The 235897-nt window shown below is 32.4% G+C and overlaps 7 protein-coding genes and 12 non-coding genes across 29 annotated transcripts in view; 11 read left to right on the top strand and 8 right to left on the bottom strand.

Annotated features, from left to right (window-relative positions):
* Nucleotides 1–27205: 27205 nt before the first annotated feature.
* On the top strand, nt 27206–64879 carry LOC134691212 (uncharacterized). 2 transcript variants are annotated; one of them, XM_063551560.1, is made up of 24 exons: nt 27206–27302; nt 35499–35564; nt 36317–36445; nt 37816–37880; nt 40278–40368; nt 41932–42078; nt 43947–44094; nt 44900–45026; nt 45214–45324; nt 48600–48741; nt 48939–49081; nt 50503–50672; nt 51286–51417; nt 51643–51792; nt 52662–52755; nt 53045–53218; nt 55433–55572; nt 56152–56370; nt 56813–57065; nt 57962–58125; nt 59003–59198; nt 59566–59727; nt 61297–61404; nt 62049–64879. In XM_063551560.1, exons 2-24 carry the CDS (start codon nt 35540–35542, stop codon nt 62148–62150), a joined length of 3192 nt encoding a protein of 1063 aa, XP_063407630.1. In that variant the 5' UTR covers nt 27206–27302; nt 35499–35539; the 3' UTR covers nt 62151–64879. The 2 variants fall into 2 exon arrangements, with proteins under 2 accessions (XP_063407630.1, XP_063407631.1); XM_063551561.1 differs by lacking the exon at nt 27206–27302 and adding an exon at nt 31377–31441.
* Nucleotides 64880–69927: 5048 nt separating this feature from the next.
* Nucleotides 69928–95783, bottom strand: LOC134691211 (E3 SUMO-protein ligase NSE2-like). 3 transcript variants are annotated; one of them, XM_063551556.1, is made up of 6 exons: nt 95662–95783; nt 86555–86722; nt 82867–82973; nt 81077–81224; nt 78852–79044; nt 69928–71656 (listed from the first exon to the last, which is right to left on the bottom strand). In XM_063551556.1, the coding sequence occupies exons 2-6, from the start codon at nt 86682–86684 to the stop codon at nt 71536–71538; spliced, it is 699 nt and encodes a 232-aa protein (XP_063407626.1). In that variant the 5' UTR covers nt 86685–86722; nt 95662–95783; the 3' UTR covers nt 69928–71535. The 3 variants fall into 3 exon arrangements, with proteins under 3 accessions (XP_063407626.1, XP_063407628.1, XP_063407629.1); XM_063551558.1 differs by having other exon boundaries at nt 86555–86684; nt 95662–95782; XM_063551559.1 differs by having other exon boundaries at nt 71560–71656; nt 78848–79044.
* Nucleotides 94234–128101, top strand: LOC134691209 (centromere protein O-like). 5 transcript variants are annotated; one of them, XM_063551551.1, is made up of 6 exons: nt 94234–94257; nt 103613–103755; nt 104855–104975; nt 105830–106098; nt 114852–115005; nt 127555–128101. In XM_063551551.1, exons 2-6 carry the CDS (start codon nt 103615–103617, stop codon nt 127698–127700), a joined length of 831 nt encoding a protein of 276 aa, XP_063407621.1. In that variant the 5' UTR covers nt 94234–94257; nt 103613–103614; the 3' UTR covers nt 127701–128101. The 5 variants fall into 5 exon arrangements, with proteins under 5 accessions (XP_063407621.1, XP_063407618.1, XP_063407616.1 ...); XM_063551548.1 differs by lacking the exon at nt 94234–94257 and adding an exon at nt 95149–95191; XM_063551546.1 differs by lacking the exon at nt 94234–94257 and adding an exon at nt 95677–95826.
* Nucleotides 128102–128185: 84 nt separating this feature from the next.
* LOC134691210 (uncharacterized) lies at nt 128186–139262 on the bottom strand. Of its 4 annotated transcripts, none has more exons than XM_063551555.1 (3): nt 139201–139262; nt 130085–130328; nt 128186–128834 (listed from the first exon to the last, which is right to left on the bottom strand). In XM_063551555.1, the coding sequence occupies exons 2-3, from the start codon at nt 130295–130297 to the stop codon at nt 128325–128327; spliced, it is 723 nt and encodes a 240-aa protein (XP_063407625.1). In that variant the 5' UTR covers nt 130298–130328; nt 139201–139262; the 3' UTR covers nt 128186–128324. The 4 variants fall into 4 exon arrangements, with proteins under 4 accessions (XP_063407625.1, XP_063407624.1, XP_063407622.1 ...); XM_063551554.1 differs by lacking the exon at nt 139201–139262 and adding an exon at nt 136517–136623; XM_063551552.1 differs by lacking the exon at nt 139201–139262 and adding an exon at nt 136495–136608.
* Nucleotides 139263–141098: 1836 nt separating this feature from the next.
* On the top strand, nt 141099–170388 carry LOC134690092 (uncharacterized). Its single transcript, XM_063550064.1, has 11 exons — nt 141099–141250; nt 142845–143110; nt 143895–144026; nt 144964–145099; nt 150906–151067; nt 151936–152093; nt 158649–158810; nt 163592–163632; nt 164342–164461; nt 169636–169776; nt 170357–170388. The coding sequence occupies exons 1-11, from the start codon at nt 141143–141145 to the stop codon at nt 170386–170388; spliced, it is 1458 nt and encodes a 485-aa protein (XP_063406134.1). The 5' UTR covers nt 141099–141142.
* A 20582-nt stretch (nt 170389–190970) lies between these two features.
* LOC134690424 (uncharacterized) lies at nt 190971–195863 on the top strand. Its single transcript, XM_063550394.1, has 3 exons — nt 190971–191075; nt 194692–194802; nt 195504–195863. The coding sequence occupies exons 1-3, from the start codon at nt 190995–190997 to the stop codon at nt 195675–195677; spliced, it is 366 nt and encodes a 121-aa protein (XP_063406464.1). The 5' UTR covers nt 190971–190994; the 3' UTR covers nt 195678–195863.
* Nucleotides 195864–199460: 3597 nt separating this feature from the next.
* On the top strand, nt 199461–221797 carry LOC134690091 (uncharacterized). The gene is made up of 10 exons (XM_063550063.1): nt 199461–199531; nt 199780–199959; nt 201768–201877; nt 202737–202827; nt 206357–206494; nt 207129–207326; nt 215749–215868; nt 217161–217226; nt 220465–220543; nt 221080–221797. Exons 1-10 carry the CDS (start codon nt 199471–199473, stop codon nt 221465–221467), a joined length of 1431 nt encoding a protein of 476 aa, XP_063406133.1. The 5' UTR covers nt 199461–199470; the 3' UTR covers nt 221468–221797.
* A 7927-nt stretch (nt 221798–229724) lies between these two features.
* Trnaw-cca (transfer RNA tryptophan (anticodon CCA)) lies at nt 229725–229796 on the top strand. Its single transcript has one exon. It is a non-coding gene; the product is annotated as a tRNA-Trp (tRNA).
* A 550-nt stretch (nt 229797–230346) lies between these two features.
* On the bottom strand, nt 230347–230428 carry Trnas-aga (transfer RNA serine (anticodon AGA)). The gene has a single exon. It is a non-coding gene; the product is annotated as a tRNA-Ser (tRNA).
* A 403-nt stretch (nt 230429–230831) lies between these two features.
* Nucleotides 230832–230903, top strand: Trnaw-cca (transfer RNA tryptophan (anticodon CCA)). Its single transcript has one exon. It is a non-coding gene; the product is annotated as a tRNA-Trp (tRNA).
* A 550-nt stretch (nt 230904–231453) lies between these two features.
* On the bottom strand, nt 231454–231535 carry Trnas-aga (transfer RNA serine (anticodon AGA)). The gene has a single exon. It is a non-coding gene; the product is annotated as a tRNA-Ser (tRNA).
* A 403-nt stretch (nt 231536–231938) lies between these two features.
* On the top strand, nt 231939–232010 carry Trnaw-cca (transfer RNA tryptophan (anticodon CCA)). Its single transcript has one exon. It is a non-coding gene; the product is annotated as a tRNA-Trp (tRNA).
* A 550-nt stretch (nt 232011–232560) lies between these two features.
* Nucleotides 232561–232642, bottom strand: Trnas-aga (transfer RNA serine (anticodon AGA)). Its single transcript has one exon. It is a non-coding gene; the product is annotated as a tRNA-Ser (tRNA).
* Nucleotides 232643–233045: 403 nt separating this feature from the next.
* On the top strand, nt 233046–233117 carry Trnaw-cca (transfer RNA tryptophan (anticodon CCA)). Its single transcript has one exon. It is a non-coding gene; the product is annotated as a tRNA-Trp (tRNA).
* Nucleotides 233118–233667: 550 nt separating this feature from the next.
* On the bottom strand, nt 233668–233749 carry Trnas-aga (transfer RNA serine (anticodon AGA)). Its single transcript has one exon. It is a non-coding gene; the product is annotated as a tRNA-Ser (tRNA).
* Nucleotides 233750–234152: 403 nt separating this feature from the next.
* Trnaw-cca (transfer RNA tryptophan (anticodon CCA)) lies at nt 234153–234224 on the top strand. The gene has a single exon. It is a non-coding gene; the product is annotated as a tRNA-Trp (tRNA).
* Nucleotides 234225–234774: 550 nt separating this feature from the next.
* Trnas-aga (transfer RNA serine (anticodon AGA)) lies at nt 234775–234856 on the bottom strand. The gene has a single exon. It is a non-coding gene; the product is annotated as a tRNA-Ser (tRNA).
* Nucleotides 234857–235259: 403 nt separating this feature from the next.
* On the top strand, nt 235260–235331 carry Trnaw-cca (transfer RNA tryptophan (anticodon CCA)). The gene has a single exon. It is a non-coding gene; the product is annotated as a tRNA-Trp (tRNA).
* Nucleotides 235332–235881: 550 nt separating this feature from the next.
* Trnas-aga (transfer RNA serine (anticodon AGA)) overlaps nt 235882–235897 on the bottom strand; it is an 82-nt gene continuing 66 nt past the window's right edge. The window contains exon 1 of the tRNA in view: nt 235882–235897. This exon is cut by the window's right edge and continues 66 nt beyond it. This is a non-coding gene — a tRNA (tRNA-Ser).

The following is a 235897-nucleotide window of genomic DNA, read 5'->3' as shown; positions in this document are numbered from 1 at the left end:
GGTTTCAGGGTTAATATAAGTCAGCTATACTGTGTGATGTGTTTTCAGATTCATCGCTGGGCAACCTCCTGTTTACTGAACACTTGTACCATTTTGCATATGATGGCAAAGTTGAAATTTTCGTCACATTTTTCTCTGGAACTACAATGCCAGGATTTCTGAAATTTTGTTTCAGGGTTAATATAAGTCAGCTATACTGTGTGATGCGTTTTCAGATTCACCACTCGCCAACATCCGGTCACTCAACACTGTATCATTAAACACATGATGGCCAAGTAGAAAATTTTCGTTGCATTTATCTCGGGAACTACAATGCCAGGATTATTGAAATTTGGTTTCAGGGTTTATAAAAGTCAGTTATACTACTTCCTGTTTACCGAACACTTGTATCATTTTACACATGATGGACAAGTTGAAAATTTTTCTCACATTTATCTCAGGAACTACAATGCCAGAATTTTTTGAAATTTGGTTTCAGGGTTTATATAAGTCAGCTTTAAAGTGGAATGCGTTTTCAGATTCATCACTCAATAACTTTTTGTTTACCGAACACTAGTATCACTTTACACATGATGGCCAAGTTGAAGAATTTCGTCGCATTTTTCTCAGGAACTACAATGCCAGGATTTCTGAAATTTGGTTTCAGGGTTTATATAAGTCAGCTATACTGTTTGCTGCTTTTTCGGATTCATCACTTGACAACTTCCTTCTTACCGAACACTTGTATCATTTTACACATAATGGCAAAGTTGAAAATTTTCTTCCCATTTTTCTCAGGAACTACAATGCCAGAATTTCTGAAATTTGGTTACAGAGTTTATATTAGTCAGCTATACTGTGTGATGCATTTTCAGATTAATAACTCGACAACATTCTGTTTACCGAACACTTGTATTATTTACACTTGATTGCCGAGTTGAGAGTTTTCGTACAAATTTTACCAGGAACTACAATGCCAGGATTTCTGAATTTTGTTGTCAGGGTTTATATAATTCATCTATACTGTGTGATGTGTTTTTAGGTTCATCACTCGAAAACCTCCTATTTACCGAACACTTGTATCATTTTGCATATGATGGCAAAGTTGAAAATTTTCGTCGCATTTTTCTCAGGAACTACAATGCTAGGATTTCTAAAATTAGGTTTCAGGGTTATATAAGTTAGCTATACTGTGTGATGTGTTTTTCAGATTCATCACTCGACACCTTCCTGTTTAGCAAACAATTGTAGCATTTTACACATGATGGCTAAGTTGAAAGTTTTCGTCGCAAATTTCCCAGGAACTTCAATGCCAGGATTTCTTACATTTGATTTCAGAGTTTATACAAGTTAGCTATACAATGGGATGCCTTTTTTCAGATTCATCACTCGACAACCTCCTGTTTACCGAACACTTGTATCGTTTTACATCGGATGGCCAAGTTGAAAAGTTTCGTCGCATTTTTCTCAGGAACTACAATGCCAGGATTTCTGAAATTTGGTTTCAGGGTTTAAATAAGTCCGCTATACCGTGTGATGTGTTTTCAGATTCATCACTCGAAATCTTCCTGTTTAGCGAACACTTGTATCATTTTACACATGATGGCCAAGTTGAAAATTTTCGTCGCATTTTTCTCAGGAACTACAATGCCATGATTTCGGAAATTTGGTTTCAGGGTTTATATAAGTCAGCTATACAGTGGAATGCGTTTTCAGATTCACCACTCGACAACCTCCTGTTTACCGAACACTTGTATCGTTTTACATCGGATGGCCAAGTTGAAAAGTTTCGTCGCATTTTTCTCAGGAACTACAATGCCAGGATTTCTGAAATTTGGTTTCAGGGTTTAAATAAGTCCGCTATACCGTGTGATGTGTTTTCAGATTCATCACTCGAAATCTTCCTGTTTACCGAACACTTGTATCATTTTACACATGATGGACAAGTTGAAAATTTTTCTCACATTTATCTCAGGAACTACAATGCCAGAATTTTTTGAAATTTGGTTTCAGGGTTTATATAAGTCAGCTTTAAAGTGGAATGCGTTTTCAGATTCATCACTCAATAACTTTTTGTTTACCGAACACTAGTATCACTTTACACATGATGGCCAAGTTGAAGAATTTCGTCGCATTTTTCTCAGGAACTACAATGCCAGGATTTCTGAAATTTGGTTTCAGGGTTTATATAAGTCAGCTATACTGTTTGCTGCTTTTTCGGATTCATCACTTGACAACTTCCTTCTTACCGAACACTTGTATCATTTTACACATAATGGCAAAGTTGAAAATTTTCTTCCCATTTTTCTCAGGAACTACAATGCCAGAATTTCTGAAATTTGGTTACAGAGTTTATATTAGTCAGCTATACTGTGTGATGCATTTTCAGATTAATAACTCGACAACATTCTGTTTACCGAACACTTGTATTATTTACACTTGATTGCCGAGTTGAGAGTTTTCGTACAAATTTTACCAGGAACTACAATGCCAGGATTTCTGAATTTTGTTGTCAGGGTTTATATAATTCATCTATACTGTGTGATGTGTTTTTAGGTTCATCACTCGAAAACCTCCTATTTACCGAACACTTGTATCATTTTGCATATGATGGCAAAGTTGAAAATTTTCGTCGCATTTTTCTCAGGAACTACAATGCTAGGATTTCTAAAATTAGGTTTCAGGGTTATATAAGTTAGCTATACTGTGTGATGTGTTTTTCAGATTCATCACTCGACACCTTCCTGTTTAGCAAACAATTGTAGCATTTTACACATGATGGCTAAGTTGAAAGTTTTCGTCGCAAATTTCCCAGGAACTTCAATGCCAGGATTTCTTACATTTGATTTCAGAGTTTATACAAGTTAGCTATACAATGGGATGCCTTTTTTCAGATTCATCACTCGACAACCTCCTGTTTACCGAACACTTGTATCGTTTTACATCGGATGGCCAAGTTGAAAAGTTTCGTCGCATTTTTCTCAGGAACTACAATGCCAGGATTTCTGAAATTTGGTTTCAGGGTTTAAATAAGTCCGCTATACCGTGTGATGTGTTTTCAGATTCATCACTCGAAATCTTCCTGTTTAGCGAACACTTGTATCATTTTACACATGATGGCCAAGTTGAAAATTTTCGTCGCATTTTTCTCAGGAACTACAATGACATGATTTCGGAAATTTGGTTTCAGGGTTTATATAAGTCAGCTATACAGTGGAATGCGTTTTCAGATTCACCACTCGACAACCTCCTGTTTACCGAAAACTTGTATCATTTTGCATATGAATGGCCATGTTGTAAAATTTCGTCGCATTTATCTCAGGAACTACAATGACAGAATTTTTTGAAATTTGGTTTCAGGGTTCATATAAGTCAGCTTTACAGTGGGATGTATTTCAGATTCATCACTCGACAACCTTCTGTTTACCGAACACTTGTATTGTTTACACTTGATTGACGAGTTGAAATTTTTCGTAAAACTTTTCCCAGGAACTACAATGCCAGGATTTCTGAAATTTGGTTTCAGGGTTTATATAATTCGTCTTGACTGTGTGATGTGTTTTTAGATTCATCACTCGACAACATCCTGTTTACCGAACACTTGTATCATTTTGCATATAATGGCAAAGTTTAAAATTTTCGTCGCATTTTTCTCAGGAACTACGATGCCAGGATTTCTGAAATTTGGTTTCAGGGTTATATAAGTCAGCTATATTGTGTGATGTGTTTTCAGATTCATCACTCGACATCTTCCTGTTCAGCGAACAATTGTATCATTTTACACATAATGGCAAAGTTGAAAATTTTCTTCCCATTTTTCTCAGGAACTACAATGCCAGAATTTCTGAAATTTGGTTACAGAGTTTATATTAGTCAGCTATACTGTGTGATGCATTTTCAGATTAATAACTCGACAACATTCTGTTTACCGAACACTTGTATTATTTACACTTGATTGCCGAGTTGAGAGTTTTCGTACAAATTTTACCAGGAACTACAATGCCAGGATTTCTGAATTTTGGTGTCAGGGTTTATATAATTCATCTATACTGTGTGATGTGTTTTTAGATTCACCACTCGACAACCTCCTATTTACCGAACACTTGTATCATTTTGCATATGATGGCAAAGTTGAAAATTTTCGTCGCATTTTTCTCAGGAACTACAATGCTAGGATTTCTAAAATTAGGTTTCAGGGTTATATAAGTTAGCTATACAATGGGATGCCTTTTCTCAGATTCATCACTCGACAACCTCCTGTTTACCGAACACTTGTATCGTTTTACATCGGATGGCCAAGTTGAAAAGTTTCGTCGCATTTTTCTCAGGAACTACAATGCCAGGATTTCTGAAATTTGGTTTCAGGGTTTATATAAGTCCGCTATACCGTGTGATGTGTTTTCAGATTCATCACTCGAAATCTTCCTGTTTAGCGAACACTTGTATCATTTTACACATGATGGCCAAGTTGAAAATTTTCGTCGCATTTTTCTCAGGAACTACAATGCCATGATTTCGGAAATTTGGTTTCAGGGTTAATATAAGTCAGCTATACAGTGGAATGCGTTTTCAGATTCACCACTCGACAACCTCCTGTTTACCGAAAACTTGTATCATTTTGCATATGAATGGCCATGTTGTAAAATTTCGTCGCATTTATCTCAGGAACTACAATGACAGAATTTTTTGAAATTTGGTTTCAGGGTTCATATAAGTCAGCTTTACAGTGGGATGTATTTCAGATTCATCACTCGACAACCTTCTGTTTACCGAACACTTGTATTGTTTACACTTGATTGACGAGTTGACATTTTTCGTTAAACTTTTCCCAGGAACTACAATGCCAGGATTTCTGAAATTTGGTTTCAGGGTTTATATAATTCGTCTTGACTGTGTGATGTGTTTTTAGATTCATCACTCGACAACCTCCTGTTTACCGAACACTTGTATCATTTTGCATATAATGGCAAAGTTTAAAATTTTCGTCGCATTTTTCTCAGGAACTACGATGCCAGGATTTCTGAAATTTGATTTCAGGGTTATATAAGTCAGCTATATTGTGTGATGTGTTTTCAGATTCATCACTCGACATCTTCCTGTTTAGCGAACAATTGTATCATTTTACACATGATGGCTAAGTTGAAAGTTTTCGTCGCATTTATCTCAGGAACTACAATGCCTGGATTTCTGAAATTTGATTTCAGAGTTTATATAAGCCAGCTATACAGTGGGATGCGTTTTCAGATTCATCACTCGACAACCTCCTGTTTACCAAAAACTTGTATCGTTTTACATAGGATGGCCAAGTTGAAAAGTTTCGTCGCATTTTTCTCAGGAACTACAATGCCAGGATTTCTGAAATTTGGTTTCAGGGTTTATATAAGTCCGTATGATGTGTTTTCAGATTCATCACTCGACATCTTCCTGTTTAGAGTACACTTGTATCATTTTACACATGATGGCCAAGTTGAAAGTTTTCGTCGCATTTATCTCAGGAACTACAATGCCTGGATTTCTGAAATTTGATTTCAGAGTTTATATAAGTCAGCTATACAGTGGGATGCGTTTTCAGATTCATCACTCGACAACCTCCTGTTTACCGAACACTTGTATCGTTTTACATAGGATGGCCAAGTTGAAAAGTTTCGTCGCATTTTTCTCAGAAACTACAATGCCAGGATTTATGAAATTTGGTTTCAGGAATATAAGTCAGCTTTACAGTGGGATGTATTTCAGATTCATCACTCGACAACATTCTGTTTAGCGAACACTTGTATTATTTACACTTGATTGCCGTGTTGAAAGATTTTGAAAAAAAACTTTTCCCAGGAACTACAATGCTAGGATTTCGGAAATTTGGTTTCAGGGTTTATATAAGTCAGCTATACAGTGGGATGCGTTTTCAGATTCACCATTCGGCAACCTCCTGTTTACCGAACACTTGTATCCTTTTGCATATGATGGCCAAGTTGTAAAATTTTCGTCGCATTTTTCTCAGGAACTACAATGCCAGGATTTCTGAAATTTGGTTTCAGGGTTATATAAGTCAGCTATATTGTGTGATGTGTTTTAAGATTCATGACTCGACATCTTCCTGTTTAGCAAACACTTGTATCATTTTACACATGATGGCCAAGTTGAAAATTTTCGTCGCATTTTCTCAGGAACTACAATGCCAGGATTTCTGAAATTTGGTTTCAGGGTTTTAATAAGTCAGCTTTACAGTGGGATGTATTTCAGATTCATCACTCGACAACTTCATGTTTACCGAACACTTGTATCATTTTACGCATGATGGCCAAGTTGAAAAATTTCGTCGCATTTATCTCAGGAACTACAATGCCTGGATTTCTGCAATTAAGTTTCAGGGTTAATATAAGTCCGCTATACCATGTGCTGCGTTTTCAGATTCATCACTCGACAGCTTTCCTGTGTACAGAACACTTGTATCATTTTACACATGTCGGCTAAGTTGAATATTTTCGTTGCATTTTTCACCGGAGCTACAATGCCAGGATGTCAGTTACATTGTGTCGTGCGTTTTCATATTCATCACTCGACAATTTGCTGTTTACTGAACACTTGTATCATTTTACACATGATGGACAAGTTGAAAATTTCAACATCAATGCATATACTAGCAAAGTATCTACGAAGTATTCTTTCATAACAGGGTTACCTCAGGTAACCCCAAAAAATAACAGTAAATACAATCAATTCAAATAAAGTTAACTTAAGTTGCCTTTCCTAAATATCATATATAAACAATACACATCTATGAAGTTCAAATTTATAAAAAAGTAAATCGTTTATTACAACTTAAATGTTTATTCTGGAAAACTATCTACAAAGTATTCTTACATGAAAGGATAACCTCGGGTAACCATAACAATAACATCAAATAAAAAATACAAATCTATGAAGTCCTACATTCTTAAATTAAGAAATTGTGTGATTAAAATACAAATGTATAGACTTACAAAGTATATACTAATATTTTTTTCATAACAGGGTTACCTGAGGTAACCCAAGCAATAACAGCAATTACAACCAATTTAACTCAAGTTAATTCAGATCACCTTTACATTTACATCACATAAACAATATAACTTCAATGAATTCCTACATTGAAAAGGAAGAAGTTGGTTTATTACACCATAAATACATATACTAACAAAGTATCTACTAAGTATTCTGTCATGACAGGGTAACCTCAGGTAACCCATAAAATAGCTACAAGTGTAATCCATTTAAATCGAGTTAAGACAGATCGCATTTTCTAAATATCGTGTAAGCAATTTACATCTGTGAAGTCCTACATGTAAAGTAAAGAAATTGTTTGATTACAACATAAATGTTTACACTAGCAAACTATCTAATAAGCATTCTTTCATAACAGGGGTACCTGAGGTAACCCCAAATATAATTGCAAATATAACCCACTTAACTGAGGTTATTTGAGATCACCTTTACATATATATCCGAAACACAATATAACTTCAATGAAGTCCTACATTCAAAATGAATAAGTTGGTTTATTACAATTAATGTAAAGACTAGCAAAGTATCTACGAAGTATTCATTCATGACAGGGTTACCTCAGGTAACCCCAATTATAACACCAAATACAACCCATTTAACTCAAGTGAACTCGTGTAACATTTACATATAATCGCATAAACAATACAAATCTATGAAGTCCTACATTTTAAATTAAGAAATTGTGTAATTACAGCATAAATGCATATACCAGCAAAGTATCTACGAAGTATTTTTCATAACAGGATTACCGCAGGTAACCCAAAAAATAACAGCAAATATAATCGATTCAAATCAAAGTAACATAAGGTTGCAGTGTTGTTATTGACTGCTCCATAGGATTACATGCAAAACAGCTGATCTTAGAAAATCATATCATGGATGTACCAAAGTGAAATTGTGATTTAATTGAAAAAAAGGGGTCTTGCCACGAAGAATAAAACGTTACGCAATCCTGAAGTCAACTCATTTTTTTTTCTACTTTCTGTTTGCTATTTTTACTAGACCTCACCACTTCAAGTAAACATGATATCCTTTCACTTTCCTGGAATGATATCCCCAAAAGATGCAAGATTTTTTCAAAAGTCTATATTTGTGTTTCCATTCACCATAAACCTATAAACAAACAGAAAAAAATGAGTTCAGAAAAAAAATTCAGTCTACTAAATAATCTGTAAATCTCATTCTTGTCTATCTTTGTGAATAACCTGACCATGCACAGTTGTACAGTGGTTCACTGAGGTAACCTGACCATGAACAAGAGTACAATGGTTCCCTGAGGTAACCTGACCATGAACAGTTGAACAGTGATTCCCTGAGGTAACCTAACCATGCACATTAGTACAATGGTTCCCTAAGGAAACCTACCATGCACAGTAGTACAATGGTTCCTGAAGTAATCTGACCAGGCACAGTAGTGCAATTGTTCCCTGAGGTAACCTGACCATGCACAGAAGTACAATGGTTCCCTGAGGAAACTTGACTATGCACAGAAGTACAATGGTTCCCTGAAGTAATCTGACCATGTACAGTAGAACAATGATTCCCTGGGGAAACCTGACTATGCACAGTAGTACAATGGTTCCTTGAGGTAACATGACAATGCACAGTATTACATTGGTTCCCTGAGGTAACCTGGCCATGCACAGTAGTACAGTGGTTCCCTGAGGTAACATGACCATGTACAGTAGTGCAATGGTTCCCTGAGGAAACATGACAATGCACAGTGGTACAATGGTTCCCGGAGGTAACCTGACTATGCACAGTAGTACAATGGTTCTTTGAGATAAACTTACCATGCACAGTAGTACAATGGCTCCCTGAGGTAACCTGGCAATGCACAGAAGTACAATGGTTCCCTGCAGTAACCTGACCATGTACAGTAGTTCAATGATTCCCTTGGGAAACCTGACCATGCACAGTAGTACAATGGTCACCTGAGGTAACATGACAATGCACAGTAGTACAATGTTTCCCTGAAGTAACCTGACCATGCACAGTAGTACAATGGTTCCCTGAGGAAACCTGACAATGCACAGAAGCACAATGGTAATCTGAGGTAACCTGACCATGCACAGAAGAACAATGGTTCCATCGGTAACCTGACCATGCACAGTAATACAATGGTTCCCTGAGATAAACTGACCATGCACAGTAGTACAATGGTTCTCTGAAGTAACCTGACCATGCACGGTAGTGCAATGATTCCCTAATTACTTACCATGCACAGTAGTACAATTGTTCCCTGAAGTAACCTGACCATGCAGAGTAGTACAATGATTCCCTGAGGTACCTACCATGCACAGTAGTACAATGGTTCCCTGAAGAAACATGACCATGCACAGTAGTGCAATGGCTCCCTGAGGTAATCTGACCATGCACAGTAGTACAATGATTCCTTGAGGTAAACTCACAATACACAACAGTACAATGGTTCCCTGAGGTACCATGACCATGCACAGTAGAACAACGTTTCCCTTAGGAGACTTGAACATGCACAATAGTACAATGGTTCCCTGAGGTTACCTGACAATGCCCAGTTGTATAGTGGTTACCTGGTGTAACATTACCATGCACAGAAGTACAAAGATTCCCCGAGGTTACCTACCGTGCACAGTAGTACAATGGTTCACTTAAGTAACCTGACCATACACAGTACAATGGTTCCCTACAGATTAGTATAATGGTTCTCTGGGGTTACCTGACCATGCCCAGTTGTACAGTGGTTCCCTGAGGTAACCTGACCATGCACAGTAGTACAATGGTTTCCTGAGGTAACCTGACCATGCACAGTAGTACAATGGTTTCCTGAGGTAACCTGACCATGCACAGTAGTTCAATGGTTCCCTGAGGTAACCTTTAAATACACAGCAGTACAATGATTCTCTGAGGGACCATGACCATGCACAGTAGAACAATGATTCCCTGAGGAGACTTGACCATGCAAAATAGTACAAAGGTTCCCTGCACAGTAGTACAATGCTTTCCTGTGGTTATCTGATCATGCCCAGTTGTACAGTGGTTCCCTGAGGTTATCTGACCATGCACAGTAGTACAGTGGTTCCTTGTAGTAACATGACCATGCACAGTAGTACAATGATTTCCTAAGGTAACATGGCCATACACAGAAGTACAATGGTTCCCTGAGGTAACCTGACCATGCACAGCAGTAAAATGGTTCCCTGAGGTAACCTGACCATGCACAGCAGTACAATGGTTCCCTGAGATAAACTTACCATGCACAGTAGTACAATGGTTCCCTGAGGTAACCTGGCAATGCACAGTAGTACAATGTGTTCCTGAGGTTACCTGACCATGCATAGTTGAACAGTGGTTCCCTGAGTAACCTGACAATGCATAGTATTACAATGGTTTCCTGCGGTAACCTAACCATGCACAGTAGTTCAATGGTTCCTTGAGGTTACATGACAATGCACAGTAGTACAATAGTTCCCTGAGGTTAAATAACCATGCACAGTAGAACAATGGTTTCCTGAGGAAACCTGACAATGCAGAGTAGTACAATGATTCCCTGAGGTACCTTACCATGCACAGTAGTGGAATGGTTCCCTGAGGTAACCTGACCATGCACAGTAGTACAATGGTTTCCTGAAGTAACCTGACCATGTCAATAGTAAAATGGTTTCCTGGGGAAACCTGACCATGCACAGTAGTACAAGGGTTCCCTGAGGTAACATGACAATGCACAGTAGTACAATGGTTCCCTGAGGTAACCTGACCATACACAGTAGTACAGTGGTTCCCTAAGGTAACCTGACCATGCACAGTAGTGCAATGTTTCCCACGGTAACATGACCATGCACAGTAGTACAATTGATCCCTGAGGTAACCAGACCATGCACAGTAGAACAATGGTTCCTTGAAGTAACCCGATCATGCACAGAAGTACCATGGTTCCCTGAGGTAACCTTACCATGCACAGTAGTACAGTGATTCCCTGAGGTAACCTGGTCATGTATAGTTATTTACATACGACTTGAGGTAACCTAGTCATGTACAGTAATTTACAGATGACCCGAGGTATCCTGGTCATGTACAGTAATTTACAGATGACCCGAGGAAGCCTGTCCGTGAAAAAAAAACATAGATGTAATCTGGACTAACTAAGCTGACGAAGGGAGTTATGAACATTCAATTGTGGTAACCTGAGGTTTGTAGAAAATTAGCGTTTTGCAAAGTTTATCTGTGGTAACATGCAGCTGGTACAATGACCATGAAGTTGTGACCTTAGGTAACCTCACCATATTCTAATATACAGAGGTATTCTGAGGTTACATATTTATATACAGTAGTTAAGAAATGACATTAGTTAACATGTGCACTTTGCCATGTATAGAAATGCAGAAGTACCCTGAGGAAAACTAAAAAAATAGTGTTTTGTAAAGTTTATACAAAGTGTGGTAATACGAGTATGTGCAGTTATACAGAGTAACCTCACCATGTACAGCAATACAGAGGTAATATTAGGTAACATCACAATGTTCAATCATACAGAGGTGACCTGAGGTAACCTCACCATGTGAGCAATCATAGATATGATCTGAGATACAGGAAATACACAGTAATTTAGAGATGACCTAAGGTTATCTGACCATGTACAAAAGTCCACTGGAGATGTGAGGTTTTTCCTTGAAAATATCCAACATCTCTCAAATAAGATTGACTAGAACACACCCGCGAAATCGCGGGCATTCAGATTTGAAAGGATGTAAAGTGTTGTAGGAAGAATTTTGTAAAAGATTTAATGACTTGAGAATTTCAGGAAAAGTATCAAAAGTACTAAAAGGTACTTGGGGACAGGAAAATGTTTTTTTTAACCCTCCTCCTTTATTTCCAAAATTCCCATTTTTTGTTTTCTATTAATTTCATTCTGAACATAAATTTAGTGTACATGTATTATGAACATTCCAGTCAGGAGCCTGTAATTCAGTGGTTCAGTGATATTTGTTTTTCGTTCATTTTTTGTACATAAATAAGGCTGTTAGTTTTCTCATTTGAATTGTTTTACATTGTCATTTTGGGGCCTTTTCTTATCAGACTATGAAGTATCGGCTTTGGCTTATTGTTGAAGGCCGTAAGGTGACCTTTTAAAAATGTTAATTTCGGTGTCATTTTGGTCTCTTGTGGAGAGCTGTCTCATTGGCATTCATACCACATCTTCTTTCTTTTTTTTGGCAAAACATTTAGTGACTTGAGAATTTCAGAAAAGATATCAAAAGTCATAGGTAATTTGTGACAGGTTAATTGTTTTTCTAGCCCTGCTCCTCCTTTTTCCACAAAAAAATCCTTTTTTGTTTGTTTGTTTGTTCTCTATTAATTTTAATGACACATGCATAATTTTAGCGTTTATCTGTATATAATGAACTTTCATTAAAGGGGGGTGGGGTCGGGACTTGACGGATTTAGGGGCCCGCCCTGCCCCCCCCTTCTGGAAAATAATTGGTTGCTTATATAGGGAATTACTGAAGCATGACCCGGAGCGGGCCCCTCTTAGGCAGTCAACGGGCCCCTGCGTATGAAAAATTTCAGAAAAGATATCAAAAGTCATAGGTAATTTGTGACAGGTTAATTGTTTTTCTAGCCCTGCTCCTCCTTTTTCCACAAAAAAATCCTTTTTTGTTTGTTTGTTCTCTATTAATTTTAATGACACATGAATAATTTTAGCGTTTATCTGTATATAATGAACTTTCATTAAAGGGGGGTGGGGTCGGGACTTGACAGATTTAGGGGCCCGCCCTGCCCCCCCTCCCTTTTCTGGAAAATAATTGGTTGCTTATATAGGGAATTACTGAAGCATGACCCGGAGCGGGCCCCTCTTAGGCAGTCAACGGGCCCCTGCGTATGAAAATTTCTGGATTCGCCACTGCGGAGTGTCCCTGATCCCAATATCCCGGGCTTAAAAACATGAAATCCTGAGGTTCTGAATTTATTGTTCCAGACGTCCCGAAAGTGTATTTTCTTTTTACAGTCAATTCTCAGTTTAATAATTGATCCACAGCGGTCATTGATCAATTATTCAGACCCACTCTTAAATAAACCCTGTGACTGCCGTGGATAGTAAATTGAAAATTATATCAGAGAGAAAAATACACTTTATTCGTAGTATATGTATTTGTTTCAAAGTAAAAAGAAAAAACCCAAACCGGGGTTCTAATTTGACTTTAATTTCGTCCAATGACGGATATAAAACAGAAAATACACTGTATTCGTAGTATTAATGTATGTTCAAAGTATACAGACAAACGCAAACCGGAAGTCTAATCTGACTTAAAATTTCGCCCAATGACGGAAACATATCCGGACGTCTTTTTTCTCGTTTTTCACCCAAAATAACTCAATCCGAATAATCATATGAATGGATGACAAATGCGATTATGCACTGTATCAATAGGACACAGAGGCATGATGATTAATTTATTGTGGAAAGAAGAGAAGCGACACCCAAAATGAGGTCTTCTCGTTTAATAGAATAGATAAAAAAAATAAACATTTAAACAAAAAAAGTTATATACTATATAACCTGTGCTTGTAACTACGTTACTTTCAAAGTAATATCAAATGAAAAAAAAATAGATTACTGTTCGTACTGCAATGTTTCTTTTTTTTAAATACTGGTTAATAAAATCCTTACAGTGTGTACTGGCTGGTCATCATCGCGTATGATACGATTTTGATACTCATACACAGCTAATGAATATTATGCATGAATATAGATAAGATCAGCACGTGTAGCCATAGACTGAGAGTTGCTTAAATGATAAAAATTTATGATTATTTGTACTTTGATATAATTGATGGAATACTTTTCACATATCGATTGTTTGTACAACTTTTATGAGAGAAAAAAAAACGTATGTGCCTGCCCCAAGTCAGGAGCCTGTAATTCAGTGGTTGTCGTTTGTTTACTAGTATGTGCTACATATTTGTTTTTGTTCATTTGTTTTATATCATTAAGGCCGTTAGTTTTCTCGTTTGAATTGGATTTCATTTTTATTTCTGAACCTTTTAAAGATGACAATGCGATATGGACTTTGCTCATTGTTGAAGGCCGTACGGTGACCTACAGTTGTTAATTTCTGTGTCCTTTTGTGGACAGTTGTCTCATTGGGATTTATACCACAGCTTCTTTTTTATATGTATCATTATTGAACGCATACGTATCGTTATCTAGGTTCTTCTATTTTAATTGTATATATATTTATCTACTACCCCTTTCGAATAAACAAAGAATGGTACACAAAGAAGCTTTAAATAAAATACATTTCAAACAAAGATAAGAAAAAAACAACGAAAGTGGTAATTATTTAACAATTTTGCATTAGTGTTAATGTTAATCTTACAGTGCAAGATGCATGCAGTACACTTAAATTCAAATAATGCCGTGACAGTTTATAGCGATATTTATTTGTAACAGCTCAGTGGCGGGTCCAGGGGTGTTCTGGGGATAGGAACCCCTTTTTTGGGGGGAGATCAATGCATTTGAATGGGAACATATAGTTGGAACCCCCTCCTTGTGTCCTGTATTGGGGACTCTCCCCCTTTTTTTTTTAAATGAATGGATCCACCACTGCACCTCATGCAGTCGAACAAGATGGACTGATTTTAATAACCTATCTATTAAATGTTATCATTTTCTACTTATGTTACTTTAAAATAAGTAACCAAAATCAACATATGCGTAATCTGTCCATATGTAAGTGTCATATATTACCGAACACAATGATAGACAAAATTTCAACAGGACATTCACGAAACTTAGGCAGCAATCATTTCATTTTCAGGGGGGCTATGTTGTTGTTTTCAAAGTTTGTTTCTAATTGTTCTGCCACTATATGTAATGCTAAAATTGAAATGAAAGAAAATAATGATTTCGACCTGTCTCCAAAAAATATTGTCTTTCGCCGAAGGAAAAAAATCCATAGCACCTCCCCCCCGAAAATCATGTGTTTGCTGCCTTAGGCATGTGTTGATAACTTTTATTCTTTTAAATTAATATTTAGTTTAAATAATTGTATATATACATTTATTTACATAAATCTCTATGAAACCAGTTTTTGAAAACTATTATTATAAAAGTTTAAATCGCCATACAAAAAGTGTTTTCTTTTTAATTATTTTAAGTCATTTACGTTTCACTAAATAAATATCTGTTCACGTTGCAATGATCACAAATAAACCAAATATTTGGATTCTTTTCGTGAATTATTTGTCGTAACTTATTGTAAAAATTGTATGTGTTCCTGTTTTCTCCTATTTTTCGCACATATACTATGAGTCGAAATAGAAAGTACAATGATGTATTTTTAGTTAATTCTATTTTTAGATCAGGTTATTACTACGCATATGGGCACTATTGCCACGATTACCTGAGGGCACCGATTACCTCAGGACATACAGCAGCGGACCTAACTGCCATCTGCACCTGGACCCGTCCCCTGCAATTTCAACCAATGTCTGTTCGTTTTTTTAGCAATATTTTGATCTTATTTGCTCCAATTCTTTGCAGTGTAGAATAAAATGTTCTACCGTCTTCATTTTCCTGTTCAAAGATTGTTCATATCGGGTTAACTTTCGGATCTGGCGATCGAGCTCTTTTGGCTTGGAATATATAGGGAAGAACCAAAAATTTGCGAAAGCAAATTTACAGATCTAACATTGTTGGGTTGATGTTTAGACGAGTTGTATATATATAAATATATACGTTTGGGTACTTATTCTTTCTTTTATTTCCCCTGCCTTGTAAAACTTTACGTCTATTGTTTTATACGCTAATCCATATTTTGTGAGCTTCATTTAATGGATGGTGTAAATAGCACTGTAACTGTTAGTGTTACTCTAATATAATTATAATCAGTTTATTGTGTTAATTTTGTATGCCATAAGTTTATTTTCTATTGTATCTCGATGTATGCAAGACTTTTTAAAGGATCATGTTTTTTTCTCCATTTTACCGGTACCACGATTTCCCGAGAACTACGAGAACAACATAATATCCCGAAAACAAGATTATATATCCCGAGAACAAGATTTTTAATTGTGTTATAGGTGTTTTTATTGTGTTTTTACTACTTTTTACGATAATAAAGAATACTAATAAGACATAATACTCGTTTTTATTCAATAACCAGATGCTTCGCAGGGCGTAGCTTTATATAACTTAATATAATAATTTTAGATCCTGATTTGGACCAACTTGAAAACTGGGCCCATAATCAAAAATCTAAGTACATGTTTAGATTCAGCATATCAAAGAGGCCCAAGAATTTAATTTTTGTTAAAATCAAACTTAGTTTAATTTTGGACTCTTTGGACCTTAATGTAGGCCAATTTGAAAACGGGACCAAAAATGAAGAATCTACATACACAGTTAGATTTGGCATATCAAAGAACCCCATTTATTCAATTTTTGATGAAATCAAAAAAGTTTAATTTTGGACCCCGATTTGGGCCAACTTGAAAACTGGGCCAATAATAAAAAATCTAAGTTCATTTTTAGATTCAGCATATCAAAGAACCCCAAGGATTCAATTTTTGTAAAAATCAAACTAAGTTTAATTTTGGACCCTTTGGACCTTTTAATGTAGACCAATTTGAAAACGGGACCAAAAGTTAAGAATCTACATACACAGTTAGATTCGGCATATCAAAGAACCCCAATTATTCAATTTTGATGAAATCAAACAAAGTTTAATTTTGGACCCTTTGGGCCCCTATTTCCTAAACTGTTGGGACCGAAACTCCCAAAATCAATACCAACTTTCCTTTTATGGTCATTAACCTTGTGTTTAAATTTCATAGATTTCTATTTACTTATACTAACGTTATGGTGCGAAAACCATGAAAAATGCTTATTTGGGTCCCTTTTTGGCCCCTAATTCCTAAACTGTTGGGACCTAAACTCCCAAAATCAATACCAATCTTCCTTTTGTGGTCATAAACATTATGTTTAAATTTCATTGATTTCTATTTACTTAAACTAAAGTTATTGTGCGAAAACCCAAAATAATGCTTATTTGGGCCCTTTTTTGGCCCCTAATTCCTAAACTGTTAAAACCAAAACTCCCAAAATCAATCCTAACCTTTCTTTTGTGGTCATCAACCTTGTGTCAAAATTTCATAGATTTCTATTAACTTAAACTAAAGTTATAGTGCGAAAACCAAGAAAATGCTATTTGGGCCCTTTTTGGCCCCTAATTCCTAAAATGTTGGGACCAAAACTCCCAAAATCAATACCAACCTTCCTTTTTGTCGAGCCTTCGACTTTAGTCGAAAAAGCGAGACTAAGCGATCCTACTTTCCGTCGTCGTCGGTGTCGTCGTCGGCGGCGTCCACAAATATTCACTCTATGGTTAAAGTTTTTGAAATTTTAATAACTTTCTTAAACTATACTGGATTTCTACCAAACTTGGACAGAAGCTTGTTTATGATCATAAGATAGTATCCAGAAGTAAATTTTGTAAAAATAAAATTCCATTTTTTCCGTATTTAACTTATAAATGGACTTAGTTTTTTTCTGCGGGGAAACATAACATTCACTCTGTGGTTAAAGTTTTCAGAATTTTAATAACTTTCTTAAACTATCCTGGGTGTGTACCAAACTTGGACAGAAGCTTGTTTATGATCATAAGATAGTATCCAGAAGTAAATTTTGTAAAAATAAAATTCCATTTTTTCCGTATTTAACTTATAAATGGACTTAGTTTTTTTCTGCGGGGAAACATAACATTCACTCTGTGGTTAAAGTTTTCAGAATTTTAATAACTTTCTTAAACTATCCTGGGTGTGTACCAAACTTGGACAGAAGCTTGTTTATGATCATAAGATAGTATCCAGAAGTAAATTTTGTAAAAAAATAAATCCATTTTTTCCATATTTTACTTTAAAATGGACTTAGTTTTTCTGCGGTGAAACATTACATTCACTCTGTGGTTAAAGTTTTTAGAATTTAATTAACTTTCTAAAAATATCCTGGGTTTGTACCAAACTGTGATAGAAGCTTATTTATGATCATAAGATAGTATCCAGAAGTAAATTTTGTAAAAAGATAACTCCATTTTTTCTATATTTTACTTTTAAATGGACTTAGATTTTCTTCCAGTTAACATTACATACAGTCTGCAGTTAAAGTTTTCAAAACATTTAATAGATTCATTAACTATCCTAGATTTTTACCAAACTTGGACAGAAGCTTCTTACAATCATAAGATAGTATCAAGAGGAATATTTTTATAGATTTTTTTCCTCATTTTTGTTGAGCCTGGGATTTACAGCAAAAGTAGGCGAGACACTGGGTTCCGCGGAACCCTTACAAATTTTATGGTCATAAACCTTGTGTTAAAATTTCATAGATTTCTATTCACTTTTACTAAAGTTAGAGTGCGAAAACTAAAATTATTCGGACGACGACGACGACGACGACGACAACGACGACGACGACGCAGACGACGACGACGCAGACGACGATGCCGTGATAGCAATATACGACGAATTTTTTTTCAAAATTTGCGGTCGTATAAAAATGCAATTTCAGGTCAAAAATTCGATTTCTATGTCTTGTATGCAAAATCCTTGTTGAACACAATATGGCGGACATTCTAAAGGTAGACAACTTTAGAAAATCAAAGTATTAGAAGATCTTAGAAGAACTGACAGAAAAGAAAAGTATCAAATGTACTGAAGGAATAGATTTTATTAAAAAAAATGTTAAACATTCATATAAAAACTGATTGTTGTTAATTAATTATATGTCTCTATTGTTAATAAATTTTATTTATATCGTTATTGTTATTGTTAATAAAATGAAATAAATTATGATTCGTCAAAGTTTTTACTAAAATAACATGTTTTCAAAATCTTAGTAATTATATTGTTTTCTTATGATATAATTAAATGCTGTAATTCCTGTACAATTTTCTCCAAATATCTCCTTTTAAACTAAAGCTTGGTGTGGTTTTAATACAAAATACAAAAATTTCAATTTTCTCAAATTTTGTTCATCAAAGAAATATGAAGACAACGGCTTGGTATTATTTTAGTAACATTTTGCATATAAAAAGTGATTTACGATTTTGGTGCTTATTCTTCCAAAATGTCAGAGGAAATGAAATATCCGTTTATAAAATGTACTGAATGTACTGATGATTGTGTCATTGATGCATCTACCTTACAAAATATAACGTCCGCCATATTGTTTTCAACAAGGAATTTGCATATAAGTGACAAGACATAAAAATCTATTTTCTGAAGATTGCGTGTACTTTTATTAATTATGAACGCCATAAACCTTAATTATTGTATGCTGTTACACTTATTTAAGCAAAAAAACACATATAACACCATAAAAAATCTTGTTCTCGGGATATATAATATACAACCAACTACCCGTTGCGAAATGGTCATGATATTATTGTTCCATTTTGTAGACTTTCCCTTACTACTGAATCGTTTATTCCCTCTACTATACGTGAATGGAATAAACTTGATCCAAAAATTCGCAGTGTCGACTCTATTTCTAAATTTAAGAAAGAATTAAAAAACGATAGTCTAGTATGTAAAATTGAAACGTTTTATTTGTACGGCCCAAGGAAATTAAATATTATCTTAACGCAATTGCGATGTTCCGCTTCACCATTGAACAATGACCTATTTAGAGCTAACATTATAAATGATCCTTCTTGTCATTGTGGGTCCGATATTGAGGATGTCTACCATTACTTCTTCGTTTGCCCAAAATACACATTATGTAGGAAAAACTTATTCGATAACCTTAACTGGCTATCTGAAAACTTTGTTTTAGATACAAAACTATTAATTTGCGGACACTTGGAACTTTCGAACGAACAAAATATTCAAATTTTTTCAAACAAGTTCAGAATTACATAAAAAGGTCAAACAGATTTCTTATGCCTTGATAGAGCGTTATTATTATTGCTGTCACAGGACGTCATCGTTGTCATCAATCCACAAGTCATCGTCACAGAAGTATGCGATTTTTCAAACTTTCTTTTTCCTTTTTTACTTTGTCTCCTCTTTGTTCACCTATGAAAGCTAGTATTATATTGTATAAACTGTTTGTTTTATATGCATGTCCATTATATTATACTGTTATTGTAACTTTATATTGTATTATGGAAAAGACTTCATAAGTATGATTTACTTGTGTCTAATCCATTTTGCTTTAATTCAGCAAATAAAATATGTTTAAACTAAATATAATCTTGTTTTCGGGATATTATGTTGTTCTCGTAGTTCTCGGGAAATCGTGGTACCACGATTTCCCGAGAACTACGAGAACAACATAATATCCCGAAAACAAGATTATATATCCCGAGAACAAGATTTTTAATTGTGTTATAGGTGTTTTTATTGTGTTTTTACTACTTTTTACGATAATAAAGAATACTAATAAGACATAATACTCGTTTTTATTCAATAACCAGATGCTTCGCAGGGCGTAGCTTTATATAACTTAATATAATAATTTAAGATCCTGATTTGGACCAACTTGAAAACTGGGCCCATAATCAAAAATCTAAGTACATGTTTAGATTCAGCATATCAAAGAGGCCCAAGAATTTAATTTTTGTTAAAATCAAACTTAGTTTAATTTTGGACTCTTTGGACCTTAATGTAGGCCAATTTGAAAACAGGACCAAAAATGAAGAATCTACATACACAGTTAGATTTGGCATATCAAAGAACCCCATTTATTCAATTTTTGATGAAATCAAAAAAGTTTAATTTTGGACCCCGATTTGGGCCAACTTGAAAACTGGGCCAATAATAAAAAATCTAAGTTCATTTTTAGATTCAGCATATCAAAGAACCCCAAGGATTCAATTTTTGTAAAAATCAAACTAAGTTTAATTTTGGACCCTTTGGACCTTAATGTAGACCAATTTGAAAACGGGACCAAAAGTTAAGAATCTACATACACAGTTAGATTCGGCATATCAAAGAACCCCAATTATTCAATTTTGATGAAATCAAACAAAGTTTAATTTTGGACCCTTTGGGCCCCTATTTCCTAAACTGTTGGGACCGAAACTCCCAAAATCAATACCAACTTTCCTTTTATGGTCATTAACCTTGTGTTTAAATTTCATAGATTTCTATTTACTTATACTAACGTTATGGTGCGAAAACCATGAAAAATGCTTATTTGGGTCCCTTTTTGGCCCCTTATTCCTAAACTGTTGGGACCTAAACTCCCAAAATCAATACCAATCTTCCTTTTGTGGTCATAAACATTATGTTTAAATTTCATTGATTTCTATTTACTTAAACTAAAGTTATTGTGCGAAAACCCAGAATAATGCTTATTTGGGCCCTTTTTTGGCCCCTAATTCCTAAAATGTTAAAACCAAAACTCCCAAAATCAATCCTAACCTTTCTTTTGTGGTCATCAACCTTGTGTCAAAATTTCATAGATTTCTATTAACTTAAACTAAAGTTATAGTGCGAAAACCAAGAAAATGCTTATTTGGGCCCTTTTTGGCCCCTAATTCCTAAAAACTCCCAAAATCAATACCAACCTTCCTTTTATGGTCATAAACCTTGTGTTAAAATTTCATAGATTTCTATTCACTTTTACTAAAGTTAGAGTGCGAAAACTAAAAGTATTCGGACGACGACGACGACGACGACGACGACGACGACAACGACGACGACGACGCAGACGACGACGCCGTGATAGCAATATACGACGAATTTTTTTTTCAAAATTTGCGGTCGTATAAAAATGCAATTTCAGGTCAAAAATTCGATTTCTATGTCTTGTATGCAAAATCCTTGTTGAACACAATATGGCGGACATTCTAAAGGTAGACAACTTTAGAAAATCAAAGTATTAGAAGATCTTAGAAGAACTGACAGAAAAGAAAAGTATCAAATGTACTGAAGGAATAGATTTTATTAAAAAAAATGTTAAACATTCATATAAAAACTGATTGTTGTTAATTAATTATATGTCTCTATTGTTAATAGATTTTATTTATATCGTTATTGTTATTGTTAATAAAATGAAATAAATTATGATTCGTCAAAGTTTTTACTAAAATAACATGTTTTCAAAATCTTAGTAATTATATTGTTTTCTTATGATATAATTAAATGCTGTAATTCCTGTACAATTTTCTCCAAATATCTCCTTTTAAACTAAAGCTTGGTGTGGTTTTAATACAAAATACAAAAATTTCAATTTTCTCAAATTTTGTTCATCAAAGAAATATGAAGACAACGGCTTGGTATTATTTTAGTAACATTTTGCATATAAAAAGTGATTTACGATTTTGGTGCTTATTCTTCCAAAATGTCAGAGGAAATGAAATATCCGTTTATAAAATGTACTGAATGTACTGATGATTGTGTCATTGATGCATCTACCTTACAAAATATAACGTCCGCCATATTGTTTTCAACAAGGAATTTGCATATAAGTAACAAGACATAAAAATCTATTTTCTGAAGATTGCGTGTACTTTTATTAATTATGAACGCCATAAACCTTAATTATTGTATGCTGTTACACTTATTTAAGCAAAAAAACACATATAACACCATAAAAAATCTTGTTCTCGGGATATATAATATACAACCAACTACCCGTTGCGAAATGGTCATGATATTATTGTTCCATTTTGTAGACTTTCCCTTACTACTGAATCGTTTATTCCCTCTACTATACGTGAATGGAATAAACTTGATCCAAAAATTCGCAGTGTCGACTCTATTTCTAAATTTAAGAAAGAATTAAAAAACGATAGTCTAGACTATGTAAAATTGAAACGTTTTATTTGTACGGCCCAAGGAAATTAAATATTATCTTAACGCAATTGCGATGTTCCGCTTCACCATTGAACAATGACCTATTTAGAGCTAACATTATAAATGATCCTTCTTGTCATTGTGGGTCCGATATTGAGGATGTCTACCATTACTTCTTCGTTTGCCCAAAATACACATTATGTAGGAAAAACTTATTCGATAACCTTAACTGGCTATCTGAAAACTTTGTTTTAGATACAAAACTATTAATTTGCGGACACTTGGAACTTTCGAACGAACAAAATATTCAAATTTTTTCAAACAAGTTCAGAATTACATAAAAAGGTCAAACAGATTTCTTATGCCTTGATAGAGCGTTATTATTATTGCTGTCACAGGACGTCATCGTTGTCATCAATCCACAAGTCATCGTCACAGAAGTATGCGATTTTTCAAACTTTCTTTTTCCTTTTTTACTTTGTCTCCTCTTTGTTCACCTATGAAAGCTAGTATTATATTGTATAAACTGTTTGTTTTATATGCATGTCCATTATATTATACTGTTATTGTAACTTTATATTGTATTATGGAAAAGACTTCATAAGTATGATTTACTTGTGTCTAATCCATTTTGCTTTAATTCAGCAAATAAAATATGTTTAAACTAAATATAATCTTGTTTTCGGGATATTATGTTGTTCTCGTAGTTCTCGGGAAATCGTGGTACCACGATTTCCCGAGAACTACGAGAACAACATAATATCCCGAAAACAAGATTATATATCCCGAGAACAAGATTTTTAATTGTGTTATAGGTGTTTTTATTGTGTTTTTACTACTTTTTACGATAATAAAGAATACTAATAAGACATAATACTCGTTTTTATTCAATAACCAGATGCTTCGCAGGGCGTAGCTTTATATAACTTAATATAATAATTTTAGATCCTGATTTGGACCAACTTGAAAACTGGGCCCATAATCAAAAATCTAAGTACATGTTTAGATTCAGCATATCAAAGAGGCCCAAGAATTTAATTTTTGTTAAAATCAAACTTAGTTTAATTTTGGACTCTTTGGACCTTAATGTAGGCCAATTTGAAAACAGGACCAAAAATGAAGAATCTACATACACAGTTAGATTTGGCATATCAAAGAACCCCATTTATTCAATTTTTGATGAAATCAAAAAAGTTTAATTTTGGACCCCGATTTGGGCCAACTTGAAAACTGGGCCAATAATAAAAAATCTAAGTTCATTTTTAGATTCAGCATATCAAAGAACCCCAAGGATTCAATTTTTGTAAAAATCAAACTAAGTTTAATTTTGGACCCTTTGGACCTTAATGTAGACCAATTTGAAAACGGGACCAAAAGTTAAGAATCTACATACACAGTTAGATTCGGCATATCAAAGAACCCCAATTATTCAATTTTGATGAAATCAAACAAAGTTTAATTTTGGACCCTTTGGGCCCCTATTTCCTAAACTGTTGGGACCGAAACTCCCAAAATCAATACCAACTTTCCTTTTATGGTCATTAACCTTGTGTTTAAATTTCATAGATTTCTATTTACTTATACTAACGTTATGGTGCGAAAACCATGAAAAATGCTTATTTGGGTCCCTTTTTGGCCCCTAATTCCTAAACTGTTGGGACCTAAACTCCCAAAATCAATACCAATCTTCCTTTTGTGGTCATAAACATTATGTTTAAATTTCATTGATTTCTATTTACTTAAACTAAAGTTATTGTGCGAAAACCCAGAATAATGCTTATTTGGGCCCTTTTTTGGCCCCTAATTCCTAAAATGTTAAAACCAAAACTCCCAAAATCAATCCTAACCTTTCTTTTGTGGTCATCAACCTTGTGTCAAAATTTCATAGATTTCTATTAACTTAAACTAAAGTTATAGTGCGAAAACCAAGAAAATGCTTATTTGGGCCCTTTTTGGCCCCTAATTCCTAAAAACTCCCAAAATCAATACCAACCTTCCTTTTATGGTCATAAACCTTGTGTTAAAATTTCATAGATTTCTATTCACTTTTACTAAAGTTAGAGTGCGAAAACTAAAAGTATTCGGACGACGACGACGACGACGACGACGACGACGACAACGACGACGACGACGCAGACGACGACGCCGTGATAGCAATATACGACGAATTTTTTTTTCAAAATTTGCGGTCGTATAAAAATGCAATTTCAGGTCAAAAATTCGATTTCTATGTCTTGTATGCAAAATCCTTGTTGAACACAATATGGCGGACATTCTAAAGGTAGACAACTTTAGAAAATCAAAGTATTAGAAGATCTTAGAAGAACTGACAGAAAAGAAAAGTATCAAATGTACTGAAGGAATAGATTTTATTAAAAAAAATGTTAAACATTCATATAAAAACTGATTGTTGTTAATTAATTATATGTCTCTATTGTTAATAGATTTTATTTATATCGTTATTGTTATTGTTAATAAAATGAAATAAATTATGATTCGTCAAAGTTTTTACTAAAATAACATGTTTTCAAAATCTTAGTAATTATATTGTTTTCTTATGATATAATTAAATGCTGTAATTCCTGTACAATTTTCTCCAAATATCTCCTTTTAAACTAAAGCTTGGTGTGGTTTTAATACAAAATACAAAAATTTCAATTTTCTCAAATTTTGTTCATCAAAGAAATATGAAGACAACGGCTTGGTATTATTTTAGTAACATTTTGCATATAAAAAGTGATTTACGATTTTGGTGCTTATTCTTCCAAAATGTCAGAGGAAATGAAATATCCGTTTATAAAATGTACTGAATGTACTGATGATTGTGTCATTGATGCATCTACCTTACAAAATATAACGTCCGCCATATTGTTTTCAACAAGGAATTTGCATATAAGTAACAAGACATAAAAATCTATTTTCTGAAGATTGCGTGTACTTTTATTAATTATGAACGCCATAAACCTTAATTATTGTATGCTGTTACACTTATTTAAGCAAAAAAACACATATAACACCATAAAAAATCTTGTTCTCGGGATATATAATATACAACCAACTACCCGTTGCGAAATGGTCATGATATTATTGTTCCATTTTGTAGACTTTCCCTTACTACTGAATCGTTTATTCCCTCTACTATACGTGAATGGAATAAACTTGATCCAAAAATTCGCAGTGTCGACTCTATTTCTAAATTTAAGAAAGAATTAAAAAACGATAGTCTAGACTATGTAAAATTGAAACGTTTTATTTGTACGGCCCAAGGAAATTAAATATTATCTTAACGCAATTGCGATGTTCCGCTTCACCATTGAACAATGACCTATTTAGAGCTAACATTATAAATGATCCTTCTTGTCATTGTGGGTCCGATATTGAGGATGTCTACCATTACTTCTTCGTTTGCCCAAAATACACATTATGTAGGAAAAACTTATTCGATAACCTTAACTGGCTATCTGAAAACTTTGTTTTAGATACAAAACTATTAATTTGCGGACACTTGGAACTTTCGAACGAACAAAATATTCAAATTTTCAAACAAGTTTAGAATAACATAAAAAGGTCAAACAGATTACGTATGCCTTGATAGAGCGTTATTATTATTGCTGTCACAGGACGTCATCGTTGTCATCAATCCACAAGTCATCGTCACAGAAGTATGCGATTTTTCAAACTTTCTTTTTCCTTTTTTACTTTGTCTCCTCTTTGTTCACCTATGAAAGCTAGTATTATATTGTATAAACTGTTTGTTTTATATGCATGTCCATTATATTATACTGTTATTGTAACTTTATATTTAAGAATTGAATGCTTCTTTTTGTAAATTTATTGGGTGGTAAAAGCGTTGACCGATGTACATTTTGTATGAAGCGCCGCGCTCTAAAAATGTACGCACGGTCCACGCTTTTACAACCCTATAAAGTTTCAAAAAGAAGTATTCAATACTTATAATTACATTTTTTTAAGCTAAAATCATGAAAACACGATTTTTATCCAGTTTTATATAATTCACCTGTGCACTTTTTTGTGGGACCTCTTGTCATCATGCATGATAAATGTTATTGTCTGATGCAATTGTTTACGGAATAACATGTTAGCCAATCAGAATAACGTATTATAATGAAACTTACATCTAATGTAATTATTGTATTATGGAAAAGACTTCATAAGTATGATTTACTTGTGTCTAATCCATTTTGCTTTAATTCAGCAAATAAAATATGTTTAAACTAAATATAATCTTGTTTTCGGGATATTATGTTGTTCTCGTAGTTCTCGGGAAATCGTGGTACCCCCATTTTACGGTCCCGTACGATACTAAAAATAGGTCTTTTATCCAAGCGCACCTATTGTTATCTAGTATAGACATTCGGACCTTTTCTTGACATTACCATATAATGCATTGGTTTCCATTGACGTCACAGTTGTTTAGAAATGGCCGCCTAGGACTATTGGAGCCAGTGCCCTGAAATTTTCGATTGTTACATTTAAAAGTAAGCGCAAGTGAATCTATGTACATAACAAATAATAAGATTAATAGTCTCAATAAATGATTTTTGATTGTAGCATAGCTCTTTGCTTCTAAACAAAGTAATGATAGTAGGTGGCAGTTTGCCAACTTCGAAATCATGAACGTCCAAAATTATGAAAAAATATTTAATTACAAAGTTATCAAAAATGATCAACGGATCTGTTGTCTACGAGGTACTAGAAAGTATTTTTTATTGATTAAAAGTCTATTTTAATATCCAACTGCAGTCTGTGACTTACTTACACAGACACTAACTTTTAGTGTTTCTATCCATGGGAAGACCCACTATCATTATCAACATTTATCATATATTTAGTACAAAATACAGCAATTTTGTATATCTAATAAAGGTTATTATACCCCGTATTGTATAGCTAAACCCTTATCACATAGCTAAGTCAATAACCCATATCGCATACCCTCTATCGCATACTTGGCGTGACATCTTCTTCTTCTCTTCTTTATAATTCAGCACTCCATCAACATACTGATGATAACGCACTAATAAGAATGAGGTCAACGTTTGACCTATGACGTCCAGTTGCTGTATTTTCAGTCTTCGGGAAGAATTATTTCTGGTAAAAAAAAAGTCCTATCATTTCTACTGTTATTGATTTTTCCCCCAATAATTATTACCAAGTAACTTAACGATTTTTAAAAAAGTACAATACACACAACATAAGAATAAAAAAAACATTCATTAAACTTGAATTTTATTACAATTAAAAACAGTTATATGGCACAGAATCGACTGAAAGCAAGTATAGTTAATAACAGGGTGACTTGATTTCGCTTATGGGGGTCGGGGAAAGTGAAGTGACGGTCAGGAAAGCGACTTCTTTGCCCAAGTCGCCTGGTAGCAGAGCCCTGCAATTAAAAACAGATACATGTACTTATAATTTGGAACAGAATCGTTATATCTATAACTTTAATTATTTAATGGAAAAAATTTTGACATACAAACATTAGCCAAGTTTAAATAACTCTAAATGTACCTGTAGATATACATTGTAGGCTTAAGAAATTACTTTAATCACTTTAATAAAGTTTATTAAATTGTTAATAATGACATGAATGACTCAATTTTAATGTCATATTTACCATTTTTAACCGGATTTTTGTGACAAAAATGTCGGTTATTGATTTGGGGATGCTCGGCGGGCGGGGGGTCGGCAATCAAATGTTGTCCGTGCATTAACTCATGAACCGTTCAACCAAAGCTTTTAAAATTTTAATATGTTGTTACTGACAACTAAATGAAGGTCAAGGTCAATAATGGCGATTTTGACTTTTACCGTTCAGGAGTTATGGTTCTTGAAAGATTGAAAAATGGCGTTTCCAGTCGTGTCCGTGCATTAACGCATGAACTGTTCTAATAAAGCTTCCCAAATTTTAATATGTTGTTACTGCTGACAAAATAGAGGTCAAGTTCAATAATGATGATTTTGACTTTTACCGTTCAGTAGTTATGGTTCTTGAAAGATCGTAAAATGGTGTTTCCAGTCGTGTCCGTGCATTTACCTATGAACTGTTCCACCAAAGCTTCCCAAATTTTGTTATGTTGTTACTGATGACTAAATGTAGGTCAAGTTCAATAATAACGATTTTGACTTTTACCGTTCAGGAGTTATGGTTCTTGAAAGATTGAAAAATGGTGTTTCCAGTCATGTCCGTGCATTTTCTCATGAACCATTCAACCAAAGCTTTTCAAATTTTAAAGGGAAACTTCGCAAAAAAATCAAAAATTGATATTATTGTTCATTCTGTATAAAAATGCTCAAATTCATGAATATTAAAGTTTTATTCTGCTAGATAAGAGATCACCATCGATTTTAAATTTAGAGTATCAATTCTCTCCAGTCGGCCATTTTGTTACCTTCTCCAATTTGCACCCAAGATATGTCTAAGGACCAAAACTACAGTAACCCGATGTAGTTGAATTGCGTGTCGATATCTTGTCAATCGTACGGTTGTTTTATCCGACTAGTTAACTATAACTAAGTTGATACGGAAAATTTTCTTATCTTTTTTTTTTAATAACCATGATCTTTTATTTTTAACAATAATGAAATAATATTGGAATTAGTTAAAAAGTAAAAATTTCAAATCATAAATAAGTGTTCCGTGAAACTTGAATTGTTTTCGGAAATCTAATTAGTTCATAATTCTTTTATGTAATAAACTTTATTCAAATAAATTAGGATCTTCGCTCCACTGATCACCTGCATGGCTAAAGGTATTACTCCCAAAGGTATTGCAGGGGGGGTGACACGTCCAGGTATTCAAGCGATTTCCTGTCGAGCTTGCAAATTCATGCATCGTTTCACTTCTTAGGGTATTGGTCAGTGTACACGGCCGATAACTTATAACTTTCCATTTTGAACTATTAGGTGTATAATATGCATCTCTATCTTGCGTGTCCGAAAGTGATATTATATACTAGTCATTACTAAACTCGTACGCTTGTTTGTGAATAACATTTCTGATGTAAAGAAAATTATTTATAAAAATATAGATAATACCTAAAAATAATATACAGATTTGATGAAATAAAAATCTATATACATATTTTTTGTCAATGGTGAAGGACAATTCAGACCATACCAGAAATTTTGATTTAAAAAAATGTACGCACTTGTCGACCATTTGTATATACGCCAGGATAAAAAGTAACGGAACTATAGCAAAAATTCAAATATATACATGTATACATTGTACATAAGAAAGAAACATGCATTTTGTGTAAATTGGGGTAAAAGTTTTGTTAGTAGACAAGTCCACGTATGCCAACAGTATGTAATCATCAAATGTCGAAAGACTATTGTATAACAAAAGAAGAAGAAGAAGAGATTAAAATACTGGTCGGTATATAACTTTCTTTGGCTCATCGAAGTTATGGACATTTATATATCAATTAGATTGTTCTCGAATAAAGGAAGAAATTCGTCATCATCACAATTGTTCCAACATGCATGTTATATGTACGCAACTGGACGTACACTAATAATCCCTAAGGGATGTGAATATTTTCCAGGAAAACTATAGAGGATCAAAGTTTCAAATCAAATTCGGGATTTATTTTCTTTCTTGATATTGAATGACAGCAATTTAAAGAACAAACTGCTTGTCCGCTTTATGGGTATTCTTGCCAGTTGAAACAGACTTATAACATTAAACAATAGGGAAAGATGACATTAAATTCGTTCTGGTTTTTTTTTATACATTGTTGGTCAAATAGCAAAAGTATTATATATAGTTGGGCCCGATATAGTTACGGTGTGAGACGAAGACTATTTTGTAAGGACATTCCCGATTATATATAAATTTTGATGATGTTTTTCACACTTGAAAAGCATATATGTTCGTAAATTTCGATTCCATTCCAAAAAGATTCTTAAATTTTCTGTCATTTTTTAAAAAAAATTATCAAATATCTGAAGTATTCCTGCGTTGTGAGATTTGAAATATTTTGGTGAAAACATTAATTCCTAAATAGGTAATTAAAGATAATTTTGGATGGACTAAATTATATCATTGCAATTGTTAATGATCTGTTTGAAATATTTAAGGCCGATCCTAATCTAAGATAGTACAATTTTTAATTCATACACTCGTGATTAGAAGGCTATTTTTATTTATGAATTTTTACTTCAATTAAAATAATTAAGTATTTTATCGTTACTGAATTAATCAAAAGTCATAATTCATTCAAAAGTGATCTTATCATGCTTATGCAAAATATAAAAATATACAACAGCTATCCAGTTATTGTGCGACCTTATTATTCCCGTTAATTAATTTTAATTTTTTTTTTACATTTCTGCAGGGACGTCTATATAAGTCCTTGATTTCTGTGTCTAAAACTTTGACTGACTCCCGTTTTCAATTCATACGAAATGTTGTTCACACCTTCAAGCCAGTAAACCGTGACGCCTAGATTTCACTGAATGAGGATCAAAGGATTAGAATTACATAATGCTAATCCTTTATTTACCTTGAGTTAACCGACGCACTCAACATTCTTTAGGTGTCACAAAACAATACACATATTATTTCCACCGTACAAGCAAGTGAAAATGTTTGCTGGAATGAAGCAAAAAGGTCAGAATACAAACATGTATTTTTATTACACTATTGATCATGTCAATTTCATATGTTTGTTTAAAGTATTTGTAGAAAAAATCATAAAAATGTTCTATTGTATGAATTAATTTTATTATTAAAATTCGTTTTAAAATATCCACACGATCTAATTGTAAAAGTTGCATGGCTATCACTTATTTTTCGTTGGTTAATAGCTACACCAAAAGTCGACGATGCGCTTTAAATCGCGTTATTAGATGGTTAACGAACAAGACTTAAATGAGATATTTTCACTCCCAGCATGCATCAAAGACTTAAACTACGTCACATAAGTCAGGAAGTTTCAAGAAATAAAATTAATAATTCCCAATTTTCTCCTTTATTTGATTTCATATCAAAATAAAACTTGGTGAATATGTTTTTTATGGTATTATGAACATAATAAGATGAAAAGTGAAAAATCAAAGGCAAAAGAAAATCTGTAGGGCAGGACTTCTGGAATTCTTGTCCATATTCCCCTCCATTAATCATTATATCTTAACTTGTAAATTATTATTTTCATTATTTGCCTTGCAGGGATGATTCCACTATATAGTTTAGGGCCGCTTGGCGGCCCTAAAATCGGCCAGCGGCATCAAAAAATATTTGTGAATAAGATAAATTCCCAATTCATGAAAATAAAATAAAAATCGGTTTTACCGGAAAAGTTTAGGACTTTGTTCTTTATAGGTTGAAAAATAAAGACAGTTTAGATGTTTATGAATTGTCCTATATGTTTTTACTTTAGTGGAATCTTAACAACGATTTGATTATGTCAACGTGTGGTAAACAATTTTAGTTAGTTAGTTTTAGCAGCCAGATTCAATTGATTAAAATGTTACGGGAGTATTTGATCTCGTAAAAGAAGATCACCCAGCAGGTTGATCAAAAATATGTTTTTTTTGTCAAAATGGGTGTCAAAGCAGACCTCAGCTAAGAGCAAATTCAAATTTTGATATAACATTGATGAATACATTTTTTAAAATGGGCGCTGATCTGGTAAAAGCAGATCGCCCAGCAGAGCTGGTTATATAATTTGATGAAAACTTCTTTTGTAAAATAAATTATTTTTTATTTTGCTCTATTTCCTAAAAAAAGACCGTTTTTGAAAAATGTCAAGATATCTCATATAATATATTAAAGACATCTTATATAAATAAAATCACAGAAGATATCTTACATCAAATCAATTAATGTGTTCGTAGATAGAAGATGTTTTTGTGTTCGGTTAAATTGTCCCCTTTTAAAATTGTTATACGATGATAACTGATGTACCCATATTTTGGCTATTTTATTAATTGTGACTGTTTATTTAACGCATCATGTTAATATAACGGAATTTGATGAGACTGTTATTAAAGTGAGAGGGTTAGCGCTATAGAACCAGGTTTAATCCATCATTTTCTACATTTGAAAATGCCTGTACCAAGTCAGGAATATGACAGTTCTTGTCCATTCGTTTTTGATGCGTTTTGTTATTTGATTTTGCCATGTGATTATGGACTTTCCTAATTGATTTTCCTCTGGGTTCAGTATTTTTGTGATTTTACTTTTTATATATTAAATGAGATATCTTATATATTATATAAGATATCTTATATATTATATAAGATATCTTATATATTATATAAGATATCTTGACATTTGAATAAATAGCAAAACAGCTTGCCATATATTTATGTTAGCTGGTATAGATGTTTATGTACATGTAAAAGGCCTAGGTTACCATAGCTAAGACGATCATGTATCATGTGCAATGATATTCATATAATACAACTTCCCTGGTCTCAATCCAATAACTGTCAAGTGATATGGTGATCATATCTCTGAGAATCATATATATTATAATCAGTAGCCCATCTATAACAAGTGAAACTGCAAGCTTAACTGCTCACTGATGATACCCCCGCCGCAAGTGGATAATTTTAATAGTGTAAAAATATGCAAGTGTTCAGTAATTAGGAAGTTGTCAAGTGATGAATCTGAAAACGCATATAATATGGATTGATAGATGGATGGAAGGACAGACAGAGGTCAAACAGTATACCCCCCTTTTTTGAAAGCGGGGGTATAAGTATTCAAAATGTTACAACTTTTGCAATCAGTGTACATGTTAAACTTAATATACATTTTCCGCTTTTACAGGAAAATGATATTATTTCTTCTTAGATTTTATGCATGAAAATTCCCAATTGGGATAAAAATTCCCAATTTGATGTTCAAGGGACCCATTTGAAAACATCTTGAATCGTCCCTGCCTTGATTACCTGTTTAGGTATTGATTGATTTATACAATAAATGGAACTGATTTAAGAAAAATTAAAATGACCCTTTCCTGAAATGGCAGAATAAACCTAATTGGGGATTCCTGGTAAACTGGTAAATGGACAAATTTTTAGAACGTAATGTAACATGTTTATGAGGCCTGGGTTTTTAAACTTTTTTTCATATTCTGGTCATCAATCTGTCTATTACCGATTAAAATAATTTTTTCTTGTTATAAACATAAAATTTTATGTTTTGAACTTTTGACTTAAAAATATGTATGTTTTGAACTTTTGACTTAAAAATATGTATGTTTTTCACGTGTTATAAACATTTGTTTTTTTTTCTGGGAAAGTATTATGACTAGGGATAAAGTCCCAGGTGTATTTTTTCATAAAATAATATACAACTTGATAATTAGTGAAAATACTACCACCAAACACAAATGAAGGAAGAATTTTGTTATTGTCACTTTATAATAGCTGTTACTGAGTTTTGTTCCTTTATAAATTGTAAAATTACTAGTGTTGTCAACGGTTAACCTAGTTAACCCACATTAACCATCGGAAGGACCAAATACCAAAAAGCTAAGCGGTTAACCAGACTTTTTTCAATTTTAATAGATTAGATATAAATGTGTATTAAAATCATTAAATAATTTTGTTCTATTTATAAATTATTGTAGTAGTAATTAATTTGAAAGATTAAGTGTCCAGTATGTTGATTGCTATTGTTATTTTTAAAGAACCCAATTAATTAGAACTTATTAGACAACTTGTCTATCAGCTAGGGGCAAGATCTTAGGTAAAACTAATTAGTATACATGTTTTTTAAATCAGTAAACCGATAATATTTTACGATACTTCATTATTTTATTTTTGATCTAATATTGCAGTGACTCACATCTAAATGTGAATCCTCTGTCGTGCAAAGTTTTCAACACTTTATATGAAATGCCAACTCAAAAATTGTGAAAAGGCAAATCAATATGAAAGTAATTCATCATTTCAAACTAAAAAACACTTCACATTATTTTCTGAGACATTGAGAGAAAATGAAAGAATCATCGGTTTCTAACAGTTTCAATTTGTAGATACAGTGTTTTGTCTTAAAAAAGTCAAATTTCACCAGGAATCGTCAGACAAGCCCCATAATGCCTAAGGACAAACTTCAATTCATTGTATTATAAAAATGTACATTTGTAGGGTACTATAGATGAGGCCTTCAAACATCAACTCAAAGTACCAGTTAACCGGTTATCAATGGAACGATTATCCAAGTTACCAAGTAACTGTACGATTTGACAACACAAAAAGTTACAGAATGTATAATGTATTCAAAGTTGGGGGCGATGAACTCATTCTTCTTTCATATTTGGGTTACAATTTTTCATTTAAGTTCATTAGCCCAGGACTTTTATTTAGTAACAGGATACGTTTAATCCTGATGGAAAAACTTCTAGCCCAGCAAAACACACCTGCTAGGCTATTTTTTTTTTTTTAGCCAGTCAGATAAAAAAAAATTATTCTGATTTCAAACATGTAGCAAAAGGCAACCATGACATGGTAATTATTCAGATATCATAACACTGATTTTCTTAAAAACATTGCTAAAACTTTAAAAGAAATTATACTTTTCACATATCACATAGATTTGACATTAATTATTACATAGAGAGTGTACAACAGGAAATGTTCAACATACAAAATGTACAATGTATCTCACAATTAAGTGTATCTAAACCTCATAAACCTTACATTTCTGTTTGTAGAATTTGAGGCAGACTATAACTTGATTGTTGTAACATAGAGAATGGAAGAAGATCCAAAGAAAAAAGGTATAAATTATTATAAATTATTCCAATCAGACCGTTGGTTTTCCCGTTTGAATGGTTTTACACTAGTAAATTTGGGGCCCTTTATAGCTTGTTTTTAGGTGTGAGCCAAGGCTCCGTGTTGAAGGCCGTACTTTAACCTATAATGGTTTACTTTTTAAATTGTTATTTGGATGGAGAGTTGTCTCATTGGCATTCACACCACATCTTCCTATATCTCTTTAATTAATATAGATTATTCCAATCAGTGCTTTAATTAATATAAACTATTCCAATCAGTGCTTTAATTAATATAAACTTATTCCAATCAGTGCTTTAATTGATATAAATTATTCCAATCAGTGCTTTTGTCTTTGCAGTAATATTTATTGATAACTTCTATAAGTGACAGACAAGCAGCTGATAGCCGAAAGCATGAAGTTGGAATTGACTTAACTATTGAACAGCTTCAAAGTAAAACACTGTTCATGTATTAATGTTTTATCATACCACTTATAATTTTATCAGTTAGAAAAATCAAAGATTACATAAAATTTATAAAGAAGATAGGAGGTTGCCATTTTCAGTCAATTAACAATATATATATCAATTTCTTCTAGTGAACATGTACAATTAAATTTGCCTTTTTTTAGTCTTATTTTAATCCATGATAAGTAATGGATGCTGAAAAGACAGTTCTTGTGTAGACATTTTAAATGTTAACCTTTATTAAAGGGAATAAACTTAATGATAATAACTTGATACTTGATGTTTAGATCGAAGGAGGCAAAAGAAGATGGACACTAAAGCTGATAGTAGGAAACCTTCAGTTTCAGCAGACGGTCGACAACAATCAGCAGACGTTGAGAATGAAACAGGAAAACCTGTTGTTACACCACCACAAGGTAAAAATGTATAAAAAATGTTGCTTTTTTTTGGTTCTTTGTATTTCAAAGGTCTAAGAAGATCCAATTTATATTATAATTATTTTTCATTCGAATACAAGCTTTAGAAGAAAGAAAAAGATACTAAAAGAGAATTAAAACCAATAAATCGAAACAAAAAAATGACAAAAAAACGATGAAAAGACAACTACAGTCTTGAGTCTAAATATGATGAATACAGTGGCTAATCAGTACAAGAGTCAATCATGTCATATAAATAGATATTTGCCTATATACATGTAAATTGCCTGATTATATTTGTTTTAATCATGCAATGAACAAGATATGACCAACACTGTATTGTAGCTAACAGCCAAATCATTTGAACTCTGGTGGATAGTGCTCATTTGCAATCATACCATCTCTTTTTTATGCTCCACCTAAGGTAGTAGAGGGGCATTATGTTTTCTGGTCTGTGCATCCGTTCGTCCGTCTGTTAGTTTGTCAGTCTGTCTTGCTTCAGGTTAAAGTTTTTGGTCAAGGTAGTTTTTGAGGAAGTTGAAGTCCAATCATCTTGAAACTTAGTATACATGTGCCCTATGATATGATCTTTCTAATTTAAATGCCAAATTAGAGTTTTGACCCCAATTATATGGTTTACTGAACATAGAAAATGATAGTGCAAATTTCAGGTTAAAGTTTTTGGTCAAGGTAGTTTTTGATAAAGTAGAAGTCCAATCAACTTGAAACTTAGTATACATGCTCCCTTTGATAAGATCATTCTAATTTTAATGCCAAATTAGAGAATTTATTCCAATTTCACGGTCCACTAAACATAGAAAATGATAGTGCGAGTGGGGCATCCGTGTACTGTGGACACATTCTTGTTAATAACTTAATATGTGAGCCTATATATAATATATATATCTTTAAAATTTCAGGATCTGTATAACTGTTGAGAACTACGAATTAAAAAAGCAGTCAACTTTTTCTATAAGTGATGCATTTTATTTAAAAACATTTTCTTTTCTAAATTATTCATTGACTGTTACATGTGAACTTGGGCACATTTGAATAAAGAGAAAATATCCTTTGATGTCTCAAAAATTAACAGTTATGTTCCTGTACATGCAAATTTCTCGAAACTATCATGGGGAATATTGTATTTTATTTGTAACAGAAATTCATTTTGTGTACTCACAATGAAATTGATCACAAATGAACATAATGGATGTTAACAATACTATTTTTTTTTCAAATATCGTTTATTAAAGTGTATACACAGAGAGATACACAGTATCCTGGAATACAGAGTGAGATTCACATTGATATATATGCACTATCAACATGTTTGTGATGCTGACAATTATTTTTGTTATTCTTTATGTCAGAAGAAGAATTTCCAACAAAATTTAGAAAGCAAGAGCCAAAAACTGAAACCAAAAGAACAGTTGAAGTAAGTACGGGAAACTTGATTGATGTAATTTGAATCATCTGTTTATGTATCCAAAGATGTTACCAGCTAAATATTAAAACATCATCTTTAACATTTTTTTGAATGACAAATATTACATGTTTATCTTTCATGACAAAGTTTTAAATGTTAATCATTATTTTAACAGATATAAGAGGTGCAGCATGTCATTTTTCATTACTGTACATATATGTTCTGATCATCAGAATTATAAATAAGAAGTTAAGGTAGTTCATCTTGAATTGTACAATCACAGTAAATAATCTGTTTAGTTCTTTGCCCAAGAATTAAAGTCACTTATCAGGTCAAGTTTTAGCTCACCTTGCCCACAGGTCAAAATGAGCTTTCCTTTTAACTTGTGGTCCTCCATCTATTTACTTTTACAAAAATCTTCTCTGAAACTATTGAGCCAAATTTAACCAATCTTGGCCAGAATCATAGTTGAGGTATGTAAAAACTGTGTCCAAAAACCCTGCCTGCCAACCAAGATGGCAAATATAGCAAAGATAGAACAATTGTCTGTGTACATCAAAACTGTAAGATGATTTCTAATACTGTGAAAGTACTTTTATTCGTGGGGTACCAATTTTTGTGGTTTTCGTGGATGACTTAATACACGAATTAAATTGTCAAACGAAATAAAACAACTAATGTCCAAATCAAAACATGGAAAGATCCCAATGTAGGTTTGACTACTGATATGGTCTAGAGAATATATTGAATAACGCCAAATCTGAGAATACTATAATAATAGTCGCAGGGCAAACGCATTATGAACTGCAATTGCATCCATATACTCATTTAACCTTTAATAACCCTAAATGTACAATTTTTGATCTTTTAATTCTCATAAAAAATATTTTTGATCGATGAAAGTCAGATTTCCGGTATTAATATGCTTGTATGAAAAAGTGTTCATTTTGTATCCTCAAGGTTCTCGTACATGTGGAAAATAATAATTTCATGCTGGGCTTAAGAATTATTTTTTTCAATTCAACATACGATTTTAGCATTTGTTTATGTTACTGTTTTCTTTAGGTGACATATTTATGACCTTTAACACCTTTGATGGTATGTAATCTGTCAATCACCTTATTTTTGGTTAATTAGTGTTATCACTACGATTTACAAATGTTTACTTTGCAATTTCCTTCAATCAAGATTATTTGTAACCTTCGTTTCTAAAGGCTTCAATTTCCATTTTTTTTAGAAAACTAAAATCCACGAATTTAAAAACCCACGAACATGTAAATATTACTCAAACCACGAAAAATTGATACCCACGAGTTAAAGTACTTTCAAAGTAGGAGATATTTTCCCTCAAAAGTTAGGTTGATTTTCTAGGCACTGTATACATATGCTAAGGCCTGGTATTTCTTATTCATAAGAAATCCGATGGACAAGGTATAATTTGCAGTTGTCACTACACACAGACAGACATATACATATATTTATTTACAGTGATTGTATGCTTCTAAAAATAGATTAGCATCCTGCAATTATACTGAAGAGATGAGTAGATGATCATTTCTATACACTAAAAATAAATACTTCGTGTATTGTATCAGAGATCCTTGTTTAATTCCTACATGCAGGAAACACCTCCCGAAACGAAAGCTTATTATCTTTATAAGCTAGAGTTAGAGGAGGGGATAAGGTCTCTGCACAATGCTAGGCGGTGTTGTCGTAGAAGTTAGAAAAAAAAGTACAGGTTCCAGCCCTGGCGCCGGGGAGGAAGTTACGACTCAAATCTACTCTAACATCGTTAGGTTAATTTTCTAGGCACTTTATATTAATAATTTTAATAGATTTATAATACATACATGTATATATATGAACTTAGAAAAGCAAAAATGATCAGCAGACAAGGTTTGAAATTAAGACAAATAGAGGAAATCTTCTGACAAATCTTTATTAGAGTTGATTGCCCTTTAATGTTGATTTTCACCTCTTTTTTGTATTTTGCCTTTTAGGATAAAAAATGACAATCACAAAAAATCCTCAGAAAGGCATGATCTACTAACAAGCAGTTAGCAGACTGTCAATCTTTATAGGAGTGATTGCCTTTCAATGAGGATTTATTTTGTTACCCTCATTTGTGATTTTTGAGAAAAATTAAACAGACTAAATGATCAGTACAACAAGATCACCAAAACAGATTTTTGTCATGATCTCTATTCTTGTCTACAATGTTGGAAAGTGTTCTTTGTAGAATATGCACTAGATCAAGGTTAACAACACAAGCCTCTAGTTTTGAAACCAATTAAGCTCACATAAGTCAGTATAATACTGTAAAAGGCCAAATATTTATTTTTATGTGATTGTTTGATTGCTATATACTAGATATCATTTTTCCTTTCAATACTCGTATATTTCCAGGTTGAAAAAAGAGAAAATCAAACAACAGAATTTACAATGGTTGATCCAAAGGAATACGGCATTGAAATTGAGGAAGAGGAATTTAAATTTGGTAAGCAATTTCTTAAGATTTGAGTTAAAACATAAGCATAAGACTACTATGATGATTTTAGATCTGTAATGTTTTGATAAAGCAATGTTATTTGCAGTCATACCACATCTCCAGACTCAGTCTTCTTATTTCCATATTAAGTGTTTCGAATAGTTTTTGTTACACAAACATTTAAACTGTCATTATTATTTCATCAAAGCTATATGCAAAAGTTGATGTTGATATCTTTTCAGCTTTAAAAAAAATGTATTATCTTAATACCTTGATAAAACGGGTTGTTCATTCTTATAGACTTACAACAACTTTTCTACAGTCCATAATTGTATATTGTCAACCTTTTGAAATGCATATTATTCTTGCCAGATTTTTGTCTCGCTTGACGAGTCAAAAAAGCGAAACTTGGGTATGCACTTGACGGCTTTGGCAATGAGGTCAGCGTCAACAAAGCTTGTTTATGGTGAATTTTATTTGGTATGCAGTTGTCTAAGCATTTGCACATCTCATTTGATTTCTGTGGTGATTATTTGGCCTTGTCCCCTCAGTTATAGTCTATTGACTTTGAAACTTATGCTCATTTTACATGTATTAGTTTGTGATTAGGTCATGATCTGTTTATGGGGAACAACTAGTAATGATATTTGGTATGCAGTGGTATAAGTACATCTCATTTACATGGATATTGTTTAGCCATGTACCTCAGTCATGGTTCATTGACTTTGAATTTTTGCCTAACTTATGTAACATGTTATAATTAAAGTATTGATATTTCAATTTCAACATTTGATTTGAGCTTCACTGATGAGTCTTATGTCTTCGAAACGCGCGTCTGGCGTACTTAATTATAATCCTGGTACTTTTGATAACTATTGCATTATCAAAATTACAAAAATACAAGACATGTCTTACAGTTTATTATGAAATTTATATCCAGTTCAATTTCAGAAATGTCTGACACAAGTTTGAACTTCATCACTACATAATTATTTTTACCTTGGTTATGCCCCTTGGGAATTGAATAAGGAATCTTATCTCAAGCTTACATATCTTGTATGTTATCTATGTAAAAGTATAAATATATTAGAATTTCTGTCCTTGGACGATAACACTTGTGTAACATGTGTGATGGTGGCTACATTGGAATTCGGTTCCTTTTTTGATTGATGGATTCTATTTGCTATCAATATAAAATGGTTTTATTTTTAAATATGTGAAACACTAAAAATATATAAGTTTGTGATTTTTGTGTGATTGACATAGGTTGATTCATTTTCATAATTTCTTTAAACAAAATCAATTTCGATATTAATGCAGTTTTTTGGGCACCTTCTTTGAATAACTATGCTATTCAACTGTGAATTAAATATTTAGAATTTAAAGTATTATTTTATGTCTACCATGAGGAAAGTTTAATTAAAAATCAAAAGTAGATTTTACGAAAAACTCTGTCAAAAATATGAAGATGAGACTTTTCAATGATAAAAATATCAAAAATGCATTAAATATGTAGGCAAGATTTTTCACAGGATCATTAATTGTCCTTCCTATAATACTCTTGTAATTTAGAACCACCACAAAGAGATGATACATTACCAGACCTACGTAGACTGATGGACTCATTAGAGGATGGCCAAACCGACTTGGAGGCAAAAGACGACCCTCCAGCACTTTTTACAGGACCAACACACATACCAAGTTATACCAAGATTTCAGGTAAGAAAACGAAAAGATTACCAGAGTAACTTACAAACCAAGTTATATTAAGATTTCAGGTGAGAAAATGCAAATAAAATTGAGAATGGAAATGGGGAATGTGTCAAAGAGATAACAACCCAACCATAGAACAGACAACAGCAGAAGGTCCGACACCAATAGGTCTTCAATGTAGTGAGAAATTCCTGTACCCAAAGGCATCCTGCAGCTGACCCCTAAACAAATATAAATACTAGTTCAGTGATAATGGACGTCATACTAAACTCCAAATTATACATACATAAAATTAAAATTCATGCAAGACTAACATTGTTAGCAAAAGTCTATTAGACCAAAACACATGCAGAGCTGTGTATTTGCATGATTGACCAATAAAAACAATCAAAAACCAAGTTCATTTGTCAACTTTTTAAAAGTGTTAAAAAAACCTTATAATGCAAAGGAGAACCAAATTAAATATCAAACCTATGTGATCTTGACCTTTCTTGCCTCTGCTCTGTCTTACCAAAATTTTACAAAATTGTTGTCATGTAAATTTTTTTTTTTTTGTAACTTGGGGAAGTAGGGGCATTAAGGCCTGGATTTGGCCCACAAAAATTAAATGTTTGATATCTATTTCAAATTGGCTCATTATGTTGAGAAATGCATAGGTTCAAGAAATATAAAAGAAAAACATCAAAATTTTTACCTGATGACGTCACAATTACGTCATAATATGTACTAATTGAAAGAAAACGATGAAAAATAGATTTTATGCAGTTTTCCATCTATATTTCTGTCATGGAAACATCGTGCACAGGCAAGAAACAACAAAATAATTTGACAGAAGCTTTATTATTAATATTGACATGATCCCACCAAATAAAAAGTTTCTCTGGTGCGCACATACTTTTTCAATCTAAAATATGCATAACATTTGATGAATAACAAGGAAAATCATGAAATTTTACAAAATATGCAAAATAAATCATGAATTGTTGCCATGGAAACTTGTTCAATGTTAATTTTTGTTTTGTTTTGTTTCTCTGAGTACCTTGTACTGTAGTACGGTTTTCAGTTATTTAAGAATACATATGAAAACTTTTAAATTTGCAGTTATTTTGGGGCCAAATAAGGGCCTTATCGCCCCTACTCCTTTACTTTCTTTCTAAAATTAGAGCAATTAATCAAAAAGCTGTATCTGCTGGAATTTCTAAATTGTTTGACCCTTTCTCAAATTTTGTATCGCTAGTGAAACCAGAGGCACTAGTTGATAAAATGTCCTTCGCCTGACCACAAGATGAGTCAAAGAAGGAGGAATAAAGCATAGTTCACGCTCAAATTGTATAGTGTATTGAATAGTATGACAACAAACCAGGTGCCTGTGGCACAGTTACCATCTCAGTGGCCTGTTTGTACATTCCTGCATTTGTGTGAGGGATTTTGGTTCAAAGCCCATCCAGTTAAACCAAAGACTTGAAAATGGAATTTGATTCATTCTTGCTTAGTAATAGGCAATAAGCAAGGAAAGCAAAGAACGTTGGAATGGATGAGGCAATGAAAACAAATATTTCACACAAATATATAAAAAATAATTTGTAAAAACCCAACTTAGTAAATCTTATCAAGAACACTAGTACTGCTTAATCTAGCATAGAACCAATTATGATCAGTAAAGTATGCTAGTTATTTCAGTGTATGCACCCTTGTTTTCATATATTTTACAAACTTTTTACTTTAAACTATAAGAATCATTTAAACTAAATTGTATTAGAAAAAATAAAACATTTGTGTTAATCAGTTTGTTTTCATAGCTCATTTTAAGATTGTATAGTCTAGTTAATGCTTTGAATTTTGCATGAATTTTGATAAAAGTTTCTATTTTTCAGAATTAAAACTAGAGATTGAGAAGTGTGAGTTAGATCCATATCTGGATCATTTTGAAGAAGGTGTTAAAGATGAAGTAGTAATGCTTGGTCAGATTTCTCTTGAAGAAGTCCAAGAAGAAGAAAAACGACTCAGAGATGAACATATAGAGTTAGTAGTTCTGGTCTTTATAAAATCAATTGGATTCATTAAAGTAATCCCACTCGAATGCTTCACATTTGAAAATTCTGATTCTCCTCAAAGTTATGAAGATTAGCTTTTGTGAATGAAATAATGTAAGTGAAGAGAATTTTTCATCAGCTTTAGGTCAATGATACTTTAAACCAAATTATTTTACTATTTAGCCCATTCAATCCCTTGTTGCAGTGATTTAATTTCAGGATTTTGAAATTAGCCTGAACTAAGTATTTGCATGAGGAACGATTTAGGGTGGTACCTAACACTACAGAGAGATAACTCTGTAAAGTCAGCTAAACGTTTTAATTACGTTGTGTTGTAAAGTGAATAATAAGCTTTTCAAAGACCAAAATTGGTGTTTTTCAAACTGCTATATAACCAGTGTTATTTTTCTTACAAAATGGTTGGTTCAAAAGTTTTGAACTTTTTACATTTTGTTAAAGGGTCAAAGTAAATACTTTGTCAAAATTTTAACAAAATTAAACTAGCCAAATTAATTGTCAAAATTTTAACAAAATTAAACTAGCCAAATTAATTTTAGTGAAAGTGTTAGATACCACCCTAAGTAAAAATATTCATGATGATTTATAGTCATTATTTTTTCTACTCTGTAAAGTCACAAAAAATAAATCACCTGCCAAAATAAGTTTACAGTATTTTCAATGAAACCAGGTGGCAAAACGGGTGTTCAAACTAAATATACATTTTTAATTGTCACCAGCTACAAAATAGAGATGTCAGTTAAAGCTGGTTAATATTACATTGAATAAACTTATAGATACCTTGATCAAGAGGCAAAAAGAAAGCGAGACCTGCAAGAAGAGGTGTTACAACGTGAAGAAGAAGCTAAGAAAAGATTAGCTTTACTTACCAAACAGAAGAGAGATGACATCGCTAGGAGAGAGGTAATTAACTGTAATTCTGTTGTAACTTTTGATCTTTATTTTACTTTATTGCTTTGAACCACATTATTACCATCAATTAAAGTTAACATTAGAGCAGATAAGGAAATAAAATGGTAGTGGATGTTAATTTGACAGATAAGGTTCCTCAGTTACAAGCCATTGCAAGAGTTTTTTTTTATATTTACAGGAGATACTGAGACAAAAGGAGAAATTGTTGATGGATAGACTACACAGAGCCTATAGAAGAGCTGAAAGTCAACTTATCAGTACTCTAGAGAGTCGTAAAGGGGAAGTCAAAGTTAGTTCATAACACAATGACAAATTAATGATAGGGATGGTGTCTCTATTTTAAAATCTATTAATTTATTAATTTATCAGGAACATTCTACAGTGGTAGTATTTTACATTAATTTTTATTTTCTAGTCACAACCTGCCTTAATTGAATAAAAACTGCCAGAATAAGGTTTATCTGACATTTTTGAGCAACTGTCTTGTCCAGCAAGATAATTTGAAAATTTATTGCTGCATGTAATATTATTCATCGACCAATATTGCCCCATAAAATGTAGGATTACTTTTTAGAACAAGTACAAATTTGGATGGGCTGAAAGAGGTTTGATCTTCCTTACGATTAGCCCTTAAAAGATTTTACAGTTATGTGATAATAGATAAAAGTACATACTGATTTGAAAAGTCCAAAAAGTACAGTACAGGTAGGGACTTATTTTTATGGAAGCCTTAATCCGTCTAGATGTCAGACTGGTCGGACAGTTGTCCCAGAGTAATAAACACCTGCTGTGCAATATCCAAGTGGAAGGTCGTAAATCAATCTGTACCAGCTTGATTAGAATTAAATTTTACCTGTACAGATATATTTGTATTTATGGAGAATAGATAAATGTAAAATATTGTTTTGTATTCAAAGAGAAAGAATTTAAATTAAAATTAAATATAAGAATATAAATTAAAAATTGAATATTTAGAATTAAAATTAAAATTGAATATCATGAATGTGGGATTTTTTTTTTTTATAATTTGAAAATGAAATAAAGACGATTTATAACAATATATTGTGTTGCCAATTATTATAATAGTTTTGTGCCAATAAACTATTTTGTATTTGCATTTGCATTTGTAAACCGTAAATATTTCATCTAATTCAAAATAATAAGCCTAATAACAACCAAGACTGTTTTCAATCGAAGTTTAAATCAAATTGTTGAGACATCAATCCCGTAAATTATACGAGTTTTCATTGATGGTTATATTATTTCCCCCTTTTAACGTCCTGTTCTTATTATTAGAAACACAATTTTAAGTATAAGGCCAACATATCGTATTTATAAAATATGTATAGGCATTGTGAATAAAGTTATTTTCCTTTTGATACAACTTTCCCCGTCGGAGCCTCTACATCAATTCACACCTGTCAATCATTTCTCGCAAGTAAAACATTTTGGTCAGACAGATCACTCGTGCTTTCTATTTTGACATATTTCCCGTTAATCTCTTTGAAAGTCAAACAATTGGTTGCTTTAAATACGATATTTGTAACGCCGTGATCATATTTCGATTCCTATTTTTTATTTAACAAAAAATTGTTGACAATCGAAATATTGCCTTCTATTTTCATGTCTCAGTCGACTCTTTTATGAAAATCGCTGGTGTTTTTATTATAAATATATTTTACGAATCGATACACGAAAATCAAAATTTAACCTTATATAGTTTATTGAATAAATGCACATTTATACCCCAATGGGGTTGAAGGTTAATCGTACTATTCATGATCAGCTGTCTTTACTTTTTCGTCGTACTTCTAGTCATTCTATAGCTCGCGCAGTGCAGTCCGTAAGAATTTTTAAATCGATGTTGTCCGAAGTTTAAAGGAGTTCTCCAAAGTAGAATATTTAAATGGGAATCCGGGAAATGACTGTTAAAAATAAAACAAAAAATAGTTAAAAGAAGACTAAATCTTGTTTTGATTTTACATATATGTAAATCGATTAAATTTCTATTCTGGTCAATCGATCAAGAGCCTCAAAACTAACGCACAATACTGTCAATCATTCCACATCAAATTTAATCATGAATGGATTTTCCCACGGTCGTTCAGTAAGGTCACCTGAGTTTACTGTAACGACATTTCCCGCCATATAAGAATCTCGTGCAGTGGACAAAATCGATCTTTAACATCTTTCATTAGCATTCAATAATATTGTGAGTGGAGTCAAGTTTATAAAGTTCAACCACGTGCACACGCTGTTGATCACTAATATGTGTATCATGCAATTATCTTTTCACGGCAAATTTTTCTTAACAAATTGCTGTTAAAAATATATAACATACAAGTTTCCTTTTTTACATGGATTGTGCGTAAATTAATATTACGCAATTAATTTAAGTTCGGGATTTCGGGATTAACACTTCGGGATCTGGGAATTCTTTTTTTCTCGATGTCGGGATTTTGATTTATTTAAATTCGGGACCTTGGGACTTCGTGTTTTAAGCCCGGGATTTCGAGATCCGGACCCTATTTACCCCCTACCCCCAAATGCAGATCAATTATATAAATTTAACATAATGAACAAACACGGAAATCTTAAAATAAACTTATGTCCGGGAAGAATCAATATCTTCTTCTAGTGTTATTATTTGCGTTATATTTTATTGATACATCTCCTACTTTGAAGTTTTGGACAATAAATTGTTTACAGTAAAAAGTAAAAACTACAAAGAATCAGCAAGCTACTAAATAATATACAAGTATTGCTCACTGTAATTATTTTTTATATCTCGGAACTGACCCAACACAGACGGAATTGAATATTAAATACATATTATAGAAATATTTTGCATGTGGCCGCGTCAAACTAACCATGGAGACAGCATTCTGCTAATGGATTTACGAGTAAAACAAAAATAACCGTAAGCTTCCAGAAATAGAATACATGTAAAAATATTTATGTTTGAAATTTTATGCAAACAAATAAGAAACAGATACACAAAAAAAACCCCAAAAAAACAAGAAATAAACAAGAAAGAACATAGAACAAAAATAATTTTGAGGAACACAATTAGAAAATAAATAGCAGTTGAAATATAAAAACCATAATTAAAAAAATAGGCTTTATTAAAACAAAGTTTTCTCCAGTACTTCACCTGTAAAAATATTTTATGTCAAAAACGATGTAATCAATAAAGTGACTGAGAGGTTAAAATTACAGGTAACCTGATTCTGAAATCAGTGAACCGTAATTCTAGCAGCACGGATTAAGATGAAAGGACAAATATATTGCCAATCACACCTGGATTTGTTGATTAATGACCATACTACCTACCATAAAAATGTCCGATTATTGATATCCGACTAGACGGATTAAGACATCCATAAAAATAAGTCCCTACCCGTACTGTACCATATTTTTTATGTAAAATTATTGTAAAAAAATTACAAATATTTTCCACAGAATTTTTAAAAATCCACATTTTATGGAAAAACCTAAATTACAGCTATAACTATGGTATTTATTTGTTCAATGTCATTTATCTACTGTGATATATATTTATAGACATTTTATGGTGATTTAATGCTGGCAGATGGCACGTATGGTGGGAGTAAAGGTCGAAGGTGGAAGGTTGACTGGGACAAAACCCCACAACCTATTCAAGTGAAACTAAAATGTCTGAGAGGTGTTAGAGAGAAGCTTCCAGGTTAGTGGCAAAAGATATCAAAGTTAGAATGTGTATTACATATTAATGTTCCATCTACAACTGTATGGATGTATTATGTTTGCCAGTCTATGCATCAATAAATTTTTCCATAGCAGAAAAGAAAATTATGTGTTGTGAAAAAAAGTTACTGCATTCAACCAAACACCGTCATAATAGTTTGTTTTACTGAATTTCAGGTGGAAGGTATGTGTTAATGGTTTCCCTTTACAACAGACTTGGAGGTCATGTTTTAAGATGGTCAAAGTTGAAAGGCCAGATGTGGGGAGCTGCAACCCTCCCCATAGATCATGATGGACAGTTCTATAATGTGGAAATGAAGGTAATTATTCCCATTGATTCAAATGGAGTTGACACCTTACAGTTAATTCAGAAATTATTGCAAGCATTTATAAATGCGATTTTGTCAATTTCAGAGTTCTTGATAAGTGTCGGTCCTAGGGATTTGACCACCAAATTTTTGGGAAGGACAACTTTGGTAAATTGCAATAATGGTGAGGATATTACAGTATTTGTTTGTCATCTTGTTTACTATTGATATTATATGCTCAGTAGTCAGTGCTCTAGAAAAGCTTTATTATATTTTGATATTTATTTTCTTTCATTATTGTATTGTACAATATTCACTAAACCAAAGGCATCAACCCATTCCTAGTGGATAAATTTTCTGTAATGACGGCATCAAACATAATAACACGTATAGGCTGGCATGCACCAGACGTAAAGAGAAAATTGACAAAGTCTGTATACGCTTGTTGCACATCATAGGAACGCTCAGCATCATTAAATGTGTGTTGCATAAGTTTGAAGTAGGTAGAAAATTCAAAAGTTTATGCTTGGTGAACGCTACAGCTTGAGAAAATTTTTATGCAGCATAAAAGTTTTCATCCAGCTCAAGCGTGTGTATAGCATATACCTGTACACTACAAGCGCATTTAATAGGCTGATGTGTGAAGCCGGTATAACCTGTAGCTGGGTAGGAAATTTGACATGTTTTTTTTTTCCAAACGTTTGGAAAAATATTTTTTTTGTCATTTTGTGTTTTTTTCATCACTTGTTATTACAAAAAAACTATGCCTGCAAAAGTCAATCATCTTTAAATACAGTTAAAGGACTTTACATAATATACATAATATGTATATATTTGAAGTAAAAATATCAAACTTGTCAGAATATAAATGAATGAAACAAAATATTTTTCAGAACTCTAAGAACATTTATAACAAATATAAGGATGTTTGCTACCCTGTTTCAAAATGACAATCTTTTTAAAAAGACCTTTGGTAGTATGTAAATTAAGGAACTAAAACAATGTTCCAGATATAAACCATTAAAACCCTGGCTGGAAATAATTCTCCCTGGACTTTTTATACATTTAACATTGGCACTCTTTTTCTATAAAAAGTTATGAAAAAATAACAAGGATTTTATAGGATTTTCAAATATGGCTTTTTAAACTACATGTAATAAAATTAAGAAAAGAAAAGCAGGGGTTAGCGGGGAAAAGTTTTAATGGCACTACATGTTTAAAACCAGGATTCCAAATATGGGATCTCTTGTTTAAGAAAAACTAAAATGTTTTAAATTACCATTTGACAATCCTCATGTGGCAATGAGCTTAAGATTATGAGCCCTTTCTGAAACCAAAATCCAAAAATATACTGATATTGTGCAGGCTAGTAATTTAGAAACTATTTTCAAGTTGAAACACATTTTATATCCAAGACTAAATTTTTTCTTTAGATGGACCAGAGTGTGTTTACAGTTCTTCCTGCCAAAGCATCACTGAGACCTGGTATGGTACTGACCTTTGAACTATTCTTGTTACGAGGATCTGTAGTAGCAAAAGACAGAGTTGTTGCATGGGGCTCATTTCCAATATGTGATGGCCAATTTGATGTTATAGAAGGAAAGTAAGTATTTTGTACATGTCAAAATTTACACATAATTTAGTGTAGCAAAAAAAATAAATCATATTGAACTTTTGATTAAGGATATATATCAGAGATACAGTTTGTTTTGTTTGCTAGATTTGACTGTTAACCTAACTTCAAGATTAAAAAAAGAAATCATTAATTTGCTATAGTATTATTTCGATTTTTATAAAACCAATGGTATTTATTGTTAATGTTAATTGTATATTTGGTGTATGGAAGGATTGTAAGGTGTACATGTCCAACTGCAAATGTCACCTGACCTTGACCTCATTTTTATAGTTCAGTGGTTAAAGTTAATTTTTTGTGTATTGGTCTGTTTTTCTTATACCGGTACGGTATGCAATAGGTCTACTATATTTGGATATGGGATGATTGTAAGATGTACTGGCAGGTGTCATCTGACATTGACCTTATTTTCATGGTTCAGTGGTCTTGACTGATTTCCATTACTATTATACTAAGTGGGTCAGAAATCTACTTATCAAATAAAACCTTTTTAGACACACCTTATTATCAGATCACTTTCCAGATGCAGAGATCTACTAGTGTTATAAGATGTGATACACATGTTTCTTATGACTTTTTTCAGGTATAGATGCCCAATGTTGCGTGGAGAAATGGACCCCATTTTAGACAAACATGACAAGATAGAAGAACTAATGGCATCTGATCTGGATCACTGGATGTCTAATCTCTACTTTGAAATCATAAAGCTTCCTAGGTATATATTAATGGTACTATAAAATGATGAAATCATTGATTTTGAATGATTTATAAGGTTTTTAGACAAAGCAAACTATTTGATATCTTATTACATAAGTTATTATTATTTTGAAAACTTTTTATATTCTGTACTTTGCAGTATATTCCATAATGAACAAAACAAATTATGAATTGGTCAGAAAATGTATTTTATGTTTTTAATTAAATGGTCTCTCTTATTCAGATACTTGGCAGGACAAAAAGAACATGAAGTGGAATTACATTTTACGTCTGGGTTGATAGGATACCCTGACCGAGTGAGATCAGCTGAGGAGTATAGAGATGGAGAGAAACCACTTCCTGGTTCAATATCTACCATGGCCTCGGATGATGGGTAAGATTAAATATTGGACTGAGCAATATTTTAAATACATCTTACAATACTTCATGTCAAAATGCCAGATTTTGATTGATTACTATGAAGGTGATCATTCACTTTATCATGTTTATCCTGCAATTAGCCATCTATTATACAAATAACAGGTATACTAATAACAGGTATACTAATAATTTTTTGCTTTATTTGTACATGTACAAAATATCTTTAAGAAATTAGAGACAATGATTTAGATTTTAATAACTTTTAAAAGTGTTAAGTGTTCAGAGTAATTTCAGAATAAACACAATATATGTACATTGTCGGAAAATATGAAATTTATTTGTACTCACTAAGAAACCGGAGAAAAACTTGGCAGAGCCTCGCTTTATGTCCTGTTTCTAAAGCTCATACAAATAAATTTTATATTTTCCTACAACATACATGTATTATATATATATCACACAGCTTGTATTCTATTACCCTTCACAGTGACACTAATAAGTGTATAAATCTAACAGATGTACATTAGAATTGTATCATATCACATTTGATAGTAAATCCACAATTTTACAACAATTATCAAATCTAGTCTTGGCACTTGGGTTACTTGGGATGTGAAATGGCGGTCAGCTGTCTGCAGAGCAGGACCAATATCCTCCATCCCTTCAATAATTATGAAAATTTAAAATGGTGGTTTATAGAAATTACAGATGACTGAAAGAAAGAGTCTTCATTCTTTTTTTATGACAGTTAAGAGTCTATTGAGCTGTGGAGCTTATTAAATGTCAAATGAAATATTCTCTTTTATCATTGCTCATGAAGATGTTTTGCATTCAAGAGTATATACATATATATTTATGTATTTTAATTTTGATTTAATGCAGATCGTCAACAAGTTTGAGTCCAACAGACTCTGGGACTATTGAAGTGAGATCTGAAGCAACAACTTCCAAAGTTAAACTGGCAGATAAAAACAAGGTTAGGATATTTTGAATTATTTATTTATTTTTTGTTTATTTATTTTTTTGGGGTGTAGGGGATCTTTCTTGTTTAAACAAAAAAATCACCCAAGAACCATGACTAAAAGGATAAATATTTTGAAATATATGAAGAATTTACTCAGTAATGAAAAATTAATAATAAAATATTTCATTTTTGAATTGAGTAATATTTAAGCACAAATTAACTTCCTTTTTCAGAGAAGCATAGAAAATTTTGACTGATATTAGATTTTAACTGACATTTTTTATGTTTTTATTTTGATTAGAGTAAAGAGGCTCAAGCAACTACTTATGGTTCTCGTATCCTACACAAAGACAGGAAACTAAACATGGCTATAGGTGATAGTTCTGATGAGAGTGATGATGAACTGGCTGACCTAGCCATCAGAAAAGAGGAAGATTTTAATCCTGTCAAGGGCATGCCTGGCATGTATTACAAGGTATATATTAGTTCCTGTTAAGGGCATGCCTGGCATGTATTACAAGGTATACATTAGTTCCTGTCAAGGGCATGCCTGGCATGTATTACAAGGTATACATTAGTTCCTGTCAAGGGCATGCCTGGCATGTATTACAAGGTATATATTAGTTCCTGTCAAGGGCATGCCTGGCATGTATTACAAGGTATATATTAGTTCCTGTCAAGGGCATGCCTGGCATGTATTACAAGGTATATATTAGTTCCTGTCAAGGGCATGCCTGGCATGTATTACAAGGTATGTATTAGTTCCTGTCAAGGGCATGCCCTGCATGTATTACAAGGTATACAGTCAAACCTGTCCAAACCGAACACCCACGGGACTTTGCGTTTTGTTCGGTTTTCACAGGTGTTCTGATTGTAGAGGTAAACGGAAGTCGACACCAAAGTAATTTTGGTATTTACTGACAAGGGATAATAGGTGACACAACAGACGACAGCTTTATTTTTGTGTTGATTTAGATGTAAATGTAAAAAAAAAGAAGATGAAGATAGACGTATTGCTACATTGTTGTTTAAAAATCAAACGCCACTCCGTCAATCACGCTCCCCGTTGTGAAATGTCCGACCTGGAGCAATTTTGCTTTTATAATTATTTTATCATCCTTTAATTCACTGACCAATTCAGATTCACAGTCACTGTCGAATGACGATTCCGTAATTGAATCGGGAACGTCATTGTACACACGAGTTCTCGGACCAAACTGGTCACCAGCTGATTGTTACTTCGGCAAACGATAAGAGTGAAACAGCAGCAGGGGTCCAGTTTATTCTCGGACTTTATCGTTGCTAAATAGCTAACGGAAGTCTTCGGGAGCATACGAATCAAATATATAGGGCCTCTAAAGGGAATCCAGCAATCGAAATCTATTGACCTCGTTGTGTTGCACGACTTCTAATCCAGTGAAAGACTTAAAAACTATTATTTAATTAAACAGTTTAGCTACAGAATGGCAGTTACGGTTTTGTTGCCGTAATTATTTGAGTAAGGTGTATTTAATGGATCTGAGGGAAAGTTCCTTTCTTGTCATTATCGGCGATTGGGGTAGCTGACCAGTTGAACGTTTCTTTACATAAAAAAATCACTTTATAATGGACACAGACATGCTAATTAGTGTGTAATAACAAATCACAAGTTCATTAACCTAAAATACCCTTGGGGATACTCTGTCATCCTGTGTTTGTTTTATTAAATCATGCAAATAATTATTATATTTTATTGTTTTGATTGCTATCGATCGATTTTGACAGGTAAATTGTATATACAAATTTACTAATGAGCCTTCAAAAAGCGTTCGGAATTTGGTGTTGACAGGGTTCGGATTTTTCAGGTTATATTAATGTTAATTGATAGGGAAATTTTGTGGGACTTTGAAAACTGTTCGGTTTAAACTAAAATTCGGTTTTATCAGGGTTCGGTTTACCCAGGTTTCACTGTATAATAGTTCCTGTCAAGGGCATGCCTGGCATGTATTACAAGGTATATATTAGTTCCTGTCAAGGGCATGCCTGGCATGTATTACAAGGTATATATTAGTTCCTGTCAAGGGCATGCCTGGCATGTATTACAAGGTATATATTAGTTCCTGTCAAGGGCATGCCTGGCATGTTTTACAAGGTATGTATTAGTTCCTGTCAAGGGCATGCCTGGCATGTATTACAAGGTATATATTAGTTTGACCCTGGAAAATACAAACATTACATAGATCTTAATGAAAAGAGACAATTAGTGTCAAAATTATTGAATGGCCATTTCTGTCCAAAGGTTTGGTTAAAACTATATACGGCCAAACCTGCCCAAAAGCAACCTCAAATCAGGTGTTGCAATCATTTAAAATGAGTCAATCTGAAACCTGTCCAACACATTTTTAACTTGCTTTAGTGGTCACTTTTCTAACTTGGTCAGAGGTCACCCATCTTAGTACAAAATGATTGTTATAACTCCTGATAATGATCATTGTTCAATTCAAGTAAATAATGTGATACCAATATTAAGTCTTATCATGTGACAGGTTATATGTGTCTGTATTATTATAAACAACCTGAGGGATTAAATGACTGAAAATTCCTTTCAACTGCCAGAGCATCAAGGCCTTTTTAAAAGATATATTAAGGAAAGAAGAAATAAAAAGCTATTCTTTTACCAGAAGCACATTTTTTTCATTTATTTTTTTAGCAATACAACAGCAAACCTGTTGATCTTTATCACAAGAAATTGTATTCAATGCTGCCTAAAACTCCATTACTGGCTCCAAACATGAAGAAGAAGAAGTTGACACATGTTGAAGAACTAGAGGAACATTCCTTTGCAGTTCAGTAAGTTCTGACACAAGATATACTTTTAAGTCAAAGGATAGATCTAAAGATGTCAACTTTTGTTTTGTTAACATTATTTAGCCTGAAAACATTTGTATTCAAAAGATTTTAGTTGGCTTAAACCTTTTCAGGGTAGATCATCTCTTCTAAATTTGAATTTCAAGATAAAAAATAGAGTCAATTTGATGACTTTTACAAAATTCCTAAAAACAAATAGATAGATATAATATTACAAATATTTTACTGTTAATTGTCTTTAGAACTTCTGAAAACATATGATTTAGTAAATTCATACTACTTTTTGATTTTCTAGTTCATGGGGTGAAAGAAGTATCATACTTTCTCCTTTTGTTAAGTGTAACAGGTGAGAAGATGCAATAAACATTGAAGTAAATAAGAAATCATGCCTGAAAGTGATTCAACAAAAAAACAGTCCATAAAACACTAAGTGGTTATCTGAATTTTGAGAACACAAACCCTGAATGAGGCTGTTCCTGCTACGCTAGTGACTACAGTCCTTTTGTGTTGCTGATGGGAAATAAAATTGGTGTTTACGTCATTTTGTTTTTGTTTTTGTAGACCTGCTTTTGCTGGAAAAGGTAGACTGGCTAGAAGTAGTCATGAGAAGCTACAGTATGTTGGTCGTCAGTTCCTAGCAGAACTTGGATTATCACAGTGGAGAAGTAGAGAATTCTGGGGCATGCTGTTGATGTTTATTATTGTGTTTTTCCTCAGAATGTACATGCATTATATTGGACAGTGGTTATTCCTCAATGCTATCAGTATACCAATCAATAAGTAAGTTATACTGCTCCACGTATTTGCCAGATATTACAACTTTAGAAGCAAACTATGTATGTATAAAGAATTTGTGAAATTGATAGAAATACATAACTAATGAATTGTCAAAGACATGCTTTCAGTTGATAACTCTGGTTAAGGCCAAAATGAAAAAACACTTATTACAAAGGAAAAAAGACAGATTACGTAAAGCATATAATCAAAAGATATTTTATCGGTTTATTCAGAGTATATTAACCACACTAAAATTATGATATACATCATTAAACATACAATTCTAATGTTGACAAAGTCTTGTCTCCACCGCATCAAAAATTAAAAAAATATGATTACATCAAAATTACATAAATTCACTTTATAACATGTATAAGGTCAAATAAAATAGAATTGATTATCTGTAAAAGAATTATTTTCAAACTAAAGTATCTCCATATTTCAGGTTCAACTTTCTGCCGTACACTGTGGAACTGAACTATCAAAGTAACCTGATGAAGACCAGAGAAGAGATAGCAGTGGTTTGGTTAGGTCCAATTATGAACATTGTTATTTTCATTTTGTTGGTGATATTTTGTTGGATATCTCAGAAGTTGTTTGGACTTTTCCCTGACATTGGTTGTAAATTTACTGTGGCTTATGGACTGATGACTCTGCTGGATCCACTCTTTATAATGATTGTGGATTGTATTTTGAAGGTTAGTATTTGACTCTGCTGGATCCACTCTTTATAATGATTGTGGATTGTATTTTGAAGGTTAGTATTTGAATCTGCTGGATCCACTCTTTATAATGATTGTGGATTGTATTTTGAAGGTTAGTATTTGACTCTGCTGGATCCACTCTTAATAATGATTGTGGATTGTATTTTGAAGGTTAGTATTTCAATTAACAAAGTAGAAATCTCTGTTAGATTCCTTGTTTGAATTGATGTTTCATTTTCTGTAGCTTAATTACAATATATTATAAGTTTTTCCTGAGTTACGTCCTAGTATGTCTCAGCAAAGTTAAGTGGTATCATAGAATTTCTGAATTTACAGTGCTTAAAAGTGGCATTTAAACATCAAAAATCAATCAAGTCTAATCATTCGTTTTCCTATCTGCAGTTTTCTCAGAATTCAAATTTGTACAGCATGATAATTGTTTGTGCAGTAGGAACTTGTTGAGACTGGCTGTGTGCCATAGGATGAAGGACCCATATTTCATTGTTCTAAATCTGTGGCTTGGATACAATTTTCACATTTCATAAAGTTTTACTTTTCATGCTACTTAAAGTTTTAGCTGTTTTCAAATACTGTAAACTCAGAAACTATTGTGTTTTATTTTTAGGACTTTAAAGAATGGACTAAAATGCAAGATAATTTTCAGTTGGTATTTCATACAGATATGTGTCAGATATCAGAATGCAAGTTCTTATTATTGAGATAATCACAAAATTTCATTTTTGGTATTAATAAAGTCCTTGCAATTATTGCATCTTGGAGTCTATTTATAGTAGCTTAAGATGAAATCAACATTCCACCATTTTTTATTAGTTTTTTTTGTCAAATGTGTTATAAACTACATGTACTAATTTATTTTATTTTTTCTCCAGCGATACATTGATGATGCAGTAAACCCAGAGGCAGACTTCATGAAGCTTTACTGGCACTTTGAAAGGGCAGAAGGTTCAGGACTGGCAGGCATATTTATTACCTCATTCCTGTACTTATTTACCATGTTCATGACAGCCTCTATTATCTACATGTATTTCCTAAGGTAAGCATACAACAAAAGGATATCTATATAATAGTAAAGAAATTGTTCTTCTAAAATTATGAAAATTTGGTTTACATTTCAAAACGACATTAGTGTGCTTTTGTAGACTTTTATAATTTTCCACAAATGAAATGAATGTTGAAATGAAGCTCTTTTTGGATTTTGAAGATCTTTTAGTTGTGTATAACTCAAATTTTGATCTCTTTGGAAAAATAATTTTTTATAGTTAGATAATTTTTATGTGAGTTTCTTTTTTTTTTTATGTACAAGACATTTTGACAAGGCTTTGTTTGTTGGAAATTAAAATATGATTTGAAATACAAATGTACTGTGGATACCTTTATTTTCAACTACCAATTTAAGTAGATGAGTGAAAGATTGTTTATTCCAGTATAATGGATTTCACGGTTTTGTCAAAGACTGCATTCTAGTATATAGAAAACTTGTTCTTTGTTGAATAATTATTTTTTTAAATTCAAACATTCCTATGTCAATAAAAAATGGTATCCAATGATTAAAAATGAATCCACAGTATATGATGAAACATAATCAGCATATATGAGGAGTAACAAGTTAAGTTAAGGAACTAAAATATTACACAAAAAAGAAGATATGGTAAGATTGACAAGAAGATAAATATCCATCAGAAACCAAAGGATTTAAACAACAATATGACCCTATGATCTAAACCCATACAGTACTGTTCAGTAAGCTATGAATTATACCAAAGAACAAACCAAATACTTGATTCATGCTCAAAATAGGATGAACAAGGTTATTCAGGCATTTTATATTTTGAAACACCAAGTGTGTATATAAGAAGCTTTACTGAAAACTGTATTATGTTGTCTATAACATAAGTATTATATTGTTCTAGGCTGCACAACAATGGAAGAATGTTGGATGTTTACTGGCGTCTACATGGAGCAGAGGATAACTTCTTCAATCCTTATGACCTTGAAGTATCCAATCAGGAGCTGAACTATATTGTTAAGAAGTCTGAGGCCTGGAGAGGAGAGGAAGGGGAGAGAAGAAAGACAGCTGTATATGATTATATTTGGGAAGAGGAAGATGTAAGATATAAATGTGAAAACTACATCTGAGGAATGAGCTAATTGTAGACAGCTGGTGTAGGCCTGTTTGGTTTTCATACTGTCAAACCTTTGATAGTTTTGATTTTCAGGAATTTGATCTAGACTATATATGACGAAGGATATTCAAGAACATGTATTTTGCACACAGAAAAAAGGCTACACTGATCAAATAAATTTGCTTTTTTTAAAGAACATAAAAAAAAAATATATTTTAGCATGTATATCAGTGCCTTTTTGAAGACTGATACAAATGTTTACCCTTTTTTTTTGGTTGTCTCTTTGTTTTTGTATTTTATTTTTGTAAACAAATCTCATCATTTATTTTGTTTAAATTGAATGTTGTTAGGTTGAAGAGAGTATTTGGGATGAGCAAGGAGTGGAGCATCGCGAGGTAAAACATGGTCGGAAGGAGATCACAACACATGTCTCTATCCATACCATACACCTGGATGGTCTCAGAGAACTGTACAGACATTTCCTTAGACTACCTGATGGTGGTGTCGTAGAGGTAAGATTGATAGACATTTTAATTATTTGTAAATAGGAAGATACACTAATTTTTCGGGGAAGATAACTTTGACAATGAAAAGTGTTAATTAAAACAATGAATTGAGTTATTGGTTAACATGGTTCCCGTATCTATATACCGTAAATTGGGTAATTTTGGTTTATTTGGTGCATCCAATAAAAGTGCCAAAAATAAACACACGAAAATAAAGCAAACACTAAAAATTTAAACGTGAAAATTGTGCACTGGTACGACAATACTGTAATGTTAATTGTTTGGGGAAAATATTATATATTTAATTTCTGTATTTGTTCTACAATTCTATACATAGATAAATCTGAAAATAAATACTTGGATTAATTTGACAACACTATATAATATCTACTTAAGGTGGTACCCAACACTTTCACTAAAATCAATTTGGCTCGTTTAATTTTCATAAAATTTTGACAATGTATTTACTTTGACCCTTTAACAAAAATATAAAAATTTCAAAAATTTTGAACCAACCATTTTGTCAGAAAAATTACACTGGTTATATAGCAGTTTGACAAACAACAATTTTGATCATTGAGAAGCTTGATATTCACTTTACAACACAACGTATTTAAAACATTTAGCTGACTTTACAGAGTTATCTCCCTGTAGTGTTAGGTACCACCTTAATTGTCAATTTTCCTAAATTGTTAATAAAACAAAACATGAAATATTATTCACACTAGTCATGAATATGCCAGACTATTGCTGATTAGACGCCGTTATTGACAATTAGAACATCAATCCTTCTTCTAATCTTTTATTCTCATCTAATTGCCAGAGGCATAAGGATTGAAATTTAAAATGATTTTTGTTAAAAAATAATCTAATTAAAAAGTTGTTTTAATGTTCAATTTTTTTTTCATATTTCTATTTCAACTTTAAACTTGATATATGGAATTATTTGCAATTGCATCCGTATCTGATTCCTTCATAAGTTAACTTTGTCGTGTGTTTAGTTTGAGAAATTCAATGATATTTTGTCAATAAACAGGTTAATAGAAGCACATATAAATTGATCACTGTTGTTTTTTCAAAAATTAAACATATAAATTGGACAAAACACTTAAATTACACACACAAAAAATCCGTATCTGATTCCTTCATAAGTTAACTTTGTCGTGTGTTTAGTTTGAGAAATTCAATGATATTTTGTCAATAAACAGGTTAATAGAAGCACATATAAATTGATCACTATTGTTTTTTCAAAAATTAGACATATAAATTGGACGAAACACTTAAATTACACACACCAAAATAAAACAAATGCCTTTTGAGAGAAAACCGCCAAAATATCCTGACACTAAAATTTCTCAATTTACGGTAAATAGGATACAAACATTAATCCACCATTCTGCCTCTGGATGAAGGACCTTAATAGACCAAAACGTGTCTGACTACGAAACATCACCAGACACTGTAAGTTATGTGTTTTGGCATAAGTTATATTTTTATATATATATAAAACTACGGTACTCAGTTTTTATGTTTTCTCAAAGTAACTTTAACTGTATGACTCTACTTTATTAATAGATATTTGGTGATATAGCAATACCTGGTATGGACAAGGATATAAAATTTGCATTGGAGAAAGGAGCAAAAAGGATTGAGAACCTAGGATCACAGACCAGCTTTAACAGGGTAAGACTTACAGTGTAGTTACTTGGTGTATTTAAGATACTCAAATTTAGAAAGTTAGAAGTTGCTTTGACAGTGTAAAGACACAATAAATGTAAAAGTATGCAAACTATGCTGGTGAAGTAGAAGATGTGGATTAAGTTTAAAAGATTTTAAACACTGTCAGGTTATATTCATCTATTAGTATAAAGGTTTACCAATATCTAGCAAATTACCATATATTTTATTTTACATTTATGAACCAACATTATGTATCCTGTATTTTGGGTTTCAAAGGTTTCATTGCAATGCATATGATAGTGGTAAAGTTTGAAATTAAAAATCCTCAGGAGATAACAGATAGTGGTAATTTTCTCAAGTTTGGACTTGTTTATCATTGTTTATATAAGGCCACTGCAAGAACATACATTGATTGATATGTATATTACTGGATTTCTCAGTTATTTGTTTTCAATTGACTTTCATATTTAACTTTAGAAATTGTTTAGAGTTTAAGGGAAAATATAAAAAAGGTTGAAAAATCAATGTTTTCCTTGGAAAAAAATAATAAGTGTACCTTGTACACAAGTAAATTAAATGTTACTGCAAACAGTTTAACATACATTCAATTTTGCATAAATTAGAATTCTGCAAATGTTTTATTTTAGATTCGTGGACGCCACACATCCATGTCTAAAAGTGGGTTTGCAGCTCCAGATTCACCAACGTCCAGCAGTTCAGGATCCATCAGGAAGAAGAAAATGGCTTGAAGTCTTATTGTACAATTCATTTCTGTCTGACTGAAAAAATATTGTCACATTATGTTTAATATCTTTGACAGTTATCCTTTGGCATAGTATATTATTTCCATTTATGTTTATTCCTTCCAAAATATGCAGGAATTTGATTTTTTTTTTACTTAACATTTGAATTTTATGTAAGAAGTTAACAGTAGAGACTTTGACAACTCTCTATTATTATTATAGTACAACAACTCACATATTAACCTTGTCAGTCAGTTCATTTGTCTGCACATCTAGTTGTTAGTTCACAACTTTCTTATTTATACTTAGCATTTATTATGAGAAATGGTAGTTGGTCAATTATCAGATCAGTAAAAATATTTTCAGAACAAATTCAAAGCTACCATCTTCTTTAAAACACTTATTTTTGTCATTCTCAATATTTGCTTTTCTGTTGTTTTTATTGTTCAACTGTTTAATATGCCATACATTATAAATCAGTTGTCTTTTTCAATGTACACTTTATAGCACGAGAAGAAAAAGCTTAGAAAATTGGTAATTGAAAAATTAACAGTCAATCTTCTCTCAATTATGATCGTCTGTTTTCATTTTTGTTTGTTTACCTTATGTGGACCATATTGTTTCATAATTGTTACAGTAATAAACATGAGGGGGATAGGACCTTTATCAGGACTCCGGATCGGGTGTTTTCAAGCTCAGAATTTCAGAATTGTCCCTTTCGGGATCAGGGATTTTTTTTTTTTAATTTAGGGATGTCAGGATTTAAATTTATTTAAATTCGGGACCTCAGGATTTCATGTTTTTAGCCCGGGATTTTTGGATCAGGACCCAGGACCCCTCCTTACCCCCCTTCCCTAACATATTGTCGAAATGAATATATAAATTACGAAGAAAAGTTATTTGCTATCCTAATGCTAGAAAGCACAGGAATCATTATACATGTACTATATATATAGAGAGAACTATTTATCCCGCTAGAAGTTTTGTAGTTTTTTTTTTATATTTTATTTTATATCTTTATATTCATATATATATATATATAAATTCCGTCCGATATTTTCTGTAAAAATGATTGTGTATTACAATTGTAAATTTATTAATTTTTCAAAAATATTGGTTCTTGTTTTTGAATTGTTTATTCCACAACTAAATATATACTTAATTATTTGGTCAATTTTGTAAAGCTATTTCATATGCCAAGTTTTTTTCCTTTTTCTTATGAACTAAATTAAATCAGTTTACAGCAGATTCTATTGTGGAAGTTTATTCCTAATTGGACTTCTTTTCTTTTTGTAATTAAGTAAGGTACATGAAACTTTAAAAAATATTTTTATTTTGCTTTTCTATTTGGCTAGAAAATATGAATTGTCTGAAAGAAATAGAACGTAAAGTAATACATTTGTCAAATTTATATGATTGTTTTACAAGCTGCCCTAAATAGGTTAAAGGTCATTTAAATTGTTGACTGTAGTTTGATAAAACAGAAGTGATACATGTATCATCAAATAATATTAAATATTTGGCATACATATCTTTCTTTGAAAGAAAAGGTATGATTAAGCAGTTTTATTCTGCTTCATGAATTTGAAAATCTTTGAATCCATGTTTTTTTTTAAAGATCTTTCAAGTATACTTTACAAAACTTGGATCTGACTAAATTAGTACATTATTTATTTTTTATACATCGAAATGGTACCAAAAATACTTAATAATGTCTCAAGTAACATTTTGAAATGAGCTACATGTGTATCCAGGAAAGAGGTTTTTCTAGAAGTTGTCTTATACAAATATGTTAATGAGAAATTCCTATATCGTTAATTGGAAGATGGGGTTCAGGTATTGCTTACATTTTGTTTTTTTAAACAAAATGTTATCTGTAAGAATGAAATAGGTTATGGATTAGTCTCCCTTTATTGAGAATTTAAAGAGAAGTTTTTATGGCTAAATACAGATTTACACTTTATAGATTTTTGTCCATATGAAATGATTTTCATTGTATTAATATAAACATGTATTCTCCATCAGATATTTAACAAGTTATTTTTATGTTCCAGGAAGTGTAAGAATCAAAATGAATGAAAAGATGATTTAAATGAGAACATAGGCTACTGTGATAAAATTATTGTTGAATTGTTGAAGGTTTTTATTTTTATTTGTTAAAAATGTTGTGGACAACATGAAAAGACCTAAGCTGGACTTAGAGATTAATTTGTGATAATTTATTTTAACTATTATAGACGTTTAATATTATATTTTATTAACACATATCTTTTTAATGTTAATGACCATTCATTGATAGCTTTGTATGTACACTGATTTGTGCAATATAAACTTTGCAATGTTTCACTCACTTATAAAACAGTTTTACCAAGTTTGAAAAAAGTAATCTTCCCGACTAAACATATTATAAACATATTTTGAAGATAGTAATTTCTTTCATATTTAATAATGAAAAATTTAAATTCACATGTCAGATATCAAAACTTTCAACATTTTTAGATCCAATTGATTATAATTATATGTAATAATAATGTTGTATATCAAAATGAGTTAATTTCAATGAAGTTGATAAAACTGATTTATTCATGTAAGAATATTTTCTTATCCATCTGTCAAGCATTTTATATTTAGTAAGTAGAATTAAACCAATTCTATGACACAAGGATACAACACTCCAGTAGTGTTTGCTGCTGGCAGCCTCAAGTTTTTTTTATGAATAAAATATTAACAATTTATTCCTGGCTTCTTTTTTTTCCTCTCTCAATCAAAAGATTATTACTTTGTATAATAATGGTACAATGATATCTACGTACAAAGAGACTGTCACTGTTTCTGAGGTCACTTGTTTTACTTGGGTTCTTTTACTTAATAATTAATTCTGGGGGAATTTCTAGTGTCTTATTTGGCCTATATATAGGGGTATCAATCAATGAGACAAATAGTACACAAAATAAAAAAAGAAGTTGGAAATTTATGCATTATAATTAACAATATAAAAGACAAACATGCAAAAGAAATAGAACAATTTAAAAGACAAACATGCAAAAGAAATAGCAAAAGTTGTTATATAAGGGTGATAAATTAAAGTCATAAGAAACCTCAAGTCAAAAAAATTTAATGCATATGTTTTTTATAACTCAATGGATAGTTTTCATTATAAAACTTATGTGCATAACGTGACGGTACCCAAATTGCACCTATTTTGACAGTTTTTTCACCTACGTTTTTTTATGATCAGGAAAAAAATGTCCATACTGTGTTTATTTTGTAGCCCTATCCTTCTTTGTCATATAGGTACACCAATTTAATTTTTAGTCCATATTGAGTCATTAAAAAATGGGTTTGAATCAACCTCCAAACTATCCATGATTCTGTAATGAGGAGTACCCAAATTGCATCCATGCTTAAATTTACATCATCAAAAGTCTAATAACCGAGCTTTTGTTTAATTTCTTCAAATATTTTGAACAATTGGATATTTGTCCATGCTTACTATTCATATTTTACGAAATGGATACTTATAATATATTGTATTTGCCAATTTTAAAAAATGACGTTTTGATGACGTCGCATGGTGACGTTTTCGTACATTTTGTTTTTTTCAGTAAACAGTCCATCTGTTGATAAATACTGTGAACGTTTTGTGTATAACTAAATATGTTTACCTATGTTGAAAGACGGGCATAGTATCAAATCATAAAAATACAACTTGTTTAGTCTCTAGGAAATCTTGTAAGATTTTTATTGCTATTTTTTCTAAATAGGTGCAATTTGGGTACTCGGTGCAATTTGGGTACCCTTACGTTATACTTTTTTCTGAAGAAAATTCTTTAATTTATTCATATTTAGAAGAAGTTTACTTTATTTGAATTGCTTCCTTCCAGCAAGCAATTCCCCCCCCCCCCCAACATATTTTCCGTATGCATGGTGACCTCAGTGTGACCCATCTCGTAAATATCCGGTGACCACAATACACATGGGTGTCCTTAAAATAAACTATTATCTGTATTTCCATGTTAAATACGTGCTCAATTTCCATGCTTTTTTGTTTATTTTTCGTCAATTGTTGACAAACAGGTGCCAATTGTTAAACTTCGGCTTCAAAACACGAACTTTAATTACCTGCCATATTTTCACAACAACACTGACCGATTGAAAAAAAAAATTGACGATTATACGAAATTTACACGAAAAAAATGATAAATTCGAGTACAGAAGACTAAGTTTATGATGTTTGTATGCGTTGGTTCAAGAATTGGAAGAACATTATTTTTCACCGGTCACTCGTTTCTTATGACTTTAAGCTATCATAGCTTTCAAAATAATAGGCATAAATATAAAAAAATCTTGAAAAGTGTAAGTTCTCATCTGATGATTTCAATCATGTTGACTTATATGTAGATTTTTTCTTGATGATCATTATTGCTATTTCAAGTTTCTGTCTTATATCACTTAAAATAAAACAAAAAAATGGGTAGATTTTGTTGATTAAGGGCAATAACTCCTTTAAGAAAATTTCCATTATAGTTTTGGTGTCAATGGTCATTAATAAGATCTCACTTTAACATTTTTGCCATTAGATTCTTAAGTTAAAGCAATTATGAAGATAAGGCAACAAGAGTGCACACGCTGAAATGTCGCGCCTTCTTTACTTATAATTAATATTATGTTGATAGTCCTAAATATAAAGTTTTATTACAAATGTCACATAAACTTAATATTAACCAAGAAAACTAAACATTGACCAATGAACCATGAAAATTCTGCCTTACAACAAAAACAGTTGACATATTGCTTAAAATTTAAGAAAAACAGACCAAAACACAAAAACTTAACACAATGCAATGAATTGTGAAAATGAGGTCAAGGTCAAATAATACCTGCACGACTGACATATAGATCATACAATATTTCCATACGCCAAATATAGTTGACCCACTGCATATAGTATTAGAAAAAAAGACCAAAACTCCATATCATAACTTTGACCACTGAACCATGAAAATGAGGTCAAGGTCAGATGACACCTGCCAACAAGACATGTACACCTTATTGCATACAGGATAAGAAAAAAAGACCAAAACACAAAAACTGAACTATAAACCACTGAACCATGAAAATGAGGTCAAGGTCAGATGACACCTGCCAGTTGGACATGTATACCTTACAGTCCTTCCATACACCGAATTTACTAGACCTATTGCTTTTAGTATCTGAGATATGGACATGACCAACAAAGTACTGGTAGTCACTGAACCATAAAATGAGTTCAACGACATTGATCTGTGGATGACGGAAACTTCGTAACATGAGGCATCCATATACAAAGTATGAAGCATCCAGGTCTTACGCCTTCTAAAATATAAAGCTTTTAAGAAGTTAGCTAACGCCGCTGCCAGATCACTATCCCTATGTTGAGCTTTCTGCAACAAAAGTCGCAGGCTCAACAAAAATTACTTTTTACCCATGTGTTCTATTTTTAGACATGTCAGTCATGGTTGTTGGCAGTCAGGGTCATTGGAAATATTCTTTAAAACTAGATACTCCAATAATGATTGTGGACAAGATTGGTTAGATAAGGACCATCAGTTTTAAAGGAGGTAAAAGTTAAGACAACAAAGAACATAAGTGATGTCTGAACCTTCAGTAATTTTGAGGACTATCAGATCTGTACCTTGTGTATTAAATATGTTTTTGTTGGTTGCTTTGTATTGAAATTTATTTACTAGTTGAGTTTGCTCATTGTTGAAGGCCTCTTGTTGTTAACTTATTGGCAGCCATTTGGTCTCTGGTGCTGACCTGAAAACATCTGAAGGGTGTTATTTTCATTCATTTGTAATACATTTTTAATTTTCAATGGACGAAATGAGTTTCTTTAACTATATTTTACATTTTATTTTTCAGATCCAAAGCCGTAGTTAGTACAGATTTATCAGAAATGAATGCATTACAATGCAGCTAAATATTTGGAGTACAAGAGTGCACACGCTGAAATGTCTCGCCTTCTTTACTAATCATTGATATTATGTTCATAGTCCTAAGTATAAAGCTTTATTAAAAACTGTCACATAAACTAAACATTAACCAAGATAACTAAACAAAGACCAATGAACCATGAAAATGAGGTCAAGGTCAGATTAACCATACCAGGCAGACATGTACAGCTAACAATGCTTCCATACAACAAATATAGTTGAATTATTACTTTTAGTTTTAAGAAAAATAGACCAAAACACAAAAACTTAACACTGAGCAATGAACCATGAAATTGAGGTCAAGGTCAAATTAAACCTGTGCGACTGCGCATATAGATCATAAAATATTTCCATACACCAAATATAGTTGAGCTATGGCATATAGTATTAGATAAAAAGACCAAAACTCAAAAACTTAACTCTGACCACTCAACCATGAAAATGAGGTCAAGGTCAGATGACATCTGCCTGCTAGACATGTACACCTTACAATCATTCCATACAACAAATAAAGTAGATCTATTGCATATAGTATAAGAAAAACAGACCAAAACACAAAAACTTAACTATAACCACTCAACCATGAAAATGAGGTCAAGGTCAGATGACATCTGCCCGCTAGACATGTACACCTTACAATAATTCCATACAACAAATATAGTAGATCTAGTGCATAAAGAATGAGAAAAACAGACCAAAACACAAAAACTCAACTATAACCACTCAACCATGAAAATGAGGTCAAGGTCAGATGACATCTGCCCGCTAAACATGTACACCTTACAATAATTCCATGCAACAAATATAGTAGATCTATTGCATAAAGTATGAGAAAAACAGACCAAAACACAAAAACTCAACTATAAACACTGAACCATTAAAATGAGGTCAATGTCAGATGACACCTGCCAGTTGGACATGTTCACCTTACAGTCCTTCAATACACTGAATATACTAGCCCTATTGCTTATAGTATCTGAGATATGGACTTGACCACCAAAACTTAACCTTGTTCACTGACCCATGAAATGAGGTTGAGGTCAAGTGAAAACTGTCTGACCTTGCAAGGTACGCACATACTAAATATAATTATCCTATTACTTATAATAAGAGCGAATTCAACATTACAAAAAAACTGAACTTTTTTTTCAAGTGGTCACTGAACCATGAACATGAGGTCAAGGACATTTGACATGTAACTGACGGAAACTTCGTAACATGAGGCATCTATATACAAAGTATGAAGCATCCAGATCTTCCACCTTCTAAAATAAAAAGTTAGCTAACGCTGCCGCTGCCGGATCACTATCCCTATGTCGAGCTTTCTGCAACATAAGTTGCAGGCTCGCCAAAAATGAAATCATGCATCATTTACCTGTTTATCCCCTTAGTTCTACTAACAGTCTCTATCATTAATCTGTTGATAAATCAGGAAATATTCTTTTGACTACAGATAAGATCAGTTTAAATCAATCCTTTGGTATCAGAAGTGAAAAAGGTTTACCACACTAAATGACTAAGAACCTTAAATTGACATCTACACTGAACAAAGATGTATCTGCCTGTATCTAATGCTAATTTAAGCAGCAATAAAACCACCTTATACTTACATAGCTGACCTTAGGCAAATGATAGGGTATGAGTTCTATTTGTTGTACATATTAAAGGTTTATAGTTGCTTACATCCATGTGTTGACCAAAATAGAAATTTGTCTCCTTGGCATTAGTACCAAATCTTAACTTTATATCAAAATGAAAATAGGCAGCCATAACTGTATCAGCATTTTTCTCTGACATATACGCAAAAATCAAGTTTAAAATTTATTTAAAAAACAAACAAACAATATTTACACAGTAATAGCTGATTGTTCTCCATCTTAAAATAACTGTCATTGTTTTAGTTGGGAACAACAACTTTCCATCTTAACAAAATGAAAGTCCTTGATCATTTTTTTATTCTCAAAACTCAGAAAGGCAACTTTTTATTAATTTTTGACAAATATACTTACTTATAATTTCAATAGCACTATATTTAACATAGCTAGGCAACAAATATGTTATAGCTACTGTAAAAAGACAAAAATGATATAAATGCTGTTTAATAGGATTGCTGCTTGAGTTTTTAATTCATTTAGTTAATGATATAAATGCTGTTTGGTTTGAAAAATATGATTGCAACTTGAGTTTTTATTTCATTTTGACATTTAGTTAATGATATAAATGCTGTTTGGTTTGAAAAATATGATTGCTGCTTGAGTTTTTATTTCATTTAGTTAAATGACAAAATATGAAAGTGTCTCATTACACTATCCACTGATTTATATCATAAATGCAGAAAATGCAAATAATCAATGTCCATATTAAAATCAATTATAATACACATTTTGTTTTGTTTTCACGTGCAAGAAACAAATGATTTACAGCCATTAAAATAAATTTCATCTGACCAGTTAAATTTCAAATTTTACATATAGTGAAGAGCTGAATTTTGTATCCAAATTAAATAAAAAAGTAAAAAGCACTGCATCATTTAAACTTGAAATTATATTACTTAATGCTAATTATCCAGTAATTTTTATGTAATATTTGTTGTGAACTGTATTATTGAAAAGTTTGACAGCCAAACAGACAAATTTGTTTAAATCAGTGTTGACTACTATAATTTAGTCATAACAGGCAGAATATGAAAAGATATCTGAAAATAAGTTTAACTCTTCTAAAAAAAATATTAGTTGTGCATCTTACAATATTCATACAGTTCTCATTTATATCATGTATATAATAGACACTGAAGATCATTGTAATATTAGTTTTTCAACAAACAAAATTCTTCTTCTTATTTAAGTAATTTTGATTGCTCATTGAAATTTGCATTTTGAAGAACAAATGTTTCTTCTACCTGACAATCACCATTTATATTATTCTTATGCCTTTATTTCTATTAATTTACATTACTACAGTAATCATTAGTAAAATGATTCATCAAGTAGCAAAAAGTCAAAATAAGTTTTGGGTAATGTGCCTTTCTAAAAAAAATAACCCTTTAATTATCCCAATATTTTAAAAATGACACTTTTAAGAAATAGTGAAAAAATACAATTAAAAATTTCTTCAAGACATTCTCCAGAATAAAACATGTAACATTAACAAAATTCTGTATATAGAAACATCAATATTATCCCTGATTTTAGTTTTGTTACAATAAAAGAACACTGTATTTGTCAATTAATTTATACACAAAACATAGAACCAACATGGAACCAACTGGTCTTAATCTTTTCCTGTCTGTTTCATCTCTATCTGTCCACAGGTAACTGTCATTGGCATTACAGTTGTATTATGGTTACTTGTTTCCATCTCAGGTAACTTCATCTTTAATACAAACCAGGTTGTATAGTTTATATACCTAAATGTTTTCAATTCTTTGTTTTCTTATTATGTCTATTTTTCCTATCTATAAATTTTTTCATGTCTTTATCTTCAATCAAATCACTCAGTTCTATCTGTTTGTCATTCCCACAACCACCAACAGGACATCTAAAAATACATAGTTAACATATACTTATTACTGCATAATATCCAAAACCACATCTAAAATCGCATAGTAAAAACTAACAGAACATTTCAAGTTCATAGTGAACACTTATTACTGTTGTAACCATTACCCATAGGACATCTAAAATTACATAGTAAACACTTATTACTGTTGTAACCATTACCCATAGGACATCTAATATTACATAGTAACACTTATTACTGTTGTAACCATTACCCATAGGACATATAAAACTACATAGTAAACACTTATTACTGTTGTAACCATTACCCATAGGACATCTAATATGAAATAGTAACACTTATTACTGTTGTAACCATTACCCATAGGACATCTAAAATTACATAGTAACACTTATTACTGTTGTAACCATTACCCATAGGACATCTAATATTACATAGTAACACTTATTACTGTTGTAACCGTTACCCATAGGACATCTAATATTACATAGTAACACTTATTACTGTTGTAACCATTACCCATAGGACATCTAATATGACATAGTAACACTTATTACTGTTGTAACCATTACCCATAGGACATCTAAAATTACATAGTAAACACTTATTACTGTTGTAACCATTAGCCATAGGACATCTAAAATTACATAGTAAACACTCATTACTGTTGTAACCATTAGCCAAAGGACATCTAAAACTACATAGTAAACACTTATTACTGTTGTAACCATTAGCCATAGGACATCTAATATTACATAGTAACACTTATTACTGTTGTAACCATTACCCATAGGACATCTAAAACTACATAGTAAACACTTATTACTGTTGTAACCATTACCCATAGGACATCTAAAACTACATAGTAAACACTTATTACTGTTGTAACCATTACCCATAGGACATCTAATATTACATAGTAACACTTATTACTGTTGTAACCATTACCCATAGGACATCTAAAATTACATAGTAAACACTCATTACTGTTGTAACCATTAGCCAAAGGACATCTAAAACTACATAGTAAACACTTATTACTGTTGTAACCATTAGCCATAGGACATCTAATATTACATAGTAACACTTATTACTGTTGTAACCATTACCCATAGTACATCTAAAACTACATAGTAAACACTTATTACTGTTGTAACCATTACCCATAGGACATCTAAAACTACATAGTAAACACTTATTACTGTTGTAACCATTACCCATAGGACATCTAATATTACATAGTAACACTTATTACTGTTGTAACCATTACCCATAGGACATCTAAAATTACATAGTAAACACTCATTACTGTTGTAACCATTAGCCAAAGGACATCTAAAACTACATAGTAAACACTTATTACTGTTGTAACCATTACCCATAGGACATATAAAACTACATAGTAAACACTTATTACTGTTATAACCATTACCCATAGGACATCTAAAACTACATAGTAAACACTTATTACTGTTGTAACCATTACCCATAGGACATCTAATATTACATAGTAACACTTATTACTGTTGTAACCATTACCCATAGGACATCTAAATCTACATAGTAAACACTTATTACTGTTGTAACCATTATCCATAGGACATCTAATATTACATAGTAACACTTATTACTGTTGTAACCATTACCCATAGGACATATAAAACTACATAGTAAACACTTATTACTGTTGTAACCATTAGCCAAAGGACATCTAAAACTACATAGTAAACACTTATTACTGTTGTAACCATTACCCATAGGACATCTAAAATTACATAGTAAACACTTATTACTGTTGTAACCATTACCCATAGGACATCTAAAATTACATAGTAAACACTTATTACTGTTGTAACCATTACCCATAGGACATCTAAAATTACATAGTAAACACTTATTACTGTTGTAACCATTACCCATAGGACATCTAAAATTACATAGTAAACACTTATTACTGTTGTAACCATTACCCATAGGACATCTAAAATTACATAGTAAACACTTATTACTGTTGTAACCATTACCCATAGGACATCTAAAATTACATAGTAAACACTTATTACTGTTGTAACCATTACCCATAGGACATCTAATATTACATAGTAACACTTATTACTGTTGTAACCATTACCCATAGGACATCTAAAATTACATAGTAAACACTCATTACTGTTGTAACCATTAGCCAAAGGACATCTAAAACTACATAGTAAACACTTATTACTGTTGTAACCATTACCCATAGGACATCTAAAACTACGTAGTAAACACTTATTACTGTTGTAACCATTACCCATAGGACATCTAAAACTACATAGTAAACACTTATTACTGTTGTAACGTAGCCATAGGACATCTAAAATTACATAGTACGGTAAACACTTATTACTGTTGTAACCATTAGCCATAGGACATCTAAAATTACATAGTAACACTTATTACTGTTGTAACCATTAGCCATAGGACATCTAAAATTACATAGTAAACACTTATTACTGTTGTAACCATTACCCATAGGACATCTAAAATTACATAGTAAACACTTATTACTGTTGTAACCATTACCCATAGGACATCTAATATGAAATAGTAACACTTATTACTGTTGTAACCATTACCCATAGGACATCTAAAATTACATAGTAACACTTATTACTGTTGTAACCATTAGCCATAGGACATCTCAAACTACATAGTAAACACTTATTACTGTTGTAACCATTAGCCATAGGACATCTAAAATTACATAGTAAACACTTATTACTGTTGTAACCATTACCCATAGGACATATAAAACTACATAGTAAACACTTATTACTGTTGTAACCATTACCCATAGGACATCTAATATGAAATAGTAACACTTATTACTGTTGTAACCATTACCCATAGGACATCTAAAATTACATAGTAACACTTATTACTGTTGTAACCATTACCCATAGGACATCTAAAATTACATAGTAAACACTTATTACTGTTGTAACCATTAGCCATAGGACATCTTAAACTACATAGTACGGTAAACACTTATTACTGTTTTATAACCAACAGTACCTGTCTTAAGATTAACTGTGAACATATCAAAATCAATACATCATACCACATCTTATAACTATCTAAACATGGCTGTCATACGATAGGAGCCTGTAGATCAGTGGGTGTTGTGGATTGCAGTATATCATATTTGTTTTTCTATCTACCCGGTATACTGTTTTGCACATAAATATTGTGACAATGGACATGATTTTATTGATTCATGAAACATCTTTAACAATATATAATGCATAGTTTTTTTGCATGTATTTTCCCAACCATGGAAAATTATACACAGTGAAAATTTAACCTGCCCATTTTGTCATCAAATCGTGAAAAAAAACCCATTTATAGTATACGACTGACCATTTTCTACACAACATGGGTGAAAAAATACAACTTTCAAAAACTTTCTTTGTTTTTATATGGATGTAGTAAAATAATTCGTACATAACAGCGTTATAGGTATTAGAAAAATCAACAGAAGTGAGGCAAAATATTTCATATCTTTTATTTTGAGTCAAATAATAAAATCTTAGCCAAAACGTAGAACTTTGTCTTAAATTTTTGCTTAAAGGGAAACTTCGCAAAAAAATCAAAAATTGATGTTATGTCCATTCTGTATAAAAATGCTCAAATTTATAAATATTAAAGTTTTATTACGCAAGATAAGAGATCACCATTGATTTTAAATTTTGAGTATCACTTCTCTGCGTTCCGCCATTTTGTTACCTTGTCCGAATAAAATCACGATATGTCTATAAACCACAAAGAAACAAAACTACAGTAACCGATGTAGTCGTAATTACGTGTCGATATCTTGTCAATCGTACGGTTGTTTTATCTGACTAACTTACTTGATACGGAAAATGTTCTTTTTTTTTTTAATAACCATATAGTCTGTTATTTTTAAACTGTTAATATTGGAATTAGTTAAAAAGTCAAAGTTCAAATCATAAATAAGTGTTCCGTGAAAATTGTTTTCGAAAATCTAATTCGTTCATAATTCTTTAAAGTAATATACTTTATTCAAATAAATTAGAATCTTCGCTCCACTGATCACCCGCATGGCCAAAGGTATTACTCCCAAAGGTATTGTGAGGGGTGTAAGGTGACACGTCCAGGTTTTCAAGTGATTTCCTGTCGGGCTTGCAAGTTCATGCATCGTTTCACTTCTGTAGGTATTGATCAGTGTACTCGGCCGATAACTTATAACTTTCCATTTTGAACTATCAGGTGCATGTATAATATACATCTCTGTCTTGCGTGTCCGAAAGTGATATAATATACTAGTCATTACTTAACTCATACGCTTGTTTATAAATAAAATTTCTGGTGTAAAGAATATTATTTATAAAAAAATATGATACCAAAAAAAAATTTGAAAATATACGAATCTATTTACATATTTTTTCCAAGGGTTAATTTGGGAAAATGTAATATATACTCGTTGTCAATAGTAAAGGACATATTGGATCATACCAGAATTGTTGATTAAAAAAATGTGCGCACTTGTCGACGATTCGTTTATACCCCCGGATAGAAAGTTTCGGAACTATAGCGAAAATTTTAAATATATAAAATTGAGAATGGAAATGGGGAATGTGTCAAAGAGAGCAGAAGGTCACCAACAGGTCTTCAATGTAGCGAGAAATTCCCGTACCCGGAAGCGTCCAATGTTCAATGTATACATGTATACACTGAACATAAAAAAGAAACATACATTTTTTGGCAAATTGGGGTAAAAGTTTTGTAAATAGACTAGTCCACGTATGCAAACAGTATGTAATCATCCAATTCGATAGACTATTGCATTCCAAAAGAAGAAGAAGGAGAGGACCAATTTGATTTCAATACAGGTCGATCTATAACTGGCTTTGGTTCATCTAAGTTATGAACATAGTAAAATCACAGATTTATATATCAATTAGATTGTTCTCGAATAAAGGAAAAAAATCGTCATCACCACAATTGTTCCGACATATGCAACTGGACGTACACTAATAATCCCCGAGGGATGTGAATATTTTCTAGGAAAGCTATTGAGTATTAAAGTTTCAAATCATTTTCGGGATTTATTTTCTTTCTTGATATTCAATGACAGCAAATTTAAAGAATAAACTGCTTGTCGGATATTTGTCCGCTTTAGGGGTATTCTTGCCAGTTGAACAGACTTATAATTACATTCAAAAATAGGGAAAGATGACATTAAATTCGTTGTCTTTTGTTTTTAAACATCTTTGGTCAAATAGTTATTAAGTATTATACGTTGTGAGACGAAGACTATTTTAATAAGGACGTCCCCGATTATGATTAAATTTGGTTGACGTTTTTCACAATTGATAAAGAATATCTATTCGTAATTTTTCGATTCCATTCCACGAAGACCTTAAATTTGCTGCCAATTTTTTAAAACCTCTCAAGTACAAAAGTATTTTTTCTTTATTCGTTTATATTATATTCCGCTACGGTAGAGTTATCTTCAGATAGTTCCAGTTATTAATTAATACATGTCTTTCAAAAGTCTAAATCTAAGTGTTCTCGTACATTTTTTTCGCCTAATAAAGACAAAAAAACTTTCTAAGTTCTCCTTTTTATTACACATAAATCAAGGAAAACAGCTGTATATCATTTCAATCTGACATATGAATTAAGTTTCCCGTCTTTTACCGAAAATTGTGTATTTCTTAGTAAATTAACTTATTTGAATTCAAATAAATAATAGCACCAAATATAATTAAACAATTCCACGGCGATCAATTTTTATTTGTCACCAACTTGAATATATATTTTAAATGTGTGTATCAATGCACCCTTGTTTTATAATTCACTGATCCGAATAGACAGTCACACCTGGCAAGATGTGCCTTAGAGGCGTGGTTAAATACCGAAGTGCAAATAACAATTTACCTTTCAACAAGCCATCTACGAGTATTGCCACAGAACCGTGGATACACACATCGTATCAACCAAGTCATAGCAGAGATAGTAAAAGGTCAATAAGAGTACACCGACATATTGTCTTTACAGATAATAGTACTTTACTTTGTTCACCTTATCAGTCCGAAAATGCATTAATTAAAAATAAATTTATAACTTTTTGTGTTGTCTACAAAAATAATTCGAATATATACGTTTAACATAGAAAATTTATCTCATGAATATGTACAATTGAACGTCTGCGTTTTATCTTCTTATTATCGGATGGTTATTAGATAAAGCATAAGTCATCTGCGCGCTTACGATTACGTTAAAATATAATTAAAAACCAAGACTTTTAATGATTGTATTTTAAATCCCGGCATGCAAAAACCAGGAGAAACGTCACGACCTACAGGAAGTCATTGATATTTTTTCATTAAATATTGAATTTCTCCTTTATTACTGCACATATAGCGATAAAACTTTGTGAATATATATATTATGTCATAATGAACATATTCAAACCATAAGTAAAAAATCGTGAATTTTCCCTTTAATTGTCCTTTGAACTGTCGATTTTTTGATTGGCAAGAGGGTGACATTAAAAAAAATTGTCACCCGCTCAACCATGTGATAGAGTAAATTAACACCCTTGTATTAGCCAATCAAAATATGGCATTTTAAAGTGAAGTATAATAATATATAAATAACACATAGCTGAGAGGGTGATAGAGCAGATTAGTACCCCGAGAAAACATTGTCAACTGCGGCGAAGCCAAGGTTGACAATGCCTTTTCGAGTGGTTCAAATCTGCTCTATCACCCTCTCAGCTATGTGTTATTTAATTTATTATACTGAATGTCCTATCATTATTGGCTTTTACAAATTACTTTTATTTTAAAAGTATTTTCTTTGACGTCACGTTCATAACAACGTTACGGGCATTAGAAAAAAACAACAAAATTCAAGCAAGATGTTTTATTTTATTTATTTTAACAGTCGATAATAAAATCTGAGCCAAAACGTAGAACTTAAGCATTGCATTTAATTCCTTGATGTGAATTCAATTCATTGTTCTTTGAATTATTGATTTCGGCTATGTCTAGATGAGAGGGTAACATTCAAAAAAATTGTCACCCGCTTAGCTATGTGATAGAGTAAATTGACACCCTCGTCTTAGCCAATCAAAATATGGCATTTTAACGTGAAGTATAATAAAATAAAATATTATTTAAACAAATGAATATGGACCTACTTTGCTTTGCGTCCTTTTGTTTTGATATAATGGCTGATTCCCTCTTTATCATAGTGATGACCACAATAAGAGTTTTTGACCGGATTAATCATATCTTTGCCAGTATATGGACAGCGTGTGTTGATCTCTGGCTGCGTCATGGCAATATCTTCATCAATCTGAGTGGATGTGGCTGGAGCAGCATACGATCCCTCTGAAACAAACAATTGTAGTCTCAAAAGTAATTGACAACCTAACAGTTTTTATTATCTTATTACTAAATGTCATTGTTAAATTAAAAGTGTTAAAAAATCAAAGAGAAAAAAGCATTAACTCAAGTGCAAAAAATTAACATGAATAAATTGTCGCTGCTGGTTTTTTTAGCAAACAATATTATTTTTTTTCTTTAAAAGACTCAGCATGATGATCAGAACAGATGAAAGTAAAGTTGATTTCTTATCTGTTTCACATTAAAACTTTACAGAAGGCACAAGTTGTTCATCATATATTCACAAGACTCTAAAACATATGTTATTAATATTAATACATAATGAGGACAAATAGCTGTGGGTTTGTAAACATACATGTGTAAACAAATCAAATCACAAACAGCTTTCTAAGATAAAACATTGTTAAACAAATGTAGATTTTATCACAAAAAGATCTCAAATAACATAAATAAGGAGTTTTAATTCAAAATTCAAACCTGTCACTAAAAATCAAAATTATTATCAATGACTTAAATATCTCAAAATAATATGAAAATAACTCGTTGAGTGCTGTATACGGTGCAGGAAATGCTTACCCTTCAGGAGCACCTGATTTCACTCCCGGTTTTTAGTGGAGTTCGTGTTGTTTCTTAATTATTATTTATAACTGTTGATGTAAATGTCCTTTGGTTGTGTGAGTCTTTGTTTACTCCTTGGTTTTGATTGTTATTGTCTTACTACTATCTGGCTGAGGCAAATTTTAAGGATGGATTTAAATCATATAAAATTCTTCATAATAGACCAAACTGAGTTAAAGATCCATTAGAACAGCTGGTAGTGAATTATCATTTTTAAAATCTTTAGCTATTACAGAAAAGATTGAACCACCACAGAACAAAGTGAAGGCACACATTAATTAAACTGTACAAACCACAGATTACACAATCTAAAATAGGCAAGTCAATGATTATTATATTTCTAATGGATACCAATCTTACTGCACTGTAGGATGCTCATTTCAACAACTCTTCAGTGATGTTCAAAGACAAATATTTGAAAATTAATAGGATTGTGTCAATTCATACATAAATGTATGACAATAAACCAGGGTTCGTAATACTTAGAAACAAGGGCTAAAAAAAAAAAGGGCACAATATTTGTGCAATAGATTTGTAAGATCTTTGACCACATTTATTTTGTGTCAGAAACATATAATATGTCCAAATTCTGACAGTATCAAACTTGAATATTGTGTCCAAATTTGCTCCAACTGTTCAGGGTGTGACCTCTTTGGTCGTATCGGGATGAGCTTAGCAAAGTAATTTATTTAAACTAGATACCCTTTTGATGATTGTGGCCAAGTTTTGCCTAATTTGTCTCTGACAGTAGTCATGGTAGTTTGAGAGGAGAAGATTGTTGTAAAAAATTACAAAAATTACGAAAAATTGTTAAAAATTAGCTATAAAGGGCAATAAGTCCTTAGGATATAAATTGACCATTTTGGCTATATGAAATTATTGGAAATCTATTTAACACAGGTCTATAAATCATTCATTTGCAAGCACAGAAAAATAATTATGCAAACGATAAAACTTTCTGATTTAGAAAATGAGATAAATGTTTATAGTCTTATTCGACAGGGTTCAATCAAATAAGATATACGTTATGTATATATTTATTTCATATAAAAAGTGAAAAAATCCTACAGAGTCCCTTTGATCAATCAACAAGTGAAACTGCGAGCTACTGCTCACTGATGATACCCCCGCCGCAAGTGGATAATATTAATAGTGTAAAAATATGCAAGTGTTCGGTAAACAGGAAGTTGTCAAGTGATCAATCTGAAAAAACATCACATGGTATAGCTGACTTAGATAAACCCTGAAACCAAATTTCAGAAATTCTTGTATTGTAGTTCCTGAGAAAAATGCGAAGAAAAATATTCATGGGACGGACGGACTGACTGACAGACTGACGGAAGGACAGACAGAGGTAAAACAGTATACCCCCCCTTTTTTAAAGCGGGGGTATAATTACCTGGCTGCTGCATTTCATTAACTTTGTCAATAAGATCCACATATTTCTCATGCTTTGTCAGTTCTGCATCATTGTTTGCTTGCTTAAGTTCCAACAACTTATTATCTAATTCTTTCTCCAAATCCAAGGGCTCATTTTTCTTTGTTGCCTGAAAAGAAATATGTAATAGTTAATTATTTTCAAATTTATTTTAAACCCATGGCTCATTGTTTACATTGCACAAAGAAAATTAGATTTGGACCAACATTGTTGTACCTTTAAGCTAGATAACTAGACAGTAGATTCCCTAAAAAAATCAGCTTAAGTTTAGCTGACATTGCTTCGGTTGTTTCCAAGGAGAAAATGTTTTTAAAATTATGATGTTTACTGTTTACAGTTTATTTTCATCTCTCATATTATTAACGATAAAAATGTTTACCAATTTAGCGTAAATACATTTTTTTGTAACCCCCAAATCAGTTGTCAGCTTTGTCTGAAAATTTCAAGGCAGCTAGATCTTGACCTAAGAACATTTGTACCTAAAGACAGATTTGCTCTTAATGCTTTAGTTTTTGAGATACAAGCCAAATCCTGCACCTATGTCCTGTTTATCCATGGCGGTCATATTTTTTTTGACAAAGTAGAAAGAAAAAAACCTGTAAACTTTATATTAGATACCATAAGAATCTTTCAGCTTAAATTTTGTTGAAATTAGTTCAATAGTTTCAGAGAAGATCTTTGAAATAGTTTACACTGGACAAAGTGCTCACATTTCCTTTTAGAAAAGGTGAACTAAAAATGGAACACACTGGTCTTTATAACTAAAGTGTTTGTGAGCAATGAAGGATAAAGATACATTCATTTTGCATTGGAAGGCATTCTGTGAATCAGTTCAAATATTATTATGAACAAAGGAAGATAACTCCAATTTTGAATATTACTTTTAACAATAAGAGTGCTCATTGATACTTTTAGAACAGATTGAAGATTCATGCACCATGCCCAACTTATACATGTACTTGATAGGTATATAAAACTCGTCTAAACATCAACCCAACAATGTTAGATCTGTAAATTTGCTTTCGCAAATTTTTGGTTCTTCCCTCGCCGGGATTCGAACCCATGCTACTGTGATATCGTGACACCAAATCGCCTGCACTGCAGCTGTCCCGCTAGACCACACGACCACCTGGGCTCTCAAAAAAGAGCTTTCGCTGGCCTTATGTTACCTTTCCACGTCATTTTTAATCTAGCGGCGTACTACAGTACATGATATATAAGGCATGAAGATGTTATTGTTACAGATCAGCTAAATTATCTATAGTAAAGGATCCTACAAATTAATGTAATATACAGTCACAGAAAATAATTATATTTATAAGTACGTCTGAGTCAGTGACAACTCTACAACAGATGTATCCACTTGCACATTTAAATCATTCTGTAACTTTTTATACAATGTATGTGAGTATTTTTGATTGATTAATTTCTTGATTTTGTTCATAGATTGGATATATATCATGTATATAGAATGTTGCTATCAATGCACTATATTTTATTAATCTCAAAAGTGGTGATAAAGTTTTGACAATTGATAACTATCGAGTCAGCCACATAAGACTTATGAATGCAGGAATACCATTCTTACTTCAAAAAAGATTGCCTGATATGGAAGAAGAATAGATAGTACAAATGTAATGGCTATCACTGTCTTTAAAGACCAAGTGGATTGAATATAAAGTTGCCAGATGGTTCAACAAGCAGATAAGGATAATCATTATTCATTCTACGGAATATAACTCAGCACCTACAGTTGATTTGACACATTCTACAGCCTCCATAAACTGCTGAAGATCTCTTTCCATTCTAACATACTCCTTCATCACAGATCTCAGCTCATCTATTTGTTTCTCATTGTCTGAAAAATAATAAATCAGGTACTAAAATTAATTGCTTTATTTAGAAACAAGAATGTGTCCATAGACATAGTACACAGATGCCCCTCTTGCACTATCATTTTCTATGTTCAATGGACCCTGCATGGAACTGGGATTAAAACTCTAATTTGGCATTAAAATTAGAAAGAGCATATCATAGGGAACATAAGTTTTTAGGTTGATTCAACTTCAACTACCTTGACCAAAAACTTTAAACTGGAGCAGGATAGACAGACCAACAAACAAACAAACGGACAGACAAACAGACACACAGACCAGAAAACATAATGCCCCTCTACTATCCTAGGTTGGGCATAAACTAGAGGCTCTCAAGAGCCTGTATCACTCACCTGAAACAACCTGGGTTTTTGCATTCATATAAAAAAACAACATAAAATTTGGCTACAAAGGAACAACACTTGGCCACAATCTCATTAGGAAAGGAATATTAATGCTATGTTTGGTTTCATTCAATTCAGTGGTTCTCTAAAAGAAGAAATTTGTATGTATTTCCCATAGGGTCCTACATTAAACTAAGTCCCCACACTAGTGACCATCTAGGAAGTTGGATTTGCGACAAAGTAACAACACTTGGTCAGCATCTCATAAGGAACATTCATACTATGTTTGGTTTCAATCCATCCAGTGGTTCTCTAAAAGAAAACATTTGTATGTATTTCCCTTAGGGCTCTATGTAAAACTAAGTCCCCCGCTGGCAGCCATCTTGGATGATGGATAGGCTACAAAGTAAAAAAACACTTGCTCAGCACCTAATAAGGCACATTCATACTATGTTTGGTTTCATTCGATTCAGTGGTTCTCTAGAAGAAGTCATTTGTATGCATTTCCCATAGGGTCCTATGTTAAACTAAGTCCCCCGCTGGCAGCCATCTTGGATGATGGATCGGCTACAGAGTAACATCACTTGGTCAGCACCTCATAAGGAACATTCATGCCATGTTTGGTTAAATTCCATTCAGTAGTTCTTTAGAAGAAGTCATTTGTATGCATTTTCCATAGGGTCCTATGTTAAACTAAGTCCCCCCCCCCCCCCCCCCCCCCGCTGGCAGCAATCTTGGATGATGGATCTGCTACAAAGTAACAACACTTGGTCAGCACCCCATAAGGAACATTCATGCTATGTTTGCTTCCAATCTTTTCAGTGTTTCTCTAGAAAAAGTCATTTGTATGCATTTCCCGTAGGGTCCTATGTTAAACTAAGTCCCCCGCTTGCCGCCATCTTGGATGATAGATTGGCTACAAAGTAACAACACTTAGTCAGCACCCCATTAGGAACATTCATGCCATGTTTGGTTTCATTTGAGTAATTGGTTCTCTAGAAGAAGTCATTTGTATGCATTTCCCATAGGGTCCTATGTTTAACTAAGTCTCCCGCTGGCGGCCATCTTGGATGATGGATCGGCTACAAAGTAACAACACTTGGTCAGCACCTCTTTAGGAACATTCATGGTATGTTTGGTTTCATTTCATTCAGTGGTTCTCTAGAAGAAGTCATTTGTATGCATTTCCCATAGGGTTCCATGTTAAACTAAGTCCCCCGCTGGCGGCCATCTTGGATGATGGATCGGCTACAAAGTAACAACACTTGGTCAGCACCTCATAAGAAACATTCATGCCATGTTTGGTTACATTCCATTCAGTGGTTCTCTAGAAGAAGACATTTGTATGCATTTGCCATAGGGTCCTATGTTAAACTAAGTCCCCCGCTGGCGGCCATCTTGGATTATGGATCGGCTACAAAGTAACAACACTTGGTCAGCACCTCATAAGAAACATTCATGCCATGTTTGGTTTCATTCCATTCAGTGGTTGTCTAGAAGAAGTTCATAATGTAAAATGTTAACGAGGACGACGGACGCCAAGTGGTGAGAAAAGCTCACTTGGCCCTTCGGGCCAGGTGAGCTAAAAAAAGAATGTGTCCATAATAGTCTATTTTCTATATTCAATGGACAGTGCAATTGAGATAAAAACTCTTATTTGGCATTAAAATTAGAAAGATCATATCAAAGGGAACATGTGTACTAAAAACAAGTTGTTCTGACTTCAACTTCATCTAAACTATCTTGACCAAAAACTTTAACATGAAGTGGGACAAACGGACAACCGAACAGATGCACAGACCAGAAAACATAATGCCCCTCTTCTATTGTAGGTTGGACATAAAAAAGAACAAGGTGAGGTTTCGCAACAATTATAGCTGGCTTAACAAGGGCTACTTTATATATATATAGTGGGTTATTTTCTCAGGGAATAAATTTTCCCTCAATTTTGCAAATAGAACAAAATCACTAAAATAAATTCCGCCAAATTAAAAGTGTACATGCAAAAGTAATGATAAAAGTTTTGAATCCGCCAACATAATAAGTGCCAAAATATTTTGTATACCTTATACACTGAAAATCGTGACATTTTATGCACACGAAAATAACCAGCTATACAGTATTAGACTCATACATTTGTTTATACATGTAGTTGTTGTCATGGTTTGCACATCCTTCTTCAAGGAGAATATGTTTCTGGTGTAAAGGAGATCTATGGAATATTTGTTCCAACAGAAAGGGATATCATAGTATTAACAAGAATGTGTCCCAAATACACAGATGCCCAATTCGCACTATCATTTTCTATGTTCATTGGACTGTGAAAATGGGAGATAATCTTTTAATTTGGCATTGAAATAAGAAAGATCATAACTAAGGGAACATGTGTACTAAGTTTCAAGTTGATTGGACTTCAACTTCATAAAAAACTACCTCAACCAAAATCTTTAACCTGAAGCGTAACAGATGGAGGCCTCAGGACGAATGAATGAACAGACGGACAGATGTCAGAACTAACAAACAGACACACAGACCAGAAAACATTATGCCCATAAATGGGGCATAATTATAACAAAGTTTCAAGTTCTGTTAAATAGAACAAACATACATTTATACATGTATGACATGTTTACAAGGGGACAAAAGAAAGAAAATTGCAATTTTACACACAGATGATGATATAAAGTGAACCCAATAAGATATGAACCGACACCATGGTCACAAACTTAATTCACTAAAAGGTCACATTTAATGATGTTAGCTTAATTGCTTCTGTATGAATAATTATACATCAACCAAAACAAAGGCATCACTGCAAAAATATATATTTTTCTAGGCAAAATTTTGTCTGTGTAATCATGTTAATCATTATAGCTTTCAGATGACCTTCCAGCTGTGTCAGGTTTACTGTCAAATTGAATCATATTCAAATAGAAACTAGAAACTTCTGTTGGCATTATAATTAATGTGTGTAGTTAAAAATAGGCTAAAGCCGCTATGATTCCATGGTTGGCTTTGGCTATACTTTTTGTTCCTATTAGTTTACAAGCTCCTCATTCACAAAAAAAAGTTTTGGGTTTTCATGTATTTTGACCTTGATCATCACTGATGAGATATTTATCTACAAAATGCACAAAGTTGGTACTGTTAATGTTATGTGTAACTAGTAACTAAATATACGAGTATATCCGGTGGTGGATTATAGCAAGTCTGATTGTTACCTTTGTCATGTTCAACAAAGTCCATACCAACATCTAGCGTTGTCTCCATACCAACTTTGATGTATTCTTCAACAGTCTTCATAGACTTCATAGCCTGATCAACAACACCAAAGTGTGTTCTGGAAGACATCTTTAAACCAAGAATGTTAGATGCCAGCTATAATTACACTGTAAATTAAATGTATTTTATTAGGTCCATAATATTAATAATTATAAATTATACTTTAATTTAACATGTTTAAAGGCAAAAAAAACCATGCCAAAATGTATTGCAATGGAAAATGCAAAATATGGACGATACGTACATGTAACATGTGAAAACAGTCAGGGGTGCTTCTTAAACAAGTGATTTCAAAATGACTTCTTTGAGTGATTTTGGCTGTGAAATATTTAAAATTTTCGCACAGACTTTTCAAAATCACTGAAACAAGTAATTTCAGAAATTTCAGAAGTACCCTTGGAAACTTTTAAAAGCTTTAACGCACTGCTGAAACAGATATCCATAAATTAAAGGATAATTGATTTATGTAGGAAAATTAAAGAAAATTTGTGAAAATATGGAAAATCAATGAAATTAGCATTTGAAGATCAAAGAAAACACCAAAATCACTTAAATAGGTGATACATGTACATGTACCGGAATATAAAAAAATCACTGAAATAGGAGATAATGAAATCACTTGTTTAAGTAGCACCCCTGACTGGAAAACATGACAATACTATATATACTAAATATACATTTACATGTACTGTGATGTGTATTGTTGTTAAATCAATTATGTCTATCAACTGTCTTTAAATAGTCTTTAGAAGTGTCAACTAGGCACTATAATCTCTCTATATTTTTTGGATCACTCTGGTAATTTTATGTCGCTATTGTATATATATAACTCATTGGTATGTTTGTATTTACGACGTGGCACTGCAGAGAAAAATAAATAAATAAGTAAATAATTAAATAATTAATTAAATAAAAAAAAATAAAAAAATTAATAACTAATTAACCCTTATAAAACCGTAATTATCTATTTTGTGAACCTTCCAGTATCTTTAAAAAAAGACTCCTAACAAATGTTGAATATCTTCTATGTATGTATGTGATGTTTGTAATTTTCATTTTCTGTTGTTCATGTTGTTGCTAATAAAACTTCTGATTCAAGTGTTAGTTTTGATGTTATGAAGTAGAGTGCAGCAAATGTGCAGAGCGGAGTTTCTCTATAGCTTTGTCATAATTTTCACAATACAGTAGATAAGGGTCAACTGTTTCTATTTGTCCACAGCTGCATTTGTCGATGAGTGCTGCCATGGGCATATCATTGATTTGTACGAGTTCAAATTACAATATCCTGTTCCTAAACTAGTAGTTATCCGATATATTTCAGTTGACGTCTTTTGGAAGTGTAGTTTTTACATTTTGTTGAAAGGAATAATATCTTCTTCCTTTATCACTTGTGTCCCATCGGTTTTGCCATTTTAACATTACACTGTTTTTTGCTCCTTTTTGTATAACTTGTTTTGTAAATATCAGAATGCTTTGTATTTTTTTCTGCGTCCTGTGCTGCTTTTTTAGCTAGTTGGTCTGCTAGTTCATGATGGATCATTACCTTGTATATCACCGTGTCCAGGGGTTCATTGAATGGAAACAATGATTCCTTCTGATTTTAGTGCTAATATACCGATTTTAATATCATGAATAGTTTTCCCGTAATTATCTGATTTCCAATTTAAAGTTAAAATTCCAATTGCTGATTGGCTGTCAGAGAATTTTTTGATGGACTCAGTGTTTTTTCTGTTGTTTGGAATTATAAGATAATCTATTACCAGCTTGATAGCTACTAATTCCCTAATAAAATAGATTCTCTATTGGAAACTGGCTGTGTCAACTCTACATGTTCTGTGCTGTTTGATATTAAAATAGCTGCCCCAGCCCCACATGGAGATGATGGACCTGGGTTTATTTTGCAGGAGCCATCAGTGAAAGCTAATGTTGTATTATTTTTTAATTGATGTATTTTTTCCAAAATAAGTCTTTCCTTGAAGTGCCTGTTCCTCTGATCATGGAAGTAATATTGAAAGGAATAACATCGTCGTCACTTCAAAGGTTTCATCTGCGTTACCACCCATCTTTCGATAACTTGTTAATTGGTTCAATATCTGGCATCGAAGTTGATTCTCCGCATGTGATTGATCAAATCACTGACACTTATCGGTCATTTTCCTGTTCACAGAGAATTACGAACAGACAAGTTTGTGTCGTATATACGTGCGAAGTAACCCAAATAGTCCATTCGTTACATTCCGTTGATGTACGCTGCCGAATAGAGTCATTCATTTAATTTTTATTTTAGTCCCTTTTTCATATTTTTTGTTAGTTTGATCTTATTAGTTTAAACCGAAAGCTATCACATACGAAATTGGAAAACAAGGCTGGGTCATTTTCAATTTTGATATTTACAAACAAATAAAAAAAACATTTCCGTAAGTTAAGAAGATGATTGTACAAAAATTACGTTTGAACCCGCTTTATTAAATACGAAAAGTCTAAGTCTTTCGTGTATTAGTCAATTAAAATATTCACAATTCTAAACGGTTCTATCCTTCAATTCAAGTTCTTGTTTTTACTCTATGCATACGCTAATTTGTGTAAAAGTTATCGCTTTGTTATAATTTTTGCTGTAGCTTGTTATATTAATACAAACATTCCACAATAAACATTTTTTTTAAATATATAATCATGAAAATATTATCCCAATTTTAGTTGTCCAGTTTCAATAATGTAATCAATGACATTTATGACATATACATAAATTTAGAATTCTTGAAAGTAAATTTCCTTTTTTCCAATCTCGATAAACTTTGCACATTTCAACAGTAAAAAAAAATATGTCTACATTTGCCTACATTATTTTGTTAAACATCATGTGAAACCTGATTGATTCATCGGTATTTAACTGTTTAAATCGGGATCCGCTTTAACCGGAAAAGACTTTTAAAACAGTTTAAAACAAACGGTAAAAAGCAAAATTATTCTAAATCAAATACAATTTTCCATGATAAACTGCTGTAGTTTGAACAATTTTGTCCGTTTTTCAAGTTTTTTTTACATCATACGACTTCTAACTGAAGTCAGATGTTTTATATATATGATACAGCGTCACCTTCTTATTAATAAATCTCAGATTTCACACAGGTACTTTATAATTACCGGCCTCGATAAAATCATGTGACTGATAAGAAATTCCAGATGCCATTTTACAACCGCGGTATCACAGATAGTAACCAAAGGGGTCTTACAGCTGAGACTATAATTGGATAAAATCATATGACTTTAGTACAGAGCTCTGCAGGCTGTTAATACATGCTAATTAGTCGATGTTATTCCTTTTAAATATTACTTCCATACTCTGATCTAGACTTCGAACTTTCTAGATTTTTCCAATACTCTGGTGGTGATTTTGAGGCTGCTAACCCTTACTGTTACTGATTTAATACCCTGTGTGTGCACTGTCATGCCTGTATAACTATAGTCCAAATAATTATGACGTCTGGCAAGGCTATCTTAATTTTTTAGGAAGGCGTCCCAGAAAAATAAAATAAAATAGCCTTGCCAGACGTCATAATTATTTGGACTAGTATAATTATGAATGTACTGTAATAAATAGCTATGGTGACATATATACAGTCAGAGCTCAGACATAAACAAGTCGATTTTTGTTTTTGACTTAAATAAGTCGAAACATGTATTTATTATAAAAATTTAGTTTCAATTTTAGACTTATCTAAGTCAGAAAATGACAGACTTGCTTATGTATATTTATGTTGGTGAAAAAACTTAATGTTACTTTGTGGCCAAACTACACCACCTATGACAGCAAAAACCTGTATGAGAGTTCACAAGGACTTGAGCTATCAATATTTAATTATCTAATTGAACAACCTTACTAAACACAGATGTTTTTCCTCATTAAGTGTGATTCCAGGTGGTTGCATTGTAAGGTCAATTAACATTATCTCCGATTTTTTAGACTCTCATCCATATTTTTCTTTAAAAGACAAAGCATTGGCTTTCAATGTTGTCATTATTTGATTTAGATGCATGACCTCCTTATAAATATGCGTGGGTCTTGAAGTTAACCAATTTTGATCACTCATCGACTTGTAGGAGTCGATATTTGCAACTTTTTGATTCTGGTCAATTATTTCTTGTTTAACAATATTGGACTTATTCAAGTCGTAATTTGTCTGACATTAAAGGGAGACAAATCCTAAAACTTACAAGTTTAGACCTCTATGAGTTAAAAGCAGATTCAGACTTATTTATGTCTGAGCTCTGACTGATATAGTATATGTCACCATAGCTATTTATTACAGTACATTTATATACTAGTACTGCACTATACGTTGTGTGTACTATCTATTTACTACGTTCATTCATACATTCTTACATTCATTCATTCATTCATTGACGGACAGACTTTATTCTAAACATGCTAAACTGCTCTGCACGAAGTTATTATGCTTACAACCCCGTCACTTTTTCTAGCACTATAAATATGGTGAACTCGCACTAATGCGAGTTTCACACACTTTAGCACACACGCTACATAGGGACATCTTACTTTATTCCCTACTTTCAGGTAAGCACATTTTCTTTTAGGCCTTATCATGCAGTAGCTTATATCCAATTAATAGTTCAATTTATAAGGAAACTTCAAGTTAACATTTGAAATAAATGTTTATTATAATTATCTACTTTCAGTGTGAATAAATGGTTTTGCTACATCGTTATTCGTCACAATATTCAACGCCCTAATGATTAGACCAAGTGGCCATATTACCCTGTGACAAATTGGAGGTTCCACCGAGATTATTAAAAGCAATCCTATAATTACTTCATGCTGTACCATTATTGTTTGATGAAGTCCTTTGTCAGTTTTGTATTCGGCACAATATAGATGCCTGTCAACTTTACTCCGTTCGTCTCCACATTCCGTCAAGTAACAGTTTCTCAGTTTCACAACGAAAACAACGAAAACCTTTTGACGATAAAAATTATACATGCCGGCCTGATGTATTATTATCATGATTATGGAGAGTATATTTTTAATGTGTTCCGTGTGACAAGGTACGCAAAAGTATAATTACTACAGTGTATAGCGCATACCTTTATAGAAAGATTTGTGAATTGTTTCAATTAGTTTGAAATTAATGTTAGTTTCATGTGAAAATGTATAAATCTAGCTAACATATTACAAAGTTTGTGAATGTACTACATATGATGTGCTTATCAGTATATCCGTATAATATGTATTGATTGTGAAGTGAACTTCATTTATTATTTTGTTTTACTACGAACATGACGAATCTACTCAACCGTAGGATTGATTACGACTACCTATATATAAATGAGGATCAACTAGAACATGTAGAAAGTCACGTGTTCAAGATAAAGATAAACAGAGCAGTGTATTTCGTTTTACTATTCAGACTATACAAAGAAAATATAACAGTAAATTTGTTTTAAAATATTTGATTTTGTTTATGTATTGAAATTTATGAATATTTTATATATTATATATGGACCATAATTTGGTATTCGGCCTTTGGTTTCTTTTTGTATCATTTTTTATAAGTTCTAAAATTTTAACTTTTATTTTGTGGGTTGTGTTGCTGTTAAAATAGTATGAATGGAACAATTGAGTTTTTTGAGAAAAAAATAATACATTTTGATTCACCGTTTACGTGACATGAAACCAAACAGGAAACCAATCTTTATTTTCTTTATTTTGCACAATATAATTCAAAAGGCATAAATAAACACCATTACTAGTGTTACTTGCTTCATGTTAATATTTAAAATCTATTTTCAATGTTATATTAAAGTTTTTTTTAAACCTGACAGGAAACCATAAGAAACCGAAAGCATTTTTTTAGTTTTATTTTATTGCAAAATCTGCTTAAAATAATCTGAACAGTATACTTTTTCTTAAAATCCATCTTAAATGTAACAGTATTATAAAACTCCTAAATATGTGCTTGTTTTGAAAACAATTAGTACAATTTATTCAGAATTTTCCATATTTTCTCCATTGATACAGGATACCATAATCGTTGTATCTTGATATTTAAGCAAATAAATGTATTTATATTTGGTTTTGATATTCCAGTTATATACAATTTATTCCAAATCATTGGCAATGTAACATTCTTTAAATCCAGTAAAGAATTTTTTTTTTAACTTGGAATTAAAATCTTTAAATAGGCACAATGTGATTCTTATGACCTGTACACCATCTACATGGTTTCCACATTTTAAACTACTTTAGTGGGCTAAAATCAATAAAGTACTTCCTTTCAAGTCATGCATGGTAAAAGTTTACTTCTCGTTTGACAAGTTTATTGCGTTTCTGATAAGTGTTTGCAGAACATGAATAAAAAATATTAATTAAAAACTGTGACAAGATTCCAACTTTGTACATTCTAAGTGTAACGGTATATTAACATGTATTTGTTATTAAATTATATTTATTCACCTAAAATATCCAGTAATATTTACTGCTGAAGTTACATTTGTAAATCAATCCAACGAGCATTGGTACAACGGTAAGAGACGTAATTTCGATTGATTTTTCCAAGGACTTTTCACGTCATTATCGGGAAACGAAGTGTGTTCTAACGTCTGTCAACTATGAAATCGATTTTGTCAAGTCATTGGGCATTTATTTTCACACAGGATCGTATGTAACATTATGCACATAGGAAAAATAACAGACCACCAGCGCAATCTCTTTGACAATTGTATTTTCCTCTTTTAAACAAGACAAAACAAGTCTGCTAACATCCCGTTGGAAACAAAAATAATGTTTAGACCTAGTATTTCGTACATCCGGCCATAATGGCGTTATCACATGCTAGTCACGTGTTTCACGTATGACCGGAAATGGTTAGAACTTAAGGACAAAAACAATTTTAATAAATAACTGGACTTCTGTTTCGTGTGAAATGTAACGCATAACGACAACGTAATTTTCTTACTTAATTATTACGAAGATCAAAACAAGAATGTAAATCATCTCGGATTTACCTGTTTGAACATCTCGCGAGAGTTCATATTTGCATATTGTTTTTAAGAATTCTATTACAACAAAGCAGATTACATCATCTAAAAATTGCGTTATGAAATCGGACACAAAAATCACGCCACTGTTCTTACATCTGCTACATAAATACTTATAGTTCTCTGCATTTTCTTCTCACTATTCTTATTGGTCGATGTTCTTTGTTATTTGAAAGCAAAAGTTACGAATTTGCAGGTGACGATTATCTATAAATCAGTCAGCGTTATGCTCTTCGGAAGCAATAAGTAACGCAAGAAACGACACAAAAATACGGTTGTAGAATCTTTGAAATTCGTATATTTCAATTTTTTTTCTAGGGAAGAGTAGCATACACTTGTATGTTGATAAAAATAATGGCATCATTAGATGTAGTTGCAACTTTTCTTACAGTAATTCACATTTTATCACTTTTCTATAGTTATAGGAAACGGAGCCCAATAGCAAATTATGGTCCATATATCATTAACTCTTTTAACATATTTTTCAGTATATCTCAATAGTAACACAGCACTTCAATATCAAGTCTAGAACCCTGCACGATTCTGTTTCAAATTCTTTTGCACTTTGACCTTTGACATGTGAAAGGTGAGTAGTCATTATTCATGCTCATTTCATCATTTTCATTATTTCTGTTTGTATTGTCCTTGTATTTGTGTATATGTTTGTATTGTCCAAGTATTGTTACCTTGTCCTTGTATAGAACTGAATATTTTACTAAGACACAGTCCGCCCAGTTTGAATATTTATTAAGTATCATGGCTAGTAATAAATCCGCCGAGGAGGGCGAATTAGTCGAAAATTTGTCTAAAGCAGACATAGACAAAATGATTAAGTTCTTACATACACATACAGATTATAAAGTTATAGCGGGTCATGAACAAAGACACAGTACCCCAAAGGTGAAAACTGAAGGTATACCACCAAGGCCCCCTCCCCCTACACCCATAAGAGGGTCTAGTTTTTTACGTACGGGTGGGATCCAAGGTTTTGGAAATACGTCTAGTAGTTTCAGTGCATATCAGCGACCAAGATTCCCAATTTTTTCTGGTGAAGCTAAAAGTGAAGCGACTTTTGATGTTTGGATGTTTGAGGTTAAGGTTCATGTGGACCCTATGGCTAAAATGGCCGTATTTTCACCTCAAAATTTTCTCTGAGTACAGGCAAACCTGTGCATCTGGAAAAGTTTTAAAGCATAGCATGCCCTAGATAAATAGAATTCAAATGCATTGTATGATTTAGAAAATTCATAACTTAACTGGATTTTGCCGTACACTTTTTTTCGGCTCTGGAGAAGATGATAAAATTAACAAACAGTTGAGTTTACCTTGATATGGTACACTCAGGTACACAGTTTAAATAACCAATTATTGTCAGGTATCTATTGTCCATCTAATGTCCATGTCAATTAAAAATACTCACTTTAATTTTTACCTGTGGGGAAGTTCTCAAACCTGTTTCCCAACTTAGTTTATTTTGGCACCTTCTAAAGGAATGAAAAAAAGTGCACGACAAAATCCTGGTAAGTTTTTATTTTTCTAAAACATAATAGTTATCAAAAGTACCAGGATTATAATAAAACATACTTAAAATTCATTTATCTAGGGCATGCTATGCCTGAATTTTTTTACAGATGCACAGGTTTTTCTGTACTCAGAGTAAATTTTGAGGTGAAAATACGGCCATTTTAGCCATAGGGTCCACATGAACCTTAAGTGTGTTTTACGTGAAGGGAATTATTCTGATTCAGTTGTATTACAGTCTGTTAGAGGGTCATTGAAGGGTAAGGCACGAAGCCTGTTGTTGTCTTTATCTGAGCATGCCTCTCCTCAGCAAATACTTGATAAGTTAGAGGGTGTGTATGGTAATGTATATACTAGCGAAGCCTTACTTGAGAAGTTTTATAAGGAGACCCAACAACAAAATCAAAGTTATATGTGTCAAAATGTCAAAAGACAATTATGTTTGTGTAAGATGAATACAGTTTTTTACCTTATGTTTCTATAACTTGTGTTTTTCAACAATTTCTGTTGTTTGTACCCATGGTTAGATGCAGGGGAAATTTTGTAAATAAACTTGAAGAATGTACCGGAAACAGATTTTCCGTTTTGGCGGTAAAACTAAATACAGAAGCTAGTTCGGAGAAAATTTGCGGAGGTAGTACTGTTTACGTTTTTTTTTAAACATAATTTTCTCCTTCCACATCTTTTTCTGCATCATCATGCATGATCATTCATGTTCATATTCTTTTAATTTATACTTATTTGTATATCCTTCCAATTAGGAACACTATCAATATATCATATGGGCTTTATAATCAGCATATCTTTCATGTCTTAAAGTAAAACATGAACATGTTAAAAATTATATTAAAATCCAAGTATTTGTCTTTGTAGAAGTTGTCTATTAAAGTCTTACTGTATAAATCCTTGTATATCTTAAAAAAAGAAGACAGATCCATAAGTAATTATATAATAAAATATTTTTTTTATGTGTAACAGGGGAGCACAATCCCCTCTGGTCTACTAATGAAAGGAAACAATCACATCACATATATTGTGACTTAATCATGTTAAATGGTATATTTAAACAGGCCTGGGGCAGATTTAGGTGGGGGCATGGGGGGCGTACACCCTCCTGAAATACACCTTATCACGGCTGATACCAGAATATGTCCCGCTCGAACTATTGACGTCAAACAACAATTACTTTTCCATTGTGGCGTCAGATATTTTGTATTATTTTTATGACGTCAAGATTTTACGGGAACCCATGTGATGTCCAGTAATGGGAAACAAATAGCGATAAGGTGTATTGCAAAGCATGGGTTGTCTTCAGCTCAACAAAGTGCATGAAGTATGTGTTGATTCAACAAAAAGAATTCATCAAAGAAGTATATAAAACAGTAAGTTTAACAGAATCAACTTGATTACTAATTGACAAACCTACAGTCATGACAGTGTATCATCAGATCATAAGTTCTATAAATATCATAAACTTCAAAGGAAGTTGTCAAACGCAGTACAGTGTTTGACATGTTTGATGACAAATATCATAGGCTTTTAGTAGTTAAAGTAAAACAATTGTTACATTATAGTTGCGGTTTTATAAACTATTTCTTTGATAATCGAAGTTGCAACACATCCCCAACTCGCTTTCCCACATAGAACATTTTTGTAGAAGGTGAAAGGGCCCTGCCCACTGTCAGTCAGGGGTACTACTTATATACAAGTGTATTTTACTTACTTGAAGAAGTAAAAAAAAATATACACATATAAGTAAATTTGTAGGATACTTATACAAGTGAATTTTATTTACTTGTATAGGTAAAACAAAAATTGGCTGAGTTATGTCCCTTCGGCATTCAGATTTTTTTTACTTGTATAGTTAAAAAAATCAACCTTTCTTCTTTTCTTGAATTTTGAATATTTCTTTGCTCTAATAGAATTTGAAATTGTGTACCCTTTGCAGATGTCTTTACTAATCATTTAAGTGTAATTTCATGGACAATGAAAGTCCCATTTGTCTGTTATCTTCTTAACACTGCTCATTTACAAGCCCCAGAGGAGCAATTTTTGAAGGCCTTGCGCAAATATACAAGATCTTTGCTCAATCAGTTTCTTTGATGATATAATGAGATGAAACATTGAACTTTAATGAAAAAATTTGAGCAAACCTGGAAAAATCATTAAAGGCATGGTTTTACATCTCAAAACATGAGGCTTTTGTTGGATTGTAAGAAAAATCTACTTATACAAGTAAATTTTTCAGAAAATTAAGGGGAGATTATTCAAACATTATTTATTTACTTATATGTGTATACTTTTTTTCACTTCTTCAAGTAAATAAAATACACTTGTACAAGTAGTACCCCTGACTGACTGTTGGGTTGATTATTTATCAAGGCACAGCCAAGAAAACAGAGTAGGTTAGATTTTTTTTTATTAATGAAACAGAAAGATAGAAATACTGGTTCAAGGGAAAGGTTAGTTTTATTTAATATAAGTATCATTATTAAATATCTCTTTGTCAATATTTGTTTCTCATTGGCAACCTATAAATTTTGCGGAAGTATGTGGTCAGTGCATAACACAAAGATTCCTGATTCAAACCATTTCGGGAACAAAATTTCAGGGACTGTTCTCCCTTGACACCGTATGCAAGTACGGTCTTTAGAAACAATGTCAGATAGTCTGTCGGAAGGGGGACGATAATGGATAACCCATGTTAAGAGAGAGCAATATTTCTTTCATGTAAAACCTGTGTAGAAATTTGAAAAAAGCAGGTTAATATGCTGCTAAAAAGGCAGACCTGTAAACATGGTAAAGTGGTATTAGGATTGATATAATTTGTAATAACTAGTTTCTAAGTTCACTATAGATAAATATGTTTAAACTAGACAAAAACCCAACCCCCTGAATATATTTGATTGAAATGTAACACCAGTTATCATGGTTATCAAGTAACCATTGACATGACATTCACTTGATTTTATTATCAGATTATGGTGGGTCAGCTTGTGTACTCAGGATTGTCTGTATTCTACTAATATGTGTTCAGTCCCATTTTCTGGTAAATATATATTTAGAGGTAGTCTCAATGAATAGAAGCTCACATATTTCTAGTTAATTATGGTGATTGTAGATTGTCAGGAATGGATTGGGGTGATTTAAGCTTGAAACTTTAATTTCTTGCTAATTTTACCACAAGATATTTCTCACCACACTTCTTCATTGCACCCACTCTAGAAGAACATTTCAATAATTTTGAAAATTTTACGCTCCACTTAAGCATTGTTAAGTTTATGCAACCCCCCTCACCTAAAATCCTGGATCCGCCCCTGTTATAGACATATAGATATTTAAAACCACATCTGGAATACATGACAATGGACAAAGATGCTTTGAAGTGCTTGCATGCTTTGGTTGTATACATGTGTGATAAATTGCCACAGTGAAAAATAAGAAAGGAGGGACAGCAATTCTGACATAGATATGCATGATCTTCTGATATTGTAATAATCATGATCAGGGTTCTCGTTAAGACGCGTATACGCGTCCTGGACGCATGGAAATCGAGCTGGACGCATCATTTTTTAAACCCGTGTCCTGATTGTATCCCCTGATTCACAGAAACACCGTTTTGCCTAGAAGATTAATGAAATGACATTGTTTTGACAAGAAACTAGACCGGAAGTTGATGTCAAAACATCGATGTGATCAGTCTATGGAAGAAGCGTATCGATAAAAACTTTTCTTATATCAATGAGCGATATTGTCTAATATCAATTGTAAATATGCAGACATTCCATGCGGAAAATGTTGTTTGCAGCAACGAAAAATTAAGAAAATACTAACTTTAAAACTTATTGTTCAAATATAAACAACAATTGAGTCTAAATATACATTCAGAAGTTAGTTAGAAGCTAATGTTTATGTCCGTGTAAAATTTGAAGTGCTATGTTTTTCTTATAAACATAAATAAACAATGCGATATTTTCAAAATATCAATGCGATACTTTTAAAATATCATAACGGTGTTTTTGTAATATCGATATTAATGTATTAGTAATTATTAGTATTAATATTTGACTGCTGTATCCATATTTTGACAATTTTACCTATTATGTCTGTTTTGTTCATGCATCGTTATAAATATGACAGAATTTGATGATACTGTCTTACACGTGACAGGTTTAGCGCAATATAACCAGGTTCAATCCACCATTTTCAAAATTTGAAAATGCCAGTACAGATGGGGTTTAATAAACAATGTCGTCAGATTCCGTCATTCCGTAACAAACCATTATACGTAGTTGTTTTTTAAACGCCTTCATATATTGGGCTGATTTTTGTTATGTGAGTTAACCATGATGAGTTACAGATCAAGTTTAAAGTTTGTTCTGCTTGGTTAATTGTTGTCGCAATTACGGGCTATGGACTTTGATAAATTGTTGAAAATTTCAGTTATACAGACTTTTTTTCTAAATGCTTTCAGATATTGGACTGATTTTTTTTTGTATGTGAGCTAACTATGATGATTTGCAGATTTAAAATTGTTTTGCTCAGCTAATTTTTGCCAAAATTAAAGATTAACAACATTGAAAATTGTTGAAAATCACAGTTATACTGACTCTTTTTCTATACGCCTCTAGATTTTGAGCTGAATTTTTACATGTGAGACTACCATCATGTTTGTGTCATCGTTTGTTATTGAAATTGCAGATTTTTCAACATTTTAAGACGGGACAATTCGTGTTGCTTTGACATATCTAGTTTTTGTCTGTTTCGATATTACCCATGTGGATAGGCTATAGCATTGGGACCTCAAGGGCAGATCCAGCTGTTTTCAAAAGGGGGTTCCAAACCTAGGATAAGGGGGTGGGGTCCAACCAAATGTTCCGATTCAAATGCATTGATCTGCCACTGGACCTATATTAGAATCTAATAGGTTGGTAGTCTATTTACAACCGTATTTTTATATTCCACCATTGCATCATCACTTCAAATAGAATTAGTCGGTTAAACCATGTGATTGAAAACAATAGACTGAACAGGTTGTTAACACTTTCAAATATCAATAGGGTCAAGCAACATTTTTAAAATGATAAGATCGTGTAAGCGTTAATTTTGTTATAGATACGAAATTTTAGTGATATTGATCCTCAAATATTAAGCCGATCATGAACTAAGTTTGTGAATTATGTGTGCGGTTCATTTGACATGCATTGTGACGTATCATCGTATTAATTTTATATTAGAAAACTATAGCAGTTATATTAGAAAAGAATCGCATTCATAAATTTTTGATATTAAAAAAATATCGCTATGATATAAGACAAACATTGCATTGATATTTTAAAATATAGCAGTATCTTTTACTTATAGGCGATTTTGGCTTATCTAACAATTGAATTCATCTCAATTGCATTCCACATAATTTGCTACATGACATTAATTGAATTTGTACATCTATAAATGATAAATCGTGCATTTATGTCTCATTTATTAAACAATTCAATTTTCTCGTTTTAAATACACCTTGCTTGGTATAACTTAAAATAATTCATGGAAATTATACAGCAGACGTATGTCTTGTTAAATGTCAGCCTGTTTTAAGAAAAGAATCATTACTTCATATTGAGAAATCTTCCTTCCTTCATAAAAATGTATACATTCGTCTGCGATTTCCCACAATGCAACTCGCTGATATAAGACAATATCGCTCATTGATATAAGAAAAGTTTGTATCGTATCGCACCTTCCATAGACTGGTGATAAGAAGATCAATATTTCTGACAGCTGATAGATTTATAATTTACATTGTCTGCATGGTTGAACAAGCCAATGAACGGTGATCATGAGACATTTGTCAAATTGAAAAGTAAAAAAATCTTTGCAAACTATTTTTTTTTAGATACAAATGCTTGACTGTACCTTAAATGAAATGAATAAAAATCCAAACTAAATTATTAAATGCAGAATAATCCAGAAAATGAATTCCTTGACCAAATGTTTTCTTTTGTTTAGTCGGTTAAAGAGCTGACCAGAGCTCATGTTTTCTCTGTTATTATGTATACCGGGTATATATATATGCTGACTCTAAATAAAATTTACTTACTAATTTTCTTACTAAACATGTCACATGATCATTTTAGGTGGGAAAAATACTTGGGGAAACACCTAAGTAACAGACAACTCAGTCTGGCTATTTATAGACATTTAAAATAAACAGCTGATATGGTAGTGCCATGAAAGTAGTTAAATTTGGTGTATATAGCTCAATCTATACTAATTTAATTGGGAAAAGGGTGTACAGAGGGAGGGGTTAATTTGTAAAGTTATTTTTTTTGTAATTTTGATAAATTTTGGTAACTAAACATGACCAGACAAATTGTTTAACTGAGTTTATTATTAAATAGTCCATTCATATTAAAAAAATAAAAAATAAAACCATACCTATCGCCCTGATCTTTTTTGTGGAACTCTGGCTTTGGCAAACCAACATTTTATTCAATGTTGCCCCACATCAAGAATATGAATGACCCAGAAAGAAGTCTGTTACATGTTTATATTTTGAACAATAACTATTAATAAGAGGTCATAATTTGTATTAATTTAATAAAAACTACCAACCCAACACACATCGTTTAAGTTGTATTTCGTCATAATTCATTATATTATGACACAAAAAAAATACATGCATACTGGACTCATCAAAATCTTTTGGGACTCACCATTTCTAAAAGTGATGAGTCCCAGGACTCACCATGAAAATTTCCTAGTGAGAACCCTGATGATAATGTTTGGAGCAAGAACATGTTGATCATTGTTGATGGTTCATCACTAAGGAGACAATGATATCTTTGATTAGGATAATTAAAATTTATTACAGGTGTTTGATTTAAAATAATCAGTCAGGGGTACTACTTGTACAAGTAACCTTTATTTACTTGAAGAAGTAAATAAAATATACTAACTTATATTTATAATTAATATGAAAGTTAATTATAATGTTTGAATAATCTCCCCTGAATTTTTCTCACGTACATTTGTAAGGCCAAAAAATATAATACATGTGTTTCCACTAACCCTACCTATCCTAATTTTTAGGGCATACCTAACACTTTTTATGCCATTTTGAAACCAGAACTGTTAACATGGTTTAAGTCGGAGTGATTTCATAGTAGAAACCAGCTACATGTAGAAAAAAAATTGTTAAAGACAATAAAAATGATTATGCTGACTGCTGGAATGGCCATGTTAAAGGACATACATGTATAGTGCCCTATAGTTGTTAATTTCTGTGTCATAATCATTTGGTCTATTGTTATGATTCTGGAGAGTTGTCTCATTGGCAATCAAACCATCTTCTTTTTATATGAAAAAGCATCATAATACATGTGTATAAAAGAAACGCAAACAGTGGAAATATTTTTTGTGATGACATGAGCACTTGTCTTGGGTAAGTTAAACTCCCCTAAATTTTACTTGTCCAGAAAAACATTGAGAAAAGTGACTTTCCCTGGATATCTAAAGAAATATTGAAGTATTCTACAATAAGCTTGTATGATTTTTTAATTTTTTTTTTCTTCTCACAATATATATTTGATTATGGATATGTAAGAATAAAAGAAGGTATGGGAGTAAGACTAATAAAATAGAAACCCAACAAGTTGAACAACAACACAAATCGAAAGGTATACATGTAGATTGGTCAATTTTGCAATGTTCTTAAACATGTTAAAAATGATAGCCAGTAGGTGCATGAAGTTTTGAATCCAGTAAATAAAATGAACACCAAATAATAGATCATCATGATCATTTTACATATTTTATCAATCCCAGAAAAATATCTTTCATTACCCATGGAAATAAACGAATCATGAGTATGGGAAATAGAACAAATTTTGTAGGTTGAAACTGTAGGAGTTGTGACCACAAACAATGACAAAGGGATACATCATGAAAAATATGAATTGTCCATGCAGAAATAACCATAATAACCTGATAACATGGATAAAAAAAAGTTAAAAACAAAAATCCTCATACAGTATGTACAGTATGACTGACAAATGATATGCATGAAAACATACAAAAAATCATGATATAAAAAAGTTTCTTTTATAATTGTGTTTCAATTAAGACTTGTTTATACATTGTATATACATAATATGATATACATGATATACCTTATCTTATGAAGAAAAATGGAATAAAGTGACTGCTCGACTGGTTCCGATAAGAGTGATGATTGTGTGTTGTAACCATCAGATTCATTAAATGGATGTTATTGTATAAAAATATACATTATCCTGATCACTGGCAGTTTTGTTTAATTTGTCCTCCAATATGGCAGAGTGTATGGTGACAGGTGTGTATTGTTTCATACATCATGTACACATGGGTAAACATCTGTTTTACTTTTATCACTTTCATTGTAGAAATGGACTTTCTGGAAGTATTAGAGGCTAAAAATCTGAGTAGAAACACATCAGATAACACACAACTGACAGTACAGAGACTAGTACAGTTAAGAAGACAAAGAGATGCTCTCAAAATTCAGTTACAGACTGTAGAAACTATGGTAAATGTCCATTGGAAAAATTATTAAGATCTGTCCACCTTTCCATGGAAACTCCTTTTGATTTAGTTCTGAGTATTATTATTTTTTAATAAACCAACTACAACAAATGTCATATTGACAGTGCAATATTTAATTTTACTTCCCACTTTGCTTATTAATATAGTCAAATCATTTCATGTATTTAGACATGTATCCCTTTTCTCAAAATCTTTTACTGTTTTAACTTTTAGTCAAATTATCTGTGATATATATTTTTTTTTCTTCAAATTCAAATATCTTGATATTAAGCTCCTTTGCTGTCAATACATCTTATGTTTGCAAAGGTCTGCAAGTTTGTACAAAATTGCCAAATTATTGTTTTAAAGTGCTACAATGTGCTATATATAAATAATATAAATAAGAAGATGTGGTAGGAGTGCCAATGAGACAACTTCATATTATTATATAAAACTGCCAATACTGTATTGTTTTAACGTCCTACTAGTATATGATATACTCAGGGTTTTTGTCTCCCCTTGACAGAGTATGCTGTTTCTTGCGTCTGCGCCATCAACAATTTTATCAGTTTGTGATTAAATTTAATTAGAACAGGAACCAAAGGTCAATGATATTAAGCATGTATTTCAATGTACATGTGTATAAGCAAGCCTTCTCATTGATTATATGATTACTTAGCCATTCTATAGTGATTATTTGATTACCAGTTCAAATATTTCATGATAATCTGTAGGACTGTATTTTTTTTTTATTTGACTATCTTGTTTTAAAAAATAGTTATCATTATGTGATTATATTGGCAAAACATTTGTGATTATGTGACAGCTTGGACACCCTGATTAGGTTTGCTTCTGAGGAACCACTAGTGTCAGGTGAAAGATTTGGTATGAATTTGTATTTCCATGAGATTGTGTCACCCTGTACCTTCAGTCATGGTTCATTGCCTTTGAATAATTTGCATAACTTACATGTTAAAGTATTACTATTTTAATTTAACATTTGCATTTTACAATTGAAATAACCTTGGCACATTGAAAATTCTTCTCTTTCATTATAATTTTAAACATATATGTGAAAAGTAAATAAGCAGTTTTTTAAATAGATTTCAGAAAACAATGTGTCATTGGAAGAAGATACTCCAGAGAGAGATACAGAGGAATTAACTGATGTAAAAAGTCATCATCAGGAGTTGTCTACCTTGATGGATTGTTACAGATTAACAGGTGATAAGAATCAAGTGGTGTAAAACATAAAACTAAAACATAAAATTACCTGTCAGTAAACTTTTAAAATTGAGAACAGAATGTGTCAAAAAGACAACAACCTGGCCAAAAGCAAAAAAAAAATCCCACCAATGGATCTTTAACCCAGCAAGAAATCCTGCACCAGGAGGCAGGCCTTAGCTGGTCCCTAATATAAAAATGTGTTCTATTTAGGAATTAATGGACACCACACGAAACTCTAAAAAAATATAAATGAACCAAAATTTAGAAACAAACATACATGACTTACAAAGCCCAGATGCTCTTGACACACACAAAAATGTGGAGGGGGTTAAATAGGTTTTGTCTCTTTTGCATGGAGATAACCATATGGCCCTGACCCCTGATCATGGTTTAAACTTTAAAATTTTACAAATTCGCATGTTTAAGTGTGTGTTTATATATATATACCAACTTGAAGGGAAAAACTTTTAATAGGTTATTTAATAGGCAGTTATATAAGCATTTGAATTTCTCATTTTTTGCAGAGGTTATTTTGCCCTGCACTTTTAGTCATGGTTTATTTACATTAAATGTGTTGCATAGTTAAACTTCACATGTCATGCATGTTCAGGTGTTGAATTTTGAATTTTGAATTTTTTATCATACTATCCAAATTGCACAAAGGTGAGAGATTACTCTTGGTTTACAGGTCATTTGTTCATGGGACTTGTAGGAGCTTTCTAGCACCTGTATCTATGCATATCAATACATTTTTTACATTTAATGGAAATTATTGATTTTTGTTGCAAACCGAGCAAACATTTCTTTATATTACTAAACAACTATATTTACACATTCAGTTTTTATTTTAGGATTTTCAGTGTTTTCTGTTGACAATACCAACATTATATTCAGTTATGACACATCACACAAAGGCGTTTGTCATGAGACCTTTTACTTAGAAATTCAGGATTTGGAAAACGAGAATTTCAAAGTGATGAGACATTCTTTTCCTGGTTTTATTCCTGTCTTGGATTTAGAAGAAACATTACTGAAAGTAGACCCTAGACAGTTTCTGCTTAAACTAAATGATTACTTGTTTGCATTTATTACTAGAAGAGAAGAGGCAAAAATTGTACAGGTAAATAAGGACATTAGAAATGGACTTTTGCCAGTCAAAATCTATCTTAAAATTTGAAATACAAATCAAACTATCTCTTTGCCAATGGTGAAATTAAAGATTGATTATATATAGTAGAACCTACATTGCAACATTGATTCTCTGTGACTGTAAAGGAATGTTTAATATTTGTATTGTCATCTAATGATGTCACACTGTGAATATGGTCATAAGTTTTCTCTGCTTGTAATTCAACCATTCTGTCTGAACCCATGGTTGTTTTCTGACTGAATTAATTATACCCCCTTTTGCAGGATGCATAATCATGATTATGGTTTATAGGTAATTTGTGCATTTCTCCTTTGATGTGAAATCACTGATAATGTCAGTATCACCCTCACTGAAAAAAAGACCTGCAGCAAACATTTGCCACAAGTTTGCAGCAAATGTTTTCTGCAAACTTGCTGCAACCATTTTACCATGCAACTGAAATTTGCAGCAAGCTTGCTGCAAACATAATTATGCAAATTAGATTTGACGCAAGCTTGCGGCAATTGTTTGCTGCAAACATAATTATGCAAATTAGATTTGACGGAAGCTTGCGGCAATTGTTTGCTGCAAACATAATTATGCAAATTAGATTTGCTGCAAGTTTGCTGCAATTGTTTGTTGCAAACTTGCAGGAACTACACATATACTAATGTCATGTGTGAAGACACATTCAATTTAAAATGATCTCTTTCAAAAATTACACAAAATTTTATAAAAGTCAATTCCTGTCTTTATACAAACTGTCATTGGAAGAATTCTTGCAAACTCATGAGATTTAAGGAAATACATACATGCATTTGAGTTTTGAAAAAGGGGCAGAAGTCATTCTCAAATGACATAATATACCTGTATTAAAAAATGAACAAGGTAAAATCTCAAATGTGTATTGAGACTATAAAGCTAGGTAATAATTGCATTACAGAATTTAAATTAATCTTATCATGATCATGATGGTGCAGTACATCAGTTACAAATTCAAACTTATAATGGCTTAAGTTTTTCAATAACACATACATGTATATATAATTGCTTACTTAATTATGTATGATGATAACATTAATTATACCCCCACTTTAAAAAAGGGGGGTATACTGTTTTCCCTCTGTCAGTCCGTCCGTCCGTCCCATGAATATTTTTCGTCACATTTTTCTCAGAAACTACAATACAAGGATTTCTGAAATTTGGTTTCTGGGTTTAACTAAGTCAGCTATACCGTGTGATGTGTTTTCAGATTGATCACTTGACAACTTCCTGTTTTTATTTCATTAAAACATGAAGTTCTATGAATCATTTGTACTTACAAAATTACGTACTGATTATCCCATATTAATGAACCAAATATCTTATATGTGAAATGCATTTCCAAACACAACCAACATGACCTAGCCACAATTTCAAATTGTTAGCATCCAGGAAGTGCCAACTAGGCATGCCCAGTCAATATTGTGTAATTCCTGCAATGTTCTGGGAGACATATAGAATGGTCAAAGTTTTCTGCAATCTTGCGGCAAACATATAAAACAGTCTTCTGCAATTGTTTGCCAGAGGTTTGCAGCTAGCTGCAAACATCTGCAAACACTATTTTCTGTGTTCCTGCAAACTTTTTGTTTGCCGCAAGCTTGCAGCAGACTAAGTTTGCGGCAAACAATTCAGTTTCATAAGGGCAAGGATCTACTTTCCCTTTCATTCACAAAATGGTATGATTTTTTTCCGCAGAAACGCAACTTTTTTGGTGAACCTGTCATTGTTTGAAACTTTCAGAAAAAGTTAGTTTAGCCTTTTTATATGACTGCAAACAATTTTTGGAGATCCTATAATGGTATGCTGTTGTTGTTTTTTCGTTTTCATGGTCCAAAGACACATTAGATTTTGGACAATGGCTTAAGTATAATAAGAATGGATCTCTATAAAAAAAATTAAGAAGGTTCAATACCACAAAAGGAAGGTTGGGAAAAATTTTGCGGATGATGGTCCCAACAGTTTAAGAATTAGGGGCCAAAAACAAGTATTTTTCTAGTTTCAGGATATTAACTTGTGTATAAGTATTTGGATGTTTTAAACCAAAAGTAGAAGGTTCATGTAAGGTGTTATGTATGGCAAGCCAAAGTGGACAAAAAGAGCTATTTTCTAATATTAGAAAATCATTTTCTAATATTAGAAAATCATTTTCTAATATTAGAAAATCATTTTCTAATATTAAAAAATCATTTTCTAATATTAAAAAAAGAAAAAGTCTATTTATTAATATTAGAAAATGATTTTCTAATATTAGAAAATGATTTCTTAATATTAGAAAATGCTTTTTATACGACCGCAAATTTTGAAAAAAATTTCATCGTATATTGCTATCACGTTGGCGTCGTCGTCGGCGTCCAAATACTTTTAGTTTTCGCACTCTAACTTTAGTAAAAGTGAATAGAAATCTATGAAATTTTAACACAAGGTATATGACCATAAAAGGAAGGTTGGTATTGATTTTGGGAGTTTTGGTCCTAACATTTTAGGAATTAGGGGCCAAAAAGGGCCCAAATAAGCATTTTCTTGGTTTTCGCACTATAACTTTAGTTTAAGTGAATAGAAATCTATGAAATTTTGACACAAGGTTTATGACCACAAAAGAAAGGTTGGGATTGATTTTGGGAGTATTGGTTTCAACAGTTAAGGAATTAGGGGCCAAAAAAGGGCCCAAATAAGCATTATTCTTGGTTTTCGCACAATAACTTTGGTTTAAGTAAATAGAAAACAATGAAATTAAAACTCAATGTTTATGACCACAAAAGGGAGGTTGGTATTGATTTTGGGAGTTTAGGTCCCAACAGTTCAGGAATAAGGGGCCAAAAAGGGACCCAAATAAGCATTTTTCTTGGTTTTCGCACCATAACGTTAGTATAAGTAAATAGAAATCTATGAAATTTAAACACAAGGTTTATGACCATAAAAGGAAGGTTGGTATTGATTTTGGGAGTTTTGGTCCCAACAGTTAAGTAAAAAGGGGCCCAAAGGGTCCAAAATTAAACTTTGTTTGATTTCATCAAAATTGAATAATTGGGGTTCTTTGATATGCCGAATCTAACTGTGTATGTAGATTCTTAACTTTTAGTCATGTTTTCAAATTGGTCTACATTAAGGTCCAAAGGGTCCAAAATTAAACTTAGTTTGATTTTGACAAAAAATGAATCGGTTGGGTTCTTTGATATGTTGAATCCAAAAATGTACTTAGATTCTTGATTATTGGCCCAGTTTTCAAGTTGGTCCAAATCTGGGTCCAAAATTAAACTTTATTTGATTTCATCAAAAATTGAATAAATGGGGTTCGTTGATATGCCAAATCTAACTGTGTATGTAGATTCTTCATTTTTGGTCCCGTTTTCAAATTGGCCTACATTAAGGTCCAAAGGGTCCATAATTAAACTAAATTTGATTTTAACAAAAATTAAATTCTTGGGCCTCTTTGATATGCTGAATCTAAACATGTACTTAGATTTTTATACGACCGCAAATTTTGAAAAAAATTTCGTCGTATATTGCTATCACGTTGGCGTCGTCGTCGTCGTTGTTGTCGTCAACGTCGTCGTCGTCCGAATACTTTTAGTTTTCGCACTCTAACTTAAGTAAAAGTGAATATAAATCTATAAAATTTAATCACAAGGTTTATGACCATAAAAGGAAGGTTGGTATTGATTTTGGGAGTTTTGGTCCCAACATTTTAGGAATTAGGGGCCAAAAAGGGCCCAAATAAGCATTTTCTTGGTTTTCGCACTATAACTTTAGTTTAAGTTAAAAGAAATCTATGAAATTTTGACACAAGGTTTACGACCACAAAAGAAAGGTTGGGATTGATTTTGGGAGTTTTGGTTTCAACAGTGTAGGAATTAGGGGCCAAAAAAGGGCCCAAATAAGCATAATTCTTGGTTTTCGCACAATAACTTTAGTTAAAGTAAATAGAAAATAATGAAATTTAAACACAATGTTTATGACCACAAAAGGAAGGTTGGTATTGATTTTGGGTGTTTAGGTCCCAACAGTTTAGGAATTAGGGGCCAAAAAGGGACCCAAATAAGCATTTTTCTTGGTTTTCGCACCATAACTTTAGTATAAGTAAATAGAAATCTATGAAATTTAAACACAAGGTTTATGACCATAAAAGGAAGGTTGGTAATGATTTTGGGAGTTTTGGTCCCAACAGTTTAGGAATAAGGGGCCCAAAGGGTCCAAAATTAAACTTTGTTTGATTTCATCAAAATTGAATAATTGGGGTTCTTTGATATGCTGAATCTAACTGTGTATGTAGATTTTTAACTTTTGGTCCTGTTTCCAAATTGGTCTACATTAAGGTCCAAAGGGTCCAAAATTAAACTTCGTTTGATTTTGACAAAAAATTAATCGGTTGGGTTCTTTGATATGCTGAATCTAAAAATGTACTTAGATTCTTGATTATCGGCCCAGTTTTCAAGTTGGTCCAAATCGGGGTCAAAATTTAAACTTTGTTTGATTTCATCAAAAATTGAATAAATGGGGTTCTTTGATATGCCAAATCTAACTGTGTATGTAGATTCCTCCTTTTTGGTCTTGTTTTCAAATTGGTCTACATTCAAGTCCAAAGGGTCCAAAATTAAACTTAGTTTGATTTTAACAAAAATTGAAATCTTGGGGTTCTTTGATATGCTGAATCCAAACATGTACTTAGATTTTTGATTATGGGCCCAGTTTTCAAGTTGGTCCAAATCAGGATCTAAAATTATTATATTAAGTTTTGTGCAATAGCAAGTCTTTTCAATTGCACAGTATTGTGCAATGGCAAGAAATATCTTATTGCAAAATATTGTGAAATAGCAATTTTGTTTTTAATTAGAGTTATCTTTCTTTGTCTAGAATAGAAAGCAAGAAATATCTAATTGTAAGAATTTTTTTATTTGGAGTTATCTTTCTTTGTCCAGAATCAACTTAAATCTTTGTTATATATACAATATACAATGTATATTCACTTTTTACTACCAACTGATAAATTAAAATAATCTTTACCATTCAGTGATAACAAGCATTTTTTTTTACATCTTAATATTTTATGATGTATTTAAATCAGTAGTAATTGTTGCAAACTCCATTAGAAATTTTAATTGAGATTAGTTTTGGAATAAGGGAAAGGGGGATGTGATTAAAAAATTGGGTTCAATTTTCTCATTTGAAATTTCATAAATAAAGAGAAAATTTCTTCAAACATTTTTTTGAGAGGAATAATATTCAACAGCATAGTGAATTGCTCTAAGAGAAAACAAAAATTTTAATTTCATTAGAACACATTCATTCTGTGTCAGAAACCTATGCTGTGTCAACTATTTAATCACAATCCAAATTTAGAGCTGAATCCAGCTTGAATGTTGTGTCCATACTTGCCCCAACCGTTCAGGGTTCAACCTCTGCAGTCGTATAAAGCTACGCCCTGCGGAGCATCTGGTTTAATATTAAAAAATCATTTCTTAATATTAGAAAATCCTTTTTTAATATTAGAAAATCATTTTCTAATATTAGAAAATCATTTTCTAATATTAGAAAATCATTTTTTAATATTAGAAATTCATTTTCTAATATTAGAAAATCAAAAGTAATTTCTTATATTAGAAATTCATTTTCTTATATTACTAAATGTTTTTTTAATATTAGAAATTCATTTTTTAATATTAGAAATTCATTTTTTAATATTAGAAAATCATTTTCTAATATAAGAAAATCATTTTTTAATATAAGAAATGCATTTTCTAATATTAGAAAATCAAAAGTAATTTCTTATATTACAAATTCATTTTCTAATATTAATAAATCATTTTCTAATATTAAAAAATCATTTTCTAATATTAGAAAATCATTTTCTAATATTAGAAAATCATTTTTTAATATTAGAAAATCATTTTCTAATATTAAAAAATAAGGTACTTTTTAATATTAGAAAATGATTTTCTAATATTAAAAAATGGTTTTCTAATATTAAAAAATGATTTTCTAATATTAAAAAATGATTTTCTAATATTAAAAAAGGATTTTCTAATATTAAAAAAGGATTTTCTAATATTAAGAAATGATTTTTTAATATTAAAAAATCATTTTCTATATTAAAAAGTACCTTAATTTTTAATATTAGAAAATGATTTTCTAATATTAAAAAATGATTTTCTAATATTAAAAAATGATTTTCTAATATTAGAAAATGATTTTTTAATATTAGAAAATCATTTTTTAATATTAGAAAATAGCTCTTTTTGTCCACTTTGGCTTGCCATAGTTATGGGGCAAACAGTTTAGGAATAAAGGGGCAAAAAGGGCATTTTGCTAGTTCTCTGACTATAACTGTAAGTGTATGAATCTTGCTGACATTGTACCACAAGGTTCCATATCACAAAAGGGAAGTCTGGGATCGAGCTTTGGATAACTTCCCAAAAACATGTAGGAATTACAATCCAAAAAGGGCCAAAATATCATTTTTGTAGTTTCCAGACAATAACTTATGTTTAAATGTATGGATCTATCTGAAATTTCACTACAATGTTCCATACTACAAAAGACAAGACTCGGATTGTGTTTTGGGATTATATTCATAGACCAAAGTCCAAAAAAGAAACTCAAATAAGGATCCAGGATACATTGAAAAAAGGGGTAACGGGGGCCCAAAACAATAAAAGTTTGGTGTGCAACAGGTAAAAAGTCTACATTAAGCATACATATATCCATTGACTTTGTACATGTTGTATGATCCCGGTAGCCTTCCCCTAAATCTGTTTCTGAAGTTAAAGGTAACCTTAAGGCCTTCAAGTTCAATGTTTCATATTTCTCATTCGGGTTGTTAATGAATGACATAACTGAAAAAACAAGAATTTTAATCCTAAAATAATTTGAAATCAATGTGATCATTGTCTGGATGAATGTAGTCTATATATTTGGACTAGGATGAACTCAGAAAAAGGGGTTGGCAGGTAAGGGGGTGGAGTGTTATGTTTCTTTGCCCAAGTCAGAAAATTGTTTAGAAGTTTATCAATGCGAGACCAACTTTGAAGTTTGAGTGGTTGTTCCCTAATGACAAGATTGGGAAAACAAGAACAGACATTTTTAATTATTAAAATGATAAGAAAGGCAAGATAATTATCATGATTTTACTAACAAGTTTAATTTTGCAGATATAGCTAGTAGACTGTCTTTATAAATAGATAAAAACAATCCCAGGCTTAAAAACAAAGAAATTCAAATCCTGACATCCTGAAAATTTTGAAACAATTATTCCCAAAGCAAGAAGGTATCAACTGTGAAAACCTCTAGCAAAACAACACCCAATGCAGGAGTGCTGATAAAGGTCAGACCCCTCCCTTTTATAGGAATAATTACACTTATACTTAAATAAGATTTTTTAGCTCATCTGGACTAAAGGCCAAAGTGAGCTTTTCTCATCACTTGGCTTTCGTTGTCTCGTCCGTCGTTAAGTTTTACTAAAAATCTTCTCCTCTGAAACTACTGGGCCAAATTTAACCAAACTTGGCCACACTCATCATTGAGGTATCTTGTGTAAAAAATGTGTGGTGTGACCCAGCCAACCAACCAAGATGGCCGCATTGGCTAAAAATAGAACATAGGGGTAAAATTCAGATTTTGGCTTATAACTCAAAAATCAAAGCATTTAGAGCAAATCTTTAATACAGGGGTGAAATTGTTCATTAGGTCAAGATTATCTGATTTTCAGATGAATTCGACAACCCGTTGTTGGGTTGCTGCCCCTGAATTGGTAATTTTACGGAAATTTTGCTGTTTTGGTTATTATTTTGAATATTGTTATAGATAAAGATAAACTGTAAACAGCAATAATGTTCAGTGTTGTAAGATTTACAAATAAGTCAACATTAACAAAATGGTCATTTGACCCCTTTATGAGTAATTGCCCTTTATAGTCAATTTTTAACCATTCTTCGTTAATCTTAGTTATCTTTTACAAAAATCTTCTACTCTGAAACTACTGGGCCAAATTAATCCAAACTTGGCCACAGTCGTCATGGGGGTATCTTATTAAAAAATGTGTCTGGTAACTTGGCCAACCAACCAAGATGGCCTACATGGCTAAAAATAGAACAATGGGGTAAAATGCAGTTTTTGGCTTATAAAGTTCTCAAAAACCAAAGCATTTAGAGCAAATCAAGTGATATTGTTGATCAGGTCAAGATCTATCTGCCCTGGAATTTTCAGATAAATCAGATAACTGGCAGAAGTGGTAATTTTAAGGAAATTTTGCAGTTTTATGTAATGATCTTGAATATTATTATAGATAGAGTTAAACTGTAAACAGCAATGCTGTACAGCGAAGTAAGACCTAAAAATAAGTCAGTATGACCAAAATGGTCAATTGACCCCCTAAGGAGTTATTGCCCTTCATTTTCAATTTTTACCAATTTTCACAAAATTTGTAGATTTTCACTAACATTTTCCCCCTGAAATTACTTGTTCAAGTTAATTATAGATAGAGATAATTGTAAGCAGCAAGAATGTTTTGTAAAGAAAAATCAACAAACACATGACCATGTCATGAATCCATCTGTGTTCTTTGTTTAATATTCACATAGACCAAGGTGAGCAACACAGGCTCTTTAGAGCCTCTAGTTTAGCAGTAAGAAGTATATAGAGCAAACCTGTGCTTATTCAAATTTGTAAGTCAAGCAGTTTTCTTTTAGACGGCTATGATTTGTTTTCAGGGAAAATTAAACGTAGATTACAGTGAACCTGTCGACTTCATTGAAATAAAGATAGGAAATTCTTCAGATATACTTCAACTAGAATTCCAGTTAACATACACTGATCTACTGCACACAATGCCAACAAAGACTAGATTAACAGTTATTGTTAATGGTGAGTACAGTGACCTTATAAACAACATGTCAACACAGACTAGATTAAGGTGAAGGAACAGTAAATGGGTTATGTTCGAGATTTTGCTAAAATTTTGCATACAACCTTGGCTCGTTGAAGTACAACTGAAAATTGAAAAAATAATACATTTATCTCTTTTATTATCTGAAAAATTGCAGATTGATTTCTTTTGATATGGGTAAATATTTGTATAGAAAGCACATAATATCGGCGAAAAACCATCTAAAATTTGTCTTAAAATCGCCAAATCTCTAATTCTACTCCATAGATTTTTCTTAAAAAACTATATATTGTTGACACATAAATTTCTGTTTTAATGATATAAAATAATCATAGGGTCACCAACTTCTTTTTTTGTCTAATACAGTCTAATAATCAATTTGTTACCTTGTTACCTTGTTAGTAATGAAAAACGTTGAAAATCAACGTTTTATGGCCTGCAACGCGATAACGTTACGATTATTTCGACGTTTTGTTGGCTTTTTCACAACTAACGCAACTTTGTTGATGGTCCGAGAACACAATTAATTCGTAGTGCATTTCTTTTAGAACATAAATGAAAATAAAAAAAATCCCACCTGCGCTTTCTCAAAGAAACTTTTACAGTGTGTTGTACTACTTTTGGGACAAATTATATCAAATTTATAGAAAACTTCATCGTCTCTAACTCAAAATATGGACAATTTTATGTTTAGGGCGTCTTGAAATCTTTTGACAGCTTCCGAAGTGCTCATTTTCAACCTTTTTCAGCTGGACCAAATCACTACTTTCCTTTAAAATTCTGGACCCAAATTTTTTTACAGTGTAATTTCATCCCCCTTCTTGCAATTTGAGGCAGTGAACATGGAGAAATAAATTTGGAAGGGGTATGAAAATTAATGGCAAGTAACCCACTGTCAACACTAGGGACTATATTTGTGAACAACGAAAATCAAGGGACGACAATGGTGGTCTCGGACCTAATAGGGTAGAAAGAGTTGACAAATCTTAAAAAAACTTGGTATGAACAAAGCTTAATGTATTATAACACTGCTTACAAAGTTTCATGACAATAGGATGTACATTATAGACATTAAGTTAAGTTCTATACTCATCTTTGAGTGTAAAATTTTGACGTTAAAATTGAAAAATTTCAACTATCAACATTTGGGGCTTTAAAAATTAAAATATTGCAAAAAAATACTTTTTAAATGCCTTAACATATAACTTATCATGTACTAAAAGCAATAGAGTACTCATTTGATTTATCAGACTTGGCATAATTATTCAAAAGTCAAATTTATATGAGCCTGTGCCTAAAAATTCAGGTTTTTCAATGAAGGGGAGCCTTACATGAAGATGTAATATTTTCCAGCAATTTTTAATTTGTGAAGCTTTTTAGTTATAAATAATCCTTACATATGTATTTAAAGTACTTTAAATGGAAAGAAAAGTTACAAATAACATATCATATTAGTTTAAAAGGGTCTTAGGCCAAGTAAGACTGGAAAAAATTTAGGGTCAATTAAGGCCGTGCTACATATTTACATTAAAAAATGCATATTGAGGCTATAAGAAATAAAAATTTGTGTCTTTTTTATCATTTCTATACTCATGTGACATGATACAACAAATCTGAGCACAAAAAGACTCTTGCAATTAACTTTTCTTACAAGCAGTATGGGCTGAAACAAAGATTTTTGCCTTTTTAGGGAAAAACTTGCATGCAATTTATTCTCAACAGGCTTATATTTAAACCACTTGCTATCCTACAGAAGAAAAGAAATTTATTATGAGAAATGGAACAGGTACAATAGACATTGTAAAGTGCATTTGATACAAATTTAGTGAGGTCTGTAATATGGACATCAAATTTTATATACCAAGCTCCCCACTATTGCCTTCATCCAAACAAGGCGTTAGACAAGGGTCATTTATACAACACATTTTGCACATTTTATCTGAGATAAACTTCTTTTCTGTAGATTCAGAGTTCATAAATAAGTAAAAGAAGCAGGTAAAGGCATAGAAACACAAATATTGACCCATAAAAACCTGTCAGATAGAAAGTCAGGATGCCATTTATGCATCAATATTGAAAAAGTTATAAAATGCCTATTTTGACCATAAAATGCAAAATTGGTAATTTTTGCAGAAATTCTATAAAATAAAAGTTTAAATCCTTAAGTTTCATGCTATTTGACAAGTTGACACCATCAAATCATTTAGGGAAGTTGCCAGAGTACAAATTCTATATTTACAGATTTCACCTCTTAGGTCCGAGAACACAATTAATTCGTAGTGCATTTCTTTTAGAACATAAATGAAAATAAAAAAAATCCCACCTGCGCTTTCTCAAAGAAACTTTTACAGTGTGTTGTACTACTTTTGGGACAAATTATATCAAATTTATAGAAAACTTCATCGTCTCTAACTCAAAATATGGACAATTTTATGTTTAGGGCGTCTTGAAATCTTTTGACAGCTTCCGAAGTGCTCATTTTCAACCTTTTTCAGCTGGACCAAATCACTACTTTCCTTTAAAATTCTGGACCCAAATTTTTTTACAGTGTAATTTCATCCCCCTTCTTGCAATTTGAGGCAGTGAACATGGAGAAATAAATTTGGAAGGGGTATGAAAATTAATGGCAAGTAACCCACTGTCAACACTAGGGACTATATTTGTGAACAACGAAAATCAAGGGACGACAATGGTGGTCTCGGACCTGATGTATACCATAAAAACGAAGTCGGTGACCCTATTTTTATTTTGCATCATTATAACGGAAATATATGTATCAACAACATATAGTTTTTTAAGAAAAATCTATGTTGTTTACAGATTTGGCGATTTAAAAACAAATTTTAGGAGGGTTTTGGCCGATTTTATGTGCTTTCTATGCAATACAAATGTTCACCCATTTTGTAAGTATTCAATTAATAATATTTCAAATGATAATTGAGATAAATGCATTATTTTTTCGATTTTCAGTTGAAGTTCATCGAGCCAGAGTTGTATGCTAAATTTTACTGGAATCTGTGACAAAGCCCATTTACTGTAACTTGACCTTAACAGTCATTGTTAATGGTGAGTACAGTGGGGGTCGCCCCGATATTCCGACACCCGGTTAGTCCGACACCCCATTGGTCCGACACCCCAATAGTCCGACACCCCACTAGTCCGACACCCCGTTAGTCCGACACTTCAACGTATATTATGAAATTATATATAACTATATGCGAATGCTTGAAATACTGAACGGACGAAAACATAATTGCAAACTGCATTCGTACATCAAAAGATATATCAAATTCAAACACTCAAAAACATGCTTACAGATCTGTTACTAGTAAAATGAGAATGGAAATGGGGAATTATCAATAATGTCTACATGTATTTGTTGTTAGGATGTACAAGTACCCGGCCACGTGCACTTGTATTTTTGTCCATCTGATAAGTTAAGCCATTTTCAACTGATTTGTATAGTTCGTTCTTATGTTGTACTGTTATACCACTGTCCCAGGTTAGAATCCCGCTAACATATTTAATCCCGCCACATTATGTATGTATGTGCCTGTCCCAAGTCAGGAGCCTGTGTAATTCAGTGGTTGTCGTTTGTGTATGTGTTACATATTTGTTTTTCGTTCATTTTTAGCTCACCTGGCCCGAAGGGCCAAGTGAGATTTTCTCATCACTTTGTGTCCGGCATCGTCGTCGTCGTCCGTCGTAAACTTTTACAAAAATCTTCTCCTCTGAAGCTACTGGGCCAAATTAAACCAAACTTGGCCACAATCATCATTTGGGTATTTAGTTTAAAAAACGTGTCCGGTGACCCGGCCAACCAACCAAGATAGCCACCATGGCTAAACATAGAACATAGGGGTAAGATGTAGATTTTGGTCTATATCTCTGAAACCAAGGCATTAAGCGCAAATCTGTCGAGGGGTAAAATTGTTTATCAGGTCAATATCTATCTGCTCTGAAATTTTTAAATGAATCGGAGAACCCGTTGTTGGGTTGCTGCCCCATAATTGGTAATTTAAAGGAAATTTTGCCGTTTTTGGTTATTATCTTGAATATTATTATAGATAGAGATAAACTGTAAACAGCAATAGTGTTTAGCAAAGTAAGATCTACAAATAAGTCAAATGACCAAAATGGTCAGTTGACACCTTCAGGAGTTTTTGCCCTTTATAGTCAATTTTTCCAATTTTTCTAAAATTTTTGTAATCTTTTACAAAAATCTTCTCCTCTGAAACTTCTAAGACAAAATGTAAACAAACTTGTCCACTATCATCATAAGAGTATATTGTTTAAACATGTGTCCGATGACCCTGTCCGCGAACCAAAATGGCTGACCTGGCTTAAATAGTACATAGAGTAAAATGCAGTTTTTTGTTTATATCTCTGAAACTGAGGCTTTTAGAGCAAATCTGACTGGTGGCAAAAATGTCCATCAGATTTAGATATATATGCCATTTGTTGTTAAGATTTTCTGACAGTGAAAAGCACAATAAAGGCAAATTGATTATGTAAGGGGACATAATTTAACTTAATGCATACATGAGAAATAGACAAACAGTCAACTCAGAGATGTGTTCTAGTACATGTATTGTCAAACAGATTTTGGAATAATAGTTTACTACAATTTAAAGACTCTTGTTGTATTATCCTCATAATCTGGAAATGTTTAAAGTAATATAAGGCATGCTGTAAAATGTGGAATGGACTTTAATACTAGTTTTCATGATTTGGTGCTAAAACTGTTTCTTTCAGTCAGATTAACCATAAACAGAGTTGGCAATCCACTAATTCCTCCTGAATCACCATGTTTGACTTCTGTGTTTATTTGAAACATCATATATTTGGGTTTTGTTCACTCCTTAAGTAAAAATGGGAAGATAAAAAAAAGTGAAAATCTGCCAGATGGGGTAGGGATGGAATGTTTGATATTTTTTTTTGTAAGAAATGAGTGCAGACTGGTATTCTTTATTGTAATATGTTCCAAAATAAGAAATCTATGCATCATAGGTGTCACGACTGGTTTCAAGTTTGTTATGTCTTGGTTAAGGTGGCACGGTAGTATTTGCTTTCCAGAATTTAGGTTGCTCTTTTGTGTACCCTACTTAGGTAAATGTATCTAAACAGTGTGATTGGACAAAAAATACAGTATCAACTGAACATATGATACTTTCCCAAACTGAGTGATGAATCAGGTGTAGAAAAATATGATTTTTTTTTACATACAGATGAAAATGAATTTTTGAGAATTTTTTTTAATTTTGCATTCACTGCACCATAAATGACCTAAAAGTACTAGTGGCCTTAGGATTTTAAAAATAGCAAAAAAAGTAAACGGTCATGATACATATTCAAATTCATTTCTGAATGGTAAAATGATTCAAGTACTTCAGTTAACTGTGAATGTAGAATTTTTTGCAGGTGTTAGAAAGTGGTGAAAATTCTAAAAAGGCTATCATTATCCCTTATGGCCCAGGAAATACTACCGTGCCACCATTGTCGCCGATTTCCTTGTCGTGTAGTTAATTAATAAATTACATGATACGGTAACGGACATGGTATAAATACGTATTCGGTGTAATGGTCGATAATTAACGGCTCTACATTTCCTATTCGAAACAGCTCAAAACTATTGGTTTTGGAAACTTGTCTTTCTTCATTCATTGAAATAGAAATATAATGAATCGCTTTTGTAAATATACAAATAAATTAAAAAGAGAAATATTGGATTAAAAACGGCAAATAATAGTTGTAATCGTCTTCCCTATTCAAATTAAAAACTTTTCAACAATTAAATAAATAAAAAGTTTTTTGGCACGTTTTTTTTTATAAAATAAAAACAAACCTCTTCTAGGAAATCGTTTTATCTTGAAAAATAACTTTCTTGTTCTTAAATGATTTATTTTAGTTTCCAATTATTAAATTAGAAACCCATGGATAATTCTTTTAAATAAAGAAGCATAGTGAAATAATTACAAAAATAGCTTGAGGAAAGCATAATTCTAGTGTTTGAATAAAAAAAACGTTTCTTGTTTATACAAGTCCTCATTAAATTTAAGGTTTCAATATAAATAATTGTTTTCATGAAACTGCTTTTTTAGCTGATTAAAATGTAATTTCGAAATTGATTGCGGATCAAAAGATTTAATTAACGCAATTAAAACAATTATGATCCTACTTAAAAATGATGAAAATATTATGAAAAACACAAGCCCACCGAAAAAGCTTGCTTTGATCATGATTCTTCAGCATTCATGACAAAATACACACAAGCCTACAACATAGAGAATGAAGTTTGTAAATGCAAATCATTCATTTGCTAACCATGTACGAGAAAGAGAACTTCTGACTGATCACCAGACAGAGAACAGGTCAATGTCTGGTTCCAGTTTGCAATTAACCTACACTACCAAGGTTAGTACCTCCGTGGGATAGTGCGTATACACGATTCTCACGGGACCACTGATCAAAACTTAAGACGTATATTTCAAAAGCAAATAAGTAACATCTGATAAAAAAAAAAAAAAAGCGACACACTAGGTTCTTGTAAAACTCACAACAAAAGTCAAAAAAAAAAAAAAAGTACAAACAATAAGTAGATCCTATTTTTTTTTTTTTAATTAAAAAAACAACAACATTAGGAACATATAGGGCGCAATTTCCAGTAGGAAAGCCGTCCTTAAAAAACCCACAGAAGAAGAAGAAAGAGAACTTCTCTTCTTGGTCTGATGGAATGGACTTTGATGGTTTACTAGAATGCTAACCAGAGTCTGACACTGCTGGGTTTTTCAGATGAAGATTTTGAACCTTTACCTGCCAAAAAGTCTAAGACTGCAATAACAACACCATGTCAGCCTAGCCAACTGAAACCACCCTGTTATCAGTGTCCAGATTGTGATAATTATACATACATTTTCTGAAAAAAGGTGTAGATTTTGTTGTGCTTGAAAGACAGATTAACATTTGCAATGCGAATGCTTAAGAATGTTTTTTTTTTGTCAGTGCATATTTTAGTATGGAAAACCTTAATCCTCAATCATGACCAGTTCTTTGGTATATATATTTTAAGTCTTCATATCAATTGTATCCTAGTTAGATTGAATAACTATAACAAGTATTTTCCCATGTTTAACCCGCCACATTCTGTATGTAAGTGCCTGTCCCAAGTCAAAAGACTGTATTAAGTGGTTTTCGTTTGTTTCTGTGCAACATATTTGTTTTTCATTAATCTTTTTTACATAAATAAGGCCGTTAGTTTTCTCGTTTGAATTGTTTAACATTGTCTTATCGGGGCCTTTTATAGCCGACTAATTTGCGGTATGGGCTTTGCTCATTGTTGAAGGCCGTACGGTGACCTATAGTTGTTAATGTCTGTGTCATTTTGGTCTTTTGTGGATAGTTGTCTCATTGGCAATCATACCACATCTTCTTTTTTATACATTATGTTTGTTGTTTGGATTTTTACAGCTGACTATGCAATATGGGCTTTGCTCCTTGTTGAAGGTTATATAATCCAGCAGTTGTTAATTTCTGTGTCATTTGGTCTCTTGTGGAGATTTGTCTCATTGGTAATCATACCTCATCTCCTTTCATATTGCTAGCTTTTATAAATGAAATAAATTTCAGCCAAATTAAAAAATATAGATATACTGTTCCCAGCTCTAATCAACAATATTGAAATCAATTCATTTACCAATAAATAAATTGAAGATGACGATTGTTGTTTGCATCTCCCGCAATGGGGGAGTGAGGGCCTGGGGTAAGAAATTCCGTTCGGATAGCGGGTTAATTGACAGGTTAATTGATGTGGAAAGTATGTGTTCACAGTTTCGGCATGCATACTGTCTTATGTTGTTCCTCGTAAAGATAAACATTTACATAATAGTACTATCGATGTGTCACATTGCTCTCTAAAAACTGGTCTAACACTAGGTTCACAAATTAGTAAGTTTCTGTGTATCAGCTTACTACTATTGGTCGGGATTAATTGTATTGTCGGACTATTGGTGGGTCGGACCAATGAGGCGTCGGACTAATGAGGTGTCGCACTAGTGGGGTGTCGGACCAATGGGGTGTCGGACTAACGGGGTGTCGGAACATCGGGGCTGCCCCGTACAGTGACCTTATAAACAACATGCCAACAAATAAAATTGAGAATGGAAATTGGGAATGTGTCAAAGAGACAACAACCCAATTAAATAAAAAAAACAACAGCAGAAGGTCACCAACAAGTCTTCAATGTAGCGAGAAATTCCCGCACCCGGAGGCGTCCTTCAGCTGGCCCCTAAACAAATATATACTAGTTTAGTGATAATGAACGCCATACTAATTTCCAAATTGTACTCGAGAAACTAAAATTAAAATAATACAAGACTAACAAAGGCCAGAGGCTCCTGACTTGGGACAGGCGCAAAAATGCAGCGGGGTTAAACATGTTTGTGAGATCTCAACCCTCCCCCTATACCTCTAACCAATGTAGAAAAGTAAACGCATAACAATACGCACATTAAAATTCAGTTCAAGAGAAGTCAGAGTCTGATGTCAGAAGATGTAACCAAAGAAAATAAACAAAATGACAATAATACATAAATTACAACAGACTACTAGCAGTTAACTGACATGCCAGCTCCAGACTTCAATTAAACTGACTGAAAGATTATGATTTCATCATATGAACATCAGGCACAATCCTTCCCGTTAGGGGTTTAGTATCATACCATCATAACATATATGAGAAGAACATAACCCGTGTCATGCCAACAACTGTTTTTAGAATAAATGTGTTTAGTTCCGACGCAAAGACCTTATCAGTGACTCAATATTAACGCCAAAATATGCAATCTTTAATGATTTGACAACAGTATCGTAATTATATCCCTTCTTAATAAGTCTATTCAAAGGGTTTGTAAGTTCCTGAGGTGAATACTGACACCTTTGAGCTTTATAAAGAATATTTCCATAAAAAATTGGATGTGAAATACCTGAACGTATAAAAAGTCTGCAAGTTGAGCTATATTTACGATGCCAACAAAGACTAGATTAACAGTTATTGTTAATGGTGAGTACATTGACCTTATAAACAACATGTCAACACAGACTGGATAACAGTCATTGTTAATGGTGAGTACAGTGATCTTATAAACAACATGTCAACACAGACTAGATTAACAGTCATTGTTAATGGTGATCGAGTACAGTGACCTTATAAAAAACATGTTAACACAGACTAGATTAACAGTTATTGTTAATGGTGAGTACAGTGACCTTATAAACAACATGTCAACATAGACTAGATAACAGTCATTGTTAATGGTGAGTACAGTGACCTTATAGACAACATGTCAACATAGACTAGATTAACAGTCATTGTTAATGGTGAGTACAGTGATCTTATAAACAACATGTCAACACAGACTAGATTAACAGTCATTGTTAATGGTGATCGAGTACAGTGACCTTATAAAAAACATGTTAACACAGACTAGATTAACAGTTATTGTTAATGGTGAGTACAGTGACCTTATAAACAACATGTCAACATAGACTAGATAACAGTCATTGTCAGTGGTGAGTACAGTGACCTTATAGACAACATGTCAACATAGACTAGATAACAGTCATTGTCAGTGGTGAGTACAGTGACCTTATAGACAACATGTCAACATAGACTAGATAACAGTCATTGTCAGTGGTGAGTACAGTGACCTTATAGACAACATGTCAACACAGACTAGATAACAGTCAAAGACTATTTACTGTTGTTAATGATGAGTACACTATTATATCTCACATAGTGATATGATCATTCTTATGTTGTACTGTTATACCACTGTCCCAGGTAAAGGGGTGGGTTGGGATCCCGCTAACATGTTTAACCAAGCTACATTATTTATGTATGTGCCTGTCCCAAGTCAGGAGCCTGTACATTCAGTGGTTGTCGTTTGTTTATGTGTTACATATTTGTTTTCAGTTCATTTTTTTTCATAAATAAGGCCATTAGTTTTCTGGTTTGAATTGTTTTACATTGTCTTATCAGGGCCTTTTATAGCTGACTATGCGGTATGGGCTTTAGTTTAAACATATTTATTTATAGTGGATTGGGAAACAAGTTTTGCAACTTATATTAATCCCTTTCCACTTTGCGGGTGCGAGTGCTGCCTTGTAGCGGCATTAGCCTACTCTTTTTTTCGAAATCTACAAGGGTGTCTTTAACGTGCAAGAGATATGGCTCTCTCTTAACACGGGTCAGCCATTTATCGTCCCCGTCCGACGGACTATCATCGTTTCCTCAAGACCATACTCGCGAATGGTGTCAAGGGAGAGCCGAAAATTGAATCGAACCAGGAACCCTCGTGTTAATAGTCCGATGCACTAACCACTACACCACGGCTCTCATGGTATGGGCTTTGCTTTGTTGAAGGCCGTACGGTGACCTATAGTTGTTAATGTCTGTGTCATTTTGGTCTTTTGTGGATAGTTGTCTCATTGGCAATCATACCACATCTTCTTTTTTATATAGTCTGTAGATATAGGAAGATGTGGTGTGAGTGCCAATGAGACAACTCTCCATCCAAGTAACAATTTAAAGATATAAACATGTGAAAGCTCTCTCACAGGCAAACAACCGGAAATATATAAGGGCATACACTACAAGCATGGGGACACATTCTACTGCATCCACACAGCACAAGTAACAAACCCTGCAGTAAAAAGATATAGGAAGATGTGGTGTGAGTGCCAATGAGACAACTCTCCATCCAAGTAACAATATAAAGATATAAACATGTGAAAGCTCTCTCACAGGCAAACAACCAATAACTGAAATGTATAAGGGCATACACTACAAGCATGGGGACACATGGCAGGTTTTAATAGTTTATTGCCTCATTTGTAAGGTCAATTGCTCTGTGTTTAGTTTTTTGTTATTTTGATCTGTTTTTTTTAAGATGTCTAATACTATAAACAATAGGTCCACTATATTTGGTGTATTGAATGATTGTAAGGTGTATACAGGTATCACATTCTGGTAATTATTTGCGCATTAGCACTGAGTCAACCAGAGTTGGATGAATCAAGTAGGCCCATATGTTTTAATAGGGCCTTCCCCATTGGCATGATTTTTATTTCTATCAATATTAAAGCAATGGTCAGTAACTCAGACAAGCCATTTCAGTGTGTGGACTCTTGTCGTAATAAGGTGTGTTTCTTAGATACTATATATGGTATGATTGTATGTGCCTGTCTGAGAGGGTTCATTTGACAATTGCATGAATAATTGATAATGTAAACTGTTTGTGATGGTTGTAGTAATTAACCTTTATATTAAAGAGGACAATACATCTTTTGTATTTTTGGTGGTGAATAATTGTCTTATAGCATGTATAGTCAAAAATGACCTTCTTATCTGATATCAATAAGACTATATATAATCTTAGTTTTGATGATTTACAGAAATGAAATAATCACATCTCATCAGTACCATTTGATAAGGTGCTATAGTAAGCCTATCAAATACTAGCACTGTTACTATATATGTGTGTTCCTTTAAATTACAGCTTGACCATTTGTTTACAGGACCCTTTTGATATATTATACTGTACTTTATATACATATTAATTAGTGTTGTCAACGGTTAACCGGTTAACCGGTCGAACGACCGAATACCGAATACCAAAAACGCTAACCGGTTAACCGGACTTTTTTTTTAAATTTTGATAGTTTTGATATAAATTTGCATGGAAATCATTAAATAGCTTTGTTTTATTTAAAAATTGTCGTCGTGGTTATTAATTTGACAGATCACTGATTGTACAGTATATTGATTGCTATTGTTGATCCTACATACATAAAATTAATTAGAGCTCGGGACAGGACCATAAAGAAACATGATTGGTAAATATGTTTTTTTAACAATAACTTTAAATCAGAGATGCGATTAAATTTTATTAATTAGTTCATTATTTCGTTTTTGATCTAATATTGTGTAAACCAACATCTAAATGTGTAACCTCCGTAGTGCAAGGTTAAGTCTTTCTTTAAACGAAATGCTACCTTAAAAATTGTAAAATGCGAGCTAATGTGAATCTACTCAAAGTATACGTGATAGTTCAAGCAAACAAAATAAACAAACAGGTTGAATGTTGAGCTATAGTTATTAATTTCTGTGTCATTTTGGTCTCTTGTGGAGAATTGTTTCATTGGCAGTCATACCATATCTTCTTTTTTTTTTTATAATTAATCATTTCAAATTGAAACACTCCAAATTATTTTCGAAGACAACAAAATTAAACAATGATCGGTTTCAGACAAATTCAATTCTACGAGCTCAAGACGTTTTTTTATATTTTTCAATCTGAAGTTGGTACACATGCTATTATAGTTGATACGGTGTATTTGTTTATTAAAAACCAAACTTCTCCAGCTTCCTCACAGACAAGCCTTATAATGCCAAAGGACAAACTTCAATTCTTTAATCGTAGTATTATGACTTGGATAAAATATTATTAATGTATTTATCTGAATTACAGATGATTCAGAAGGCCATGGTGTTAAGCCAAAGGAAAAACTTGTCAAAGAATGGAAAAACAACTTACAAACAGAACTGCTGACAGATGCAATTTTTGATATTATGAAAGATTACAAAAGTCTCACATCTTACCATTTTGACAAATAGAATATCAAAAGCTGTAGCTTTTCTGCTATCAAAACAAAAAATAAAACTACTAAGTAATGGAACCTGTTTTCTTGTCTATGGATTTTCCATAAAATCATACATTGTTCCCAGAGAAGACTCTTTCACAATATTGTAACCACCCATAGAAGCAATTTTGAGACTGGAATACATATTTGATGTGTTGCTTTATGATAACCAAATATAGATGATGAGACTAATTGATAATAGTGGATATGATTATGGCTACAACATTTCCATGTCAATGATTTGTGTGTTTTTCCACTTGTTTTTCTAGCAAGAGACCAACTGTTTATCGTTGAAAATAGGACAGAAAACAAATAATGTCATAGATTAAAATTGTCTCCAGAGACTTTTTTTTAATAAACCACTTTTGAGAAATGTTTTTATATTTTTCATGTAATATTCCTATTAGGACATTGTGTAGCTATGTATTTAATGATAACAATTATATTGGTAGTCTTTTCTTATTTATTTCACTGTAATATATAAAAATAACAATAGGTGAATGATCTTTGTTTGATAAGAAAACTAGTTATCTTGTGATCAGTTTGCAGCAAGTTAAACTCAAGTCTTCAATATGATGAAGAAGTAAAAAGAAATCTCTCATGTTTCATATTCCAGGAACTTGTCACATCTTTGCAATAGGTCTATCATTGTATTCTGTTTGGCTTCATTGGTCATTAGACGTCTGTTTATGGCTTCTAGTTTATGTTCAAGTTTGGTATTTTGCTCTATTATAACATGTAACAACTTAATAATCTTGTCTTCATCAGGAAAACTAGAACCTGGATACATTGTTGTAGTTGGTTGTGTTTGTGTAAGTGATGTTGGTGGTACTGAGGTAGAAACTGATGGTCTGGTTGTTGATTCAGATGGTGCAGTTCTAGAGGTAGAAACTGATGGTCTGGTTGTTGATTCAGATGGTGCAGTTCTAGAGGTAGAAACTGATGGTCTGGTTGTTGATTCAGATGGTGCTGTTCTAGAGGTAGACACTGATGGTCTGGCTGTTGATTCAGATGGTGCAGTTCTAGAGGTAGACGCTGATGGTCTGGTTGTTGATTCAGATGATGCAGTTTTGGAGAGTGGTACTATTCTGGAGGTTTTGGATTGCCTCTGAAATAAAGTAAAATTGTTTTTTAAGTCTATAAATGAGGGGAAAAGTAGTTATGAGATTGATATCTTAATAGCATCTCTTATTACAATGATCTTATGCCACTCAATATGATAAATCTTTGCTCAACCGCATTTAAATGTTTGAATCCTTTTTGAAGTTCATACAAATCATGTGATTTAATCATTTATGCCAATAAAAAGAAGATCTGGTATGACTGCTATGACACAACTAACCTACATAAATCTAATACTGTAGAATTTAGCAGGCTAGCTATAGGTCAACATACAGCCTTCAACAATGAAAAAATCACATTGCGCAAATCCAGTTACAAAAAGGCTTTGATATGACAAGTTTAAAACTAGGGAAATCGAAGGTCCTGATTTATGTTCAAAACAGTATGATTTACAGAAACAATCAACAACTTCTGAATTGAGAAGGAAGAATTATCAAATTAAGTGTATATAATCACAACTTTTGCCAAGTCCTAGTTTTTTTAATCAACTTTGTGTATCTACTGTCTGATTATCCTGTCTGCCAACCAAAATAGTTGCCATGGGCCAAATTAGAGGATAGGGGTAAAGTGCAACTTTATCGTTTATTTTGAGAATTAGTATTAATAGAAATAATTTGATGTGTAAAATATATTCAGAATGTTGAGCTCTATCTATAAACATTAAGTCATAACAGTCAAAAGGAGTTATTTTCCTTATAATTATGATGAATTTACATATTTTTGTCTATTAACTTGAAAACTTTTATAGATAGCTAGAAACTTTATAGAAGCACTTTCGATCTGTCTGACAAGATCCATATTTAGTCAACTAATAATTGACCTTTTATGATCGTTTTTAACATTTTTCTGAAAACTATAATTGATAAATAGAAACGTTTAAAATGAATATTTATCAGCAGGATGAATGCTACAAATATACCAACACGACCTAACATATCAGTTAACTCTATAGTGTTATTTCTGTTTCATGATTTTAACTAAAAAGTTACTATTGATGAAGATGCAGGTGAGTGGCACATGCTCTTTAGAGCCTCTTGTTTTCATTATTATTCTGTGGAGTTTTCTAACATTACCATGACTTGTAGAAACCAGGAACTTGGTGATGGATGAACATTAGGTTATCAAAAGAATTGTCAGATATATAATGAATATAAAGATAAATGTGTGTGAGATATGGGTTAATGGGACGCATAACAACACTCAATTTCAGATTTGTAATGTTATGGTAAAACTCACCATTGGTGTATTTGTTGTCCTTTTCCTCTTGGCAGGACGTCTGGTGGTAGGTAGGCTCGAGGAATATGGCTGCCCTGTATGTTGAGTTGGTGGTTTTGTTGATGCTTCACGTGATGACTCTGATGTCTCTCTACTGGTTTTCATTTGAATCATCTCGGTCTCTGTCCCAGATCCAATAACAACAGCAGTGGCAACTTTGTCTCCTGGTTCCATACTGTACCTGATAGGAGGCCATGTTTTGAATCTAAAAAATGAAAACATATAATGCATCATTTTATACATATCTGCTACAAATATTACACCAGTATAAATCTAATGTTTTTAACACCCCCTTTTTTTAAACTTTTGTCCATCTGTACGTCAGTCTGTCTATCCGTCTGGACGGCGTAACATGTCGCGCTGTAACTTGAGAATGACTTATCAAAATTTCATGAAACTTATTATAGTTGTTTCTTATGACGGTCAAATGATCTGTATACTTTTTGGTGAAAATAAGATTAAAACTTTTTGAGTTACAGCACTTTGTAACTAAAACAGGGGTATGTTTTTTTCACATGTCGCACTGTATATCAAAAACTATATTGATTATTGCTTAAAACTTTACACAATTCTTAGTTATATTAATTTTAAGATCAGTATACTTTTTGGTGATGATTCAAAATTTAATTTTTGAGTTATTGAGTATTTTGAAAAAAAGGGGCAGGGGTTTTTTACATGTCGCACTGTATCTCAAAAACGATTTATGATTATTGCTTGAAACTTTACACACTTCTTTGTTTTATTAATGATATATTGCCCAATTTTTAACAATTCTCATTATGGAAAGAGTTGTTATATATTTCCTGACTATAAGCATGTATAGAACAGTTTCCAAAATAAGATGTATTGCTAATCCCCCTTAATATTTATCAATATACCATTATGTTTAAAGTTTGAAGCAGCTAACAAGTGGTAAACATTTTTAAACCAAAAACATGTACATCATTCTAAAGCGAAGCTTATGATTTTGTATTGCAACAGTCCAAAGACTAGTTTACATTGGTCAAAGGAACTGATGTTAACTGTTGATGAATAATAATTGTACTAAGCTCATTTTCAAATTTGGACCGAACGACACGAAAGCGGTAAAATGGTTAAAATAAGAGCAGAACAAATTAATATAGCTGACCGAAAAAAAACCAACCGCCAATAACTTATTGATTACAGGCCGTAGGCAGGGGAGAATTAATTAGCTATCAATTTTCCTAATAAGTTTAAAATACGATTTGATAACTGATTATTGCAACTGAATAACTTTTCCTGATTATAAACAAAACACGGTCCATCAAAATGCCAAGTTTATGACATAATACAATAGATGTATTTTTTTTAAATAAACGATATGGCTTCAATTACACGAATTTACTATAGTTTAAAATACATGTTGATAGTTTGTCTATACAGAGCTATCAACCATTAGTTCCAACCCACAATTATCTTTTAGAACATAAATGAAAATTAAAAAAATCCCACCTGCGCTTTCTCAATGAAATTTTTACAGTGTGTTGTACTACTTTTGGGACAAATTATATCAAATTATAGAAAACTTCATCGCTTCTAACTCAAAATATGGACAATTTTGTGATTAGGGTGTCTAGAAATCTTTTGACAGCTTCCGAAGTGCTAATTTTTAACCTTTTCCAGCTGGACCAAATCACTACTTTCCTGTAAAATTCTGAACCCAAATTTTTGTACAGTGTAATTTCACCCCCCTACTTACAATTTGAGGCATTAAACATGGAGAAATAAATTTGGAAGGGGTATAAAAATTAATGGCAATTAACCCACTGTTAACACTAAGGACTATATTCGTAAAAAAGAACGTGAAATGTTATCGAAGATTACACTTTTTAACATTCATTGATTTTATAAATTATTCAAAATCATTTTCCATGCAATATTAATGATTTTTTTTTTAAACCTCCTTGAAACAATTGCAATTTCTTGAAAAAAGTCCCAGAACATTTGATAATTTCCTAGTGAGAATATCAAAACAAAGATAAAGAAATCAACACAAGCAAGGATTTAAAGCTTACTATATACTCAGTTATATTGTATACTTATTGTGTATTTGTCACAAACTTATTGTTCAAAGTTTATAAAGCAATACTCATTTGAAATAAATTGAATGCAAGTTCAAAAATTAAATAAGGCAAATCACATATTTTACTGATTTTTATATGGATTATTTTCCTACATGAATTTTATTTCCGCTTTGATGGGATGAAAAAAACTTGTATTTTTATGTATGAGGGTATGGATGGGGGGGGGGGTCTGTTATTCTGTAAACATTTAATTTTCACCCCATTTTTCTCTAATCTTTAAAAAAATAACCCCTTTTTTCTCTAATCTTCCAAAAATTAACCCTTTTATTCTCTAATCTTCTATTTTTTGGCTCATTATTCTCTAATCTTCATTTTTTAAGGGCATTATTCTTTAATCATTTAACCCCATCCAAACCCTCATGTATTACTTACCACATCCAAAACGCCTACATAGATATAGGAAGATGTGACGTGAGTGCCAATGAGACAACTCTCCATCCAAATAACAATTTAAAAATTAAACCATTATAGGTTAAAGTACGGCCTTCAACACGGAGCCTTGGCTCACACCGAACAACAACCTATAAAGGGCCCCAAAATTACTAGTGTAAAACCATTCAAACGGGAAAACCAACGGTCTAATCTCTATAAACAAAACGAGAAACACGTATATATTACATAAACAAACGACAAATACTGTACATCAGATTCCTGACTTAGGACAGGTGCAAACATTTGCAGCGGGATTAAACGTTTTAATGGATCCAAACCTTCTCCCTTTTTCTGAAACAATAGCATAACATCACAACATAGAAAAACATACAATAAAATATCAATTGGCAGACTTAACTCAATCAAAAAACGTATGATTACACAATGAACGAATAAATTTGATCTGCGATATCTGAATACAAATGCACAGTAAATTAAATATAAGAGACAAACATTCATGACCAAAAAGCTAACAAACAAATTCAAACACACTGAAAAATATTTAACCAATCAATGTTCACTTTAGAAACCGTTTTTTATAATCTTGAAGTTTATACAAATGTTGTAAGAATAAGTGAAAAATTGAAGATATTACAAAAAATCAAAGCTGGTGTACAGACAAGATCCATATAAATAAAAAAATAACAAAAAAGCATTATAAACAGTATCAACAGGTCGAATTAACAAGAAAATACGATTTGAGAGTACTCGCAGTTACTGACAGCTAGTTAAAAGCCAAAACCAATTAATAGTAAAAAATCAGAGACTAAAATCGACTAAAACACATACCAGGGATTTAGTATTTTAACGTCATTAATAGTCAAAGAAGACATAACTTGTGCAATGCCAAAAATAAATGTTTCGGCAGGTAGTAGTATAGTGAAGAGCGACTTCTATAGAAATAAAAGTTAACGTGTCTGTGTCTCTATACATCTCGCCTCAAAAGATAATGAAATTTAGTTATGTTTTAATTTGCTAATGACAAAATCAATATTAGTGCCAATGTGAACTATATTCAGAGATCTAATTACAATATTGGTACGATAACCCTTACTTATAAGTGTGTTTAAAGGTTCGATGAGTTTACAAGGATCACATAGTGATTTCCTCGCTTTAAGTACAATATTACCATAAAATTTAGAATGTGAAATACCATTTTTAATAAGCTTTCTACAGGTATAGCCAAATTTACTTATCAAATCTTTGTATCTATGAAAGAATTTAGTAAAAGTTTTAAGTAATTTATGGTATCGAAATCCCTGACACAACAATTTACCAGTGATGCATTGATTACGTTCGTTAAATTCTATGACATCAGAACACACACGGGCAAACTGAACGAGTTGCGATATATAAACACCGTATGATGGAGCCAACGGCACATCGCCGTCTAAAAAAGGAAAATTAACAATAGGAAATGAAAAATCGTCTCTTTTGTCGTAAATTTTAGTGTGAAGTTTCCCGTTTGAAATTGAAATGTCTAAATCTAGAAAAGGACAACTGCAGCTGTTTATGTTAGATTTAGATAAAGTATTTTTTTCGTTTGGGTAAATTTCTGAAGTATATTTAGAGAACTCTGGATTATTCAACGAAAAAATATCATCCAGATAACGGTAGGTATTTTTGAATGTATCAACCAAATGTAACAATGATGGGTCTTTACTGAGTTTGGTCATAAACTGAGATTCATAGCAATATAGAAATAAATCTGCTATTAAAGGGGCACAGTTTGTGCCCATAGGAATACCTACTACCTGACGATACACTTTATCGCCGAAACGTACATAAATGTTATCAAGCAGAAAGTTTAAAGCTTCAATCATATCCTCACATTTCCAGTAAGTGTATCTAGCATACTTTCCTTTTTCGTTACAGAAAAAGGCCTTAAACGAGTTACAGCAAATAAAATTACAATGAAATTTTTCGAAAGACCATTTTATCAAATACGAAAACTTTTTCTTTATAAGATTGTGTGGAAGTGTAGTGTACAGAGTAGAAAAATCATAACTGTCAACAGAATTGTAACTGAGGACCATTGAAAGCATGTATTTTATCTAAAACCTCTAAAGAATTTTTAACACTCCAAAAATAATTAATACCATTATTTTTATAAGCTTTATTACAAAAGTTAATAACCAGATCTTTGATAGTAGTAAGGGAGGTGGTTAGAAGCACTGATAGATTGGTAGTAGAACACTTACTCGAAGCGGAGATGAAACGGAATTTAAATGTTTTTTTGTGTAATTTCGGTAACCAGTACATGGTAGGGACTTTCAAATGTTCGGAAGATGCTTTAAGCTGGGCAGTGGCAGTGGTATGCTTGTTAACGATTTGACTCTCTGTGGTACGCACTGACCTGAATGTAGAGGAATTGATAATTTCGTTTTGAAGAACTTTCGTGTAGTATATGCGTCACACCACCACTACATTATTTGGTGCCTTGTCTGCCGGTACGAACACAAACCGCTCTGCGAGTACCTTGAGTTTGTTTTTTTAATTCTAGAAATGGGTATATCATGGTTCCTATTATTAATTTCAGAATTGTTTTCTAAATGAGATATTCGAATATCAACAGTATTCATAATTTTATTCAAATATAACTGTCTAAAGATTTTTTATCGGATTTTCCACGTTTGCACCAATTTTTACAATAGGCAGACAGAGCGTCTTTAATGACCTGACGACACTGTTTCCAATCTATTGTAGATGGAGGACGGTATTTCGGTCCTTTCTTGAGAAAAGTTATGACTTCACGGTCATCGACTATGTTGAGGTCTCCTGTGATAACATGACCATAGGGAACATTTTTAAAACTAGATGTTTCGCAATCTCAAGTGGAAGGAACATTATTTTCTATATTGACGTCTGTTGTAATTGACGTATAATTGAAAATCAAATTTCTGCTCGTTTTTTTATAAGAATACGAAATAATGGGTTGTTCTATATTATCAAAATATGGAGGTATTAAGCTATAGACAGAAGAGTCATTGAATATGCTAGACAAATTAATAAAATCAATACCTCTATTTATATATTTTAATTTGAGAAAATGTCGTTTATGATTTTCAGGTTTATCAATAATAGGAAAAAGCCTGTGATGACAAAAGGCTGTAATAATACGGGTGTATTCATAAAATGGGCTAAAAAAAGAAATTTTATCACACTCCAGAAAAATAGCATATAATTTACTTATAGGTATCTGACCCAGTTTGCATAATACTTGATGTCTGCCATTATTCTTTATTATAGATAACAGATCAGCAAGTGTATAATTTATACGATGTTTAATACGTTGATTGGCTTTGCGGTTCTTGCGTTTACCATGAGACCTATTATGTCAATTTTATAGGATTCAAAAAGATAAAGCCTGACATTTTTAAGTTTTAAAGAGAGTAAAAGACATTTGTTTCAATTCTACGTTTTAGTTTTCAACAAAGGGTTTTGATATTTGTATCAGAGAAAAAAAAATGTGTTTATCAAGAACTGAGACTACTATAACACATTATAGTAGTCTCAGTCAAGAATTACATATAATATTTCAGTATCATTAAGAAACTTGATTATTTACTTGTAACTCATGCTATTCCCTACATTAATAAAAATAATAAACATAAGTAAAGTTTGAAATTCTTAGAATCAGTCGATCATTTTGAAAGATTGAATTGAAAAAAAGTGTTGTTAGAAAATGTAAGTGGGTTTTATAACACGCGAACCGTCACAGCTATAGTTAACAACTATTCGACCAAGAATAAATTCAGCAAACCTGGTCATTTTTAAAAACAGACGCATTGCATTACAATTAGTTTACATTATGTGTAAAGTATATGTACAAACCTACAGAAATCTCTGTTCTTACTTGGTAAGTTTTGCTTCCTGTATATTCCACAAGATAATGTGTTGGTGTTTTGGTCAGAATGCTGAGCTCACGAGTTTTGTGAAATACTGATACAAGTTGGATGTTTTTGAATCTTTATAAACCTGGTTTGTCAGTAAGATTTGACAGGTTCATCCGAATATAATAAAACAATACATAAAGCAAGGATTGATAATTAGTGAAATGTTTGTATATTTGAAGGTACATGTCATGGTGGTCATAGTATATTGTACGGCAGTGTCAAGTATAACAATTTATGGCTTTAATTGGCCAGATGACCGAGACAGTTTTCTGAGATGAAATGAAATGAAAAAGTAACTAAAGCGAAATACTTTGTACAGCACTTTAATTTTTTTTATTTGTTTGTTTCGTATGCAATGCATTGATTGTTTTTTTGGTTTGAGAGATAACAAATTTAATTTCGCATGAACGGACCAAATGACTGTATACCCAACCTTCAAAATAAGACAAGTTGATGCCGGAAAATTTAATATCTGATTCGATTAATCCGTAAACAGTGAAACACACAATAGAATAAGAGCTTAAGACAAACAAACACATTTCATTCGTAGTTCTTACAACAGATTTAGAACTATCTTTCACATAAAACGGATAATCTATTTTTCATTTGATTTCGCAATTGTAGTTTTATTTTATTTGTTCTTCTGTAAGTGCAAACCTGAGGCTATTATACTAATATATTATGTCCCATGGCAAGCGTGTTTTTTAGGGATACTTTTATTGCATAAATTAAATAATCGAATTCACAATATTTCTTTTGAAAGATTTGTGTCACGAAAGTCTCAGATTGGCCGTCACATACGGTTGTAATGACTAAAGGTCTGAAACGTAGATACATTTAATAATGTCAGACTAAAAGTCACAGTACAAAATGTCGCAGGCAAAAAGTCACTGGACATAAAATAGTCACAATTAAGTTTTGAGATTATTTTTCCTATTGTATATCCTAAAGTTGCATAATTAAAAACTATAAACGGAAAGAAAGTCACAGGACAAAAAGCCATAAAGCACACTTTAAAGTTCTTAAAACCAGAGGATTTATGGAAAATTTATGATTTACAACTGTATTTTTTAAATTTCCTTCTTAATATTTTAATTTGTTAGACAGTCAATATATATTGGTTTTAATTACATATATGGCACAAGTTTTCACAAATTTCGATTACTTGTCCTGTGAATTTTTCTTTGCATCAGAGACATATATAACTGATTAATATGTGTTTGCCTTCATGAACATATAATGACATTTTCCTTTCATGCGTGATGTTGGCCATATCTTTATCAATGGCTGCATTTCTTTCTTCCACAAACGATGCAAACGGCTAATCGCGCACATGTTTTAAACGAGGTATTTGTTTCTACGTTGGTCAAGCGTCTGTTTACCAACAAGATGTGCATGCATTATTGAAAGTTCAAACAGGGTCAGTAAACAATTTGAAAATTGTAAGGTTTCGCGGAACCAGTATCTCGCCTTCTTTTGCTGTTAGTCGCAGGCTCAACAAAAATGGGAAACAAATATTAAATTTTTCCTCCTGAAACTATCGTTTGAAAAGTATTGTAAGAAGCTTCTGTCCAAATCTCGTTAAAATCCAGGATGGTTTATGAAATCTTATAAATGTTTTAGAAAAAAATGCAGAGTGTATGTAATATTAACTGGGGAAAAACGAAGTCCATTTATAAGAAATATGTGAAAAAGGATTTTTTTTTTACAAACATAACTTATGGGTATTATCTTATAATCATAAACAAGCTTCTGTTCAAGTTTAGTAGAAATCCAGGATAAGTTAAGAAAGTTATCAAAATGTGAAGAACTTTAACACATAGTGAATATGTGTGGACGCTACTGACGACAGAATGGTTTGCTATGTCTCGCTTTTGCGGCAATAGTCGCAGTTTCGACAAAAAGAAACAGAATGACAACATTGAAAGTAAAACAAAAGGGATAGACCAATTAGTTGACTTATATACAATCCACAAACAGATGATTCTTATACAAGTAAAAACGATGATAAAATATTCTTTCAGGTTTATAAGCTTAAGTTTGGAGGTCTTGAAAAAACTCATATAAAAGAGAAACACAGAAATATGAAATGTGACTCTTAACACCATCAAAGTGTATAAATTTGTTTGTGAAGAATGTCAGCTTCATCGCAATAGTCTGACAAAAGAAGTCTTAAATAAACCTTTTTTGTAAAAGGAATTTAACTTGTGTCATTGGGCAAGTATGCCTGATGGAGATTTAGATTTAAAGAAACTATGAGATTTAAAGAACTATCAAGATTATTCAACCAAATTTGGCATTATCGAATGTCTATCAGCAAAAAGAGGTGTCGAAGTTGCCTTCAAATTTCTCACAATTTAATGCATTTCTCTAAAGTGGATTGATAGCATTGTCTTGTATGCTGAAAAATACAACCATATTCCAGTTTTAGTTCACAAACACTAGATAGTATACACTTTTGATGTGCCTCATATTCCTTAATCCTTTATTAAGTTAGCCCTAAAATACATACCCTTTTACTTTCTTATTTGGTATCTTGAATTATATCTTTTATTTTATAACAAAAATATCAAGTTAGTAATTAGCTGTAAAAATTACCAAAAAAAATCAGTGAATACCTAATTCGAATAATTCAAGCCCTTACCGTCTCCGATTCTATCCACATTTCGAGGGCTTGAATTCTTCGTGATCATTGGACGCGTCAATGAAGTGATCGATAGGGAGCGTAATATAACGACTGGATTATTCGGGTTAGTGAATACCAGTAATCACTGAAACAACTAGTAAATACATGTATACTAAATTGGCTAGTAATTACAGGTATTTACCGAAATGTTTAGTAATTACGTGTAATTCCTAATTTCACTTATTTATTGTAACATATGTACTTTCATTGATCTACAATACCTGTATCTTGGTAGTCTCTGACTGTTTATGACGTCTTTACATTCGTTCCGTTGCATGAAGTTGGATTGTACTGATTGATTAGAACTAGATTTGAAGTAGATGTCAGTATATGCTCTCTCAGACCGTACTTAGTGTCTTATTGTTGTTGGGATGTACAAGTACCCGGCCATGTCCACTCTATGTTTTGTAACGAGATGTATTTATGATACATAGATGAATTAAGCCAGTTTCAACTGATTTTAATAGTGAGTTCTTATGTTGTACTGCTAAACCACTGTCCGAGGTTAGGGTGCCACATTCTGTATTTAGTTGTGGTCGTTTGTTGCTTTGTTGCATATTTGGTTTTACAGTTTCATTTTTTAACATTTATTAGTCGTTAGTTTTCTCGTTTGAATTGTATTATATTTGTCATTTCGAGAGCTTTTGTAGCTGACAATGCGGTATGGGCTTTGCTCATGGGTGAAGGCCGTACGGTGACCTACAGTTGTTAATTTCTATGTCATTTTGGTCTCTTGTGGGAGTTGTCTCATTGGCAATCATACCACATCTTCTTTTTTTATATAAGGTCGCATGAAATGTATAAAGTTTAATTTGCATTTATAATATGAAAAAGGTTACATATGTTCCAATTCTCGAGCATCTCTTAACATTCAGAATTGACGGTTACCAATCGACGGCTGGGGAAAATGTTACAATGCTTTATAGAATGAAATATTGTTATTCTAGATCTCCATTTCTCGACGGATTTACATACGGATTCGATGTTTCTTGACGCTCAGTATAATATATAAGTATACCCAATAAAGAATGTGTCACATATACTTTGATTCGTGCTTTAGTCTATTAATATTTTGAACATTTTCTTTTTTTGATATCCTGCTTTAAATCGTGGCTTACCCTTGTCGAGGGCTGGAATAAGCTTATCAGAAAGAAAATAAGTCTACAAGTATTGCATCAGTTATAATGAATTGTTTTAGATTAAAAGTTGTTCACACATTTCGGATATACTAAGATTGATAACGGTATTAATCGTTAAAATTAAATACAAAAATGGTCAATTATTGTAGATTTTAATTCTTCACCAAACACTGCTCTTTTTTTTCAAATTATTGTTTGTAGTGGACATTACTTCGACTTATAAACAACGAATGATTTCATTTTATATTAAAAATATAACTATACTCTTTGAGGAAATTATAAGGGTGAATTGTTTGAAATTTAATTACACTAGGAAGGCATTTGATTAGTTTATTTTAAAACTCCTAGTATATATAGTCAGATCTGTACATATAGCACCCAGTACAATTACAAATATTTTTATTTCGTCATAAAACAGTTTTGATTTTTAACCAATATCAATTTAAATATCTGTAGTGATATTTCAAAAATTATTAAATTTTTCATTTTCTGTGATAAGACGGTGTATGATATATTATGGTTTAATCTCAGTGTATTAAGAATGTCAGTTTAATTTTAAAGCTTAGAAATGGACAATAAGTTGGTTTTCGTGTAATTGATGACATCTGTAGAAACTGATAACTTGGAAAACTTTCAATTTACAAGGATTAATATTCCTAAATCCTTGTTTTGTAAGATAAAGCTTAGTGCAAAACTTAAACGAACGTATTTGTCGTACAGTGTTAATGTCAATGGTCTACACTTCAGATTGAGAACTGGAAATGCTTTTGCATTTAAGGATATATATTGCTATTAGTCTCATTTCTGTTTCAAACCAAGCTTACCTAGGAGGAAGCATTAGTTGGTTAAAGTGGCCACATAGTAACAAGGTAGTATTTTTTTTTCTGATTTTTACTTCTGTTAAATTGGGTTTTGCACAAAAAAACCCGGTGATTATATTTTATACACGTATGAACAAAATGCACTAACACCGATTGTCTGCAGGAATTCTAAAGTCACTGTTAAACGTAACTACTGACCTGCTTTTAAATTATTTTCTGAAAATTATACAATTTCAAATGAGGACCAAGAGTACGTAATGCAAGAATATATAAATTGCGTTTTTTAATTGTACATATGACTAACATAATTTGTTGAAGTTATTTACTTGTGAAATATAAGAATTTAAACTTTCATAAAACTAATTAAGGGGATCAAATTTAAAATTTTCAAAGCAAAGATATTCTTCAGAAGATCTGGTCTCTTAAAAAGCAATGCCTGAAAAATAAACTCTCGGTCAATTTTGTCTCTGGTGGAGACTTATCTCTTTGGCAAATTTACCATATCTTTTTATTTTCATAGGCTAGGGTAATTCAAGGGGCGCACTACGTTTGCGCGCATTTGGGGATTAAAATGTTTTACGTTTGCGCGCAGCTTTTGATTACATTTGCGCGCATTTATCTTAGAGGTAAACTCAGGAAAAAACGGTATATAATGAAATATGAATAACATAAAATTTCATTAACTTTGAAAATATATTTTAATAATATATTATATTATATAAGACACAATATAAAGTGTGCATGACAAATTCTGTTATAACTTAAGGCATACATGTAACTTCATTGCGAATTTTTTTCAGGGTGATCAAGTACCCCGAATAGTGATCTCTTTAAAATTCGTAAATAATCTATTGAAAGTTAGATTGTAAAGTTTTGTCAAGTAACGAACATTTGAAGTTTTTTTTTATAGCAAATCGGGGGAGAAAATCATTAGTATATGATGCGTATTAAAATTTCCGAATAGATACAATATAATGCAACCGACTTATCCTGCTTGTATCCAACTTCTACCTCCTCGTGGGTGAGTGTAGGTGACTTAGTCTAACGGAAAGGGTACTTTTACTTAAAATAATTGAATAAATATATAGATAAATAAGAGTTATTGCCTAAGCTTACCTGAGTTTACCTGTCAAATAAATGCGCGCAATTGTAATGAAAAACTGCGCGCAAACGTAATGATTTTTGCGCGCAAATGTAATGGTAATGCGCGCAAACGTCATGCACCGAATTCAAGAAGGTCAAAATTTGCTTCGATAGAGTGCCAGTGTTATATATGTGTATTACATGTACATGTATATGATACGAAAACACAATGTTAATTTACATCGAATGATTGAAGGATTATACCCATCATCATCATCACCCAGTTTTAACTGAAGAAGAAGAAGCCAGACTTCATGGAGACAACAATCGATTTAAGACAGGGAAATTGTCAATTCTAGTAAATTAAGATCGGAGTCCCGAAGGCACCTTGCCGATTGGACGTCACGTAAAATGACAAATATCTTTAAAAAAATTCATTTTATTTCATATCAATCTCGTATCGTGTCGTCAAAATCGTAGCCTCATACATATTTTTTAAAGGTTTTTAGCGGATTCCAATGTGCAAAAGGTGACAATTTTGATTTATCTTTTTTTTTAGGTCCGATTTACTTATCGGTTAACATGGGAAAAGGGCACAGGCCCATGTGGCCAAAACTGTTCTTCTAGTAACTTGTACATAAAAGGAACCGTTCCGCCATCATTATCATCAATGCAATGGAAATGTATCTCCGGTTGTAATCCAGCAATGACTTTATCAGATATTAACACCATTTTAACATCATTTAGTGAACAGTCAGCAGACTGGGAACAAGGCGAAAATCATTTTTTTCACATGAATCCTGGAACAAACAGATATACTGTTCGGTATGTTTTAATTTTTTTAATTTGTGTTCAATTTTATTTGAACTAATTCCGTTACTTCATATTAACAGGTATAATACCACCATTGATTTTCCCATAATAGTTGAAGTTTGTTCAATTTGCACTTTTCAAAATGTCAGACTATTTTTTCCTGTGTACAAGCTTGTAACCATTTTTTCCAAATTCTTCATCTGGAACACCAAATGAAAAAGGCTTTGAAACACAAAAATATTTGTCTATGATACAGATGTGGTATGATTGCCAATGAGACAACTTTCCACAAGAGACCAAATGACACAGCTATAATTTACGGTGCAATGAGCATAGCAAGTCATTAAACGGCCCGAAATCCCAAATGTAAAACAACTCAAGCACAAGAGAAAACTAACGGCCTTTTCAATGTAAAAAAATATTTTCGTTCTTCTTGTACAGTTATTTGGTCGCTTTTAATGTTTTAAGCCATCGCATTATCAGTTTGTGTTTCTACATCTATGACCTTTTTTACGTTGAAATTAGAATTTACACATATTTTACCATTTATAAGTGTAACACAAAGTCGATAAGTGGACTAGAAAGTTTTTATCACTGTAGATAGTCCATATTTGTGAAGATGTTTTTCAAAAACAAACGACTATCACAATGAAGACAACAATGCCGATTATAATGATGAAGATGAAGATGATGATGATGATGATGATGCACCTAGGAAACTAAACAAATAGTTTTAAACACTCACATATACACAGTGGGAGCAATAATCAACAATTCTCATACTTTTCTGGTATAGGCTAGACAGTATTCCATGGGCAGTGCCAGCATCTGGTCCCGGAAGACTTGTTACAACAATAGATTTGAGGATACGGAATGATAGTACTTTACCAAACGCTAGTCCTGTGGCAGCAGTTCAACCTACAGTAGGGTAAGCATATTACTTACAAGTTACAACACACTTAAAATCAACCTACAGTAGGGTAAACATATTACTTACAACACACTTAAAATCAACCTACAGTAGGGTAAACATATTACTTACAACACACTTAAAATCAACCTACAGTAGGGTAAACATATTACTTACAATGCACTTAAAATCAACCTACAGTAGGGTAAACATATTACTTACAACACACTTAAAATCAACCTACAGTAGGGTAAACATATTTCTAACAACACACTTAAAATTAACCTACAGTAGGGTAAACATATTACTTACAACACACTTAAAATAAACCTACAGTAGGGTAAACATATTTCTTACAACACACTTAAAATCAACCTACAGTAGGGTAAACATATTACTTACAATACACTTAAAATCCACCTACTGAAGGGTAAACGTATTACTTAGAACACACTTAAAATCAAATAATGGGGAGTTGTCTATCTTAGTCAGTTAAGTAATAAAGTGCAAACTCTATTTTAAATGTGTAGTTAAATGAAAGCTTACTATCACTTACAAATTGCTGAAACACGACTTTATTATTATATTAGCCTTGTAAAACTGAAAAAAAAAATATATTGCGCAAGCCAGTATAAAAATTAATGCATAACAAAATGCAATAAACCTCAGTGTACAAACATACAAAATTGAAACAATTATAAAAGCCTATGAATAAAAAAACCCTAAACCGCCAACATTGTCCATCCCCTTAACGAATTCGGTATGTCCATATTGTAACAATTTGATTCAACAAATGTGATAAATAGGAGTAGTTGCAGATTTTCTTTTATAATCTTACATGAATGCTATTAGAAAATAGGAATGCAGCACTACGATCATGATAGCTTCATAACCTCAGAAAATTTTATACTAAAAATAAAATTAAAATATTATTACATAACTTGAATTGTTATAGAATTCCGTTCGGATGTCCGACAACAATAACATTACCAGTAGAAGATCCTGATGGTGATAATCTACAAGCAAGAGAAGCTTATCCAGATGAATGTGGAGGAGCCTGCACTTCACTTCCAAACTTCATATTAAAACCAGTATGTATAGGTTAAAGTAATCAATATCGAGTTTCGGATGGAGCAATCAAAAGGCAAAATAATCACAATTTTTTAGTCGACCACTCACATTAAAACTAAATTTGTTAGAATCCTAATGCAGTTTAGGATACTTTTTTCATTGTTAAAACCTTGTGAGGTAAAGTACTGTTAATGCATTATGAGGTAAAGTACTGTTTATGCATTATGAGGTAAAGTACTGTTAATGCAATATGAGGTAAAATACTGTTAATGCATTATGAGGTAAAATACTGTCAATGCATCATGAGGTTAAGTACTGTTAATGCATTATGAGGTAAAGTACTGTTAATGCATTATGAGGTAAAGTACTGTTAATGCATTATTATGAGATAAAGTACTGTTAATGCATCATGAATTAAGTTTGTATGTATGAATGTACTAGAATTCGGTTTTGAGTATCTGGATTTAGTGTACAAACAAAATTTTGTCGGATAATAATTCATTGATGTTGTCCTAGAAGGACGATTTTACCTTAACTATAGTTACTTTCGAAAACGCGACACAATGGCTGTAGTAATCGCGTAAGGAATTTGAAACCACTTATTAAATAATGGAGAAATTAAGAAAGGTACGTTATAAATAAGACCAGTGAGATGCTGTCACATTAAGGTATACAACATTCATGCATAAGCATATTTTTCAAGTAAAAAAGAGTTTTTTTTTAACTTATAAACTGAAGTCATCAGCTTTGTAGCTTCGTACACAGCCTGTTTTATCAGATAGAGGACTTAGAAAATTAATTTAGAGTTTTAGAATTTCGATTTTGATTATCGAATTTTGATTTTGAATAACACATTAAACACCCACCACAGAATTTAGGGAAAGTAATATTAACATTAAGACCAACACACTAACCAACAATAGAATACGGAATTTCCTGAATAAACTCAAATGTCTTCACTTCTGAAAAGGTAGTAAATACAAATGTGGAGTTAGCAACAGGTTCGTTATTCTATATTCAATATCCAACCAGCTGCTAGCAATACTGTTCGATATTCAAATTTAGTTGCAAATCATCGAAAATATTTTGATAACATTCAAAGAATGAATTTTAGAGTTAAGAGGTGTGAAAAGATACGAAGGAAATCGTTTAAAGTCCCCTTTCAACTACTAAGTATCGTAAATTCTCGTTGTCCTCAAATATAAATCCATATGTAAGTTGCATATTTGTGTAATATAGAATTCTAACATGTAATTTTATATATTATATTTAATCGGTCCCAGGTAGAATTTTAACCCTGTATGCTAACATTGCCTATGTGAAATTTTAAAATCGTGTGTATATACATTGAATGACTAATATATGTGACGTATAAATTTTGTGACGTCAGACACGCGAATCAATTAATGTCTTTGTAGATAAATGTTTTTGTGTTCTGTTAAATAATTCCTTTTAAAATTGTTACACGATGATGACTGCTGTACCCATATTATTATGTCTGTTAAGTTCACGCATCATTGTAAATAGAAATGAGACTGTCATCAAAGTGATAGGGCTAGCGCTATAAAACCAGGTTCAACCCACCATTTTCTACATTTCAAAATGCCTGTACTTAGTCAGGAATATAACAGGTCTTGTCCATTCGTTTTTTATGTGTTTTGTTATTTGATTTTGCCATGTGATTATGGACTTTCCGAATAGATTTTCCTCTAAGTTCAGTACTTTAGTGATTTTACTTTTCACTAGATATTTCTTCTTTCAGAAATATACTTATATTGATATTTCAAACTGTTTCTATTGGTTTTTGTTTTCGATTTAAGAAATACTATATAAAAAAGTACAGTGTTGATGTCGTTTTATTGATAAATATCTATGTTACATAAAAACAAATATGCAACTTACATAATCATTGATAAGGGTTGAAGACAATAAAACGATTTCCTTCGTAAATAGAGCAGCAAGTTGGATATTGAACATTGAATATCGAACTAAGAACACATTTTTGACATTAACAAATAGTGCATCAATTTTGTAAATAAACCCCCCAAACATCACATCTTTTAAACAAAATTTGATAACAAGATAATTGTAAAAAAGAAAATGTGGTATGATTGGCCAATTATTCATTTTTTTCGTTTTAATATAACTAAGTTTGTGAGTTACGAAGAACGTTTAGCATAAAGCAATTTTTGAATTTTTCGAAAAACTAAGTATTTTCTTAACACATGTATAGATTACCTAGGCCGTATTTGGCACAACTTTTTGCAATTTAGATTCTCATTGCTCTTCAGCTTTTTTGGCTTTTGTTTGGCTTATAAGTATTTTGATATGAGCGTCACTGATGAGTCTTACGTAGACGAAACGCGCGTCTGACGTACTAAATTATACTCCTGGTACCTTTGATAACTATTTACACCACTGGGTTGATGCCACTGCTGGTTGACGTTTCGTCCCCGAGTGTATCACCTGCCCAGTAGTCTACATTTCGATATTGAAATGAATATCAATAATGTGGTCATTTTCCTAAATTTCCTGTAAACAAATCTTTTTTTAATTTTTCGAAAAACTAAGGATTTTCTTAACACAGGTAGAGATGGCATGTGCTAAAAGGTGGAGTGGAGTATTGGAGTGTTAGAGTGGAGTCGTGGAGTGAAATATGCTTAACATATCCAAAAATCAATAAAAAAACAAACATTTATAATTGTTTCTTTTTTAATTGCAGCAGACAATGATGTTATATTTTTTAATTTGACATGTTTGATTAATCATCAAAGTTGGATTATGTTTTGGGTAGCAATTGAAATTTTGAAAGTGCAATTTTTTCCATAATTTTAAACAAAATTATTAATTTTACAGTAGCTATAGCCTTGTAAAAGTATAAAGAAGCCAAAAAACAACATTAAGATATATTTGAGGCCCCCTTGAAGGGTTTGTAGGACTATACAAGCCATCTTGCACGTAAAACCCCCATGGGCATTTTGAAAAGTTGGCAGGTATGTTTACAAATTGTGGTAGGTTAAGTCCCTAGTTAAAAAAATATTCCAAGCAAAATATGTTAGAATTTAACAAAGCCTAAAAAATCTTCTTGTGATAAAAAAATAAAATAAAATTATTAATACTTGTTTTGTCAATTGACAATGATATAATAAAATTAAATTGTCACTCAACATTTTTACTTTGATTTTATCTATGATTGCACTATTTAAAATAGCCTGTTTCTTCCAATTAAAAATAGACTAGGAAACTATATCTTGCCACCATCTCCTCTCCATAGAACACATAAAACTGTCATTACTATAATCTCAGAAATAAATAACTTTGATAGATGAAAAATGTTGTTGTTATTAATTAATTTGATAAAATAAACAGATGTTAAATCAGTACAAACCACACATTATATGTTCTGCATATTATGACAACAAAACAGATATAAATATATCAACAAATTTTATTGTAAAATGAAGACTTTATCTATTGTCCAAATCATTTAATGTTGAATTCCGAGCGATTCTAGTAAAAGGCAATGCTCATGTGATAAACTTTGCTTTATGTCATTATGGATTAAAATTCAAACTGAGGATTCTTTTTTCTTGCACAGTCACCATTTAAATAAAAATATGTGTTTTGTAGAGAAACAGATTGTTTCAAGATTTTAGATCTTGGACTTAAACATACATTCTATGATAATTTCTTTTTAGCTCACCTGGCCCGAAGGGCCAAGTAAGCTTTTCTCACCACTTGGCGTCCGTCGTCGTCGTCGTTAACTTTTTACATTTTGAACTTCTTCTAGAGAACCACTGAATGGAATGAAACCAAACATAGCATGAATGTTCCTTATGAGGTGCTGAATAAGTGTTGTTACTTTGTAGCTGATCCATCACCCAAGATGGCCGCCAGCGGGGGACTTAGTTTAACAAAGGACCCTATGGAAAATGCATACAAATGACTTCTTTTAGAGAACCACTGAATGGAATGAAATCAAACATTGCATGAATGTTCCTTATGTGGTGCTGACCAAGTGTTGTTACTTTGTAGCTGATCCATCAGCCAAGATGGCCGCCAGCAGGAGACTTAGTTTAACATAGGACCCTATGGGAAATGCATACAAATGACTTCTTTTTGAGAACCACTGAATGGAATGAAACCAAACATGGCATGCATGTTCCTTATGAGGTGTTGACCAAGTGTTGTTACTTTGTAGCTGATCCATCATCCAAGATGGCCGCCAGTAGGGGACTTAGTTAAACATAGGACCCTATGGGAAATGCATACAAATGACTTCTTTTTGAGAACCACTGAATGGAATAAAACCAAACATGGCATGAATGTTCCTTATAAAGTGCTGACCAAGTGTTGATACTTTGTAGCCGATCCGTCATTCAAGATGGCCGCCAGTGGGGGACTTTTGAATGATATTAAACATAGCCTGAATGTTCCTTTCCTTATGAGGTTGTGTTGTCACTTTTAGCCAAATTTTATATTTTTTTATATGATTTCAAAAACCCAAGTAGAATCAGGTGAGCGATACAGGCTCTTGAGAGCCTCTAGTTTTACACAAGACCATTTGGAACATTTCTATGTTTATCTGAAAATGATTGTCCACAGCCGAATCATTTTCTTTTATTATTACAGCTATGATGATAAGATGGAATGGTTGTTTTAAATCATGTCTTTGAACTTCAGTGTCTTAATTGTCTTTAAAGTTATTTACACCAGAATGTTGTTAAATAAGGAAAAAATGCTGAAAGACCCACTCCTAAATTATAGAAATCTATCATTTAACATTTATCTTTTTTTTAATATTGTTTGGAGATATAACAGTAAAACAAATTACACGATAAACAACATTGACCCTTTTTTTTCCATCAAGGCTGTAATAAAATGCTACCAAAAACTTAAACATTGTCCGACTTTGATGAATAATTAAATATGTCAAATGGAATGATATAACTTAATTGTGTGCTGCAATAAAACAATTATATATGATTTTTGGTTTTCTATTGTTTTTTTTTGAATATGTTAAGTTTATTTCATCACTCCAACACTCCACCACTTCATCACTCCACCACTCCACTCCACCCCACTCCACCTTTTAGCACATGCCGGCATAGATTACATAAGCCGTATTTGGCCCAACTTTTTAGAATTTTAGATTCTCATTGCTCTTCAACTTTTACTTGTTTGGCTTTATAAATATTTTGATATGAGCGTCACTGATGAGTCTTATGTAGACGAAACGTGCGTCTGGCGTACTAAATTATGATCCTGGTACCTTTGATATCTATTGAATACATCATATTCATCGAAGACGTAATATGAATGATTTAAACCAATTTATAATCCTGGTACCTTTAATAACTATTTTCACCACTGGGTCGATACCAATGCTAGTGAACGTTTCGTCCACGAGGGTATCACCAGTCCAGTAGTCATCACTTTGGTGTTCACATGAATATCAATTATATGGTCATCTTTATAAATTACCTGTAACAAAACTTTGAATTTTGCGAAAAATTAAGGATTTTCTTATCGATCCAGGAATAGATTACCTCAGCCGTATTTGGCACACCTTTTTGGGAATTTTGGGTCCTCAATGCTCTTCAACTTTGTACTTGTTTAGTTTTACAAGTGTTTTGAACTGAGCAACACAGATGAGTCTTATATAGACGAAACGCGCGTCTGGCGTACTAAATTATAATCCAGGTACCTTTGATAACTATTTGATATAATACGACTGTACAGGAACATCATAACGGAATAATATAAAAACATCCCCTTAATAACGCTATACATGTATTACCAACCTGGCTGCTCTATTTATTATAGACTCTAGCACAACTCATCATCGATGCAACTACAATGAATGGATACAAAGCTGGCGAATCATACCGTGTAACGCTCATGATAGAAGATTATCCAATCTATACAATAAAAATCGGAAATGACACTGTAACCCCACGCCACAGTATCAGTAAAATACCTCTGCAGGTTTGTGGACTAATATTGTATTACTGTTTCAGAAATATTGACAGAATCACCTAACCACTCTTTATTTTCGAATGTGCTTAGCACTGTTTATGCCGTCTAAATCTACGTAATTTTCTCTGGGTCACATAGGCGCATCCTATTGAATTTTAAGAAATAATGACCGAAAAATCGTAACTTTTTTCTGATTTTGGCGTTTTTGCTGCCCTACAACCCAAACCTCACCCATTTTCTGAAATTAATGGTTTTGAAGTTTAGCCAAACAAACTTCAAACCTACGTGAATACTTTAACACGATAAGTAGCTTTCCTAAACAGAATTTAAAAATGAGAAAATAGGGGGGCCAAACATAAATACAATGTATAAAGATCAATAATTCGTTAAGGGGTGAACTGAACATTTTTGGTCATGTTAACTTATTTGTAGATCTTCTTTATATATACGATATATACTGTAAACCAACTTATTTTCGCGGATACTTTATTTCGCGTTTTATCCTTTCTTTACCACTTCGCGGCTATTTAATTTCGCGAATTTCTTATTAACTTGATGACGTTTAATAAGGAAAAATCCAAGGTTTACATATTCCCGACGATTTATATTCGCGTTATTTTTCTACTCGCCAAAGTCGTGAAAATAAATCGCTCGCGAATATAAGTTGGTTTACAGTACTTGAGCATAGTACAACGTGGGCTTTGGAATAACTAAAGCAAGGATATTAATCATATCTAATTCATATGTCTTCGTAATGATAAGATTCACCTTGATAAAAGTATTCGAAGGGATATTTTTGTTTTGATAACAGTTTTAAGCTTTCTTTTTCCGACAATCTTACGACGACTGTTTCATAACTGTATAACTATTTTTCTAGTTTACCGTGAAAGTGATTGATAATCCGAGTAGTTGCGACGATACAGACATGACATTTGCACATCCCACGCTTGATGATGGACATCGTATATCCTATCCGGGTTTCCTAAAAAATGGAAAATTCAGAAATGGTGTTTACGTGGAAAGTAAACTATCAAAGTAAGTTTCAGTTATAAAAATCAAAATATAATTAATATTAGTCTGATTTTTACTATGATGTATTTACAGAAACCGAACAAACAAAATCAGCATATCAAAAATCGAAAGTAGCCAATCCAACTGGACCACAACAACCAAATGAAATCCGAGGAAATCACATTCACTATAAACGAATTGAGACACTAGGCAGGTTCTCTTACATGCTACTTATGTATTAGTATAGGGAATGGAAACAAGGAATATTTCATAGAGACAACAATTCGACCAAAGTAGACATCAGCCCAAAGCCACCATTGGTCTTCAACGCTTTCAAATAATAAAAACTAAAATACAAAAATCCGCACACATACTGTAGGTGGGATTCATCTAGTCCGTAATGTTTACTAGTGGACGCCACACTAATCTCAGAAACATACCAATGAACCAGAAAATATAAAACCCATCAAGACGAACAAAAGGTAGATTAACCATTTATTCTAAATCAAATGTCACGATAAGGAATTTTAAATAGTCGGTAAACTGTTCATACCAGACGACTTTTATAGAATTGCAGATTGGCTTTATATGAAATTTTGTTATTTATTTTAGTTATTTTTTACATTTAGCTCTTAAACGATTTTCGGTACTTATACATCTTCAGAATTAAAATGTTTGGCTTTGAGCGTTCCTGGTGAAGGTAAATCTTGAAAAGCGCCTCGGACACAAGAAATTATTAAACGTATTGTTTTCAATTTTTAACTTCACTGAGTTGATACCTCTGCTGGTGAACTATCAGTCCCTGAGGGTATCGTCAGCTCAGTTGTCAGTGCTTCGGTACTGACATGATTTAACAAACTTTACAATATTGTCCGTTTATAGATTTTGAAATTATTATGAAACTAAGGTTTTAGCTCCCTCAGGCAAAGTTGGCTTTAGATGAATTTTGCTATTTTTTTTTTTTTTTACATATAGCTCTGAAACGATTTTCGGTTCTTATACATCTTCGGAATTCAAATGTTTGCTTTGAGTGTTCCTGATGAAGGTAAATCCAGAAAAGCGCTTCGGAAGCAAACAAAATATTAAACGTGTTGTTTTCAATTTATAATATCACTGGGTCCATACCTTTTCTGGTGGACTATCAGTCCCTGAGGATATCATCAGCTCAGTAGTCAGTGCTTCGGTACTGACATGATTTAACAAACTTTACAAAAATTGTCCGTTTATAAATTTTTAAATTATCTGACAAAGTTGGCTTTATATGAATTTGACTATTTACTCTAGTTGTATTTTTGACATAAAGCTCTTAAAACGATTTTCGGTACTTATACATCTTCGGAATTCAAATGTTTGGCTTTGAGCGTTCCTGATGAAGGTAAATCCAGAAAAGCGCTTCGGAAGCAAGAAATTGTTAAAGGTGTTGTTTTCAAATTTTTACCACCGCTAAAACATTAACCCCTCATACATTATTAGTTTGTAAGTGATAAGCTGCAATTGGTAATGTCTACATCGAGGAAAAGAGGATATACTTGGTTGAAAATATTGCTGATTATCTGTGGCACAAATAAACGTTTAATATTCAACCAAGTCATGATGGCGTCTCAAATGCTTCAAACGATAAGGTATGGAACAGAAACAACTGTTTCAAATAGTGTTTGTATCGTAACAGCTCCTTTTATTTAAGTTGTTTGCCATAATGAATCGGATAGATTTTAAATGAAAAGTTCCATTGATGGACGTCTTAAGGAATATTTTTTTCTTTCCTGTCCATCAATTGTAACACGATGATGACTACTGTACCCATGTTTTGACTATTTTACTTATTGTGTTTGTTAAGTTAACGCATCATTTTATATATAACGGAATTTGATGAGACTGTCATCTAACATTGTCTAAGTGAGAGAGTTAGCGCTATAAAACCAGGTGTAATCCACCATGTTCAACATTTGAAAATGCCTATACCAAGTCAGGAATATGACAGTTCTTGTCCATTCGTTTTTGATGTGTTTTGTCATTTGATTTTGCCATGTGATTATGGACTTTCCGAATGTGCTAGTGACCTAATACAGTATATATGGGGTCATTAAATTCCATATGGGGTTAAGCTCGAATCCTCATATGGAATTTTACTGACCCCATATATACTGTATTACGTAACTAACACTATGTAACGAATTTTTCTTACCGACTATCTTAACGTGTGAAATTGAAACCAGTGACCTATCAAATAAACTCATCATGGATACCAGGACTAAATTTTGTAAAAACGCCATACACGAGTTCCGTCTAAAAAGAATCATCAGTGACTCTCGAATCCAAAAAAGTTTAAAATGCCAAATAAAGTACGAAGTTGAAGAGCATTGAGGACCAAAATTCCTAACATTTTTGCCAAATACAGCTAAGGTAATCTATGCCTGAGGTAGAAAAGCCTTAGTATTTAAAAAAATACATTTTTTGGTAAACAGTTAATTTATAAATATAACCATATCAATGATAATTCATGTCAGCACAAAAGTGCTGACTACTGGGCTGGTGATACCCTCGGGGAAATAAATCTCCACCAGCAGTGACATCGACCCAGTGGAAGTAAATAAACTCATCATAGATACCAGGACTAAGTTTTGTAAATACGCCATACGCGCGTTTCGTCTAAAAAAGGACTCATCAGTGACGTGAGCAAGTCTTTAAAACTGTTAGCATTAAGAAACTAGCTACTTCCATTGATCCTACAAAAAAGATGCCAACACTAACAACTTGTTAGGTTTAAATGTGTTTTCCGAATTTATTTTTATCTTAATCATCATTTCTTCGTCTGTTGAAAACTTTCAGATTTTTTCTCAGTATCGTTTTGATTTGATAAAAGGAATGAACACCACTACTAACTGTGTATGAAATAAGCCCCATCTTCCATCTTACCTAATATTGAATAGAAAGGAACGTAACTCCACTACTAATTGTGTATGAAATAAGCCCCGCCTTCCTACTAACCTAATATGAAATATACACGGTCTCCACGATGACGCTTTTAACCAATCATGTTGCTCATTTGGTACAAATTCATTAATAAGTCCAATTCGACGAGTCACATTCGTGAAAAGGGAATGGGTTTGTAGTTACGACATAAGAAACATACCCGCTGTCATCTGTGAAACGGATATTCCACAACGGTCAATGAACTCGTGATGGCGTCAGTAAATTTTACGAAGGAATGATTTCAACTTCAACATTTAGAACTATCGCTTTTAAATAGCTTCTTTGTGAGCAGCAAACCGCAAGGTAACCATAATAGGGAATAAAATTCAGGGAAAATCGTATCAATTAGGGGACATATACTCCGTATACAGGCGCTGCTGAAATGATGCTACATAGAAATGGGAAGTTCACTTTTGGGAAGCTGAAATCATATTTTTTGTCGTGAAGTTTGGGTTTCAACCGACCCTCATTGTCAATTTCTAGTTGCAAGACAAGATATGAGACAGACTTAACTGTAACTGATGTATCCTTTATCTCTAGTTCGATTGGATAGATATGTTCACTATATTCAACAAATTTTGAATTATTAAGTAGAGACCATCATCTGTCTAGCGAAAAGTAACTTTAAAGGATAATGCTAACTTCTTTTCTTTTTCTTCTTAAAAAGTTCCTGTATGAAATCAGCCTTATAAGATTAAAGAAACAAGTCGACAGGAAGAGGGACATAGTTGGTTCCCATGGGAAAGTCATCTGCTTGTTTAAAAAACTCGTCCTCAAAACGTAACAAATATGTTATCAACCAAGAAATCAAGCGCCTTTCATATGCTGTTTTGCCTGAATCAGAGAGATATATAACAAAATAGGACTTATCCTAAAAAACATTTACTGTTTGCAAAAGTATAAGTTATTCGAAAGACTAAAGATTCTCTTATCCCAGGCATAGATGACCTTAGCTCTATTTAGCACTATTATATTGAATTTTTGGTCCCCAATACTCTTCAACTTTGTACTTGTTTGGATTTCTAACTTTTTTTCTATCTGAGCGTAACCGATGAGTCTTATTAGAGCTTTCTTACAAATTGACGAAAGGTACGTATGCTTGACTAATCATACGTAAGACTCGTTTTAGGGATCCTTTATTTTGACATATCTAAAAATAGTCGTGAACCTCGGACAATTATCGTGCATGCAACGACACTTATTTAATTGGATTTTTCTTGAGATATATTTAGGATTTGATTTTTGTGACGTACGCAAGGTTGGAATATGATTATTGATTCCACCAGGTCGGAGAAGATAACACTAATAAAAATATAAATAAAGAGTAGTCAGACGAGAAAAATGCCACTAGAACATAAAAAAACGGCCGCTCCCCCACTCTTCGATATTACAATGTTGCACTGTTTAACCTAAGCAAAATGTCAAAGCAAATACATTGTCTTCCTCCCTAACAGAAACACAAATACTTCCTTGATTCAAAATTTGCAACGCTCAAAATAATGAAATGTAAATGAAGAAAAAAAAAGAATTATCTTCAGACTATGCCATATGCTGTTGCTCTTTTCATAACTTTTGAATCATCGCCTCTCCCCTGGTAATATTCATTGCACCCCCTAAATGTGTGTATATGATACACCGGAGCACAACATCGTTTATTTCGCGTCTATCTTTCAAACATATGTACTGTTAAAACGTCATTATAAAATCCAGAATATATATGGTGCAAAATTGTAGATTCATTTTCTTGATTTACAAAGTCGTTTTTTTTCTTGATTTATTCAACATTACTTTTAAAAAACATTGTAGCATCATTTGTTTTTAGCAAATTTCGATATTCCACTTTGACAATTTGCTGAAAGTGTACTGAAACAAATAAAAATAAATGTGAATCTTGTCGTTAGAGTTAGACTAACGTAAGTTCAATAATGTCATTGAAATGTTAATCGTGAAACTCGTGCTTAAAAAATTCCCGCGGAAATGTGTGTACTCGTGGTTTACGTAAGTAACGTATCAGACGTAAGTGTATTTGACACTATTTTTCTCTGTTTGATTATGTTAAAATCGTGTATTATTTTTGATATAATTATTTTTTTAAATAAACTTGATTTATGCTGTTTTACTGGATATAACAAAGACTCATTTAACTGTTATTGTAGAAGTGAAATACGTGCTGCCTTTTCGTTCGTTCGTACTTTTCGTCAATTTGTAAGAAAGCTCTATTTAGACGAAACGCGTGTCTGGCGTATTGAATGATAAGCTTGGTACCTTTGAAAACCAATAAACTATTAACTGGTATAAACCTCGACCGAATCTATCAGATATACCTGTTTTGTATATGAAGGTACATGTTTTGATTTTTGTTTAATTGACTTTCATAATAAAACAATAAAAATAAATGTAAATTCTTTAAAGATTTTCTGCCAAGCACATTGTATATAATGTATGTGAAGTTAGCAGCCGGTTCGTTATTCGATATTCAATATCGAACCGGCTGCTAGCAGTCGTTTGGATATTCATTTTTTTTTGAAAATAATAAAAATAAAGAAATACTTGATTACATTAAAAACACGATTTTCATAGTTAAGAGGATATGTAAGAAATCGTTAAATGACCTCTTCAAGCTGTTATATATTCTCGTTGTCCTCGAATATAAACCCTTTTCTAATTTTCATATTTGTCTTTATCTGGTATAAAGTTTGTAAATAAAACGACTTCAAAGAAGTACTTTTATACATGATATTTCTTGAAACAAAAAGAAAAACTGATAACTCTAGAAAAATTTAGAATTACCAGTAGTAATATTAATGGAAAGGCTGTAGGCCAAAAAAAAACCAAACAAACAAATCAGTGAAAATCTACCTGAAGCCGCTTAAATAAGGGTGAGACCCCCCCCCCCCCCCCCGGTCTCTCAATGTCCATAAAATTCAACTAAATCATAGACTTTGTATATATGAAGGTTGTATCAGAAAAATTTCCAAGAATAATGTCATTTTCGAGATCTACAGAGGGCTTAGATTGTCACTTTTTAGCTAAAAAATGTCAAAACTTTATGGACATTGAATGACCGTCAGTGGCGGATCCAGGAATTTTCATAAGTGGGGGCTTAATATTAGGCAGATTGAGAGATCAGGGGGCAATCACCATTGTCCTGTGCCCTTTGTCCTAAAATTTTGATAATTTTTAGCTGAAAAGTGACAATATAAGCCCTCCATAGATATCTAATATGACAATATTCTGGGATGTTGCCAAAAAATGAGACGAATGCAAAAAAACATCCCGTTGACCGACTTCTGAGGCCTGCTTCTAATGATCCCGATATCAATGATAGTCGTGTCATATACCATTGTGTAGATAAATCAATTTAGATTTACGGCATATTAAGTTTAAGTAGGTTTGTCAACCGGGAAATAAAAAAAATAACGGGAATTTGGGACTGGGTGTTATTATTCAAAAATTTAGTTAAGTACCTTGTGTTATATTAAGGTATATAGGATTTTTTTTTGAGGCAAGTGCCTGTGAGCCGGTTGGATATTGAATATCGAATATCGAATAAAGAACTGGCTGCTAACTTCACATACATTTATATATAAATGATGTTTTTTTTAGTTCAGTGGAATTTATGGCAAGTCTTCCAGCAGGGATGCAAGTGGAATTGTTGAAAGACGATTTACTCAGAAATAATGTTTCAAGAATCTATATAAGCTGGAACCCTCCTCTTGAGCAGTCAGCTGATAATATAATGTGTGTATGGGGAAAACGTAATAATGGGTAAGGTTTCTGTATCTTATCATATAATAGTTTTCGGAACATTTATTTGGACTTTACTTTCGCAAAAACGTCCTGTGAGCACATACGCTTCTTGTTGTGACTTTATACTGCGCCTGGCCAACCGTTTTTATGAGCTTTTGGTAATGACTAGCGTTTATAGTTAGTTCATCGTCTGTTAACTTTTTCAGAGATCATCCATTGAAACTTTTCAACCAATGAAATGAAATTGGTAGTTGTTGATTATCAAACATGATAATCATTTCACAACATGAAATATGACGTTATTATGCCAGTAACATTCTAACATCTTGAAATCCGTTATCGATACAGAAAATCTGAATTGGGATTAACTTGCGAATGTCAGCCATGGCATATTACCGCCTTTAAAGACCAAGTTTTTCATGGAATCTAAAATCACTCTAAAGGATAGACTGTAAACAGCAGTAAAAGATCTATTAAAATGCCAATATGCATGAAACTATCAATTAAAATCTTGAAGGACATATATTTTTTCCACACCATAAGCATGTTTGCCTACAATTGATATACAGAAACTTTCAGCCAATAAATCTGAGTGAAATTGATAATTAAACACACTAAAATATCAAAATTTCAACTTTAAACTTTATGCTATTCAACTTCGTTCTTTTTTTGCACTTCTGAATATTTTGAATCAAGTGGTCACTGATGAGTCTATTACAAAGAACGCAAGTATAACGTTCAAATGTTTAAGCCTGATACCAATGACAAGTTGACAATATACCCCCCCCCCCACACTTTTTAAGTTGTTAAAACGATATAAGTATTTGCAGATAAGCTCCCAGACTGACTCTTTTGTTTAATCCATACCACCCGCTATTTGCGGAATATATTAGAATAGTCTGTCTGTGACTCCACCCGTCACCCTTTTGTTTTATCCCCTACTGATCTTATCACAAAATATTTCTTAAACGATGATTTTTTACAATCTCCTATTTTGTTTCTTCATCATAATTATTTGGATCACTTAATCGTGACATGAGCTTTATTCTATATGCACATTACAGATTGCAATTGTATCCGGGATCCTACTTCATTTTTTGGTACAGAATTTAATGAATTATGCTTAAATGATTACAAACTATTACCTATGTGAACCTCTTGTTTTTTTCAGAAATAGTTTTTTTTTGTTTTTCCCTAAGCAAAGCCCTCACATTCTAATTACTCTATCTGGGGAAGCAGACATTTAAAAAAAATATTTCTCCTTATTAGAATTCAATTAAACTTTCAAAGATTTTTGTCAAGGAAATTACCATAGAATATACTTTATCGTATACATATAAAGAAATGAAATTAAACACAGCATAAAGATCATTTTCCATAAATTTAATTATGCGAGTATCAGTTAGTTGATTATCTTAACTTTGAAGTAGTAACTATGTCGACAGATCCAGACAACGATAAAGAAGTCGATAATTCAAACATTAAAATTGTCTTCAAGGATAATGAAATTTCAAATTATCAATTTTCTAATTACCATGTGTGTTGTTTAATGCTGTTTATCGCTGTGTCTTGTCTGCAATACATATTGTCATTGTTTCATCATGTGTATTAATTGCGAATAAACTCATTCAATCAATTCTGAACACACCAGTTCTCATTTTACTGCTATTTGATACAGAAAACATTATTATTTTTTGTCTTTTAATTATATTTCCGCTCCAACCGAAACGACCTTGATATTGCTATACGTTATGTCTATAAATTATTAGGTATTCAGTGTGTCTATACTTTGATTTGCATGACTTATCTTAATCATCCAATCATGTTTATATATATATCATTAACTGTTTGTCACATAGAATAATATATTATAATGATTTCAAGCTAATTGTTAACAAGAATTACAAAAGCTTTTTTTTCTGTATTAAATTCGACATCGCAGTACAGCCGATATAACTTATTAACACACGAAGGATTGAACAATGTTAATGTGGCTTGCAATAAGTAATTACGATCAATCTATCTGTATATCTTATCAGATTTGTATATATGTTTGAAATTCTTTGTCAGTTTTGTTGTATATCAGTGATTTATGTTTACTCATTTTTGGCTGCTGGATCCGAATTATTGTAACATTTATATGATATCTGTTTGCTCAACCAATTTTGCAAATATATTAAGTGAACTATAAACAATTACCATACAAGTGTGAGGTTCGGCAATTAATAAAACCAGGTTTCCCCTTTTTTTGGAAAATGCATGAACCATGTGGGGAATATGACAGTTGTATTTAATTCATTTCGTTATCTAAAAAAACTGATTTTGTCATTTTTAATTCTTACACTTTTGGAATTTACATTTAAGTTCAGTATTTTTGTTTTACTTCCTAGTATGTTATGACTTAGTACTGTGTTGAAAGTACATTGTTGTCATTTGTTCTTTTATTGGTAACCTGATTGGAGGACTTTCGTTTCTTTAGATATATCCGTGTGATATTTTCGCTTTTTTTCAGTCGTTATTCTGTTGTGGTCAGCAACGGTATCATCTATCAAATTATAGTGCATTTTGTTTTGTTTCAAACGTTCATATTCGTTTATGAATTGATTTAAGATAATTTACATAAACCGATGGTTTATATTTGTAATGGTTAGACAGATACGTCGACTAAGTGGTTATAAAAAGGGACGAAAGATATCAGAGGGACATTCAAACTCACAGATTGAAAATAAATTCATTCAATTTTGCTACTGGGCGGATGATGTCCTCGGGTCCAAAATTTTCACCATCAGAGACATCGACTTAGTGGATATAAAAGAGGGACGAAAGATACCAGAGGGACATTCAAACTCATAGAATGAAAATAAATTCATGCAATTTTGCAACTGGGCGAATAATGTCCTCAGGGACAAAATTTTCACCATCAGAGACATCGACTTAGTGGTTATAAAAGAGGGACGAAAGATACCAGAGGGACATTCAAACTCATAGATTGAAAATAGATTCATGCAATTTTGCCATTGGGCGGATAATGTCCCCAGGGACAAAATTTTCACCAGCAGAGACATCGACTTTTTGGTTATAAAAGAGGGACGAAAGATACCAGAGGGACGTTCAAACTCATAGATTGAAAATAAATTCATGCAATTTTGCAACTGGGCGAATAATGTCCTCAGGGACAAACTTTTCACCATCAGAGACATCGACTTAGTGCTTATAAAAGAGGGACGAAAGATACCAGAGGGACATTCAAACTCGTAGATTGAAAATAGATTCATGCAATTTTGCCATTGGGCGGATAATATCCCCAGGGACAAAATTTTCACCATCAGAGACATCGACTTAGTGGTTATAAAAGAGGGACGAAAGATACCAGAGGGACATTCAAACTCATAGAATGAAAATAAATTCATGCAATTTTGCAACTGGGCGAATAATGTCTTCAGGGACAACATTTTCACCATCAGAGACATCGACTTAGTGGTTATAAAAGAGGGACGAAAGATACCAGAGGGACATTCAAACTCATAGATTGAAAATAAATTCATGCAATTTTGCCATTGGGCGGATAATATCCCCAGGGACAAAATTTTCACCAGCAGAGACATCGACTTAGTGGTAATAAAAGAGGGACGAAAGATACCAGAGGGACATTCAAATTCATAGATTGAAAATAAATTCATGCAATTTTGCCATTGGGCGGATAATGTCCCCAGGGACAAAATTTTCACCATCAGAGACATCGACTTAGTGGTTATAAAAGAGGGACGAAAGATACCAGAGGGACATTCAAACTCATAGATTTAAAATAAGTTCATGCAATTTTGCCACTGGGCGGATGATGTCCTCGGGGACAAAATGTCCGTCAGTAGAGACATCGACCAGTGGTTAAAAGAGGGATAAAAGATACAAGAGGAACAGTCAAACTCATAGACTAATGTACTACAATGTATCATATTAATCATTTATGCATTTATCTATCCAGAGTGTTGTTTTTACTGTATTCTTGCTACGTATTATTGTTATTTTAGCGATATTGTTACTATTACCTTATAAGCCAGACGTTGAGCAAGCCATAAAACCTGGTTCATCAAATAGTTACTTTTCTTAAAATCTCCTGTACTAACTTACTAAGTCATATAAGTGATATGGAAGTTGTTATCAAAAAGTTCGTTTCTATGTATTTAGGCGTTTGTTTTGTTGCAATTCAGTGTTTCCGTTGTTTTCCTCTTATATTTGATGTGTTTCCATCGGTTTTTGGTTTGTGAACCTGATTTAGTTTCGCTTGAGCGTTATACTGGCTTGTTTTTTTGTCAAATTAGAATAAATATAATGAAAAGAACGTGACCAAAGTACCAAGTATAAACATTATAGCACATACTCGGTCTGTCCTCTTTTAGAGTGTAAATTCACATTGCGATAAGACGTGTCACGGTACTTGTCTATCCCAAATTAATATATTTGGTTTTGATGTTATTTTTGTTTTTCTCGTGGGATTTGTCTGATGCTTGGTCCGTTTCTGTGTGTGTTAAATTTCAGTGTAACAGTTGTGTCGTTGTTCTCCTCTTATATTTAATGCGTTTCCCTTGGTTTTAGTTTGTTACCCCGATTTTGTTTTTTTGTCCATGGATTTATGATTTTGTACAGCGGTATATTACTGTTGCCTTTATTTTGAACAATTTTTTTTAAAAAGACCTTTTCTTGCCTTATGTTTACCAAGTGTGTGTTGCGTTTTATGACGATACTTATGCTGCAATGCATACACATCATATTTACATGTATAGGTCATGTTTTACTTTTAGAATAACATCTGATACACGATGTGTAGTTGGATTGATAAATGGTAAGTTCATTTTATCATATGAAAACGGAAACAATACAAATAATGAATAACACATAACGTGGTATTGCAGAGTTGCTAATGTTTAGTTTACCTTTTGGGACGAATTGGGTTTAATTAGAATTTCACGTAAAATATTTAGAGTTTCAATATGCAATAAATGGGATGTGTCCGAAATATATTTTTTTTTGTTCAATATTATATACCAGATCTCACTATTATTTATATGATAAAACATGAAAAGGATTCCAAGTAATAAAACAAAACAATGCCGAAGGAAGACTATTGCCAAATCATTCAGCTTTTCACAAAACGCGTTGCTCTCAGTTCTTATGTTTTCAATAATTGTTGAAATATTTACTGAAGGCCTTCAAACGACATACGTATACAACTCTATTTTCGTCAATTGAATGATTTTTTTCTCATTATTTCGACTTTTATGCAATAATTAGACTTTGTGATATTAAGGCGGATACGTAGCTTATACGTTTTTTTCAGTGATAGCTAGGTCCAGCTGCTTTGCGAGTGAGTTTAAATTGTGTATCGCTTTATTTGTTTATATTCTCATTAGCTCGGTAGGACATAATCATCATGTCAAAGAATGGTAGATATTCACACACAAAGTACATGTAGTCATCATATTATATACGTCAATGTATGAGATATATACTAACAAAATATAGAAATTATGATGTTACGTTTTTTTTTCAAGATTTTAATGACTGTGACAGAAAGCATATTGTATGTAAAAACAATGGAAAATGCGTCAATCTATGGCACAGGACAACATGTAAATGTCAACATGGCTTTAAACCAAAAGACTGTACTGATAGTAAGTATCATATTCTTATCTTTGTGAAACAAGAGGAAGATATCAATGTCGATAAAAAAAATGTCAACATGGGTTTAAACCAGACGACGGTACGGATAGTAGATATCCTATTTTACTCATCACTTTGAAACAGGGGGTATATATCAGTGCCAATTAATCAAAAGACTACGGATTTTAGATATACTTATTTAGTCATCATTGTAAAACAATCAAAAGACTACGGATTTTAGATATACTTATTTAGTCATCATTGTAAAACAATCAAAAGCAATGTCAACATGGCTTTAAAAAAATCAAAAGACTTTACGGATGGAAGATATCCTATTAATATCACAGTAAAAGGGGAAGAATGTACCCTTGTCGTCCAAAAACAATTAACAAAAGAAAACAAACAACTAAATGACCAAAAGGAAAACTAACGAAAAGGCAAAACGGTCGAAAAAGAAAAAAGATAAAAAATACTACAACACAGGAAACTGCAAAGAAAAAAAGAGTCCCAATATAAATCATTTTTCATTTCTTTCACAGATATTCATGTTATTTATGGTAAACAAATGTGTTTTTCTTTCCTCGTCTGGTAAATTGAATTAGAATAGGATTTCAGAACTTTGATATTACAAAAACTTTTCTTCAAATTATGGTGGTACCAAACACCTCAACTAAACAAAATTTGGCTCGTTTAATTTTCATAAAATTTTGACAAAGTACTTACTTTCCCTTTGACAAAAACATAAAAATTTCAAAAAAAAATTGAATCAACTGTTTTATCAGGAAAATTGCACTGGTTATATAGCACTTTGACGCACACTTATTTTGATCATCGATAAGCTTAATATTTCTTTAACAACACAACGTAATTAAAACGTTTAGCTGATTTACAGAGTTATCCCCTGTAGTGTTTTAATAGGTACCACCTTAAGAGAACTGTGTATGGGTAGATTTGATTTGAATTCGAATGAAATTTATTATGCAAGAGTGACATGTGCTGATTTTCCATGCAAGAACAATGGTACATGTGTAGATACTGGAAAGGCATTTATTTGTGATTGCATGGCAGGTGAACAAATTTCGAAGGCCTAAAATAAATTCATTTTATTCCTTTGAATATTTAATCTACCAATAATACATATAACAGTGGATAAGATTTACGCAAATACAATTTTCTTTGACGTCTAACTTTTAACGTTAATGGTATAAATATTTTTATACTGCAATTGTTCTATTTGAGCAGTCAAAATGCGTTGAATGTATATTTCTATGTCAGATACAGTCACTGACTAGATATCACTTTTCTTCAGAAATATTTAGATAGAAGTTACCGAAACTATATTTAATTATTCATAGGACTTCTTCAACGTGTTCTTGTTTCCAATGTATACAACGAAGCATGGAACTTATTCCTTTTACAATTTTTAGATAACCATATTTCACTTGTTAATATTTTTTGTTTGAAACCTATAAATCATCATGTTTTATCATGGTGGCCGGTAAAGGCCATTTCGCTATTTTAAGTTTTCGCCTTCATATTCTTTAGGGCGAAAACACAAAATTGCAAAGTCGAAAACTCGAAAATGCGAATACGTGAAGTCGAACATGCGAAACCGATTTACGATATACAATAACATTTTAAATATAATTGGAGACAAAGAATGAGTCATTCAAATGATTGTCATATTAATTTCATATCTGTGGTTTACTTTAAAATATTTTCCTAAATTAGACAATTCCTTTACATTCTTTGTTTCAAATTCGCTATAAACAAGACATTATTTTTTTTAAAGTGTGAAAGGACGAGGTATGATAAGAAGCGTTTCTGGCCCCCTTCCCAAATAAGTTTATATATACATCATTGATAGTCTTAGTATAGAAATTCTTAATGACTATGATTTTTTTTATGTTCCGGTGAAAGGAAGATTGCCTAGCAACGGTTTTAATAAATAACCAAATTATCACATATACATTGTTTTCTCCGCACAAAGCATAATTAAAAATAGTATTGTTTGTTTAACAATAACTTGAGTTTGCAATGGAAAAGTCACTTCAATTTCTGTTTAAAAAAATGCTTAACAACAACCTAGCAACAAAAATTTTGCCTAGCAACGGTTCAAAAATTTGTAATGTCTGCCAGATGAGGTATAAATACAGCAGTATTTAAGGATTTAGCTACCGTAAATGATTTTTTTGTCGTATATATGATGTCTGAGTCATCATTATTTTTTCAAGAAAATGAAATTGACCATAGCAACCCAAAAGTTGCTTAGCAACAGCCGAAAAAGATAGAAATCAGATTGAACTACAGAAAAACCCTTTTGATTTTTAATTTTACAAATTAGAGTGAAACCAGATTTATAGAAAGTTTAAGCATGCAAGATTAACTAGAAGTAATAAATGAAAGTAGGTCAATTGAATATCATGCTGAAAAAAAGATTAGCAATCAAAACAGTGCTTAGCAACGATTACATAATGTTGGTTTTTTTGTATACCGAAGTAGGTTTTATGGTATCATATTTTTATCTTGATGAAGTAAATATTAAATCATATGCTGTTACCAAAAATAGGGTTGAGATCTCAAAAAAAAAGTTTAACACCGCAGCATTTAAGTCAGGAGCCTCTGACCTTTGTTAGTGTTTTATGATTTTTAATTTTAGTTTCTTGTGTATAATTCGGAGTTAAGTATGATGCCAAATATTACTGAATTAGTATACATATTTGATTAGGGAACAGCTGAAAAATGACTCAGGATGTTGAAGTTTCTCGCGGCATTGCAGACCCATTGGTGGCCTTCAGTTGTTGTCTGCCCTATGGTCGGGTTGTTGTCTCTTTGACACATTCCAATTGACAGTGTTTTGTGCCAGCAAACATGTTTAACACATTCACATTCTCTATGCGCCTGTTTAATGTCCAAAGTCCGAGTAGTTCAGAGGTTTTCGTTGGTTCATGTCTGTCATATTTGTTTTTCGTAAATGTTTTATTATAGAATAGGCCATTACATGTAGTTGTCTCAATTGAATTGTTTGATATTTTTCATGCAGAAGTATTCTATAGCCCACTATCCACTTTTATACTAGTATATCCACATCATTTGAATTATGATGGATACATGTCTCAATAGTAATCATACCAAATCTTGTTATTTTCATATTTATGTGTTTTTCTTGCGGAAACAAACCCATGAAGTCAAAACAGTTCAAGTCTGTTTATTAACCTTTATGACATTATACTTATTTCAAGCAATTTCCGTCAACTGTTCGTGGTTAAATTAGACTTCCCAAGTATCCGTCATCTAAGTACACTTATATACACAGAGAATAGAATTTCTCTTTTTTCTTTTTACTTCAAGAAGTTTCTGCTTGGAGGGAACTATCTTCTTATTTAAAAATATCAGAAGATGAATTATTGAAAAACTGCAGTAGTCAAGAAATGAGATCTAGAATGTTTCCATAAACATAGTTCATCAACTACTTAGGCAACATGGTCATCGCTTTCAGTCTGAATTGGCTAACTAACTGATTTCTTATCACAAATGGAAAAGTTTAAATACATACTTTTGTCTAAAACAATTTTGTTTTCTCACTCGGGAATCCATCTTTCGATGTCTGTATCTTGGTAGACATAAGGTTATGTTTTTTGAAATTTTCTGAATGTTGATGAGTCTTTTCACTTACTCCATTGTATGTTGGACGTGTATTGATATTTTAGTCTGAAATACTAGTACATGATTTTGTTTAATTGTTTTTTGCTTTGAACAAGATTTTGTTACTGTTAGTGCTATCAGATATGTACTTTGTGTTTTGTTAAGAGAGATTGGTGAATTCCCTACCACATCTTGTCTACATAATGAGCATGATGATTGTTTCTATAATGAGTGGTTGAAATCAAACACATCGATGAAACATGTTGGCCACCAACTGTACAAAACCATAGAAGTTAAAGGACAAACTGTAACAGCAAACATCAGTTAAACATGATCCAAAAATAGGCAAAGAATGTCTACTTCTCATTGAATGAATGACTATTTTTACTTATTTGTTTAAATTTTTCCAACAACTGTAGAAGATAGAGGGTAAATAAAAGAAGAAAACGAATTAAACAAAACATATATTTCAATCATTAATTTTATTCAAGACTTTAATGTTAGTAAGTAAGTGTGGCCATTGTTAAAAATGTACATAGTTTCTGGTGATCGAACATAATTACCTTGTTGTTATTTTATATTTCGTTTGTTTTTTTTTAAATTTATTACACTTTGAATCGAATTTTTATTTGGAGCTTCACCTGTTTGTAAACAGTATACTTACAAACGCATATCTGTATCTAGTGATTGTAAATAATACATGTCTTGTAAAAGACGTTTAAATTTCTTATAATAACCAATCAACGGAAATTCCAATTTAGTGAACTAATTGTTATTTCAAGTGCGTACGGTTTTGTTATAATATTTTTTTATCAAGATTTCAATGTACTAATTCCTTGTTTCTGTCAGTGCATAGTTGACGAGAACTTCGTAGCTAATCTAACTTATTGATAAAATGGCGCATTTAAGAAAATAATTGTACTTAGGAAAATACGTCACAACAAGTGTTCAAATGAAGGACATAATGGAAATGCGTTAGTTTATAAAAGACATTTACATCGGCTCTGGGACCTTAGTAGTATCTTAATAAATTCTAAGCAAACAACAACGAATCAATGAATCAATGTTATAGCTTATCCTTTAGTTTTGAATACTTTTCGTTGTGTTTATGTCTTTCTTGTTGTTGGTATAATTGAATTGAGCGCAAATTATACGTTAGTAGCAATAAAAGCATCTATATTTTATTCCTTTTTAAATTATTTTTGTCAAACATCCTACAAGTTAAAGAAAACAACAACAGGTATCAGTACACAGGAAAATAATCATGTCATTATTTTGTAAAGATATTTTCGATCTATTGACCATTATACCAATTTAAAAAAACCAAATAAAGCTTTATTGTTGTGTCATGTGTAATGTTGTCTGTCGCCCCTCTTTGATGGATAAGTTTTATAGTAAGTATTTTTTTATATATTTTTAGGGAAATAGCTTAAAATTTCAAATCTTGCCGAAATAATCGTTTACTTAAAAAGGAACGCATTATTTTGCAGCTAAAGTTTGCCTGTAACAACAATAACATGATGTATTTACTCCTACTTAGGTTATACTGGTGTTGACTGTGAGACAGAAATAGATGAGTGCTCTTCCAACCCATGTAAACACGGGGGAAGATGTGTTAATGATATCAACACATTTTCTTGTTCCTGTGTCCAAAATTATACCGGGAAAACATGCAATTTTGGTAAGCATTAAAATGTATATGAGACAAGGCAATAACTTGTTTTCTATTGTTAAAACTCAATATCTAGACAATTATTGAAAATGATAATGGATAGATATTAATGTTTTGTTTGTTCTGTTATAATAGGTACGAATCATTAAAAAAAATATGGGCTTTTCCTTCACTTTTTTACCTCGTAACATTTCAAACGATTCCAGATTACCTTCGTTATAGAAAAAAATGTAAGACAAACTATTCAATAATCATAATAAAATACACAGATAGTAAGTTTGAATTTTGACTTTTTTTTATAAAGGACAATTCAACAATATATCATCAGGCGATCGGAATTAGCATTCATCGTCAATGCCTCAATGATATCCAATATTAAAAAACAGAAAGGCAAATTAAATTGATATAATGCTTAATGATTAAGTCTTAATGACAACAAGTCACTAAAATTAAGAGTCGACCAAAAAAGTATGAAATGAAGATATCTTCTAAACTTGAGTACTTGAACATTTACTAATGTTATTGAAAAAAAGCGTTTTAGGAGAAAGATGAAAATAAGTAAAATATATTTGTTCATTTTCCATTTCAGATCCAGAACAACAACCTATGGTATGTGCATAATATTGTCGTCATTGCATGTAATGTTTGTGATTTTTTAAAAGGTTTATGTAATTGTTTGTTGAGGAAGTACAATGAGTACAATCTATTCCGTTTTGTTGGTAACTTAATTTCCAAAGCAATGTCTCTTTTTACAGATCTTAACACAATCACACAATGATAAATTACAATCAAGAGGTACACTATAACAATGTCATGACAAAAATACCCCCCCCCCCAAAAAAAAAAAAAAAAAACAACAAAAAAAAAAACAAAAACAAACCCAGACGAATCGATAAACAAGTACGCATACAACTATATGGCATATAAAAGACAGAACAACATTGTTCCTACCAAAAATGATTCGAATCTCATTTGCGCTGTAAGGGTACGCACAGCCTGCTCCACTAGTGACATTCGCCATGTTGCTCTTTGAAAGTACAAATTCTGTGGTTCGAAAACTCGTTCTGTGAAATTACAATCGAGAAAATGACCCTGTAGAAGTTCTGAAGTAAACAGACAAACTAAATGATATTAATATATAAATGTTTATAAATCGATTATTCATAATATCAAAAACTTGATTAACTAGCTTTTTTTGCAGAATTCAGAAACATGGCCATTGGTGATCGCCTCCGTTTGCGGAGCGGCAGCACTAGTCGGAGCAACAGTTTGTTGTTGGTGGTGTTTGTGTGGAGCGGCAACTAATCGACGAAAACGTAAACGGATACACCCTAAACCCCGTTCCGTGGAAAATAATGGAGTTGCACATAATAATATTGCACCAATAAGGAAATCAATCCTTACCTAACAATACAAGGAGCCAAGTTCTCCCTCACCTGTACTAAATAAATCTGCAACCACGGGAAACCTGTATTCCATTGGCATAGATACATCCATACCCTTTCTTCTGATTAATATTATCCAAAACTTTAATATATACTGAATGGATTTATTTGTCTAGTAGATATATTTGTCGTTAATAAATCATACTGTACGTGTTTTGTTTAGTTGTACTACCGGGTACGTCAGTATGTTGACTAAGCGTTTTTGGTGAAAGTCAATTCGAGTTTCGTGATTTTAAAAAACTCGTAATAATATTTTTCTAATTGAATTCATAATGTTTGTATGAAGCAGCATTTTTTTTAACCAAAATAAATTATGACCTTTAATCATAAAATTTCATGATGGTGATGATTATCTACACAAATATTCCACAGCAGAATTTCAACTAAATGAAAATAACACTTAACAAATTTGGTTCTTTGGAGGCGCATTTATTGATTTACCTCCGTTAGGAGAGCTAAGACACAAAATATTAAACACAATGGATAAATTCTCACAAATTTACATATTTACATCTACACCTTTTTTTAAAACAAATTAATAATGCATTCGACCGATTTGTTTATTAATTGCAAGGAATTGTTTCTCCTTAACATCAGAATTATCGAACTACTATAGAAAAGAGAGAGAGAAATAGAGGCCAATACATGCATACAGAGAATTCCTTAAGTTATATTTATTTCTAATCTATTTACATGGGTACAGAGAGAGACACACAAAATAAATATTACATAATGTGTATGTACAGACATACAAAAGATATACGAAAGCAAGAGAGACAAATATCATAAATTACAGTATACATATTAAAACTATATGATATCAAGTACTACTATGATTTACCCAGGAGAGACTACATGCATATTTACAAGTCTTATAAATTTGCACAAACTGTTAAGATACGAAATACTTTTACTTTCCATTAGTTCATTAGATGTCAGCGAATTTGGTTGATTTGTGTATCTTTTTCTCAGTAACTGGTCACGACTATCATTAAATACAGAGCATATAAATTTTGAAGAAATTCATCTCCGATATCGCCAGCGTTACAAATTTAGCATTCTTTATTTTCTCTTGCAACATTTTGCCATCTACTAGTCTCAATAAGAAATCAATGATTTTCTGTGTTCAATTACTTAATGTAATTACATTTCTATCATCTAAATTTTCAAAATAATATTCAAATTCACAGTGTTCTTTATACATACGATAGTTTAAATGTTTGGCGATTCTAGCACGTCAGTATGCCATTTCTGTTTTAATTGATCAACAAGAATTTGTTTAACAATAGCATTTAGCCATTTATCACTTAATAAATATTGGGTGCCATACAAATGACAAACCAGATTCATCAAGAATGGATTTAACATTTATTGACCAAGTAATATCAGTTATATATTTATAAAATGAGTACTTGTATAGAATTGGAGGAAGCTTTTCTTGTTTCCAGACATCGATTTTGTCCAGTAGTTAATTATACGGAGTTTTATATCAATTTCTAAAGGATATCTGCCCAATTCTCCATATATCATAAAATCAGCTGTAGAATTTTCAATCTTCAGCAAATGTTCGCAGAATTTCAAATGTTTCGGATGAACATATTGTTGATAGAGAGCGTATAGTATACTGATTTTCTAAGCATTATGTTCACAATCAAATGGTGAAGAGATCATTTTCAATAAAATCTGTGAATGAAATGGTAATGGAAATAAAAAAACGTTAACAGAAACAAATAAACAAATAATCAAATGACATCAATAATATACAAGCTGTGTTTGGCAAAACGTTAATGAATTTGGAGTGTTCAATACTCTACATCCTCAGACTTTATTTGGCTTGTTTCCTTTTTATTCGAGTGTTACCTGTGAGTCTTTTGAAGACGAAAATCGCGTCTGGCGTACAAAAAATGTTCATTCTGGTATCTATGATGAGTTTTTTATATACATAGATTTAAGACGAAATCAATAATCTATGTTTGTTATTATTTCTAACAGTCTTATGTTTAAATGGTTTCATTTCATTACTAGCAGGATTTCAAATTAAATGGAATTGGTTTTAATTGATGTTTCATTATCACTAGAAATGTAAAAAAAAAGATCTGAAATTTAATACTAGTGTACTCGGTCATGATACTCGCGAGTACTCGAGTACTCGGATAAATCATTAACGTCAAACTGTATGACTACAAAATATATTCTGATCATTGGTTATGTGCTTCGCTAGTCATTTTTTTGTGTCAATCGAAAAATGAATAAAAGATCGCCGTTTAAAGAAAATAACCTGTCATGCATAGCAATTATAGTATTTGTGTTCATTAACCAAATCAGAAACATGTCAATAAAGCCATTAATAATTTCATAAAGTACGACTTGATATCAAACATAGAATATTTTATTGACCCCCCCATAATATTTCATTTATTTTATTTGATCCCCCCTTAAAAACATTTAAAAAAATGTGACCCCCCTCTATTAGACATGCAAAAATTTTAACATGCAAAACATGAAATATTCTCAGTGGATTGAAATAGGTCCCTTACATGAATATTAGTAGATACTGCAAGCCAGTGCTTTCTGAAGCTTTATTCTGACCTTTTTTTCTTCTAATTTCCTATATTGAGCTGTTATAGGAAAACTTGAGTAACTCGGTAAACAATATACATTAAAAAGAAGTATTTTTGAAACAGTAACATTACATCATTTACTAAGAAGTATCTATTATATGTCCCTCTCTTGAATGCTGCGAAAACTTAAGTGATATGAGCGTCACTGATGAGTCTTATGTAGACGAAACGCGCGTCTGGCGTACTAAATTATAATCCTGGTACCTTTGATAACTAATTACGTTAGGACTTGTTAAAACCTTCTTCGAGTCTGTAAACCTTCATATGGATAATTCATGCTTTCAGCTTGAACAATTCAATTACTCATTTATTCATTATAGTAATTTCATTTATAAATGTGTGATAGTAACCCCAAAATTTTAAGGAAATGAGAGGTATAAACGAAGCCAAAGGGATCTTAATCATAATGAAAACAAAAAGGTACATCAGTGATGTTCATCATCTCGAAATCATCCTTTTACTAGTATTCCATTGTTTGTATGCAGATTAGATAAATGGTCATTAATTAGTTTTTTTATAATTTATAATTTTCCATTAAATGGAGAGGAGAATTTGTTGCTATACACTATATTCTTTGCTGATGTGGTGTGATTTGGATTTTTGAACAAAATTTTGCACAAATCGCTGTAGATCTTGTTTTAATTGATACTTAATGACCATTTATCTAATCTGCATACAAACAATGGAATACTAGTAAAAGGATGATTTCGAGATGATGAACATCACTGATGTACCTTTTTGTTTTCATTATGATTAAGATCCCTTTGGCTTCGTTTATACCTCTCATTTCCTCAACATAATTGAACCTAATAAGCTATTTAAAAATAAAACTTGGCAGTAATGCTTCTTTGTATAGTGATTGAAGTGAACGAAATATATCGACTGGATTATTTGGGTAATGAAGCACATATGCATTGTATATGGGACAAAATGAAACAAATTGGCAGCCTCCTACATCACCAAAGTCATGTGATGTATTGCTTTAATGTATATGTATGGTGGTAAAATATATTTTCATTTGACTGTTGTAATGTTCCTCTTGACATTTTGTCTCTTGAATTGGAGTATGTAAACTACTTATTTCCATCTGCAAAAAATATTGATCCTCCCACTTTGAATTTATAAAAAAAAATGTTCCATGCCCCCTTTCCACATACAGAAAATAAACTGGACCCCCCTGTATTCTGACCAGCCCCCCCCCCCTCCCTGAAAATAATTGAAAAGTCCCTTACTTAATACTGAATGATTTCCATGATATAAATTCACAAATATAAGTTCTCGTTCATTGCAAACATTTTTTTCATAATATATATAAATCAAGTTTATAAATACAGTAAAAGCACCGTGATATAAGTAATATTGGGCAACATATGATTAATAAAGGAATATACAATATTTTATATATATTTCAAAAGTTTAAAAACATTCAATTCACAAAGTCACAAATAACAATATTTCACTTTGTTGTTCAATTCAAATGGAGAAAATGGGATGCTGCGTCAGAGTAGTCTATCACATTGATTAGACCTTTTTGGTATCTCCCTCCAGTAGTTTTGTGTCTTTTACTCTATATCTTCGTCTTTTTGGTGAGCGGACTCCTCCGACTGGATTATATTACATTCTATTATATTGTGTCTTCTTCAGTAGTTTAATGACCTCGTAGAAATGGCGTGTGCATATTGGAGTTTTTCCTTAATTTTGTTGTGCCATCCTTCAAGGTGATGCGTGGTTATTCTGTGTAGAAGTGATTACATAGAAAGCGGTATCCTTCAACCCTATCACGTAATCAGAAAATGATGTTGTAGCGTATAAGTTGTCAGCTTCACCAAGGTCTTCTTAGTTGTGAGCCAAACATCATAAACAAGGTGGGGTAGAATAACAAGATGTAAAACTACTAAATTGGATGCAGATTTACTGTTCAAATTGTTTAAATTTATTGGATAACTTTTATATCAAAGTAGTAGGTCCGGTAAGGGCCGACTTTGCCTCAAATTTCAGGTTCATCTAACGACAGTTTCTGGACACTTTTTAAAAACTTTTAGTGTCTATTTCATTTGATTCGATTAGTTTATGTGAAAGATTTTAATTCATTTAGTCATTAAAAACGCTCTTATTTAAGCTTAAATATAAAAAATCCATCAAATATTCCAAAAAACGTCACTTTCAGATGTGTTTTTGTCAAAAATGAAAGTGGGCATCCGTATTCAACCTTAACCTTTATGTACGTTTTTTATTATCATCAAATACAAATTACATTTCAATATTATGAATGAACACGAGTAAGGCCACTTTCATTTTAGACGGAAACCGTCTAAAAATTTACCAAAATGCAAATTTTTTTAAGATTTCATTAGTTTAGCATGACTTTATGATGCTAGAATGCGATATTGTATTGTCAAACACAGCTCGTATTAATGTAGCAGAATCATTCTACTTTCCAAAAATTAGCTTAAAGATTACGTTTTCACAATTTTCTAAAACTGCTATATTTTGGGGCCAAAATTGCGTCTTAGTGAACCTACTCCTATCAGGAAAGTGTTTTGTAAAGATTTGAAAAATAAAAGTTAAATAAATAAAAAGAAATTCAAATGACAATTTAGTCTTATTTTATTACTTTAATATTTACTTTCTTCAGAATCTATTAACAACAACTATTTGTTGATAAATCATAAAAATAATACACTTTTTTAAATTAGTCAAAATTAAGACATTTTCTTGCAAAAACTAAACAAAATTTTAAAAATATAATTTTTTGGCACATTTCCCTTGATTTAATAGCAGAATGTTATATCTTTTATAAAATTTTACACACATTAAAAAAAAATATGACTATAATTGTTAAAACTATGTTTACATATGCATGTAATTAAACGATGACAAACAAGGATGACATTCAAATGTTTAAAATATCTATAACTTATAATTTATCTATTGTTTACTGCTAGTGGACGTTTCGTCCCCGAGGGTATCATCAGCCCAGTTGTCAGCATTACGGTATTATCAGACATGAATATCTATTATATGGTCATTTTTATAAATTTCCTGTTTACAAAAGTATGAAATTTTAGAAATACTAAGGATTTTCTCATCCCAGGCATAGATTACCTTAGCCGTATTTGGCATATGGTTTGGGAATTTGGGTCCTCTTATCTCTTCAACTTTGTACTTGCTTGGCTTTATAACTATTTTGGTCTGAGCGTCACTGATGAGTCTTATGTAGACGAAACGCGTATCTGACGTATTTAACTATAAGCCTTGCATATTTGATAACTATATACGTACATATAAAAACAATCTAAAGTTCTCAGAACGAAAAATCCATTAGGAAACTTAATTGATAGTAATTATTCTCAACTTCTTTGTTTAGTTGATCCATATTAATATTTAATATTTAATTTACCACTTATGATTTTCTTAAGAAAAAGTAAAATGCAAAGGCTAATAATTATCTATTGTAGATAAGCTAATGTATGTTTTCTTTGAAAATGCTAGTTACATAATTTTGAATTGATAAAAATGACTTTGAACACAATGTTTTTTTTCAATTTGCGTCACTCAAAACCTGAACACATGATTGCAACATCTACTTTTATTTCAGTAGAACAGATCAAATATATCTTCTATTTTATTTCGAAAAAGGAATACACAAAGTAAGATGATAAGTTATATTGTTTTAATAACTTTGATTGCTGTTTGTACAGCGGACATCGAATTAGGCTCGCTTACAAGTAATACATACAGAGATACCTACGTAATAATTGTTTACGACAAAACAGGTCTAAAAATGTGTGGACGTTACTGCAAAACTCAGGAATCTTGTGTTAGTATCAACTATAACCCAGAGACTCTGGTTTGTGAGCTTTTGAAGGCAGGTGGAACTAGTGTAACAAGAGCCGGTGCCTTATATAGCTCAGATATTACCAGCTGGACGATGGTAAGTTTCTTAACGTTTTATTCAAGTTCTGTGTGAAAATAAGGTGATGTGGTATTATTGCCAGTTAGACAACTCTCTAGAGACCAAATGACGTAAACGTTAACAACTATAGTAACCGTAAAGCCTTAAACAATGAGTAAAACCAATACCGCGAATAAGTTATAAAAGACCCCAAAATAACAAATGTTGAAAGGAGATATTAACTGCCTTATTAATGAACAATATAATAAACGAGAATCAAATATCATATACTGCATCAAATCCAGTGAATTGCGACTAGCACATGCAGAAGGGGTTTAACAATTTTACAATTACCCTAGATAGTAGTGTAACAGTACATCATACAATATATAAAAAAAAATAGATGAGGGGGGCTAAACCCATTAGATCGATACAAAGCTTAAACAAAAATTTAATAAAAAAGAATCACATTTCAGATCTGAGATAAATCGTAGTTACTGATAACAACTTCAAAGCCAATAGCAACTAAAACATGAATAATCTATCGAAGACTTAAATATCAACCAAAATACATCCAATGGATTGTGTGTATAGACATCATTTACAGTCAAACAAAAATATAGGTAACGACATATTATACAGATAACGACATATTATTAGAATGTAAAGGTACATATATTTTAAATGTATGAAGTTGAATTTCAATTTACTGATAATGAAATAAATATTTATACTGATATAAAAACAATATTAAAATATCTGTAACACACGGTAGGTATAGTGTCCGGCTAGGATCGTGGTTTTCGAGTGATTTGATCGGGCTTTTTCGAGTGAGACCACTTTTTTTCGAGTAAATATGAACAAAAATGTAAACAAACAGACTTCATCTTTAACAAGACGTGATATAGACGCTTGTGCTTAATATACAAAGTTATATTTTGTATGAAAGTATTTTATATAGAAAGATATTACTAACCCGACATTATTTTTGTTAAAAAAAAGTTAAAATAAGCCTTAAAATTCTTTAATTCTAAAATACAGAATAAAGCCATTTTTATACACATAATACTGATAATGTTGAAGGAAATGCATACAAGGAATCTATATATCCTTAGAAACACAGACACTTTACAAAAAGGCTTGTTTTTGCATTGAAAACGACATTTTCAGACTAAATTCATTTTTTAATGTTCGTTTTTTTTTCGAGAGCAGTCCGGGATTTTTCGAGTGCGTTACGATTAAAAATAATAAAGTTTCAAGTTAAGCACTTTTCCAGGCATGAACCAATGCATTCGTCAGTTTGATAATGGTGTTCTAACACTTACAGTTACATGTTATAAACATTCGTTCATTTGTATATATTTCGCTGTTTGTCATATTTTAAAACTCTTATGTACAGTACATACCCGTGATGTCAACAATAAAATGTACGCATACATAAATTGGATTGAGACGTACATGTATAAATCTAATTCAACTGTTTTTGTCAATTGGAATAAAAATCAAGCGGATTTATTGGGTCTTGTGTTTTTATTTTTATTTTTCGTTCATGTTTTTTTGTGTTTCGGCGGGGGTCAGGCCTCCATTAGTAAAATGTGTTTTAATCCATAGCATTTTTCTGGTTCTTCTTCGCTTTCCAGTACTGAGGGTGCTTACTCCGTTTTTTTTAATAAAAAGCAGCGCCATGGTCGCTTAATACACCTGTCACGTTTTCAAAGTTCATTTCTGTTATGCATGGTTGTGTCTTATTATTTATTTGGTCATCTTTTAACCAATTACGGTCAGCCTTGTTATGAATCGCTAATCCTGTTACGGTCATCTCGATTACGATTTACGGTCATCCTAGCGAATTTTTCAAATCCAAATTCCCGTTGTATACACGTTCCTCGGTAGAGATTTGTGACTTCCGAGTGAATCTTTTATAAACTTACATCGTATCAAAGTATGCTTTGTAAAGAAAATGATGTAGAAATAGCTGGAGATAAAGTTATTCCACGATATGAAAGAGGATCTCTGGGGTCAGACGACGAACATTTCGGTACTGGTACAATTACACCTTTGGCCCATAGAACAGGGACGTTACCCGTATTGTAACACACATTAAACAAACGAACTAAAAATGATAAAGCAGTTTGGTTTTTCAACACTTCTACTGGTATCTCATCAAGACGGGGCGGGGCGTCTTCCAATTTTTAGCCTTTTTTATTACACTAAATATTTCCTCGCTTGTAATTTCACAATCCAATAAATAATCACATTCATCTTGATCTTTAGAGTCGATATTTTCAGAAGGCTGTATACAACTTTTTACATTTAACATTGAAGAAAAATCATTTTTCCATTTATTCAAAACTGAAATTGGATCTGGTGATACCGAACCATCTTTTAAATTTATTTCCATCGGTATGATTCGTTGCCTTTCTGCACCAATGCCTATCTTTCCAATTTTTCGCAAAAATTATTTCGGATTATCACATGAACTGGTCAAATCATCATGCATTTTATACCAATAACGACGCTTTGCCTGTTGTACATTTTTGTCAAATAATTTCCTGTTTTGACAATATAAATGACGTAACTGTTTTTTAGAATGACAACTTTTGATTTTAAGATAGTCATAGTTTCTGATTTGCACACCTCGTTCCAAAGGTGTGTTAATTCTGTACTCCACCAATGTTTCTTGAGTCTCCGATGCCTATTACTGGAACCGTTGCTAATTTGAATGATCTTATTAGGGATTTTTTTCCGACATTTCCGACTTGATACTATACTAATAAAGCTTTCATATTTTTTGTCCATATCACACTGATTAGATTCAGACTCTTCTAAAGTACATAGTATACGATCAATATCCGATATAATCGATTCACTATTTAACCAGTCGTCGGGTACTTTCCCAAGGTCATATTTGGATTTAAAGCTAGCAGCATTGGCTTTTGGCTCTGTGTTTTCATCAACAGGAAAGTTCAAGTGCATTGACCAACTAAGTAAAGAATGGTCTGGCATACACCGTGTCGGGTCTACAATACCGATAATGTCCATATCATCAATAAGCGCAGAAACGCGCCTGACTTCAAACCTATCAAAGGATTTCAACATTTCGTAAAGTACTAAACAATAGTCAACAACACTTAAGCCTCTTGTCGCATTGAGCATCTCCTATTTCATATTCTAGATTCATTTTTTCTAATAGCATACAATGAACTTTGTATATTATGTATATCTCTTTCATATTCATTTGATAAAATTTACTGTTTGCAATTGCATGAATTGTTCTATATAATAAGAATGTTCTTATCCCGGGCATACAAACAATGCCGTATTTGGCAAAACCTTTTCAACTTTTGATCATCAGTGCTGTACAACTTTGTACTTTTTTCACTTTAAATCTTTTATATCTGGGTGTCACTGGTGAGTCTTGTGTGGACAAGACGCGTTTTTGGCGTATTGAATTTTAAACCTGATGCTTTTTGTTATCTATTAATCATGCTTTTCTTTGTCTAACATGTTCTCCTTTTTATTTGTATTGTAGTCCTGTAATATTATGTTGTCATTTCAATGTTATATTTAACTTTGCCGTTAAAGTTCGAGGTTTGGCATGCCATAAAACCAGGTTCAACCCACCACTTTTATGCCACTTTAAAAGTGTCCTGTACCAAGTCAGGAAGATGGCCATTGTTATTATATTGTTCGTTTCTGTGTGTGTTGCATTTTAACGTTGAGTCGTTTGTGTTTTCTCTTATTTTTGAGATATTGAGATAAGACGTGGCACGGTACTTGCCTATCCCAAATTCAGGTATTTGGTTTTGATGTTATATTTGTTATTCTCGTGGTGTTTTGTCTGTTGCTTGTTCCGTTTCTCTGTGTGTTGCGTTTCGGTGTTGTGTCGTTGTTCTCCTCTTATATTTAATGCGTTTCCCTCGGTTTTAGTTTGTTACCCCGATTTTTTGTCCATGGATTTATGAGTTTTGAACAGCGGTATACTACTGTTGCCTTTATTTGACGATAATGGTCAAAAGAACGAATAAAGTAGACGAGTACGAAAGCCGAGAAGGACTATTCAAATTTCAAAATTCAAAATTCAAAATTCAAAATTCAAAATTCAAATTCAAAATTCAAATTTCAAATTCAAAATTCATAATTCAAAACTCGTAAACTGAAAAATCAATCTAGAAAAGGTCAAACTGCTATGATTATGTCAGCATATTTTGTTTAGGAAAATATAAACTTACTTTGTTTTCTAATTAAGTGGGATAAATTGTTACTTTCGGTTTGAGAAATATGTCACTTCCGATTTTATTTGATAGTTTCGATATGAGCGTCACTGATGAGTCTTATGTAGACGAAACGCGCGTCTGGCGTACTAAATTATAATCCTGGTACCTTTGATAACTATTTACTTGATACTGATTCAAAAATATATTGTTCAATATACTTTTACAATAAATAAGTACAAAAAATATCTACTTCCGGTTTACACCAGGTCACTTCTGGTTTACTAATCCATGGTCAATGGCTTGCAACATAATGCAACAAGTCCCATTGCTTTATCATGTATACATAAAATATTATATATACATAAAAAATACAATCTAAAACGCCAAAATTACCTTTGACCTTAATTTGAAGGTCATCAACCAGGGGCTTCAAATCAAAACACCATAGGTCTTAATATATGATTAATGAGTTATATCACTATTTCCCTAATTTTTAATATAAGAGGGGAGAATACTCCCATTTAATGTTAGCGTACCCTTTCATCTAAAATTCAGGTGTTACGACATGTCGCATTTTCGGAAGAAGAAAAAAATAATCAGAAAAAATATACAATAGATCTTTCCACAGAAAAGTGGAAAGACCTAATTAGATAACAAACCCCCAGTTCGGTTCTGTCCATAAACAAACGCCGTATATTTATTGAGAGGTTTTCATTCTATTGGCAATGAATTGCTTACAGTTAAACGATGCTTGTTTTTTTTTAAATTCTTGTGTTGTCCTTTTTTATCATTAAGTGCCAGTCTGACTAAGAATCAGGCAGTGATGAAAACATGACAAAAAAAACCCACCCAATTTGACATTGATTTCAGTTCATAATATGTAGTTATGCACAAAAAAAACATTCATTTCTGTTTTCTGTTCTGGTAATAAAAGATACAATTAGGTTGAAATGCACTAGAAATTAACAAATAAGGGGAGATAACTCTGTGATTTGCTATCATTCTAACCAATATTCTAACTGAGTTATTTGATATTACCAGACACACACAAACGAAAGGCTAATAATTTTTAACTCAGGATGATAGTTAGTATTAAATAGAATGATAAGCTCGGTGGGTTTTTTCTGATCATGTTTTGATTTTTACCTAAATTGCCTGATTCTTACAAAGACTGACACTTAATGTGCATTCTAGCACGCACAAAAGTGTTTTATCTAGCCATGTTGTATAAGACCTGTCCCACGTCGGGAGTTATTTATTCAAGGCAGTCGTTAGTTGCTGTTTGTCATATTTACTCTTGTGCAATGTTCTATTATGAAAAATGATTTTGTCTTTTTTTATATTTGAATTGTGTGACATAATGTTAGGTTTAGAAGTGTTAGCAAAATATATAGGGAGGTAATCAACAAGGGGTATAAGTTAACATAATCATGTCAATTGTATATTTGTTTATATAACTTCAGGTTCTTTTAAACAAATATCACGTGCATTTTTTTTTATCAAGTGAAAAAGACTACGAATATTAAGTTTTGGTGAACTTGCATTAAACACTTGATGAAAACTCTCGATTGAAATCTTTGAATATGAAGTATCATTTTGCTTGCTTATAAACGTTGATCGATAATTGTAACAAGTGTTTCTCATAGTTCTTCTATACTTTACAAGTTTAATAAATGATGTAGAAATTCCATCATCAACATGAACGACCCATGTGACACGTATTTGAGCGAGTGTATAGTTTTTCAAAGTTTATGTAAACTTTGCAAACGTATGTTAAAAGCAAATGATCAAAATATGTAAGCGCTTAGTCGTTTGCCTCGTTTGTGTTAGAAAGAAATGCACTCATAGTAACTTGTTTTTTTTTCCATCTGAATATAGGATACTAATCCCTGCAATCCTAACCCGTGTACAGAGGAGTCTAAATGCACGCTATCAGTTAGTGGTGGATACAATTGTCACTCCTTACGTGAGTAAACGTTCACAGAACTTTGAAACTTTTTAACAAATCAGAAGATCAAATTGAGATATCTGTTCAAACCACTTCGCTTTTAGATACGAATGACCATATATTAAGTGTAAGTGTTCAATTCATACAAATAAACTCATCATAGATACAAGGATTGAAATTTTGTGTTGGCGCCAGTACATTTCGGCTACAAGAGACTCATTAGTGACGCTTGAATAAAAAAAAAGTTTAAACGGGCCAAATGATGCCATATTCACTGAAAGACGAGTCATTCGATTGCTTCGTATGCTTTCATTTCGTATGAAACAACCGATGCCGTATTAAAACAACACATGTCCCATCAAAGTAACCCTTGTATGTAGAAACAAATTCAAGATTATAGAGTCTTTGTTCCGCTAACCTAAAATAAACTCATTAAAGATACAAGGCGTATACATTATACACCGGACGTGTGTTTTCATCCGTGACATTCGAATAAAAAAAGCAAAAAAAAAGCAGTACGATTTTAAGTAAAAATATTCCGAAATACAGCTTAGGCTTATTTCTGAGATAAAAATTTATCACTTTTTAATCTTATATTTCCGAGGTAAGTTTCTGCATTTACCTTCATCATGAACGCCCAAAGCCGAACTATTGAAAAAAAATCCGTACTATTCTGAGCAATTCATTTTTTTTTGTAATCATTTACTTTATAAATATGACCAAATCAATGATAATTCAGAATGAGGGTCGACTACAGGACTAATTTATCCGCATTGTTCTTTTTCTGTAAGTTCCTAATACTAGTCATCACTTGAAACTAAAAATCATTAATTTGCAATGAAAGAAAACAATATTGTCATAAAAGAACTCGTTATTAAAAACTACATTTGCTATAAATATTGATATCAACACGTTAACTTATCTCATGCGTCCGATGCGCTTTTCCGGATTTAACAATACAAATATCAAAACAAAAACACCAAACCGTGTGCTACATTCAGATTCTTTATTTCCTTATAAAGAACACTTACCTAATATAGTTCTTTCTTTTCTCTTTATGTGCTCCTACTTAATGGTTAGTGTCTATGACTTGTTGTCGTCTCTAATGCGAAGAAGATCGCGATAGGAAGATATACGTGCTCGGAGAGAAATGTCTTTTATTATTTGTATATTAGTATGTTTAGGAACTTTTTAACGTAGATTTTGAAACTTTTCAAGAAATTATAAAGATTGCAGAACAACAAATGACACAGAGTTGTTTTACTGTATCATTCATATCCCTATCAAAATATTGTTAGATACAATTACGCATCGTCTGTACTTAAACAATTGAATGTATCAATAGAATATATTAGAATATATTCAATAGTTTCTTACAAAAACTTTATAATATGTGTATTTTTTTCTATTTGTTACAAATCAAACTCAAAAGCTCAAATACATAAAACGAATGCATAGCAACTGTCATATGCCATATCTTGGTACAGACATTTCATATGTAGAAAATGGTTGAATGAACCTGGTGTTAAAGCTAGCTTACTAAAACTCTCACTTGTTTGACAGTCGCATCAAATTCAATTATATTGACAACGATGCTTGAACAAAACAAGCAGACACAATATGTAAAAATATCAAAAATAGGGGTAATATAACCAATAAGTGCAATGATTTTGACACGTTTGACGAAGGAGAACTTTCGGTTTTTACTATTTTCTGTAGCAACTGTCTCTGTTCTTTTACTTCATTGGCTTTCAAATATTCGTTTTTCAGCGTTAGTGATTTGGGCAAATCCACAAAAGCTATTCGGTCGCACGTTATTTATAAAATGGTGTTTCAATTGTTGATTCTAGACACAGTCATAAACTGATAGCGAAAATATTATATCTGTAAGCATTCACTTCTTTCTTTACAGTACCACCCTGCACAGGAATAGTGTGTCAACATGGTGGCATATGTAAAAATGGCCTTTCATCTTTTGTGTGTCGGTGTACAGTTGGAATATCTGGAACGTACTGTGAAAGTATTATATCATTCTTGTATTTATGTTTTTTTTTCGTTTACTCATATTTATAGACATTAAAGCAAACAATAAACTTCAAATGACAAATATATCTTTATTTAAAAAATAGTTTATTTAGTTTTCATGTAACTACCATTTCACTGAATTTCTTATTGAAAAGGAGTTTGAAATAATTGTTTGTTGTACGAGAACATGATATACTTTAATATTTCAGCAACACCATGTTCGTCGGATCCATGTTTAAATTCAGGAACATGCAGCTTCTCTGGAACCACTTACTCTTGTGCATGCACATACGGATATTACGGTACAGAATGCCAGTGTAAGTTAATACAAGAGTTACACCAGTACTTACCTATATTTGTTGCATAAAGTGTTTCCATTTCGGTGCAACCCGATCCAATTCTAAATGAATTCATTGACAGTTCATTAATAATTTTCTATAAGAAAAAAACTAAATATACATGAAAAAGACCGACTCTGGACATGCACAACCCCAATTTGACAATTGTCTATTTTAAGTAACTGAGATGAGTTTCACTTAAATATCGTAAAGGAATTATGTTATTAGACATGAAAATATTCATAAAACGTAAATTTCCAATTCATGAACTTGCACAGAGATAGCACTAACATAACTGTGCTCATCATCTTATGTTAATGCATCTACATAAGGTTAAATAAATAATTGTCAAAGGTACCAGGATTATAATTAAGTACGTTAGTACGCCAGACGCGCGTTTCGTCTACAGAAGACTCATCACTTACGCTCATATCAAAATATTTATAAAGCCACACAAGTACAAAGTTGAAGAGCATTGAGGATCCAAAACTCCAAATTGTTGTGCCAATTACGGCTTAGGTAATCTATGCCTGTTTAGTTTTGTAAACAGGAAATTAATAAAAATGACCACATTATTGATATTCATGTCAACACCGAAGGGTTTACTACTGGGCTGGAGATACCCTCGGGGACGAAACATCGACCAGCAGTGGCATCGACCCAGTGGTGTAAACAAATTTCAGAGGTACCAGGATTATAATTCAATACGTTAGTACGCCAGACTCGCGTTTCGTCTACATAAGGTTGAAAAATGACTCGGACCCCTACTGTCTTGTATATGATACGATATTGACGCGTCTATTGATACCTATTCAACAATTCCCATTAATAAAGATCGATATAACTAAATTATATCATGTAAATCACTCGAAAACCTTAAAAATTGTAGTGATATTTTGTTTGTTGTTTATAATCGGTCATAAATCCATGTAATTTTTTTCTAGGAGCATCTTGCTGTAGCTTTAACATGCACTTTTGGCGTATTCAAAGTTTAAATTTGTTAGCTATTTTTCGTGTGTTTCTTTGTCAATTGTGTTCTCCTATTTTTTTATATTGTAGTCCTGTAATGTTGTGCTGCCATTTGAATGATATATTTCACATGGCCATAAAAGAGAGAGGTTTGGCATGCCATAAAACCAGGTTTAACTCGCCATTTTCCTTTAAAAAAGTCCTTAACCAAGTCAGGAATATGGCCATTGTTATATTATAGTTCGTTTCTGTGTGTGTTACATTTTAACGTTGTGTTTCCGTTGTGTCGTTTGTTTTCTCTTATTTTTTACTGTGCATTTACATTACTCTAAGACTTGTCACGGTAATTATCTATCCCAAATTCATGTATTTTGTTTTGATCTTATATTTGTTATTCTCATAGGATTTTGTCTAATGCTTAGTTTCTGAGTGTGTGTTACATTTTAATGTTATGTCGTTGTTCCCCTCTTATATTTAATGCGTTTCCCTCAGTTTAAGTTTGTCACCCCGATTTTGTTTTTTGTCCATGGATTTATGAGTTTCAACAGCGGTATACTACTGTTGCCTTTATTTCATGGCAAATTGTGAACAACAAAATACCAATGCAATTCAAGTTTTCGAGGGATTTTCATTATGTCGGTATTATTTGGTCTACTTAATAATAAGCGTGTAAAAGTAGACAAAATCAGGACAGTGTACTTATGTTGTGCTGGGAATTTTGCACCCGCAATTTATATAGCCTATCATGTTATCTTTATCTTAAATTATATCATTGTGATATTCACATATTGATATTGTTTGCTATTGTTACTACCAAGCTAGTTTAAGTAGACGAAATTATGGCTAATTTTTTTTCGGACGCTTTGAACAAAACTTTTAATTTTTCGAAAAACTAAGGATTTTCTTACACCCAGGAGTAGATTACCTTAGCCGTATTTGACACAACTTTTAGGAATTTTTGGGTCCTCAATGCTCTTCAACTTTGTATTTGTTTGGTATTTTAACTGTTTTGATCTGAGCGTCACTGATGAGTCTTATGTAGACGAAACGCGCGTCTGGCGTATTAAATTATAATCCTGGTACATTTGATAACTATTTACACCACTGGGTCGATGCCACTGCTGGTGGACGTTTCGTCCCCGAGGGTATCACCAGCCCAGTAGTCAGCACTTCGGTGTTGACATGAATATCAATTATATGGTCATTTCTATAAATTTTCTGTTTACAAAACTTTTAATTTTTCGAAAAACTAAGGATTTTCTTACACCCAGGAGTAGATTACCTTAGCCGTATTTGACACAACTTTTAGGAATTTTTGGGTCCTCAATGCTCTTCAACTTTGTATTTGTTTGGTATTTTAACTGTTTTGATCTGAGCGTCACTGATGAGTCTTATGTAGACGAAACGCGCGTCTGGCGTATTAAATTATAATCCTGGTACATTTGATAACTATTTACACCACTGGGTCGATGCCACTGCTGGTGGACGTTTCGTCCCCGAGGGTATCACCAGCCCAGTAGTCAGCACTTCGGTGTTGACATGAATATCAATTATATGGTCATTTCTATAAATTTTCTGTTTACAAAACTTTTAATTTTTCGAAAAACTAAGGATTTTCTTACACCCAGGAGTAGATTACCTTAGCCGTATTTGACACAACTTTTAGGAATTTTTGAGTCCTCAATGCTCTTCAACTTTGTATTTGCTTGGTATTTTAACTGTTTTGATCTGAGCGTCACTGATGAGTCTTATGTAGACGAAACGCGCGTCTGGCGTATTAAATTATAATTCTGGTACATTTGATAACTATTGAACCAGAATGCACATCTACCAGCAATATACTTTTCTACTTGTATATTGATATCATATTCAATAACTGAAACTCTTTCTTTGATATTTGTTGATATATTAATTTTTCCCGATACGTGTTCTTTTTGGTGATGAATTATCAAATGCAACTGGTTTTTTTTTCTAATATAAAAATTCAATATTGTCACATCACAATAATCCTAATGATATAAATGCTCAATATATGATTTACATACATGTATAATGATAGCACGTTAATCGATTATTGTAATGTGTTCTATTGTAGCACAAACATGCTACCAATTCAATACTTTGAGTGACTTTCTAAATGCCGATCTTCTTATATTTGCTCAAATGAGCAAGATAAAGAAGGAAACACATGATATAGATTTATGTTGATGAAGTGAAAGCTTTTCATTTCTGAGACATGGAAAATTGTCAATTGGAAAGTTGAAATCATCAATTTTAACCTATATTATATCATGGTTTAATGATGTTTAGCTGTGTCAATATACAGGAAAGGAACAAAGTACGAAGTTGTCTTTCAAGATTCGTAGGTTCGTCATATTAAGTTAAGGTAGATCTTAGCTTTAAAGTTTATATTTGTTATTGCATTTGGTTTTCAGCTCACTCTTGCTCACCAAATCCATGTCTAAATGGCGGTGGTTGTACATCTACTGGTGGATCGAGTTACAGCTGCGCATGTTCATCTGGATGGTATGGAGCAATTTGTAACTGTGAGTAATCCATTTTTAGATCAAGCCCAAATAACTGTACGTGTCAGCAGGTACACAACAGAATAATACAGTTTAAACTATTTAAACCATAAGAAATCGTGACTGTGTACTTGTTTCGCCGGGCACTTTGCACCCGCAATGTATATACACTAGCATGCTATGTTCATTGAACAATACTATCCATGTGATATTCATAATGTTGATATTCTTAGCTATAATTACCACCAATCTAGTTAAGGATGTACTTAGGTGAAGTTTTGTCAATTTGGAATTTGTGTCAAATGTTCGGACTCCTTGGTGTTTTTCGATATGATACAAGGTAAAATATTTTGCCGCATAACACCTTGTTATCTTTAATATAATAAATAATAGCTCAGAAAAAGTCATTTGACAAATTTCAAGCAGATTCTTGATTTTCTTTCTTTTGATTCAAGACCCAAATAATACCAATGCAAATATAAGGAATAAGTCCGAGTCAGGCTTTCCCCGCCATATTCTATGAAACAATTACCTCGAAAAGGAGCTGCATGACCGATCAATATTTTATAGCTTAATTTGATCTTTAATTAATACTCTTTCAGGTAAAAGTGTCAAGTCTAAATTCTTTATTTATAAAATTTCACCTAAGGTCATGTAAGTAAATCTATAAAGTAGACAAAATTAGATTTACCCCCCCCCCCCCCCCATGTGTTCTTTTTGGTGATCAATTATCTAATGCACCTGTTTTTAAATATAAAAATTCGATGTCATTCAATTACAATGATCATAATGATACAAATGCTTTGTATACATGTTTAACATATAATAATAGTACTCATATCTTCTTAGGATAATAGGTTAATGTATTTTGTTCTATTGTAGCACAAACATGCTCACCAATTCAATTCTTTGAGTGACTTTCTAAATGCGGCTGCCAATCTTTTCTGACATAAGCAAAATAAATTAGGCAAACACATGTCATTTATGTTGATGAGGAGCTTTTCATTGCAGAGAAATGGAAAATTGACAAAATTGGAAATTTTTTAAATCATTAAGTTTATCATATATTGTATTATTGTTTTAGGATATTTTTCTGTGTCAATATATATGGAGGAAAGTACGAAGTTGATTTTTAAGATTCGTAGGTTCGTAATATTAAGTTAAGGTAGACCTCAGCTTTAAAGTTTATACTTGTTATTGCATTTTGTTTGCAGCTCACGCATGCTCACCAAATCCATGTCTAAATGGCGGTTTTTGTACATCTACTGGTGGATCGAGTTACAGCTGCGCATGTTCACCTGGATGGTATGGATCAACTTGTAACTGTTAGTATTCCATTTTTAGATCAAGCCCAAATAACTGTACATTTCATCTTGTACACAGATTCAGTTTCAGATTCAATATTTTATTATAGTCTCACCACAAACAAACATAAAATGAGATTTACATGAAAACATTTGCATTGTATGCGCCAATCTTAAAAAGATTTATGAGAGACTTTTTAGACGCAATATAATAAACACATTTTTACACATTTAAATTTGAAATGCATTATACATTTATACTAAATAAGATTAAAACTTAGTGAAACACAATACTATTTCTTCTTAATAAGATATATACACAGTAGAGTAATATGATTTAAGGATGTTCGCTTGTCGTATTTCGGGATTTTTGTTAGAATTTCGGATTCCTCTGGTCTTATCCATTTGAATGCCTTAAAAAAATTGTCCATTAACCCCCATTTTTATTTTTATAAATCTTTTATATGTACAATTACAAGCCATCTGTAAAAGTCTTATAAAACCTTTGTTATTCTTTATAGTTTTTAAGAACTTTAACTTCTCAATGATAAAGCTATGAAAAATAAAAAAGGAACACTTTCCCACCAAAATTTCAATGACTAGAATCTCGAAAAAAAAAGAACATTGATCTATATATACATATTGTTTTTGCTTTATGGTTCCAATATCCCCTATCAATTTATACTGAAGTTATGAAAATCTTGTTATTTTGAAACTGAGAAGCGAACTTCCTGAAGTACCATGTATATGTGTTACTCAAGAAACAGTGCGAGTAATAAGAATCACGTAGGACAGTTTGTCAAGGAAAGCCACGGTTGATATTCACTTTGGTGTTTAAAACGGATGGATTGCACAGAAGGATTGTGATCTAAAACCTTTCTAAAATAAAATATGAATACAGACAAAAAGAAAAAAAGTTTGTAAATCTTTCCTCGGATGGCATATACAAAACATAATTCACTTTAAAGACATGCATACGTTCCACTATTTCGATAAGAGACTATTCAAGTCATAAATCGGTTGTTCTTTCCTGTCCTTAATTTACACATTTTCATGCAAAGTCCTTGAATTTCTAATAAAATGCTGCATAATTGTTCTTATGCCTGATATTACGGTGTTTAGGAACATTGGAACAGAATATTTTGCCTGTTTTAACACCTTGATTTCCTTTTTCAATATTTTAAGATTAAAAAGCAATTTGACGATTTTTTTCGTAGCTTGATAACATAATTTACTTATTAGCTCACATCGTATTTGGCACAACTTTTTGGAATTTTGGGTCCTCAATGCTCTTCAACTTTGTATTTGTTTGGCTTTTAACTATTTTGATCTGAGCGTCACTGATGAGTCTTATGTAGACGAAACGCGCGTCTGGCGTATAAAATTATAATCCTGGTACTTTTGATAACTATTAGCTCACAATGAGCTTTTCCCATCACTTGGCGTTCGTCGTCCGTCGTCGTTAACTTTTACAAAATTCTTCTCCTCTAAAACAACTGGGCTAAATTTTACCAAACTTAACCATAATCATAACTCGGGTATCTAGTTTAAAAAGTGTGTTCGGTGACCCGGCCAACAAACCATGGATTAAAATAGAACATAGGCGTAAAATGTAGATTTTGGCTTATAACTCTGAAACCAAAGCATTTAGAGCAAATCTGACAGGACGAAATTGTTTATCAAGTCAATATCTATCTGCCCTGAAATTTTCAGATGTATTGGACAACTGGTTGTTTGGTTGCTGTCCCCAAATTGGCAATTTTTAAAGAAATTTTGGCGGGTTTTTTTTGTTTTTTTTTTGAACGATAACAAATATTATATTCAATCATTTCCTGATATATAAATACCTAAGTAGCCCAGATCGCATTCTTAGGGGCTCCTGTATTTTGACAGCCTCACTTGACCAGGGAAAATATCAAATGAGTGTATACAATAGTTTTACATGCATAATTATATTTAAATAACCAATACAATTGATTTTCACACCTGATAAGATCACTGTATAAAATCACTATCGTATATCATATATAACATGTGTTGATTTAAACTGGAAATTTTTGAAAGTTTGATTGCGAAAATAAGTTATAGTTTGACTTGAAGAATTTTGATGTTATTGAATTGAACAGAATTTGAAAGTATTCTTTAATATATTTATATGAATTATAAAAAAAAAGATAAAGCACATGTGGTGAGTACAAATGTATGGTTTGTTATCTTGAATTCTATTATAGATAGAGATAAACTGTAAACAGCAATACTGTTCAGTAAAGTAAGATCTAAATATAAGTCAACATGACCAAAATTATCAGTTGACCCCTTAAGGAGTAATTGCCCATTATAGTCAATTTTTAACAATTTTCACTAAACTTTTTCCTCTGTATCTAAAGGGCCAGGTTTATTATAGATAGAGAAAATTGTAAGTACCAAGAATATTCAGTAAAGGAAGATTTACAAACACTTCACCAATCAGCAAAACACAATTTGTCATGAATCCATCTGTGTTCTTTGTTTAATATGCACATACACCAACGTGAGCGACACATGCTCTTTAGAGCCTCTAGTAAGTATTTAGACCGGTTGTTCATTGCTTCATCGTCAATTTGAAACGTATTCCAGAATCATTGACGTATAGCGATGAAATGTTTTAAGTATAAAAATTAAAATGACAAAATTACAAAACTCCAAATGAAAATTCCAAACAGAATTACATAGCAAAATCAAAAGCTTAAACACACCAAACGAATGGAAACAACTGTCATATTCCTGACCTGGTACCGTCATTTCCTTATGAAGAAAATTGCGGATTACACCTGGTTTTTATCGCTGGATAAACATCTAACTTGTATGACAGTATACTGAGAACGTTTGAAAAAAACAAGCAGACGTGAAAGGTTAATTGGGTAAAAAATATGGGCACAGAATACAATATTGTCTTATTATTGTTGCATACCCAACAGTCTTAACAAAGAACAACAAAATGACATGTAGACACTCTATAGAATATGCCTATAAGCAAATAAAAGACGAACTGCGCAAAACAAAACAACGATGTTTTTTTTATATTTTTCAAATTCATTTTTACTTATATTCATATTTATTTTCAAATAAATGAAGTTGAGAATGGAAATGGGGAATGTGTCATAGAGACAACAGCCCGACTATAGAAAAAACCACAACAGAAGGTCACCAACAGGTCCTCAGTGTAGCGAGAAATTCCCAAACCCGGAGGCTTCCTTCAGCTGGCCCCTGAATAAGTATATACTAGTTCAGTGATAATGAACGCCATACTAATTTCCAAATTGTATACACAAGAAACTAAAATTAGAATAATACAAGACTAACTAAGGCCAGAGGCTCCTGACTTGGAACAGGCGCAAAAATGCGGCGGGGTTAAACATGTTTATGAGATCTCAACCATCTCCCTATACCTCTAGCTAAAGAAGAAAAGTAAACGCATAACAATACGCAAATTTAAAATTTATTTCAAGAGAAGTCCGAGTCTGATGTCAGAAGATGTAACCAAAGAAAATAAACAAAATGACAATAATACATAAATAACAAAAGACTAATAGCAGTTAAGTGACATGACAGCTCCAGACTTCAATTACACTGAAGAATGTCTTTGGTTGTGTTTTAGCAAGCCCTTGCTCTCCAACTCCTTGTTACAATGCAGGGACATGTACTGACACTGGGGCTACCACTTATAATTGTGCATGCACCTCGAGTTTTACTGGTACTACTTGTCAAGGTACGTTTCATTATACCGCCCTGTTATCTATTTGTTTGATATCTTTTTAAAATATTAAATTTAAATTGTTCCTATAACTTTGGTAAGTGTGTTCAACTTTGAATGCTAATTTACCGAACGACTCTATTTTTTTAACCCTATTTGAAATGATCATATTCTTCAGACCAAATTAATCTAAATCATTGGCGATCTACGCTACTTCTTTAATGTCTATTTTAGCTTACATCAAACTCGGAACAAAATATTCAGGTTTAATTCAAATTAACAAAAAGTCGAAACTTTGCTGCATTTCTCTATTCAGTTGTCTATTAATCTATAGTACTTGCAAACAAATACTCTAGTGGAATATATTTACTTTAATTTCCAATAATAACATTATTCATTATTCATATGTGTTTAATGGTTTTTGTGTCGATGTATTTGTGTCTCCTTGTATCCATATGTAATTATATTTCAAAGAAGAAATATATAGCAAGAAAAACAACAATCGCATCGTTATTATAATGATAGTGATTTATAATTATTGCATTGTAGCAAAACACTTTAAAGAAACATAAAACGGTTATATATCTAATTTTATGATATGATTTAACATAATTAGCAGACGATTTGGTGAATTCTAAAATTTTATTTAATTTTAGAAAAGCTAATACATTCAAGTTGCAAAATGTCTACTATGTAGCCTCCTTATCTGATTTCAGTCAACAAGAACTCCTGCTCCGGTCGGTGTGTATACGACGCTAATTGCAACTGCCAATGTGATTCAGCCTGCACTACACAAAATGACTGCTGCGCTGACAAAGCAACATATTGTCCATAACTGTCGGAGCATTGATGATAACTACTGCGCTGACAAAGCAACATATTGTCTATAACTGTCGGAGCATTGATGATAAATACTGCGCTGACAAAGCAACATATTGTCTATAACTGTCGGAGCATGATGACATAGCTATTGTGACTTGGATTTATTCCCTTATATTTGTTACATTGTTTTGTTTAGATATTTCTTATACTAAAGAGATGATTGATCGACATGTAAATCATTTGGCTTGGTTTACTCCCACTTTAGTCTGTTCTCCAAAATAAATGTAAAGAAAGAAAAAACCAAGTTAATCAGACATAGAAACAAACTGATAAACAGAATGCAATTAACCTTACTGTAAATTTTGATTAACGTTATGCATAAAGTTTCCTTAGAATTTCAGTAAAAAAAACCGTTCATTTGTGGTCAGGTTCCTTTAAGGCTATGCCGCACTTATTTGAAAATAAGGCGCTTTAATTTAATCGCCAATGAGCCATCTTTCAACCAAAGATCTAAAGACAGGGATTTTTTACATTACTTAATTACAGTATTTTTTTTTAAAGTAATGTCTGTTTACATATTAAAAAATTGTGTAATTACATAAGATCTGCGTGGTCAATCAGATCACATATTGTTACTTAGTGTTATTTGTTTTCTTATAATGATTTATATGTATTGATCTCTGCTGTTTATCATTTGTCATGTTGTAAATATGTTTTCGTTGCTATAACATATATTTTTCTTGCAATAAAGTATTCATTCATTCATATATCTATAGGACACTGCGCTTTAAAAAAAATATCTCTTAAATTACTAACTCTTAAACTATTTCTGAAACTCATAATCTAACAGCTTCATGTTTTTACTTTGAACATCTGATCTTGCTAATAAGTATGTTGTTAAACGAAACAAATACTGATTCATGTAGTTACATTGAAGACTGAAACGAAAAAAACCCTTTTAGAATCATTTCTCCCTTTAAAAATATAGAAGTCGCAGGATCATGGAGCGATCGGGCCTTGGTCGAGTTAATCTTGACCACATATCGTACAGGTTGTCGGGAAATGATCGGATATTAGTCAAGCAAATTAAAGATCGAAATGATCGAGTACTGATCGGTAAACTATTTGTATTCCGACCAAACTCGATCTCTACGCGAGCCTTTCGCGATCCATTCGATCACTACTCGACGAATTCTCGATCCCTTCTCGAGTGACTGGTTTCTCGGTCCTTACTCGAATGTTTTTGACCTGATAAAAACTCTCGGTTAGATAGACAGATCGATGACGACCAAGGTAGACCACCCCGAACATTCTTGTCGATTGAGACAGACAATCGCTTTATTTATCTTGATCGAGATTGAACGAGTTGGTCTAATCGGCAGTGTGAACCTAGCTTAACTAACAGCTAGTTAGAAGCCAAAATAATTAATTAATTTTGATTCGGCATAAGTTACAATATACAACACAGCTTTTATGGAGCTTTTGACCGAATATAAAAATATTTACATAACTTAAAAACAGTCTAATTTGACATATTACACAATCTGTAATACAACAGCCCCTGCCGCTTTCATAACACTTATTTTTAGCATACTGTATTATGATGTTCTTACTTTTAGTTCAGGTCAAGATAAAAAAAAAAATACACATTCAGTTCAGAGAGAAGTGTTTCAATGAAAATTTTCGTGTTTTCTATGCAGAAAGGATTTTGAAATGACATTATACCGGTTTGAAGAGCTCAAATGATTTTCTTACTGGACAGTGGTCACTTCATTGGATATTTAACTGTTTCATGTCGTGAAATTAATGCAGGTTCAATTCATAACAATGCACATAACCGGTTCAACTACTTTTGCAAAGCGAAAAAGAAAGTCGAATTGTGAAGCCAGTAAACAATATTTTTTTAATCTGAGCATGCAAATTGAAGATTACGTTATATATTTTACATTAGATATATTTGCAGAATAAAAACTTGTGTAATGAGAGTCCCAGACAATATATTAGTTGACTGTTTTCCCACTAATTCCACGTGTTTTAAGTAGTAGTTTACTCGTAGTAGCCCACAATGCATTGGAGTTCATTGAGTCGATTGGTCAGTTTTTCAAGGCCATATTGGCCTTGTGTTTTTGGAAATAACTATGCAAATATATTCTGACGTCAGAAAATCTAGAGTTGTCGACCTGTACAAAGTTGAATCTTATCTAATAGCATACATAGCTAGTCTCGATGCACCAGAGTTATCCGATGCGTTCTTACAGCCAACACATTGCATATGGAGTGTCTGGATTATCGAGACTACATACATAGCATGAAATAAAAATTAGATACATAGCATGCAATAAAAATCAGCAATTTTTGAATGAAGCAAAACATGCTGGACCAGAACGAACGCAACATCATAAATGTATTTTACATGTGTTACGGTTTTATTTAAAAAAACACCTCCCCCTTTTTTCTTGAGAAACAAAACATGCGGGAAACGTTCGTCATCATTTTTGGTAATTTTTCATGCTCATGCTACTTTAAAAAAAATGATCAATTTCATAACAATAGACTGTGGTAAGAGGTGTAGAAGCAGCGGTTTCCAGTAACCTCGTTCGTCAGACCCTGTAGCCAAAATCCATTTTTATTCGTAACCATAGATCAATTTCAATTTTAAAATTGTTTCAGAAATAGAAACTATGAGTTATAACAATAGAGATGGGGTGTAACTACAAATCATCCATTGATTTGTATTTTGTATTACTGCAAGGTTATATGTTTTCAGAAAAGAAATTAATCATTAAATTGAAAATGACATCATCTAAAAGTGGTATGGTTTTAATAACTTATCCGTATATAAACTTCCTCGTTCATTACAGAAATGGGAAAATTACCTTTAAAATAGACATATCATTGAAACTATGCAAATTAACAATGTTGGGATAATTTTAGATACAGAAATCTGACTTTATCTTATCAGAAAATTGAAAACCAGTTTTCATTTGAATCACTAAATAGACTTATACAAGTGAGTACACCATTTGTTCGATCTTAATTTTAATTTTAATTTCGATTTTAAGTATATAATTATAATACATTTATCTGCATTGAATCTTGTAATGTAAATCGATAGTAATAATTATTTTGTTTTATCTCCGTATTTGATAGCTTGCTTACATAAGTATTGCATTATCAGTCTACATTTTGTAAAGGAAAATGTACGTATTTTTGTTTAATTGTCTGTTCTTTTTTATTTTACTACTTTAGTTTGCCCCCAATATAATGGTATAATGTTTTACCATATGAATTAGCACTTAAACCTTCATTAAATACAAAAAAAAACAAGAGTTAGAGAACTATTTAAAAAAATATACATTTTGTCGAGTTATTTCCTTGCTCCCATCAGCTTGGAGATACAATTTTGAACGAAAGAATCAACATGAACTCTTTTTCAATTTTTAAAAAACCCGCACCGTAAAAAATGGCTACGACGGGCAAAGAGTAGGATTACGTACCGACGGTCCATTAACTAGTAAAATAAGACCCTCTCCTGATTTGCCACTTCACTGTTTAACTACAAGCATGCCTATAACCGAAATCAAGATGATACATTTCACCAAAAACTTGTTCAAATTCATCATGACAAACCTAGTAAGATACTTTAACAAAAGTCTATGACCCTATTGATTTAGCATAGGTTGACAAACAAGTAACACGTGTGACAGAAGAAAGTTTCACCATTCTTTTCTAAAAATAAATCAATTTTCATTTAGATTTTAAATTAATATTTTAGATGCTGCATTGCTCTGCCTCGAGTCATAGATAAATATAGAAATGAAATACATTTAACAACATTATCATTACTTTTACAGGGTGACAATGTTGACATCAGACTGGACCGTTGTTTTACTAATTGTTACTACATGTATCTATGACTATGGTGAGCATTTGATTCGAATATATGCATGTTTAGAAAAAGAAATGGTATGACCATAAACAATAATGTATCTTTACAATTTCATATTATTCATGTAACTATCTTATAAATACGGTCCCAATCTCACACCAAATTCTCTTAATTCAAAGTTTGACCTCTTTATTGGTCTGTCAATCTTTACATTTTATATATATAATAACTCAAATCTCATGTAGAGAATTTAGATATTATACATTCAATATATTTTTTAGGCACGCTTGGATTTAAATTTTATCACGGAACATGGAATCAAGCAATAGAAACATGTAAAATGCAGCTATCAGTGATAGAAAGTAATGTTACTATCTTAAAGCAGCACTTTGTATTAAGTAACCGTATGGAAGTTTGGCTTCCTGAGGCAAAGTTTAAGACTTCTTGGATTCAAAATTTAGGTAACATGATTTAAGCAGAATTATATATATATAGATAAAGATGATACATTCTAAAATGGCATGTGCAGTATCTGTCATATACATTTATATTTGTAGTAATACCGTAGTAGTGATTTAAGTTGTCATTCAGTAAATTGAGTGCTATATATACCAATAGTTGATAACGTGCTTTATAATTCACCTGGCTCAAAGTTCCGAGTCAGCTTTTTTCATCACTTGAGTCCGTCGTTCGTCGTCGGCTGTCGTAGTCTGTCGTTAACTTTTACAAACATATTTTCCATTTAAGCATTTAAATACTTTCAAATCCCAGAGGATGGAGAGACAAGAAATGTTTATGTTTGTGTGTAAAACAAATTGATAGGCGAACAGATGATAATAATGGAATTTTTAATTCCCTTTTTCTTTGTCCCACTTTAGCACATTGACCAAAAGTAGGCATATCACAATATGGTAAATGTCTCATATTCAATATATTAATATAGCTTTGAGAGATTCTTTGAATGTCGATATAATTTATCTACATTTTTATACTTTTATATATTTACCAATAAGTACTTAAATTATATATCTGTATACTATACTGAGTGCCATTGAAAACGCAACACTTGGTTTTTCAAAAATAGAATTTATATTAGAAATGATAATCTTTCCAAATAAATTGTTCTTGAAAATTTACAATTTTAACAATAGATCGATATCAAACAAAAATGGTTTGTTGTCATCTTTCGAGCGCAACAGATAAACGAAAAATCCAATGTCGAATCATCAACTCACAGTTCTAACAAAAAATGTAACAACTCCGTGGTGCAGCGCAATCTCGACAGCGCCGTGTAATTGATCATCCTGGACGTTTAATGTGATCCGGAGGAATGTTATTCTGATTGTCTCGCAAAGCAAACTCAAGCTGACTTTATGATATTGGTGGTTGTTTTCATTGTCTAAACTATGTCAAATCTGATGCAAAATTTGCTCGATCAGACCAAAATCTGGCGAAAAGCATGACTTTTGGCAAAGGCGGGTGCCAAATGTCTATGTAACCACCACTGACGGTTTTGGTAAATAATGAATGATTTCTGGTCTACAGAATTCGATGTTTACGCCAGACGGCCGTTAAGGTGTCACTAAGGAAAGACTGTGGTACTCTTTGAACAGTTTATGCTTAAATGGTGCTTTACTGTAATTGCTCCCCATGACCACCATTGAACTCTCGTGACCTTTGGACAGCCACCAGAGTCGATATCGGATATGTGAAAGACAAAAGGTTTCGGATTTGCTGAGCGTTTCTTGCTTTTTGTACCCTTTGATGTGGCTAATCATTAAATGATCCATTTTGTTTGAAATTGTGGATAATTTGGGTTATTGTAGAGGCTAAAACTTCAGTCTTCCTGTAATTGTATGCTGTGAAAGGCCACTTTAGATCATGCCCAAAACTGCATGTCGCTGGTTGTCTGAAAGTCTTGGCATTTACTCAGCTGTTTATTGCAGTTTCTTAACAATAAGGGCGGGAAAATTCATGACATTAGCCAAGCTTTAAATGACAAAATCCAGAAAATGGTGCGTATGTTGAAAATCGGTGAACTCGGTTTTTGTCCGTTCAAAATTACCCTTACTTCGCATTTGTTCCAAAAATCACTCAACCGTAAAGTTGTCGACAATTGTCTTAAAAGTCATTTTCAACCAACTATACAATGATCTAATATAAATAAAATAAAAATTATAAGATTTGTTTTGAAAAACAAAAGTGTTGCGTTTTCATTGGCACTCAGTATATTATTTGAGTATCAATTCTGTATCTTCTTTACATAAAGGTAGCCAGGATTTGACTTCGTATTCGCACACAGATGTGTACAATACAGAAACATTAGGAGCGTGCCAGCATCATTGTCAAAGTCAAGAAATATTATTGTTTTCATATAAGGTAAACGTATATTACATTTTCATCCTGTATTTCTGAACAAACGGATATTTAGTACAGACATTAATAAAACTTGCCTTCTAAACCGTAACTTAATAGCCTACTAAACTGTAACTTAATATTTCGATGTTTTCCATAAATGATTAATATTCTGATGTAAAAATGCTAACAATTATAATTGTAGTACATAAACAGGATAATAGCAATAAAAAAATTCTGGAACACCAACTCCGATTCCTATATCTTGGTAATGTCACATTATGTGTTTGGGAATACACCAGATAAAATCATTAGAGTCTGATGTTCACATTATTGAGTGTGACACATGTATCATGTCCTTTTCATGTTATTGTTTCTTTTATTATACGTCTGCTGTCGCATATTTTAATAGAAAATCCAGACGCCATCACGAGTTGGTTGACCGTTATTGAATATCTGTTTCTCAGATGATATCCGATACGTTTCTAATGTCATAACTACAATACCGTCCCCTTACTGAATGTGACCTATCGAATTCTACTTGTTATCGGGTTTGTTCTACTCACATGAACAACACGACCGGTGACACATGTGACGCAAACAGGATCTGCAGACCTTTCCGGAGCACCCGAGATAACGCCCATTTTTTTTTGGAGTTCCTGTCGCTTAGTCTATAGTAGTCAATGATGTGTTTTGTGTACTATTGCTTGTCATATTGTATTTTTCTTGTTTGGCCAAGTTTATTTTCAATGAGTTTGAATGTCCCGCTGATATCCTTCGCCCTCTTTTATGTATAGTGAACAGGTGAATTTTGAATAAGAGCATTTCAGCAAATTATGTAACCAACGTTATTTTTTTTAATGTGTTTTTTTTTTATGTTTAGAGTCCAGGATGTATATGTCTATCAGGATTTAGAAACCCTCAATACAGTAACAGTCCAGGTATCGGCGGTAGTGTTGTATTTCAAACTTTAAGTAAGTTGTAAATGTGTTATTTATAAAAAGTGCAGCTTGATTTTTAACAAAATTAAAATGGAAAAAAAAAAATAATACTGAGTATTACTAAGCTCGATGGAAAATAAACTACCAATTTTCCTTCAGAAAAGACGCAATGTAAGCCATCCTACCATGAGAGGGATTTAGGTCATATATATACAACTGTATGAACTAATTTCTATTAACTTCAAAAACACTCAATATAAAAATAAGGAGATGTAGTATAATTGACGATGAGACAACTATCTACCAAAGTTGAATTAAAGTGGATGTACGCAAGTTATAGACAACTGTCCGACCTTCAACAGTGAGAAAAACACACAACGCATAATTGGCTATTAAAGGCATCGACATGAAAAATATGAAATAATTCAAATGCGAAAACAAATGGTCTTATTTATTAGAAAAACAACTTACGAACAACAAATATGACGGACACAAACCAACGACAACCACTGAACTACGGGCTCCGGATTTGGAACAGGTACATACAGACAGTTGCGGGTTAAAAGTGTTTGAAGGTGCAACCCTCTCCAATATCTAAATAATAAGATGTGGTATGAGTGCATATGAGATATCTCGCCATCCAAGTTCAAGTAAACCTGGAACAGTGATGCAAGTTCGTGTAACAGTCCAACATTAGAAATAACTATAAAAATATGTTGCAAAGGGCTTTGTTTATCAGATCGATACAAAACAGAAGAAAACAAACATATAATAAAGACCGGACGTGACCGGGTATTTATACTTCCCTCAAAACATACTTCAGCAGTTTCTGACAGATAGTTCAAAGACAATAGCAACTTATAAAAAAACATGCATCAAGCTGTGGTCACACTTTACGGGATAGCTCGAACGGATGAAATTTTGTTTCCGTTGACAAAGGTTTTATCCGTTGGGAATTTATTAGTGTACTGCCAAAAAAAAACCCCAAAAAACGAACGCGTAACAAGCGCACATGATAAACAACGTACGAGAAACGGAAACATACCGGACAGAACGGATGCCGAAAGCACATCCAACGGACGAGAACCACACAAAACGGACACATAACAGAAGTGTACTGGATGAAACCGTTGAACAATATAATCGGGAAATTAAAGGGGGCATTCGAGAAAAGTGTACAAAGGACTGTCGATCTTCCTACCTAAGTTTGGTCATGTGTTGGTTACTAGTATATAGATAAAACATGCGTCGTCTTTCAGGACTATTCCATGATCTTGTCCATAAATCCCGTCTTCTCATTTCGACAGCTGGTAGGTTTATATTTGCAACATTAAGGAACAGTCTCGCCCGAATAAGAATTGATTTACAGTGAAGACATATATACTTTTACTCCAAGATTCATCTCGAATAGTAAACAGTCGTGTCACTCAAGAAATCTGACAAACCAATAATTGGCATTTCTGACGCAATTTTTTGGATTGGCATGGATTTACATTTAGTACGTATCCGTTTTATCCGTAATCCTTCCTTTAATGTCCGTTTCACAACAGTTTATCTGTTAGAAGTCCATTGTTGAATTAGTCTACCGGACCTCCAACGGACAAGTTACGGATACAAAACCGAAACAAAACAGACGAGTACCGTAAAAAACGGACGCCTTCCGGACGTTCAACAGTCACTTCATCTGTCGGACGTCCTTTCAAAGTTCCGGGCAGAACGGACGTCGACAGATAAAACGGACATGAAACAGATATGGACGGACCTCTCACGGACATGAAAGGACTAAAAAAATGTTATCTGTTCGGGGTCTGTTACTTTTATCCGATAACGTGTGCTTGGGGCTAAGGGCATACGATACAATTTTGATCCTGTATTTACAAGTTCGTGAAAATTTGCATATAGGCTATTTTTAACCTGACTAAATTAAATATGTAATGAAAAATATACCTTCATGTGCTACTTTTTGAGTAAAATGAGGTCGAAACTTTGTATATTTGCTCAAAATTCAGATTTGTGGCCGTAATTTCGTTTTCGAAAGAAAGACATAGCATTTTGTTATAAAAGACAAACACAAATTGTTTTTTGTTAAATAATCGGTAATTTCTGTATTTTATAAGTATCCTAAAAAATATGCATTTTGTATTCAGAAATAACTGATATTTATCAAATGTTAATGAATTGAGGAAAAAAAGTCATTTTTTGCTGCATGTTTATCAAAATTAAAAAAAAATCCTCTATTTACAGTTTTATAAAATTTGGGTCACATAATCTCCCTGCAAAATGAAACAAATTGCTGTTTTAAAAAATAGGGGTCCATGAACTCGCTTTTAAATTAAATCAGTTTGAATGATAAAAATCAGTCGAACAAGGCATCTTTTACCGATATGTTACAGTTTGACGTCGCGAAAATAACATTTTACGTTAGCAACGTCATTACCTCCCCTGTAACTGTATCGTATGCCCTTAAGTCTTGTATACTGTAATATCTTCGGCCGCTTGTCAACACATCACATTTTCCTTGTAGCGTAAGCAAACAGGTACAGCCACAATTTCTTGTATATTCAGTATCAGTCTACTTTCTAAGGAACGCATGCTGACAATTTCTGAGATACGGTGTTAAGAAAGAATTTCAGAATAATAACGACATATATTATTTGCCTACTTACTTTCACATCCTTTAATAGTTAACAGAAATAATGTACTAACATAAACAGACTGCACCCGACTGAATTGTTCATTATAAAAAAAACTATCATGTAAATATCAGTCACATATACATCGTAAGGGTTTACATTTCTATGGATTAACTCGGTCTTGAAACAAATGAGGCATGGCTCCCATTATTTTTAGTACACTTTCAGTGTATCGCAACGAATTTTCGTCACTTTCATATATTGCCTGAATTTGTAACAGTCGCATACAATGGCTGTCAAATTTAGGATCTAGTTTGCATGATTTTCACTGTTTTACATTCTACGCATGGTTTTCCTTTTTACCTTGGCAGGCATTACCAGCGCGTCCCAAAATAGGGTATAGTAATTTTATTTTATCATGCAGAATACTATGGTTGGTCATATACATTTTTAGATTGGAACAAATAATTGTTTTGCTCATTTGACGTATAACGTACCCTTGAAAAATGTGCGAAAACGAAACATTAGCGCAAACGATCGATTACTAGGCGGAAAGAAGAATCCCCGTTTTATATAAATCTTAATACTTTCGAGCCTAAATTGAAGAATAAGACCAGTTAAACTTTGGTACTACTGTAAAAAAAAACAATTAGCTTCAGCAGCGAGATTTTAAATTAACTTAAATATGTATAAATATTTATAATTTTCCTAATATATTAGTATATTAAGACACAAAATCTGCAAAACATGAAAATCAAAGAGAACGCTGTTCTTGTATACACTCTATATACATGTTTTAATGCAGTGATGCTTAAATAGTAATGTAAAAGAAGGATAACTGTACATTTTATTATTCGTGTTTATTGAAATAATGTTTTGTTATAATTAATTACGATTAACATTTTGAATAATTCAACATTTTGTTTTAGCATCGGTACACATACTTGATGAAAGTAAAGAGAACTGTGTGACAACAACGTGTTCTAATAATGGTGGACTATACTATAAAAGAGGACCTCTTATTTCCGTTTCTTGCGACGCAAGCTACGATATTAAAAATATCTGTGGTGAGTAGAGTTTAAAAAACTATTTTGTCTGTAGTAGTTATCCCATGAGGACGCGATGTGTCATTGTAAGATCATTTCGATGGCCGGAGGACAGAGGGTGATCTTGCACTGACACACCAAGTCCGAAGACTATTTTACATCCCAGCTGTTCTATATTAGAGAAAAACAAAATTACGCTTCATAAAATTTAATTTAGAACTCCTTAAGATCATTATAATATACTTTATATATTACTATATAGTATATACCCTTTATGAGCCCTGGACAGATGTTAACTATGTTAAATTAACAGAGAGTTTGTATCCAGTCCCCCTGGTGTAGGCGTATGAATCGTGGTGGGTCTATATGCTAAAGGTCGAATCCAAGCATAAACACTTGATCTTTTCTACATACATTTTGAAAATGATTCTTTTCCGTATAAATAAATTTTATTGTGGATCGCATTCCAGCCAAATGTTACAAAAACGGAAAAAAACATGCAAAATAAAGAAAATCAAGCTGAGGTGATCTGGTAGGGATGATCCGACCCAGATAACCCTGGTAGAACAAAGGAGCTTTTTCATGTAGAATACAATTAAACATATCTAAATACTTGTGCACATTATTTACCACTGAATATCTTGCTCACTTTTAGTAAATGGAAAATATTTTGAAAACTACAAATCACAAACTGATGCTGCCGATATTTGTATTCATCAAATGAGTTATTTACCTGGTACCAGTGACAGTGCGTGTAGTGAAATAGGCCAAGTAACAGACGGAGGTTGGAAAACAGCACCAATGTGGTCATCAATTTTTCGGAGAGAATATTCAAAAACATTCTATAATGAAGGTACTTTTGCATTTAAAATTTATGGAAGTAAACAACAAAATTTTAGTACATTTAGTGACCCGGAATTTCACATTAAGCCAGATCCATAAGTTGTAAAAAATGAGCGAACAAAAGCAGACGGATATTAAGCAAAGATAAATACAGTCGATTCTCGTTGTGTCGAACTCGGTTACGTAAAAAATCGGATGAGTCGAAGTTATTTCTCGGTCCCAGCAAAAATCTAGTTTGATCAATGCATAATTACTTCTGATGAGTTGAACTTGGTTTATTCAAATACTTGTTTTAGTGAGAAATCGCATAGCCCTGTCGATGTAAAAATAATGTAAATGACCCTGTTTGAAAGTATGAACTTTCGAAATAAGCAGATCTAATGATAAAAATTCAAATCGGATAAATTTCTTATGTAACCTAATCATTTTCAATAGAGATTTAAGCTGAATAAACACAATTCTTTGTATAACATTTAAAATGACATGTTTATCTTAAGGATGTTCGGTTGTCATGTTTTGGAATTTTTGTCAGATTTTCAGAATTCCTTAAATATCCACTTAAATACCATTAACACCCATTTTTCTTTTTGAAAATCGTTTACATGTATAATTATAAGCCATCTGTAAAAGTCTTTTAAAATCTTTGTTATTTTTTTTTTTTATTGTTTTTGAGAACTTAAACTTGTCAGTGATAAATCTATGAAAAATCAAGAGAGAATATTTTTCCGCCAAAATTTCAATGACTTATATTTGTATCTCGAAAACAAGCACATTGACCTATATCTTATTTTTGCTCTTTTGGTGCCTTAATAAATCCCCTATCAATATAAACTTATGTTATGAAATGCTTGAAACTAAGTAGCGAACTTCCTTAACTGACCTTTATAAATATTTCTGTAGACTTTTGAATTTATTTGTGCATGATTTGTATCTGTACTTGAATGTGTGACCAAAAATGGAGATTAGATACACAACCATAAAGTTTCACAACGAAAAAAGGCACATTGTTCATTGTATCTAGTTTACACAAGTCTCATACCGTATTTCATGCATTCCAAATTTTGACCTCACATTCGACCTCGAATGAGTCGAATACTTAGGTCTGGTCCCTTCGACTTCGACCATCGAGGTTTAGACAGGGCTTATTTATAATAAAATTGTTACAGTCGTATTTTGCATTTTATTATATTAACTATCTATAATGCTTTTATGCAGGCTGTTTATTTCATTCGATATATGAAATAAAAGATTAACTTTGAAGGTGGCACGGTAGTATTTGCTTTCCAGAACTTAGGTTGCTCTTTTGTGTACCCTACTTAGGTAAATGTATCTAAACAGTGTGATTGGACAAAAAATACAGTATCAACTGAACATACTTTCCAAAACTGAGTGATGAATCAGGTGTAGAAAAATATGAAATAATTTTATATACAGATGAAAATGAATTTTTGAGAATTTTTTTAAATTTTGCATTCACTGCACCATAAAAGACCTAAAAGTACTAGTGGCCTTAGGATTTTAAAAATAGCAAAAAAAGTAAACGGTCATGGTACATATCCAAATTCATTTCTGAATAGTAAAATGAAAGTACTTCAGTTAACTGTGAATGTAGAATTTTTTGCAGTGTTAGAAAGTGGTGAAAATTCTAAAAAGTCTATCATTATCCCTTATGGCCAGGAAATACTACCGTGCCACCTTAAGGGGGATATATATTTTTACACTAAATCAATAAAGGAACTTTTTTTACCTATGCAATTTGTAATTTTATCAAAACAAATTTGATTAAGGGCAACTATGATAAAAACAAGCCTTAAATTCCACCCCTGAGAGTAAAAATTGCTGATTCAGCAAATTTTGCCTGATCTGTAGGTAATAATATAAAAATTTACCTAGAACGTTGAAATTCATTATTTTTATGTAACTTGCACTACATTTTTAATTATAAATGCGCGCTTTGACTTTTCGCAGTGTCTGACACATGTGCAACCACTGAAATTTGAGACGCGACATTCTTCAGTTGCATGTACATCCTATTATTTTCACCGAAATAAATAAATTGCATAATTTCTTATTTTTTTCAACACAAGTACAGCTATACTAGTTTTCTTGAGGTTTAATTTGTAGTTCTGATGTAACATGACACCAGTTGGAGCTTTTGGGGAACTAGTAAGTGGTTAAGGGGTCCTTACTTATTCATTACGCTCTCATACTGGTCTGAAATAGAGATAGAAATAGGGGTTTCTTTACATTGAATAGACCTTATTTTTGACAAAGAATGTATTTATGATGTTATATCAGCAAGATTAAATGGTTTATTCATTTTCCATGCAAATACCATTAGTTGTTAAGATTTTCTGACAGTGAAAAGCACAATAAAGGCAAATTGATTATGTAAGGGGACATAATTTAACTTGATGCATACATGAGAAATAGACAAACAGTCAACTTAGAGATGTGTTCTAGTACATGTATTGTCAAACAGATTTTGGAATAATAGTTAACTGCAATCTAAAGACTCTTGTTGTATTATTCTCATAATCTGAAAATGTTTAAAGTAATATAAGGCATGCTGTAAAATGTGGAATGGACTTTAATACCAGTTTTCATGATTTGGTGCTAAAACTGTTTCTTTCAGTCAGATTAACCATAAACAGAGTTGGCAATCCACTAATTCCTCCTGAATCATCATGTTTGACTTCTGTGTTGATTTGAAACATCATATATTTGGGTTTTGTTCACTCCTTAAGTAAAAATGGTAAGATGAAAAAAAAGTGAAAATCTGCAAGATGGGGTAGGGATGTAATGTTTCATTTTTTTTGGTAAGAAATGAGTGCAGACTTGTATTCTTTATTGTAATATGTTCCAAAATAAGAAGTCTATGCATCATAGGTGTCATGACTGGTTTCAAGTTTGTTATGTCTTGGTTAAGGTGGCACGGTAGTATTTGCTTTCCAGAACTTAGGTTGCTCTTTTGTGTACCCTACTTAGGTAAATGTATCTAAACAGTGTGATTGGACAAAAAATACAGTATCAACTGAACATACTTTCCAAAACTGAGTGATGAATCAGGTGTAGAAAAATATGAAATAATTTTATATACAGATGAAAATGAATTTTTGAGAATTTTTTTAAATTTTGCATTCACTGCACCATAAAAGACCTAAAAGTACTAGTGGCCTTAGGATTTTAAAAATAGCAAAAAAAGTAAACGGTCATGGTACATATCCAAATTCATTTCTGAATAGTAAAATGAAAGTACTTCAGTTAACTGTGAATGTAGAATTTTTTGCAGTGTTAGAAAGTGGTGAAAATTCTAAAAAGTCTATCATTATCCCTTATGGCCAGGAAATACTACCGTGCCACCTGAAACACTGATTAAATCCGTGTAAAAACTAAGTTCAAGAAAACACATTATAGGGAACTGCTCACAACTTATTGTTAACAGTGTAAAATGTGTAATGTTATTTAAGATCGAAAGTTATGGTCAATTTGTAAAGATACTGAAAGAATATATTGACATAATATTTGAATAAGACAATACGTACAATGACGTCATTTGAATTTTCAATCATTATAGTTTTATTCTGAAGATTGAGTGCAAAAGAGGGACGAAAGATACCAAAGGGACAGTCAAACTCATAAATCTAAAACAAACTGACAACGCCATGGCTAAAAATGAAAAAGACAAACAGAAAAACAATAGTACACATTACACAACATAGAAAACTAAAGAATAAACAACACGAACCCCACCAACAACTAGGGGTGATCTCAGGTGCTCCGGAAGGGTAAGCAGATCCTGCTCCACATGCGGCACCCGTCGTATTGCTTATGTGATTACAAATCCGGTAAATAGTCTAATTCTGTAGGTCAAATTCATGAAAGGGAAGGGGATTGTAGTTACGACGTAAGGAACATATCCGATATCATTTGTGAAACGGTTATTCAATAACGGTCAACCAACTCGTGATGGCGTCCGTAAAATTTACGAAGGGATGATTTCAACTTCACCATTTGGAACTCTTGGTTTAATAGCTTCCTTGTGAGCAGTAACCCTCTATCAAGGAAATCATGATAGGAAATGCAAGCACGGGAATATCGTATCAATTGGGAGATATATACCCCGTACGCAGGTGCTGCTGGAATGTTGCTACTTAGAAATGGAAAGTTTACAATTGGAAAGCTGAAATCATCTCTTTTGTCGAAAAGTTTTGTCTTCAACCGACCATCATTGTCAATTTCTAGATGTAAGTCAAGATATGAAGCCGACTTAACTGTATCTGTAGTATCCTTTATCTCCAATTCGATGGGATAGATGCGTTCCACATAGTCACCAAATTTTGAATTAGTGAAAGAACGTCATCTATATAGCGGAAAGTAGAGTTAAAGGATATTGCTAACTTCTTATCTTTCTTCCTAAGAAGTTCCTGCATGAAGTCAGCCTAAAAAAAATAAAGAAACAAGTCAGCAAGTAGAGGGGCACAGTTTGTTCCCATTGGGATGCAGACAGTCTGTTGAAAAACACGTTCTCCGAACGTAACAAATATGTTGTCAATCAAGAAATCAAGCATCTTGATAATATCGGTTTCAGAGATTTTTTTGTTTGAATCAGAGTGATTCTTTACAAAGTAGGATTTATCCCTCCCTAAAGAGTAGAAAAGTCAAATGTTTTAATACTGTTACAAGATGAAAGAGAGTTAGATTGTATGTACTCTAAAAGATCTCCCTTAAATGTGTTTCACTTACAAAACAAAATCGAAAGGTTTTCAGACCTATCAAGTAGCGGATTTCAAGGGACATGGACCTTTATTTCGTTAAAAAATTACCTTATTGTAAACATGTGAATCTAATAATGTGTTCAATGGAGATTTTAGGACTTTTAACCTTTTTTTTTGTCGTAAACGTGAAGCGATAAAAGTGTTTATTTCAAATCGAAACAGATATTTTAAATCCCAAAGAAAAACGTAACGAAAGTTTTAAACATATTGTTGTCTCCAGAAAATATTACATCCATATGCATAAAAGATGAATTAGAAGATTTGGTAGGGGAAAGTTTTGGATAACAAATATTTTCTTTCTTCCCATGCTCAAAACGGACACCTTTTTCTTATGCGGCAATTTATCATCTGTTCCAACATTGTATTATGTTACGTACTATTGAACAAAAACTCATCATAGATACCAGGATTAAAATTTTATATTTACGCCGGAAGCACGTTTCTTCTACGATAGACTCATCCTTGACACTCGAATAAAAAAATGTTAAAAAGGCCAAATAAAGTACAAAGTTGAAGAGCATTGAGGACCAAAAATTCCTAAAAGTTTTGCCAAATACATGTACGGTTATTTTTACCTGATGTAGTAAACCCTGAGTATTTAAAAAAATCATGAACATGTCAATGATAACTCAAGTCAACACAAAATTACTGACTACTGGCCATGTGATACCCTCGGGGAAATAAATCTCAACCAGCAGTGTCATCGACCCAGTGGTTGTAAATACACTCATCATAGAATTGTTCTGCATTCCAATATCAATCTAAACCCAATTCTTTCAAATAAAAGTATGTATTGAACAATCAATATAAATAATCAGAACAAACTTTTACATGGATGGGTACATGTGATGAGCTTATATATAGTATACTGTAATAAAAGAAAGGTTTCGATTTAAGGTTACTTTAGTTAAGTGGACACTTGAGCTAATTTACTTAGGGAATACGGGATTTTTTTCGTGAAATCTGAGATTCACATAAGTTAAAAGTCTTAATGCCCTGTATGCATTATACGGGCACAGCCGCATTTTCAGCTGGTTTAATATAGGATTAAACACATTTTTTTATTAGAGGTTATTGATGTGTAAATCGGGGCGATTAACTCACAAACTGAATAAAAGTCTTCGGACTTTTATGTTGAGTTTGTGAGTAAGAGCCCCGGTTTACATAATCCTTATAATTCTTCAGCCAAATATTTGTGATATTTAATAAAAAAAAATTGTCTACTTTATGTTTTTACCATCAAATGCACAATGGCAAGTCGTAACTAACTGTTTTGAAGCCATCATTTTTTTACTTTTATACATCAATTTTAGTGACCACCAGCCATGACAATTTGTATCTGGTTTTCTTCTTCAAAACAGTGAAGTTTAGATTCTTTTCATTGTACCTGTTTCAAAGTGCTCTAAAATACTGATTTTATTAAAGACATAAATGAAATTTGGATTAAAAGTTGTTGATTTTCACATTTCCATACTATACTTGTATTTTAAAGTAACTAAAACCCCGTTTAATCCCCCTACACAAATTGACGGTGACATTGTTTTCTTTTTTCAACATACGTCATGTTACGTTTGTAACAGAATATGTGTCAGGGTCATGTGCATAGTAAGAATTTACACATTGGAAAAGTGAGACAACAGACAAACATCTTCTTAATTGCGTTTAAAGACCTTTAAAGCTAAACGTCTTGGAAAATTCTGACAGATCTGACAAATTATTGATAGGAAAAAAACATATGAAAAAAGGAGATGAAGGTCAGTTAATCAAATCTTGCTTATATTATTATCTCTTTACTAAGTAAGCTATATTTCCATTCTCAATTTTATAGTAATAAGAGCAAAAACTAGCTTATCAAGCCATGTCAGCCAAACAAGAAGTTAATTCAAAGAGATGTATTCTTACAAAATTGAATTTATTCAAATGGCAAATTCTTGTCAAATTTTAAGCATCATTGATCATTATTGAAGTAAAATGCACAAAATTTGTCCCACCAGTTTCATTTCATTTCCTATAACTAGTATTCAGGTAAAGTATATATACAATACTTTGTTTATAAATATGTAATTAAAGCAGCTGTCAGATACAGCAACATGTTCAAGAGAAGAAGCCCCATTTTTTCCAAAAAGTTTACTTTCATAATCTATTAAAATACCCTGAGAAATAAGACAAATGGCTACTGTGCAAGCTAATCTAATAGTTTAATTTTACAATAATAATGATTCTGAAATTCAAAATTGTGTCACTTTCACTTATAATTTACAGCATATTTTTTTACAGATTTTTTGTCAGTATTTTTGGTTTAAAACTTACAAATCCCTTTTGTGTATTTTACTGTTCAACCAACTGAAACAGAGGCTTGAGTTTAAATGCTCTCTTAATTTGAAAAAATTGTTGTGACTCTTGGTCACACTTTATAGAATATAAAATATATATGATCAGTAATATTTATTTAATAATTATATCAATTTTCAGAAAGATTATTGAAATTGTAGACTATAAACTATGTTTTATTGCATTAAATATAATCAGAAGTGTTTAAAAAATTCTGCTAGGAATAATCCCACATATAAAAATTGCATGTAGTATACTTCATCCGCCTGATCTAATTTCTTTCAATATAGCTAGGTTTTGAATTTTACATGTCAGGTGTCATTATCCACATTTCTGAATATTTTTTTTTTACTACAGTAATATTTTGTCTTTTAATTTAGTCCTTCTCTGAAAAAAAGGGAAGTATCTCTTCTTTATATCATCATAACATAGTTATAAATCGAGTTTCGTTCATTTTCTTTCTAATTTTTGTAAAGTAAACTCCTTTTTTAATTTTTATGCATTTTGCTGGGTTTTTATTTTTGACTGGTGATGTTAAGGGGAGATAACCACTTGCACAAATCGGCATAAAAACCACCGCTTCGTTTTGAAATCAATTTGACGTTTGCGTATCCAACAGTCTTAGTATTGCCGAGATATCCATATCGAGTGTTTGTCTTAATAAGATGCTTAATTAAATTTAAATTCAACCCATAATTTTTAGTTTCCTCGTAAATATTTAGATTTTTCGATCAGGAGACTTGACAATTTTCACCCAAACTCCAAGTTTGCAGATAAAATAAAGAATAAAGGACTTTGATTTGATGTGTGAGCTTTGACGAGAATAAACAATGGATACTGAAGATTAGTTATGTCAATAAGTTTTTATTACGACATTACAACTGTTATGCAATTGTTTTTAAATCTCAATTTGCTGAAAAGCCCGGGATCACTGCAAGCTTATGTATCACGCATGAATAGATTACAAAAGTAGTTTCGGAAACATAGTTTATCGAAGTGTAAACTTCGAGAAAATTCTACTTGACCAATCCAATTCAAGTATTTATAGATATGCAAATCATATAAGAATTATAGCATATTATACAATTAAAATTACGTGAATTTGCCAATTATAGGCATTAAATATGTACTGAATTACTTTAAAAGTGTATCATATTTTGGCAAATAAAGATTAGGCATTGTAACTTTTAAAAACAATCAACAAGTTTTGGGCCAAATATAACCCAACTCCGTTTTTTTTTTATAAGATAGGGCTTATTATATATAACTAGTATGGAATTAAAAACAATTTTATTCATGGTAAATTTAACCATAACTCAACAGATGACCAGTTACTAGCAACACCTACTTCCTGTAAATTCAGAAATGTAAACGATGACTCGAGGAGAAGTGGAGTTTACAGAGATTGTAATGATATTTTGACATTTGCATGTGAGCAATCAGGTATGTAACATATAATTTACATCACCTTTTAATGTAAAATAATGTGTGTATCTGATTTACATGGCAGTAATACTCTGCTTCTAAAGAGGACAATAAGTATTGATTGATAACACAGGCAAAGTTTCATTATCTCATATACTCAAGTTGCATTAACACTTTCAGATGACGTTTTATTGTTATGGATATTTATACAGCATGTAGTCTACACCAAGAGAAAAAATGAATTCCCAGAATATGTTGAAGTAACTTAAAAACAGAATTATCTGTAGTTGGTTCTGTTCAAAGAAATTGTATTAAGACGCTGATAAATAAACGCTTGACATTTTTTTTCATATTAAGGTAGATGATAAGTATATGTTTCTTGAGATAGAAAGTTCTTATACCTTGCAAAAATGAAGATTTTACTTTGCACTTTTCAAAATTAAAATAAAAAGGATCGGTCACCGTGCTAATTTTGACACTATGAGTCGTTGAAAGTTGTCTAAATTTGCGAAGTATGATCATTTATGTGCATAAAAATAAATTTATGAGATAGAATTTTTTAAAATAAATAGAGAGAAGATGGGTTTTGTAATATGTTTTAAGAAAATAAAACAAAAAAACGTGGTGTCACCGGACTTGTTTTCTTGCTACAAGTAAAAATTCCAATCAGTCCAGTTTAAATTTTGTATCTCCCCTTAAATGGCTTAGATGTGAAAATTGATTATAAAACACAAATTTTAAATATTTTGAATAATGCAATAAATCAGCAAGATAAAGATAGACAGTCTTACCAAAACAATTGCACATCTGTCTACAAATTCGCAGATTTAGGCTAATATCTAAACTGAACGTGTACTGAGATTGTACAATCCAAGATGGCGGTATACCATGAATCTACCTCAAATTATTATTTATGGGTATTTCTCTTTTTGGATACACAAAGGCTAATCATGTTACTTATACCATTATGTTTATTGTACGCATGATACCTGTATCTATTCTGGTGTGTGTAGAAACTTCTTTGCGTAAACCTTCGTCATACAGATCATGTAATATATATATGCTTTTGCTTTGGGTGACTACATTATACATGCTATAGGAAATTAAAAATCAAAATTTGGATAAACAAGAATGGTTTACTGATTACATTTATATAAAGTACATACTACCATGCTATTATCATATATACATAAAACCCCGTTTTGAATACATTTACGTATTTTGTGTAGAAAAAAACCCTAGATACGTCATTTTTGTATACATTTCCAATACTCTAAAACCCTTATGATAGCATATTATATTAACTAAAGGCAGGTCCAATATGACAAAAGACGTTTTGCCGAATTCTCAAAGTAAAGTCTCTGAAGCTACTACAGGTAGGTAAATGTATTAAATTTGATATAAGGTAAAGTTACAGTAAATGGGATATGTCACAGATTTCAGTCAAATTTATCATACAACTCTGGCTCAACAGACATCAAATGGAAATCGAAAAAGTAATGCATTTATCTCATTTATTATTAGAAATATTACTGATAGAAATTTTACAAAATTGGTGAATATTTGTAAAAAAAAAGCACATAAAATCGGCATAAAACCTTCAAAAATTTGTCTGAAAATCGCTCTAATTCTGTTCCATATATTTTTCTTAATAAGCTATATGTTGCTAATACACACATTTCTGTTATAATGATGCTCATTCTGAAATGACGTGCTTCTTTCGCTTTCTGAATAAACCCATGCTCTAAATCCAACAAAATTTGATGGCACATGCCTATATCGACTACTGCAGAAGAATGAATTTTATCAAATTGTCATGCATCTAAAATATTTCATTAATTTAAAACACTTCCAAACTCTTAAATGATACTCATGTTGTTACTAATTCATTTGTTATGACTGTATTTGGAAATTGACATATATGACCTAGATACGACAACCGATCATGCTAGCTGGTCACCCCCCTAGTTAACGGTGACGGCAAAGACTCTGAATAATTTTAAGTCCGCATTAAATGGCGAAAATTGGAACCCTTATGAATTCATATGTTCGTGTTAAGTGTTCAGCTGCGCACACCCAAATAAGTGTTTTTTTTTTTATTATAAGTTTAATATATTAAATGCCTCTTCTCTTGGGTTGGGTTCATGTTTAGACGAGTTGTATATATATATATATATATATATATACAACTCGTCTAAACATGAACCCAACAATGTTAGATCTGTAAATTTGCTTTCGCAAATTTTTGGTTCTTCCCTCGCCGGGATTCGAACCCATGCTACTGTGATATCGTGACACCAAATCGCCTGCACTGCAGCCGTCCCGCTAGACCACACGACCACCTGGGCTCTCAAATAAAAGAACTTTTGGTGGGCATGTGTTACCTTTCCACGTCAGTTTTAATCTAGCGGCGTACTACAGAACATGATATATAAGGCATGAAGATGTTATTGTTACAGATCAGCTAAATTATCTATATTAAAGGATCCTATATATATATATATATATTAATTATGAGAAGAGAAATGCATATACGACAATCCAAGATGAGGGGTCAGTAGAAGCCTTTGGCTTATGTAACGACCCGAAGATAAAGGTATAAAGTTATAAAGGTATGAAAAATCCCATTGCCAGTCTTCTGTTGGATTACAAACAAAAAAGGGAGGTTCAAGGAAGAGCCTACACAAACACGCTACACTTATAACAATCGGACATAGAAATTACCCTAATTGCCCTAATCAGAATCGAAATAATTGATGCAAGCTACTACTTTATTTTAGTTTTAACATGGATAGGCATTATATCACTATCGCTCGGGCAAAAATAATCCCTAAAATAATGCCTGCCCATGTTCAGACTACAATAAAGTATAGCTTGTATCATTTTTTTTCTTAAATAAAGAAAGGGTCAATGTCTTCGTTTTTCCCCAATAAAACATAGAAATAATCATATCGTCGCCGCGTTGTAGGACGTTAAACGTTGATGTTTGACGTTTTTCATAACCAAAAAGGTAACAAATTGATTATTAGACAAAAAACGAAGTCGGTGGCCATATGATTATTTTATATCATTTATGTGACAGAAATTTATGTGTCAACAACATAGAGTTTTTAAAAAACTCTATGGAGTAGAATTAGAGATTTTAAGACAACTCATATGTTTTTAGCCGATTTTTGTGCTTTCTATACAAATATTCACCCATATTAAAAGAAATCAATTCGCAATTTTTCAGATGATAAAAGAGATAAATGCATTTTTTTTTCGATTTTCAGTTGTAGTTCAGCGAGCCAACATTGTATACACATTTTCAGCAAAATCTGCAACATACCCCTTTTATTGTTTCTTACCTTAAAAAATGAAATAGCAGTCGAAATTTGACCACTAAATCATTTTGTTCATTTCGATGTATAGGTATTTCTTCATCGGAATATTACCACTGATTAAAATGTTTTCCTCCATTATTTTAGTGTAATCCTTTCTCACACTTGTGTGTTTCATTCATTGCTTTTTATACAAATGAGACAATGAAACCAACTCATTTTTGCAACACTGTCCCACGTAAGGGGAAGGTTAAGCGCCCATACATATGGTTGTCGTTTGTTAATGTCAGTAATATTTGATAAATTTTGTTAAAAAATAAGGTCGTTGGTTTTGCAAATCTTCCAAATTTGTCATGATGATTTCCTATATGTATGGACAACTATATGACATGGTGTTTTCTAATTGTTGAAGTCTGTACAATGACCTATAATTGCTTACTATCACTTCATTTTTAACTCTAGTAGATAAATGTCTCTTTGGCAATTCTACCACATCTCATTTCTATATCAACATGTTTTTTTCTCGGAATGTGTATAATCATCTTGAGTTTATTATATCAGGTTATCAATTACTCAAGGATATATATGATCTAACTAGTTGGTCAGCATGTATTTTAAACAGTATTTGAAATAACTATTTAAATCATTATTCCTGCAGCAAATACAAAATTAGACCAAATGAATATACTCTAAGAAAAAAGAAGACTATGTATATGTTATATCTCCAACATTATTAGTTACATAATGTACTAGTGACCTAATACGATATATATATGGGGTCAGTAAATTCTATATGGGGTAACAATATGATTTAGCATCGTGAATAAACAATGTCAAAACAGAATGTTCTGACAAAAATATCGAACTCCAAGGAAAATTCAGATCGGGAAGTCCCTTATCAAATTTCTCAATTAATTGACCATACACATCAAACGAATTGAAAACAACTGTGTTAACACTCGATTCGATGATAGGTACAGATATCAATGTGTTTAAAAAGTTGTCTGTATTAGGGAATAACAAATTATACTCCATTTTCATTTTGTAGTAGAATTATCAAGGTATATTTGTTCCACCTAACAAAAATTTCCCCGGAAAATTTCCCACAAAAAACTGTACATGTTAGAATCGTCTATAACCGTTGTTCCGATGAGAACAAATACTGTCAGCATGGGTTGTTTCATGAAACACAACCGTTCAATGTGTTTGTTAATGTTTAAAGGATATAGTAAACTTTGATTCTTTAAATCTTTTTTCAGATATGACATGCTCTTTCATTTGCGATATTTTTCAGGCTTAGCTGTTGGATTAGCATTGGGAATTTTTCTTATCACCATTTCTGTAGCTGCTTTCGTCATTTTGAAAAGAAAAGGGTAAATTATTTTTAAGCAAAAGAATTTATAAAATATATAATCCTCTGTCTTTGCAAACAATGCCTTGTCTCCTGTTTTACCAGTACCTGCACATGCTGTATGTAAAACAAATAATATAGATGTTCTTTTACCTTATATACAGCCAAACAAAGTGCTTTACCTTATATACAGCCAAACAAAGTGCTTTACCTTATATACAGCCAAACAAAGTGCTTTACCTTATATACAGCCAAACAAAGTGCTTTACCTTATATACAGCCAAACAAAGTGCTTTACCTTATATACAGCCAAACAAAGTGCTTTACCTTATATACAGCCAAACAAAGTGCTTTACCTTATATACAGCCAAACAAAGTGCATATACTTTTCTAATCAGATTTGAAGGCGTACCAACAATACCAAAATGTACGAATGCATAATTTAAAACAAATGTTATTTAAAAAGTATGTAATATTGTGTGTTATATCTATCTCATATGATTTCGCCTGGCAACCTGTATAAATCATAACTATTAACACCAAAATATATCGTTTTAGGAAGTGTAACCCAGTAAGTGTCAGCTCACCTAAAACAGGATATGATGCAAGCAATATTCAAGTTAATTCTGAACCGGAAATATTTCACGTCCGTGGTTTAATTACCTATGATGAGTATGCTGTAATCAACAAAACTTCAAAAGTACATATTGATACAAGTAACAGGAATATAGATGGACTGTGTATAACACCTTACACAGAGTATGACAGACTTGCACATGGAAGAAGTACATATAGCAGGCCATTTCAAAATACATATGATACTGTCAATGGTGAACAGGTGACATCAATGTATCATACAGCTTCTAGTAAACTCAGAATATCAGATAATCTTGAACATTATGATCATATACCTACGAACTGTGATAATATACCTACATACTGTTAACATACACGTACGAAATGTTATCAGTGAAATGAATCTCAGTGATATTATAATTAATACTGAACATTATTATTTTTTTTTTACAACTAATGAAATAAAAAAATATTCAAGCTGAAGCATTATTGTTCAGTCGTGATTATTGTAAATGTATTTCAAACACATTCGGTCCCAATAATTAAGATCGTTCAATCCTTAATGGGTGGATTTATAAATAAAATCGTATACTACAAAAGCATGAATAAGGTTTTTAAATTTGATATATGCCTTTTTGTGCTTTGTTACTTCTTTGTTTGTTTTCATAGTGATTAAGATTATAACACAATTTTGACTGTTGTACCCCTATTTTTGACATTTTTATCTTTTATGTCTGTTTGTTTTGTTCACGCATCGTTATCAATATAATGAAATTTGATGCGACTGTCATTCAAGTGAGAGATTAAACCAGGTTCAATCAATAATTTTCTATATAATAAAATGCCTGTACCAATTCTGGAATGTGAAAGTTGTTATTCACTCGTTTGATGAGTTTGTGCTTTTGATTTTGCCATTTGATTATGGACTTTTGGTTTTTTTAAATTTCCTTGCAGTTCAGTATTTTTGTGATTTTATCTTTTACAATCTTTGCAGGTCTGATTTCACATCTATTTGTCGGATTTCTGACGGTATTTTTCTAAAGGGTTATTGCAAATAATTTCTTTCAGTTGGCGTACAAATGTGTAAACATTACGTGACATCCTTTTAACTATTGAATGATTATCATGTATATCATTGCTTGCAAAATATATTACACCGAGCTTTTCATAGGTTAGAACAAACCAGGAAAGCATACATTCGTCACACCTACTGATCATGATTAGGCTGTATTTACTATCTTTAGTACGAAAAAACGAGGTTTATTTTTTAGCCGTCATGACGTTAAACAACCTTTGCAATGCCTATTATAGGACTTTAGTCTTGATAAAAAAAGAACACTTTACCAAGCTCTTTTGTTTATTGCTATTACATTTGTATCAAAAGTTGATAAGTTCCGGGTCAAATTCGGTTATTTAAAGGAAAAGGATGTCAATATTGAAACTGAATCAAAGGTAAATCATTTGATTGACTGATTCGATCCATTAAAAATCACCATTATACAGGTAAAAACGACGATTAACATATAATTTTGATATATAATATGAAATAAATTAATTTTAATAAATTTCCTGTTTTCATAACTTTAAATTTTTGAAAAATCTAACAACTTTTCTTAAACTCAGGAATAAATTACCTAAGCCCTATTTTGCACAACATTTTGGAATTTTTGGTCATTGATGCCACTGCTGGTGAACGTTTCGTCCCCGAGGGTATCACCAGGACATCGGTGTTGACAGGATTACCAATTACCATATAACTGATATTCATGTCAACACTGAAGTGCTGAGTACTGGAGTGGTGATATCCTCGGGGACGAAACGTGCACCAACAGTTGCATCGACCCAGTGGTGTAATAGTTATAAAAGGTACCAGGATTATGATTTAATACGCCAGACGCGCGTTTTGTCTACAATAGACTCAGCAGTGACGCTCAGATCAAAATAATTATAAAGCCAAACCAAGGAACGACTAAGATTTGTAAGCCACTTATAACCGAAGATGATTTGAAATATGATCCAAGAACACAGTTATCGTCCTTTGGTTTTCGTTGTCTACGAATAATAGTCCCTAGTGTAAAAAGTGTATAACTTGCATGTTTTATTTGATACACTTTCCCAATTTATTTATTTATATTAAATGCATGAAATATTAATTAGGGGGATGTAATTACATGTCAACAAAATTTGGGTGCTGAAACTTTATGTTAAGTAGTGAATTGGTCCAGTTCTAAAAGGACAAATTTTATCACGTCTGAAGCTGTCAAACTGAATTTTACACCCCCTTAACACAGAATTGTCAATATTTTGAGTCAGAGCTGGTAGACGTTTCTATAAATTTGATATTATTTGTCTCACTGGTAGTACACTACACTGTAAAAATATTTTTGAGAAAGAGCAGGTGCGATTTTTTTAATTTGAATTTATTGTCTAAAAGAAATGCACTACGAAATAACTGTGTTATCGGGCCATATAACAAGTAGAAGCAATCCGTGTGTTTTGTTGCACGTATTTTTTTTACTGTTTTCTTGCATGTGACATTGAAGTACGACTTATTCAAGATCATGTAAGATTTAGCATTTAACATGTCATACATTCCTGATCAAAAAAGTTAATTTTGAAAAGTGCTTCAGAAGTATGCGGCATTTAAAGTGTTTTCATTACTTTAACAGCACTGAGTCGATACCTCTGTTGGTGAACTACCAGTCCCCAAGGGTATTATCAGCTCAGCAGTCAGTACTGACATAATCTATGACAAAACTTTTTAAAATTGTTAATAAATTTTGTAATCATTAAGAAACTAGGGTTTCAACTCCCTCAGGCAAAGTTGACCTTGGATAGATTTAATAAAAATCTTAGGACTCTTTGGTATGTTTGCTCTTACATGTTCCGGTTTTTGTACATCTTTGCCTTTCAAATATTCGGTTTTGAGTGTTTCTGATGAAAGGTAAATCCAGAAAAGTACTTTGAATACTAGTACTTGGAAATTTATAACGTATTGTTTTAATTGTGTTTTATAAAAATGAAAATTAAGTGCTTCATATAATAGTTGTGCTTGCATTTGCAATAATTTTTTTTTTATCTTTTGAACGATTTTTAATATGTTTAAGTCTTAATTATCCACTTTTCTCAATATTTCTAATTCTTTTTTCAAATTTTAGTTTTTCCCTATGACATGTTTTACAAATTTTCTATTGATATGATGGAGATGAAAAAAATACCCCCCCCCCCCAAATAAAAAACCCAAAAAAAACCCATGCAGTTTGTTTGGACAAGATTGTATACATTGGTAAGAGGAGGTCAAATAAGACTGGAAGCATATTTTAATTTGACTTTAAAAAAAGGTTTATTTTAATTGAAAATCGGACAAGCACATGAGAGCAAGTTAAAACAATCAAATATGATTTGATATAGAAAGCCGAAAATTTGCGCACGCTATCACAAGTTGATTGGCCGTAATGAAATATCCGTCTCACAGATAATAGGAGATATGTTTCTAAAGTAGTCACTACAAACCCGTTCACCTGAATGTGATCTAGCGAATTAGACATATTACTGGGTGAATACTATCATGAGCAACACGATAGATGACACATATAGAGAAAGATCTGTTATTCTCCTGGTGCACCAGTTTTTGGTGGCGCTCTTGTTACTCAGCCTTCAGTTTCTTTGTTGTGTACTAATGTTTGTGTTTTTGGTCTTTTTTTAGCCATGACATTGTCAGTTTCTTTTCTACTGATGAGCTTGAAAGTCCCTCTTGTTTCTTTTGCCTCTCGTTTTCACAAAGATCTTCGGGTAAACTATGTATCAAATGAAATATCAAATCGTTTGGTATATGTGTAGAATACTTTCTAAATAAATTCCTCGAGTCAAATTGGTTAGTAAACTTCTATCCCATAAGATGTATTATTTTTTTCCTCAGAATTCATTTTCTTGTTCCTATATTGCTAAGTAGTTTTGGAAATAAAAAAATAACTCCTCTCCACTTTCATGATAAAACCTTTTATCTTATGACAAAAAATATGCACTTTTCCAACTGTTTTTACAGTTCGTTCTTATGTTGTAATGTTACACCACTAACCCAGGTAAGGGGAGGATTTGGATCCCGCTAACATACTTAACCTCACAACATTCTGTAGTTATGTGCCAGTCGGAAGTCAGGATCCTGAAATTCAGTGGTTGTCGTCTGTTGATACCACATCTTTCTTTTTTTTTTAAAGTATACATAGAGATATAGCGATTTAGTTTATCAACATCAGAATGCGCCTGCCAGACTGAAGTCGTTTAAAATTATCGGAAGTCATTTACAATCATGATAGAGGAAAAAAGATAAAAAAAATTATTGGTTACAAAGGTCTTAGTTGTTTCTTAATCAATTCCATTTTCATTGCGGAATCGCATACAATTCTAAAAGCTAACATTGTCCGTTACACTGAACGGCAGGAATCAGATAGTTCGACAAAACGGATCAACTGGCTCAAATGCAAGTAATAAAATTGATAATAGAAATAGGGAATATGTCAAAGAAATAACAGCCCGATCAAAAAGCAGACAACAGCCGAAGGTCACTAATAGGTCCTCAAAGCAGCGAGAAAATTCCGCACCAGTAAAGGTGGTCCTCAGCTTGCCCCAAAATAAAGTTGTGTTCTAGTTCAGTGATAATGGACGTATTATTAAACTCCGAAACATATAAAAGAAACTAAAATTTAAAATCACGAGAGACTTACAAAGGCTATAGACTTCTGACTTAAGACAGACACAAAATGCAGCGGGTCAAACATGTTTTGTGAGATCTCAACCCTCCACCTATACCTGTAGCCAATGTAGAATAAATAAATACAAAGAAATACATGTAGTAAAACTCAGTTTAAAAGTCCGAATCCGATGTCAAAATACAAAAGAAACTATACAAAAGGACAATGATACAATAATGAACAAAGGACTAATAGCCGTGACTGACATTTAAGCTCGAGACCTCAATTAAACTGGATGAAAGATTATGTCTTCATCATATGAAAATCAAGTTTTATCCCATAAAAATCCTCTCTTTTATCATAAGTTTGGGTTTTAAGCTTCCCGTTAAAGATATAGTTTTTTTCCGTTTCTACGCCTCATCCTTTTATCGTTGATATGTCAAGTCAAAGCACTATTATTGTCTATATAACAAATATGATGTATTCTTGACATCATTAGACAAAGTGCTTAAGGGTCGAAACATTGATTCCGGGGGACTTGCACATTTTGAAAAGATACTAGAACACACCCGTGATTCACGGGTCTGTGACTGAATTCAATTAATTTGTCATCTGATAAAGTCATGTCGATTATAAGATGCACAGTTTTCTCTGCTTTCAACATCTTTCTGTTTGGACCCGTCATCAATTATTGGTATTAATAATTTTATTTGGAAAACAAAAGGGCCTGGAAAGGAGTATTTTTTAATCAACAGCATTGTCCTTTATGAGTTATAAATATAGTTGAATTCTTTGATTCGCTGTTTTACGTCATTTCAGCAAATTGAAAATTGTACATGCTGTACCTATACGCCTTATTTTAAGTCCAGTTTACAGTTTTTTTATTGTTCGTATTGTCATCTTAGAAAGTCATACTGATAAAAGTACTACGATCGGGAACAGTAGTAGTGTCAACCCTGTGAGTACGACCCGTGTATATAGCAAAATCCTAAATACAGCGTTTGGTGGTGCGCCTGTCAGATGCGAAACGTACAGATAAGTTATATATAAAGTTGAATTCTTTGATTCATCGTTTTTACGTGATGACGGCTGACAATTTGGACCTCGTAATTTTAGTATTAAAGATAAGTTTGAAATAAATGATCTTAGCTTATCACTCAAAACAAACAAACAAAAATTATCTGGCCCAAAATGTTGTGAGCACGCTTCGTTGTGCTTTTATAAATTCAAGTTAAAATTCTACTCTATAGTATAATAGCTATTTGTGTTTGAACTTGTAACTCAAAGGGTACTTAAGTTGATTAACTTATTGACAGTGTTTGTGTCATTTTAAGGATGAGGGGAAAAAATATGTTTTTTCTGGACCTGTTCTGAATGAAAAGATTATGGGTAATCTGACCTACTTTAACCTGGAAATTTCTACATTTACCTTTAATTATCAGCTCTAATTAATTTTTCGTCCCCTTTAACAGTTTAAATATTAAATATGTATTGTTTCTTCTATAGATTCTTACCAAGTTTATTATCAATTATGTTTTGTCAATAACGATACATCCATTTAGAAAAATACGAACAAAACAATACGTGGGATATACGTCAAAGCAACACATCATACGGTTTTGGTATAACCGACCGGTGCTCATTAGTGGAATACAAAAGAATTTGAGATCAGTATTGCGGCATACCAAATGTGCTGAAAATAATAGTTTCCAAATTAAACTTATAGTCATCTTATTCTCTAGTCGAACTATTTTCCTATTGAGACAATTGCGCAGTTCCTATAAATAAGGAGAGAAGGGGCAACATTCACATCTTCCTAATATATTTTTTTTATATTTCCTAAACGCTAATTTTTTTAACCATACGTTATACAGGTTGTGTTAAGGGCATACGATACAGTTACAGGGGAGGTAATGACGTTGCTATCGTAAAATATTATTTTTGCGACGTCAAACTGTGACATATCGGGAAAAGATACATTTTTCGACTGATTTTTATCATTCAAACTGATTTAATTTGAAAACGAGTTCATGGACCCCTATTTTTCAAAACAGCAATTTGTTTCATATTGCAGGGAGATTATGTGACCCAAATTTGATAAAACTGTAAATAGAGGATTTTTTTTAATTTTGATAAACATGCAGCAAAAAATGACGTATTTTCCTCAATTTATGAACATTTGATAAATATGAGTTATTTCTGAATAAAAAATGGTTATTTTTTTAGGATACTTATAAAATACAGAAATTACTGATCATTTAACAAAAAACTATTTGTGTTTATCTTTTATAACAAAAAAGTTATGTCTTTCTTTCGAAAAAGAAATTACGGCCACAAATCTGAATTTTGAGAAAATATACAAAATTTCGACCTCATTTTACTCAAAAAGTAGCACATGAAGGTATATTTTTTATTACATATTTAATTTAATCAAGTAAAAAATAGCCTATATGCAAATTTTCACGAACTTGTAAATACAGGATCAAAACTGTATCGTATGCCCTTAAACACGTTAAACACGTTATACACGTTAAACACGTTAAACTCGTTACAGTTAAAGGAAATTAAACCTAGTACACGATTGAGGATAAACCTGTTCATTTATGAAAATGAATGTAATTATAGGACTGTGCATCATAAAATTTCATTGATTTCTTTGATATGACAGTACTAATGATACAGACCATTTATCATTTCAATTGGATTGTTTGACATAATTTTGTAATACCATATACAATACTATCATTAGTTTATGTCTATGGTTTCTTGCAGATTTACTAATTATTTACTTTTCCTGAATATGAACTCCAAGGTAAATTATATTTTGAAATTCCATTATTATTTTCTTAATTTTCCTGGTATTTCTATAGGGCGAATTCCACATGTGTAGTAAACGTATTTTATTAGGTTTGAAAGCCAATGTGGAACAAAACTAAATATTTCGGATGAATTTAAGAATGTAGCTAGGATTATTTACCAATTACTTTTTTAAAAACAAAAACATGAATTTGTTTACAACACATCTTTTCTACTTCTGTCAATGAATTATTATCATAAAAAACACATTTATTAATCTGCATATTTATCTCATTTATAAGCTACCATCAAAGGTTAAAAGTACCTGACTATGTTTACTTGCAATATTGCTGCGATTAGTTGAATGACTAAAACGGTTGAATTTATTGAAATTATGTTAAACGTCTGATTTATAGCGGGCATGATTTTTTCATTTACCACTTTAATCAAATACTCACAAAGCTAAGGAAATTGATTAGTAATGGGTTTAAAACACGATTATCGCCCTTAAATTTTCGTTGTCCTCGAATAAAGTCCCTAAAGTAAATAGTGTATTTCGCTTATGTTTTTCATGGAACATTCCCAACAACTTTATACATGGTTTATGCAAACAGAAGAAAGTACTAGTGTTAAATATGCTTGTATAAATATAAGCATTTTAAAGTAAAGGTAAAGTAGTAATTTGGTTGTCTTAAATGGGTACGCCTAAAGATAAATCTAATGACCAAAACGACGACTTGATACATACGTCCAAAATTAACTACTTTATACTTAATACCAGATGCGGCAACAACCTGTCGTAAGTGCCACATCGTCATACGGAAGTCATCTGATAAGTTCTTAATATTCCATTGGCAAGTCTGAATAAGGAAACTTAGTCTTTGTTAAATTAAAGTAACTAGAGTTAAATTCCAAACAATTTGAAGTTGTAGCCGCAGGCGATATTTTCAATATTCAAGGTTGTCTTGTACATTTTGTCTATAAATTATCATGCTTGATTCGTGTTGAATCGTATATATTTTTCAAAATTAAGGAAAACACGATTTTATTATTTTACAGCCAAAGGGAGGGGTACAAGTTTAGTAGGATCGATAATAACCTGAGCGTTATAGACTAAAAATTCCATTTGGTTGGAAGAAGGACTCCGTGGCGCAACGGTAGCGCGTCTGACTCCAGATCAGAAGGTTGCGTGTTCGAATCACGTCGGGGTCATATGTATTTTTGCTGCAATTTTCTAGAAATGTTGATAAGGTCTCACATTCAACGTTTGTGTCAATGGAAAGGCACTGATTGCAAACTGTGTGAGTGAAAGCGAGACTTACTTCATGCCTGTTTATTGTTCAAGTTACATGTCATGAAACACAAAGTTTCTCACATACGTTACTCTTACTTCATATCGAACAGTTTTCCTTCAATAGCAATTTAATTTCAGACGGAAGAAAGGAAAGTTCACGATTTTTTTTTTATCAAAATCAAAGTATTTACTGGCGAATCACCGTTTATCTCCTCGAAATTGTCAGGATTGATCCTGACAATGTGTCCCTTTTCTTCCTCGATGCATGATATCCTTACGATCTTCCTCAGTCACCGGTTAAGCCGAATGAACTCTGTCATACAACAACTGCATTCATTGCGAATGGTCGTTTTCAGGACAATGTCTATCTGCGGTTAGCTTATCGATAACTTTGATTCCTACTTGTCTTTGAGCGCGTTCAGTGAGCAGTGTGTGATTCATTACAAAAAGTTGATACCAAAAAGTCTGCGTCGTCGACAGGATTCGAACCTGTGCGGGGAGACCCCAATAGATTTCTAGTCTATCGCCTTAACCACTCGGCCACGACGACTTGATACATACGTCCAAAATTAACTACTTTATACTTAATACCAGATGCGGCAACAACCTGTCGTAAGTGCCACATCGTCATACGGAAGTCATCTGATAAGTTCTTAATATTCCATTGGCAAGTCTGAATAAGGAAACTTAGTCTTTGTTAAATTAAAGTAACTAGAGTTAAATTCCAAACAATTTGAAGTTGTAGCCGCAGGCGATATTTTCAATATTCAAGGTTGTCTTGTACATTTTGTCTATAAATTATCATGCTTGATTCGTGTTGAATCGTATATATTTTTCAAAATTAAGGAAAACACGATTTTATTATTTTACAGCCAAAGGGAGGGGTACAAGTTTAGTAGGATCGATAATAACCTGAGCGTTATAGACTAAAAATTCCATTTGGTTGGAAGAAGGACTCCGTGGCGCAACGGTAGCGCGTCTGACTCCAGATCAGAAGGTTGCGTGTTCGAATCACGTCGGGGTCATATGTATTTTTGCTGCAATTTTCTAGAAATGTTGATAAGGTCTCACATTCAACGTTTGTGTCAATGGAAAGGCACTGATTGCAAACTGTGTGAGTGAAAGCGAGACTTACTTCATGCCTGTTTATTGTTCAAGTTACATGTCATGAAACACAAAGTTTCTCACATACGTTACTCTTACTTCATATCGAACAGTTTTCCTTCAATAGCAATTTAATTTCAGACGGAAGAAAGGAAAGTTCACGATTTTTTTTTTATCAAAATCAAAGTATTTACTGGCGAATCACCGTTTATCTCCTCGAAATTGTCAGGATTGATCCTGACAATGTGTCCCTTTTCTTCCTCGATGCATGATATCCTTACGATCTTCCTCAGTCACCGGTTAAGCCGAATGAACTCTGTCATACAACAACTGCATTCATTGCGAATGGTCGTTTTCAGGACAATGTCTATCTGCGGTTAGCTTATCGATAACTTTGATTCCTACTTGTCTTTGAGCGCGTTCAGTGAGCAGTGTGTGATTCATTACAAAAAGTTGATACCAAAAAGTCTGCGTCGTCGACAGGATTCGAACCTGTGCGGGGAGACCCCAATAGATTTCTAGTCTATCGCCTTAACCACTCGGCCACGACGACTTGATACATACGTCCAAAATTAACTACTTTATACTTAATACCAGATGCGGCAACAACCTGTCGTAAGTGCCACATCGTCATACGGAAGTCATCTGATAAGTTCTTAATATTCCATTGGCAAGTCTGAATAAGGAAACTTAGTCTTTGTTAAATTAAAGTAACTAGAGTTAAATTCCAAACAATTTGAAGTTGTAGCCGCAGGCGATATTTTCAATATTCAAGGTTGTCTTGTACATTTTGTCTATAAATTATCATGCTTGATTCGTGTTGAATCGTATATATTTTTCAAAATTAAGGAAAACACGATTTTATTATTTTACAGCCAAAGGGAGGGGTACAAGTTTAGTAGGATCGATAATAACCTGAGCGTTATAGACTAAAAATTCCATTTGGTTGGAAGAAGGACTCCGTGGCGCAACGGTAGCGCGTCTGACTCCAGATCAGAAGGTTGCGTGTTCGAATCACGTCGGGGTCATATGTATTTTTGCTGCAATTTTCTAGAAATGTTGATAAGGTCTCACATTCAACGTTTGTGTCAATGGAAAGGCACTGATTGCAAACTGTGTGAGTGAAAGCGAGACTTACTTCATGCCTGTTTATTGTTCAAGTTACATGTCATGAAACACAAAGTTTCTCACATACGTTACTCTTACTTCATATCGAACAGTTTTCCTTCAATAGCAATTTAATTTCAGACGGAAGAAAGGAAAGTTCACGATTTTTTTTTTATCAAAATCAAAGTATTTACTGGCGAATCACCGTTTATCTCCTCGAAATTGTCAGGATTGATCCTGACAATGTGTCCCTTTTCTTCCTCGATGCATGATATCCTTACGATCTTCCTCAGTCACCGGTTAAGCCGAATGAACTCTGTCATACAACAACTGCATTCATTGCGAATGGTCGTTTTCAGGACAATGTCTATCTGCGGTTAGCTTATCGATAACTTTGATTCCTACTTGTCTTTGAGCGCGTTCAGTGAGCAGTGTGTGATTCATTACAAAAAGTTGATACCAAAAAGTCTGCGTCGTCGACAGGATTCGAACCTGTGCGGGGAGACCCCAATAGATTTCTAGTCTATCGCCTTAACCACTCGGCCACGACGACTTGATACATACGTCCAAAATTAACTACTTTATACTTAATACCAGATGCGGCAACAACCTGTCGTAAGTGCCACATCGTCATACGGAAGTCATCTGATAAGTTCTTAATATTCCATTGGCAAGTCTGAATAAGGAAACTTAGTCTTTGTTAAATTAAAGTAACTAGAGTTAAATTCCAAACAATTTGAAGTTGTAGCCGCAGGCGATATTTTCAATATTCAAGGTTGTCTTGTACATTTTGTCTATAAATTATCATGCTTGATTCGTGTTGAATCGTATATATTTTTCAAAATTAAGGAAAACACGATTTTATTATTTTACAGCCAAAGGGAGGGGTACAAGTTTAGTAGGATCGATAATAACCTGAGCGTTATAGACTAAAAATTCCATTTGGTTGGAAGAAGGACTCCGTGGCGCAACGGTAGCGCGTCTGACTCCAGATCAGAAGGTTGCGTGTTCGAATCACGTCGGGGTCATATGTATTTTTGCTGCAATTTTCTAGAAATGTTGATAAGGTCTCACATTCAACGTTTGTGTCAATGGAAAGGCACTGATTGCAAACTGTGTGAGTGAAAGCGAGACTTACTTCATGCCTGTTTATTGTTCAAGTTACATGTCATGAAACACAAAGTTTCTCACATACGTTACTCTTACTTCATATCGAACAGTTTTCCTTCAATAGCAATTTAATTTCAGACGGAAGAAAGGAAAGTTCACGATTTTTTTTTTATCAAAATCAAAGTATTTACTGGCGAATCACCGTTTATCTCCTCGAAATTGTCAGGATTGATCCTGACAATGTGTCCCTTTTCTTCCTCGATGCATGATATCCTTACGATCTTCCTCAGTCACCGGTTAAGCCGAATGAACTCTGTCATACAACAACTGCATTCATTGCGAATGGTCGTTTTCAGGACAATGTCTATCTGCGGTTAGCTTATCGATAACTTTGATTCCTACTTGTCTTTGAGCGCGTTCAGTGAGCAGTGTGTGATTCATTACAAAAAGTTGATACCAAAAAGTCTGCGTCGTCGACAGGATTCGAACCTGTGCGGGGAGACCCCAATAGATTTCTAGTCTATCGCCTTAACCACTCGGCCACGACGACTTGATACATACGTCCAAAATTAACTACTTTATACTTAATACCAGATGCGGCAACAACCTGTCGTAAGTGCCACATCGTCATACGGAAGTCATCTGATAAGTTCTTAATATTCCATTGGCAAGTCTGAATAAGGAAACTTAGTCTTTGTTAAATTAAAGTAACTAGAGTTAAATTCCAAACAATTTGAAGTTGTAGCCGCAGGCGATATTTTCAATATTCAAGGTTGTCTTGTACATTTTGTCTATAAATTATCATGCTTGATTCGTGTTGAATCGTATATATTTTTCAAAATTAAGGAAAACACGATTTTATTATTTTACAGCCAAAGGGAGGGGTACAAGTTTAGTAGGATCGATAATAACCTGAGCGTTATAGACTAAAAATTCCATTTGGTTGGAAGAAGGACTCCGTGGCGCAACGGTAGCGCGTCTGACTCCAGATCAGAAGGTTGCGTGTTCGAATCACGTCGGGGTCATATGTATTTTTGCTGCAATTTTCTAGAAATGTTGATAAGGTCTCACATTCAACGTTTGTGTCAATGGAAAGGCACTGATTGCAAACTGTGTGAGTGAAAGCGAGACTTACTTCATGCCTGTTTATTGTTCAAGTTACATGTCATGAAACACAAAGTTTCTCACATACGTTACTCTTACTTCATATCGAACAGTTTTCCTTCAATAGCAATTTAATTTCAGACGGAAGAAAGGAAAGTTCACGATTTTTTTTTTATCAAAATCAAAGTATTTACTGGCGAATCACCGTTTATCTCCTCGAAATTGTCAGGATTGATCCTGACAATGTGTCCCTTTTCTTCCTCGATGCATGATATCCTTACGATCTTCCTCAGTCACCGGTTAAGCCGAATGAACTCTGTCATACAACAACTGCATTCATTGCGAATGGTCGTTTTCAGGACAATGTCTATCTGCGGTTAGCTTATCGATAACTTTGATTCCTACTTGTCTTTGAGCGCGTTCAGTGAGCAGTGTGTGATTCATTACAAAAAGTTGATACCAAAAAGTCTGCGTCGTCGACAGGATTCGAACCTGTGCGGGGAGACCCCAATAGATTTCTAGTCTATCGCCTTAACCACTCGGCCACGACGACTTGATACATACGTCCAAAATTAACTACTTTATACTTAATACCAGATGCGGCAACAACCTGTCGTAAGTGCCACATCGTCATACGGAAGTCATCTGATAAGTTCTTAATATTCCATTGGCAAGTCTGAATAAGGAAACTTAGTCTTTGTTAAATTAAAGTAACTAGAGTTAAATTCCAAACAATTTGAAGTTGTAGCCGCAGGCGATATTTTCAATATTCAAGGTTGTCTTGTACATTTTGTCTATAAATTATCATGCTTGATTCGTGTTGAATCGTATATATTTTTCAAAATTAAGGAAAACACGATTTTATTATTTTACAGCCAAAGGGAGGGGTACAAGTTTAGTAGGATCGATAATAACCTGAGCGTTATAGACTAAAAATTCCATTTGGTTGGAAGAAGGACTCCGTGGCGCAACGGTAGCGCGTCTGACTCCAGATCAGAAGGTTGCGTGTTCGAATCACGTCGGGGTCATATGTATTTTTGCTGCAATTTTCTAGAAATGTTGATAAGGTCTCACATTCAACGTTTGTGTCAATGGAAAGGCACTGATTGCAAACTGTGTGAGTGAAAGCGAGACTTACTTCATGCCTGTTTATTGTTCAAGTTACATGTCATGAAACACAAAGTTTCTCACATACGTTACTCTTACTTCATATCGAACAGTTTTCCTTCAATAGCAATTTAATTTCAGACGGAAGAAAGGAAAGTTCACGATTTTTTTTTTATCAAAATCAAAGTATTTACTGGCGAATCACCGTTTATCTCCTCGAAATTGTCAGGATTGATCCTGACAATGTGTCCCTTTTCTTCCTCGATGCATGATATCCTTACGATCTTCCTCAGTCACCGGTTAAGCCGAATGAACTCTGTCATACAACAACTGCATTCATTGCGAATGGTCGTTTTCAGGACAATGTCTATCTGCGGTTAGCTTATCGATAACTTTGATTCCTACTTGTCTTTGAGCGCGTTCAGTGAGCAGTGTGTGATTCATTACAAAAAGTTGATACCAAAAAGTCTGCGTCGTCGACAGGATT

This window comes from Mytilus trossulus, chromosome 11, assembly GCF_036588685.1.
Source record: "Mytilus trossulus isolate FHL-02 chromosome 11, PNRI_Mtr1.1.1.hap1, whole genome shotgun sequence".
In the NCBI taxonomy this organism is placed as follows: Eukaryota; Metazoa; Mollusca; class Bivalvia; order Mytilida; family Mytilidae; genus Mytilus; species Mytilus trossulus.
Note: the sequence above shows the minus strand (reverse complement) of the source record. Positions and strands in the feature narration are given on the sequence as shown.

What these genes read in the sequence shown, in the direction of transcription:
- LOC134691211 (XM_063551556.1), bottom strand. Translation starts at nt 86,684, where the DNA reads ATGTCTTCCAGAACACACTTTGGTGTTGTTGATCAGGCTATGAAGTCT. An exon ending in CTTTGTTGAACATGACAAAG is followed by an intron (nt 82,974 to 86,554) that starts GTAACAATCAGA and finishes ATTATTTTTCAG; the next exon opens with ACAATGAGAAACAAATAGAT. An exon ending in ACAAAAGGACGCAAAGCAAA is followed by an intron (nt 71,657 to 78,851) that starts GTAGGTCCATAT and finishes ATGTATTTTTAG; the next exon opens with ATGTCCTGTTGGTGGTTGTG.
- LOC134691209 (XM_063551546.1), top strand. Translation starts at nt 95,712, where the DNA reads ATGGTTAGATGCAGGGGAAATTTTGTAAATAAACTTGAAGAATGTACC. An exon ending in TTCGGAGAAAATTTGCGGAG is followed by an intron (nt 95,827 to 103,612) that starts GTAGTACTGTTT and finishes CTTTCATTGTAG; the next exon opens with AAATGGACTTTCTGGAAGTA. An exon ending in TACAGACTGTAGAAACTATG is followed by an intron (nt 103,756 to 104,854) that starts GTAAATGTCCAT and finishes TTTTTTAAATAG; the next exon opens with ATTTCAGAAAACAATGTGTC.
- LOC134691212 (XM_063551560.1), top strand. Translation starts at nt 35,540, where the DNA reads ATGGAAGAAGATCCAAAGAAAAAAG. An exon ending in TTGTGGATTGTATTTTGAAG is followed by an intron (nt 57,066 to 57,961) that starts GTTAGTATTTGA and finishes TTTTTTCTCCAG; the next exon opens with CGATACATTGATGATGCAGT. An exon ending in CACAGACCAGCTTTAACAGG is followed by an intron (nt 61,405 to 62,048) that starts GTAAGACTTACA and finishes GTTTTATTTTAG; the next exon opens with ATTCGTGGACGCCACACATC.
- LOC134690092 (XM_063550064.1), top strand. Translation starts at nt 141,143, where the DNA reads ATGCTTTTGCATTTAAGGATATATATTGCTATTAGTCTCATTTCTGTT. An exon ending in AGTGGCCACATAGTAACAAG is followed by an intron (nt 141,251 to 142,844) that starts GTAGTATTTTTT and finishes CTTTTTTTTTAG; the next exon opens with GTCCGATTTACTTATCGGTT. An exon ending in TGGGGAAAACGTAATAATGG is followed by an intron (nt 158,811 to 163,591) that starts GTAAGGTTTCTG and finishes TTTTACTTTTAG; the next exon opens with AATAACATCTGATACACGAT.
- LOC134691210 (XM_063551555.1), bottom strand. Translation starts at nt 130,297, where the DNA reads ATGGAACCAGGAGACAAAGTTGCCACTGCTGTTGTTATTGGATCTGGG. An exon ending in GGACAACAAATACACCAATG is followed by an intron (nt 128,835 to 130,084) that starts GTGAGTTTTACC and finishes ACTTTATTTCAG; the next exon opens with AGGCAATCCAAAACCTCCAG.
- LOC134690091 (XM_063550063.1), top strand. Translation starts at nt 199,471, where the DNA reads ATGTTGACATCAGACTGGACCGTTGTTTTACTAATTGTTACTACATGT. An exon ending in TATTATTGTTTTCATATAAG is followed by an intron (nt 201,878 to 202,736) that starts GTAAACGTATAT and finishes TTTTATGTTTAG; the next exon opens with AGTCCAGGATGTATATGTCT. An exon ending in AGTCTCTGAAGCTACTACAG is followed by an intron (nt 217,227 to 220,464) that starts GTAGGTAAATGT and finishes GATATTTTTCAG; the next exon opens with GCTTAGCTGTTGGATTAGCA.
- LOC134690424 (XM_063550394.1), top strand. Translation starts at nt 190,995, where the DNA reads ATGGCGGTTTTTGTACATCTACTGGTGGATCGAGTTACAGCTGCGCAT. An exon ending in GTATGGATCAACTTGTAACT is followed by an intron (nt 191,076 to 194,691) that starts GTTAGTATTCCA and finishes GTTGTGTTTTAG; the next exon opens with CAAGCCCTTGCTCTCCAACT. An exon ending in TACTGGTACTACTTGTCAAG is followed by an intron (nt 194,803 to 195,503) that starts GTACGTTTCATT and finishes ATCTGATTTCAG; the next exon opens with TCAACAAGAACTCCTGCTCC.